Source organism: Lissotriton helveticus, chromosome 4_2 (genome assembly GCF_964261635.1).
Source record: "Lissotriton helveticus chromosome 4_2, aLisHel1.1, whole genome shotgun sequence".
Lineage (NCBI taxonomy): Eukaryota > Metazoa > Chordata > Amphibia > Caudata > Salamandridae > Lissotriton > Lissotriton helveticus.
In genome coordinates, this window is record NC_136064.1 from 128599914 (window position 1) to 128888271 (window position 288358).

The window sequence follows — 288358 nt, forward strand, 5'->3', positions numbered from 1 at the left end:
CACCCCAGTACAAGGATGTCCCACTCTACTGCCGTTCCCCGTTCCCCTGAGTGGGTTTGACTGGCCACACACAGTAGAGGGCAGTCAGGCAGCCCTGTCCAGTACATAAAAACAGGTCCCGGGCCCTTCAACCAAGTCCAATTGGGATTGGTTCCTATCTTTAGATAAAAAAAAAACAAAATGAGGCCTCCCATAAATGTAGGCCCACTTTGTGTTTGAAAATGATGCACCGTTCCAAGTGCCAGAGCCAGGTTTTCAGCATTGGCAGGATGCTGAGATGCCCCATAAAAGGTGATAGTGCATGAATACGCAACAATTTAGCACCAAGTCAGCAGGAAAATACACAATAGCAATCAGCCATCCCAGTTCATTACCCACTTCACGATAAGTCCCAGCCGCGTACCTTAGTCTTGTAAGCAAGTGATCTTGCCACCTGCTCTCCCCTAATGCTTTAAAATATCCAAAGTCCGGTCATCGGATCATGGCCTCCAAAACACAGAGAGTAGCGTGTCATCGGGTAAGATGTTCCTGCTCCCCGCAGAGTGTGGCAGATCCAAAGCATCCTGGATCTGAGGGAGACGGGGGTACCAAGACGGAAAAGAGTACTATAGATGACCATCGCAACCCCCACCAAGGTGCATGAATACGCTTACCAGCACACCCAGCTTGTCTAAGCAAATAACAACAGCCAAGGGAACAGTAGGCCTGATCCCAGACACTGCCACATCCAAACCATACAGGGGTCATAGAGCAGTTTCTCAACCCTCCCCGGTATGCCACACCATATGAGACCAACACTATATGAGACCTTCGGAAGGCACCCAATGACCTAATAGTAGGCCAAAAATAGAGCTTCCAGAAAAAAGGTATAGTCAAAACACCCAACTCCATTAGGGAAAACCTTGTTACACACCATAGTCTGGGACCAGAGGGGCATATGCATGTCTTCAGGACATATTGCAATTACCCACAACACCAATAATTGTGACACGCCCTCTTCTTTTCACAGCACTTTGTGCATGTTTAGGTCAAAAGGTAACGTCCACATTGATAACACTACACATACACACATTAGGGAAAGTAGGGTATTAGAGGGCTGACAACACCCATAAAAAAATAGGCAAAATGATTCATCCACACACCCATGAATATCACCCGCTAAAACATTCATCTATGTCACAGCGTGGGGGAGAACCAAATGACCAACAAAATAAAACTCAGGCATTCCATGACTAAACACTTACTGTTCCCTAAAAGCTGTCCCAAATGGGGTCACTTTCCAGTACCAAAAAAGAATGTACAGAATACGTCCTTAAAAGTTAAGCACAGGAATTCTCGAACCTAAATGATGATATATGTTTTTTCTTTGCTAGCCTACAACCCAAAACTGTTATCCAACAGGTCTACAATTGAGCCATACGTACTTCACTGCGACCCACCACCTCTTCAGTTGTAGACTTCGCAAGCATTGACGAGGCCAAATTGTTCAAGCAAAAGACAACAATTTCTTATGGACATTTTTGACAACAGACTCTTTACACTGTACCAAGCAAAGGCACCACCGAATGCCAGGAAACTGCAGATGACCCCCACAGACACCATCCCAGGACTTGTGTGTGCCAAAAGCTATGAATTATTGCACCTTTGTACACCATCTGCTTAGCATGGGTATAACCAAATATGTCCTTTGTGTGAAATATGAATAGTCATATTGAGCCGAACTCAACATTTTGACAGCAAATGCATCAGGACCTCTCCCACCTCACTTACAAGTATACTAAACTAAACTCTAGTATTACACATGCACTACACAGCATACTCCTGCACAATGCATGGTACCAGCCCATGACCATCCTGGGCACCCAGACATTAGCTAGGTTGTGCCATGTTTGCTCGCTGTTACCTTATGCTGTGGGTGCAAAGAGACTTTAGTTATCCCAAGAAATAGCCTCCAAAAAAGTAAGATTAGGGCCAAGATGCAACCCAGTAAAGTATAACCCCATAGAGTAGTGGTAAGCATCACCTGGTATGAAACAAACCCCACAGCACTATATATTTTTTGAGAGCCAAGGGACAATCAAAACTGAGCTAGACAGATAGCGCTGGTGAGGCAATGGAGGGGAGGACAATGTTTGCCCTTGAGATTTTCCAGAGAAAAGGTTCATCGGGGTCGCAAGGTCACCTCCCAGGGTAGGTATTAGCATATCCTGGGCAGAATTTTTTAATAACAAATGGACTCCAGGCAAGGAGTTCCAGTGCAGGGCAATTCCCTCGATGAGGAAAAGGAAATGAGTCTAGAAGGGAAGGGTTGAATGTCAGCATAGATGCTCCATGTCAGGAAATCTGAGACATTGAGAATGATATGTAGACATGGCTAGAGGGAAGGGGCGGACCCTAATTGTATGGAATCTTACACTGTATTCATTTTGTTTCAGAGGGAAAAGAATGATACCGCTTGGCACTAACGCAAATTGTAAAGCAATACTGCACATATCAGATATGCAATAGGGCCCCTTCATGTTGATGGATACCAACTCGTGATGTGGTGAGTTTGCCTACATCCAGCACGTCCTTGGATGGCAATGCCTTTGCACCCTTGTAAACATATACACCCAACCCTGGTCATCCCTGGAGAAGATCTGTCCAAGTCTTTACAACATCCACTACAGAAGAAAACAAGTATATTGCATCAGGCTTGAGAAAAAATAATTACTGATTACTTTGGCAGGGCCAGTACACAAACATTTTGGAAGAATTGCAAATAACCAGGTGGGAAATATTGAAGCTGATCAACAATACTAAGAGCTATTTGCCTAATGGTGATACAACATTGGCATGTGTTGGACTTGATGACCGCAATAGAGGGTGAGGGGGTGTCAAAATCATTGCATTCTGCTGTACTTTCATACCCAGGAGAGGTAAATAATGTTTACCATCCACCAACTACATCATCTACATGCTGACATGAAGAAGTACGGAGGTGCACCTGAGCTGAACTCGTTTAGAGACTGTTGGACTTGGCCCTTTTCCCCCAAACTTTTTCGCTTTTTGCCCCCCCTAATTTGAAATGTCTCCCCAATGGGAATAAACTTGTATAGGCCATGTGTGGTGTGAGACACCTTGTTAATATGTAATGTCATGCAATGGTATGAGTACTTGTCAATTTCCCCCATTGTAAAATGTACCCTGGTAGAATGTTGTGTTTTTAAAATGGCTGCCATGGCTGTGCGTTGTGCCACCTGACTGCAGGAGGTTAGCAGTCTAGTTGTTAGGTACCCAGCCACCCCTGCATTTGGAGGGAAAGCCTTGCACCCAGGGTGCTCTACTCCTCCCCCTGAGCCAGTTAGAACTAGTTTGCCTGTCTGAGGTTGGTTAGCGGTCTAGTTGTCTGATACCCAGCAATCCCAGCATTTGGAGGGACCTTCTAGAAGCTTCCAGCCTTTCTGGTATAGGGTGAGCAGTAGAGATGTAATGAGCAGAGACAGAGCTGAGGCATGAATGTGAGGGGACCTGCTGCAGGCGATACCGCTACTTGGGCCTGTGTGCTGGACCCTGACCCACCCAGAACCCCCCTACTGTCCCCAGGGCTAGTGGAGACCCACTGCAGGAGTTCAGGCTGCTGTGTGGGAGAAGGGCCACGCCGCAGTGTGGATGGTGAAAGCCTACCACCCTGCTTTGATGAAGCCCCCACTACCTGCTGACCTGGCCCAGTAGTGCTACTGCTCTGTCCCCCGGGCCCCTGAGGAAGGAGGGCCCCCCTAGGTCCCTGGAGCTGCCGGGACCCTGCGCTACGCAAGTGCTGCGCCAAGAAGCACCGAGAAGGGAAGGAGTGTTGTGGACTGGACCCCCCAGGAGGTGAGAAGAGTTACCCTGGGACCCCTGGGCGTGTTACTGGGACTGTCCGCCCCCCTTGCGCTGTGTGCCTGGAAGCGCTGGCCTGCAGAAAACTGCTTGTGTCCCCAGAGTGCTGTGACCAAGACTGCCCTGCTGATTGCCTGCCAAGCGCTATAATCTGGAAAGCGCTGTGCTGAGAAGAAGCCATGCATGCTTGCTAGCGCTGCGCAGCAGGAAGAGGCTGCCTTTGTGCCCTATGTGGTGTCAAGTGAAGCGCTGTGGCTTCTAAGCGCTGTGCCCGAATCGCGCTGTCTGGAGGAAACGGGGGGGGGGGGCCCTCGAGGCACATTGTCGGTGCCTGCCCCCTCCGCCTGAAAGTACCGGAAAACGCTTGCTGCATTAGCGCCGGGGAGAGCCCGGAGCCAGAAGGACATCATAAGGAGCCCGGTGAGCGGGGGCTCAGCTGCATAGTGGTTGGGGGCTGGAGTCGGGGCACAGGGTCGGTGCTCGCCCCCTCCCCTTCTTTTGGGAAATCGGGATTGGGCCCTGTTGGCCCCCACTGCCTTAAGGAAGAGCAGGCCCCCTGGGAGACATTTTACTTGAGCTTGTTGGCCCTAATTGTACACCAGAGCCCCCAGACTTGGCGAGGGCTCCCAGTGAGAAGTGAGCTACAGGTGCCCCGTCTGGCAGTGGGCCCCCACCTCCGAAGAGGTCTGGAGTCGGGGCACAGGGTCAGTGCTCGCACCCCTCCCCTTCTCTTGGGGTGACTGGTGCAAGGGCCCCGTTGGCCCTAAGCGTCCTGTTGAGACGTCCTGAACTGGGCAAGAGCCTGAATTAAGCCCCTATAGACTGGGCTGAAGGAGGAGTCATTCCCAGCTGGGGTGGGATTCTTGACACCTTGTGTTTTCACAGGACTTATGCTAATGCTGGGTTGAGGTTCAGGCCGATGGTTTCGTGCCCAGTGTGTTGATGGCCTAGTGTTAATGCCCCTTTTAGTGGTGGGCATCCCCATGTGTTATGCTGCTGAGGCCGACTCTCCCTCTAGAGAAGTGTTAGTCGCCTGAAGAGATATTTAGGGTTGCCCTAATGAAATGTTTATTCCTGCACAGTGACCAGGTGATAGGAAATGTTTGATTGGTTGTGACCAGTTACTACCGTTACTGATGCCAATGTATTTTGATGTTTCACGCCTGCTAGGTGATCCTACGCTGATTCCCCTGTGGATGTTATTTACCTGCCTAAGTGAGCCTAATGTACGCACTGGTGAGGTGCGCAATGTGTTAGATGCCCAGGGTATTGCTCAGGAATAATGCGCCAGTGTTGATATGCTTATGGTTAAATGCCTAATGTCACAGCGTAATGTGTATGCCTAAGGTGCAGTTGCATACAAGGTGCCTACTACCCTGATGAGATGGTCATCTCGCTGGCCTAAGGTGATGAGACCGATATCTAATGTTAATGTGCCCTTTTACTGCAGGTGTCCTGCCCCGGTGCTGGCCTGACGTGTCATTCCAGGCCCCTGGTTATATCCCGTGTTAATAAGCAAGCATTGCTGGTTTATTACAGGTGTTCCTGTCTGTTGGGATTTGCTGTGATGCCATGAAGTTTTCCTTTACAGGGGTTGGGTTGGAGTTAAACTGCTAAGGATGAGAGCCTGAGTTGGCCCCGCCATTGTGACCCCAGGTTTAATGACAATTTAAACATTCTTCTTTATTTCAGCCATGGACTTATGGACTCAGCCCTTACTCCCCTGTAAATAGTCCCACCCGGATACACTTGGCTCTGGTGCCAGTTGGTGCCGTGTTGTGATACCACTGTTGATGCATTTTTGCCTTGCAGGTTGGAGATACTAAACTACATACTAATTTTCTAACTCAAACTGGTGTCCTGCCTCTTTTGTGATGTGCCTGGTGTGTCGTCTGTGGGTACTGCGTGAGTGCTTCACATGTCCTCCGAAGTTTGGCCTGCCCGCTTGGTTCCGTGCTACCCCCCTGGAGATTTGGTAACCCCATTTCTTACAGAGACTATTTTCCTGGTTTCCAGGATGAGTGACCTGACTCTGCCTGTCATTGCTTCAAATTGCTCTTCTTGTGCTATTTTGTATTGTTTCCTACAAGTGGGGGTTTCTTTCTGTAAAAATGCAGTCCTTAACTTGGGTAGAATGCAAACTACAGGGGAATCAGTAGTAGACACAATAGAAGCACTTCAAACCTCGAATAATGTGACTGTCATGAAATATGTGGTAGATGATGTAGTTAAAAGATCAACTAGAGGGGGAATATTAATATTGGAAAGTACAGTACCAACGTAATAATATCGGTAAAAGTGCTATCAATGTATACCATGATATATGCATGTACTACAGCATCAATACCAATAAATGCCATGTCGATGTACTCCATGAACTGGGCATGCATAACAATGTCAATATCAGTGAAAGCAATGTTGAGATATGCTATGACAACTGTCAGCATAATAATGAGAATGTTGGTAACTATGATTTCAATGACCGCCATTTTCTATGTACACACAATAACAAACTGGTATTATTGATGTCTAACTCACTTAAGATGAACTCCCTATCAACACAGAGTCAGAGGTACATGATCCAAATCCAGGCCTACTGATTGATAGGTCACAGGTGTGGTTACACTCAGCCCGAAGATGAATGCTCAACCAGGGAAAACTCTGATCGATCTCATAGATAAGCAGTTACACAACAAACAGGTCCAAGGAAATCGGCCCCAAACAAACACTTTTGGCCAAATACCACAAATTTAAATACCACATATAGTCTGGAACATTCAGCCAATCAGGACACATAGTGAACCACACGTAGTAATCAAGCAGAAAAATATTTACCTTCTAAACAACGTTGCTCATGTTTTGACAAAATCACTGGGTGAGCTGGGATTGGGAATCTGACGAATTAGATGTGTTTCTGGTACAGACAGAAAAGAGGACACAGCTAAAACTATGATTGGATGAGGAGAGACTCACGAAGTCAGTCAATTCTCACTGGCTTACTTCTCACAATAGCCCAGGTTGGAGTTGTTCATTCTGTGTCAGTGGAGGAGCAACCCCGACAGCTGCGAAGTAAGAGTGCGCTTTCAGACACCCCCACCTCTGCCTTCACCTAAGCTACTGGTGTTTTTTGGCCTGGGATACTGAGGCAGATACGCGAGATAGAACTGACCGTGAGGTGTGCCTCTCCATGGACAAGCAGTCCCAGAGGATATCAAACCTCTCGCCTAACTTAAGCCATGAACAATAGGTGGTACTTCAAACACGTGATGTCTGTGTGGGAGTATTTTGACTCAAAGTTCTTTTTTAGACTGAAATATGGAATAACGGAAACAAAATTTTGAAAGCATTTGAGTGCATAATGATTAAGAACGTCTATTTTTTTTATAACTGATGAGTACTCTCCGGTTGAGACAAATCTAATCTAGGCTGCACCAGTGAGACTTAGGTGCTGAAGGAGGGTAGTTCTCCCCTGATCCTCTTTATCTTTGGATATCACTTCTCAACCTCTCTGCATGTTTATAAGTTCTCTCTGTAGGGATTTGTGTTTTTGCAGAATGTTTGTTCTCGTCTTTCTATCTATTTCCGAGAAGCAGTATGTCATGGTAATTACCGTATATAGGGAGAGAACATAATAATAAACAAATTCCACATCAGAGTCTTGCAGTAGGGTCTGGTGTTTCCCAAGTGGTATGGGGTGACAGCAGCCATGCATGCACAAAATGTTGGTCACACATAAACACAGATACTGTTTTGATTCTTTGACTCACTCAACCCCAAAGCAAATTACAGACTAGGCCATGAATTCCACTTTGATAAGTGCTGCCTTATCTTCATCCACAACAATTAAAATAAGTGAAGGAAGGCACAGATTTCCTCAGCTTCATCAGCAGGTGAGGGGAAGAGAGAAGGATAGAGCACATTGGAGACTGGAAGGGACAGGTAGATGCCAAGACCAATTCTGCATGGGAATTTCTCCTGATATTTTTTACAAAATGCAGTTTTTTTTAAAGTACTGTTGTTTTGAAGCACTTTGATAGATTGGATAATCCATTTGCCATACTGATAGCTTCATTAAGGCAAATACATTGCCCAACCTCCAACAGCAAACTTCAAAGAGTAGCACCTGGCTGTAGTTCCCTTCTGGCAGACCGTCACCTAGATCTTAAATTCCTTGGCTAGGGAAGTTCCTTTGAAGAGCACTGACAGGGGCCAGCCACTGTGATTAGTTTAATGTGAATATTATTTATTTAATTACAATGTCTCTTCACTGACAGAGCTGGTCTGCACCACAAAATCCACATTCCTTCTATTCATCAACTGCGGGAATGAGAAATTCTGTTTGTTTGTGGCAGTTTTCCTCAATTCCTCCTCTTTCTTCAATCTGCCGGAGGCTGATGTGAAAGCAGTGAATGTTTGCAATCGGTTAACTTTTGATTTTGACTTTTAATTTTGATCTTCCTGGTGTAGGATCCTGGGATGAGCAACGTGGGGCTTAGCACCCAATCTGCACTCCTGAGTGATAGAAAGCCTGGCAATGGCATAGCTGATGGGAAAGGAGGATCTTATCAGATGCCAGGAAGTGGAAAGCAGACCATTCATCAATTTTTGTTTGCTAGTATTTTTAGCAGCCTGGGGGTATTTTAGAAGTTCAAGCTGCTTTGTCATGAGGTCAGATAATACTGGTGGCACCAGGGTACTGATTGGGGTCAGTGAGAAACCTCATGACATTTATTTTTCATCTCTGGTGTGAAATAGTGATCTTTGACCCTGGAACAGGGATGTTATCATAATTACAGCTTACATATAATGACATCATTTTTAACAGTGCCAAAGTGCTCCTTCAACCTACCTGTACAAATGTTATCATCCCTCATTGTTAGAAAATGGGTTTCTGGTTGGCAAGGGTATTCCCCCTGTCCCAACAGGAGCCACAATCCTAGTCAGGGTAAGTCAGATCCACACCCTAAATTAACCTGTGCTCTCCTTCTTGCAGCTTGGCACAGAGCAGTCAGGCTTCATTTAAGAAGCCACGTGAAAGTATTTGTGTAACACTTCAAAGAGTAAAACAGGGACGTACCACACAAAAGATACCACGCCTGGGTAGAACAATGGAGCTTAATCTAATGAACAAAGCAAGACCAAAAAAAGAGAAATCCAATAAGTATAGCTGGAGTTATGAATTTTTAAAGAATATCTTGAAATATAGTGCTGAAAAGAATAAAGAGCCAACCTTGGGCAATCTGGTTGCAATTGACCACGACAAATCCAAAAGTTCAGGCCAACTGTGCTGGAGCGTGGGTTCTATAGAGGGGATGGGTATGCTCAGACGTGAGTCCCATGCTCTCCACACCGCTGGAGTCAAGCTATCCTGGCTGAATACGGCTGATAGCCAGAAACCGGTCCTAGGATGCTTGATTCCGGTCCAGGAAAGACATGGCTTGGCAGTTCGGGTTGGACTGTTCCCATGAGGCACAGGCTCAAGGCTGATTTGCATATGGCAATGTCTGAACTGGGATGGTGTGGAGTGCAAAAAAACGATGGATTTAGGCCCAGATCTCTGTACTGGGGTGAATGTATGACATTGTTCTGCATTCTGACCATCAATTGTTGTTTTTGCATTTGTCACCCAGAGTGGGATGGGTATGCTCAGACGTGAGTCCCGTGCTATCCACTCCACTGGAGTCAAGCTATCCTGGCTGAAGATGGCTTATAGCCAGAAACTGGTCCTAGGATGCTTGATTCGGGTCCAGGAAAGACATGGCTTGGCAGTTCGGGCTGGACTGATCCCATGAGGCACAGGGTCAAGGCTGATTTGCATATGGCCATGTCTGAACTTGGGTGGTGTGGAGTGCAAAACACGATGGTTTAGGCCCAGATCTCTGTACTGGGGTGAATGTATGACATTGTTCTGCATTGTGTCCATCAATTGTTGTTTTTGCATTTGATATAGGGACCAGCCATGATCCAATGCAACGTACCTTAGTTGTATAAAAAACAGAGCACACTTCCCAGTTCCACATGTGTACTGAAGTGGTAGGGTCAGAAGTGCAGTTCTGATACCCATTGGTGCCTTTGAAATTTGAGAGCCATTAAAGAGGGGCTTTGAAGTACACAGAGATATCACCTTTGTATTGTGACTCCAGACAGGAGGTTAAGCAGTCCTTCATGTTGGGACAGGTCACAGCCTGTTCCGGTCTATGTGTGAGGCTGTGCCTAAATACTCCCTCCCGTCCTGCCCAGGAAGGCCCATCAGGATGTGGCTGGCCCATCAGTCACACCTAAGCTCCCTTTCAGTGTAGCTGTCTAGGGGGAGTGCACAAGGCCCAGCTGTCACCCACCTTAGATGTTTATTGGAGACAGGCATCAGGCATAGAGGGCTAAACACAGAAAAATGCCATCTTTCTAAAAATGTATTATAGAAAAGAAAGGTCCTAAGGCTAATTTAATGATACTAACAATGAAGTTATAGACTTGAATCAGTACTATATCTGTTGTTCCTGTACCCAGCCGCGTCAGGGAATTTGTATTCAAGTTAATCAAAAAAGGAAATAAGTGACCACAGAGAGGGTCAATTTCAGCATTTGATAGGTTACAAGCCTGCACCTATCCGGGATTAAACCAAAATTTTAGAGAAGGGTAGAAATAGGAAAATACATACAATATCAGGCAAGAAAACGTAGGAGCCACATGTCCCTTGCAAGTGGTTAGCTAATGCGCAAGTTGAGACAAACAATTCCTGCAAACACAATAAACACAATGGATATATTGCAGAACTGTTTAAATTGTCGACGATGTTTCGATCCCCAGGCTCCTAATGAACTGGGATCATCTTCAGGACTATGTAATTAGTTGCCTGTTTAGATTTGATGCGCCTGTGGGAATAGGGACAGAAGAAAGGACATAACAAAATAAATCAGAATTCTCAGTTTACAAAAATTATTAGAAAACGTACTCCATGTGTCAAAAACAATTTTAAAATTGTGCCACACCTGAATATAGTAACACTCCTGTCAATGATCATGCGTAGAATGAACTTACTGAAAAAACAATGTTATTGTGCTGGCTATTGCAAGCTCCTACGTGCACAGGCAAATTTGAAGTTGTACTTGGTGCCTCATGGTGAATTATCATGGCTAGGGCACTTCGTAGTGACTTCAATCCATGCGGTATCTGTGAACATGTGCGTGGATGAGTCTGTGTGAACCAAGGGAGTCCACAGGCAATGCTATCAGGAGTCTGGGGGTCATTGGTGCCGAACGAGTGAGTGAGAGTGTGGTGGAATATATTGAGTGTCCGTAAAATTACTGGGTAGTGAAAATCTTCACCTGTTTTCCCTCTTCCTTTGAAAGCGACCCCAGTATGTCAAACCTTGCTCCTTTATACACAGATGACTATCTAAAGCAACTGTGCTCTGGCCCTTCACTATTGTCAGAAAACTCAGAAGTTCCTAGCCAGGCAAGTACTACAATACCTGATCAATTAGAAAGATTCGGGGAAAAAACAGGTGCGGTGCAACTAATGGTTTTGATGTTAACGGACCACCTGAAGGCTGACGTGATCCCTTTAGGTTTACAGGTCCGAAATATACCAGGTATCTTCACAGATAATCCTAAGTACACATCAAACTTCAGTTATATTGGGACAACCTGTTCCCGCCATTGGTTGGCATTAGGCATTGACATCGCCACTGAGACCTTGAAATCACTCGAAGTCGACATCTCTGATATTTTGAAACAGATTCATGATTCCGGTACATCTACGGAAAACAAAAAACTTTTAGAACAGGTTGATAAAACAATCGCTGACTTTTACAGGATTGAACAGAACAAAAAGTCTAATAAGATCAAGAAAGACATAAAATCTTACAACATTGAAACAACTAATCCGTACCTACAAAAAGATTTTTACACGAACAGGTCATATACTAATCCCCAACAATACAGACCCTGGGGTAGGTTTAATCGGCGCCAGAATATGGTGGGTTTTTCAGATACCTCAGCGGAGTCATCGGACAACTCAGACGCAGGGGAAGGCAGTAGCACCTCTAGACGGGGTGGCGCACATCAGAATTCTAATTCTTTTTTACAGAGAGGCCAACAAGAGACACCACAAAGGGGAAGGGTAAAGAAAACCCAAAGATGGTTCAACCCCCCGGGAGAGCGGCGAACCAGAAACAACTATTACCAGTGGTAGGGTTAAGATCGACACAGGTCGAAACTATTCCTATTTTTAACCTTTCCAACTACTCATTGGTGGAGGATGAACTTTCTCTACTTAAAAAGGGACTTACATTCGTCCCCACAATTCCACCAAACTTCATGGAGATCCAAACAGAACTCATGAAGTTCTTTAGGCGTATTCGCCTGAAGGCATTTTTTCAACTCCATCCCTCAAATGAGACCAAGGCCCTTACCCCCTTTCGCCCTCCATCCACTTTTTTGCCATCCTCTGGCATGGTTCCACCAGGGATACTCACTTTTGAGAAGATGGTACTGATGGATCTTTCGGTCCTCCAATGTAAAAAGAGATTCACTCCCTATAATATTACACTTAAGGAGAATTAGGCTATAAATTCCTTGAAAACTAATGACTCCATAGTTATTAAGAGTGCAGACATAGGAGGCGGAATCGTAATACAAGAACTCGACTCCTACACTGCAGAAATCCAAAGGCAGCTGGATAATAAAGAGCATTACTTAAGGTTGGCATCCAATCCCACCAAAGATATCCAAGAGCTAATACGCAAGGTGACCTCTGATGCCACCAAAGAGGGTTTCCTTACAAAAAAGGAATTCTATTACTTAAATGTAAAAAGCCCAAGGACGCCGGTGATATACACGCTCCCCAAAGTCCATAAAAATCTTACCTCACCACCGGGGCGGCCCATTGTTTCCGCCTGTGGCTCGGTCCTTGAACCACTTGGTGCGTTTGTAGAATTTTTCATTAAGGAATTTGTGCCATCTACCTCCTGCTACGTTCGTGACTCCATGTCCATGATCAGTTTGATCGAAGACCATCCTTTCGACCCCACAACTGACACTTTATGTACCATGGACGTGGAGTCTCTTTATACGAATATTCCCCAGACTGCAGCCCTACGTGTTATTCAAAAAACTCTTGACACACGACCACGCCCCCATGCTGTGCCCACCTCATTTATTTTGCAGCTCCTTGAACTCTGCTTAACAAAGAACTTTTTCACATTCAATGGTCTCTTTTATCAGCAAATGAAGGGGACCAGTATGGGCGCAATTTTTGCCCCAAATCTGGCCATACTCTTTATGGATGAGATTGAGAGACAAGTGATCCTGATACCATCAAATCCCTTCTTCCCTGGGATCATCATGTGGCGCAGATACATTGATGATATCTTCATTTTATGGAGGTATGACATCAGTGATCTGCGCCACTTCTTACACTGGATGAATAACAACTGCTCCGGACTCAATTTTACACTCACATCTGACAAATCTTCCATAGATTTTCTAGACCTCACCATATTCCATCAGGAAGGGGTTCTCTTGACTCGGCTCTTTAGGATGCCTACGGAGCGAAATACATTGTTAGAATATACGAGCAACCACCCCAGGGCCCTGCGGGATTCCCTCCCGTTCTCCCAGTTCATCAGAATCCGGAGAAACTGCTCATGCAGGGAGGACTACTTCAGAGAAAGTGCAATTCTGGCCACTAAACTCAGTGACAGGGGCTATCCCAGAAGAATTATTAAGAATGGCCTTAAGCGGGCATGGTATCGACCACGGGAGACCTTGTTAACCCCCACTCCTAAGAAAGATCAAGATAGGATAGCATGCGTGACAACTTTTTCTCCACTATCAAACAAACTCAGAAAAATGATACTTCACCATTGGCCAATAATCAACGCAGGCAGGGTTGACATTTAGCGACCATTGTTCGCTTTCAAAAAAAGTTAAAACTTGAAGGATCATCTGGTCCGGGCAGCCCTTCCTAGCCCTTCTCACGCCTCTACTCTTGAGGATGTATGGGGTCTGTCCCCCATTGTTGGTCATGTAAAATGTGGTGGGTGCAGCGTGTGTGACTTGACTATTGAAGGAAAATCTATGGTATTCAACAACATAACTTTTAAAAGTAACACTCTTTCTAATTGTAACACAAGTAATGTTGTATATCTGATTCAATGCCCATGCAGTAAAATCTATGTTGGGCAAACATCACAGAAAGTCAGGACACGTATCTGCCAACACAGAAGTCGTATTAGATGCCAAACCCCTAATGCCCAGCTTGTGGAACACTTCACCAATGCCAACCACAGCGTGGACAATCTTCGGTGGACCATATTGAAAGTCTTAAAACTACCACCAAGAGGTGGGAGCATGTCGCACCTTCTGAATAAGGAAGAACTCAGATGTATAATTTTGCTGGATTCAATTCAGAATGGACTAAATCGCGCAGAGGATTAGGCTGGCCTGCTTTGATCAGGAAAAAGGGACATTACGTGAATGCGACTGTACTATTGAACTCTGAGCAGTTATGAACTATGTTGATCCCTTTAATTTTATTCACAACACGTTGTTGAACCTTGAACACTGTTGAACCACGTTCTGTCTAGCATTAGCAAATGTTGCTTTTGAACTGAAATTTGTGTTTTAGGAGTAAGGAAACCCTGAATGTAATGTGAATATAATACTGTGCTGCCAACGTAACATATACACAACTGTCACGTCAGACCTCAATTAGCATGGCACCTCTCACTGTCTGTCTTATATATCACCACTATTCAAGACCTCTAACACGACCCCATTCCAAGATGGCCGCCATGTATCACCTCCAAGTCCCCCCTCGCTGCCTATTACGTAGCTTCCTGTTCAACTTCAATAAACCTCCGGCTCCCTAGGTAGTCTTACACGATTCCCGTGCTGTCCGGTGTATTGACCATCGAGTCCACCGATAGTCAGAATTTTGCTCGATCTTGGAGCAGTACCACGGCGACGCCGCCAAACTATTGAAGGTAAGCCCATTACGCACTCTGGCAGAACCATGCCGTTACTCTGCCTATAACTCTTACGCAACCGCTTCTGCTAATCCCATATATTATTCTTTCAGTTGGTTGGGTTGCTGATCCACGGGAGCCTCGCACTCCCTTACTAATTAAGAATATCTACCCCGAAACGCCCCCCCCCCAAGAGGGCGTCCACGAGAGGTCTTCAATACCCATCTCGGTTTTGTGACCGTAATAAGAGGTAGCAAACACACAAATACCCCCTGTCACTGCATCCTTCTATCACGAGGTTGAACACTTAATTAACTATCATTCCCTGATTCCTTAGGCTTCATTGGAATTGCGCCATACGGAGCAGTCTCTAGATCGAATATTTGACCAGTGTTCCTTTCGGGAACCCCACAGGATAGCTGACCGGCCCCCTTAGGTCGAATTCTGAGCACTGCGCCGTTTTCACTACCCAGTAATGTTACGGACACTCAATATATTTCACCACACTCTCACTCACTCGTTCGGCACCAATGACCCCCAGACTCCTGATAGCATTGCCTGTGGACCCCCTTGGTTCACACAGACTCATCCACGCACATGTTCACAGATGCCGCATGGATTGAAGTCACTACGATGTGCCCTAGCCATGATAATTCACCATGAGGCACCAAGCACAACTTCAAATTTGCCTGTGCACGTAGGAGCTTGCAATAGCCAGCACAATAACATTGGTTTTTCAGTAAGTTCATTCTACGCATGATCATTGACAGGAGTGTTACTATATTCAGGTGTGGCACAATTTTAAAATTGTTTTTGACACATGGAGTACGTTTTCTAATAATTTTTGTAAACTGAGAATTCTGATTTATTTTGTTATGTCCTTTCTTCTGTCCCTATTCCCACAGGCACATCAAATCCAAACAGGCAACTAATTACATAGTCCTGAAGATGATCCCGGTTCATTAGGAGCCTGGGGATCGAAACATCGTTGACAATTTAAACAGTTCTGCAATATATCCATTGTGTTTATTGTGTTTGCAGGGATTGTTTGTCTCAACTTGCGCATTAGCTAACCACTTGCAAGGGACATGTGGCTCCTACGTTTTCTTGCCTGATATTGTATGTCTTTTCCTATTTCTACCCTTCTCTAAAATTGTGGTTTAATCCTGGATAGGTGCAGGCTTGTACCCTATCAAATGCTGAAATTGACCCTCTCTGTGGTCACTTATTTCCTTTTTTGATTAACTTGAATAAAAATTCCCTGACCCGGCTGGGTACAGGAACAACAGATATAGTACTGATTCAAGTCTATAACTTCATTGTTAGTATAATTAAATTAGCCTTAGGACCTTTGTTTTCTATAATAAACTGTCCGCTCATGGTCCGAAGGTATCCATTGGGTCCCCTTGTTATAATTATAAAATCTTTCTAAAAATCGCATTTTAAAAATTGTAATAATAAATTTAACTTTACCATTACAAACGATTTATCATTACAATTCCAAAGGTACACAACATTAATGTCTACCTCCTTCAATTTGGGAATTACACTTGCTTACACTGACTCGAGACAAATGATGTCCTGTTGGAGGAGAAATGCAAGCTGCAGAGCGCAAGGCAGTGGAGTAGCCAAACTGGTCTGTAAAGGCAAAATGACAGTTTAGGACAGCACAGGCTCACCCCCACATCCTTCACCCCCAGCCAAACAGAAGGCCAAGTAATTTGAATAGTGAAAGGAGAGGAAGGGGAGTGGTAGGGAATCTTAGCCACACCAGTGGTTGTCTATGTCAGATCTAATCCTCCAGGAGAGAGCTTCTCTTTTTTGAAAGAATAGTGCTGTACGGGACAAGAATACTCCATACTTTGAAGAAATTGTTCACACCTGATAGTGGCACCCAGCACCCCAATGGTAAGAGGTGGCCCTCTGCTTGATACTCAGGAACACTAGATATAAATCAGGGGGAGTTGTTAAGCAAATGAGATCTATTGCTTGAAACAAGAAGAAGCAGAAGGACTGCCCTGCTGTATCCCCGCTCTGCACTACAGCCCAAAGGACTCTGCCTGGCGTCACAAGTATTAAGGAGTGGACTTCCTAAAATGTAAAGATTAACAGGGCCCAGCTGCATCTTCTCCACCAGGACGTTCCTATCCTGGAGTGTGTCCAGTGGCCGTTAAAGGATCTGGCCAAGTGCATTGTGGGAACTGTAGCTTCAACATCTCAATGACCATCTCAGAGCTTCTAGAACCTTGGACTGGTGTTTTGGACACTTCAAACCTAGAAGAGAAACTTCAGGAGGAAGTTCCAGAAGTTTGGAACAACTTGGGAAAAAACACAATAACGTGGCTGACTCAGCAACAAGAGTTAACTACCAACGCCTAATGGCCACCTGGCTTGGATTTCAGGTTCATGTTGCTGAAAGCTCCGGAAGTTCAGCCAACAATTAGACTATCAGGAGTTGGTTCGGGGTTTCGTGCAGAATCAAGCTGACAACATCAACTTGGATCTGGCTCGAAGAATAGCCTTGCTCAGCAACAGGAGAAAATCCTTCTGAAAAGATTTGAAGTACGAAGGATACATTTTAACTGAGGCCTCCTGCTTAGTGTATCTGACCAGGGCTCCATTGTGGTTAGTCTCAAACTTTGACTTTGTACCGGTCAAGCATGACCACACGTCCCAAGTTGACACTATTGTTGTTTAAGCACTAGAAAGTGTGCATTCTTTAAACATTCATTTCTCTGGTTTTCTACAATGCATGTTCATTTATTTAGGTGTCTATTTGTTCACAAAATATACCATATTTTTTTTAATTGCTGTTAGATTTTTATTGTGGGTCATTTCTTACTTATTTGATGTATTGATGGTTTTAAATGCTTTAAACATGTCTCCTAAAATAATCCTTTATGCTCGTTGACAGCTATCCAAGGGTTGAGAAATGGAATAATTTATTGTGACATTGACTGAACAACTTATTGTGTTTGTGACATTATTACTAGTGGTAGGTGGTAACTTATCACTACTAATAACCCACTTTCCAACAATATATAACATATACAAATAAAATATGAATTAAAACACAGAAAGATAGTTCAACATGATATGTTATACAGCTATATTATTGAAAATGATATTAACAAGATAGATATTCTTGAAAACGATTTTATTTACATCAAACAATTATATTTTGTCAATTATATTTCTATATCACGATATTTATGTGTCACAATAATAAAAGCTCAATATGTTTGTAGTGCAATATTTAAAATCCTATAGTTTGTCCAAATACCACAGGTTTTAAGGGCTCATTAAGTGAGTGTGCAATCAGTGCTGCAGGCCCCTTAGTAGCAATTAATTTACTAGGGACTTAAAAGTAAATAAAATATAGCAATTGTGGATAAACCCATGTTACCACGTTTAGGGGAGTGAGCACATGCACTTTAGCATGGATTGGTGTCACTACATCGCGGTTTTTTACAACGCATTCCGTTACATCGGAATTTTTACAACGCAGGATCCATTACATCGGATGCCATTACAACGCATGGCATTACATAGCAGATGCTATTACAACGCATGGCATTACATCGTAAGTATAGGTAAGTATAAAAAATGTAATTAAGTTAAGTTAATTTAATTAATTTAATTAATTGAATTAAAATACATTTTAAAATAGTAATTATTTTATTTAATAAATTTAAATCTATTTATTTAAATTAATTTTAATAAAAATTGTAATTAATTTTATTTAATTAATATAATGAAATTAATTTAATTTAAATATTTTTTTAATAGTAATTAAATTAAATTAATTAAAATAATTTATTTAATTTAATTATTTTAATTAAGAAATGTAATTAATATAATATAATTAATTTAATTTAACCTAAAAACACCCCTGTACCCCAAAACCCAAACCCACCCTGAAACCAAAAAACACCCCTGTACCCCAAAACCCAAACCCTACCCTGAAACCTAAAAACACCCCTGTACCCCAAAACCCAAACCCTACCCTGAAACCTAAAAACACCCCTGTACCCCAAAACCCAAACCCTACCCTGAAACCTAAAAACACCCCTGTACACCTGTACTTATTTTAAAAATTACTTTAATTAATATAATCAATAATAAATTAATAATATTAAAAAACATAAATAAATATATTTAATTATAATTAATATTAATAAAATTAAAAAAAATTAAATACTTACCTATACTTACGATGTAATGCCATGCGTTGTAATAGCATCTGCTATGTAATGCCATGCATTGTAATGGCATCCGATGTAATGGATCCTGCGTTGTAAAAGTTCCGTTGTAAAAGACTCCCGTTGTAAAAGTTGCGATGTAACAGTGCATCACCCTTTAGCATAGATTAGCAGTGGTAAGACTAGTGAACACAAATTCAGAAAAAAGTGATGCAAGCAGGCATAACGTTTGGGGGAAGACCTCCCTAAGATGGATACGTCTAACCCTTGTCCTAGTGGTAAGATCTTTTTATGTGTGGACCATCCTGCACAAGTGTAGAGACTCCACAGTTGTAAAGATACTACTTGTGAATGGGAAAAAAATCTTAACTTACACAAACGTTTAACTTTGTAAATCTGGCCCTAAGAATCCAAACTGACTCTAGAACCATCAGCGAGAGGACCTCACTGTTTGCTAGTCAGCACTTCAGAACTGATGACCCAGCTAAGGTTCAGCGGACAAAAAAAAAAAAGCAGATCTTGGTACACTTGATGATGACAAGTGGAGAGAAGCCCAAATAATCACTTGTTCACTGTCAATATCCTCTCACTTCAGGCACATTCTTTTGCACAGAAGAATCCATTATACTTCTGAGAAGTTATCCAATATGAAGGCAGGGATCTACTCAAGCTGCATTAGATTTTACAGGGAGAGGGAAACATTGATACATTGGATCTGGGACTGTCCCAATGTAAAATCGTACTGGACACAAATTCAACAACATCTTCCTGACAATATTGGACAAACAATTATGTTAACACCTGCGGTTGCCCTATTGGAGCTTGTGAATGAAATAGGTAGCCTGGTATGTGCACTCATTGGATTGGGGTTTCTGGATTCTAAAAGGGCACAGCAAAGATATAGAGAGCAAGGACCCTTACTACAATGTAAGAATGGACACATGGTTTAGACTCATGTTTATGGAAATTTGAGAAGATATGGGGAGATGACTGGAGATGATGTGAAGCACTGTATGAAAGGTATTCCGGGATGGGAACAATATTAGTATAGGTGCATTGTGGAAGTTCAGAATTCTCCACTTATATTTGATAAATAGACGTAATCTCTGTTTTAAATGTCATAGAAATGTACATTGTCTCGTCAAAGAGTGAAGTATCCCTCTTTGTGTCAAATGATAGATTTGCATCCAATGGACAGAGTAGTACGCAAGAGCCCCCCATAGAACTCAAATATGCCCAAATTAATCCTAATCCAGAGCATGCAGTCATGAGCACTCTGTCTATTATAACTTGAAATATGGCTGGTATCTGGGTGGGCTGTTCCCATTGAGTTGCATATGGGTGAGCTGAAACTGAGGTGGCATGATGGGTAAAAATCGTGGCTTGTGATATGGCCCAAGTAATTGTCAGTGGCTAAGATTAATTTAAGCATTCCACTTATCACCTTGTTTTTGGTTCCCTAAGTGTGATGAGTATGCTCAGGTTCATCCCCACATCCTGCACCCCCAGCCATACAGTAGCCTGAATAATTAAACTAAGAAGTGATTAGAAGGGGAGTGTTTGGGAATAGTAGCCATATCAGTGAGCTGGCTTAGCCATATCTAACCCCCCATGGGAGAGTATCTCCATTTTATATTTTGAAAGAATCGTGCTTTCTGGAACAAGAATATACCACTCTGTGGAGGAAATTGTAAAACCTGAGCGTGGCAACCTGCACTCCACTGGTCAAGGGTGCCCCCCTGATTGACACCCAGGAACATGGAATAACTATGGAAGAGTTGCCAAGCAACTCAGATCTACTTACTGCAATAACAAGGAGAAGAAGGACTGCCCTGTTGAAAGCCTGATCTACACTCAACGGACTGCACTCTGAAGGACTGCATCTGCTGCACAATCTGGTACAACAGCTCCAAGTATTTTGCATGGCTTCACAAGTATCCTGAATTGGACTCCCTGAAAGCTACAGGTTACAGAGCCCATTTGCTTCCTCTCCACCTAGAAGTCCCCATATTGGAGTGCGTCCAGTGGACCTTTAAGTATTTGGCCAAGTGAATTGTGGGATTGTAGCTTAAATATCCCAATGAGCATCTCAGAGCTTGTATACCCTTATGTTGGTGTATTGTACACTTTAAGCCCACAAGAGGAATTTCAGGAAGAAGTTCCAAAATTGTTGAGAAGTTTGTAGCAACTTTTGGAAAAAGCTCAATAAGGTTACTGACTCATCGACGAGAGTTAAGCAGCCAATGTCAAACCACTAACAGGCCTAGATTTCAGGTTCATACAATTCAAAGGAACACCTTCCTGCACAAAAACAATCCCCTTTGACATTTTACTATTTCAATGCGTGCTGTGCTGCAAAATGCAGGACACATAAAAAGAGAAAAAAACAAGTAGAAATACAAATATGTCTTCTCGTTATTCTTCCCCATAGCAATGCAAGCCATTTTGAAGCATTTTCAGGTCTACCAGAATGGTACATCTGCTGTGGGTGTGCCAAATTCCATAGGGGGTGGTGGGAACATCCGCTCTCTACCTATTTCTCTCTGGGGCAGAGTACAGCAATACAGCGGCTTGCGCTAAATTGCATTATTCTAGATATATCAACCCATGCAAGGTGGCATTGCACGGCTTGATAACTCTAACTTAAGAGTTGCGCCGCTCTTGTTCCATTGTGCATTGTGCAAGGGCGATGCCACTCTTTAATAATAATAATTTTGTATTTGACCACTGGATAAACTACACAGTAATACTACACATAACCTCAGTGTTGCTTTCCAGTGGCCATGTTGAATGATGTTAGTAAGAGGGTGAACCTACTGGTCTGGGTTAACATACCAGGAAAAATGAAAAGAAAAATAGAAAAGACAGGAGTTCTGTAAGATAAATGTTTGCCCAGATAGGACTGACAGCTGTTATTTCTTGTGGCAAACCCTGAGCACATGTTTAACTCACCCCATCAAGAAACATATCTTCTCTAACCTGCACACTTTCCAATTTAAATTATGAAGGCCATATTTATGTACTAGTAATGCAGCACAGAGCTGCACAGAAAGTCAGCTTACTATGCTGCAATGCATTACAGGGAAAGAGCAGGAATGCGCCCTATTGTACACAATATGGTACATTCAAGCCATTTTCCCAGCACTGGCACAGACAATCGGCTGCCTATCAAGGGCACCTGTGTTGCATGTAGGATTGTTCTTGTGCACCTACCTGTACAAAAACAATCCCTTGAGGCATTTCCATCTATCTTTGTATGCTGCATAATGCAGCACACATAGAAAGAGGAAGTAGCAAAGAGAAATGAAGATATTTCTCCTTGTTACACTTCACCTGGCACATTGCCAGGTATTCCACAATTAGGAGCATAAGAGGGAATTACCAATCAGGTCGCCCTCCACTCATAACACCAATATATATAAACGACCTGATTGTACTAGGACACAAAAACTTTTTCAAGTATCCTAGGGACAATATTAATACCTCTGCCCAAAGGCTGGCTTCCGAGAAATGCCAATAGCGGCCTGACGTGGGTGTCCAATTTTCAATGTTTGTCAGTCTACCACCCCCGTAAACCCTCATGTAAGCATCACCAAGGGAGCTGATGGTAGGTACACACCAGTTTGCTCACGTTTTTCATCATTAGTGACTTTCATGACCATGAAGAAATTAAATTAGTGTCAAACTTATGTTTGAGAGGTGAAGAAAAAGAGAACATCAAAAATGATATGTGAAGTGATGCACAAAGAGTGCTTGTGCCATTCTATACCAACTGAACCCCTAGCAAATAAGCATGCTTCATTGGATGCTGTGAGCACAATCTGGTTAAACAAGAACGGTATGTTTCAGACCATCTCAAGTAGGAAAGGCCAACATGTTTCATTTCCAATATCTTGCTGCTATTTCATCTGGGTTTGGGGCCAGTCTTCACTTCACTGGTACTTCAAACTGAGCCTATGGTGATTGACATACAGCAAAAAGAAGAACGATGTCAACCTGTGGGTATATACACACATGTGGGTCAATGAGTTAGTACACTTTTTTACATATTCTCCATCATATGTGGAATCATGTACCTACCCTCCATTAACCTCTTCCATGTTCATGACGAGCTGAGCTCGTCATGAGCCCCGGCGCTCTGGTGTTCATGACGAGCTCAGGGAATAATTCCCCTGCTGTGCTGAGCGTTCCACGGCAGGTAATGCACCTGTGACGAGCTGACCTCGTCATGAGCACAGGAGCGCCGTGCTTCATGACGAGCTCAGCTCGTCATGAGCATGCGGGCGCCGTGCGCGCCCCCCTCCCCCCAGCACAGCGGGAACATAACCCCCGCAGCAAAGGGGTTAATTTATTCTGCTCGGTAATTTAGTATTTATACCAACTACGGGCATATCTGTATTATGCTTACATTTATAAATTATTTGGTGGCCACCATTGGACATCTCAAACACTCACACCTCATGTCACCCAATTTGTGGTGCTTTGACTTTGTAAAAAAGTCTAGTCGCTCCAATCCGTGGGTCACTGAAGACTCAATGCCCCGCATCTACAATACCGCATCTAGTGAGTGTCAAAGCAGCCGGGCTCTAAGACTAACTTGCACTACACTCAGTTAACCATTGCGTTCAAGCGTTCCTTCAAGAGCGTGAACTGGAAGGGCCTACAAGACTCTGCCTAGTGACCTCAAAACAACACCATCCATTCCGCGAGTCATTAGTCAGAGCCATGTTGGAATGGTATCGTGTATGTGTATTAGAATGTAGAAATTTTCTTCATAGTGTGTTCACAATTTTCCTCAAATAAAAGACTTATGACAATTCTGTGGGAAATCATTACTGTCAATGCCTCAAGCGTCCTGATTATAAAGTACCATCATATTGGGAACATTGTCAATCAAATGTAAATAGTATTTGCATAGAATTATCACAATGGTTTTTCCTAACTGGTTTCCTCAAATAAGAAACTTGTGAAATTTCTGTGGGAAGACCCTACCATCAATGCATCAATCATCTTAAAAATACCATCCTAGAGGTCTTACCCTCAGTAAGAAGTCTACAAACTGCCTGGAAGGCCTAATGATCTTGAGAAGATAATGACACTGAAGATAAGGAGTACATTTTCCTTAACTCCAGCTCTAGTTTTACTTGACGTTAACATTACTAATACTCCACAAAGTGTTTTAATTACTATTATACTATCATGTGCTAAACTTATAATTGCCCGTGCCTGGATCTCTCCTAATCCTCCACATATTATGGAATGGTGGTCTTTGCTTAATGAAATTCATGATATGGAACTTGCTTTGGCCAGGCTCAGGGGTAATAAATCCTTAGGTAAATTTGATAAGATTTGGGGGTCCTTCATTGTGTAAATGCTACCTACCTATCTACATTGGGTAAATGCTACTTACTTTTTGAAACTTATCTTCACTTTGATTTATGTTATATGCCTGCCACGACGCTTGTTCGCTTTTTGCTCAAAGGAACTCAATTAGAATTTATTTTTGATGAAATGTCTATTCTGTGTTTGTATTGGTTTCTGTGTTACCTCCTTTTTTTATTGATCTGTTTGTTTTTGTCTATTTTTTCCTGTGCTGCTAATAAAAAAAAAATAATAAAAAAAAAGGAAGTCCTAATGATCGACACCCAGTGGGAACAACTGGGAAGGAAGAATCTAACAGTATTGGGTGTACTTGAAGGAGTCGAGGGAGGACCCACCAAAGTATGTTATTGAGCTGTTTAAAGGGCCTAGAATTGGGAGAATTACATTTAGAGCCCACAGACTTCCCTTTCAGCAACAACCTCATCATTTGCAGGAAGGGGGCAAACCAAGGGCTATGTTGCTGTTCTTCGGGAGCTTGGGTTGGGTTGATCGGGAGATAGTGGGCCCTAATTCAGAGTCCAGCAAACAGAATCTTGTATCATTTACGGAGTCATTAAGATCCTTGTTTTCAATGGTACTTCTAAGGTGGAGTTTTACAGGAATCTTGTTGAATAATGAAATGGCAGATTCAAAAAGATGGAGTCTCAGAGGGCTCAAAGTTTCAAGTAAGGCTATGCTGGGTAGGAATTTATAAATTCGATATGGGGATGATAAGGTATCAAAAGCCTCACTCAATATATGTGGGTTGAATAATAGAGCCAAGAGACATCGGGTGGCATCAGTATTGAGGCTGTGGAAGTTTGATCTCCAGGAGATCCTCAGTCCTGGGGGCAGGAGAAATGTAATTTTAGACCGTGGACTGGACCTCCAGGGTGCACACAACAATCGGTAGCTTCCAGAGGGGTAGATATACTTGGCAGACAGTCCAGTACGGTATTTAGGAAATTTCCAGATAAAATGGGTAGCTGGGTAAATATAGATATTAAGTTTGGCGGTGGTTTATGTTGTGTTCGGTCTATGAAGCTGAAACGGATGAGGATGACATGTTGGATTATTTGAATGTCGAACTCTCAAAATGGACGACTTTATTAATAATGTGTGAGGATGTTAACATGCACTTAGAGGTAGATAAAATATTGGACCCCGCCCAGGAAGAAAGGCTAGGTTATTTAAGGCACATAGCTGGCTGGTTGAAAATCATGGGTTCGATGATATGTGGGAGAAATGTATGGCCCCCGTCCCAGGATATACTTTTTTTCTTACCTGCATAGCAAATTAGTTAGACTAGAATATTTTTAATATGCAAGGCACTTAGCAACCAAACTACAATTGAGAAACACCGAAGGGTACCCTCTGATCACAAACCTTTGATCATAAAGGCCCCGATGAAGGGAGTGTACAAACCAAGAGCCAAATGGACTTTCGACAGGAAACTCTTGTGTAATGAGGAGTATTTAGACCACATGCAACGTTTGGTGGCTCAATTCTTGGAGCGTAACTGGGGTTCAACTAAAGACACAGTGGTCTGGGACACAATAGGAGCAGGCATTCAGGTGAAACCTTGGGTTCTACATTATATCAGGAAAGGAGGACTCAAGACTCTCTTAAAGAGTTATCTTTCCTTGAAGAGTTACAGATGTATGCAATATCCCAAAATACTTGCAATCCTGAAATCCAGTTGTAAAAGTAGTAAAATAATACAGTTTTTGAGCCAGCAAACTGCTGCTAAATTTCATACACGAAAAAGAAAGTGCTACGAATATGTGGAGAACGTGGGTCGCCTCTTGGCCCTTTCAACAAGGCAAAGGGAGGTGGCCAAAGGATTGAGGCGCTCGAGGATGAGGATGGTGTGAAACATGTAATACTCTCTGAAATAGTGAAAATCTAAAAAAATAAAATTGAGAAACTATATACAGAGGATGGGCAGTCTATGATCGGGAATTATGCTGAGATAGTATGCTCAATCGCAGGGGTCGCGCTTAATTCTGAAGATCAGGCTATTCTAGAGCAATCCATATCTTCAGAAGAAGTGGCCAGAACAATAGGCTCATTCGCCACCCGGAAGGCTATGAGGCCAGATATTTTCCCCATGAGTTTTATAACTCAATACTTAAAGAACTTATTGAGGATATGTTAGTGGTGATTCAAAAAACACAGGTAGGGGAGACACCATTGTCATGGAGGAAACACACATTGTTTTTTTGAAAAAAAATAATACCCCTATTAGATCCAGGATCTTACAGGCCGATATAACTAATGAATTGTGACGCTAAGCTCTATTCTGAAATTCCAGCAAACCATATAGGCAAGGTAATTGCTAAATTAGTTTCCCTCAGGCAGCATGGATCATGGTACTGTAGATCATATTAAATGAGAAGATTAAACGGTTTGACATTACCAAAGCCACCTGTGGAAACATGGATTTGATTTTATTGGACACCACAAATGCATTTGATTGGGTGTCCTGTGTTTTAAAAATATGGTTTTGGCCCAGGATATATGAGAGCCATCAAATCACTGTAGTATGGGGTTAAATCCGAAGAAATTACCATTTCCAGGGGAGCAAGGCAAGGCTGTCCATATTCACCACTACTCGTTGCATTGTACATCAACCCCCTGAAATTGGAAAGTAATTGCCAGATTGATAGAGTGGGAGTAGGGCAAGCTGATATAAAGTATTAGCATACGCAGATGATATAGTGATAGTTACAACAAACCCACAACAGGCATTGGTTTAGAATGAGGGAACAGCAAGGACATTCAGGCTCTCCTCTGGTATAAGTTAATTCAGAGGAAAGGACGAGTAGTCTGTACTAGTAATATTGGGGACTTTGACCCACGGGTAGTAAGCGAGGCAACTTACTTGTGGAAACATATCTCTACAGCAGTGGGAGATATAATATAACTAAATTTGAACCCTATGTTACATTCATTAGAACAATATCTTACTGACCTCTTCCTGTCACTGGTGAGAAAGAGGAACATTATAAAAATAACTGTCCAGTCTAAATTGCTATATTTGTTTATTCAATCAATCAATAAATCATGGCATTTGTAAAGCGCACTACATACCAACGAGGGTCTTAAAGCACTATGGGGGGATCTGCTACTGTTCGAAGAGCCAGGTCTTTAGAGCTATTCTGTTAGAATTCAACCGTAGGTGCTTAATAAGTTAAAAAGTTTATGTTATGGCTTTCTTTGGAGATTTAAAAATATAAGAAGAGCTTCTAAATTCATGACCCCACCCAAGAATCGGGGTAGCTGGGTGGGTCCCAAATATACAATGTACTAGTTGGCGCGCAAACGGAATGGCCGCTTAACCGAACGGCTCCCGTTTCCTACAGCCCTGATCCTATACTAATCCTCACCGTCTGGAGGGCTGGCTTTCCCTAACCCAGCGGAATTGAAGTGGTGCTGCCTCAACAGCACTCGGTCCAACTTGTAGACTGCTGGCGGACTCCGTCGTTAAGATACCGGCGCTGCAAGTTTTGCCGGCGCAACCCCTGGACCCGAGGTGGTGAGGGTCTCGGTCACTGGCGCTCACGCGAGGCCGGTGCGGACCGCGAGGCGGAGGGCCCTAGGCAGTGGCCTTGTTCCCGGAACCTGCCGCGACTCACCAGGCGGGTTGAGCCACGGATCCTGCGTTGGACGACAACGAGCCCCGCTGCAGCGCTGTGAGTACCTGCTTTCCTGCACGCAGAGACGCCGTAGGGCCTGGCTGAGAACATCGCGCTGCACTGGTGTGGCACAACGAGTCCGTCCACCCCTCGATAACGGACACGGAGCGCGGCGGGTGCGGGGAGATCCGCCCCTGACGCGATATCACCAGCGGTATGGACGTTGACACTGCGCAGTGAGTACTTGACTGTGCTATTGGGACAATACTACTAACGCAGGGCATTGGGAGCGGAGCACGCTGTCACTCGCCGGCATACCTAGGGTGGTGGCGCCTTTGCTCCCTGGAGGGTGTGCTGTCCCGTTCCCGCTGCAATTCGCCGGAGCCTGGCCTTCACCCCGGGGCTGCCTGCCCGTCAGCGTTGCCCTGGTCGGCCTGGGAGCTCGCGGCGCGAGGATCACTGTGTCCTGCTTTGGAACCCTGATTTTCCTTTCTGTCGCCCAGCCTGCGGCACTTGGCCACCTGGCCGGCCACACGCACGTCTATTAATCAGAGCCTGAGGTATCAGACGCCTCTCAACTGATAAGCATTGTGCGTGGTCTGGTTGGAGTAGGACCTACCATCTTATCTGATCAAACAGCGGACCCCCACTGCCTTGTCAGATCCTGCAAAGGTGGCTCACGAGCGGCATAGGGGCACGATGGTGCACCCGGAGCACCGACAGGTGAAGCTTAGCTTTGAAAGCTCCAAGAAGGGAGCGAAACCGGGCATGGCGGAGCCTGGGCCTAGTGGTGCGGATCCTGCTGCTGCACCCTCTCCCTCGGCTGCCTTGGATCTGCACAGCTTGTTTCAAGAAATGCGCCAGGGATTGCTACCGTGGTGGAAAAGGTGGACAGGATGTCCTCCAGGCTGGACGCACTGGTGCACAAAGTTGACCAACATGAAGAGAGAATTACCGCGACGGAGCAGCGTATCTCGGACAATGATGACCTCACTGCTACTCACACCTCCCAACTCGCTCGTATGGACAATCTTCTTAGAGTTATCGCAGCCAAGAATGAGGACTTGGCAGCCCGCAGCAGACGCAATAACATCCGCGTCACGGGTATTCCGGAGTCCACAGACACTGGCAGGATGGAAATCTACATTGAGTCACTCCTCCGAGCGTCCATAGTAGAGGACGTCTTCTCCCCTCAGTTCATAGTGGAGAGAGCACACAGGTCCTTGGCTCCTGTTCCAAAGCCTGGATTGCCACCCAGGCCAATTATTGCTCGCCTATTGAATTATCGCGACCGAGACGTCGCCTTAAGAGCTGCCCGGACCAAACGTGCCCTGCATTACAATGGTGTTACTTTCTCTCTCTATCCTGATTTTACTCCCCTTGTGCAGGAGGAAAGACGGAAGTTCTTGTCTGTCAAAAAGAAGTTGAGCGAGGCTCAAATGGATTATGCTCTGTTGTACCCGGCGAGGTTGAGGGTGACGCACCAGGACAAGCAAAGATTTTTCATGGACCCGAGTAAAGTTGAGGAATATTTGAAAATGCATCGCAGGGCGCAGAGGGGCAGACGAGATGAACATGCGGGCCCCGAAGAGGATTTGCCCCCGGTGGACAATGACGACTGATATGCCTTACCTTCCCTGAACGACTCTGTCCTGGGGCTGCCTCACTGTACCTGTATCACACCTGCTGCCTCAGATGGCATTGCTACCCCTCTTGGGGGATGGAACTGCTTAATTCCTTTAGTGGTGCGCCATATGTAGGGACCGCCTCCTCTCTCCCTGCCTCTACCGAGGGCGGTACCGAATGTGAGGCTAACGGGAGGGGGGGTGTCTGTGCGCCTTTGCTGATGTTCCCCCTACGGGAGTACCCCGCTTTTGGATACCAGTTGTAGGAGTTATGGGGGCGAGAGGTTGATTGGCTGCTGGCATGATTTGGATGCAGTAGTGGGCGGGGGGGTGGGATCTGGTGAGGGGGAGGTTGTTTTGCTGAAGACAGCATTTGGCTGGGTGGTCATTGTGTTCCGTGGTCTTATGCATGTGTTGCTGAAACTCTGGGGCCCGCAGTGGCAGGACTTTTTTTATCCGATTGTTTCAGGGTTATGGCTAGGTCGGGATCTGATGCACAATTGAAATGCTTGTCTTGGAACGTTCGAGGGCTCAACAATGCTAAAAAATTTAGAAATGTCATAGCATATTTAGATCGCCATCAGGTACAACTTGCTATGTTGCAAGAAACACATATGACTTCACAGGGACGCCCTTCCTTTGGCGGTAAATGGGCTACTACCCGGGCATTCTCCTCTTATTCCTCGTATGCAAGAGGAGTTGTTATCCTGATTAAATGCACAGTTCCCTTTCAGGTATGTGGTGAGCTAGCGGATGTGGAAGGCCGCTATGTGTTGCTCTGGGAGCCGGTAGGCCGCGACACTATCACCCTGGTTAACTGCTATGCACCTAATCTGGATGTACCTTGTTTTTTCACCACACTCTGGGGTAAAATTCTGGACATAGGATCTCGCCATATCATTTGGGGGGGAGATTTCAACATAGCGTTAATGCCTCAATTGGATAGAGCAGACAGAGCGACACATTACAAACCCAGATCACGAGAAGCGTTAGAGGGTGTGCTCTCTGAAGGCAACCTGTTGGATGCCTGGCGACAGCTACACCCTGGCCGTATGGAGGGTACCCACTTTACGTCACAGACTGGTATGTGGGCGCGCCTTGACTATTTTTTCCTGACTAGAGAGATGTTTCCAGGAGTGACTAATGTAACTCACCTCCCGAGATCGTACTCGGACCATAGCCCGGTCCTGCTGACTTTACTGGTCCCTGGCTGGGATAGCCCTAGACCACGTTGGCGTCTACAGCCGGCGGCCTTTCTGGACGAGGTATTCCGTGCTGAACTGGGTGATGAGATTACTACTTTTTTCCCAAGGAACAAGGGTTCTGTTGACTCTGTTGAAACTATCTGGGAGGCGTTCAAAGTCACTATTAGGGGTCACTGCATGTCTAAAAGTTTTGGGGTATTGCGCGACATACAACGCACGATCCGGAAGCTTGAGGGCGAGTTGAAGGGGTTGGAGGCGCGGATGGTGGAGGGAGATGACACTGCTGCACACGCTGAATTCAGAGATAAGCTTACACAATATGAGGAGGAGGCAAAGAGGGAAACTAGGTTTAAGGGTAAACAATGGCAGGCGAGGAAATATTGCGAGGGGGATAGGCCTGGCAAGGCGTTAGCTTTTTTGACAGGGATGCCGCGCGTTGACAGTACTATCATTGAGGTGGTCGATAACCAGGGTCACACTGTCAGGAACTCAGATGATTTATTAGACACTTTCGTCTCCCATTTTCGTACACTATACACCACAATCACTACTCCAGATATCCAATATGATGGTTTTCTAAGTGACCTATCCTTGTGCTGGCTTAGTGATGTTGACAGAACATTCCTCGCAGCCCCTTTTGAATTAGATGTAGTTAGGGACGCAATAATGTCGCTTCAAAACGGGAAGTCGCCTGGACTGGACGGACTTCCCGCAGAATTCTAAAAAACCTATGTCGACATTATGGCCCCGGTCCTCCGCGAGGTGTTCGAGGAATCCCTTGCGGATGGCATCCTCCCCTGCTCCATGCGCAAAGTTGTTATCACCTCCTTATTGAAACCCAGCAAAACTCCCACATCCTGTGACTCATATCGTCCCCTTTCGCTATTGAACTGCGATGTTAAAATTTTGGCCAAAGTCCTAGCCACCAGATTGTCTCTCCTCATGACCCGGATAGTTTTGCCTGACCAATCTGGCTTTGTCCCAAATCGCTCCACCTCACATAACCTGCGCACTCTGTTCTCCCTGCTTCATACGGTTCACCCTGACCTCCGTGTCGCTGCGATCTTCCTAGACGCTACATAAGCGTTTGACTCTGTCGAGTGGCCCTACTTGTTCACCGTTCTGACCCGCATGGGGTTCCCCAACATATTCATTTCCTGGATCCAATTACTATATACCCAGTCCACTGAGAGGGTCCTGATCAACGGTCAACTTTCCACACCACTTATCATATCCAGGGGTACCGGACAGGGATGCCCACTGTCCCCCCTGTTGTTCGCAATTGCCATTGAACCCCTTGCATGCCGGCTCCGTCAGCTTCATTGTGAGGGCGCGATTCGCTGCCTCCAACGCCAGATTGATGTATCATTATATGCAGACGACACGACTCTGTTTGTCAAGGACCCAGTTCACAACCTAAATCCCCTGCTCAGAGAATTTGTTGTCTTTGGTAGATGTCAGGGGTGCGGATCGACTGGACGAAATCCCAGTTTTTTCCGCTCACAGACGCCGTACCCGACTTTCCCCTGGATTACCCCCTAGAGAAGTGCAGGTCTGAACTTCGATACCTGGGCATCCAGGTCTCACGCGACAAAGACGAGATTATTCGCTCTAACTACGGCGTTGCTGTGACCAAACTTACTGCTCTGGTGGACCGCTGGATTTCCCTTCCCATTTCCATGGCAGGAAGAGCATCTCTTGTCAAGATGGTGGTGCTCCCACGCTTTCTTTATCTCTTTCTCAATATCCCCTTTCACCCGGGCGCCTATTTCTTGAAAACTCTGAAGTTGGAGCTCTGCCGCCTTTTCTGGGGAGGCAAAGGTCCGCGACTTAAATGGTCCATGCTGACGCAACCATATGATAAGGGGGGTTTTGACCTCCCAGATTTCGAAGTCTATTATCTGTGCGCGAAGGCACACTATGCATATCATTGGCTTCTCCCTACTCCCTTTATGCCTCAGTTGGCGGTAGAGGACTGGATTGCTAATCCTCTGCCTTTGAATGGCCTTCTTCACTGTCAACCCTCGGCCATAACAACACCTCATACATCTGTCACATGTACTATCGATGCATGGCGCCGACTGGCTAAAAGGCTGGACTGCAGACTATTTTATTCCCCCCTGCTGCCATTGACATATCATCCTGAGCACGAACTTTTACAAGAGAAAGGATTTCAAACACTCTGTGCGGCATTGAAGATCACTTGCTGGGGCGACCTCTTCTCTGCGGGGCGCTTTAAAACTGCGGACGCGTTCTTCAAGACGCATGCTCGCACCCCACTTGAGGTCTTTTACTATTTGCGACTCCGCCAAGGCATGCGCGCTATACTTCCTGACTTCCCTACAGAGCCTGACATTACGCCCCTGCTTCAATTCCTGCTAAGCTCGCAGGATGGCTCTCATTTGGTCTCGGGAATATATCCCCATATGAGAGCGTGTAGCCCGTCGCCGGAGGCCTCAGCGAGGTCGCGATGGTCTGCCGAACTGGCTATTGACATCACTGATGACCAATGGTTGTACTGCTGTACTCTTACGGCTCGTATATCGGCTAGCTGTAGGCTCAAAATAATTCATTACAAATACCTGCAGCGCTTGTACTATACCCCTATGACAAAAATATAGGTTTCACTTGTCTGATACAGATCGTTGAGACCGTTGCCGCGCAGAGCATGCCGATTTCCTGCACCTTGCCTGGGATTGCCCCTCTATACAGATCTAATGGCAGCAAGTACACACCGCCCTAGAATCCAATATTGGGTCACCCATACCACCAGACCCACTACTAATGCTGTTGGGGCACACACCACACATCCCCTCACAGTGCAGAAAATTTGTAGATATTGCACTCCTTCTGGCGAAAAGGCGCGTAGCATGTAGATGAGGTCGTGGCAGGGCCCCGAAATTCAAAGAATGGCTTGCTGATATGACATATAGTCAGGCCAACATACGACTTTTGCTGATCTGCTCCCACTGTCTAACAGGCCGAGAGACATTTGGGGACCTCTGGTTACCTATCTTCAGGCCCAGATGGCCCGAGATGACAGTCCGGAGAGGGACACCAGTCGAGATGGTAATGATGCCCAGATATAATCTGCTGAAGTCCTCTAATGAACCTGTACTGCTTACGCTATTGTTGCTATTGAATTGCACTACGACTGTCTGTATCCATATATTTCCCCATTGGTTCACTATTGCTCACTGATACTCTGCCCATTCATGTTACATGTGCACGCTTGCCCCTTATTGTGATGTCTCTTACCCTCTAGTTTCCTTCCTATGTACCGGTGCCACTGCAATATCCCTGATCATTGTACGGACCCCGCTTTATTCTGCACTGTTGATGCTCTGTACGGACAATTGTACTTCGCTATGCTATAAAGGCTACTTCTATTAGATGCTATTCCACAAACCTCGTACCCTAGCCACTGTAATGTCGTAATGTATGTTCTGTGTTTTTTCTGTTGTTACAAAACCACCAATAAACAAATAAAAAAAAAATATATATATATATATAATGTACTATTGAGCATCTATATTACAAAATATGTGAATTTTGATTACTGGAAATACATACTTGCACAGCGCAGCAGAATCCCCTTTGATTTATGAACTTATAGCGGAGAAGGGTGCTAAAGGACTATTGCTGAACAATTTGGAAACGAGTTATTACAAAAAAAGAAACATTTGAGATCCTGCTAGGGGCTTTTAGACTATGGAAACAATGTAAAAATAGAATAAAACTATCCAAATATAGTTACTACACGCCACCTTGGAGGACACTCACCATACCAGCAATATTCCATGACCCAATAGTAATTGGAATTGGTTGCTAAAAGGAATACTATGCCTTGGAGAAAATAGGAGCTCATTTTCGGGATTTCAAGAGAAATTTGGGAATACCGCTCAATAGTTTTTTAAATATTTTCAGATTTAGGACTTCTTGAGTAGGCAGGCGAAGACCTCCGGACCAATGATTCAGATATCTATATTTGAGGCAATTGGTAAAAGAGCTAAGATTGGATCTATTTTTGATGTATTGATGCAAAACCGGATGACCTAGAATCTCAGAATGATAAATAGGGAGGTAGGTTGGTGACAGAGGACCCATTATTGCAAGAATCCTTAGACTTTGGTGACAAGGTATTATTAAAAGCAGGTCTAAAGAACCAACATGTTAAAACTTTGTTTGATCTGTATTTTACACCAGATTTTTTTTTCAATGGGGCAGGAGAGTTTACAATCAATGTTCTCGATGTGGGGATTCGGGGGCTAAGATTGTTCACGTTTTTTCTTTGCCCGAAATTAGGTCCTCTTTTTTATGACATGGGTAAATTTTTTAAATATATTATTGGAGGCCAAATAGCAATTAACTCTGCATTGTTGTTTTTTAGGAGTTGTAGAGGACCTAATGAGTTGGCATAAAAAGAGGGCTATACGTTATTTATTGCTATGGCAGTGGCCTGAATGTACCTTGCTACGGGCTGGCTTATCCCTGAACTCCTCACTTTCTATGAGTGGAGATTTAGGTTATCAACAGCTTAGAAACAAAGTTGTAGGGGTGTAAGGGGCAAAAGGCACAGAAATGGGGGACTTGGATATGGCGGTCGGTCTCTTGTTAGTTAAACTATGACGATCTGCAGTCTCTGATAACGAAGTGCTAACAGCAAAATATTCCATCTGGTTATTTATTATGCTAATGGAAATGTAGTTCACTTACTTCATAAGCCCAATCTTTTAATCGACCCTCCTGCCAAAACTAAGCCTCTCTTTTAAACCTTTAATATGCCTTTGAACCATTAGGTATCACACAAGTACTATATCTCAGATTCATATTGTGGTTGTTTCAATTTCTGTCTTGTATGGCCAATTTGCACCGTTCATATTTGTCAGGGATTTATGTCTATTTGCATAATGGTTTAGTTGCTGTATTTGTTACATGACTCAATGATGAATTTTGTCAGCCTGCTGGACCTCTGTTGTATGCTCCTTTTATGGTCATTATAAATGCAAATTAAAAAAAGGGGACTGAAACTGCTGTCTATGACCAGGGAGGAGCATGAAGGGCTGGACGTGCCCCCTCTTGTATGTTGGAAAAAGGAGTGGTCTCAAAGGCTCTAATGGCTGAACTCCTATTTAGCTATAAGGCTACAAAAAGCTACAAGGTCAAACCTCTGATGGGGTTGAATCCTGTTGGTGTATCCGACCAGTGCTCCTTGAAGTCTGCTCTGGGCCATAGCTACCAGGAGAATGAGCTCAGAATAATTTACTGAATTTTAGTGTTTACCGTGATTGATTGTGATCATTCCTCGAGAAGGGTAGTAGCCCACACCAAATAATAATCCAATTCCTTCCAGGCCACATTGCGTTCCCATATGTTATAATTATCATATTTTTAGAATGCACCGTTATTCATTCCAATGTGATGATCAAATCTAATTGAATATAATCACAACTTATAACTGAATTATGATCTATAAGTACTGATTTTTAATTATAAACATGAGTTCAATCAATGTTGAAAATGTAATGTATAGAATAATATATTGTTATTATGATTATGATTATGATGATGATTATTATTATTATTATCATCAACATTATCATCATCATTATCATTAAAAGTTCCACAGAATGAACTTTAGTAGAAGGTTAGTGGGGGGTTTCTGCTAATTGTTCATATTACAGCATTCAACAATAACAGTATAAAGCAAATGGTGTAAGGGTTAGAGAGGAGCTATGTACGAATCCCATCCTCTACTTGTGCTGGAGGCTAACGAGGCTTATCCGTCCATCAAGGCAGGCAAGAATAGCAGATGATGCTGTTACTAGAACATTTGCCTCATTGTTCAAAGCATGTGTGAGGGTGTTTGGTGCAAAGACTATGTCAGTTAGCCAAACATGAAAAGGGTGATGATATACTATTACAATTAGATTGTTGTTTTCTGTAGGTAAAAATGCACCTTCAAAAATAAAAACATGACAATATTTATACATATAGAAGTATGAACACATGAGTCAGAGTTGCTCAATGACATACAGTCATTTTACAATCTCAAATCCACCAGGGATTCCTGCAAAACCTTGAATGCAGAGGATTCAAAGCCAGGGAGTGAGTGAACTCCCCCTTGTAGATTCCCTCTGTCAGCGACTGTTGTAAGAAACAACATTCACACTTGTGACAACTCTCTACACATGTGCCTTTTCTCTGTAAGAGTTACACAAGGGCACCAACAATTGTAGCTCCTCTAGCATAACAGTTAGTTCTGTATCTGAAAATCTGGGGTTCCTTTTTTTGGGCATGGGGTATATAAAAATAACATTTTACAAATATTTAGATTAGTCGAAAGAACCAAAAAGAAAACAATATAGTAGTAGTACAAGGCAACAAATACACTCTATTTCTTGCAGCTTACTAAAGAGAAAAGTACAAGTTCATGGTATGAAAGGAGGTGTGCCTTAAAGTGTGGTCTGATGGTGTGATTACTTTGTCCATTCATCTCAAGTGTGTGAATTACATGTCCATTTGAAGACGCGTGGATTGAACCCTCATCACAGAGGATGGATGGGCAAAATGCCAAAATGGAAGTCAGGCCCATAGATACCAACTAATAGGCCATTGCAAAATGTCTAATCAATACATAGGATGTCTGCAGGGAATTAAAGGTGCAGGGTGCGGGGATGGGTAAAAAGGGTGGTTGTTCGGAGGAAAGGAAGGGTGAGAGAAGGGAATAGAGTAGGATGGATTGTTCTTGCTGTTGCAGTTGTTTTGTTGATAGACACTCTTTTAAATATTTAATGAAAAATATTTAATCTTAAAATGAGTCTGCAGAAGTGAATGATTCCACCCCATTACTTAGTGTACTACAAACTAATGATACACATGACTAGAATTACTATTATTACTCATTTCAATAGTGCGTTTTACAGCTATATTTAAATATAAAATGCACATTTGGAATTCATTGATAGTGGAAATAATGCTATATCCTTTCCTCCAATGGGAAATGTGAACTGGATAGCTGAACCATCTATTCATGACCATTAATGGACACACACACACACACACACACACAGAGCTGTAGCATTGTAGAACAAAACATTGTAAGATTTAATTAATCTTTTCAGCTACAAAATGGAATCAAATGCAAGATCAAATCATCACTCCTTCCAGTTGTTATTGATTGAAACACAATCCATTTTACTTTACAGTAAAGAACAAGGGGATATTGACTGAAACAGAACCTGGCAGAGCCAAGGGAAAGTGGTCGCAGCAAAAGCAATGTCCAGTTGTCAAGCAGCTATGAGAGGCAGAGAGCAGAGCACCACTGGTGTCATAAGCAATAGGCTCAACAAAGGAGAAGACAGAAGAAACTTGATTCAGGTGAGGAACAAAGTATTCATTGCCTCTTTGTAGACTTTATGTCTATCCATTATGGTTTCTGTGTACATGAAACTGGTATTGATTTTCGAGCATGAACAAGTATGACACTACTGTAATCTATCACATCATACAATTGATTAACCTTCCTAGGAAACACCTGCAGCTCCTCAATGACATAGTCAGCCTCACTTAGTGCTTTCCTTACAAAATTCGCATCCATACATAGATGAGGAAACTTAAAGCTCCCATTCATGTAAAAAGTGGTATCGAGGCACGCTATCAGGATTAAATGCCCTCCATTTTTTAACAGTGTTGAGGCATTTCTTAAAGCACTGCAGAACCCTTCTTTATCTGTCACGTGGGTCTCCAAACAATGAGGCAAAATCAAGCAGTCAGCCTGAGTCAGGACGGTGGGAGACAAGGGGTTACATTTGCTGATGTCATATTTAACAACATGCATGATTTTTCTTTGTAGCATATTTTGCTTCTCAGGCCAAGTATCCCTAAAAAAGAAAAAAAAACAATTTTGATTTATTATTGATAAAAACATCTTCTTTTCTCACAAGTCATTGTGGGAAATGTGCTTTTACTGTATTGTCCTTTAGATAGACATGTGTATTGCATGTAGAGATTAAATACAGCTCAACGGATATGGATGGAATTTGAAAATCTTATAAATAATGGATTGCGGATTATTCTTTTGAGTAGTAGAGGTAAGTGGGGTAAGTATTTTTAAACTTATAAGTCATTTGAACTTAGTGATACATGGTGCCTGCATCAACTTTTTAGGCTGTTGTCTGATTTACGGGCTTAGATATAGATAAGGTTTAATATTTTTCCCTACCTTTTACTTCATTAAAGTGTCAATAGGTAAGGAGAATATATAATGATTCTATATATTTTCTATATATTTTTAAACTACCTAGGACGTATTAAAAATTAAATGTGTAGACATTTAAAAAAAAACAATATAACACTATAACATAGAGTACTACAAAGTACTTTCAGTTTGTACATATTCAATCCTCTAAAATATATTTTGTGCAGATTACCATGGAAATACCAAGATGTTTATGTGCTATTTGAAATTCATTAAAAAGGTATATTAGTTAAAATACAAAGTACTTCCAAGGTTCTAGAGCGGTACTCTGTAAACCTTTTTAAAAGTATATAGAAAAATATAGATTGAATTTCCCTACCTATTGCCACTTTAATAAAGTGGCAATAGGTAGGGACAACATAAAAGCAAACTGACCTATATTTTTGGTGTAACCCAGAACACAGCTAAAGTGTAGTAAAAATAATATGGATGCCTTTAATTTTGCAAAGGCAGTCATTATCCGTGCACATAAACGGGTGGGTGGAGCTTGCAGAGTTTCACTCTGCAGATTTCCATGGAGTTAAAGAAGAACTCTGAAAGATTCCGCTGAGTTCTGCACATGGGCAGAAATATGCCTGTCGCACTGTTCCTGACAGAATTTAGTGCCAGTTGTGCGAGCAGCGCTGAAACATCTGAGTGCACAGCACTGCGGTGTGCATGAGTACCAATCCGTTCCAGTTGATTTTGCTGCCGCTCGAGTACAAAATCTTATTGAGCATGAGCAAATCTACTCATAAGGCATCCCTCTGGCAGCCACTAGGGGATGGCAAATCTCATTCTTATTTCTGGAACCTTAAGGAAAAAAATTCGGCCATGCAGTGGTTGAAAGAATTTGACCAGAACTCTGTCTACAAATGCTCGAGTTGCAAAATTCTGCCATTTCCGCAGACGAAAAGAAGCATTCCACCCATCCCTAGTCATATACTGGTTTGTCATTGGCATGTACCACGGTTTACCACAAAGTCACCGTGGTGTACCCTGAAGAATATATCACTCAATACTTAGTCAGATTTACCAAGCAACGCAAGGCCACCATGTGTCACCCTGGGTTGCTTGGTAAATCTGGAAAAACACAATGCAGCGCATGGCACTGCCTGGCATTCCTCTGCACACCATATTCTACATTTCTGCAAAATGTCATGTACATCCATTCAACCATTGTAACACTACGTCTTTTTAAACTAGAATCTATGACATGTCACCCCATTCCACTGTACAACACCGCACTCCACTGTATGACACACCACTCTACTCCAGTCTATGACAAGTCACTTCATTCTAATAATGATTCCGATTTGTAATGCGCAAACATATCATCCATTAAGGGTTTCAAGGTGCTGTGGGCCATCGGGGAGATTGCCCAGAGTCACGTGATGCAAATCTGAGCTGCCACTGGTGCTGAGGATTGAACCATGAGCCCCACGCTCTGCAGTCAGCCACTCTGGCCACATCACCACACCTCTCCCTCAAACAAACTCTACATCACACTATTTCAATCTACTCTCTGCCATTCCACTGTATGCTATTAGAAACTATGCCACTGCATTCTGTAGCTCGTCACTCTTATCTATTCCACTCAATACTAATCCAGTAGACTGTACACCACTCCACTATATGCTATTCTACTATAAGCCTGTCCACTCTATGCAAATCCACTACATGCTATTTCACTCTATGCCACTCCAGTGTATGCCAGTCCACTCCACTCTACCCTATTGCATTGTGCGGCGCTCCACTCTATGGCACTCTACTCCAGTACAATATTCCACCCTATGCCACCCTACTCCACTCCAATGTATGCCACTACTATTTCACTACACTCTAAGCCACTCTGTGCTTAGTAAATGAAAGCCACAATACCCTACACCACAACACTCTAAGCCACTCTACTGTATGACACAGCAATGTATGCTACAACATGACACTGTACAATTCAATACTTTACTTTATGTTATTCTCTGAACTCTACATAACTCAAGTCTATGCCACTGCAGCCTACAGTGTTCGGCAATGCTATACTCCACTCTATGACACTTTACACCTCTCCAGTCTACCAAACTCTACTCCCCTCTAGGCCACTCCACTGTGCAACACTGTTCTACAGTCTATGTCACTATTTAACACTCTATTACACTCTATGGCACTATGCGCCCCTCAACGTCACGCTGAGCAACTCCATCTATACAACTCCACCCTAATTTACTCCACGCTACCCTATGGCACACTTCTCCAGTCTAATCAACTGCTCTCCACTACTCTACTCTAAACTACTCCACTCAACGCCACTCCATGCCACACAACTCTACGACACTCTAGGACAGTTTCTGACACTCAACGACACTCCATGCCAAATCACTCTATGACACACCACTTCATTCTATGAAACTTTAGTCCACTCTGTACATATGCCACACAACTCTACTCCACTCCACAGAACTCTACATTACAACACAGCACCCCACTCTACGACAAATTACTTTACTCTATGCTATGCCATATGCTATGCTATGGTCCACTGTATGACACTTTACCCTACTCTGAGCCACTCTGCAAGACTCTACTCTATGCCGCTCCACTTTACAACATTCTACTCTACTTTATTCAACTCCACACAATAAAACTCTACTGAACTCTATACCACTGTGAGACACTCTACTATATTCTGCCCCTACAGACCACTGTCCAACTCTGTGTGCCACTCTACGCCACTCTAGGAGATGCTATGCAACTTATTTTATGCCACTATACCCCAGTTAATCCCTCTCCCTTATGACACACTACTGTACTCCACTATACTCCACTACTCTACTGTTTGCCACTCCACTGAATGCCACTTTATGCCACTCAACTCTATGACACTATATACCACTCCACTCTATGAACTACAACACTTTCCAGCACTCTACAACATGCTACTCTACTCTAGGACACTCCATTCCATGGTATTCCACTGTACGCCCTTCCACTCTGCACCACTTCACTCGTTGCCCATCTACTCAGCGCTACTCTACTATAAGTCATCCACTCTACCTAACTCCACTCCACTCTACAAGACTTTCCAGCACTCTACAACCTGCTACTCTACTCTAGGACACTCCATTCCATGGTATTCCACTGTACGCCCTTCCACTCTGCACCACTTCACTCGTTGCCATTTTACTCAGCGCTACCCCACTGTAAGTCATCCACTCTACCTAACTCCACTCCACTCCACTCCCCTTTATTCCACTCTATAACACTCTACTCCACTTAACAACACTCTAAGCCAATTCACTCTACCACACATTACTCCAATCTATAGCACTCCCCTTTCCTACATTTGAAATAATGAGTTAGACCCTTTGCATTGAATGATACCGTAGTAGGTGGGTGCTGTCTGTGTTTTGGTGGTATGGCTGTACTCAGGCAGGCAAAGGTTTCTCAGGAAACCAAAGACTTGGCACTCAGCAAAGATCAGAACACCATATCTCTTTAGTATGGTAGTCAAGCATGTGTCAGGTGAGTGTGATAATGCAGGAAGGAAATAAAAAGGAAGATCAAGTGTAGGGAATGTAGCCCACCAAGAATACAATAATACAAACAAGAATTCAAAAATTCAAACATCAGGTGCAGTGCTCAGGAAATGGACAAAAACTCTAATTTAATCTGTATTTTATCCACTTTTATAACCCCACTATTCCAAACGCTACACAATCTCATAGAGATGTAAAGTGACAAGATAAAGAGACAGAAAGGATCCAAACCCGAAGGAACTTCTCAATGAGCATTATGATGGAAGCTGAGGGTCATAGAATAAGATTGTCATGGGTTGGTTGACGCTTGTTAAAAATAGGATATCTACAGCCCATGCTTTCAAAGGGCATCTCAACTCGGCTCTGGCTTTTCTCAATAGTTTCCCTTCAGTCCTTTCCTTCTCCTCCTACCAGTTGTGACAGATTCTAGAGAGGTCTCCAAATTTCTCAGTTACATTGTATTCCTTATTTTTCCCTTCTACGATAACCAGCATGGATGCAGGCTCCAGCTCTGGTGGATGTCAGTATGCTCACATCCAGGACACTGATAAATCCTTTATCCAAACGTGAGGTGATCCCTGCACTCTCATGGAGACAGAGGCCAAAGCCCTGCACCAGGGAAGACCCAAGAATGACGCAAACAGATTGTTTCACCCTTCGAGGAGGAGATGATTCCACACTAGAAGTCCTGGCTTGACAGGCACCTATTCTGTCTCAGGTTACAGACCCTGTGCATAGTGGCCAGTATCAGGACATGTCCCCTGGACTTGTGGGAAGGAGAGTGGAAATGAGGTACCTAACACTGATCTGGGTGCCCCCACTCTAAGTAGCCTCAGATGCCTGGGAAATATCAGAAACAATTAGGGAACTCCTATCCATGAGTCCTATCCAACCCCTCACTGGCAGTGAATGGCATGGGCCTGGCTTTTGATGCTGACAGATGTTAGTGGCCCCTGCTGGTTGCTGCTCTTCAGTGGGGGACGGATGTCTGATCTACTTTGTTGGCCATGATGATACTGTCTGCCTACTGGAATATATCTGTGAGCAAAGTAGCATGCTCCTTGAAGAGGTCCATAGGAGAGGAAAATGGTTATATTAAGTTATGTTAAGTTAAGTTAAGTTATGTTAAGTTATGTTTAGTTATGTTGTGGTATCTTTTCCTCTGGTTATGGTTTGCCATGTATTAAACGCACTTTGTAACTTCGTAAAAACTCATTCTGAATCACAAATAGGGCCAGTCATAAAAGGGGCATCCCCCCCTTTCTTATCATTATCAATGACAAGTATTACTGGTTTATGGCCACAATTCTGCTATCAACATTTTGAAAAGTTACCTAATCTTTAATGGAGGTGATAAGGCATACTACAGTGGAATGCTGGTCCATTGGATAGCTTTCCATTCAGAAAACGTGTTGAAGTGCCTGTTCCTGCAACCCCTTCGGTGCTCATGACGAGCTCATATAACTCTCAGATGCTCATGACCACACCCGTTTTTATTACGGCCCAGCACTGCAGTGGAATTGCTCCAGCAGCCATGAGGGTAAAAGATTCTGCTACATAAGATGTTCTTTTCCACCAGCAGCACTGGTTCCTGTAAGCAAAACGGACGGCTTCAGAAAACATCTGCATTGCAAATTCAAATACAGGGGTTTTAAACAATCATCCTCATTTTTGGAGCCTGCACCGAGAGTCGCAAAAGGTACACTGCCTCTATCATCATCATCAACGTCTCTTTATTCGATTCAAATAATCATCAAAGCATTTCAGACAAATCTTTAAAAACATTTCAGTATGAATCTCATCAAGTAGAAAGATTAGGTGCAATTTTCGCTAAGGAATAATGTGCAAAAAATCATACAAATTAAGATTCCCATTGTGGCACGGTCCTATGAAGCGTTGTTCAGCTTAAAATAATGTGCAAATGCCTACTCAGTTAACCAGTACTGACACTAAAAAGAGTTAAAATCATGCTAAAAGATATTAAAACCTTCACTAATAAGCAACAAAATGATCCTTACTAAATTGCCTTTGTATGAGCTGACCTAGACCAATAATTCATAGTATGAATTAAAAAGACAAGCAGTAAGACAAATCTAGTATATTTACATAAAAAGTTAGCGGTCTCTTTTTCCTTTTATAGCGGGCAACCAATACAAATGCACTAACACTGACTTCGATGGGCTGTGATCTATCTGATTTTAGAATTCTCAGCATCTCTATGTAACTCCTGATATTCAAACTTTTACTTAGCAGCTTATTCCACTTTCTTCTAGGTTTTACATATACTGTACAGAAAAATAAAACTTGTGCAATATCTTTGTTTGCCCCTTATAGACATAAGGTAGACTTGGAGTCCCTTTCCTTAGTTTGAGACATCGCCCATTTAGCTGTAAAGGCATTTATCTGAAGTATCTTATATCTAAATTGCAGATAGAGTGTCTATATTTTTTTATTTTATAAATTTTATATAGGGCAACTTGACCCAAGAGGGTATCAGAGCGTTTCACATTTAGGATTGTTGCGTTACAAGTTACATCAGATACAAGAGCATAGAAAGGTACAGTACACAAAAATAATTTTGCAAGAATTCGTAGGAGGGGGGAGGGAAGGAGTCAGTAGCAGGCAGATGAGGAAGAAGTGTGCCCAATGTCTGGCTGGGTAAGTGATGGTCAGGGGGAAGCCAGGGCACATTTCCTCAATACCTGTCTAGCAGCGAACAGGGGAATCAGTTTTAAGTTTATTTGATTTGATAAGTTACCATAGCGTAGTGACGTAGTAAGGTACAGTAAACAAACAACGAGTTTGATAGTACTTAAAAGAAAGGAGGGGAGAAAGGAGCCATAGCAGGGAGACGAGGAAGAACTGTGTCCAATGTCCGGCTGAGTAGGTGGCATTCGAGGGGAAACCAGGACTAATCTTCTCATTAGCTGTCTAGCAGCTCCACTGGGCATCAGCCATGTTGCTCAGGTCTCAAAAATCAGGAATAAAATAGCTTAGAGCCAAAGGTATCAAATCGCTTTACATGACATCCTTTTTGTTCTAATATTACATCAGTTATAGGTTAGCTCGGTTGCAGGGAGAACATATAGAGATCTTTGAGGACGAGGTCAGAGTAAATGTAGAGGGGTAAGGGGTAGGGTAACAGGGTTTGGGGTGAGATACGACAGAGAGACGAAGGGAAAAATCTGCCCAATGTATATCCCTCTTACTCTTCAACTAACAATAAATTAGACACAACAAAAATGATGCCAGGTCTTGATGAGCTGTTGGTTGAAAGGTAGGTGGGTGTTAGGGTTCTGAGATGAAATGTGAGGTGAAATGAAATGTGATGCTTGTATAGCGCAAACTGCCACTCCTAACGGAGTCTCCTGGCGCTGTAGATGACGGAGAGCAGCTGTATTAGACTAGGACCTACATTAATGCCAGGCGGCAGACATATGGTATTCCAAAGATCCTTGTCTTTAGAGCTTTTCTGAACTGCCCTTCCTGCTCCTTTGCTCTAAGTTCCTTTGGCATGCAATTCCAGGCCTTTGCCCCTAGTGATAGAGATAGGGCTGGCTATACCCAAAGTTATCAGAGCGCTGTACAAGAGGTTCCAAACAGTTGCTATTTTAACATCAGTTACAAAGTTACATCAGTTACTAGTAAAACATTTAAAGAAAATAGATGAATCACACATTCAGTTTCATGATGGGTGATGCGAGTGGGGGAGGATAGTGGGAGAGCATCCCTAGCCTCGCTGGTGTAAGCTCGGACAACCTGTCCATGTAGTCCAGTGTGGTTGGAGGGGCTTCTCTCTTTGCTGCAGACCTGTGGAGCGAGAAGGGGGTGGGTAAAGGCCAATATGGTGGTGGTCGATTGCAAGTAGGTCCAATATATTAAGGTGAGGCATCTGAGGCAGGATGGAGGTTGGTGAGGTGAAAGGGCTTGATATCATTAGGCAAGGAAGAAAGCAAGAAAACAGCTTACTTGGGTATCTTTGGAAGTAAAATACCTGTAGATGCCCTCCCTCGAGTCAGGCCAGTTCCATTTCAGCTTCAGGCATGTTCCCTCCCCCTCGACAATGCCTAGGTACTCACAGCGGTCCACTCCTACTCATGCCTGCTCAAAATGTCTCACTAACTGCTGTCAGTACAAAACCTCAGGCAGCAGGATAATAAACCTCTCGGTGAGAATCTTAACGCAGGGAGGTCAGGTTTCTCATTGCGAGTGGTCGCGTATGCTCGCGGCCGTTTGCGATGAGAAACTACCAGTTTTCCTTGAGAAAGCTGCAGCTCGAGTAAAAATCTCCTCAAGCGGCATAAAACTACAGCTCGCACTGTGCAAGATGCCGTTTTCAATGATTGCACAGTGCCGGATGCTTGTCCGTACTGTGCAATCATTGAAAATGGCATCTTGCACAGCACGAACAGTGTACTATGCAGTTCGCATCGTGCTACGTGTAGCTCACGTAGTGCGAAGTGCACTTCGAAAAAGCTACGCATGGCGCTACTTCGCAAACTATGCCCAGGGTTAGTTATTATTGTCCAAAGCGGGCACCATGTTGGAGTCAGGCTATCCGCTCCGTTTGCGGGTGCAAACTTACTGTTTTTGCTTGAAGTTGCGACGGAGCAGAGAGAGTTACGTCATCTCCGCCATCTTGGCTGGATCTCACTGGACAGGACACAACTCTGCTGGTCTCCACAGGTAATGTTGTTAACATTTACAGTGCATGCTTCATCTGTGGGCTATTACACCGGGTGATGGCAGACCACTCCCTTCGTCGTTCTTTGTCGTCCCTGCTGTGTGCGCACAGTTCGCATCTCGTATAGAATATTACCTTTTTGTCCAAGGGGTGGTATCGCTCCCTGGTAGCCTGTGTGACTGTTGAGTAGTCTGTTGCTCTATTTAGTGCATGACCTTTGCTGCAGGAGAACAAGGTGCTGTTTTGTCCACCTATGCTGCTCAGCAAAACTCACTGTGCCACCATTTTGGATGGGATTCCGGTCACAGATCGTGCTGCATGCTAAAGATATAACGCACGGCCAGTGTCATAAAAGAGATCCCTCTCGATGTTAATTGTAGTGCGATCCCTTGCAGTGGAGGGATGCACCCCCCACAGAGTACGATCCACTGTCTTTGAGTCAGCAAACACAGTAACAACACCCATTGCCCCTCTCGCATTAACATGCACCAAGGCTCACCTACTTCCCCGAAGTTCAGACCGGATAGGATTTCCCACTTCTGGCCAAATCATGTGGGTTGTGCAGTGCTATTCATACTGCAGATGGCTCCTCCGCCCACTATGTAGATGGTGCTGGGTCCGATGTAATTACGCCACCGCTTTCCAATACTTGTATCGAGCAGCCATTTTGAGTCAAGCTCCAGAGTCAGAAAGCACTGCTTATAAGTGAATTTTACTGCTGTTTGATGGCGTAATAGCTGAGTCCGCCTGCAGAATAAAAAAATCTAAACACTCCAACAGCAAATTTTGTGCTTTTTGGAAATCTATGTCTGCCATCTGTGAATTTCTGCAGCCGATGATGATTTCGGCCAGCGGAGCTGCACTATCTTGCGGCTATCTCACCACTCCCCATGCCCCCTTTTGTGACTTTGCTAGGTGAGGTTCAATTTCATAAAAAATGGCTCCAAGCTCGGGGTCATTTTAAAAGACAAAATTTGAGTAGTAAGTCTGGAGATACGTAGCTTAAAGTGACTTTGTGCAAAATAAAATTCCAAAAGCTGTGCTTTATCTTGGTCTTTGATTCTCTCATCAGCAGGCCGTGGCTTACCCAAAACCTACTCACACCAAAGTCAAGGAGCCAAGCAAGGAAAAATAACATGAACATCCAGTTCCAATAGCTCGCTCATGGTCTGCCTGTAAGTTTCTAATTCCACAGTAGTCCAGATTCTAACCCAATAATCTGCCCCTAGCAGCCGTTCTGCCTCCTTGCGCCTCTGCTCCCTGATTTGGATCCTGTATTTTGACTTAATTGTGTTTCTTTTGACTTTCTGCCCCCTGATTTAGTTCCCATATTTTGTCTTATTGTGTTTCTTTTGCCTTTCTGCTTCTGTCTCCATTCCGTTTATTTACTGTTTAATTTTGCCTTTTGTAAGCTCTTTTAACTTCAGTACCCCGCCCGCTTGGTTTTCCTGCCGCTCTGTCCCCTGCAGCCTTGCCCCCTGCTCTCTCATTCGCCTCCCTGTTCCCACCTCCCAGCTGCTCCTCCCTCCCACCTCCCCCTATATGACAGCCGAAGGCGCACCAAAGGCAAGCCCGTCTGTGCCTGTCCACACCTGGACCATACCCAGCTCCAGAATCACTGGCCCCCACACATTCCACGACACCCAATGCCGCTACGATGCCAGAACCCTCCACACACTCAACACCGGACGATCACACACCTGCATACTGGCGGCCCCGAAAGGTACACAAGGACCCTTCACCTGTCGGAACTGCAACTTTACCAGCATCTGAGCCGCTTATCCATCCACCGAGAAAGAACCCAACTACCTCAGATGCATCCTCCTCAACACCCGCTCCGCCAGCAAACACACCATTGAACTCTGGGGCCTACTCGACTCAACCTCCCCAGACGCCGCCTTCCTGAAAGAGACCTGGATGAACTCCTCCTCGGCACCCAACATCGCCAAAGCAATCCCGTACAGCTACAAGAGCACCCGCAGGGACCGCAACAACGGAGCAAAAGGAGGAATTGCCATCATCCACAGTAGAGGATCTCAGAGTCCCCACCAACACCGCCGACACCCTTAGCACTGCTGAACACCTTCAGTTTCAGATCCACACCGATCCCAACACCACCCTCAGAGGAACCCTTGTATACAGACCCCCCCGGAACCCAACCACAGTTTAGCGACTCCATCGTCGACTTTGTCAGTATACACGCCCTCGCCTCCACAGACTACATCCTTCTTGGAGACCTGAACATCCGCCTAGAGAACAACAACGACGGCAGCTCCACCACCCTGATCGACAACCTCGCCAACCTCGGACTCAGACAGCTTGTCACAACACCCACCCACTCCGCTGGCCTCACACTTGACCCCATCTTCTCTGCAATCTCCAACATCTCCTTAAACCACACCACCAAACTCCACTGGACTGACCATTGATGCATCCACTTCACCTTACAGAAACCCACCATGCACCACCGCACCCAACAGATTCCCTGCCGTTGCTGGGGCAAAGTCAGTGATGACCAGCTAAGCACCATCCTTGCCCGGAGACCACCCGCTGACCCCACAGACCCCTACACCGCTGCCCATAAACTCATACAATGGATCGATGGTTGCGCCAACACCCTCAACCCCATCAAGAAACCCTCCAACAGACACACCAACAAGAAAGTCAGCTGGTTCACTGAAGACCTCCATGCCTCCAAGTAAACCTGCCGTAAGCTAGAGAAGAAATGGCACCGCAAACAGACACCAAACAGCTACACAGCCCACAAGAGCACCACCTGCAGACATCATCACCTCCTCAGATACGCAAAAAAAGCTTTCTTCAAAGACCGCCAAGACAGCAATGCACACAACAGCAAAGAGCTCTTCGACATCAAGAAGGAACTCTCCAACCCCAGCTCTAACACCAAAGACATCCCGCCCTCGCAAGACCTGTTCAACCCCCTTGCCACATTCTTTCACCACAAGATCGCAGACATCCATGACAGTTTCAATGCCACGACCACCCCAAAAACCACTGAGACCCCTGTCCCCATGGCCAACATCCGCACCAACCCCCTGCTTTCCTGGACCAACATAAACAACAACGACATCATCAAAATCATAAACACCATCCACTCCAGATCTCCGTCAGACCCATGCCCACACCACATCTTCAACAAAGCCAGCACCATCATCACACCCCATCTGTGGAAAGCCATCAACATCTACTTCGAGACAGCAACCTTCCCGAAGAGCTAGAAGCACGCCAAGATCAACGCTCTACTCAAAAAACCCAAGGCTGACCCCAAGGACCTCAAGAACTTCCGACCCATCTCCCTGCTCCCGTTCCCGGTGAAGGTCATCGAGAAAACCGTCAACAGACAACTGATCCACTACCTTGAGGAGAACAGCATCCCGGACCCATCCCAGTCTGGGTACCGCAGCAACCACAGCACCAAAACTGCCCTCATGGCTGCCACAGATGACCTCAGGGCCCTGCTGGACAATGGAGAAACCACGTCCCTCATCCTCCTGGACCTGTGAGCCACCTTTGACACCATCTGCCTCCGCTCCATACGCACACGCCTACACGATGCTGGGGTCCGAGACAAGGCTCTGGTCTGGACAACCTCCTTCCTCACTGGCATAACCCAGAGAGTCCGCCTCCCACCTTTCTGCTCCGAGCCCACCTAGATCATTTGTGGCATACCCCAGGGATCATCACTCAGCCCGACACTGTTCAATATCTACATAGCCCCGCTCGCCCACGTCGCCCGACTGCATGACTTCAACATCATCACTTATGCTGAAGACACCCAGCTGATCCTCTCCCTCACCAAGGACCCCCTCACCCCCAAAACCAACCTCCACAAAGGAATGAATGCCATTGCTGAGTGGATGAAGAACAGCCGACTGAAGCTATATTCAGACAAGACAGAACTCCTTATCATCGGCTCCAATTCCTCGACCTGGGATGACTCCTGGTGGCCGACCGCAGTAGGAACAGCTCCAACACCCACCAACCACCCACACAACCTGGGGTTCATCCTCAACTCCACCCTCTCAAAGACAAAGCAGGTCAATGTCGTCTCGTCTTCCTGCTTCAACACCCTCCACATGCTCCGCAAGTTCTACAGGTGGATCCCCATCAAAACAAGAAAAACAGTCACCCCGGCCCTCGTCAGTAGCAGGCTGGACTACGGAAACACCCTCTATGGAGGAGCCTCTGCCAAAATCCTTAAACGACTGCAACGCATATAGAACACCTTTGCTCGCCTGATCCTCTACACCCTTGGCCGGCGTCACATCATACCCCACCTGAGAGACCTGCACTGGCTCCCCGTTGTTGTAAATTGGCAGCAATGGGTTAGCATTAGCAGAAGCCATCTTGTAATTAGAAGTTATCTTATCAGCTTTGTGAAAGCCATTTTGTATTTCTGGCAGCCATTTTGTTTACCATGTGCTCTGTCCTCCCTCAGTGTTAACTGCTCTTGTAGTCTGCCTAGAGACAAACTATGTTTAGCATCTTCCACTTCGCACATGTCCAGAAGGGCCTAGCTAGTAGAATGTACCTGCCTCTAAGTATATTTTTGCTGCTGTATGGAGAAGTAACTCTCATCCCACTTTGTTGAGCAAGCAGATCTTGTATTCCCATCTTAGTCATTTTGCATGCTTACATGAGCCAGGACTGCCCCTTAGTCTTATGCTGAGTATGCAACCCTTAGCATATATAAAGCCTCTGTGTTCTGTACTCCTCAGACTGCCTCATTCAGTTGCTAAGGCTTCCGTGTGACGTAGTCTCACTCATTTGAGTTTAATAAAAATGATCTTTTATAATTCAGCTTCTGTGCCAATTTTTTCTTTGTTGGTTTAAAAGGACTAAGTATCAGTGAGACCACTGAGAAGGATTTTTGATTACTTCAGTTGGCGCTCCAACGTGGACCTCATCAGAGAAGTGGCTATCTGAGGGAGTGATCTTGTCAGGAGACAGAAGTCTACTGAGGAGGACAAGACAGGATTCTACTAAGGAGGTACTCTGTGCACGGAGATTCTGGGGATTCTCTGTCTCTGCAGCCTGGTATACTTCTGGTCTTCCTGATTTTGATCTTCCACATGATGTCACCCCTGACTGAGAACCTTTTTGGCGCGAGTATTCTAAAAAAAGACTGTTAGGTCATTCAGAACTTGGCAGTTAGAATGTGGACAACCATTTCACTGGTAAGAGCCGTATTACGGCACTTGCTTTAAGTATGACGCCTTGTATTTAGTAAGGTAGTTTAGAAACGCTTACTACGGCATTTTTTTATATGTATTGGCCAAATATTGAGTTAGTCCTATGAATATGAATATGTAAATGTATGTGATGCAACACATATAGGCAGGTAATGAGGAGATCTTTCTCTACTCCTATGAAATTTGAACGGCGCAACGTACGAAGAGTACTTTAAGCGCTACTTTTTTATAATACTGCATATTTTGCACTATTTTTGGCATGCCTGTTTCAAGCACACATCGAAGAATGTGTTGCTTTTTGAACGTATCATAGAGAGATGTGAATTAAATTAGCCGGCTCCCTTGAGGGAATACCTAAATAGATTTAGGTATAAAAACATATTTCTTCCTTGGTGATTCTGTATCCCCAGGGAATTCAAATATGACAAAATACAGACAAGGATCCTTTTTTCTGCACAATTTTATGAATGGAGAAATGCAGAGCGATTTTTTGGGGGGTTCTGCCAGCCAAAGCTAGTGAATTGAGTGTATTCTGGCTTCTTGGAAATACAATTGTTTGTTGGGCTGTTTTTGTAGTCTTTTGGAATTCTATTGAGAAGCGCTTCTTGTAAATATGACTTACAACTAGTATTTACAAATGGTTTGGTTTAAGTACAGTCTGTGGGCTGTCCTTTGTTTCTGTCCTAAGTGTTGATCTGTGGGTTAAATGTGTGTTTAAATGTCTCTGTGGTTTGTGGTTATACCTATTAGTGCAACTTCTGTAAGTAAATAGCGGTAGCGCTATTTATGAAATAATGGCTGTTAAGCGCGCTGTATTGTGTGTCCTGAGTGTTTGACCCCTTCTGTATATATCTAAAAAGAGCTCAATGTGTGTGTTTGTGTTTTTTCTTGTTGTCATCAGTCTATTATGCAAAATGTCATTTAATTAATATTAAATAAAAAATTAAATAAAAATCCAGAAATGAACTATATGATATGCTAAAATAGCTATATGTTGCTATTTAATGTATAGTGTAAGCAATTAAGCACATGTACAAACTGTTAAATGCTTAAAAGATATAATTTAAATTCACATCCACTAGGACTAAAAGGCCTCAAAAACGAAATTGTGTGTTTTGTAATAAATCAACAATTATAAAACAGATACATTAGATATTAACAGGCAAACACATCATCTGAATAAATTGGATTTTGTTGTACTACACACGCATTTTAAAACTAGAAATGTCTCAGTTTTAAATAAGACTGCCACCATGCTCACGTTTAAACACTGAGAACAGCTTTTACTGCCGCTAAGCAAGCAGCTGTCGTTTTTGTAGACCACGAATAGACAGGAATGTTCACTCTGATAGGACTTCGTCAGTTAAACACGGAGCAACATTTTGCATTTCAGACTGCTGTTTTTAAAAAAAGTTACAAGAATTAGGTTCATTATTTTAGATACCAGGAACATATTTTCAATTGAGGATTTCCTTTTCTTAAAGCTTTTTATAAGCATATTCTTGGTTCTGTTGCTAAATAATAATTGTCCTTTTAAAAAAAAGAGTGTCATAAAAGCGTTTCATGTTTCAAGTTAGGATTCTCTGCTTAGGCTTATGAATGAATACGTCTAAATATGATAGGCAAGGGATGCAGCTTGCTTTTATATGTGGAATTATCAAAAATGATTGGTTTTATTAAAAGAAAAAAATATTAATTATGAAAAATTATTTTAAAAAAGTGCTTTTAAATTAGTTTTTTAATATTTATGAAGCTTAATACTCATACTAAGACCTCCTTGCATTGAAAATTTAATTTAGGTTGTGTTGTATCGCGTAATAAGGACATTTGCATGTGGAATATCACTCTGCGCAGGCGTAAAAATCCCTAATTTTTATAAAGGTATAAGTGATTATTTTCAATTTCTAATTTCTGGGCTATGTAATGAACATTCTGATAATGAATATTATGCAAAAAAATTATAGGATACTCATTTTTAAGTGCACCAAATATCAAAGTCAAAATTGGGTAAAATAGACTATTTAAACAGCATTCTTGCCATTTACTGAAGCTTTAAAGTGCCTTAGGCTTCAGTAAATGCATACATTTAGGTATAATACAAATACTGATAGTCGGTGACTTAAACATCCACCTAAATGACATCTCTAGTCACACCAGCACCAATTTTATAGCAGATCTATTGGTCTTAAATCTCACCCTTCACAATGAAGGTCCAACCCACAAGGCAGGCAATCTCCTTGACCCAATCTTTTTCAACCAAGATAACATTACTTGCAAACCATCGAAACCTATCCCTTGGTCTGACCACTATTTAGTGGAATTTACAATAGCACTGCCGCAACTGACCATTTCTTGTAAAGCCCAATCTGGTCCCACGGTTCTAAGGAACTGGAAAAAGTTGGATTCTACCAAGTTCAATACTTGTCTTAGGGACACTAGGCCCCTCACTAATATATCAAATATAGGAGAAGCTATAGTCATTCAAAACTGGCTTAGTTCTGCCATCAACACATGCCTTCCACAGAAAAATAAAAAACAAATTCCTCTTCATCCTCCCGCTCCTTGGTTTACAGATGCCCTCAGACTGGAAAAAACGGCCTGTAAAAATTTAGAGCGCAGATGGCGCGCCCACTATGACCCTGCACAGAAATCATCATATAAAGCAGCCCTTCTGAACTATCATGCAAACTGTGCATTAGCTAGAGCAGAATTTACTAAAACAACTATTGAAAATGCTCAAAATCGGCCCAAAGCACTTTTCAAAATAGTCCAGCAACTCTCTGGTTCATCCTGTCAACCAAAAGCACCTTCCCTGGACTCTGCACAGTGCAATGTTCTGGCTGAATTCTTTAGGAATAAAATTGACAAAATCTATGAGGAATTCAAAGATCCAACTATTTTTCCATCAGCTTCGAACTCCCCGGTAAGCCTGTCCAAATCTGAAAAAGTTATTACACACCCCGTCTTAGATACCCACCCCCAGCTTCTAACCAACTGGGTCCCCCTCAACCTGCTTTCATTACACAAAACTATAACAACCATCAAATCTGGCTCTCCCCTCGACCCCTTTCCCCCCAAATCCTCCCTTCACTCGACACTCCCTCACTAATGCTCATTTTAGAGCTGCTGAATACTTCTTTAAGAGAGGCTGAAGTCCCCAAAGCATGGAAACATGCCATGGTCTCACCTCTTCTAAAGAAATCCACTGCAGATCCACACAACCCCTCTAACTTCCGTCCAATTTTGCTGCTACCCCTATTCTCCAAAATTCTGGAGAAACATATTGTCTCCCAACTCACTCACTTCACAGAATCCAACCACCTCCTTCACACATCCCAATCCGGTTTTAGGACAGGATTTTCAACGGAATCCACCCTACTTGGGGTTTCTGAAACCATACGCCGGCAAGTTGATGATGGGGAGACCGTGGCACTTATATTACTCGATCTAAGTGCCGCATTTGACACGGTCTCCCACACCATCCTCCTTAACACCTTGCAAACCTGTGGCATCACAGGACCGGCACTGGCATGGCTTAAAAGTTTTCTCTCCGATAGAACTTTTCAAGTCTTCTCTGCCACATCCTCTTCTAAACCCCATACTCAACCTTATGGGGTTCCTCAGGGTTCAATACTTAGCCCATTGTTATTTAATGTATACATCAGTCCCCTTGCCCTCCTAGCCGAACAATCTGGGTTGAAAATCTACTCATATGCTGACGATACCCAGATTGTGTATTCTCTCTCGGCAAATGCACATTCTAACCCGTCTTCCCTCCATTTGGGCCTTACCAACATTGCTAATTGGATGTTTGAGAATAAGTTAAAACTCAATGGAGGAAAGACGGAACTACTTCTGTTTGGAAAACAAACCTCCTTGTGGGGCCCACAACACTGGCCCTCTCAGATGGGGCCCACACCCACCCCCTCTAGCATCGCTCGCAACCTGGGCATAATTTTTGATGAAAATCTGTCCATGAAACAACAAACGGTTGGAGTGGCAGCCACGTGTTTTAACATACTCAAGTGGCTCAAGAAAATCAGGTGTATGCTCCCCCAGAACACACTAAAAACCGTAGTCCAAGCTCTAATTACATCCAGGCTGGACTAGGGTAACATCTTATACCTGGGAGCTTGCAAGGATATTACTAAGAAACTACAAACATTGCAAAATGAAGCTGTGAGACTGATATGCATGTTACCAAAAAGATCCTCTACGTCATCTGGTCTCCGGAGTCTCCATTGGCTCCGGATTGAACAACGAGCTAAATTTAAAGCTCTATGTTTCATGCATAGACTCAAGACTGGTAAGGCCCCTGCCTATCTGAGCTCCTTGGTTAAGCAATACGTCCCCCCTAGAATCCTACGTTCCTCGACTCAACATAAGTTCCAGGTACCTAGGATCAATCGAGTTAGACAGGGAGGTCGCTCTTTTTCCTATTTGGCCCCCTCATTATGGAACTCTCTCCCAATTCAACTCCGCACAAATGAATGCTATTTGCAATTCCGTAAGAATCTGAAGACATGGTAGTTTAACCAATAATTAGATTTCATCTGCTCAATATTTTCTCTCCCCTGTTACTTTGTTTCAGTTTCTTCCTAGCGCCGGGAAACCTCAGGGTAGCTGTTGCGCTCTATAAAAATAAATATAATAATAATAATAATAATAGCTGACTTCTGGATTGTTAGACAAGTATATTGCACACTGCTTCTTCTCTTGAAAAATAATATCCACATAGTTGCTCTCATTTAACAGAAAATAAAATGTTGCATTAGTGTTAGACAGAAAATAAGATGAAGCTCTTTCTTAGAATTTTGTGGGCTTCATGCCTAGGTAAAAACGATTAGCAAATTTAGATTTATTTTTCACAGGAAAAATTGTGGCACAAGGGACACACAGAGTATCTGTGAAACAGTTTTACTTTTGGACAGTCAAAATTAAGGTGGCTTAACATGCTTACATGTTTTAGTCATTACAAAGTTGACAACATGGTTACAGTTGATATTTTGTGTGTTATGTGAAGTGTCTCTCTTTTGTGTTGTGTATTTTTTTGCTTCTGCCTACAGATCATTCATGGATTATTCTGGGTGGTTTTAAGGCTGACAAGGTACGTGAGTTGGTTTGACAAAAACGTCATAGTTGTGAGAGGAAAAAAGGTGAAATATGTGCGCTGAATGACTATAGGTAGGAAATTAGGGTAAAAGAAGATTAGAACGGACCGAGAATGCTACAGTAGGTGTAGGGAAGTAGTGGAAAAGCAGAGGTCATTAGCAAACGCATCAGTGATGGTCCATTCCACGAGGTGGTGGAACGAGTGGTCCATATGTACCTGTGGGACCTAAACAACGTGCAAATTGCAAAAAGAAGGGTGCTGTCAGTAGTATGTTGAAACAAGATGTGTTTTTTTGTATAACTCCTTTGAAAAGAAATGTTTGTGTGTTTTTCATGTTTGTGCATTTTGTCCTTTTATGAATTGTTCCTACTGGTCCTGTGTGTCAGAAGCAACACAGTAAGTTGTATTTGAAAGCCAATCACCACTAAGGTGACCTGCTGTCAAAGGGGTTGAGGAAAGTAAGGAAATTGAATATTAATTTTAAGCCTGACAAATTAAGCAGGCCAGAATATTGGGTTTTGGGCTGTAGGTTCACAGTGCATAAAGTGCATGACATTGTGTTGTGCGTCACCGCTCATTTACATATGCTATTGTAATTTGTCTATGCTTTCTGCGCTTGGTATACAGCAAGTATACCTGATGGCTTGGCATGTGTGTTTTTCTGTTATGCATGTTTTTGTTTCTATGCTTTTGTTGTTTATTACTATTACAAGCTCCTCTGTGTTGTGAGGGGATGGTCATGACGATGCCCATCGCTACGCAACAGTTGGTTGGACATATCCTGGTTAATAAATTTCACTGATATGATACTTCATGCTGTGAACAGGACAGACAACACATCATAAGTGTATGTCTATTTGGCTATAATGGCATTGAAGAAAAGAAAAAGAGATATATAGGATTAAAAGTGTGTCACCTGCAGTTAGCCATAATACTGCCCCTTCCCTTAAGAGATGGGCAGCCCTTTATTAAATGTTCCCTGATTGGACCCTAAGGAGGAACTATAAACCTGTGTCTCCAGCTAAAGGTGACCTAAACTTTTCTCCTGATTTTGCACTAGTTAATCCTGTTCTGCTTCCTAGCTATTGTATGGCTTTGTTCCTTAAAGGAAAGCAAGTTTCATTTTCCCCGGGGAAGGAACTGGAACAGTAGCCGAGATTACAGTATATGGTGTAGCGGCTGGTGGTAGAGTTATTGCATTTGTGTACTACTTTGGTCTTTTTTGTATCACCAGTACTCTTGGTATTGTGTCACATGCCTGACTATCACCCAAGTAATTTCTTGTTCTTCCTATAGATTTACCTTTTGCCGCTTCTCCCCTGATCGATGTCGTATTGTGCCTAGTTATTGGGGATTTTCGCTGTGTCCTAGTCCCATTTCCCTTTTCCGTATTCCTTTCACCAGTCAGCCCTTTTATTATTGTTGGTGTATTGTTCAAGTTCACACTTCCAGACTGCAGTGATGTACCAGGGACCTCCATATTAGGTATAATTCCCTTTCGTATGACCAGACTGGTTTTCAAGAATTTTCTTTAGGCCCACTTCGATGTTTTCCAGTCTGACTTTCAGGGTAGTGATGGACTGGTTAACTGACTCAATACTATAGTAAGACAAGTTTTCCACCCCAATAGGAGATACCTTACGTTTATTTTTTGAACATGACACATTTTCAATGCCTATTTTAATTTGTTTTTTTACCCTTTTGTTCCTGCTGCTTTAATTTTCGGTGGGATCAGATGTGTTCTAATCATGGAAATACCAGGACTCTCTAGTTCTTGTCTTTTGTTTCCACATTTTGATCAATAGCCTGTGCATTGCATGGTGCACCTGATGCACAATTATTAAAGGGAGGTATCTACATGTCCCTTATAATCTCTATCATGTGATTTCCCTTTTGAGGTGTTCTACATAAGGAATTTAGGAACACCTAGACGTAAACATAAAACAAAACGTTTACCCCATTAGACAATGCCACTATGTGTGAGGACACACATTTAGATAGAATTCCCATGTAGCTACCTACCCTTAGATGGCAGAGGATATGCTCTCACATTGAAGTTAGTGAGAATAATGAAGAATACCCAATTGAAGAGACTAGAAGTACTGAGAGTGACAGTGCATTCTAGACCAGAGTAATCCCATGGCGTATGGCCACTCCCTCGCAGATTGCAGGCCACCTGCTTGCAGTCCCATTGTTAAATACAATGAACTGTTTTTGAACTAAATTGAAGGAAACTAACAACTGTGTCACATTTCCTACATTACTAGGTTCTGCGGGATCTTCCATAGTAAAAGGAAGAGTCATAATAACCTGCAGAACAAAGATAAAGCTGAGTCCTAAATCCCATCAGTGACAGCTACAGATGAAGGGCAGACGTCTTGGACCTACAGTCCCAGCACCCAGAAAGTAGCAAGGCTGGACAGCGATTGCCAGTGCGCCATCAATGGCATCTCCAAAGCATTGTGCTTGCTCCATCAGATGGCGTTGGACATCAGACAAGAAGGAGGAGCTGGTTCCCTGTTTGCCACAGAACAATAGTTTCAGTGCAAAGGAGCAAAAGTGAAGAATCCCTGTTGTTGATGGCAGGGCTGGTTTGATGCTTCAGTTTTCTACCTGTCATGTGCTGGTAACCTCTGACAGCGCGTGGTCCCTTGAGCCCCTTGGCCTGAGTTTTGGCCACCCCCCTTTTATTTGCTCCAACGGAAGTGCAGTGCACCGAAGGATCCAAGATTGGCAAAAGGCACTACATTGTGGTACCCATGTTGAAAGGAAAAATAAAATGAAAGAGCAGCCCGAGAGTCCACTGACACTGAATAATGAGTGTTGGAGCCTGAGGATGTAGTCCCAGGTCTGCACGAGATGATCTGTGCCCACGACCAACAAAGAGCACAATATCTGTAGTGCCTGTCGCAGAGGAGAGACACTGGTGCACTGCATTGAGACATTTAGACTTTCGAGTGAGCTGTGAGTGTTTGCCAGGAGGGCACTCCAACAGATACTGAGAAGCATTATTTTCATGGAAGGCCTGAATCAAGAGGCCCAACGCGGAAGAAGACAATGGAAGCAGATTTGATGGATGATAGAAGCCTACCAAAGAGGCTTAGAACGGACTTTGGCATAGTTGCACAATTGTTTCCAGTGCCACAGTATAAAGTGGGTGTTGAATTTGTTCCCATTTGACTGAACTGCCATGGAAGAGGAATAGCCTCTAGTGGCTCCACCCCTAGCATCCAAAATGGTCCACCGGAAGTAAATTTGTGTGACTGTTCTTACTGTTCTGCGGGCATCGTTTTAAAGTAGTGTTCTGTCTCTACTCTGATAAAGGGTATTACCATTTCACCTGAGAGCATTGATAAGGATCGCCACTGTCTCACCTGAGTATATAATAGTCACTGAAATGCAGAGGAGCCCTGAAGGTGTTTACTAGATGATTTTAGGATTTGCTTTTGCTTAGGACAAAAAAATGATAATTCTATTTGTAATAGTGGTCATTACTTTCTACTGCTATCTGAATGTTAATGATGACTAAATGCTCTGTTCACCTTGTATTCCTGCTCATGCCAGCTTAATGAAATGTTTAGAATGGAAAATGCCCACCTAGCAATGAATTAGGAAATTGATAAAATGTATGAAAAATTAATGCACAAATATTTTCTATGTTCCTACTGGATCATAGGAATGTCTTCATCTAATGCTATAACGGTTGTCTGTTGTAAATTGGCAGCAATGGGATAGCATTAGCAGAAGCCATCTTGTAATTAGAAGTTATCTTATCCGCTTTGAGAAAGCCATTTTGTATTTCTGGCAGCCATTTTGTTTGCCATGTGCTCTGTCCTCCCTCAGTGTTAACTGCTCTTGTAGTCTGCCTAGAGACAAACTATGTTTAGCATCTTCCACTTCGCACATGCCCAGAAGGGCCTAGCTAGTAGAATGCACCTGCCTCGAAGTATAACTGTCAGGCTATTTTTGCTGCTGTATGGAGAAGTAACTCTCCTCCCACTTTGTTGAGCAAGCAGATCTTGTATGCCCATCTTAGTCATTTTGCATGCTTACATGAGCCAGGACTGCCCCTTAGTCTTATGCTGAGTATGTAACCCTTAGCATATATAAAGCCTCTATTTTCTGTACTTCTCCGACTGCCTCAATCAGTTGCTAATGCTTCTGTGTGACGTAGTATCACTCATTTGAGTTTAATAAAAATGATCTTTTATATTTCAGCTTCTGTGCATGTTCTTCTTTGTTGGTTTAAAAGCACAAAGTATCAGTGAGACCCCTGAGAAGGATTTTTGATTACTTCACCATCAACACGAGGATCACCTTCAAGCTTCTCACCCACGCACACAAGGCACTCCACAACACGGGACCAGCATACCTCAACAGACGAATCAGCTTCTACACCCCCAACCACCAACTCCTCTCCACCGACCTCCAAACGGTCCCCTGCATCCGAAGAGTAACCTCCGTTCTCCCACCTTACTACCAAGACCTGGAACACCATCCCCATCCTCCTACGGCAGACCCAGGACCTGCTTACCTTCGGAAACTCCTCAAGACTTTTCTATTTGAGCAGTAGCAGCATCCCCCCTCCCAGTGCCTTGAGACCTTTGGTCTATTATATACAGAGCCACTTTCTTACAGTCACTTACCCATCGAGCTATTCACACGAACACTCAGTCACTCAGTCACCTTTACTGCCACTCACACAAAAACTTACTCAACCATATAGCTACTCACACAGCTACTCTGTCACCAATATAGCTACTTACACACACACACTTGCCCAACCATGAAGCCACTCACACCAAGAACCCTGGACCTCCCACCACCCAACAATATACCACCAAGGAACTCCTGGACCCCAGATGCCAAAAGAACAGCTGTGTCCCGTCTTCCCCAAGATCCATCAAAGGACCCTCCACCTGCTGACACTGCCACTTCTCCTGCAACACAACCTACAAAAGACACCGCACAATCCCTGCCCACAAAGCCAAGAACACCCCGTAACCATTCAGTTGTATCTTGCTCTAGGCCCGCTCACTCTGCAAATACACCATGAAATCTGGGGCACCAGGACCAACCTCCCCACGTACATTTACTTCATCACCAAAATGTGGCTCAACCCCTCCTTGAACCACAACAGCACCACTGCCCATCCCGAAGGATACAAGATGATACACCATGAAAGTATCAACAAACAAGGTGGATGCATCACCATCGCTTTCAAGAAAACCATCAGATGCACCATCACCAGTGACCACCCACCTCTCATAGAACACCTTAACTTCCTACTACAAACCAATGCAAATACCACAAATAAGAGGCACCCTCAACTACAGACACCTGGTACCCCAAGCAACATTCTGCGACATCATCCCCAACCTCATTGAACCCCTAGAAATCAACTCTCACCACTGTGTCCTGCTTGGAGAACTCCACATCAATAACATCATCTCCATTTCCTACCTGGAGAACCTGAGCAACATCAGCCTCACCCAACTTGTCAACAAACCGATGACCAAATCCAGACACACCCTTGACCCCATCTTCAACTTCAGTGACAGAATTAAATTCAGCCATACCGTAGAATTCACCTGGATTAACCAGCGCCCAGAACACTATCACCAGGTGCCATATCTCCTTCCACCTTAGCTAGAGCATATCAATCAAAATATAGTGGTCACAGGCCCTCCTCATCTCCAAACCTGAGGCCTCAACAGACCTCAATCAGGCTGTCTAAACTTCCCTGCCTGGAACAGCAACAGGGCCGACAGATTTGCCCTACTGAAACCTACAAAATCCAACAAGATCCACAAACCTGACAACTGGTATACACCAGAACTCAGGACCACCAAGGGCAACTGCCACGAACTGGAATAAATATGTTGTGCCACCAAGGACCCTCCAACAGAGCTGTTCACAAAGCAGTTCCCAGCATCTATCACGGGCATATCAAAGAAAACAAATAAGCAGCCATCACCACCCTCATTGACTTTGCAGTCACCACACAATGTAACTCTTCAAAACAGTCAAAGAAATCTTCAACCTGACAGCTGTAGAGAACACCATCCACCTCTCTCAAGATCTCTGCGACACCCTGTCAGACTACTTTCCACAACAAGATCACCAACATCTATAACAACTTCAACATACAACTCAACACCCTTGATTCCGATAACCTTAAATAGCCAGCAAACTCCATCCAAACCATCACCACCTGGTCACCAATCACCACCTTGACCACCTCAGCCATCATGTCTTTCATCCATTCCGGGGATCTCACCAACCGCTGCCCCACCACTTCTACAACCTTGCAATAAAGCCATTCAGCAGGCATGTCATCACCATCCTCAACACCTCCATCTCCACAGCAACCTTCCCGGACAGATGGAAACATGCAAAAGTCAAACCCCTCCTAAAGAAAGTCTCTGTTGACCCCAAAAACTCAAATAATGCTGTCCAATCTCCCTGCTCATCTATCCAGCCAAAGTTCTAGAGAAAGACATCAACAAGCAGCTCAACAAATTCCGGGAACAAAACCACCTACTGAACATCTATCAATCAGTATTCTGGGCCAACCACAGCACTGAGACCAGTCTGATTGGTAAGCATGGGCGTAAAATCCGCTCCGATCGCGGATTTTTCGGATTTTCGGCAAATTCGCAATCCGCGAACTCTCGCGAATTTGTCGAAAATCTGTGAATCCGCTCGCGGCGGATTTTTTGCTTGGTTGCGGCGCGCGTCGTGGTGCACGGCGTTCACTTTCCGTCATTAAGCGTTTGCCGAGTTGTTTTTCTCGATCATATTTAGCGAGTGCCGCGCCATTTTGGATCTTGCTGCGTGATCCCGCGGGAGTTTGGCGCCCGCGAATACGTAATCGCGGCTTGCCACCTTGCACAGCACACCTCGCGAGAGTTCGCAATTGCGAACACGTAGTTGCGGCGGAAAGGAACAATCTCGCACTCGCAAAATAGAGATTTTGCAATTCTGCACAAGAAAATCACCAGCAAACAGGATAAACCTTCAGAAAATTATGATTTTTATCAGAATCACTCCTCAGGTTGACATTTGCATGGCCTTTTTTTTTGCAAGGAGTCCATTTTTGGGGGGGGGGGAAGGAAGTGCCCCACAGTCTCCAACTTCCTGTTGCTGTCCAGCAGGCTCCTCCCAGTGCTTTGTCCATCTCCTGGTCACTTTCATTTGGATCTGGAGCTGGAAGGATTACTTTTTGTGGGTGCTGCTGGATATTTGGATTTGAGGCCTTTTTGACTGTCTTTGGATCACTTTTGGATTAGAAATCAACTCTCACAAGTAAGTTTGTTTGGGGCATTAGAGTTGCTGCAAGTACAATTTTGGAACTTTTTCAGAACATTAAATAAATTATATTGTTGGTAGCCACAGTATCCAGTAGGACCAGGGTTAGTTAGGGGTGCATGATACAACTGTTTTGTGGAATTTAAACACCATTGAGGCCATGGATGGGCTGGGATTGTGCTGATTTTTGTCGTTTTTTTGGGCCTGCTGGTGTGGCCCTTTGCCCAGGGGTGGTGAGTGTTGCATGGGCCTAGTCTTTCTGTGGGGTGTCTTCTTGAATTTAAACATCATTGAGGCCATGGATGGGCTGGGATTGTGCTTATTTTATTGTTTTTTGTCGTTTTTTGGGGGCTGCTGGTGTGGCCTTTTGCCCAGGGGTGGTGGTGCATGGACTGAGTGTGCCTGTGGTGTGGTCTCACTCTCTTTAATGTAAACATCATGGATGGCATTGGATTGTGGTGATTTCTGGCTGGTTTTCTGTTTTTTGGGGGTGTACTGTTGATGTGGACTGGCCATGTGGGTGGTGGTGGTGGCTATCTTGAGTCCTGGCTGGTACAGGCAACATGTGCTTGGGGTGTAAGGGGCCATTTTGAAGAGAGGCAGTGTCTGAGGCCTGCACTTATTTTGCCTACTTTTCATCCATTATGCCCAGGGGTAGTGAGTGTTGCATGGGCCTAGTGTTTCTGAGGGGTGTCTTCTTGAATTTAAACACCATTGAGGCCATGGATGGGCTGGGATTGTGCTGATTTTATTGTTTTTTGTCGTTTTTTTGGGGCTGCTGGTGGGGCCTTTTGCCAAGGGGTAGTGGTGCATGGACTGAGTGTGCCTGTAGTGTGGTCTCACTCTCTTTAATGTAAACATCCTGGATGGCATTGGTTTGTGGTGATTTTTGGCTGTTTTTCTGTTTTTTTGGGGTGTACTGTTGATGTGGACTGGCCATGTGGGTGGTGGTGGTGGCCATCTTGAGTGCTGGCTGGTACAGGCAACATGTGCTTGGGGTGCAAGGGGCCATTTTGAAGAGAGGCAGTGTCTGAGGCCTGCACTTATTTTGCCTACCTTTCATCCATTATGCCCAGGGGTAGTGAGTGTTGCATGGGCCTAGTGTTTCTGAGGGGTGTCTTCTTGAATTTCAACACCATTGAGGCCATGGATGGGCTGGGATTGTGCTGATTTTATTGTTTTTTTGTCGTTTTTTTTGGGGCTGCTGGTGTGGCCTTTTGCCCAGGGGTAGTGGTGCTTGAACTGAGTGTGCCTGTATTGTGGTCTCACTCTCTTTAATGTAAACATCCTGGATGGCATTGGATTGTGGTGATTTTTGGCTGTTTTTCAGTTTTTTTGGGGTGTACTGTTGATGTGGACTGGCCATGTGGGTGGTGGTGGTGGCCATCTTGAGTCCTGGCTGGTACAGGCAACATGTGCTTGGGGTGTAAGGGGCCATTTTGAAGAGAGGCAGTGTCTGAGGCCTGCACTTATTTTGCCTACTTTTCATCCATTATGCCCAGGGGTAGTGAGTGTTGCATGGGTCTAGTGTTTCTGAGGGGTGTCTTCTTGAATTTAAACACCATTGAGGCCATGGATGGGCTGGGATTGTGCTGATTTTATTGTTTTTTGTCGTTTTTTTGGGGCTGCTGGTGTGGCCTTTTGCCCAGGGGTAGTGGTGCTTGAACTGAGTGTGCCTGTAGTGTGGTCTCACTCTCTTTAATGTAAACATCCTGGATGGCATTGGATTGTGGTGATTTTTGGCTGTTTTTCTGTTTTTTTGGGGTGTACTGTTGATGTGGACTGGCCATGTGGGTGGTGGTGGTGGCCATCTTGAGTCCTGGCTGGTACAGGCAACATGTGCTTGGGGTGTAAGGGGCCATTTTGAAGAGAGGCAGTGTCTGAGGCCTGCACTTATTTTGCCTACCTTTCCTCCATTATGCCCAGGGGTAGTGAGTGTTGCACGGGCCTAGTGTTTCTGAGGGGTGTCTTCTTGAATTTCAACACCATTGAGGCCATGGATGGGCTGGGATTGTGCTGATTTTATTGTTTTTTGTCGTTTTTTTGGGGCTGCTGGTGTGGCCTTTTGCCCAGGGGTAGTGGTGCATGGACTGAGTGTGCCTGTAGTGTGGTCTCACTCTCTTTAATGTAAACATCCTGGATGGCATTGGATTGTGGTGATTTTTGGCTGTTTTTCTGTTTTTTTGGGGTGTACTGTTGATGTGGACTGGCTTGGGGTGTAAGGGGCCATTTTGAAGAGAGGCAGTGTCTGAGGCCTGCACTTATTTTGCCTACTTTTCATCCATTATGCCCAGGGGTAGTGAGTGTTGCATACTTGCATGGCCCTAGTCTTTCTGTGGGGTGTCTTCAATGTAAACATCATGGATGGCATGGGATTGTGCTGATTTTTCTGTGTTTTGTCGATTTTTTGGGGTGTATAACTGAACTGATGTTCCTCTGTCTTCCATTGCTTTTAGGTGCACAAGACTCAAGAGAACCACCAGTGCCAGGAAGAAGTCCTGCAGCGGTGTGTGTGTGCAGCATAACGTCACGCGACGTCACGTCTGGACACAGACAACTCTGCAACTCGTGCAACTGCTGCCTGCTGTTCTGACCTGCTCTGAAGAAGATGGCCCCCAAAAAAGTTACCCGTAGCTCCTCTAGCAAGAAAGGTGCCAGTAAGGAGCAGAAGAAGCAAGTTACCAAGGAGACTGGTGTGCCGCCCGCCCCTTTTTTTGGGAGTAAAAAAAAAGTATGCCTGCAGCAGCAGCTGGATCTGCTGGGGACCAAGCTGGCAGCAGCACCCCCGCTCCATTGGGCTCAGTGCCACCACCACCACCACGCCAACTTAAGTCCAAGCCCTTGAGTGCTGCAGAGGCAGCCAGTATGGTTCTTCAATCACCATCGACCAGTGATGTTGGCTCATCGCAAGAAAGCAGCAGCAATGTCCCTCAATCAACACAGGTTGTTGTAGCTCATCTGACGAGTGTTGAACAACCACAGCCGCAACAACAATCACATGTGCAAGTACAAGCCCAAGTACATGTGGAAGGAGAGGCAGCGCAAGGAGATGCGCAAGCAGAGGTGCATGGAGGGTCACAAGTGCCCACAATAGTTGTTCCTCCCGAAGTAGGGGCACATCAGGAAATCGACAATCAAGGTGAGGTATCATTTGAGGAAGACACTCCTCCTGATGATCATTCATCTTCCACACCCCTAGCAAGGAAGAGATCAAGGGTGGTGTCTACATCTTCTTCAAGCACACCTCCTTCTGATGATACGGATCAAAATTGGGAACCAGCACCACTGCCTGAGAGTGAGGCACACCATGATCTGACAAAGGTAGTTAAGCGTAAAAGGAAGCTCGTCCAAAGTCTCAGAGTTATGGAGTGTGATGATGAGGCTCAACAAGAAGTGGTGGATACTGCTGCTGATGAAGACTCTGACAACAACGACCCAGTCATCATAAAGGTCACTGCAGCTCCAGCGGGCATGCAGCAAACAGACATTTTGACCCTAGCCCGAAAAGCTGCTGAGCGTGATGATGATGTTGTCGACGAGGAGGCAGTGGAAACAACACCACAATCATTGGAGTTAAGTAGTACACCAACTCGTACCGCTTCCATATTTCTTTCTGGCAAGAAGGGACCTCCATCCACCTCAACCTTAATTAGTGGCGGTGAAAGTGCACAACGTACAAAAGTTGGGCAATCCAGATCCTCCACTTCATCTGGCATTAGCTTCATGACCCCCACCACCAGTATCGCCGCCTCCTCCAGGCCCCACAGACACTTCAAGTCCCCAGTTTGGGACTACTTTACTGTTTGCCAAAAAAATCCAAAGTTTGCCATTTGTACCCTTTGTAAGCTTGCAGTTAGTCATGGTAAGTCAGGTACCAACTATGGTACCGGAGGCCAGATAGGTCATCTTGAGAGAAAGCACACTGTCAAATGGTTTGCGCACCTAGATGCGATCAATGAAGCCCGAATTGGAAGTCAAGAAAACGTTGATGTTGCATCTGATGATGACGAGGAGGAAGAAGACGTGTCAAACACTTCCCTTACACCCAGTACCCCTGGCAGCAGCACACCCAATGTGAGGCACACTAAGAGTGTTGGAGCGAGTGAGACACCAACGCACAAAAGTTCACCAGCGAGCAAAATTGGGTCAACGAAGTCATTATCAGCCCGTAAATGCTTGGTCCAGGGCAACATTAGAACCATGTTTTCTTCAGACGTGCCATATGAACGCAACCACCCACTGACGCGTCTGTATAACACTAAGCTGGCTAAAATGCTAGCTGTGGACCTTCTCCCTTTTTCTTTTGTAGAAGCGGTAGGTTTTCTAGAATTAGTGGCAACGCTCTGCCCTAAATGGAACGTTCCTAGCCGGTTCTATTTTGCCAGAGTTGCGGTTCCAGCACTCTATGAAGATGTGCTGGAGGCTATTGGGGCAGCTTTGCAGAAGAGTGCTGTTCACACAATACATCTGACAACAGACATGTGGACCAGTGGCGCAGGCGCTGATTACATGTGCATCACTGCACACTGGGTCTCTTTTTCAGGTGTTAACCCCTTCGACGCTGATGACGAGCTGGGCTCGTCATGAGGTAGCCTCCTTGCACGCTCATGACGAGCCCAGCTCGTCATGTAAAGTGCGAATCCGTAAAACCCAGCGTACGGGCGGAAATCCTACCGCACGCATGCGGTTAAAGCAAAGCTAAACGCAGGTGTTGACCCGGACAAAGTTTTCAAAGCTGCTCGGAAACATGCAACACTAGCCATGTTTGGCTTGGAGAAAAGTCACACATCCCAAAACATTTTGGACGAGTTTAACAAAAAGGTCTCGAAAATGCTATCCCCAAAAAAACGCCAGATTGGTTATGTTTCCATGGATAATGGCGCCAATGTAGTTAAGGCCATGGCGCTGGGTGGCTATTTCAGAGTGCCGTGTTTGGCGCACTGTATCAACCTGGTAGTTCAAAAATTCTTGAGTGATAGAGACAGTGCAGCGTTCGCGGTAATGGCCACCTGCCGCAAAATGTGCAACCATTTCAGCCATTCTTTTAAGGCCCGGAAGCATCTGAGGAGGCTGCTACTTCAAAGTCGAATACCAGTGAAAGCACTCATCCAGGAGGTGGCAACACGTTGGAACTCAACCTTCTACATGCTTGAGCGTCTGTATGAGCAGTATACGGTAATCGATCAATATTTCTTAACAGAGGGTACATCTCAGAAGGAGGACCTGCGGATGGGTGCGGCGCAATGGGACATAGTTAAAAGCCTGACAGACATGCTTCGTCCTTTTGAGTTCTTCACGCGTGCAGTCAGCCAGGAGGACTGTAATTTGGGAAAAGCTATCCCATTGTTGTGCATGCTGGAGCACCAACTGATGGCGGTGTCTTCTGAGTTTGAAAAAGATGTAAAAAAAAAAGACCATTTTATTTTGTCTGAGAAATTATTAGAGCGCCTACGTGGTGATGAACGTCTTCAAAAGATCAAGTCAGAACAGCATTACATTTGTGCTACTATTCTGGATCCACGCTACAAAAAGGCGCTGGCAGGCGAAGCATTCTTTCCTTTTACTGATGAAGATGTTCAAAAGTACAAACATTGGCTAGCCTGGTCAGCCAAGAGGTTTGAAAAAGAACGGCAGGTTATTGAAGGAGAAGGCAGTACATCAGCATCAGCAGGCCATCCCCAGTCACAAGAATCCACTTCTGCACCTGTGGCTGGGGCACAAGTGACCTCTCAGCCGTTAAAGACACCGGCAAGTGGAACATCTGCACCACACACAACACTAACAGTGGCTGCTGTGGAGGATTGGCTAAGTTTGCTTGGGTATGGTTCTCGAAAAAATGTCACAGGCACAGCAAAAAGTAAGCAAAGTGGAGGAACCGTTGATGACCTTGAGTCGATGGTGCAGGACTATCTGAATGACTCAACAGAGGTCTTTCTTAATGATGAGCCATTGCAGTATTGGCATGGCAAAAAACAATTGTGGCCACAGATCTCCAACCTGGCTATAGACTATTTGTCTTGCCCACTCGCAAGTGTGTCTTCTGAACGTGTTTTCAGTGCTGCTGGTGGCATTGTAACTCCCAAACGGAGCTGCCTCTCGCCCAAAAATGTGGAGCGGCTGACAATGATCAAGATGAATCAGCACCTCATACCACCAGATTACAAAGTACGAGAAAGCACACCGCATGAAGACGAGGAGGACGGCAACGTAGATGAGGGGATTTGTTCTCTGTTCGGTGGCACTGACCTCATCCTGCCTGAATTCGCAGAGTATGATGACGAAATCTTCTTCTTATTCCCTGACACCGAGCCCTGAAAATGAGACAATGAATCAATAACTTTCTTTTTCGTCCTTATTCACTTTTATTCCTGCGTGTCTCTCTTTCTTTGTTTTGCACAGTTAATTTAATTCAAACTTTAATCACCTAATCCCAAAAACAAGACCATCAGCAGAACTGTCTTCACTTGTTTGCTTATTGATTTGAAGGTGCCGCAGTCTACATTCCTCAGGTTCACAAGTTGTGAAGAACATGCTCCTCTATCCTCCTCCTCCAGACTGCGATTTCCCTCAAAGCAGAGTGCTGGATTACGCCCAATGAAGAAAGACTCAGCACTTGTGGGGGTGTTCTACTTCTTTGCGGGTGAGTTGACGGATTTGGGCCCATTGCTGTGAAGCTCTAATAATGGATAAAAGTGTTTTGGACCAAATATGAGGTGGAAATTTCTTGCCGTTTTTGCTGACTTGCTTGCCTTTTAGGTGCTCTTTGGCGGGGTTCCGGGTGTTTGTGGGTGAGTTTTGGGGTCTGGGAGCACTGCTGCGACAGTCTAATCTTGATTGCATTTGCTTTTCAGGAAATCCGTGGTGGAAAACAGGAGTTATGATGATTGATGATGACCTAGCTGCACAGCGCGTTTGGACCGAAGGCCGAGAGATATTGTAAGTATGAGATTTAGCTTTTTCGCTGTTTGGGGGTGTTGTTGCGTGCTTTTTTGCGGGTGGGTTGGCGGGTCTTGGCTGGGGCATTCCTGGGAAGGTCTAATACCGGATAGAAGTGTTTTGGACAAAATCCTTAAGGAAAAGCCTTTTTTTTGCTATTTCTTCTGACATCTTGCTCAATGTAGCGTTTTAGGGGGCTTCCTGCTGTTCGTGGGTGGGTTGCGGCCGGGGTCTCTGTCGAAGCACTGCTGCAACAGTCTAATCTTGATTGCATTTGCTTTTCAGGAAATCCGTGGTGGAAAACAGGAGTTATGATGATGACCTAGCTGCACAGCGCGTTTGGACCGAAGGCCGAGAGATATAGTAAGTATGAGATTTGGGGGGTTTTGTCGAGTGCTTTTTTGCGGGTGGGTTGGCGGGTCTTGGCTGGGGCATCCTGGGAAGGTCTAATACCGGATAGAAGTGTTTTGGACAAAATCCATAAGGAAACACCTTTTGGCACTTTTTGTAAGTTAGGGTGTGTTAGGGTTAGCCCTAGCAGCAGGATTGCATGTGTTTCGGGGTGTTCTATTGCAACGCAGTTCTGGGGTTTTAGAGCACTGTTGGAGCGATGCTGGCTATGCATACTTTTGCTTGCTTGCAAGTGGTTTGAATACAATCCACGGTCGGTAAGGGTGTATTTGGGCCTACTGTTACTTTCAAAGTACGTTTTGTCACCATTTTTTCTGCTAGGCATCGTTTTTGGAGATCTGATTGGGGGTCTTCTACATTTTTGCGACTGGCTTTAGTAAGGGTCTTGGTGGGAGCATTGCTGGGAAGGTCAAATTGTGTTCTAAAACACAGTTTACAGTACACCTACCTTGAGGGGAAAGATCCGCTATAATATTTTGGCCATACTTATTTATCCTTAAAAAGATGACTCAGACAGAGCACGCAATTTCAAAAATATTGTACTGTCTATTGGGGAAATCAAAGTGTGACTTTTTGCACCACACAGCGTACATACCTTTTATTTATTTATCAGTGGTATTGTAATAGCACTTCCTGTTTTCCGTTTAATAATTAACGGCCGGGTTTCAGTCAACATCCGCCAGGTAGGCAGTGGACAGGGTGTCTTCTGTCAGTGGTCACCAACATTGATGGACGAAGCGTCAGCTGGAATGGAGGAGTGCCGCTAATAAGAGGAATTGTTTGCTGCATGCAACTTACTTACCAAATTCAACAGGACAACTCCAACAACATACAGAATACAGATACAGTATCCATTGTTTTCTTCTATGAGTGTGACTGCATGTGCTTAGCTTTAGTTTGTACCCAAAGATTTCTTTATCTTCAATTATTGTTTGTCCAGGCTGTGCTTTTTTTTCTTCTCTCAACAAAACCTACCCAAAAAGAAACCCCCATTCCCATCCATTTTCCAAACCCTAACCCTCTTCCCCCGGGCTGTGTTGTTTTGCTTGATGTCTGACTAAAATGACATCAATAATTCCACACACTTGCTGGGGAGGATAAGGTCTTAGCAACAGGCTGGTGAAGGAATACGAGGATATCTTCTAGACTTACTCAGCTTCAGTACTATTTCTTCTAGTAGTAGGAGCCAATGGCAAATAAATTCAACGCAAGTACTAGTTATACTTGCAAGCAAATACTTTACCATTTGTTAGGCTACATTATGGCACTGTTCTAGTGTACTGTCACCTGCTATATTCTCGATCGTACCGTAACCGTTGTAATGCTACAGTAAGGACAAACCAGGTTTCGTTTTCTTCTTTTTCCATAGGCATGCAACTGCCACTGTGTCACACCACTAGTACCACCGCAATGAGGAAATTTCACCCGCCCAGGATTGCCAACGTTAATCCCCATTTCACGTGGAGCCAGCCCTGGGCCTAGCCCTAATTTCTAACACAAATTACAGGTAAGAAAAGCATTTGGTGGGAGGTAGTATAATGGAGTATTAGGACTAGACGAGAGATTGACGGTAGTACTACTAAAGTCCTACGACTGTTCAGGAAAACAAACTTACTGTTACACCCCCGTCCCCCACCCACCAGACTGAAAAGCAGTAAAAAACAGGTATGGTCAGATAAAGTTAAAAAATTTATATTTATGTAGCCCTAACAAAATAATCTCCCTCAAGACCCTCCCTAACCCCAACGATTGTCTTTGAAAAGTCCCAAAAAGAACCCAACTCCCAAATCCCACCCCCCAAAAGTCTCTAAAAAAAGGGCAAGGGACACTCCACTACTGGAGGGTGCTGGTGCATTTTGCGGCATGGGCATCATACTCCTTGCGGAGGGTGGCAAGCTCGAAGCGGAGGCCCTCCACCAAGTTCTTATAGTTATGGACCTCCTGCTCCAGGTAGGACATTCGGACTCCTAGGCGGCGTTGGCGTGCCTTGCAGCTCCTGTGGGGGGCAGCTGGTCTTTCTGCTGCTTGGCGGTGGCGGTTGGCTTTGTTAGCCCGGCTCCGTACCGCTGGAGCACTGCGCATGCTGGCGGCCCGTGGGGTCACGGAGGAGGATGCAGCTGTCCCAGTCGAGGATGTTGTGGTTGCACCGGTCGACTGCGTGTCCTCCTCCTCCTCCAGGGCCACCAGCCGCAGATATTCGGCGACAGTGGCATCCAGCCTCCGTTGCCGGGCCATTCGAGCCTGCTCCCTCCGTGATGTCGATTTGGAAGGAGCAACTATATGAAGAAAGAAAGACATAGTCTGTAACCAATGCTCCTTAGCATTAATAACACAAAGTAATTGAGCCGAAAGTTGGGTCACAGTACAAGTAGCAAATTGAAAGCACAGTACATAACTATTGAGGACAGTATCTATGTAACCTCCCACTTCTGCATCCTTGCTCTAACATTAGTGGTAGTTTAATGAACAAATTCTACGACCACTATGGACTTCCATTACAGTCGACTATGACAGTACACCAGTCGTATTCTTCTTCTTCTCTCTTGTTTAGGAAAATTGGTACTTTATCTTATGCAAGCCGGCAGAATGGCAGCACAGTGAACTTGAACCCGAGAAAAACAGTTGCACACCATGATGAGTGAGACAGACTTGCGTTACTGTACCGGTCCAGTACATGCAGGTGGTGAAGCTATTACTTTTCTATTACGGGTGGCACTGAGAATACTCTGTTACAAGGGCTACTGCTTAATTAATTTACCTTTCACCCTACAGTGCAAATGCGTACTAGAAAAGGAAAATGAAGAAGCTAAATAATTTGATTATCTATCACTTCACATGGGACGTATTTGATGACATATGGGATGACTTTAGGTGCTTCGCTTAATATTGAGTGAACAGTGATACACCCACACATGAATGACGTACTACAACTAAACTAAAGTTATTAAGAGAGGTACGGAGTGTCCACCGTAATAACCGGATATATGCTGTGCTTGCAGTTGCAATACAAAGTACTGCTACTATTCATGGTAGTATTGGACACATTTACAATTTCTTTTCCTTGCCTTCCCTACACTGGAACGGACGTGCGGGTGCGGTGGTACATGCTCTTCAAGGTAACACTTAGTTCATATTATCACAACAAAATACACCTGGGGGTCACAAGAGAGAGTCAAAACAGAGTAGATCAAAATACCAATGCTACACAAAAGACACCAGTGTAAATGAAACAAAATGCAGGCCACGTTAAGGCTCAAGAGCATCTGGAGAAATAGTTTCCATCAGAAGCCACACTGTACCGCCCTCTTTCTCATCATTTGGATTCTCCTCACCCAGGAGACAAAACGGCCGGTCAAAAGTTACCGTAGCCGATATGTGTGAGGTGAGGGGTGTTGTATGTGGTACAGAAAATTAGACGTGGCTACTGAAAAAGGCAGTGTTGAAGTGATAAGTGTTAAGTGAGAAAAGATAAAATTAGGTGACCAGGTGGACAAACAACATTTATTAGTGTCTCCCAATCCCTAAAATTTAAAAAGCAAGTGTAAGTGCGGGTTTTAAATAATCAGCGCACTTAATAGTGGTCAACATGTTTCTGCATTATTATGAACATAGTTTCAGAATGCATTCTTCAGGACCGAAAAATAAAAACACTGCTGGTTAGATTAGAGAAATTAAGAACAATATCACCTGACCTTCAGGTGTATACTCAACCGTATACTGTTGCATCACACGGTATTCGATCCACACAGCAAGACAAACAAAGTAGAAAAAGAACAAGAACATGAATATGCCATATTCCTATGACTTATATACTGTGATGAATACACATTCACATGTAACAAGACAAACATTGTCAGATGACAGACTCACCCAAAAATGTTGGTTGAGAGGCTTCACCCCACCTGGCTACAGCGCAGGTATGAGGAGCACCGCTCTATAAAGAATTCATGAATAACATCTTTAGAGCAAAAAACATAAATGAGTTCACAATAAGAGACCCTGCTCTAAACGTCCTTCATGGTCCACATTGGACCAGCCCACTCGCACTCGACTCCACCCAACCCACAATGACAGACCAAGTCTGTGTTAGAAAGGATGACAATGTTGTAAAATGCTGAGCACTTCAAGAAATACGCGTCTCAGCATATCAGCGTGTGTATTTACTGATCAAGTGGAAACCCCGTTACTCACAAGCTGATCGCTTTTAGACCTCGCGCTTAGAAATAACATAGTCAGCGCGATAGGAATCATGCAGCCAAAGCGCGGTGGGCGTTTCAGCGCGTTGCTGCGCCTGAACATGGAACTGGCGCGATCGGTTTGAAGCAACGTGGCAGCGTGATCGGAAAGACCTCGCGCTCGCGCTCGCTCACCTATCCGTCGGTGTCTCCTGGCAGTCAACTGTACTGCTTGGGGGGGCACCGATGTATCTCCAAAAAGGACTGATATGCACTTCCTCATTCTACACAACAAGGAGGCAGTCACGTGATTTGATCACGTGATCACAGGCATGCTGGGACATGTAGTCCAAACCGGAATAATGCGTTATAAACTACCAGACAGATAGGTCTGTGTGGAAGTGGTGCGTAAAGGGGCGTAAAATAAATAACTCCTAACAGAAATAGGGGAATTGCGGGGTAGAGCCAAAAAAGTGAGGTAGAGCAAAAGATTAAAAGATTAACGAAAACCCAAGAAGTTGGATATTACAGAATTCATGTTATGAAGTGAGACCTCACAGGGACATCCAGGGAATGGGTTCATTGAGCCCCTCTTTGTCACTGTTAAGGCGATACACCCATTTCTGTTCAATTTTGAAAAGGAACCTGCTGATGTCGGTGCAGGACGGGGGTATATGTGGTTGTTCTAAAACAGTCCAACAGAAATCTTCAGGACCGTGTCCCTTTTCCAAGAAGTGTGCGGTGAGACGGGTGGCTTGTTTCTTACACCGCACTGTGCTTTTGTGTTCTTGTAACCTTGTCCTGATTTTCCTGGTCGTCATGCCGACGTATCGCAAAGGACATGGACAGGTTATTAGGTAAATAAGGTTACTGCTATTACAGTTGGTGAATCTTTTCTGTGTCCACGGGCGATTGGTCCCAATGTCGACCTCAGTAGATTTCTTGGTTTGAGGACAGACAGTGCACGCCCCGCATGGGTGATGCCCAGAGACTGGAGGTAGATCCCACAAAGTACCCACTTGCCTAGGTTCTTTGGTCCGAGGACGCGTGTGGACCAATTGATCCTTTAAATTTTGTCCTCTTTTAAAGGCAAAAATGGGTAATGCGATGTCATCATTCCCAGTCTTCAGAATAGACCAATGTTTTTTTATGATTTTCTGCACCTGATTTGAACGGGTGTTAAATGTATTGACAAATGCAATGCGTTTGGTCTTGTCTTTGGGTGGTTGTATTTACAGTAAGGCCTCTCTATTGTTGTTGGATGCCCTCTTTTTTGATTGCCGAATGATCTTTCTCGGGTAGTTCTTTTCACTCAGTTGAGTTTCCAAATTCTTCGAGTGAATTTCAAAGGCTTCTTTACTGGAACAGTTCCCTTGTACTCTAAGAAATTGGCCGAACGGCAAATTGTCCCTCAGGGCTTGAGGATGACAACTGTCATATCTTAGTAGTGCGTTTCTAGCCATCGGCTTTCGATAAAGTTCCGATTCAATGCCATTGGTAGTCGCGTGTAACCTCAGATCTAGGAAGGCTAAAGATGTTCTACTGTGTTCAATAGTGAACTTCAAGTAGGCATTCTTGCTATTCAACCAGCCGAACACTTAGTTCATCCAGCGACCATCTACTCTCTCTAGATACACATGTGCTATCTAAGAGTCAGAGAATACCATGCTCCAGGCATCCATTCATTCAAAGTATACGCACACATACAGTTTCTGTTTCACCCACCCAGGCTGCTGTCCTTCCACCCATCCTTGCTTCATCATTGACCCAGCCATGCACCATACCATATTCTTTCCTTCCCAGCCACCTCGGGGGGCCAAGCAAACACATATCGTTCTTCTTTGCCAGCCATCATAAAATTTCGCGTCCCACTTACTTACACCCTTCTTTCGATTTTCGTTCATCCCATCCATCACGTTCATCTAAGATCTTATTGGGATTCTTCTCACCAAAAACTTCACAGCTAAGTCGGAGTACATTTCGAGGAGGCTACTACCTGGTTGATTTGTAATACACCCGTGCAGAAAGCACACTATGCAGTCTTCAATCTCAATAAGTAAGGAATATATAGCTTACCTGTTCCCGCCACCACCGTGCGAAGCCCCACAGGACCGTCCGCCGGCTCTTGCAACGCATCCTCCCCAGAGTCCTCCGAGTCCTCGCCCAACACCGCCACCTCCGCGCTGGCCCCGCCACCAGATGTTCCACCTACAAAGTACATTTAAGAATGTTAGAATACACCACTCACTACTATATAATATTTGGTCTAGGAGTAATAAAGAAATGTTAAAAAAACAGAATACAATGTAATAATTTGTGACTGTCTACTCTAAAGTAAAAACGTCCCTTTTTCCAGGGAAGGCTGTTGTCTTGCTGCACTTTTATGCACAACTGATGAATGCTTGCTTTTTATTTTTAACACGCACCACTTTTTCTCCTAACAGACAGAAGCTTGACTTCTAAGAACACGACCAGGATCAAGTTCAAACCAGGTGAGAGCTCGGCTCGACCACAAGAAATGTGTCCAATTAATCGTCAGCACTAAGCACTTTTCCGTTTTCAGTTAAATAGTTTTATGACAAAGTTGATTTTAATAAATGTGTTTACTTTTAATAAAGCTTTGAAACTTAAATAGACTCTGTGGTTTTTGGTCCTCCAGACTAGAGTGGATGAGCTAAAGGTTTTGGAATTTTTGCAAGCATGAGTGCCTCTGACACTTCTTGACTGTGACTCCGTCCGTACTCTTGTCCTGCGTAGGATAATCTAAAGATCATTGGGGATCAATCATCAGTGACTTCGGGAGCTAAATGACTCTGCCACACTATCTAGTCAGTAAGGAGACAGTGCATAGAGCTATTGCTGAATAGAATGGGAGTCCAATGGAATTGCCAAATGTCCAATCTTAGTTAGCTACACAGACAGACTAATAAGAATAATCTAGTAATACCACAGGGAGTCATATTCGAGGCAGGATAAGAATTTATATCCAGTCTACAAGAAGATCAAAGACGATTTAGAAAAAATCGAATGAGGAACGCTAGGAAAAAATAGGTACTCTTTATTAAAATTAAAACTTACTGGGGCCAGCAAAGGAGCCCTCGCCTGCCCGATCCTGGCCTGCATCCTCCTGAACAGCACCCTCCTCCTCCTCCTCCTGTGTCCGACTCCTCTTGCCCTTGGGGGGAGCTGATGTACAACATGAAAGAAAGAAAGACCAGAAAACATGGATGAGATTTGTCAACGAAATCAAACATTTCAAAAGAACAATAACAAAATATTTTGGAGAAATAGCAAATAGATAGACAACTATTCCACGGGATCTATCTCATGTGGTATACTACGTTATTCGTATTGCCTGATTTGTGGACCGTTGACTTAGAAAGTTCCTATGTAACTCAATAAACAGACTACTAAAGAGGTTTGCCTAGGCCTGGCAGGCAGCAGTCCGCAGCACGCGAAGTGACAGACAAAGTCCATCCTGCTTGCAGATCAGTGAATACTCAAAGTATCAATCCACCCACCACCACCACTATTTCTTCTTATAGCCATGTGTCTAAAGGAAGGACTGGACTTCAGTCTGTTGGGGCTGATTTAGAAGTCCCTTGCGGCTCATTTTCCTCCATTGTTGCGTGACTTTTTGTGACGCAACGGCAGAACAAAAGACTCGCCATGGTGTTGGTGCGGCGTATATATTTAAAAAAAACACATATGGGCGATGCATCACGTTGTAAAGCCCTGCGCCATCAGGGGGCGTTCCGGCGCAAGGGAGGGCGTACCTGCGCAGGAACGAATCCTAAAAGTGGCTGAGGGAAATCTACAAGATGTCAATCAGTCACCCTGCGCGCTTGAAGCCGACGTACGGCTTGATGCAGCATTGGGGAGATAGGGTACCCCAGAGCATTGCTGGAGCTGCGCCATCGTTGGCACGCAACTCCAGCAATGCGCCGCCTTTACGGCACAGATGCGTAAGGCTTCTGTGACGTTTTGGGCCAATGGGTGGTGGTGGCATGGCACACAATTACTGCCGCATCCCTGCTACTTTGCAGGGATGCGCCGGTAATTGAAAATATGACCCTTAGTGTCTAGCATTACGCAGTTCTTATCTTTACACTACACTCATACATAATTTCTCAGGCCAATGAAATGAACACAAAATACAAAACAAATAAGCATAGTAGCAAGCAAGGCTACTGAGAAGGAGAGCAGTGCACCTGAAATGCATAGAAGATTTTGAAATATAATTTACCTACAATGTAATCGGCAGCATTATTGCTCTTGGTAAAGAACAAAGATTTGCAAATAACAGAGCCGGATAAAACAGAGTAGTGATGAATAGCTACTACTACTCACCAAGCCCGGGGACCTCTACGCCGAGCGCGTCCAGCAAGTCCCGTTCCTGGTCCATGACATCTGTCCAGCGGTGGGTGGCCTGGTTATATGTGCGCCGGACCCCAGAGAGCTTAAACATGGCCCGGCACACCTTCTCCCACCGCTTCCGGCGCTCCCGGATGCCATAGCCGGTTGCGATATTGCCGCCTCCCAGGATCGTCTTGGGGAGGCGGCGCTGGACGTGGAAGATGAGTGCGGCCACCTCCTCCGCGCTAAAGATCTCCCGTGGCACCACTTGCTCCCCCCTCAAACCCCCGCACGGGAGCCGGGCACGGGGTGCGGGACCCTTCCCCTTCTCAGGGTGCTTCCCGGCTCCCTTTACCATGGTCTGGGCAGAAATAAAGTTAAATGATAAAGAAGAAATAGAATAGTGAAGAAGAAAAGAAAAGAGTTTAAAAAAGTAGTTTAAAAGTAACTAAAAGCAGCAGAAAACACAAAAATATAGAGCTAGAAAAATAGAGGGATAGATAATAAGTAAAATAGATCAAATAAACTTCAAACAAGCAAAGGATGGCAGAGATTCAGAGAGGATACAGAAAGCATGCCCAGAACCATAGCAATGAATGAGAAACAAGATGGCCGCGCCCGTTCACGACCGCGTGGGTAAGTTCGCGCAAGATTTTCCTCGCGAGCACGCGCAAAATTGTACTAGCGAGCAGCACAGTTTGCGAGATTACACATAGCGGCCGGAAACGGAATTACGTCACGCAAACAAGATGGCCGCGCCCGTGTACGACCGCTAGGGTAACTTGGCAAACGTATAGCTACAAGCGCCTCGCGAAGACGCACAAAATCACGCAAACATACACGTCGCAAAAAAAAATTTAGTGTATTCGCAAGCATTCGCGGCTTCCGAAATCGATCTCGCACGGATTTGCGGCCCAAAAAACGTGCGAAATTGCAGAAAAAACAATTTTTGCTAAACTGAAAGCAATGAGCAGGTGCAAAAGTTCAAACTTAACATTAGTAACATTCACTCTAGTGCTTCCTGAGGGGCCCCTCCAGAGTTTGCAACTATTCTATGACCCTGCTATGACCCAAACAGCAGGCTCATAGAATAGCTACAAGTAGACCATAAAGGTCCTGTGAAAAAAAATTGCACTGCAACAGAAAGCAAATTACAGATAAGGAAGGAAGCAGGTGCCAGCCAGACTGGAACTTTCAAAATAACTGACACATTAATCAACCCCAAATTAATTCATGGCAGTTGAAGTAGGGGAGGTGTGCTTGCTTTTTTCAACCCCCATAAACTACAGTGATAAACAAACCTAATGGGTGGCAGTGAGGATGTACCAGAGGGTGGCATGGGTGTCCCAGAGGGTGGCAGTGGTGAAACAGAGGGTGCTGTGAACCTGTGATGATAAACCAGACGTAGAAACAACATAGTTGCGGCCGTTGCGAGCCGAAAAGTAAGTTCGCAATTGCGAAATTGTCCCAAAATCCGCGCGAACGCTCGCCAACACAAAAAACGGGAAAATCCGCAAATCCGCGAGAGTTCGCGTATTGTCGCGGATTGCGAATCCGTTAATCCGCAAATTCGCGTACGCGAGATCCGGTAGATCCGCCCATGCTTACTGATTGGCTCAAAGATAACATCAGAACACTCCTCGACCATACCATGGAGACACTATGGCCCTGATCCTCCTTGATCTTTTTGGGTGTTTGACTCAGTCTCCCACAACACCCTCATCAACAGATTCCACAACATAGGCATGCAGCAAGATGCTATCAAGTAGGTTACCTCCTTCCTGACAGGATGCATACATAGCATCTTACTGCCTCCCTTCACCTCTGTACCCAAAGACATCATATGTGTTGTACCACAAGGGTCATCACTCAGCCCCAACCTGTTCCACCTGTACATGACCCCTCTCACAGTCATCACCAGATACCACGGACTTAACATAATCTCCTACTCAGATGACTCCCATCTGATCCTCTCACTCACTGAGGACCCTTCCAACGCCAAAACTAACGTCTGCAACACCATCACCAACATAGCCAAATGAATGATAAACAACTGTCTTTAGCACAAGACCAACAAAACTGATGTACAGATATTAGGAAATAACATCTGCACCTGGGACCACAGCTAGTGGCCTGCAGAACTCGGACCCACAACAACACCGACCAACCATGCACTCAACCTCATCATCAGCCTATTAGCCAACGGACCATGAAAAGACCAGTAAATGCAGTCACCACCTGCTGCTTCCACGGACTCTGCATGCACCACAGAATCTTCAGATGGATTCCAACCAACACCAGAAAGACTGTCACTCAGGCCCTCATCAACAGCCACCTCCACTACGGCAACACCCTCTACACTAGCATCTCCACCCAGCTCCTCAGAGGAATCATCCTGGACATCCCCAAAAGAACCCATATTACTCCCCACCTGAGAGACCTCCACTTGCTCCCCATCTAGAAAAGATGCCAGTTCAAGTTCTTCATGCGTGCCTACAAAGCCTTCCACAACCTAGGACCTGCCTACCTCAACTATCGACTGAGCTTCCACTAACCCACTAGACACATGTGCTCCACTTCACTCGCACTCACATACCTCCCACATCATCCCAGCCACAGCAGTGGCTGCTTTCTCTCCTATATCGCTGCCAAGACCTGAAACCACCTTCCTCTCCAGCTGCTTACAGCTCCCTCACTGTCAGTATTCATAAAGAAAGATCGCTACAATCTGTCTTGCTCTCCAACCCTGGTGGAAACCCACTAATTTTCTCATGAGGAGGGATTTTACTCACTCCTTATTGCTGGCTGAATCTATATACCCCATGTCCTCTCATGTAAGGGTTACACAAAACCTGGACATGTACCTTCATGCAAATCTCTCAACAACTTACAAGAAGCACGGAGCATCAATTATATTTTATTCAACTCAGGACCTTTGGCAACATCTCCCCGACATTGATAGAAGCTGACACATACCCTTGGTAAATATTTTATTTCAGTTTAGGCTGAATTATGTAAGTGACGTTAACCTGGCTAATCCCTGTCAGGCTTTTTAATGAACAATATATTTTCACCATCAATAAGATTTCTTCATTGGCTGCCATCTGCTTCAGAGTATATTTTTAAGTCCATACATTTGTCTACCACATTTCACATCAATTCAGTTCTTGACATCCAAATGTGTACCCTATACTCCTAAAAGGTACTTGTGCTCAGCCAACCTGTTCTTGCTTACTCGCCTTGAGCATAAAACAGATACTTATGGAGGCAGATCTTTTTCTATTTCTGCAGAGAAAATGTGGAATTCTCTCCTATTGACTCTGATTGCAGAACCTCACTTAGCCATCTTTAGGAAAAGCGATTAGAACTTTGCCAGGATTTAGATTCCAATGGACAGTCTATTTTCCTGCCAGGGTGACGGAGTAAGCTACTCCTCTGCCTTAGTGGAGGTACCACCCTCCAGATTAATAAATGCTCACCAAGCAGGTGCTCATTTATAAGGCGTTGGCAGGGTGACGGAGTAAGTTACACCTCTGCCTTGGTGGAGGTACCACCCTCCAGATTCATAAATGCCGACCAAGCAGGTGCTCATTTATAAAGTGTTGGCAAGTACCACAGTCACAGCAGTTTCTGTCAATGTATTTTGATATTTGGTGCAGGGCTCTGGCACCAAAGAGTTGTATTCTTCATTTAAATCCTACTGTGGGAATAAAACAAAAAACATAATGTTTTCCCTTGCCACCTGAGTCATTTCCCATATGGAAGGGATCATTATTTCTTTTTTACTGCCCTTACCACCACAGTGTGCCTGGAATTGACTGACAGTATGAAACAGCCAAGGGTCCACCCATCCTAATTGGGTAGATGGACATATAGCCAATTCGCCACCAGCACGTATCCTTTGGGCCATTGGAGAAGTTTGTTCATGGTGATGAGGATGAACTCACTGCTGTGGCAAAACATAATGTCTGCTTGCATTTAATTCAGGTGGGTGGATCAGTATGTTGGCGGGGGGAACTCTGTCACCAAGTATGAAAAAAGTAATTTCCTTTCTGTGTTGTTATGCTTCTTGTTGGTGACCAAAGGGCCTACACACAAATCATTTTTTACTTTGTATTCAACTGTGACACTGATAATTATTGCTACACAACACTAAATTTGCTTTTGTCTCTCAGATTTTATTTGCTTAAAATTTTTTATATTGGTTAAAAACATTCTAGTCATACATTCATTATATAATGTGATGATAATCATGTGCTCTGGTACATAACATTTTATTATTTATATATTTTATTTTTTCCATTTGTAAGGCGCTACAGCTACCCAGAAAGGGTTTCCCGGCGCCGAGACACAGCATAAGGATGTCAAGAGAAAAATTACTGGCTATTCAAGTTATTGTTCGAATAGCCAGGTCTTAACGTGCTTTCTGAACTTGACATGATTTTCCTCCTTTCGAATGAAGGGAGTGAGTGCGTTCCAGAGGGATGGTCCATGGTGGGCGAAGGATCTGCCTCCCATTTTTGCCAGTTTAAATCTTGGTACGCAGAAGTTGGCAGCAGATTGCGAGCGAAGATTACGCTTGGGAGTATAGGGGTGAGCCAGAGCTAGGAGGTATTTGGAAACAGTACCTGCCTTGTTTCTGAAAATGTAGTTCATTGCTTTGAAACGGATTCTGCTTTCAATCCTGAGCCAGTGGAGTTCGCGACGGTAGCTCGAGACTCCAGAATCTTTTGGGATTCTGTGCAGTAGTCGAACTGCAGCGTTCTGGACAAGTTGTAGTTGACTGACTACCGCCTTATTTGAGCCAAGTTACAGAATGTTGCCGTAGTCAAGCCGAGATGCAATGAGGACATTGACTACGGTCTTTTGAGTGGAAGAGGGCAGCATCCAAATAATTTTCCTCAGCCATTTGATGATGGTAAGGCAAAGGCCAACAACTTTGTTGGCCTGCTGGCTCATGGAGAGGGAGCTATCCAAAATGACTCCTAGGTTACGAACTTGAGTCACTGGGGGAGGAAAATTGCCCATCTGGTTTGGCCAGTGTGAAGGATTCCAAAGATCATGACGTTTTCCTAAAAGAAGAATCTCTGTCTTGTCTCCATTGAGCTTTAATTGGTTTCTTGTCATCCAATTAAGGATATTTTGCAGCCCTGATTTGAGGAGAGAAGAGGATGTCGGACAGGATTCGGATAGGGAGAAAATAATTTGGGAATCGTCGGCATGGGTCATGAGGGTAAGTCCAGATTTTTCGGCTAAGTCAGCTAGGGGTCGGGGGTAAAGATTAAAGAACAGGGGACTCAGTATAGATCCCTGTGGCACGCCGTGGGGGGCCTTGACGGTGTCGGAGCAGGCCAGTGAGGATGTAATTTGGAAGGTCCGTTCCGCCAGGAAGGATCGGATCCAGTCAAGCGCTTTTCCGCGGACACCATTTCTATGTAACGCCTTGATGAGGGTTTCGTGGGATATGGTGTCAAAGGCCGCGCTCAGATCTAAAAGTACGAGCTCGACCGTCTGACCTTTATCGAGGAGGTTCCGGATGTGCTCCGTAACTCCTAGAAGGGTGGTTTCTGTCGAGAAACCAGCCCGAAAACCCGATTGTGAGGGGTGTAAAAGTGAGTTTTCTTCGGCAAAGATGGATAGGGCTGAGTGGATGTGTCTCTCCAAGCATTTAGAGAAGGCAGGGAGCAAGGATATGGGTCCGTAGTTGGCTGGATTTTCTGGATTTTCTGTGGGCTTTTTTAGCAGTGGCGTTATCGTGGCATGTTTCCAGATGGTCGGGACTGTAGAAAGTTCAAACGAGGAGTTAAGCGTATCTACGATGATTTCCAAGGAGCGATCGTCTAGTTGTTTAATTATTTTAATCGGAATCGGATCCCTGGGGGAGCCGGACTTGATGTTCTTGAGAATGGTTTTCAGCGTATCAACCGAGATGGGGGGCCAGGCTTCCAGGGTGTTTTCACAGGTGGGAGTATGTTCCAGGTCGGGAAGAGCGGGTGGTTCATTTTTGTTGATGTTAATGTCCCTGATGATTTTCTCGATTTTATCAGTAAAGCAACAAGCTAGATCTTGGCATTGTTGAGTGTTCAATGGGGGAGCCGAGGCTGTGGTTTTTGCACCTGCTAGTTCTTTGACTATATTAAACAAAGTTTTCGGCTTATTTGTTGCTTCCGTGATAGTCTTAGAAACGAACGAGGCTCGTGCTTTTGCGCAGGCAGTGTGATATAGATTCCTGGCTTCATGGTAGATCTTTTTTGTGTCAGGGGCGAAGTCTTTTCGCCATTGACGCTCAAGTGCTTTGCATTTTGATTTTTCAGTTTTTAAAAAGTCATTGAACCAAGGGGCAGGGTGGCGGTGTCTGTTTCCTTTGATATGGGGGGTGGGTAGACAATGGTCAGCGGCGTCGCTGAGCCATTTGTGAGTGGCTTCCGCTAAACTGTCCATGTTGTGACCGTTTCTGGGAGGGTTCTCGTGGAGTGCTGCATTTAGTTTAACCAAGTCCAGTAGCTTCCAGTTTTTCCTGGATGTAGCTGGAAAGTCAGATTGCATAACGGAGGTGGGTGGGAGATTTATACTGAATTTTATTAAATGGTGGTCAGACCAACAAATGGGAGTGGTGTTTTGCCATTTTAGCTCGTTAATGTTGGACATAATGGGGTCAAGCAGATGGCCCGCTTTATGTGTAGGTCCAGTATTGACTAAGGTCAAATTTAGGGCCAACAGATCCTCTAACAAGTTAGAGCAAAAGGGAATGGAAGGGTCCTCAAGATGTAAGTTTAAATCGCCAATAAGTGAAAAGTTTTTTGAGGCGATGTAGTAAGGAGTGATATAGTTGGCTAAATTTGATGCCCATTGGGAAGAATTCCCTGGGGGCCGGTATATCAATAAGTCTGACATCGTGAAGTTCGGGTTCAAAAACATTTTTAAGAAGCCGGCTTCACAATCAGGGATGTCTACTTGTTCTAACGTGCATTTCAGGTCTCTGTTAAAAATGATTGCAATTCCACCTCCTAATTGTTTGTTGCTATCTATCCTAGTGATTGCGTAATTGGCGGGGGGGGCAGTAGCAACGTCTGGGCCGGCACTCTCGTGCAGCCACGTCTCAGTCAGGAAGAGGACGTTAGGGTTTTCATCCAGTAGAAGGCTGAATATATCCAATTTGTGTTTTGGTAGTGAACGGCAGTTAGTGCTGTAGAGCACGTATTTTAGTGCCTCAGCGTTGCAAGGCTGTTTGCACTTCCTGTGTCTTCTAGCAGTGTCGGGATAGGGTTGGCGGATAGTAGTGGTAAGTTTGCAGTTTTTGCAGGAGGTAACTCCTGTTTTGTGGAGATTGAGAGTAGTGCACCTCGTGTTATTGAGTGGGCGTAGCGCTCTTAGTTCTGAGGGGGATCTAACCAGCCTTATTTGGGTGGGGGGAGCATAGTCTTCTGCCCCATGCCCCGTACTGGCCCGGACGGGCACAGACGGGCTAGTCTTTGGCGTGTCTTCGGCGTGCTGAAGGCGCGCCCGCTGCGCACTTTTGCTGCTCCTCCGTGGAGTGTGCATAGTTATGGGGAAGAGGAGGGGGCGTGGCTAGTTCTAAGGGGCGTGGCCTCGAGTCTCGTGGGTGCTGATGGCGGCAGAGAAATCGCCCTTCCTACACCAGCGCTGGCTTCGCTGTGCAGGAAATAGTCATCAGAAGCCCAGAAACAACAGAATTTAAAAGAGTAGTAAAAATGAACACACAATGTTTGTGAATTCAACAATGTGCAAATTACGCTGTATTTAAAAAAGTTAAGGAGCAACACCCCCGGCTTCCGCCTCAAGGGTAGTTGTTTGTCAACACCGGCTTGTGGTTCAGCGTGGCGTTTTAAGCTTCTGAGAAGGGGCGTGGCTAGTTCTAAGGGGTGTGGCCTTGAGTCTCGTGGGTGCTGATGGCGGCAGAGAAATCGCCCTTCCTACACCAGCGCTGGCTTCGCTGTGCAGGAAATTGTCATCAGAAGCCCAGAAACAACAGAATTTAAAAGAGTAGTAAAAATGAACACACAATGTTTGTGAATTCAACAATGTGCAAATTACGCTGTATTTTAAAAAGTTAAGGAGCAACACCCCTGGCTTCCGCCTCAAGGGTAGTTGTTTGTCAACACCGGCTTGTGGTTCAGCGTGGCGATAAAAGCGTCTGGGAGGGGGCGTGGCTGGTTCTAAGGGGCGTGGCCTCCAGTCTCATGGGTGCTGATGGCAGGAGAAAAATCGCCCTTCCTACACCAGTGCTGGCTTCGCTGTGCAGGAAATTGTCATCAGAAGCCCAGAAACAACAGAATTTAAAAGAGTAGTAAAAACGAACACACAATGTTTGTGAATTCAACAATGTGCAAATTACGCTGTATTTTAAAAAGTTAAGGAGCAACACCCCCGGCTTCCGCCTCAAGGGTAGCTGTTTGTCAACACTGGCTTGTGGTTCAGCGCGGCGTTTTAAGCGTCTGGGAGGGGGCGTGGCTAGTTATAAGTGGCGTGGCCTCGAGTTTTGTGGGTGCTGATGGCGGCAGAGAAATCGCCCTTCCTACACCAGCGCTGGCTTCGCTGTGCAGGAAATTGTCATCAGAAGCCTAGAAACAACAGAATTTAAAAGAGTAGTAAAAACGAACAGACAATGTTTGTGAAATCAACAATGTGCAAATTACGCTGTATTTAAAAAAAGTTAAGGAGCAACACCCCCGGCATAATAATCTATCTAACAATTCCACTTTACGGTTACTAACACAGAGTCACTGATACTTGTACTTTAGTCAATAAAAAGCATAAATCACAAATCAATTAATAAACATATTGCATGAATATAAAAATAATAAAAAGTCCTTAGTCGACGGGTTTCGGTGCTTTGTAGTGTTGTGGCACCTTCCTCAGGACAGACGATTTAAAAAACTAGTGTTTTCTTCTTTCTAAAAAATGAATGCATACAATTAGTTATATTAACTAGAGAGATAGTATAGTTAATAAAGTTGTGTGCTTATTTAATATCGTGTCACTAGATAGTAAATTGTTAATTTTAGTAACTAACAGGCTTACTTTAGTTAGTAAAATGTTGGTCCTTCTCTTCGGTGTTGAGACCAATTAAATGTCGCTTTTATAGTCATTGTGAAAGCAATGAAATTTAGGCCACAAATTCTGCAATTAAGGAGGAGAGTATATGAATATTTACAACTCCCCCTACCCTACCGGCATGGAATGGATAAGAATGCCACTTACTTAAAAACGGGGAGGCTCGTATCTATGGTGTCCTGCTATCGTTACTGCGTCTTTCAATCTGCGCAGAGTATCTTGTAGACTCCGGTACACCCAATGCCTACATAAGTTAAACGAACATGATGTTCAGAGTCTGTTCAATATGTCTATACCTGACGGACACTCACGTGTGTGCTTTTAAATACAAATACATACCAATAACCTTAGGGCACATCACTTGATCAAGCTTATTATATTCGCGCCGTCCTCATGATATTTGGACGATGATCCGGGTGCAGTAAATTTTTACCCTTCTTCGTATGATGGCACACTCCTTCTGTGATACCTGAATAATAGGGGCGTGCTTAGTACATGTATACCAATATATAATGCAACAAGCATGTGTTTCTTCATTATCGTACGGGCGCTTGAGACTAAAACCACCAGGTAAACATATAAAACCCGCTACCGTCGTCCGTCCTATATGTAGGGTTGGTAATGTGATTTAAAACTTGGTGTGGTACAGCCTATTTCGCCATTAACCTTAAATGATAATATTTAGCGGGCGCTGCAATTAAATTTGCCCGTCTCTTCATATGCTATTTCTATAGTACAAAAAGACGCGTGTTTCACTTTGCGCGTTCTTCTCGACCTGGAGTCCGGGGGAACTGGTGCTTTACTCTAAACACTGATGACATTATGGGCGATACATCCTCAGTGTCTAGTGACCTTTAGCGCTAATATTCGATGGGCGCAGTCATTAAATTCACCCATCACCTCCTGTACCTATTCAGGATTATAGATCTTCGCATACTGCACTGTTATCTGCCTAGCTCGCTATAGCCAGTACAAGAGCAAGGGTGCGATCTCCCTTTGAATTTTAACATAGACGCTACCTTTGCACGGCCACGTAAATTAAAAGCCGACACCTGAACGTTATGTCTAAAACCTAACAGAGCATACCCTCAATGATTAGCGTATCCCCCTGTCCTATCAGTTCTCCTTACCGTGCCGTTTCGTACGGGTATCGTCTGGCACCGTCTCGCTCCCCTGCTTGAGATAAATGGGTAGCGAGCTGATGCTTTATATAGGGGCCTCATTTCCGCTTAATTGCTAAATTAGCACTCAAGGCGACCCTAAATTGATGACATTTGTGATCTTTTTACGGCTGCCATTATTGTAGTTTTTAAAGTAAAACGATGGACTACAGGATACCTAGGTGTCATATGTCGGTGCTTATGGAAGCGCCATCTTCTTAGTTCTTGGGAAAGTTACTAGACCGATTCTACTACTCGGATATAAATAATGTCGATTACAAATTACATTCTGGTCTAGTTAAATGATCGTATCGCTTAAATCGAGTCTGTGACATAGTTTCACAGAATTTAAAACCACCACAATCGCAATGTATATATGGATGATTGTGGCGGGATATGTCACCTGGTGACTCGTGATAAAATTTTCATTGAACAATTGATACATACAATTTGATGACAACTTATATCCATTTTGTGTGCGGAATGCACAAAGGGTAATTCAAGACTTGTTACAATACAATCACAGTTGTATAAACCGACCAAGTACACCCATCCTCCATTTTGGTAGTTTTTTAACCTCCGTGTCACATCATCCTTTTAACAGTGACTGTTATTACACGAAACAGTCATACCCTAATCTGCATATCTATATATCTTTGTAGCACTATTATCTAATCCATTGTACACATTTCCTAATTTTTTACGTATGCAGCCTGTTATTAGTATATGTACACCTGTAAGTCTATTTTTAATAATGCGTGATTTTTTCTATATAAGTTCAGCAAGTCCTTTGATCTAGAGCAGATAGCGACTAATAGTAGTAAACTCAAATACAACTTTTTACATTGATATCATGGTTACAGAATTTCTAACTTACATTGACATTATGAAACTCAATCAAACCACATGACTAATCATTACAATATGATATAGTTTATACATTGGGTGTCAGACAGCTTTTTGTAGTAAGGACCATGATGACCATTTATTTACTACCAACCAAACCATATATCTATTACTCTACAAGAGACTTTAATTGATGTTTTTCCACGTAAAGTTATATGGCATTATATTACATTTATTACATAAATCTTTTTGTTGTGACATGCACTCCACGTCTCTTCAGATACTCTTTTTTGGATAGAATCTGATAGTATACCCTATCTTATCAATCTGTCCCATTTTTCTCGGCCATTCAGCCCTAAAAAATACATTTTAAATTTCGACATAAAATACTGTTCTCTCTGCTTGCGTTTCTTGTTTTGGTCACCCCCTCTTACAGATATTTTAATTTTTTCTAGGATGAACCATTTTATGTTGTCCAAGCCATGTTTTTCTGAGATCCAGTGCTCAACAAGGGGCGCATTCTTTTTTTGATTTTTTATTGCTGACCGATGTTCGGTGAGACGTAGGCGCATTTCCCGTCCCGTTTCACCTATGTAAAATTTTTGGCAAGGACAAATTATGAGATACACCACATTGGACGTCCGACAGTTGACATGGTCGTTCATCCAATGGGAGATTCCATTCACTTCCAATTTGTCTGTTTTTTTGATGTTTTTACAATGTGAGCAAGTCCCACATGGCAAATTGCCCCTGATGGGAGTGTTTTCCAAAACATTTCTTTGTCCTCCAGTTTTTGGTTCTCTAAATGTTTGCACAAGGTGATTTCTGATTGTCCTGTTCCTCCTATATGCGTAAATTGGCTTGTCTATTGGTACAGCTCCTATTTTATTCAGTGTAGACCAATTTTTGTTAATCAAATTCTTTACTTTATTACTAAAGCCGTTAAAATCGGATACCATAATTATCCCATTGTTTTGTTTATTAGTTTTAGCAGAACTTTCAAAGAGGCAGTCGCGATTATAGTACTTAGCGCGTTTGTACGCTTCTTTTATTAAGCGTTTCGGATAGCCTCATTGAGATAACTTCAATTTCAAGTTTCCTGCGTGTACTTCAAATCTATCGCTGCAATTTCGCCTTATGCATAAAAATTGACTAAAAGGTATCCCATCTTTTTGGCATTTAGGATGGTAGCTAGTGTGATGATGTAAAGTATTTCGGTCTGATGGCTTTACATATAGTTCTACATTCAAAATACCTCCATTATCATGGATCCTGATATCCAAAAAGTCTACTGTCAATTGACTCTTAGTGGAAGTGAATCTAAGATTAGAGTCACCACAATTTAACCACTCAAGGAAGTTGTTAAGATTCTCTTTTGGACCATCCCAGATAAAGAAAATGTCGTCTATAAATCTAGACCAATATTTTACATTTTCAAAAAAGGGACTCATCTCGTTATAAATATGTTGGGTTTCAAATTTACCTACATAAAGGCATGCGAGACTGGGAGCGCATGTCGCTCCCATGCTCGTACCTTTTGTTTGGCAGTAGTAATCTTTCCTAAACAGGAAAATATTATTTTTCAAGATTATTTCAATGCACTCTATGATGAAGGTATCTTGGGCCGTGAGGTCACCTGCTTCATTCCTCAAGATATCCTCCATCATCCTCACTGTGTCTTGCTGAGGGATGTTCGTATATAAGGCGTCTATATCTAAGCATACAAGCCATTGAGAGTCTTTATTGAATGCTATACCTTACAATTTTGGAGATCATATGTGTTGTATCCTTTATGTAGGATGGTAGCTGTGCTACCAAAGGTTGAATGTAATGATCCACATATTTGCTAAGTGGTTCTGTTAATGATTCAATCCCCGACACTATGGGGCACATGGGGGGATCCTCCATATTTTTATGAACCTTTGGCAGCCCGTAAAGGGCCGGGATCTTCGGGTGATCATTAATCAAAAACTGGTATTCCTCCTCACAAATGATGTTGTCTTCCTTAGCAAAACTAACCACATCTCTCACTTTCTTTTTAAGGTTTTCCCAGTCTCTAGCACTACAAGGTTTATAGTGTGTTTCGTTTTCCAGAAGTTTCAACATTCTTCTATCATAGTCCTCTGTTTTTAACACCACTATGCTTCCCCCCTTGTCCCCGGGTTTTATGGTTATCTCATCACAGGCGGACACGTTTTTTAATGCTTCTCTTTCTAATTTGGATAAGTTGTTTTGCGTCCATACTTTTGTGTCTAATAATTTCTCCAAACCTATTGTCACAGTTTTTTCAAAGATGTCAACTTCTTGCCCAACCATCCCTATATTAGGTGTCCATGTTGATGGTGGTTTAAAGCCTGACTTGTTATCTGTTTCTCTCCTTTCCTTTCCATCGAAAAAAAATTGTATTCAAATCTTTCTGAATAGATCTCTGACATCCCTTTCTATGGCAAACCTACTTCCTGTTGTGCTCGGTGCAAACCCTAATCCTTTTTCTAAAACACTTATTTTGTGTACTGTCAATATTTTATCTGAAAGGTTTATTATCGGGGCTTTAAGATTTTCTGTCTCTATTCCCAGTCCTTGTGGCTGCGGGTTCGCATGTAGGGTCTCCTCATGGTTCCCCCTGTCTGTGGGTTGCCTGGACGACCCCTCCCCCGCGTCCTGAATCCCCTGGTTTGGCGTCTGTGTTGTTGTCTAAAAAAAAATGGTTGGTACTCTCTGTTGGTGCCTGTGCCACCTTCTAACACCTCACTCCTATTTCTATTCTCATTGCTCCTCTCTCCATCCGAGTCAGAACTATTGTATGAAGTGTCAGAGAAAGTGAAATTCTTCTTAAAATACCTATTTTTGTTGTAGTTAAACTGTTTGCCATTATATTCTGTTGCAACCGGTTGTTCAAAATAATCCTTCTGTATATAAGGGTACACCAATTCAACCTTGTAGTTGGCTATATCCTTACGTAACTTGTTGGATTTCTTATTGATCATATATTCTTGGTACCCCTTAATGTCCTCTTGGATCTCTTCTAGTTTTTCCTTGGCATCTTCAAGGGCCGTACTCTCATTTAATTGTTTTTCTAAGGTCTCTATCTCTTCCTTTCCGATTATTATGATGTCTTGAGCAGTCTCTAATATTAACAACATCCAATCGCGACTGCATCTGTTCACGATTAATGTCCAACTTTCCTTAAATTTTTCATTTTTAACAAACAGTCCCGGCTCATTCCTAATTTGGAGACCTATAGGTAAAATACCCTTTCTGCAGTACTGGATGATAAATTCCGAATGTAATTCGGTTCGAACCATCTTTTTCTTGAGGTTCCACAGCTTATTCCATATTTCGTCGTCATAAAATAAAAGCAATAAAGCAGAGGATAAACAAACCTACCTACGGCCTACCACTGGCCACCAGGGTTGAGGTGCAGGTGGTAGCCTGCGGGTGGTGGAGGGCCTCAAACTTCCTCAGCAGTGGCAGCTGGGGCAGGAACACACAGGCGGTGCTGTGCGGAGGGGGAGCGACCTACCTGGTGGGGTCAATGGTCGCTCCCCCTCCGCACAGCACAATAAAGAACAGAACAACCGACCGGTGCCCAGCTCAACCAAGACACATGTATCATCAACATTCATAGGTTGGTGCAAAAACACTTCTCGCACCCGTCGCCCCAAGGTGCAAATTAGGTCACAATGTTCATTAGAAAATGAAAGGTGCACTCGTTGCAATCAAACGCAAGATCACTAAGTCCAAAAAAATTTCTTTCTTTATTCTGTCAATCTTTAATAAGAAAGGCACACAGCCAACGTGTTTCGTTCCAAGGAGGAACTTCGTCAGGGCTGCAATAGTCACAAAGAAAACAGACATTTACAAAATACATATATAACACCCATTAATAAGGACACATGTCATACACCAGATTAGTATTAGAGACAAATGGCTCACGATAACATACAAAAAGATAAAAACATTCTTATATACATAGATATGTACATACATAAATAGAAAACACTAAAACATTACTTTGAAATGCAACAATATGAACAATTCGTTGACACTTAACGAGGGTAACAGAGGAAAAGGGGCACAAAATCGAGGCTACAACGAGTGGCACAGAAGGCAAAAGGGCACAAAAAAACAAGTGGAACAGAAGGCAAAAGGGGCACAGGAATGAGGGAAAAACGAGTGGCACAGAGGGCAATAGGGCACAAAAAACGAGTGGAACGGAGGGCAGAAGGGCACAAAAAACAAGTGGAACAGAAGGCACAAGGGGCACGAAAAAACAAGTGGAACAGGGGGCAGAAGGGCACAAAAAACTAGGGAAAAACGAGTGGAACAGAGGGCAAAAAGGCACAAAAAACAAGGGAAAAACGAGTGGAACACAGGGTAGAAAGGCACAAAAAACAAGTGGAACAGAGGGCAGAAGGGCACCAGAAAACGAGGGAAAAACAAGTGGAACAGAGGGCAGAAGGGCACAAAAAACAAGTGGAACAGAGGGCAGAAGGGCACCAGAAAATGAGGGAAAAACGAGTGGAACAGAGGGCAGGAAGCCACAAAAAACAAGGGAAAAACGAGTGGAACACAGGGTAGAAAGGCACAAAGAATAGGGAAAAACGAGTGGACAGAGGGCAGAAGGGCACAAAAAATGAGGGAAAAACGAGTGGAACAGAGGGCAGAGAGGCACAACAAAGAGGGAAAAACAAGTGGCACAGAGGACAGAAGGGCACAACAAATGAGGGAAAAACGAGTGGAACAGAGGGCAGAAAGGCACAAAAAATGAGTGAAAACAAGTGGCAAAGAGGGCAGAAGGGCACGAAAAAAACAAGTGGAACAGAGGGCAGAATGGCACAAAAAAACGAGGGAAAAACAAGTGGTACAGAGGGCAGAAGGGCACAAAAAAGGAGTGGAACAGAGAGCAGAAGGGCACATAAACGAGGGATAAACGAGTGGAACAGAGGGCAGAAAGGCACAAAAAGCGGGGAATACGAGTGGAACAGAGGGCAGAAGGGCACAAAAAATAAGGGAAAAACGAGTGGAACAGAGGGCAGAAAGGCACGAAAAATGAGGGGAAAACGATTGGCACAGAGGGCAGAAGGGCACAAAAAATGAGGGAAAACGAGTGGAACAGAGGGCAGAAAGGCACAAAAAAGAGGAAAAAACTAGTGGCACAGAGGGCAGAAGGGCACAACAAATGAGGGAAAAACAAGTGGAACAGAGGGTAGAAAGGCACAAAAAATGAGTGAAAACAAGTAGCACAGAGGGCAGAAGGGCACAAAAAAACAAGTGGAACAGAGGGCAGAATGACACAAAAAAACGAGGGAAAAACAATATGAGTTTCTTAAATTGATCTTCGGAAAAACCAAAGGTACGTAAGGTATCCATGGTTTATGCTGCAGTTACCGTCACTGTTAAAAGGACGATGTGACACGGAGGTTAAAAAACTACCAAAATGGAGTATGGGTGTACTTGGTCAGTTTATACAACTGTGAGTGTATTGTAACAAGTCTTGAATAACCCTTAGTGCATTCCGCACACGCAATGGATATAAGTTGTCATCAAATTGTATGTATCAATTGTTCAATGAAAATTTTATCACGAGTCACCAGGTGACATATCCCGCCACAAACATCCATATATACATTGCGATCGTGGTTGTTTTAAATTATGTGAAACTATGTCACAGACTCGATTTAAGCGATACGATCATTTAACTAGACCAGAATGTCATTTGTAATCGACATTATTTATATCCGAGTAGTAGAATCGGTCTAGTAACTTTCCCAAGAACTACGAAGATGGCGCTTCCATAAGCACCGACATATGACACCTAGGTATTGTGAGAAGTTGGCCTGGTATATGATGCTCACTAGTTCTAGTGATCACCTTGTACCATGCCAAGCAACCCTTATGATGATTGGTTGTAAGTCAACCTTGTAGACAAGCTATCCTAGGGGTAGCATGGACTAAGCAGTCTTAGGCTAAACTCTGTAAAGGCATGTGAAGCAAGCTGTTTTACCATACACAATCCCCTTGAATACCAAATGAAAGGACACCACACAGATATATATTGAAAATATATATAGATTTATTTCTTCAAATATCCCCTATACTCTTTATGAGCACAGAAGCAAATGCGTTAAAACAAAACACAGATTAAATATACAAAAGTTGCACGATTATGGATGAGCCCTAGGGGCCACCTAAACCATATACTAAAATAGTGGTATAAGGACCACTATGGGAAAAGGAAAGAGGCGTAAGGCCTGGGGAATCGCTGGAGCTGTTCGGGACTAGCAGTGATGAAGTCGGGAAAGGCCCGCGGGACTCGGGTGCAGTGCTTAAAGCGCACGCATGCACCAATGCAATGTCAATGGTGCGTAAAAGTTACAAAGTTAGTGTTTAAGGAACCTTCCGATGGACCTACAAGGATGAAACTTTAGACACAGGCACTAGAGGTGTACACCAGTGTGGGAACACTGGCGTTGTTGAGTTACCTCACCCACAGGAAGTGGGTGCACAGGTGCGAAGTAGTGTCGGGTTTCGTCACGCAGGTCGATGGTGCTTGGAGCTGAAGATGCTGCAGGCGGGTCGTCGAGGAGAGTTCCGGTGGATCCAAGGATGGATATGAAGAGTTGAAGACCTGAAAGCAGAGGGGACAATGTTCAAAGTCACTAGCCAGTGACTACCGTGGAACCAGGATGGAACCAGGCGATGTCGGGTGCAAACAGGTGATGAAGTGAAGATTGTCTCTGCAGCCACGTGGACACAAAGAAGTCAAGGACGTCAAGGCGTTGGTCACGCGTTGTCCCACGCAGGCTCTCGCTGATGGCGGTGTCGGCAACTTGATTGGAGCAAACAGGCCTTGGCTAAAGCAAGCCACGCAGGAATCGATGCAAGCTTCTCACTCGGACCAGCAAGGTCAGAGCGGGGGCTCCTTTTCAGGGGAGCAAGGGCCAGTCAGGAGCAACGAGACCAGTGGTGTAGTTTGTCGTTTTCATTGCCAAGATGGCCGCTAGCCATGTGGCAAGTGGCCGGGATGGTGCATCGAGTAGCAAAGTGCAAAAGGGCCCCACGCAGATTGTGGAGATGCTGGGGGGCTGATCTTCGGTGCAAAGGCTGCACGGTATTGGGGCTTCTCAAACCCCAAAGCACAGCATTGAGGGTGCCTCGGTTGCTGCGCAGTCAGCTTCTCGGGGGTCTTCAAAGATGTCCGGTCCCACGTCTCTTGGTACCTCCACGGGTCTCTTCTTTTCAGGGACTGTGGATCGGGCTCTGTGATGTCTAGGAGTCTGGGTCTTGTCAGGCTCTGGGCTCGGGCTCCGGTGGGAGGCGGTGGCAAAGCAGATGTCGAGTTGCTGGTTGGTGCCTGTATTCACAGGGTGGTCACTCCTTGGCCACAAGGGAGATTCTCTTCCGTCTTCTGTGCAGCAGAATGTCGAAGTCCAGTCTTCTTCTTATTTTTAAGTCGAGTTCAGGATGATCTGAAGTCTTGGGACACAGCTCCTACTCTTATTCCAATTCTAGGGGCCGGATTACCTGCTAGGTCCCTCCTCTGGGTGGGACCAGAAAGGGGGGCGGTTACACCCCCTTTCCTTTGTGCAGCTTCGCGCCAAGACTGTGGCTGGAGAGCCCCAGCACCGGTTTGAACTGGCAAATGCACAGGGACACCTTGTGTGCCCCAGGCATGTCTGATTCTATTCAGCCCTGTCCTACCCAATACACAAAACCCTGTCTGGGGTGGTGCTAGCACCTCCCAAGGCAGGAAACCCATTGTCCAAGCCGCCCTTGCTGGAAGGACTCCCAGCAGCAGGAGGTCAGACTTGTGTCTGTGGTGGCAGCATCCATTTTGTGATGCTGAGGCTCATGTTTAACTTTACCCGGGTTTCAGGTTATGTACATGTCGTGTCCCTCTAGAAGGGTGGAATGCTACCCCCGTCGCCAGAACTGGTGAGGGGGTAGTATTCCAATTCGTATGACACCTTACTCGACATGTTTTGATAAAGCCAAACCAAAGTTAGCATTTAACCACGAGGTTCATAATGCACTTAAGAGTATATGGTATGGCATCACATATTTCCAAGCACTCTGCCTCCAGGATTGATGAGGCCTTCCATAGGAGTGGCTGATAGGAACATATGTGTCCATTTTAGGTTAGATATAGACATACTATACCTAAGTAAGGGGTGATTACACCGATTTACCCCAGCTGAGTGATCAGCCAGTTGTGTCAAATAAGGAGGCCAGGCCAGGGGTGGCACAATACATGCTGCAGCCCCTGGTAGGCCTTGGAACCACCTATGCCCTGGGTACCTAGGGTACACTGTTACAGGGGCCAATAAGGTGAACCAGTTCCAATTTGTAATGTACCTAAGGTACATGGAGTCCATTTTAAGGAGAGAGCAATTAGCCTGGGGCCCTGAATAGCAGGATCCCAGGCCAACTAAGTAAAAAACCAGCTAAACACTAGGCAAAAAGTTTGGGGGTAACCATAGTCAGATATCCACCTTCCTACACAACCCCCCCCCCAAACGAAAGGAGATAAGGCTATCCTTGACCAGGTAAGCCTATATTGCCTAAGTGGCCATATAAGGAAGTACCATCTCTGGCTTGGTTACCCCCTGTCTCATGGTCCACTAAGCAATCCCTCACCCTAAGGGTATCTGAGGGTCTCCACCATAGGCAATCTCTACCTGGGGTGTGTTTTGGCAAAGTTAAAGGCTGGTGTTGAGATGGAGTACTGAAGTGAGACTCCTCTGTAGGACTCAGCTTCCTCCAATCACTCTCCACCATGTAGGCCTTTCTTTCCTTGACTGAGTTGCACTGTGCTCTCAGGGTCAACCTCTGGCTACCTAAAGCTGGAGGCTGGGTCCCTTTTGTTGGCTTACTGGAGGGACAGTTCAGGTTTGGGCCCTTTGGGTCCCTGGTTTGGGTGTGCCCAACAGAATCCATCTGTGGGAGGTCCCTAACTAATTTTAAGGGGGATCCCTCAGGAGTCTTTAAAGTTTTCACCTGGCTAGGGCTGCTAGCTTCGGTGCCCTTAATCTGCTGATGGGGGTGCTTTATTTGACAGGGGGCCCTTTGGGGCTCACTGTCCTTCTTGTCCTCTGTAGCCCTGGGCTGACTAAGGCAAGGTAGAGAGGGGCAGGTTACCTGCTCCAGACTGGGTCCCATCTGAGAAGGGTCCACTGACATCAGGGGCTCTGTCAGGCTAGGCCTAACCACCTCTGGGGCAGTTCCTTCATCAGGGGTAAGATCAGTTCCCTGAGGAGGCTGATCCTTTCCTAAAGTCGGGTGGGAGGGAGATTTATCTTCCTTATCAATGCTCTCAGTTTGTGTGGAGTGATCCATTTTTTCAGGCTTCAGAACACAGGTCTCAGTTTGAGTTTGGGCTGTGGCCATCACAGCCCCACCAACCTTTTCAGGAGGAGACTCAGTTTGGGTATGGGCTGTTACCATCACAGCCCTGCTATTCTGTCTAGGAAGGGAGTTAGCTAAAGATGGGGCTGAGACTTGCACAGCCCTACCAACCTCCTCAGGAAGGACATCTTGGATTGGGGCTGTAGCCATCACAGCCCACTAACCTTTCCATGGAGATTTACCATTTTAGAATGGGTTTGCTGTTCAACCTCAGCCCAGGCTGAGATTTCCAAATCATTACCAAGTAGGCAATCTACTGGCAAGTTTGCTGACACTGCCACTCTTTTTGGGCCAGTGACACCTCCCCAGCTAAGATTGACTACTGCCATGGGATGTTTGTTTTCTATTCCATCAATGTTTGTCACCTGATATGTGGCATCAGGTAAAAGTTGCCTTAAGGGGACTAGACATTCAGCCACCATGGTGATGCTAGCCCCTGTGTCTCTAAAGGCCTCAACTTTCAAGCCGTTGATGAGGGGCTACTGTCTGTACTTGCTCAAAGTGTTTGGGCAAGCAGTGAAGTTGGCAAACCCCATGCCAGTTTCATAGACAAGAGTATCTGAGGTAGGGGACCTGGTTAGGCCAGAATCCACCTGAGCTCCAAAGGTAAACCATCCCAAATTCCGGGGGGTGCTCCCACCACCTGGGGGATTACTGCTAACAGAAACAGGAGGTGTTGGAGTATTACCTGGAGGGATATTCTCCTTATTGCAGGCCCTAGGGCAACTGGGGTCAGTTTTCCAATGGCCAGGCTTTTTACAGTTATGGCAATAAGGCTTTTTCTCTGTAGAGGAAGTGTCGTGGGGCCCACCCTTTCCATTGGAGTTTTGGGGCCCTGGGGAAGTTTTCTCTTTGGTTTTATCCCCACCTTTCTCTTGAGGCTTGGTAGTCTCTTTCTTTTGGTCACCACCCTGGTTCTTAGGCCTGATCCTGGTTCTGACCCATTTGTCTGCCCTCTTACCCAATTCATGTGGAGAGGTCAGATCAGAGTCCACCAGGTGCTAATGTAGAAGCTGATTTTGACAATTACTTAAGATTTGCTCTCTCATAATTAAATTATACAATCCTGTATAGTCTGTAACCTTACTTCCCAGCAACCAGCCCTCCAGAGCCTTAGTGGCACATTCAACAAATTCAGACCAGTCCTGAGTCTGTGTCTTCTGGGTTTCTCTGAACATTAACCTGTACTGTTCAGTGGTTAAGCCTAACCCATCTATCAGAGCACTCTTCAGGACCAGGTAGTTTCTAGCATCCCCATCACTAACTGTGAGGAGTCTGTCTCAGCCTCTACCTTCAAAGGAGAGCCACAAGATTGCTGCCCACTGCTCCTGAGGGATCTGCTGTACTCTGCAGGCTCTCTCAAGTGCAGTCATCCATTTGTGGATATCATTCCCAGCTTTGTAGGGGGCACAATCTTACCCAGGTTTCTATTGTCATAGGACCTGTCTTTATCCTTAGGGATAGTGCTGCCACCAGTGGATCCTAATCCACTCTCTCTAGGCTGTCCTGCTCTAGCAAGTGTCTCTTTGGCCAGGACAACTTCTAATTCTTGCTTCTGGATCATAAGTTCAGCCTCTCTCATTTTGGCCTCATGTTCCCTCCTCTGAGGGCTAGTCAACCCCCTTCTGGAGTGACAATGAGAACCTCTAGAAGCTTGGGAGGTATTGGATTCACCTGAGTGATTCCTCCTCCTCCTGGGCTACTGGTTAAGACCACTTGGGGGTCTGAATGGGTTGGACCCACCTTCAGTCCCAAATAGGCTTAAGTTAGCCTGGTTAAGCCTGCTGACTAACACCTGACAATTTCTCTCATCCTCAGACCCACTTTCTTCTTCCTCCTCTTCCTCCTCCTCATCCTCAGGCTGAGTATCTCCAGTGGTCTGGTTTTCCTTATCTATCTGGATGACAGGAACAGGGGCATCAGTGTTATCATCTTCAGAGGGAGAGCCTCCTTCTCCAGGCCCTTTGGGGTTAGGATGGGAGGTCTTTAGAGCTCCAGACTGGTCTAAAAGCTCTCTGAGGTGTGCTGTAGTAGGGGTTGGACCCATCTTGAGACCTCTTAAGGTACACAGCTGCCTCATTTCTTTAAAGTTCAACACAGCAAATTTGGATGGTGCCCTTGGAGGGTCACTCTCAACAGGGACAGGTCCAGTGAACCCCTCTGCTCCAGGCATTGCTCTAGTGTGGGTGGATATGTTGCAATCTACCTATACTGGTGTTTACCTACTAAACCTATCTAGTAGTTGTAGTCAGGGTGTGCTACTCCCTATCCTCTACAACAACTAAGTTCAGTAGAACTTAAGTATACTAGTCTTGTTTTATATGTACCTAACAGGTACCTGTATGATCTTTCAAATGATACTCTCAAAGATTGTAATGGTAAAACAACAGCAAGCTCAAATCCCAACCCGCTGTTCACCAATGTGAGAAGTTGGCCTGGTATATGATGCTCACTAGTTCTAGTGATCACCTTATACCATGCCAAGCAACCCTTATGGTGGAGGTTGTAAAGTCAACCTTGTAGACAAGCTATCCTAGGGGTAGCATGGACTAAGCAGTCTTAGGCTAAACTCTGTAAAGGCATGTGAAGCAAGCTCTTTTACCATACACAATCCCCTTGAATACCAAATGAAAGGACACCACACAGATATATATTGAAAATATATATAGATTTATTTCTACAAATATCCCCTATACTCTTTATGAGCACAGAAGCAAATGCGTTAAAACAAAACACAGTTTAAATATACAAAAGTTGCACGAATATGGATGAGCCCTAGGGGCCACCTAAACCTTATACTAAAATAGTGGTATAAGGACCACTATGGGGAAAGGAAAGAGGCCTAGGGCCTGGGGAATCGCTGGAGCTGTTCGGTACTAGCAGTGATGAAGTCAGGAAAGGCCCGCGGGACTCGTGTGCAGCGCTTAAAGCGCACGCATGCACCAATGCAATGTCAATGATGCGTAAAAGTTACAAAGTTAGTGTTTAAGGAACCTTCCGATGGACCTACAAGGATAAAACTTTAGACACAGGCACTAGAGGTGTACACCAGTGTGGGAACACCGGCGTTGTTGAGTTACCTCACCCACAGGAAGCGGGTGCACAGGTGCCAAGTAGTGTCGGGTTTCGTCACGCAGGTCGATGGTGCTTGGAGCTGAAGATGCTGCAGGCGGGTCGTCGAGGAGAGTTCCGGTGGATCCAAAGATGGATCTGAAGAGTTGAAGACCTGAAAGCGGAGGGGACAATGTTTAAAGTCACTAGCCAGTGACTACCGTGGAACCAGGATGGAACCAGGCGATGTCGGGTGCAAACAGGTGATGAAGTGAAGATTGTCTCTGCAGCCACGTGGACACAAAGAGGTCAAGGACGACCAGGCATTGGTCACAAACTGTCCCACGCAGGCTCTCGCTGATGGCAGTATCGGCAACTTGATTGGAGCAAACAGGCCTTGGCTAAAGCAAGCCATGCAGGAATCGATGCAAGCTTCTCACTCAGACCAGCAAGGTCAGAGCGGGGGCTCCTTTTCAGGGGAGCACGGGCCACTTTGGAGCAACCAGACCAGCAGTGTAGTTTGTCGTTTTCGTCGCCAAGATGGCCGCTAGCCATGTGGCAAGTGGCCGGGATGGTGTGTCGAGTGCTAAAGTGCAAAAGGGCCCAACGCAGATCGTAGAGATGCTGGGGGGCTGATCTTCGGTGAAAATGCTGCTCCGTGTTAGGGCTTCTCAAACCCCAAAGCACAGCATCGAGGGTGCCTCGGGTGCTGTGCAGTCAGCTTCTCGGGGGTCTTCCAAGATGTCCGGTCCCACGTCTCTCGGTGCTTCCACGGGTCTCTTCTTATTAGGGACTGTGGATTGGGCTCTGAGAAGTCTGGGAGTCTGGGTCTTGTCAGGCTCTGGGCTCGGGCTCCAGCGGGAGGCGGCGGCAAAGCAGACTTCGAGTTGCTGGTTGGTGCCTGGATTCACAGGGTGGTCACTCCTTGGCCACAAGGGAGATTCTCTTCCGTCTTCTGTGCAGCAGAATGTCAAAGTCCAGTCTTCTTCTTATTTTTAAGTCGAGTTCAGGATGATCTTAAGTCTTGGGACACAGCTCCTACTCTTATTCCAATTCTAGGGGCCAGATTACCTGCTAGGTCCCTCCTCTTGGTGGGACCAGGAAGGGGGGCGGTTATACCCCCTTTCCTTTGTGCAGCTTCGCGCCAAGACTGGGGCTGGAGAGCACCAGCACCGGTTTTAACTGGCAAATGCACAGGGACACCTTGTGTGCCCCAGGCATGTCTGATTCTATTCAGCCCTGTCCTACCCAATACACAAAACCCTGTCTGGGGTGGTGCTAGCACCTCCCAAGGCAGGAAACCCATTGTCCAAGCCCCTCTCGCTGGAAGGACTCCCAGCAGCAGGAGGTCAGACTTGTGTCTGTGGTGGCAGCATCCATTTTGTGATGCTAAGGCTCATGTTTAACTTTACCCGGGTTTCAGGTTATGTACATGTCGTGTCCCTCTAGAAGGGTGGAATGCTACCCCCGTTGCCAGAACTGGCGAGGTGGTAGTATTCCAATTCGTATGACACCTTACTCGACATGTTTTGATAAAGCCAAACCAAAGTTAGCATTTAACCGCGAGGTTCATAATGCACTTAAGAATATATGGTATGGCAGTATCATGGAACAGCTAACGGACGTGGTTCCGAAAGATGCAGACAGGCTCAGCTCATGCCAGAGCACCATCTCACATATTTCCAAGCACTCTGCCTCCAGGATTGATGAGGCCTTCCATAGGAGTGGCTGATAGGAACATATGTGTCCATTTTAGGTTAGATATAGACATATTATACCTAAGTAAGGGGTGATTACACCGATTTACCCCAGCTCAGTGATCAGCCAGTTGTGTCAAATATGGAGGCCAGGCCAGGGGTGGCACAATACATGCTGCAGCCCCTGGTAGGCCTTGGAACCACCTTTGCCCTGGGTACCTAGGGTACACTGTTACAGGGGCCAATAAGGTGAACCAGTTCCAATTGGTAAAGTACCTAAGGTACATGGAGTCCATTTTAAGGAGAGAGCAATTAGCCTGGGGCCCTGAATAGCAGGATCCCAGGCCAACTAATTCAAAAACCAGCTAAACACTAGGCAAAAAGTTTGGGGGTAACCATAGTCAGATATCCACCTTCCTACAGGTATCCTGTAGTCCATCGTTTTACTTTAAAAACTACAATAATGGCGGCCGTAAAAAGATCCCAAATGTCATCAATTTAGGGTCGCCTTGAGTGCTAATTTAGCAATTAAGCGGAAATGAGGCCCCTATATAAAGCATCAGCTCGCTACCCATTTATCTCAAGCAGGGGAGTGAGTCAGTGCCAGACGATACCCGGACGAAACGGCACGGTAAGGAGAACTGATAGGACAGGGGGATACGCTAATCGATGAGGGTATGCTCTGTTAGGTTTTAGACATAACGTTCAGGTGTCGGCCTTTAATTTATGTGGCCGTGCACAGGTAGCGTCTATGTTAAAATTCAAAGGGAGATCACACCCTTGCTCTTGTACTGGCTATAGGGAGCTAGGCAGATAACAGTGCAGTATGCGAAGATCTATAATCCTGAATAGGTACAGGAGGTGATGGGTGAATTTAATGACTGCGCCCATCGAATATTAGCGCTCAAGGTCACTAGACACTGAGGATGTATCACCCATAATGTCATCAGTGTTTAGAGTAAAGCACCAGTTCCCCCGGACTCCAGGTCGAGAAGAACGCGCAAAGTGAAACACGCGTCTTTTTGTACTATAGAAATAGCATATGAAGAGACGGGCAAATTTAATTGCAGCTCCCGCTAAATATTATCATTTAAGGTTAATGGCAAAATAGGCTGTACCACGCCAAGTTTTAAATTGCATTACCAACCCTACATATAGGACGGAAGACGGTAGCGGGTTTTATATGTTTACCTGGTGGTTTTAGTCTCAAGCGCCCGTGCGATAATGAAGAAACACATGCTTATTGCATTATATATTGGTATACATGTACTAAGCACGTCCCTATTATTCAGGTATCACAGAAGGAGTGTGCCATCATACGAAGAAGGGTAAAAATTCACTGCACCCGGATCATCGTCCAAATATCATGAGGACGGCGCGAATATAATAAGCTTGATCAAGTGATGTGCCCTAAGGTTATTTGTATGTATTTGTATTTAAAAGCCCACACGTGAGTGTCTGTCAGGTATATACATATTGAACAGACTCTGAGCATCATGTTCGTTTAACTTATGTAGGCATTGGGTGTACCGGAGTCTACAAGATACTCTGCGCAGATTGAAAGACGCTGTAACGATAGCAGGACATCATAGATATGAGCCTCCCCGTTTTTAAGTAAGTGGCATTCTTATCCATTCCATGCCGGTAGGGTAGGGGGAGTTGTAATTATTTATATCCTCTCCTCCTTAATTGCAGAATTTGTGGCCTACATTTCATTGGTTCCACAACGACTATAAAAGCGACATTTATTTGGTCTCAACACCGAAGAGAAGGACCAACATTTTACTAACTAAAGTAAGCCTGTTAGTTATTAAAATCAACAATTTACTATCTTGTGACACGGTATTGGACTGGGTAAGAGTGGTCTGCTTAATTCAGACACTCTGTTCATCACCACCCCCTTTTCTGTATCGTTTTTGGCCACTATAGGTGTGGCAGGGTATACTCAGACATGAGTCCCTTTCTCACTGCTCCATCAGGATTCAAGCAAGCCGGGCCGAAGAGGCTGAAATGCCAGAAACCGGTCCCCGGTAGCTTGTCTCCTTTCTGGTGAAGAATTGGCTTGGTAGTTTGGTCTGCCCTGTTCCCATGATGCACTGGGCCAGGGACTGACTAATTTGCATATAGCCAGGTTCTGAGCTGGGATGGGGCAGTGAGATAAATAACGGTGATGGATCAAGCCCTGATCTTTGGACTGGGTAAGAGTGGTCTGCTTAATTCAGACACTCTGTTCATCACCACCCCCTTTTCTGTATCGTAACGATAGCAGGACATCATAGATATGAGCCTCCCCGTTTTTAAGTAAGTGGCATTCTTATCCATTCCATGCCGGTAGGGTAGGGGGAGTTGTAATTATTTATATCCTCTCCTCCTTAATTGCAGAATTTGTGGCCTACATTTCATTGGTTCCACAACGACTATAAAAGCGACATTTATTTGGTCTCAACACCGAAGAGAAGGACCAACATTTTACTAACTAAAGTAAGCCTGTTAGTTATTAAAATCAACAATTTACTATCTTGTGACACGGTATTAAATAAGCACAAAACTTGATTAACTATACTATCTCTCTAGTTAATATAACTAATTGTATGCATTCATTTTTTAGAAAGAAGAAAACACTGGTTTTTTAATTCGTCTGTCCTGAGGAAGGTGCCACAACACTACAAAGCACCGAAACGCGTCGACTAAGGACTTTTTATTGTTTGTATATGTAGGAGAGTAGGGTCTGCAATCCTATGGTCACCCCAAATTTTTGCTTTTTGCTTCACTGGTTTATGACTTAATGTGGCTGTGGGCCTGCTAATCAGACCCACAGCCTGCTGTTCTCTCTCTAAATTAATGCCAATGCACACTAGGTGCATTACGAATTGGAACTGGTTCACCTTATTGGCCCCTGTAACAGTGTACCTCAGGTACCCAGGGCATAGGTGTTTCCAAGGCCTACCAGGGGCTGCAGCATGTATTATGCCACCCCTGGCCTGGCCTCCATATTTGACACAACTGGCTGATCACTCAGCTGGGGGTAAGTCGGTGAAATCACCCCTTACTTAGGTATAGTATGTCTATATCTAACTTAAAATGGACACATATGTTCCTATCAGCCACTCCTATGGAAGGCCTCATCAATCCTGGAGGCAGAGTGCTTGGAAATATGTCAGATGGTGCTCTAGCATGAGCTGAGCCTGTCTGCAGCTTTCGGAACCACGTCCTTTACCTGTTCCATGATACTGCCATACCATATACTCTTAAGTGCATTATAATCCTCGCAGTTATTTGCTAACTTTGGTTTGGCTTTATCAAAACATGTCAAGTAAGGTGTCATACGAATTGGAATACTACCCCCGACGGGGTAGCATTCCACCCTTCTAGAGGGACACGACATGTACATAACCTGAAACCCGGGTAAAGTTAAACATGAGCCTCAGCATCACAAAATGGATGCTGCCACCACAGACACAAGTCTGACCTCCTGCTGCTGGGAGTCCTTCCAGCGAGGGAGGCTTGGACAATGGGTTTCCTGCCTTGGGAGGTGCTAGCACCACCCCAGACAGGATTTTGTGTATTGGATAGGACAGGGCTGAATAGAATGAGACATGCCTGGGGCACACAAGGTGTCCCTTTGCATAAGCCAGTCCAAACCGGTGCTGGGGCTTCCCAGCCCCAGTCTTGGCACGGAGATGGACAAAGGAAAGGGGGTGTAACCATCCCCCTTCCTGGTCCCACCCAGAGGAGGGACCTAGCAGGTAATCCGGCCCCTAGAATTGGAATAAGAGTAGGAGCTGTGTCCCAAGACTTCAGATCATCCTGAACTTGACTTGAAACTAAGAAGAAAACTGGACTTCGACATTCTGCTGCACAGAAGACTGAAGAGAATCTCCCTTGTGGCCAAGGAGTGACCACCCTGTGAATACAGGCACCAACCAGCAACTCGACGTCTGCTTTGCCGCCACCTCCCGTCAGAGACCGAGTCCAGAGAACAACAAGACCTGGATTCACAGACATCTCACAGCCTGATCCACATTCCCTGAAAAGAAGAGACCCGTGGAGGCACCGAGAGACGTGGGACCGACCATCTTGGAAGACCACCGAGAAGCTGACTGCTCAGCACACGAGGCACCGTCGATGCTGTGCTTTGGGGTTTGAGAAGCCTCACCACCGAGCAGCATCTGCACTGAAGATCAGACCCCCAGCATCTCCACGATCTGCGTGGGGTCCTTTTGCACTTTGCCACTCGATGCGCCCTCCTGGCCACTTGCCACATGGCTAGCGGCCATCTTGGCAACGAAATCTACAAACAACACCAGTGGTCTAGTTGCTCCAGATTGGCCCTCGCTCCCCTGAAAAGGAGCACTCTCTCTGACCTTGCTGGTCTGAGTAACAAGCTTTCTTCACTTCCTGCGTGGCTTGCATTAGCCAAGGCCTGTTTGCTCCAATCAAGTTGCCGACACCGCCATCAGCTAGAGCCTTTGTGGGACAGCTTGTGATCGACTCCTGGACGTCCTCGACCTCTTTGTGTCCACGTGGCTGCGGAGACAAGCTGCACCTCTTCACCTGTTTGCACCCGACATCGCCTGGTTCCATTATGGTTCCACGGTAGTCACTGGCTAGTGACTTTGAACATTGTCCCCTCTGCTTTCAGGTCTTCACATCTTCAGATCCATCCTTGGATCCACCGGAACTCTCCTCGACGACTCACCTGCAGCATCTTCATCTCCAGGCACCATCGACCTGCGTGACGAAACCCGACACTACTTGGCACCTGTGCACCCGCTTCCTGTGGGTGAGGTAACTCAGCAACGCCGGTGTTCTTACACTGGTACACACCTCTAGTGCCTAGATCTAAAGTTTTGTCCTTCTAGGTCAGTCGGAAGGTTCCTAAAACAGTAACTTTATAACTTTTATGCACCATTGACATTGCATTGGTGCATGCGTGTGCTTTAAGCGCTGCACCCGAGTCCCGCAGGGCTTTCCTGACTTCTTCACTGTTAGTCCCGAACAGCTCCAGCGATTTCCCAGGCCTTAGGCCTATTTCCTTTCAGATTGGTGGTTCTTATACCACTATTTTAGTATATGGTTTAGGTGGCCCCTAGGTCTCATCCATATTGTGCAACTTTTGTATATTTAAACTGTGCTTTGTTTTAACGCATTTGCTTCTGTGCTCATAAAGAGTATAGGGGATATTTGTAGTAAATAAATATATATATATTTTCAATATATATCGGTGTGGTGTCCTTTCATTTGGTATTCAAGGGGATTGTGTATGGTAAAACAGCTTGCTTCACATGCCTTTACAGAGTTTAGCCTAGGACTGCTTTGTCCATGCTACCACTAGGATAGCTGGTCTATAAGGTTGACTTACAACCAATCATCATAAGGGTTGCGTGGCATGGTACAAGGTGATCACTAGAACTAGTAAGCATCATATACCAGGCCAACTTCTCACATTGGTGAGCAGCGGTTGGGATTTGAGCTTGCTGTTGTTTTACCATTACAATCTATGAGAGTATCATTTGAAAGATCATACAGGTACCTGTTAGGTACATATAAAACAAGACTAGTATACTTAAGTTCTACTGAACGTAGTTGTTGTAGAGGATAGGGAGTAGCACACACTGACTACAACTACTAGATAGGTTTAGTAGGTAAACACCAGTGTAGGTAGATTGCAACATATCCACCCACACTAGAGCAATGTCTGGAGCAGAGGGGTCCACTGGACCTAACCCTGTTGAGAGTGACCCTCCAAAGGCACCATCCAAATTTGCTATGCTCAATTTTAAAGAACTGAGGCAGCTGTGTACTTTAAGAAGTATCAAAACGGGTCCAACCCCTACAGCAGACCACCTCAGAGAGCTTTTAGACCAGTCTGAAGCTCTAAAGACCTCTAAACCAGACCCCAAAGGGAATGGTGAAGGAGGCTCTCCCTCTGAAGATGATAACACTGTTGCCCCTGTCCCTGTAGTCCAGATAGATGAGGAAAACCAGAACACTGGAGATACTCAGCCTGAGGATGAGGAGGATGAAGAGGAGGAAGAAGTAAGTGATTCTGATGATGAGAGACTTAGTCAGGTGCCAGCCAGAGGGCTTAGCCAGGCTAACGTAAGCCTATTTGGGACTGAGTCAGGGTCAAACCCATTCAGACCCCCAAATGGACTTAACCAGGAGCAAAGGAGGAGGAGGAATCACTCAGGTGAATCCAATACCTCCCATGTTTCTAGAGGTTCTCATGGTCACTCCAGAAGGGGGTTGACTAGCCCTCAGAGGAGGGAACATGAGGCCAAAATGAGAGAGGCTGAACTTAGGATCCAGAAGCAAGAATTAGAAGTTGCCCTGGCCAAAGAGAAACTTGCTAAAGCAAGACAACCTAGAGAGAGTGGATTAGAATCCACTGGTGGCAGCACTATCCCTAAGGATAAAGACAGGTCCTATGACAATAGAAACCTGAGTAAGATTGTGCCCCCCTACAAAGCTGGGGATGACATCCACAAATGGATAACTGCACTTGAGAGAGCCTGCAGAGTACAGCAGATCCCTCAGGAGCAGTGGGCAGCAATCTTGTGGCTCTCCTTTGAAGGTAGAGGCCGAGACAGACTCCTCACAGTTAGTGATGGGGATTCTAGAAACTACCTGGTCCTGAAGAGTGCTCTGATAGATGGGTTAGGCTTAACCACTGAACAGTACAGGTTAATGTTCAGAGAGACCCAGAAGACACAGACTCAGGACTGGTCTGAATTTGTTGAATGTGCCACTAAGGCTCTGGAGGGCTGGTTGCTGGGATGTAAGGTTACAGACTATGAAGGATTGTACAATTTGCTTATGAGAGAACAAATTTTAAATCATTGTCAGAACCAGCAGTTGCATCAACATTTGGTTGACTCCGATCTGACCTCTCCCCAACAATTGGGAAAGAGGGCAGACAACTGGGTTAGAACCAGAGTTAAGCAAAAGAACCAGAACCAGAACCAGAGTGGTGACCAAAAGAAAACAGACCAGAAGGGTGGGGAGCAGAAAGCTAAAGACCAGAAGTCTTCAACAGGGCCCCAAACTAATACTGAGGGTGGGTCCCAAACTTCCAAGAAGAAGAAGAAAGAAGGTCAAAGGAAACCCTGGTGTAGTAATTGTAAAAACATCTCTCACTGGACCAGTGAGTGTAAAAAGGGTGGGGCCCCCAACACTGCAGCCCCTAAGGCACCTGCACCCAATAGTACAGTCAGCAGTGTTGGTCCACAAACTAAGGGGGTAGTAGGTATCACCTTGGGAACTGAGGGAGAGTCTGGCCTAGTCAGAACCCCTACACAGGCTGTTATGATTTGTGATGTGGAAATAGATTTGTCCACTACTGTCAGCCCCAGTAATCTGGGCAAGTACAGGCAGACGCCTTTGATGAATGAAAAAGTGGATCAAGCATACAGGGACACATGTGCCAGTGTCACTATGGTGACACCTAACTTTGTGGACCCTGGACAATACATACCAGGTGATAATTACCTGTTGACCAATGCCAGCAATGTCACTACTACACATAGTGTGGCAATTGTTAACTTTTCCTGGGGAGGGGTAACTGGCCTAAAAAGAGTTGTGGTTAGTGCAGATCTCCCAGTTGAATGTTTGTTGGGCAAGGACCTGGAGAGCTCTCTATGTTCAGAAGTTCAGTACAGGACTCATGCAGAGATGTTAGGGATATCATCACATGTCCTTGCTGTGACCAGGTCACAGGCCAAAAAGTGCCTCTCTAAACCTCAGGTGTTGGATCCTGGAACAATGGACCAAGCACCTTCCAAGAAGAACAGGAGGGTAAAGGCTGTGCCTTCCCAACTGCCTACAAGTGAGGATCAGCCTTCGCAGGAAGATGATCTTGAGACCCCTGAAGGAACTGTCCCGGAAGAACTTGAACCTGATCAGGTTGAGTTTCTGGGGGCAGGGGGACCTTCTAGGGCAGACTTTGGGCAGGCTCAGTTAACCTGTCCTTCTCTTGAACCCCTCAGACAGCAGGCTGCTGCTGTGTCTGCTGGGAATGCTCAAGGTACCCATAAAGTGTATTGGGATGATGGGCTCCTTTATTCAGAGGGTAGAGACCCCAAGCCTGGTACAACAAGGAGGTTGGTTATACCTCTGCAATTTAGGGGCTTCCTTCTAACCTTGGCCCATGATATTCCTTTAGCAGGACACCTAGGCCATAACAAGACTTGGGACAGGCTTGTCTCTCACTTTCACTGGCCTCACATGTCTGAAGATACAAAGGAGTTGTGTCGCTCCTGTGTAACCTGCCAAGCCAGTGGCAAAGCAGGTGGAACAACAAAGGCCCCCCTGATACCACTACCTGTGGTAGGGATCCCCTTTGAAAGAGTGGGGATTGATATTGTAGGTCCAATGGATCCCCCTACAGCATCTGGGCACAGATTCATACTGGTGGTGGTGGACCATGCCACCAGGTACCCAGAGGCAATTCCCCTTAGGACCACTACAGCTCCTGTTGTGGCCAGGGCCTTAATTGGAGTTTTCTCCAGAGTGGGGTTTCCTAAGGAGGTGGTATCTGATAGAGATGCCAACTTCATGTCAGGATACTTAACAGCTATGTGGAAGGAATGTGGTGTCAACTACAAGTTCACCACTCCTTATCATCCACAATACAATGGGCTTGTTGAAAGGTTCAACAAGACCCTAAAGGGCATGATCAAAGGATTACCAGAAAAGCTCAGGCGAAGATGGGACATCCTTCTACCCTGCCTTCTGTTTGCTTACAGAGAGGTCCCACAAAAGGGGGTTGGCTTCAGCCCCTTTGAATTGTAAGAGGACCCCTGTGTTTAGTGAGGGAAGGATGGGAGTTACCTATCAGAAAACCCAAGCAAGACATAGTGGACTATGTACTTGGTCTCCGCTCCAGGATGGCTGAGTATATGGAGAAGGCATCCAACAACCTCAAGGCTAGCCAAGAATTACAGAAAGCTTGGCATGACCAAAAGGCTGTCTTGACTGAGTACCAGCCTGGACAGAGAGTATGGGTGTTGGAGCCAGTGGCCCCAGCAGCACTCCAAGACAAATGGTCTGGACCCCATACTATCATTGAAAAGAAGGGAGATGTTACCTACTTGGTGGACCTAGGAACTCCCAGGAGCCCCCACAGGGTGCTCCATGTTAATAGATTGAAGGCATATGTTGGCAGGGCAAACATGGGCTTGCTCATGGATACAGATGAGGGGCAGGAGGAAGAGAGCGACCCTCTCCCAGACCTGCTGACTCAGAACCCTGAAGATGGCTCAGTTGATGGTGTGGCCTTAGATGGCAGCCTCACTGAACATCAGCAAAATGACTGTAGACAAGTTTTGCAGTCATATAGACATATGTTCTCATTGACACCCAGTCAGACTAACTGGTGTACCCATGTGGTGGACACTGGTGACAGTCCTCCTGTGAAAAACAAGATTTACAGGCAACCTGACCATGTCAGGGACTGTATAAAGACTGAGGTGCAAAAGATGCTGGAATTAGGTGTTATTGAGCCTTCAGAGAGCCCCTGCGCTAGCCCAGTGGTTCTGGTCCCCAAACCTCACACCAAAGATGGCAAGAGAGAGATGAGGTTCTGTGTGGATTACAGAGGACTCAATGCTGTCACCAGGACAGATGCACACCCTATTCCAAGGGCAGATGAGCTCATAGACAAATTGGCTTCTGCCAAGTATTTGAGCACATTTGACTTGACAGCTGGCTATTGGCAAATCAGGTTAGCTGAGGAGTCTAAAGCCAAAACTGCATTTTCTACCCCAGGTGGGCATTACCAGTTTGAGGTGATGCCCTTTGGTTTGAAAAATGCACCTGCCACCTTCCAAAGTTTGGTGAATCAAGTCCTTACTGGGTTGGACGACTTTTGTGCAGCATATCTGGATGATATTGCTGTCTTCAGCTCCACCTGGGAGGATCACCTGGTCCACCTGAAGGAAGTGCTAGTGGCTCTGCAAAAGGCAGGCCTCACTATCAAGGCCACAAAGTGCCAGATAGGGCAGAGTAAAGTTGTATACTTGGGCCACCTTGTAGGTGGAGGCCAAGTTCAACCCCTGGAGAGTAATATCCAGACCATAAAGGACTGGTCCTCTCCAACCACCCAGACTCAGGTCAGAGCTTTCTTGGGCCTGACTGGGTACTACACGAAGTTTGTTAAGAACTATGGGTCCATTGTGACTCCTCTTAATGATCTGACATCAAAGAAGATGCCCAAAAAGGTTCAGTGGACAGTAAACTGTCAATAAAGCATTCTGAAGACCTGAAGAAGGCCATGTGCTCTGTACCTATCCTGAAGAGTCCTGACTACTCAAGAGAGTTCATTGTCCAAACAGATGCTTCTGAGTTGGGAGTGGGAGCTGTGCTTTCACAACTTAATGTAGATGGTCGCTTGTTTGCCGGCAACACCCCAAAAATCTGGAACTCCATCCCAGTGGACATTAGGACTACCCCTTCCTTTCCAGATTTCAAGAGACGCCTGAAAATCCTCTACCTCAACCGTGCATTCCCGAACTCTACCTCAGCAGCCCTCCCTGCAACTATGACCACCTCAAAGTCACTACCTCAAACACTCCCCTCAGGCGCCAAATAACAATGTTAATCCTTGAACTCGTATGAATCTTTTTCTTGATATACTGTTCTACACTTGTGCCCTCCAGTTCGATTGTAAAGCGCTCTGATACCCTCGGGTCTGGCCAGCGCTATAGAAAACTCCCAAAATAAATAAATAAATAAATGGTCAAGACCAGCCCATTGCTTTTATTAGCAGAAGGCTGACCCCCAGAGAGAAACGTTGGTCAGCCATTGAGAGGGAGGCCTTTGCTGTGGTGTGGGCCCTGAAGAAGTTGAGACCATACTTGTTTGGCACTCACTTCAAGATTCAGACCGACCATAAGCCCCTCTTATGGCTTAATCAGATGAAGGGTGAAAACCCCAAACTACTCAGGTGGTCCATATCCCTACAGGGGATGGACTTTACAGTGGAGCACCGCCCAGGGACTGACCATGGTAATGCAGATGGTCTCTCCAGGTACTTCCACTTAGAACATGAAGACACAACTGGTCAAGGTTAGTCTAATGTCCCTGCGTTTGGGTGGGGGGGTTGTGTAGGAGAGTAGGGTCTGCTATCCTATGGTCACCCCAAATTTTTGCTTTTTGCTTCACTGGTTTATGACATAATGTGGCTGTGGGCCTGATAATCAGACCCACAGCCTGCTGTTCTCTCTCTAAATTAATGCCAATGCACACTAGGTGCATTACGAATTGGGACTGGTTCACCTTATTGGCCCCTGTAACAGAGTACCCCAGGTACCCAGGGCATAGGTGTTTCCAAGGCCTACCAGGGGCTGCAGCATGTATTATGCCATCCCTGGCCTGGCCTCCATATTTGACACAACTGGCTGATCACTCAGCTGGGGGTAAGTCGGTGTAATACACAGCTAGGAGGTTTTTTCGGTATTCCAGAATTTCTAGGCGCACAACCAGAGTGCCCGCAAGGTAATGGTAACAATTAGGTAGTCAGTATAGGCAATGAGGCGAACGGTAATCCCTCACAACCGCTCAGGGATGGACCAAAGTTGATCCATACGATACACAAAAAAACAACAATGCCCCTGCACTATACAATATCGATTTATAGTTTTTTTAGCAATAAGAGTATCAGTTAAAGCGGTAGAAATCATTAGAGCACAACCAAATTCAGTTAACACTTTAAGAATGAATGAACAGGCTTGACAAATATAAGTATCGAAAGGTTCCGTTCTTGGTGTAGTATTTCTGTTTATTGTTCCTGTACATGGGCCAACACGTGTTTCATCGCAGGGAACAGACTGCGAATCTTCAGGGCCTCACAGGTGATGGGCGAAACTACGTTGGTAAAAACACCTTCCAGTGAGGGAGGCTTGGACAAAGGGTTTCCTGCCTTGGGAGGTGCTAGCACCACCCCAGACAGGATTTTGTGTATTGGATAGAACAGGGCTGAATAGAATGAGACATGCCTGGGGCACACAAGGTGTCCCTGTGCATAAGCCAGTCCAAACCGGTGCTGGGGCTTCCCAGCCCCAGTCTTGGCGCGGAGATGGACAAAGGAAAGGGGGTGTAACCACCCCCCTTCCTGGTCCCACCCAGAGGAGGGACCTAGCAGGTAATCCGGCCCCTAGAATTGGAATAAGAGTAGGAGCTGTGTCCCAAGACTTCAGATCATCCTGAACTCGACTTGAAACTAAGAAGAAAACTGGACTTCGACATTCTGCTGCACAGAAGACTGAAGAGCATCTCCCTTGTGGCCAAGGAGTGACCACCCTGTGAATACAGGCACCAACCAGCAACTCGATGTCTGCTTTGCCGCCGCCTCCCGCCGGAGCCCGAGTCCAGAGCCCGACAAGACCTGGATTCCCAGACATCGCACAGCCCGATCCACAGTCCCTGAAAAGAAGAGACCCGTGGAGGCACGGAGAGACGTGGGACCGACCATCTTGGAAGACCCCTGAGAAGCTGACTGCGCAGCACCCAAGGCACCCTCGATGCTGTGCCTTGGGGTTTAAGAGGCCCCACCACAGAGCAGCATCTGCACCGAAGATCAGCCCCCCAGCCTCTCCACAATCTGCGTGGGGTCCTTTTGCACTTTGCCACTCGATGCGCCATCCCGGCCACTTGCCACGTGGCTAGCGGCCATATTGGCGACAAAATCTACAAACAACACCGCTGGCCTGGTTGCCTCAGATTGGCCCTCGCTCCCCTGAAAAGGAGCACTTGCTCTGACCTTGCTGGTCCGAGTAACAAGCTTTCTTCACTTCCTGCATGGCTTGCATTAACCAAGGCCTGTTTGCTCCAATCAAGTTGCCGAAACCGCCATCAGCTAGAGTCTTTGTGGGACAGCTCGTGATTGACTCCTGGACATCTTCGACCTCTTCGTGTCCACGTGGCTGCGGAGAGAAGCTGCACCTCTTCACCTGTTTGCACCCGACTTCGCCTGGTTCCATCCTGGTTCCACGGTAGTCACTGGCTAGTGACTTTGAACATTGTCCCCTCTGCTTTCAGGTCTTCACATCTTCAGATCCATCCTTGGATCCACCGGAACTCTCCTCGACGACCCGCCTGCAGCATCTTCATCTCCAGGCACCATAGACCTGCTTGACGAAACCCGACACTACTTGGCACCTGTGCACCCGCTTCCTGTGGGTGAGGTAACTCAGCAACGCCGGTGTTCCTACACTGGTACACACCTCTAGTGCCTAGATCTAAAGTTTTGTCCTTCTAGGTCAGTCGGAAGGTTCCTAAAACAGTAACTTTATAACTTTTACGCACCACTGACATTGCATTGGTGCATGCGTGTGCTTTAAGCGCTGCACTCGAGTCCCGCGGGCCTTTTCCGACTTCTTCACTGTTAGTCCCGAACAGCTCCAGCGATTCCCCAGGCCCTAGGCCTATTTCCTTTCAGATTGGTGGTTCTTATACCACTATTTTAGTATATGGTTTATGTGGCCCCTAGGGCTCATCCATATTGTGCAACTTTTGTATATTTAAACCGTGTTTTGTTTTAACGCATTTCCTTCTGTGCTCATAAACAGTATAAGGGATTTGTAGTAAATACATTTATATATATTTTCAATATATATCTGTGTGGTGTCCTTTCATTTGGTATTCAAGGGGATTGTGTATGGTAAAACAGCTTGCTTCACATGCCTTTACAGAGTTTAGCCTAAGACTGCTTTGTCCATGATACCACTAGGATAGCTGGTCTTTAAGGTTGACTTACAACCAATCATCATAAGGGTTGCTTGGCATTGTACAAGGTGATCACTAGAACTAGTGAGCATCATATACCAGGCCAACTTCTCAAAGTATATTTATGCAATATGTTTATTAATTGATTTGTGATTTATGCTTTTTATTTACTAAAGTACAAGTATCAGTGACTCTGTGTTAGTAACCGTAAAGTGGAATTGTTAGATAGATTATTATGTTATGTACCAGAGCACATGATTATCATCACGTTATATAATGAATGTATGACTAGAATGTTTTTAACCAATATAAAAAAAAGTTTTAAGCAAATAAAATCTGAGAGACAAAAGCAAATTTAGTGTTGTGTAGCAATAATTATCAGTGTCACAGTTGAATACAAAGTAAAAAATGATTTGTGTGTAGGCCCTTTGGTCACCAACAAGAAGCATAACAACACAGAAAGGACATTTCTTTTTTCCTACTATTGATACCCGGTCCTTTCTGGTTCCTGGGAGACTCTCTTATTTTGTAAGAAGGAACTCTGTCACCAAGACACAAATCAGGCCCTTGCCTTTGTAATCAGTTATTCTTCTATATCTACCACTGAGTTGTTATGTATCATTTTCATCAATGTGTTAGTGCAATCTAAAAATAACATAGCTTGATACTATGTCACATGATATGTTAATGCAATATCAATCACAAGTTATCCAAATTTCCATATTTAATGTTTAGAATAAGATACTGTCGCTGGCTTCATTCACTCTCAAATGGAGCTAGGAAAGGACGCTAACAAAATGCTATCCCTATTATGAAACAACTGAAGAAACTGAGGTCCTCCTTGTATTCTTTTGTCCAGCATATTGCTTGTAGAAGAAATGTGAGTTTCTAAAATATAGGGTGCTTTTTAGGTAGAGCCTAGAGTCAGCACAAGTGCTGCTCTCGTGAAGATCTGCTGTAGTTCAGTAGGTGAGGGAAGCACCGCCTACTCCCTCATCCATATTTTAATTGGTTTGTGTCTTTGTCCTTCGTAAATGCTGCCTTCTGATTCATGTATAAACTTGTTAGTCCCTCCTTATCACGGCGATGTCGTCATCTATATCCTCCCATGGCTACTGGCCCCTTTACTTGCTTGTACCTAGTATGTGAACTTTTTCTTTATTGAGCCTGGACAATGGTGGCTGCATGTTTTTAAACAATTGGCAGGATTTTGCATGCTGTGGGCAAGGTGAGTTGCAGGACAGATTCAGTGGTGCACCCCAGGACGACAGAGGGGCTGGCTCCTGTTCCTGCGTTATGAAGGGCCCGCCGCCCAGGAGAGCGCCCATCCGCCTTCATCGGGGAGTATATGGTGAACCAGCAGAGAAGCTGGAGGCCATCATCAGGGACCCCAAGGCCCCTATCAATGTGGAGAGCCTGCTGGTGAGTGCTGCACCCCAGTGGAAATAATTTCTTGTTGTAGGAGCGTGAACCAAAGGGAGCGCAGCCCCTATGTCCATGTAGTTAGCCACATGGGTGAGGTTGCAAAGGTCTATACTCCCACCTACTACTGTGATCTCATCTTTTCAGTGGTGAGATTCAGCCACCAAGGGGAAGTAGTAGCTGACGTGCATCCTGTAATCACCAGGAAACTGTTCAGGTTTCCATCTGGGATGAGCAGCAATATCACTCTTCAGAAATGGGGAAACATTTTTCAGAACTAGAGACAAATCAATCTGCTGGGTGGGGCACTCCACATTTTCAGAAAAAGTGTTTTCTTCTCATTGTTTTTAGTAGTTTGATGTTGCCTGTAGCTAGATGGTGCTCCACCTCTCTCTCTCCTTCCCCTGCTCTCTTTATGTCTCTCTCTGTTTATCGCTATAATTATTTTTGCCTTTCTCGCCTTCTCCTTCTCTTTTCCCAGTTCTCTCTCTGTCTCTCTTTCATGCTCTGGCTCTCTCTCCACCCCTATTCCTGACTCTCACTCTCTCTCTCTCTCTCTCTCTCTCTCTCTCTTTCTCTCTCTCTACCTCTCTCTCTACACCTCTCTTCACACCCTCTCTATGCCTCTTTCTAGCCATCTTTCCCTTCTTATCTCACAATTTTTCTCTATATCCCATCCCTGTCTTTCTCTGTCTTCATCTCCATTTCAACACCCTGAGGTATCGGGTTCTGACAGGCCTACATACTCTGCAAAAACTCTCGAACACCATATAATGGAAATTCGCACGGAAACTGTAAATGCAAAAGACAAGTTTATTAGGACCCCATGGGGTGGTGGTACATTCCTACAGCACCCTTCGGCAATGCAAGAAGTATCACACCGAACATCGGTGCGCGACCTCTTTTATACATTTTAACAGCAATAAAAAGGTAGGCGGTATACATTTGAACAGTTTTAGGTACATATAAGGACATTTTTGGAACACAGCCAGCATGTGGGAGGGGCTTAATACCACTCGTCAGTTTGGGGAACATTCCTAAGGAGTGACCACTCGTTAGTCCAGAGATCAGATCTACGCATGCGCGAGACTGACCATTGCTAAAAATAGCCTGTTGCTGGGCGGGGTAAAGGTTCATTGGCATGGAGGAAGGACGAAAGGGCACGCTGACCACGAGGCCGCATGTTAATACAAAATGGAAGTCACCAAATACAAAATGGCCCCGCACGTTTGGTCAAGTTAACAGTGAAAGCTCGTGTAGCTGAGCTAAACGCTAACTCAGGTACTGCCAAATTACGACAACCCTCTTCCTCTCTTGTCTCTCTATCTTCGTCTTTCTTTTTCTCTATGTTGCTCTCTATCCCTCTCTTTTCCCATCTCCGACATCTTTCTCTACCTCTCACTCTGATACTCTCAAACTCTCTGGGCCCGATTCACAGAACTAACTTAAGACAAAATCCTAAACATACTACTTTTGGTATTCACAGAAGTCATTTAGTAGTAGTAAAATTAGGATTCTGTCTTAAGTTTGACTTAAGACAAACTTAAGACAGACTTAAGACAGACTTAAGACAGACATAAAACAAACTTAGGACAGATTTAAGAGAGACTTAATAAAGACTTAAGTTAGGATTGTGTCTTAAGTTTGACTCAAGACAAACTTAAGACAGACTTAAGACAGACTTAAGACAGACATAAAACAGACTTAAGACAAACTTAAGACAAACTTAAGACAGACTTAAGACAGATTTAAGACAGACTTAAGACAGACTTAAGTTAGGATTTTGTCTTAAGTTTGTCTTAAGTATGTCTTAAGTCTGTCTTAAGTTTGTCTTAAGTTTGTCTTAAGTCTGTCTTAAGTCTGTCTTAAGTCTGTCTTAAGTCTGTCCTAAGTCAAACTTAAGACAAAATCCTAACTTTACTATTAATAAATGCCTTCTGTGAATACAAAAAGTAGTACATTTAGGATTTATTCTTAAGTTAGTTCTGTGAATCGGCTCCCCTCTCTCTACACCCTCTCTCTGTCCCTCTCTGTCTCTCTATATCTATGTATTCTTTTATTTTACTTTATTCACTTTATTTGGGTTTGTAGATCATAAAAGTACAGTAAAAACATACATAATTGTTAAACATGAGTTTAGTAAACATAATTCATTTCAATGGACTATTTTAAAGTTTAAAAACACATTTCATCCATCACGATTTAAAAAAAAAAACAATACAACCAGTAGAGGCAAAATGATTCAGCACTAAAAATATTACCGACTTCACACTAAGATTTTAGCACACTCAGCTGTAGTTTTGAGTGAACTAGTTGCACAAGGTGAATACAATTACAACAATCATTTGCAATTCAGGTCTTGCAATTACACAAGTTTGAACTATTGGCATTGTAAACAACAGAGCTTTATTTTTTTATTTTTAAAACATAAATAAAAGGCATTGTCATTTACAATGCCAATAGCTTAAACTTGAGTAAATGTGGTACCTATTGCATTGCAAATGCTTATTGTAAATCAATATGTATGGTATTCTAGTCTTGACTGTCTCTCTCTTCTAGCAAGTGCAATGTTTAATAAGACATTACATAGGGTGATATTGGATACCAAGGGCCTGATTTAGAGTCTGTTAGATTGAATACTCTGCCTGCTGTATTACAAGTGACACAGGATATACTGCACTCGTGATATGGTGAACGGGATTCTCTGTCATACTTGTGAAAGAATATCCATCTGCCAAAGTCTAAATCAGGGTCTAAATCATAAAATTGTCCCCAAGAACCGATTATATATCCCATACACAAGCCTGACAGCCCTTTCTTTATAACTATTTATTTAATTTTATTTAATGTTATTTTCTATGGGGTTTTATTTTAAGTCACTATCTATATTATTTTCTATGTGATTGTGTTACATTATCAGTGTTTACCCATGTGTGGTGCTGGGCTTACACCACCTCTGATGTAGAGTACGTATTGTTTTGGTTAAAGTAACTTTCGAAGTGTAGTTTGTGTAAAGTAATGGTGATACTTTTGTAGATGGGTGAACATCCCTATCTAAAACCCTAACTAACCGTCCTTTAACTCTTCCATACACCTCACTTTTCCCTTCCCTTTAGCAGCTAGTATTCACCATTTATGGCAGCTCCTCCTTGTCATTCCCATACTTGCAACTCAAATGTAAATTTATGTGTGTGGAAACTCCATAGCAGGGGGGAGATGTCTCCACAAACAAAGATACTACAGAAGCATTTTGTGAATATGCCCCTGATTTTTTACTTAGATTCGGTATCTTATAAATCCACCTTTACTTTGATATGGCTGCTATTGTACAATGATAAAATAGGCGAAACATGTTCTAAGTTGATCCATTTTTTTAATGTTCTCTTACTATTTCAAATGCTAAAATGTTGACATATCATGTTTTGTATGTCCTAATAAGCTAAGGGCGGGGTGCACAAACAAATCAGTCACAAATAGTGGTCGGGATTTGTGCGCCAAGTTCTTTTAAAATATCTGCAATACACCATATGTGATATAAAGCTGCATTGCAAAATTTCATGTTACATCTGGTGTCAAAAAAGCTGGCCTAATGTATATTAAATAGTTAGGGCACTTTTTGTGACTCCCAGTTACTGGCTCTAAATGTGAGGATAAAGGTTTACAGGGAACAGCATACCGCAGTCCACATAATTGAATTCCATAAAGGATTTTCTTTTTCAAAGCAGTCCATGTTCCTTACAGGAATCTGTGTTATTGCAACAAACAAAATCCCATTTTGGAAAATCATTTACAGGAGCAGACACCCCAACACAATTCCTAAAGGGGAAACTGTCCAATGGAACCGCATACCTCTTCTCAATGTTTTATCACCTCTTTCCAGGATTGATAAACTTTTAAACATTTGATTACCACAATTGAAGTTAAAAACCAGTGATACATCTCAATGCTAATCGTAAAAAAAGAGGCAATGCACCCTTCATGGCTTCTGTTTGTGATTCAGAATGAGTTACCTTTGTGCTGTACAAAAATTCTTTATCAAATCACAAAGTGTGTTTGGTACATGGCAAACCACCAGTTTTATGACAAGAAAATTATTTTGTGTATCATTTGATGTGAGGCATTTTAAGAAATTGTGAGGGACAGTGTTTTCATGTTTGCTCACATACGGGTTCAAAGATGGAAAAAAGTTTTAAGAACAACCCACAAATCTCTAGTACCAACAATGAAAAAGTGACCTGAAGCTGCTGCTCACCTCTGGAAACTTTGACATTGCTTTCATGAAAGTAAACCTGCTGCTCTCGGCACAATAAATGCTGGCAAGGTAAACAAAGGTTGGCATTTGCAATACATCATCAGGTGCAGAATACATACCTGTTGCCATGAAGCTCACAAAGCACCTTTGCTACATGACTCCAGTCCAGAGCTCCAGGTTCATTTCTCCGCCACTTCTCAATCACCGCAACACACTGATCAGTGGAGCCACCAAGAACGATGTCTGAAAAATTGTCACAGGCTGGAAAAACCCATTGGAAGAAAGGATAACAAGAAAGATTGATCAACAGCTCCCCTTTCACACCACCTGGTAAGAAAAAGGTTAAAAAAAAATGGATTAATGATTACATATTTTAAAGTAAATATATTAAATTAAATTAACCTCTGGTCACCCCTTGGTAGTTTGGCACAGAGCAGTCCGGCTTAACTTCAGGGGCAATGTGTAAAGTATTATTGCAACACGTCTAACAGTGAAACAGGGAAAACACCACAAAAAAGATAGCACACCTGGTTAGAAAAATAGAGCTTAATGAACAAAACAAGACCAAAACTACAGAATACAATAAGTAAAAATTGAGTTCTGAAATGTAGTACCTAAAAGCATAAAGCCCCATCATTGGTTGCATATACATATATATATGTTATATTTTTATCACTCCCACAGTTCGTACCAAGACTGTCACCACTTTCCATAGGTATTTTGCGCTTCAATAGAGTCAGCAGTTTTTCTGTCATTCACATAATGCTTTAATTTCCTTTATATTTTAGTCGTGCTCTTCCGTCTTGCCCATATGGAACCTTTTTAAGGTAAAATCATGATGCGCAGCTTTACGTTAGACATTCTGACTTTGTGATAGTCACAGATTTCTCTCTGAACTGAGTTCACATTGTCACCGTTTTTTTCACCAGGTTGTCACAATTTTGTTTGTGTCTTTTTAAAATGTTTCCTTTCCTGTAATTTAGAGTCACCATTGGCGATATGTTGTTGCTTTTTGCTGAATATCGAATTAGGGTTTCCACTTTAAGGTCAAAGTCACTTATCTAGAGACACTTCATTTACCACGAACGCACAAGTTGTTACTGACTTCATACAGTGATAGTATTATTTGAATCTTTCCCAGCCCTGAGGAAGTCACGGGATAACTCTCATTGGTGACGAAACACGTGTCAGCTGATTGTCGTGTGTTTCATTGAATAATAAAACAAGAATTAATATACTGGCGATTGAACATTGAGACTTTTTGGAACTTTAAAAGCTATCATTTTGATTGACACTTTGTATTGATAAGAAGATCTTTTTGCCCACCAGAAAAAAATTATCAAAAGGAAAGGGATGACGCTAGCAGTAACACTAAAAAACCTCAAATCAAAACTGACGGGGCCCACACTGAGCTCCCACCTCTGGATAAACAAGCAAAAATACTTCAAACATCACCTATGACAGTGAACAAATAGAGAGAGTGGAGTATAAGGCTACCTTCTCAGCTACAGCTCACCCCTGGATGACTTGAGCAGCTACAGAACCCCTGATGCCCAAAATATTTCAACCACGGGTACCCCAGAATAAATTCCTGGAGCACCACCTGAGCATAATCCAGTGTGCTTCGATTCTTTCACCTTCGCTGATGGAGCATACTCCAACCTCCTGCTCCATATGCAACAACAAAACCTGTTGCACCTACTATGCATCTTCAAAGAGTTGCTGGTGAAAAGGCTCAAGGCTCATTTCAACCAATTGGGATCCACTTGTAGAGACAAGCATTGCTGGCCTGCTTTAGGCCAGGGGACCAACAGTTAAACTGTAGGCCAGTAAAATTCCTCACACTCATGGTTGCATCGGGTCCTGCAGGATCTGTGGCGCACATCATTCCGACGCACTGCACACTGACCCTGTACTTGGACTGAACACTGATAGCAAACCACCAGCCCAAGAGCACTGCTTATTTCTCAAACTTTGATGCATAGTTCTTTGCACTTAGATAAAAAGATTCAATGATAAACTGTCCAATATTTTACATGCTTAATTTTGTTCATGTATATTTATGCTTTTAATGGTGCTCAAATATTATGGACTGGTTTTTATTAACTATGCAATTAAATAAAACATGAATTTGAACCTGCACATAGGTACTAAACATAACAGCTTTACCTCCTTCCAATTTGAAATTGTACTTATTGGATATAACAAGGAATCTCAAATGTTAACCTATTGGAAGAGTAGGCCTCAGAGTAGTAAAAACACATTTGGGAGCCTTTTACTACCAGGACATGCAAAACTAAAAAGTAAATATCCTACTCTTTAATTACACAGCACCTTGCCATATGGGCAACCTAGGGCCTAACTCAGCGGTGAATTATATGTAATAACACATGAGTTTAAGGCTTGGCAAGAAGTTTTAAATGCCAAGTCAAAATGGCAGTGTAAAAGGCCCACACAGCCTTTGCAGTGGCAGCCCTGAGACATGTTTTAAAGGGCTACCTAATTGGGTGGCACACTCAGTGCTGCAGACCAAAATAGTATTTCGTTTACAGGCACTTTATATAAGTAAATAAAATATGTCAGTTGTGGATAAGTCAATCAAACCATGTTTAGCATTGGCTAGCAGTATTAAAGTGTCCAGAGTCCCTCAACCAACAGAACAAGATCAGCAAAATGTTTGAGGGAAGCTCATCCTAAGACTGACAGGTCTAACACACAATGCATAAAAACTTGAGTTGGGAGTAATTTGGAAATGCCAGTGAAACAAGGAAGCTACACCTTTAAGATTTTGGAACATTCTGTGATCAATAGTCACATCTTTTTAGCCTCAATGAACACAAAATCTAGATCTGATCATTAAAAGATAGGAGGCAAACAAGACTAATAAGAAGAAATTATTAACTTGTTTTAAATGGTCACTTATCATAACATCACCACTGAGAAGTGCTAATCTTCAGCAAGGACTCTTTGCCATGTTACTCCAAAGGTGACCACGACACTCAGACCCTCATCCATACCCGCACTGATGTCAGGAAAAACAGTATCATTATCTTAATCAAAATGGGCATGACAACATTACCGCCGGGAAACGGGACCGACCAACAGTAGCAATTAGGATGCGACTGTCACCCTTGCGGTCGCATACCAGATATTCATCATTGTGGCAGGAGGTGGTGTAAGCAGCACCCGCCACAATGCTGAATATGTATGTTATACAGTTGCATGCACAACGTGACATTATACTGTATTATTCATTGCATGTTTTTATATTATGTCTATTGCTCCTTAGGCGCATCTTATCTTTGGTTTCTCACCTGACCAGCTCGCCCTGAGGAAGGTGTGACCCACTCTTGGGTTAAAATAACACCAAAACGTTAGTTGTCGCTGGAGATATATGATGTCTTGGTTTTTTCTACCTCATCTCCTGGGAAAATACTGGACTATGAACTGCATTACTGTCTGAGGAAGTGATTCCCACAATAAATATTGCCTTGTATTATTTAAATTGTATGTGTCTCCTTCCTAATGGTGAGGATATTTTTGATACGGCCCAATAATGTATATTGATATTTAATTAGTTGTAATGTTTGTTGGGATGTATGAGTCTATGTGAATATGTGACTTGTTGGTTTGATTTGAAAGAGTGTGTGTTTGTGATTCAAGATGCACTTAATTGTTTCTGATATTTATTTCTGTTATGCTTTGTTACAATGTTGATAAACAACATAAATAAATGTGATCTTTTGCATCATACAATATACTCTGCATTCTAATTGGGAAGGCCAGTGTTGGAACCGGAGGTCTCTGGTTGGCACAGGTATGCACTTGTGACAAGCAGGGACCCTCAGCTCCACGTCAGGGCAGGGGAACTACTCCTTCGAATAACCCCTGCTCACCCTCTAGGTAGTGTGGCGCGAGCAGACAAGGCTAATCCTCAGGGCGATAGTAAGTTAAGCATTTATGATCACACACAGTAAACCCACTGACCCACCACAAATGAACACCAGTCGTGTAGTTGTATCAAAAATACGTATACTTTATATAAAAGATAGATTCAAGCAGGATTATCACAAGACCATATACATGTAACGACTCGAGGCCAACAGATGATACTTAGGCAAGCTTTAGTCTTTAAATCTTCTTTGTTCAGCAAGGTACGATGACAGGGAAATAAGAACGTTGCGGACCCTGGATCCGATGTGAACTCGAGACAGAGTTCAAGTGTACCTTGCTTGTGGAAGTCTGAGGCGATTCAGGCGCGGCTGGTGAGGGCGGACTCCGAACGAGGCCGACAGTTCTCCAGAGGATCTCTCCGGCTCAGGTCCCCCTCGAGGTGCGAGGTGGAGGAGCAGGACTGTGGAGGGTTGCGGCGATCCGGGGTCGATGCAGCTCATGGGGCGAGGTGCCGTTCAGGCCTGCTGGGCGTACTACTTCTTAGCACGCTGGGTCGTACTCTTGGATCTGTGAGGGGCGTCACGTTCTACGGCAGACGGGTGCAACACCAGACTTCCGGTACCACGGTACGGGGAGGCCTTTCTTGAGGTGCAACACGGGTCTTGGTGTGCAGGAGGGCAAAGCGAGTTGGGTACGTGGCGACGTACGGACCGTCCGAGGCTATGGAATGCGCTCCGTGCAGATTCCGGCGGGAGAAGGTGAGAGGTGCACAACGCGCTCCGTTAACGGTGAGGTGACAGGAGAGCAGGCGGCCCGGCTCTGAAGCGGAGAGCGACTCAGGGATGAGCGGGCTCTCTACGGCGGGGCGACCAGGCTCCGAGCTGTCACGACCTGGGAGGGGGCGAAGGTACCCGAGTCACAACTCCGGCGAGGGAATAAGAACTAAGGCCCAACAGCAGACGGGCACCAGCAGATATAACCCAATGGTCCTGGGGTTCCGTTCAGGGGGCAAGCTCTCGATCAAGCCCTTGGAGATTTTATTTTATTTATTTTAGCGATTTGTATAGCGCCTGGTGACCCAAGGGCATCCCCGCGCTGTAAGGAGATTGTTTATCCTGTAAGGAGAGGGAGGGAGGAGGAACAATTATTTCGGGAATAGGTGCGTTTTCAGTTTTTTGCGAAAGGTCAGGTAGCTGGCTTCCAGTCTGAGGGTGCGTGGGAGGGAATTCCATCTCACGGCCGCTTGCACCGAGAATCGTCGGCATCCGGTGCGGGTCCTTTTGAATTTGGGGACGTTGGCCAGGTGCTCACTGTCTGAACGGAGGGATCTGGATGCTTTGTAGGGGGTGACCAGGCTGCTGAGGATAGTAGGGCCAGATCCGTTGATAAGTTTGTGTGTTGTACACATGGCTTTGAATTCCACCCTTTGGCGAACAGGGAGCCAGTGCAAGGCCTTGAGGGCTGGTTTTGCTGACACTCTCGAAGGAAGGTTCTGTGTCCGCTGTAGTCTAGTCAGGGTGGCCTCTGGAGCACCCAGGTAGACCATATTGCTGTAGATCGTTTCAGGCACAAGTCTACAAAGTCCTTTCTGGTCCTTTCCTCTCCGTTCTCAGCAAGGCACCACTGTAGGCCAGTCTTACAGGATTCAGACCGGTTTCCGTCCTTCAGCTTCTCTTGGTCCTTCTAGTCAGGCAGAGGTTCGTCGTGGTCAAAACTGGATCTGATTTGTAAGGAGCGGGCTCCTATATTTATACTGAGATTCTTTTGTCTTTGCAGGCCAGGGGGCCTGAGCCTAGTTCAACCCGGTTCTGAAGTACTCTGTTTACAGGAAGCTGCTGTCTTCTTTCAGAGTGCGGGCAAGGACATCAGACGCTCCGCAGGGGGGTGGAGCCAGCCTTGTGATGGTGGAGCACAACCCTACTCAGAGTCAAGGACTACTCTGCCCACCCATCCTGGTGCAAGCACCCTATTCACCACCTGGGGGTTCCAACTGTCCCCGGGAATCTCCCAGCCCTGTCACTCACACAAACCCAGACAACAGATACACATCCTGGCAGAGGCGGGCTAAATAGTTAGGCGCGCAAAGGCTATCTTTCTAAAAGTAGCATTTGCAAACACAGGATATTAAAATAAACCTTACTAAAAGAAGTATTTTATTATTCTGAGTTCAGGCATACTAAACTCGACCTGTTACCGTGTTCCCTGAGTCTGCCGGGACTATAGCGTGTAATAGTCCCGATAGCTCATCTTCGCCTAAGAGAACCGGTAGCCCTTCCATAGTGAAGGGCTACCGGGCGGTAATTCACTATGAGGACATGCCACACTCTAGGCTTGTCTTACCTTACGCCTCAATGCACCATGCCCGTAGGCCTACCCTAGGTGTGACTGATATGGAGGTTAGGGAAGGTTCAGGGACTGGCAAGTGTGGGCACTTGCACAGTCAGCGTGACAGTACAGGACTGTACGCGGGGTCTGCAATGGCAGACCCGAGTCATGTCTTACGAGGCCGCTTCTGTGGGTGGCGCAACCAGCGCTGCAGACCCACTAGCAGCATTTGTATCTACAAGCCCCGGCACTCCTCGTGCATGTTACTGGGGACTGACAGTAGACCAAATAAGCCAATCGTGGAAATCAATTGTACATACAAAATTAATATTTTCTTCGAGCACTCGAAAGCAACAAAATTGTATCAATATTATGGTATCGATTTTATTCTTGAGATTTTCCAATTATCTTCTTCATTGGAAACAATCCTTAATGTTCAGTATAATCTTCAGTTAACATACAGCCATGCAGCCAACACGTGTTTCGTCTGGTCATATAAGACCCATGACTTCCTCAGGGCTGCAACCCAAACAAAATATAACAATGCCAATATATTAATAGTTTGTCAATTCATGATAACAGCAGTACAAAAAGATAATTCAAAGTCAAAGGGGAAGTATCCCAGAGCCATGTGCGTGTTCGAAAGAGATAATGTAAAGAGTAACTTTAGGCTCACCACCAAGTAAAAGCTGAGAGTACCCGGGTGAAAGTTCATAAGTTTTCGATGTGTGATATCGTTTTCTTCTAGATAGATCATTATTATTTTACTATTAGGGAGTAGTAGCTAATAGTAGGTTAGTGTGAGTTAGGGGTGACCATGTTGCTAGGCTTCATACCTATATTCCTCCAGACTGCACAGTATAGTAGTAAATGATCCAAATTGTATCACGCAAGACCTATAAAAATAATATATTTGCTATTCTTAACTCCACTGTTAAGTTGTATCTATCGACAAATTAGTAATATCCCTGAATTACACAGGGTTATCTTACCTATTTCTTATAGATATGTGGCTCTCCCATATATGACGTACATAGGTATAAAACTATCCTGTCCCGTCACCTGTGGAGGCGAGATTCAACATTAGAAGTATTTCTACATAAGTACTACGTCATATAAACAGTTCATTGATACCATATAGTAGCTGAGGATAATCTCACCTCTCGTACAAAATCTTGTGCTTAGAGGCGTGTGTATCTACTTTAGCGTTCTATTTAGGCGTCATCCTGGTTTCCCATTTGTAGCGTGTGATAATAATAACGTGTCTTGTCTCTGCACCTATAAAGGCGAAAGTCCGTATTAGCGGTGGTACTACATTGGTACTACGTTATCAAAAAATATCTAATTATATCGTAGTGGCTTAGAGCAATCTCACCTCTTGTGCTGTATCCTACACTTCGAAGCGCGTATCTCAGTTGTGGCGTTCTATATGGGCGCCATCTTGATATTCCTATTTATGCTAAATCGAATTCGAGAGCGCCATCTTAGTAAAACCAGTATAGAGTAATAGAGTATATGATTATTCGGTACTTTTACGATGCTTGCTTGAAACAAATTAGTATATCAATAATATACAATTTGCCAGTCAATGAGTGTTATATTAATGGCGATGTTGGTTACTCGTCTGTAATGAAATAAATATTTAATTACGTCGCCGTCTTGATGTAGTCAAGTCGAAAGAGTAAAGGTAAATAGTAACGCGTAAATTATATCGATTTCTGTTATCTACAAGCTGTTATTAAAGTAAGAACGCCAGTAGATAGATATCGCATTATCGGCGATATCATAGACTCGTCTGAGTGGGATTATTATTAAATCACGTTGCCATCTTGAAACAGTAAAGTCGTTAGAGTCAAGGTAAATAATGACTCGTGATTTATGTCAGTTTCAAATATCTACAGACTATAGTAACGTTATCTATGGTGAGATTTTAATATTTAATTTTGGGTTACATCGCCATCATACTCTATCTTGATATTATTATTACTGAATTTATAGTAGTTGTGAATTAATCAGTATATAATCATAAATCGGTCCATATGTAGAATGAAGGGACACTAGTAATTGGCCCTGCCAACTGGTCACTGAAGTTTTAGTACAGGAAATGCATTGTAAGAGAGTAGAAGATTAAGGTTAGAGGTTGCGGATTCTATCTCTTGATAGTTCCTAGAGTTATACTTAACTCAAAAAACATATTTTATCAAAAATAAACATCAGGATATATCATATACAGGATATAACTTATATCTAGTTAACATACTTTTACAATAGTCTGAAAAATAGAGTTTTTTTCATGAGGCTAAAAGCTCCTATGGCTTTACAGTAGGTTTGGTCATCTCATAAGTGTACAGGTGTTATTATTCATTTTGAACAGTTTTCATACTTCTTAAAAATTCAAAAACATACAGTCATATAAATCATCAAATAGATATGCAGTTATTCATTTCCCAGGAAGAATTCATATTCATTATCCACATTGAGACCCATTTCTACAGCTTTCAGTTTGATCAACCAGGTTACTTCCTTCCTCCTGAGTGTCAGTATCCTATTACCTCCTCTAGGATCAGGTTCTATGTAGTCTATGCCATGATAGCTAAAACTATGTTTGATTCCATCTGAAGAATTTCTAATCAGATGAGCTGAAGTTGGGTACCGGGTATCACCCTGCTTGATTGCTCTAAAGTGCTCAGACATCCTGTCTCTAAGCCTTCTTTTGGTACTCCCAACATATATCTTTCCACAGCTGCATGCAATAACATACACTACAAAGGTTGTATCACAGTTTATGAATTTCTCTATAGCATGAATACCCGTGTCATTGTAGGTGAAGTTAATTACTTTTTTCTTTGCCCATCTACACGAGGGAAATTTTCCACATTTGTGGAACCCTTTAAATTTCGATAGCCAGTCTTTGTTTACCGGTTTCTTAGGGTAGCTGGGACTAAGTATATTAGCAAGTGTCAGCCCTTTTTTGAATGTTATAGAAGGATTATGGGTGATATATGGTGTGATAGCTTGGTCTAACTTTAGTAGAGGCCAATGTTTCTTAAGAATAGTATACAATTTAGCACTCTCTGTACTATAATGTGTAATTAATCTTACTTTAACTTCAGTTTCTGGGATTGATTTCTCTGGTTTATCTTTTAGTGTGTTTTCACGTTTTAGTTTCTTGACTCTTGTGACTGCTGATTCTATCACTTGTTTCTCATAACCTCTCCTCTTGAAGCGTACTGACATATCTTTCAGATTCTTTTGGAAATCACTGTCTAGGGAACAGTTACGTCTGGCTCTTACCATTTCGCCATATGGTATAGCTTTCAGTTGACTTTTTGGATGACAACTTTTGGCGTGAAGTATTGCATTGCAACTAGTCGGTATTCTATACATCTTACTCTTGAGATGACCTGCTTCTACAAAAAGCTCAATATCTAAGAATGTAATCTTATTGTAATCATATTGAGTTGTAAATTGTAAATTGTAAGAGTTATCATTAATATAATCAAAAAATCCTTTGAGTTGCTCAACCGATCCTGTCCATACTAAGAGGCAGTCATCAATGAATCGACCCCAGTAGTGTATATACTGGATCCATTCACTGTTACTAGGTCCCCAGATTCGCTCTGCCTCGAACCAACCCATAAAAAGGTTAGCAAAAGACGGAGCGAATCTGGCTCCCATCGCGGTCCCGAGTTGTTGTCAATACCAGCTACCGTCAAAAAGAAAAACGTTATTCTTCAGTACAAGTTCTGTCATTTTAAGTAACATCTGAGTGTGATCATAAAGTTCCGCAGATCTTCTTACCTTAACAGTTACCATATTCAGTATTCAATTGTACATACACTTTACATTGGGAGCACTTGCACTGCGGCACGGATTGGCCGTGGCGCAGTGCCCTGAGCATCGAACACCAGCAAAACATCTGAGGCACATCAGCAAAAAGTGGAAGGGAGACTCACGCCAAGGTGCCAAGTCTAAAAGCCAGTATTTCAGGACTGGTTTAGTACATTTGTGACTTTGAGCACCTTTAAAAAAAAAATTCAGTCAGAGGATTTTTTTGTTTAATTTTCTCCTGCTGGATCTCTTGGCGGCATTTGATTCAGGCAACCATAAGATTCTGGTTGACCGCATGCAGAGTCTGGTGATCAAGTACACTGCATTAGATCTCCTCCAATCCTTCCTCGACTTTGAGCCCTACATTGTTCAATCTTTATATCATACCACTAGCCACACTTATCAAAAATGCTATCTTCTCCCTGACATCATATGCTAATGATACCCAAATTGTGGTATCACTAGCGAATCCAAAATCAATTCTGGCTCTGCATTTAGGACCTGCATGTGCAATGTGAGCAAGTGGATGTACAACAATTGTCTCAAACTGAATGCCACAAAGTCAGAGGCCATCATCTTTGGCAATAACCCTTCATTCTGGAAGCTGGCATGGTGGCAGCGGGAGCTGGGCCCACTCCCTGAACCCATAAATAAAGCAAAAAATCTTGGCTTTCTGTTCCATAACCAGTTGATGCTCAATGACCGAGTGAACAAACTCACATTTGCCTCATACTGCTCTCTAAGGCTTGTAAAAAAGTTTGAAAAATTCCTACCCCCTGAGGTTTTGAAAACCGTGATATTTGCACTGTTACTCACAAGGACCGACTACTGCAACAGACTCGATCTCATCCTTACTACAAGCCTTCTGAAGAGGCTGCAGATGCTGCAGAATGTAGCAGCACGGTTCCTCTTCAAAATTCAAAAATATGAATCTGCGAGAAGATCCATCGGGAACCTTCACTGGCAACCGGTCAGACAACGTTGCAGGGTCAAGGCCCTTTGTCTGGCCTATAAATGACTGCACGGTCTGGGGTCCATCCATTTCAAGGAGAAACTTAGATGGTTTTATCCCAGGAGGAACTCTTCACTTGTGTTCTGCCATGAACTTGACTGTCTCCCATTTAGGAGGACCACTTGGGTGCCTCTATAGTGCAAATACGCCCTTGAGCATGAGTTTGCGCTTTACAAATCATATTCATATTCCTATCATACATCTCTCTCAGATGACTTATGTCGGTAGTAGTGCATGGAGAATAACAAGACTCTCCATTCAGATCTCTTGCTCTCTCTCAGATGATGGGTGAGGGGAAAGCCTTGCCTCTCCTATTGGACCTCGGGCTCAGATGACGGGTGTGAATAGTACGGTGTGTTAAGAGAGACCAGCCTCACTGCTCAATCCTTTCTCGCAGGTGATGGGAGTGTGCAGTAGTAAGTGGAAAGGGACTATCCTCTATGCTAACATCCCTCTCTCTGATAATAGGTGTGCATAGTAGGGTGTAGGGAGAGACTGCACTCTACTCACCACTCTCACCAAGCAGATGGGCGTAAATAGTAGATTCTGATAAACACCATCTCGAGTAAGACTCCTTACTACAGTAACACGTGTGCATACCAGAGCATATTCATACATCACCTACTCCTTTCTCCTGCTCACGTTCCTGCAGGAGTCTCGTGAGATTGTAACTCTAGTTTGTATTAACAATCTAATCATCACTGAACTTATCTCTTAAGCTTCTTCTCAAAAACAAGGATCACAATATGCATCCCTACTAATAGGGTGCATTGAAAACTCATCTACTCCTTTTTACTATACACAATCCCTAGAGAGTTCCACAAGATCATAAAACATAGATACAAACAATAGAAATATTTAATTACCAAATATTAATCCAACACAGCGCAAAGCCTCCTGTTTTGAGCAGCATAAGGTTGGCTTCAGAGACTGGCATGTATCCTGGCCCTTCGGCCAACCTCCTCATGAGGCCAGTGCCACACATCACCAGCCTGTGGTTATGCACTGTGGCCAACCCACCACATACAACTAACCCCATGCAGCACACAGTCTTTGGCCATGTGCAGTGGTAGGTTGATCACAAGGTCTTGTCTGCAACCAGTCTCTGTGTCCAACTCGCTAAAGGCAGCCAAAGGCAGCCAACCCGCACCCCCCCTCCACCGGCCACTTTTGACCCTGGGCACCCCGGCAACATATTTAATAGGTAAGGGGCACAAACCCCTTTCCCCTCAGATGATTTTATCCCCAGGGACCCCATCCCCCAGGGTCCAACCACATATGTCAAGAGAAGGGGGGGGCACAGGTTATTCTCATGCAACTTCTATGATTTTTTTACACATTGCCAGATTATGCTTGTTACTTCCTCTTTCTATGTGTGCTGCAGTCTGAGGAATATGCCACTGTTGATTGTTTTTGTGCAAGAAAGCATCCCTTTCTTCCAAAAACCGCCCTTTATGCAACACCGGCACCCGTGCACCATGGTGAAAGTGTGCCTAGGCAGCCAAAATGACACCAGCAAAAGGGACTATAGCAGAAATTCTTTTAAATATGGCACATTCCTGCTTTTTCCCTATCACGCAACCCAGCAAATTGGCATGTTGCACCGTATGACTTTTTTTTATAAAAACGCCCATAAGTGGTTAAGGGGCCATTGCTCACTGAGACCCTGGAACCAACCTACACATGAATGATGTGGCCCAAGAAATCTGACACCCTTCTTAAGTGGCACATATTCCATTTCAGAGAGGACCTGTCTGGGCAATTCAGGCTGGATTTTTCATATTGAAGCAGTACCAAGACTCATTTGCATATGGCTGGGACTGGAGTGATCTAAGGTGGCGGGGGTTAGTATACTAACAATGGGTCAGAATACTACCCTGAGTGATTGCCAGAGGTTAGACAAACTGCAAGAATCCCTCTCATATTTTTTTGTATCTGATTTCTTTATAGCGCCTGCAATCTTTTCGGAGAGCTTCGTCTATTGCTCAGTGTCCACAGATGCCCGTGCATGTCAGAATCTGCACAGCATCACACACACCGGTGACCGCGGAGTATAACAAATCTAAAAAATGAGTTAAACATGAGGTCAATATTTGTCCCCACTGCCAGGTTTTACCTGACAATGGAAAACAGAAAATGGACCTTGTACATTGGGCCAGCAGGGATAGTTTATCTAAATTTTTGAGCTACTTTACAATCCTATTTTTTAATACCCAAATACCTAAAATTGTAGGAGTACATTCTACTAGTAGTACATTTACGTTTGTGAACAGTGCCACAGTATCCAATGTAACGAAAATTGTAAACTTTAAAATGTAAATATGCAACAATGGAAATTCCACAGCCATCTACCAAAATGTTGTGCACAGATGTACTTTTGAAAGCAGCCCATGCACTATTCGTACTTGGGGCAAGATAATGGGTATGGAGGCTACATTCTGTGTCTAATGTGATGTTGATTCTAGTTTACATAATCTATGGTAGAATATCTGCAGCTGTATTATCATGGAACAGTGAGATATAAAAGATTCATAAAAAGAACTAGGGAAATATATCTGTATATTCCATTCATGAAGCAGCATGATTTTATCGTCAGAGGATTTTATTGGGATTAGATCTGTACAATTCATCCCATCTCAGTCACTGGTGCATTCTATATACTGAGTTGCAGAAACAGCCTCCTGTGTTTTATTCCAGTTTTCTAGTTTTGAAATGTACATAATTTGTGCAATGTCAGTGAAAATAAGTGGCATTATTGACATTCATCTTGCTTTTAAATGCACAATGTACAAGACATTATGGATAGATTGTAAATATTAATATACTTTACAATGTACTTTTCATCATCTATGTGCTTTTCAGATTTTACATTTGTTCATTCTGTCAACTGTCTATTCCTGATTTTGATTTCATTAACCACAAAAATGTGAAATACATTTATTATTCATTCTTGTCTTTAAATAACCAGAACAGATGAAACAATTAATGCACCGGAAGAAAGAAGCTCTCATAATAATGTTCAGAATTCAATGCATAAACATAGAGCATATACAGTAATAGTTCTCTACATCTTCAGCTTGGAAAACAGGAGTTATAGGAAACATACCTGAGGTGAATATGTTGTTGAAAGAAGGTAACATCTGAATAACTGAATCATTAAGGAAGGCAGAATCATTTGCAGTAAATGTTTCCAGCACCATAGGTGCATCCAAGTGTCGTTCGTGGAGCTCTTTCAGCTCAGAAAATGATGCCATTTTCAAGTATTCAAAGTTTCAAACTCTACTTCTTCTGTTTGTGCAGCTATACTTATAATAAATCATCTAAATTGCAAATGATCGATGAACAGAAGTCAGTTTGATCTGTGTGCGCTCCAAACCTCATCCAAATTCTATTCTTCTTTGATGTCAGCTGAGTGAAGCTTAGAAATATTTAGCATTCTGTTTGCAAAGCATAATGTTGTGAAGTGTGTCACATGCACCATCACCTTAATTGAAACAGATATGCTTAAAGTACCTTGAACGTCTCACCGAGGTTCTACATGCCGCCAATATCTCCTACCTTATATAAGTCGACGATACACAAATCTACATAAACATCTCTTCCCCTGTGAAATTTTCTCCCTGAATGAGGCCTTGAAGCTGACAGTCCACTGGCTCACCACCAACCAGCTTAAACTCAACGCAAATAAAACTGAATTTCTTCTGATCTCTCCACCCAAACCCAATCCAGACATCCAGGAATGGATCAAGACCATCTCAGCACTAAACTACCCTCCTCGGCGAAATCCCTTGGAATAACCCTGGACGGCAGCCTGAACATGCGTGGCCATATAAACTTGATGGCCAAAATGGATAGATTCCACCTGAGGTACCTAAGAAACCTAAAGCCCTTCATGATGTGTCCGACCTTAATACGGCAGTACAGACACTAGTCATTTCCAGATTAGAATATGGATGCTCTACTCTTGCCGGTCTACCCAAGAAATCCCTGGCCCCATTAAAAGCCTGCCACAACACCGCCTCCAGACTACTAACCGACTCAAAGCAATATGACCACATCTCTCCCCACCTCAAAGCGCTGAACTGGCTTCGCCTAGAGGCCAGAATTGAATTGAAACTGGCCTGCATTACTCACAAAGCTCTTGATAACAACTCCCTAATATTTCTTGCACAAAAACTCGTGATATCAGGAGGACCCAGAAACTCCCGAACTGCCAAAAACCTACTGCTGCAACCTGCATGTTTCTGGAAGAAAAAAAACTACAATCAGGCCATCACTGGGGCTGCGCCAATGATTTGGAACTCTCTCGCCTAATGAAGACGTTATATTAAAATCTTTCTCTGGACGATACCTATTCCTGCACTCCTGGGCATTCTCCAAAGAGTTGAGACTATGTGCCTTCTTGTACAATGTATCTACCTGTCCTTCCCACATGTAGCCGGGACTTTAGACTGCGTGTTTTCTTGCATTATGTATCCACTATTTTACCCAATTGATCCCTCCCTTCCCATCGCTTTGTATACCACCCTTAATACAGTAAAGTGCTCTGATACCCTCATAGGTCTGGTTCGCACTCTATAAAACTATAAAATAATATATAAGGGAAGACAAGTGCAGAAAGAGACAACAGGGGTGCAGAAATGAGGTGCAGACGGAGGCAACAGACTTGCATAAAAAGGGAAGAGAGGTGCAGAAAAGGCAGGAAGAGTGCAAAAAGAGGAACAAGTGGTACATAAAGGGAAAAGAGGGTGCAGAAAGAAGCAAGACAGGTGCAGAAAGAAGCATGGAAAGTGCAGAATGACCCCTCCCCACCTTTTTTTCTGTTTTTTTTTCTTCCTTTCTTCTTCACTCCCTTTTTTTTCTCAACGCAGAGGTAAATATTTGTATGGAATTTATGAACATTTTGAAGATCTAAAGGATTGTGTGTCAGGCAGGTTGTATAAAGACAAAATTATGTTAGGCCATCAGGGAAACTTTTTTGTTATATATATGCTCAGGGTGATTGTATGAAATCAATACTTAATTAGGTTATCAGGTACTTTATTAGCATATTAGATATATAGGGGAGGCCCTGGGAGAGGTTAGCTATCCACCACCGGGACCGTTGGTCCTAAAGCCTCAATACAGGAGGGGCTTGAGGGGTGAAGTCTCTTTACTGACTGCACTACGGGTAGAGGAGGGGGGATGGTGGGTCAGGATAAGGGGGATAGGGATGGAGTTAAAATAGAAAATGCAGTTCATAGTAAATTGAAGATGAGGATGAGCGTATGGATGTCAGGAGATAAGGTCATAAAATGGAGAGACGTACATCAGTTTTTGATGGGGGATAAACGGGTCCAGGGTAATTTAAGGTTGTGTTCATTTAATGTGGGTTGTTGCTGAGCTTCTGGTGATGCAATCTGACTTGTCCACCACAAACCGCGGAGTAGCCATTTTAGCAAAGAATGGGTTTCAAAGCACTGGTAGAATAGCGGTTGACAACCAGGGCCACTGGGTGGTTATTGAATGTGCTAGGGGGGAATTTGTATTTATTATATGCTCTGTATTTGGGTCTAACTTTGACGAAGCCACAGTGTTAGAGGGTCTTAATCTGGAATTAGCGCCATGGCCTACCCCGCTGATCTTGTGTGATGCTTTCAACATCCACTTGGATAGTCAAGACCTTCAAAATGGTGGAAATACTATACAGGCAGAAAACCTAGAGTTTTCAAGGCATTACAGCACTTGGTGGAGGATCATGGTCTGAAAGGTGCATGGTCTACATTGCAGATATCAGACCCGGGAATTATGTTTTATTCTTATCCTCACAACAAATTGGTTAGGCTACATTACTTCTATGCACCATCAGATCTATTAACGGATGCCAGAATACAAGTCTACCCAAGAATCACATCAGATCATGGCCCATTAATGATAGACATCCCGACTAGATGTAATAGTAATTCTTCCTCACAAAGATCTAATTCATTTGACTTTAAGCTTTTAAAAGAGTCTAATTTTATAAACCACATGAATGATTGCATTCAGCAATTTTTAGAAGTCAACCATAAGTCGACGTACAACCATATGTCTGGGATGCCCTAAAAGCAGGGTTTAGGGGAGAGACTCTGAGCTATGCGCTTTATAAACAGAAACAACTCAGAGCTGAGGTTCAAGATTTTGATGGGAGGATTAGGTTGCCAGAGGTAGAACTGATAGCGAATGGAGGAGATACTGCCCCTTTACAATCAGAAGGAGCACGATGCAAAGCCAGAATTAACCTTCATTGGAGCTGAGAAATTGCTATTAAATTTAACTTGTTTAAGAGAAAAAGATACAAATTCAGTGAAGCTACTGGGCGGTGTTTGGCACACAGGCTAAGGTCTAAAGAGGCTTCACAGAGAATCCAAAATATTGTGGATAGACAGGGTAAATTAGTGGAAACCTCACAGGAAATATTTGAAGTATTTAACTTTTTCTTTAAAACATTATATACCAAAGACAATCAGGGGGAAGAGGATATTGAGACATTCTTCAAGGACGTAGAGGATGTAAAACTGGGGCAAGTAGAGGCATATATTTTGGAAGAACCCATTACCATGGAAGAATAAGTAGAGGCAATAAATAATCTGAACAGTGGAAAAGCAACGGGTCCAGACAAGCTGCCTCTGGAAGTCTATAGAACATTCTTCCAGGAGCTAAAATTTGAATTACTGACTACCCTACAACAAGCACAGGTGGGGACAGTTCTCCCATCATGGGAGGAAGCAAATATTATTGTTTAAAAAAAAGTAGCATAGCTCCCAGGGTTGTATTGGCACATTTCCCTAGTAAACACCAGTGGGAAGATATATACAAAAATGTTAGCCACTTGCCTAGTGAATCTTATTACCCCACTTGTATCATTAAAACAACATGTGTTTTTACCTATTTTGGCTACCGTGAATCACATTGACAGGGTAGTAGCATTGCTGGACAAAGCTTATGTACAGCGCACTACCTTAGGTTTAGTATTATTAGACGCCGAGAAGGCATTCAACCGTGTGTCATGGAGCTTTCTCTGGGGGACATTACAAGCCATGGGGTTTGGACCTGGCTTTATTCTCGAATCTGCATTAATGGGTTAGAATCAGCTCCGGTGTATATATCAAGAGGCAAGTTAGAACCATCCAGGGGACAGCTACAGCAACTGCAATCATGCTGTATGAGATTTGTACGGACCCAAGGGAAACCACGAAGAGCAATGCACTTTATGTCACCGCCTCAAGAGAAAGAGGGGTGGGCTGTACCTAATTTTACATTTTATTATTATGCATGTATTTTGCAAAACATCTGGATAATACTCACTGGAGAAGATATTGATAACTCCACAGAATACCCCTTCATATATCAGATGATATTGGGGCAGGAGTAAGGTATTGTTTGTTTAGAAAGCTGGAGTATAAATATTACAAAAGTACGCATTTTAAGGTAGTAGGAGGTGCCTATAAGGTATGAGGAGTAGTACGGAACAAATTACAAATCGCGGGGGGCTGCTTTTACACCCCATTAAAAACACCCATTTTACTACCTGCGGTTTTCACTGAGTTGCTCAGAAATGGAATAGATAAGGGAGTTACATGTATAGGCAAAAATGTATAAGGACGAAGGTCTGCTTTCCTTTCAGATATTAGTTGATAAATATAAACTCCTCCAAACAGATTTTTATTAAATTCCTCCAGATGCGGGACTTCTTGATGAAAAAATAAAGGACAATAGAGCCATACGTGTTAGTCGAGCCTATTAGACGGAAGCAACAGATTGGTGGGATCTATAGCTGCTTATTAGATACGCAGAGAGAATATCTGGAGGCCCAAAATATAAGATGGAGAAATAGATTTGGAGACATACACATGAACAATCAATTGATACAGCAGAGAAAATTTTAATATCAACCCATCTAAGAACACAACATTTTAGAATTATATTTGATCTATATCATACCTCTGCGAAGATGATGAAATAGGGGGCTTAATGATGGGAAATGTTTTAGATGTGGTGCAGATGTGGCTAACATTATACATATTGTTTATACATGTAGGAAGTTGATTCAACTTTTGGACCACATAGAGAAGTTCCTCTCGGAAATTACGGGAGATAAAATTAATATCACACCATCCATTATGTTAATGGGCATAGGGGAAGAAATAATTGAAGGACATCCAGCTTTTGAATTCAGTTTTTTGATTTTTATAGCAGTGGCAGTAGTCCGTCTATGTATAACCTCCTTGTATCTTTTTTTCAAAGTTCTGTAGAAATATTGGTGTTAAGAACCCACAATGTCCCTGATGTTCTAGAGTTTCAGTCTTGATTGCATCAAAGCCTGGTGGCTCTAAAGAAGATGCCAGAATGGGAGAGCTGCTTGTTGGTGGCAGTGTATTTGGACTGGGACAAACTGCTCGCATTTTCTGAGAATTGGAGCAGTGGAGGCCCCTGGCGATTCTGATAAATCACTTGCATATTTATGTTCATTTCCCGGCCATGGGCAGTATTGGGACCGGCGTCTCCCAATTTGAGTGCTCTGGTCTTTTATTGCAGAGGAGTGAATATTGTGAGATCCCTCCAAACGGGGGATTGTTCCATTGCTGGATTTAGTCCTTTCTGGTAAGTCAGGATGGGGGAATTCTTAACATTAGAATGGTGTTTGCATAACAATTGAGTGATGAGGCCTGGTTTTGGTGTCTTTAAAAATTACTTTGAGTCAGGGACTGCATTTCGTGATCGCTTTAAGATTCTGTGTGAAATCGTTTCCTTGATGTAGGGAAGCTGTTTTTTTGTGGGCATCCAGTGATTGAGGTCCAGCTGTCAGTGACTATATCTTACCCCAGTAGTCTTTGCCCTCCTCCTCCTTGGGGATAGCCGATCACCAGGAGGGGTGGCTGTGGCAAGCCAACAAACCACCTCTCCACAGAGGGCCAAAAGTAGTCAGGAGACCCGGGGCTATAGCCAACCTGCTCTGGAGGTTAGCCTCTGGGGAGCCCGTGGATCAACTATTTTCAAGTTGACATGCTAGGGTCTTGGGTAAAGTTTTCAATAGGCAATAATCGCGCCTCTGATGGACCTCATTGGCTACAATACTGCCACTGCACAAAGATGTTTTGCACATCTGTACTTTCATTGTGACATACGTACTCTTTATCTCCAAATGTTGTTTTTTTTTGTCCTATATACTGGGCTTTGTGCTAGTCTTTAGCAATCACATAGGTGTGGCTGCGTACACACTCACAGTCTGTTTATTAACCCAGAAACATGTTTGAATGGTGTGAGTGAGGTGTTTCTTGTCCTCATCTCATCATACACATGTGAATGGCTGTGTGGAGCATCATGTGTGACTGCTTAGCTTTGTGCCTACACAGATCATGTATTTTGTGCATTTACTCCACAGTCAGATGAAATGACAAACTATGCTTTCTACCATTTTGTGATAGACTACTTTAATGAACTGAGTTTGTTTGCCTAGTCTCTATTTGTGAGACTTACACTCCTCCTCCCACCCAGCCCAACTAGACCACCAGGAAGAGTGTCATCCAGACACTGCTGATAAGTGTACTTGCAAGATGGTTGTCACTGGTGGCTGGTGTTTTTGGCTCAAAGGGAAATTTGATAGTTGTGATAGGTGAAGAGATCAGTCCCCAGTGTCAGCCATCTTTCTAGTACACTTCCCTTCACTGGCAGGTACCTGTACAGATTTCTTTCTTCTATTGTAGAACTTGGTGATGTAATTGAATTACATCACTGAGTATTTCTAATTTTATTTATGTGATTTGTAAAGCGCGCTGTAACCCTGCAGGCATCCTGGCGCTGAGAGAAAGGTTCAACGGAACAACAGTCAGTCGTGAGAGCATGAGGAGGGTGTGTTGACAGGAGTCTGTTACTATTGCCCCTGAGGGGTTATACCCTTGGAAAGAGCCAGTTCTTGATTTTTTTCCGGAACAGCAGCAATTCGCTGATATTCCTGATTTCCATTGGAAGGCTATTCCAGAGGCGGGCTGCTGCTACGCTAAACGCTCTACCGCCCTGGGTCTTTTTCTTATCCTAGTTATTCTGACAAGACTGGTAGAAGAGGAGAGGAGGGCCCGTGTGGGCTCATACCACTGGAACTTGCCCTGAAGTGGCTTAGGGCCCTGACCATGCACTGCTTTGAATACGGTGCATAGGGATTTGAATAGGATCCTCTGAGGCACTGGGAGCCAGTGCAAGTCAGCCAACGCTTGAGTTGTTGAGGATCGGTGGGTTCGTGAGAGTGCCAACTAATCTGCTGCCGCCTGGATACTCTGTAGCCTGTTAATCAGATATCCAGGTGATTCCAGTAACAAGACCTTTACAGTAGTCCTGGTGACTAAGAATGGTTCTCCTGACTACAGTTGTTCTTGCCTGTACCGGTAGCAAAGGTAGCAGCTTTCAGGGACCTCGCATTAAAGTAAAGCAACTGCCCACCAGTTTGTTAATGTGTGTCTCCAGATTTAGATTTTCATTAAAGCTGACCCCCAGATTCCGCACCGTATTCACTGGTGTCAGTGGTCCATCCGAGACTGGGGGCCAAAAGTCTGCAGGCAGGCTTCTGGCGACTCTCCCCACCTTGCATTGTAGGATCTCCATTTTTCCGCTGTTGAACTGGAGCGAGTTTCCCTTCAGCCATGTCGCCATTTCATGCATACAGGCATGGAAGCCTACATAAGGTGTGTGTCGTCAGCGTAGTTAATCACGCTGATGTCATGAGCTTTAATGATACCCAACAGGGGTTGCATGTAGGCATTAAACAATATGGGACTGATGGATGATCCCTGTGGAACCCCATGTGGACCTCTGGCAAATTCAGATTGGTATGGAGGGAGTACCACTGCCTGCCATCTGCCGGACAAATACAATCGCATCCAGTTAAGCGCCATTCCTTTCACTCCAAAGGTCTCCAGCCTTGTCAGCAGAATGTCAGGGTTTACCATATAGAACGCGGCGGACAGGTCCAGCAGTATTAGAATTGCTGACTCACCCCTGTCCGCCCTCATTCGTAGGTTGTCCAATATCATCACAAATGCTGACTCAGTCCCATGGGCTGGTCTCTTCCCAAAATGTTCTAGGAAAAAGAGTCAGTTGAAGAAGCTTGAGGTCGCTGTACAACTATAAAGATGTACTCATGAATAAATACCTTTTACCTACTAACCACTATAAGCGTGGTTACTATAATTTTTGGCAACAAGGTTCTGCGCAGGGTGTAGGTTACTGCGGGGCGTACTACTTCTTAGCACGCTGGGTCGTACTAGTGGATCTGTGAGGGGCGTCACGTTCTACGGCAGACGGGTGCAGCACTAGACTTCAGGTACCACGGTACGGGGAGGCCTTTCTTGAGGTGCAACACGGGTCTTGGTGTGCAGGAGGGCAAAGCGAGACAGTCGGGTACGTGACGACGTATGGACCGTCCGAGGCTATGGAATGCGCTCCGTGCAGATTCCGGCGGGAGAAGGTGAGAGGTGCACAACGCGCTCCGTTAGCGGCGAGGTGACAGGAGAGCAGGCAGCCCGGCTCTGAAGCGGAGAGCGACTCAGGGATGAGCGGGCTCTCTACGGCGGGGCGACCAGGCTCCGAGCTGTCACGACCTGGGAGGGGGCGAAGGTACCCGAGTCACAACTCCGGCGAGGGAATAAGAACTAAGGCCCAACAGCAGACGGGCACCAGCAGATAGAACCCAATGGTCCTGGGGTTCCGTTCAGGGGGCAAGCTCTCAATCAAGCCCTTGGAGATCGTTTCAGGCACAAGTCTACAAAGTCCTTTCTGGTCCTTTTCTCTCCGTTCTCAGCAAGGCACCACTGTAGGCCAGTCTTACAGGATTCAGACCGGTTTCCGTCCTTCAGCTTCTCTTGGTCCTTCTAGTCAGGCAGAGGTTCGTCGTGGTCAAAACTGGATCTGATTTGTAAGGAGCGGGCTCCTATATTTATACTGAGATTCTTTTGTCTTTGCAGGCCAGGGGGCCTGAGCCTAGTTCAACCCGGTTCTGGAGTACTCTGTTTACAGGAAGCTGCCATCTTCTTTCAGAGTGCGGGCAGGGACATCAGACGCTCCGCAGGGGGGTGGAGCCAGCCTTGTGGTGGTGGAGCACAACCCTACTCAGAGTCAAGGACTACTCCGCCCACCCATCCTGGTGCAAGCACCCTATTCACCACCTGGGGGTTCCAACTGTCCCCGGGAATCTCCCAGCCCTGTCACTCACACAAACCCAGACAACAGATACACATCCTGGCAGAGGCGGGCTAAATAGTTAGGCGCGCAAAGGCTATCTTTCTAAAAGTATCATTTGCAAACACAGGATATTAAAATAAACCTTACTAAAGGAAGTATTTTATTATTCTGAGTTATTATGCCCCGCAGGCATGAACGGCACCTCGCCCCGTGAGCTGCATCGACCCCAGATCGCCGCAACCCTCCACAGTCCTGCTCCTCCACCTCGTACCTCGAGGGAGACCTGAGCCGGAGAGATCCTCTGGAGAGCTGTCGGCCTCGTTCGGAGTCCGCCCTCACCAGCCGCGCCTGAATCGCCTCGGACTTCCACAAGCAAGGTACACTTGAACTCTGTCTCGAGTTCACATCGGATCCAGGGTCCGCAACGTTATTATTTCCCTGTCATCGTACCTTGTTGAACAACAAACATTTAAAGACTAAAGCTTGCCTAAGTATCATCTGTTGGCCTCGAGTCGTTACATGTATATGGCCTTGTGATAATCCTGCTTGAATCTATCTTTCATATAAAGTATACGTATTTTTGATACAACTACACGACTGGTGTCCATTTGTGGTGGGTCAGTGGGTTTACTGTGTGTGATCATAAATGCTTAACTTAATATCGCCCTGAGGATTAGCCTTGTCTGCTCGCGCCACACTGCCTAGAGGGTGAGCAGGGGTTATTCGAAGGAGTAGTTCCCTTGACCTGACGTGGAGCTGGGGGTCCCTGCTTGTCACAAGCGCATACCTGTGCCAACCAGAGACCTCCGGTTCCAACATTGGTGGCAGAGGTGGGATTTCGGATTTGCATTTGTGATTTATATACAGTGAATTACTGATCACCACGTAGTGAGAGCAGACCAAGTAACGAGCCACAGATTACGTCCTTGCCGAGAGATCTCCAATATCCGAAACCATGCCTGGTTCACTCCCCGTGAGAGCACTCTCTGTTATCTCTGGATTCAACGAAGTTGACTGGGAAGGGCTTGGGCAAAAGAAGGGTGACCAGTTGAAAGCCCTGTGCGAAAAGTTCCGAGTCTCCCAAGCGGGCTGCAAAACCCGAGCCCAGCGCATCAAGGCATTCACAGCTTGGAAAGAGTCGAGAGATCCGGAAAATCGGGGGGTAGTGGATCCACCCGAGAGTCTGATCGAAGTGCCAGGAGGTCTCTCGTCAGAAGAGCTGGCGGACAGGGCCGCAACCAGAGTGCATGAAGTGGAGATGGCCAGATTGAAAGGACAGATGGCAATGGAAGAAAAACGGCTCCAGCTGGAGCATGAGATACGACTCAAAGAATTGGAGCTGAAAGCAAAGAGCTTGGACGCAGCTCCTGGTGGCAGCACAACGCCAGCCCAGGTAGAGTCAAGGGTCTACGTACCGAAAGATGTGGTGAAGGAGTATTTTAAGGGGGATGACATAGGGCAGTGGTTCCGGGCCTACGAGGTAGCCATGTCCTCCCACGGGGTCCCTGAGAAAGACTGGGGAGCAGGGTTGTGGGGACGGTTCCTGATCGAGGGGCGGGATACCCTGCTAGATCTTCCCTCTGAAGAGTCCAACTCCTACCCGCGCATGAAAGATGGCCCATCGCCTGTTTTAGGTGTGGCGAACTGGGTCACATTGCCTCTGACCCTAAGTGTCGCTTGTTCGTAAAACCCGCACCCACTGGTGCTCCACCCCGGCAACTAGCTAATGTAAACTTTGGGGAGGAAGTAGCCGTCCAACTGGGTGGGGATCCCGTTCAGATGACCCTAGTCTCGCTAGGAGACAGTGAGATGGTCCCCGAAAACTACCTGCCCAATAACACTAAAAAATATGCGCAGGTAGTGACCATCAACGGTAAGAAGGCGGAGGCTCTTCGAGATACAGGAGCCAGTGTGACTGCAGTGAGGCAGCACCTGGTGTCTCAAGAGCAGGTAGTATCGCATGCCTACTGTAGGGTTGTCAATGCTGACAATTCTGAGAGCCAATGTCCGACCGCTCAGTGGGGGGGGGTCTCTGGTACTCTGCAAGTCGCTGTGAGGACCTCCATGCCTGTAGATTGTCTGCTAGGGAACGATTTGGAGAACTCCCCTTGGGGAAAGGTGGAGAAAACGACTAATCTGCGCATGGTGGGTCTACCCGACTGGGCGTGCGTGACCACATGGTCCATGGCAGCCAGTAGGGGTGTTGAAGAGGTCCTGGAGCCTGAGGGAGAGGCCCAGGAACCGGCCTTAGAGAGAAGGCGTAGGGGGCGCGGACAGCCGGATCCCGAAGTTCCCACGGCCCAGGAGGAAGCAGACCTTGAGGGGGATGCCCTGGAGCCTACCGGGGGAACAGATCGCCGAACTGGGAGACCTGCCTGAGCTGACCCATTGGCAGCAGGAAGGGGGTCCCTCCAGGGAGGAATTCTGCCGAGAGCAGAGAGAGTGCCCTTCTCTCGTAGGGATGCGGCAGCAGGCTGCAGACCAGGCCAATGGTGTTCAGTCCGGAAAACACTTGGTATACTGGGGGAACGATCTCCTGTATTCAGAGTCTAAGGCTGCTGAACTTGGGTCAGCCCGTGTGCTGGTGGTACCCCAGAAGTTCAGAGCCTTCCTACTGGGTTTGGCTCACGATGTGCCGTTAGCAGGACATCTGGGGATGGACAAGACCTATGACAGGCTTGTCACCCACTTTTATTGGCCCCAGATGCACCGGAGCTCAGATGCTCACTGTAGGACATGCCCGACTTGCCAAGCCAGTGGTAAGTGTGGAGGGAAGAACAAGGCTCCCTTCCAACCATTCCCTGTCGTCAGTACCCCATTCCAACGAGTGGGAATTGACATTGTGGGGCCCCTTGACCCCAAGACAGCCATGGGCAACAGGTTCATCCTGTTCTTGGTGGACCATGCCACCCGGTACCATGAAGCCATCCCTCTGAGGACAGTGACGGCCCCCATGGTGGGACGAGCACTGATGGGAATTTTCTCTCGAGTAGGATTCCTTCTAGAGGTGGTGTCTGACAGAGGTACCAATTTCATATCGAAATATATGAAGTCCCTTTGGCAAGAGTGTGGTGTAACGTACAAGTTCACCACCCCTTACCATCCCCAAGGAAACGGGTTGGTTGAGAGATTCAACCGAACCTTGAAAGGTATGATCATGGGCCTAGAAGGACCAATGAGGCGTAAGTGGGACGTCCTCTTGCTATGCCTACTGTTTGCGTACCGAGAGGTGCCACAGAAGTCGCTCGGGTTCAGTCCCTTCGAGCTTCTGTACGGTCACCCGGTCCGAGGACCTCTGAGTCTGGTTTGGGAAGGCTGGGAGCAGTCTCCCAGGAAATCTCCCCAGAATGTATATAGCTACATGCTGGCCTTCTGAAACCAGACCAGGCGCTTCAGGAAACTTGCTGAGGCAAACCTGGAAGCCAGCCAGGAAGAGATGAAGCGGTGGTACGACCAGAATGCCACTCTGGTGGAGCTTCAACCTGGACAAAAGGTGTGGGTCTTGGCCCCGGTGGAGCCCTGTGAACTTCAGGATAAGTGGACGGGTCCATTTGAGGCTGTGGAGCGCAAGAGTCCTGTCACCTACCTGGTGAACTTGCAAACTCCCAGGAACCCTTTGAGGGTCCTACATGTTAACCGCCTTAAGCCCCACTTGCAGAGGTCCGAAGTGGGCATGCTGTTGGCAACCGATGACGGAATGGAGGAGGAGACCGAGCCTCTTCCGGACCTCTTGGTGGCCTCTGAGCGAGACGGGTCAGCGGATGGAGTTAACCTCTCACCCTCCCTGACCCCTGAACAGCAGAGTGATTGCTGCCAGCTGCTGGGGCAATTTTCTGACTTGTTCTCCCTGGTTCCTGGTGTCACAGATTGGTGCGTCCATGATGTGGACACGGGAGACAGCTTGCTGGTGAAGCACAAGGCTTACCGTGTGACTGACAGGGTACAAGCCTGCATCAAAGAGGAAGTCTCGAAGATGTTTGCTCTTGGGGTGATTGAGTCCTCCAGCAGTCCTTGGGCCAGCCCAGTGGTCTTGGTCCTGAAGGCTGCGACGCCGGGAGCCACACCCGAACTACGGTTCTGTGTGGACTATCGAGGACTCAATTCGGTCACGAAGACTGACGCGCACCCCATCCCCAGAGCTGACAAGCTCATCGATCGGTTGGGGACTGCCCGGTACCTCAGTACGTTTAACTTAACGTCTGGGTACTGGCAGATCGCCTTAACTGACGGGGCCAAGGAGAGGTCCGTGTTTTCAACCCCAGATGGGCACTACCAATTCCGGGTTATGCCCTTTGGGATGAAAAACACCCCTGTCACCTTCCAGAGGTTGGTCAACCGGGTGTTGGTTGGACTGGACGCGTTCAGTGCCGCCTACCTGGACGACATCGCAGTGTTCAGCAGTACGTGGGAGGAACACTTGTGACACCTATGGGAAGTGTTGGCGGCTCTGTGCAAGGCAGGCTTCACGGTCAAGGCAAGCAAGTGTCAGATCGGGCAGGGTTCAGTGGTGTATTTGGGACACCAAGTTGGGAGCGGCCAGGTGGCGCCCCTTCAACCCAAAATCCAAACCATCCTGGCTTGGGAAGCCCCCAAGACCCAAACGGAGGTGAGGGCCTTCCTCGGACTCACCGGGTATTACAGGAGGTTCATCAAGGGATACGGCACCATTGTTGCCCCCTTGACCGAGCTGACTTCGAAGAAGCAGCCCTGGAAGGTGATCTGGACTGACGCCTGTCAGGTAGCATTCGACACCCTGAAGACGACCATGTGCACGGCGCCCGTGCTCCTGGCTCCTGATTTCTCCAAAGAGTTCTTAGTGCAGACAGATGCTTCAGAGCATGGGATTGGGGCTGTCCTCTCACAGACGACTGAGGAGGGATGGGATCACCCTGTGGCCTTCATCAGTCGGAGGTTACTTCCACGGGAACAGAAGTGGAGTGCGATTGAGCGAGAAGCTTTTGCTGTGGTCTGGGCCCTGAAGAAGCTAAGACCCTACTTGTTTGGGTCTCACTTCCGAGTTCAGATGGACCAAAGGCCCCTCAGATGGTTGATGCAACTGAGGGGTGAGAACCCGAAACTGTTGAGGTGGTCCATTTCTCTATGAGGACATGCCACACTCTAGGCTTGTCCTTCCTTACGCTTCAATGCACCCTGCACGTAGGCCTACCCTAGGGGTGACTGATATGGAGGTTAGGGAAGGTTCAGGGACTGGCAAGTGTGGGCACTTGCACAGTCAGCGTGACAGTACGGGACTGTACGCGGGGTCTGCAATGGCAGACCCGAGTCATGTCTTACGAGGCCGCTTCTGTGGGTGGCGCAACCAGGGCTGCAGGCCCACTAGCAGCATTTGTTTCTACAAGCCCCGGCACTCCTCGTGCACGTTACTGGGGACTGACAGTAGACCAAATAAGCCAATCGTGGAAATCAATTGTACATACACTTTACATTGGGAGCACTTGCACAGCGGCACGGATTGGCCGTGGCGCAGTGCCCTGAGCATCGAACACCAGCAAAATATCTGAGGCACATCAGCAAAAAGTAGAAGGGAGACTCACGCCAAGGTGCCAAGTCTAAAAGCCAGTATTTTAGGACTGGTTTAGTACCTTTGTGACTTTGAGCACCTTTAAAAAAAAAATTCAGTCAGAGGGTTTTTTTGTTTAATTTTCTCCTGCTGGATCTCTTGGCGGCATTTGATTCGGGCAACCATAAGATTCTGGTTGACCGTATGCAGAGTCTGGAGATCAAGGACACAGCATTAGATCTCCTCCAATCCTTCCTCGACTTTGAGCCCAACATTGTTCAATCTTTATATCATACCACTGGTCACACTTATCAAAAATTCTGTCTTCTCCCTGACAGCATATGCTAATGATACCCAAATTGTGGTATCACTAGTGAATACAAAATCAATTCTGGCTCTGCATTTCGGACCTGCATGTGCAATGTGAGCAAGTGGATGTACAACAATTGTCTCAAACTGAATGCCACAAAATCAGAGGCCATCATCTTTGGCAATAACCCTTCATTCTGGAAGCTGGCATGGTGGCCGCCTGAGCTGGGCCCACTCCTTGAACCCATAAATAAAGCAAAAAATCTTGGCTTTCTGTTCGATAACCAGTTGAAGCTCAATGACCGAGTGAACAAACTCACATTTGCCTCATACTGCTCTCTAAGGCTTGTAAAAAAGATTGAAAAATTCCTTCCCCCTGAGCTTTTGAAAACCGTGATCTTTGCACTGTTACTCACAAGGACCGACTACTGCAACAGACTCGATCTCATCCTTACTACAGGCCCTCTGAAGAGGCTGCAGATGCTGCAGAATGTAGCAGCACGGTTCCTCTTCAAAATTCAAAAATACGAATCTGCGAGAGGAGCCATCGGGACCCTCCACTGGCAACCGGTCAGACAACGTTGCAGGGTCAAGGCCCTTTGTCTGGCCTATAAATCACTGCACGGTCTAGGGCCCATCCATTTCAAGTAGAAACTTAAATGGTTTTATCCCAGGAGTGACTCTTCATTTGTGTTCTGCCAGGAACTTGACTGTCCCCCCATTTAGGAGGACCACTTTGGGTGCCTCTATAGTGCCAATACGCCCTTGAGCATGAGTTTGCGCTTTACAAATCATATTCATATTCCTATCATACATCTCTCTCAGATGACTTATGTGGGTAGTAGTGCATGGAGAATAACAAGACTCTCCTTTCAGATCTCTTGCTCTCTCTCAGATGATGGGTGAGGGGAAAGACTTGCCTCTCCTATTGGACCTCGGGCTCAGATGACGGGTGTGAATAGTAGGGTGTGTTAAGAGAGACCAGCCTCACTGCTCAATCCTTCCCGCAGCTGATGGGAGTGTGCAGTAGTAAGTGGAAATGGACTATCCTCAATGCTAACATCCCTCTCGTTGATAATAGATGTGCATAGTAGGGTGTAGGGAGAGACTGCACTCTACTCACCACTCTCACCAAGCAGATGGGCGTAAATAGTAGATTCTGATAAACACCATCTCGAGTAAGACTCCTTACCACAGTAACACGTGTGCATACCAGAGCATATTCATACATCACCTACTCCTTTCTCCTGCTCAGGTTCCTGCAGGAGTCTCGTGAGATTGTAACTCTAGTTTGTATTAACAATCTAATCATCACTGAACTTATCTCTTAAGCTTCTTCTCAAAAACAAGGATCACAATATGCATCCCTACTAATAGGGTGCATTGAAAACTCATCTACTCCTTTTTACTATACACAATCCCTAGAGAGTTCCACAAGATCATAAAACATAGATAAAAACAATAGAAATATTTAATTACCAAATATTAATCCAACACAGCGCAAAGCCTCCTGTTTTGAGCAGCATAAGGTTGGCTTCAGAGACTGGCATGTATCCTGGCCCTTCGGCCAACCTCCTCATGAGGCCAGTGCCACACATCACCAGCCTGCGGTCATGCACTGTGGCCGACCCACCATATACAACTAACCCCATGCAGCACCCAGTCTTTGGCCATGTGCAGTGGTAGGTTGGTCACAAGGCCTGGTCTGCAACCAGTCTCTGTGTCCAACTCGCTAAAGGCAGCCAAAGGCAGCCAACCCGCACCCCCCCTCCACGGGCCACTTTTGACCCTGGGCACCCCGGCAACATATTTAATAGGTAAGGGGCACAAACCCCCTTCCCCTCAGATGATTTTATCCCCAGGGACCCCATCCCCCAGGGTCCAACCACATATGTCAAGAGAAGGGGGGCACAGGTTATTCTCATGCAACTTCTATGATTTTTTTAAACATTCCCAGATTATGCTTGTTACTTCCTCTTTCTATGTGCGCTGCATTCTGAAGAATATGCCACTGTTGATTGTTTTTGTGCAAGAAAGCATCGCTTCCTTCTAAAAACCGCCCTTTATGCAACACCGGCACCCTTGCACCATGGTGAAAGTGTGCCTAGGCAGCCAAAATGACACCAGCAAAAGGGACTATAGCAGAAATTCTTTTAAATATGGCACATTCCTGCTTTTTCCCTATCACGCAACCCAGCAAATTGGCATGTTGCACTATATGACTTTTTTTTATAAAAACGCCCCTGAATGGTTAAGGGGCCATTGCTCACTGAGACCCTGGAACCAACCTACACATGAATGATGTGGCCCAAGAAATCTGACACCCTTCTTAGGTGGCACATATTCCATTTCAGAGAGGACCTGTCTGGGCAATTCAGGCTGGACTTTTCATATTGAAGCTCTACCAAGACTAATTTGCATATGACTGGGACTGGAGTGATCTCAGGTTGAATGGTTGGTATACTAACAATGGGTCAGAATACTACACTGAGTTACTTTACACTCCTTTTTTTTATACCCAAATACCTAAAATTGTAGGAGTACATTCTACTAGTAGTACATTTACGTTTGTGAACAGTGCCACAGTATCCAATGTAACGAAAATTGTAAACTTTAAAATGTAAATATGCAACAATGGAAATTCCACTGCCATCTACCAAAATGTGGTGCACAGATGTACTTTTGATTGCAGCCCAGGCACTATTCATACTTGGGGCAAGCTGATGGGTATGGAGGCTACATTCTGTGTCTAATGTGATGTTGATTCTAGTTTACATAATCTATGGTAGAATATCTGCAGCTGTATTATCATGGAACAGTGAGATATAAAAGATTCATAAAAAGAACTAGGGAAATATATCTGTATATTCCATTCATGAAGGAGCATGATTTTATCGTCAGAGGATTTTATTGGGATTAGATCTGTACAATTCGTCCCATCTCAGTCACTGGTGCATTCTATATACTGAGTTGCAGAAACAGCCTCCTGTGTTTTATTCCAGTTTTCTAGTTTTGAAATGTACATAATTTGTGCAATGTCAGTGAAAATAGGAGGCATTATTGACATTTATCTTGCTTTTCAATGCACAATGTACAAGACATTATGGATAGATTGTAAATATTAATATACTTTACAATGTACTTTTCATCATCTATGTGCTTTTCAGATTTTACATTTGTTCATTCTGTCAACTGTCTATTCCTGCTTTTGATTTCATTAACAACAAAAATGTGAAATACATTTATTATTCATTCTTGTCTTTAAATAACCAGACCCGATGAAACAATTAATGCACCGAAAGAAAGAAGCTCTCATAACAATTCTCAGAATTCAATGCATAAACATAGAGCATATACAGTGATATTTCACCACATCTTCAGCTTGGAAAACAGGAGTTATAGGAAACATACCTGAGGTGAATATGTTGTTGAAAGAAGGTAACATCTGAATAACTGAATCATTGAGGAAGGCAGAATCATTTGCAGTATATGTTTCCAGCATTAAAGCTGCATCCAAGTATCGTTCATGGAGCTGTTTCAGCTCAGAAAATGATGCCATTTTCAAGTATTCAAAGTTTCAAACTCTACTTCTTCTGTTTGTGCAGCTATACTTATAATAAATCATCTAAATTGCAAATGATCGATGAACAGAAGTCAGTTTGATTTGTGTGCGCTCCAAACCTCATCCAAATTCTATTCTTCTTTGATGTCAGCTGAGTGAAGCTTAGAAATATTTAGCATTCTGTTTGCAAAGCATAATGTTGTGAAGTGTGTCACATGCACCATCACCTTAATTGAAACAGATATGCTTAAAGTACCTTGAACGTCTCACCGAGGTTCTAAATGCCGCCAATATCTCCTACCTTATATACGCCGATGATACACAAATCTACATAAACATCTCTTCCCCTGTGAAATTTTCTCCCTGAATGAGGCCTTGAAGCTAACAGTCCACTGGCTCACCACCAACCAGCTTAAACTCAACGCAAATAAAACTGAATTTCTTCTGATCTCTCCACCCAAACCCAATCCAGACATCCAGGAATGGATCAAGACCATCTCAGCACTAAACTACCCTCCTCGGCGAAATCCCTTGGAATAACCCTGGACGGCAGCCTGAACAATCGTGGCCATATAAACTCGATGGCCAAAATGGATAGATTCCACCTGAGTTACCTAAGAAACCTAAAGCCCTTCATGATGTGTCCGACCTTTATACGGCAGTACAGACACTAGTCATTTCCAGATTAGAATATGGATGCTCTACTCTTGCCGGTCTACCCAAGAAATCTCTGGCCCCATTAAAAGCCTGCCACAACATCGCCTCCAGACTACTAACCGACTCAAAGCAAAATTACCACATCTCTCCCCACCTCAAAGCGCTGAACTGGCTTCGCCTAGAGGCCAGAATCGAATTGAAACTGGCCTGCATTACTCACAAAGCTCTTTATAACAACTCCCCAATATTTCTTGCACAAAAACTCGTGATATCAGGAGGACCCAGAAACTCCCGAACTGCCAAAAACCTACTGCTGCAACCTGCATGTTTCTGAAAGAAAAAAAACTACAATCAGGCCATCACTGGGGCTGCGCCAATGATTTGGAACTCTCTCGCCTAATGAACACGTTATATTAAATCCTTTCTCTGGACGATACCTATTCCTGCACTCCTGGGCATTCTCCAAAGAGTTGAGACTATGTGCCTTCTTGTACAATGTATCTACCTGTTTTAATTTCCTTCCCACATGTAGCTGGGACTTTAGACTGCGTGTTTTCTTGCATTATGTATCCACTATTTTACCCAATTGATCCCTCCCTTCCCATCGCTTTGTATACCACCCTTAATACAGTAAAGTGCTCTGATACCCTCATAGGTCTGGTTCGCACTCTATAAAACTATAAAATAATATATAAGGGAAGACAAGTGCAGAAAGAGACAACAGGGGTGCAGAAATGAGGTGCAGACGGAGGCAACAGACTTGCATAAAAAGGGAAGAAATGTGCAGAAAAGGCAGGAAGAGTGCAAAAAGAGGAACAAGTGGTACATAAAGGGAAAAGAGGGTGCAGAAAGAAGCAAGACAGGTGCAGAAAGAAGCATGGAAAGTGCAGAATGACCCCTCCCCACCTTTTTTTCTGTTTTTTTTTCTTCCTTTCTTCTTCACTCCCTTTTTTTTCTCAACGCAGAGGTAAATATTTGTATGGAATTTATGAACATTTTGAAGATCTAAAGGATTGTGTGTCAGGCAGGTTGTATAAAGACAAAATTATGTTAGGCCATCAGGGAAACTTTTTTGATATATACTTGCTCAAGGTGATTGTATGAAATCAATACTTAATTAGGTTATCAGGTACTTTATTAGCATATTAGATATATAGGGGAGGCCCTGGGAGAGGTTAGCTATCCACCACCGGGACCGTTGGTCCTAAAGCCTCAATACAGGAGGGGCTTGAGGGGTGGAGTCTGGTTACTGACTGCACTACGGGTAGAGGAGGGGGGATGGTGGGTCAGGATAAGGGGGATAGGGATGGAGTTAAAATAGAAAATGCAGTTCATAGTAAATTGAAGATGAGGATGAGCGTATGGATGTCAGGAGATAAGGTCATAAAATGGAGAGGTACATCAGTTTTTGATGGGGGATAAACGGGTCCAGGGTAATTTAAGGTTATGTTCATTTAATGTGGGTTGTTGCTGAGCTTCTGGTGATGCAATCTGACTTGTCCACCACAAACCGCGGAGTAGCCATTTTAGCAAAGAATGGGTTTCAAAGCACTGGTAGAATAGCGGTTGACAAGCAGGGCCGCTGGGTGGTTATTGAATGTGCTGGGGGGGAATTTGTATTTATTATATGCTCTGTATTTGGGTCTAACTTTGACGAAGCCTCAGTGTTAGAGGGTCTTAATCTGGAATTAGCGCCATGGCCTACCCCGCTGATCTTGAGTGATGCTTTCAACATCCACTTGGATAGTCAAGACCTTCAAAAGGAGTGGAAATACTATACAGGCAGAACACATAGAGTTTTCAAGGCATTACAGCACTTGGTGGAGGATCATGGTCTGAAAGATGCATGGTCTATGTTGCAGATATCAGACCCGGGACTTATGTTTTATTCTCATCCTCACAACAAATTGGTTAAGCTACATTACTTTTATGCACCATCAGATCTATTAACGGATGCCGGAATACAAGTCTACCCAAGAATCACATCAGATCATGGCCCATTAATGATAGACATCCCGACTAGATGTAATAGTAATTCTTCCTCACAAAGATCTAATTCATTTGACTTTAAGCTTTTAAAAGAGTCTAATTGTATAAACCACATGAATGATTGCATTCAGCAATTTTTAGAAGTCAACCATAAGTCGACGTACAACCATATGTCTGGGATGCCCTAAAAGCAGGGTTTAGGGGAGAGACACTGAGCTATGCGCTTTATAAACAGAAACAACTCAGAGCTGAGGTTCAAGATTTTGATGGGAGGATTAGGTTGGCAGAGGTAGAACTGATAGCGAATGGAGGAGATACTGCCCCTTTACAATCAGAAGGAGCACGATGCAAAGCCAGAATTAACCTTCATTGGAGCTGAGAAATTGCTATTAAATTTAACTTGATTAAGAGAAAAAGATACGAATTCAGTGAAGCTACTGGACGGTGTTTGGCACAAAGGCTAAGGTCCAAAGAGGCTTCAGAGAGAATCCCAAAAAATTCTGGATAGACAGGGTCAATTAGTGGAAACCTCACAGGAAATATTGGAAGTATTTTACTTTTTCTTTAAAACATTATAACCCGAAGACAATCAGAGGGAAGAGGATATTGAGACATTCTTCAAGGACGTAGAGGGTGTAAAACTGGGGCAAGTAGAGGCATATATTTTGGATGAACCATTACCATGAAAGAATAAGAAGAGGCAATAAATATTCTGAACAGTGGAAAAGCAGCGGGTCCAGACAAGCTGCCTCTGGAAGTCTATAGAACATTCTTCCAGGAGCTAAAATTTGAATTACTGACTACCCTACAACAAGCACAGGTGGGGACAGTTCTCCAATCATGGGAGGAAGCAAATATTATTGTTTAAAAAAAAAAGTATCATAGCTCCCAGGGTTGTATTGGCAAATTTCCCTAGTAAACGCCAGTGGGAAGATATATACAAAAATGTTAGCCACTCGCCTAGCAAATCTTATCACCCCACTTGTATCATTGAAACAACATGTGTTTTTACCCATTTTGGCTACCGTAAATCACATTGACAGGGTAGTAGCATTGCTGGAGAAAGCTAATGTACAGCGCACTACCTTAGGTTTAGTATTATTAGACGCCGAGAAGGCATTCAACCGTGTGTCATGGAGCTTTCTCTGGGGGACATTACAAACCATGGGGTTTGGCCCTGGCTTTATTCAAGCAATTCAAGCTGTTTATAGGACACCCAATGCTCGAATCTGCATTAATGGGTTAGAATCAGCTCTGGTGTATATAACAAGAGGCAAGTTAGAACCGTCTAGGGAACAGCTACAGCAACTACAATCATGCTGTATGAGATTTGTACGGACCCAAGGGAAACCACGAAGAGCAATGCCCTTTATGTCACCGCCTCAAGAGAAAGAGGGGTGGGCTGTACCTAATTTTACATTTTATTATTATGCATGTATTTTGCAAAACATCTGGATAATACTCACTGGAGAAGATATTGATAACTCCACAGAATACCCCTTCATATATCAGATGATATTGGGGCAGGAGTAAGGTATTGTCTGTTTAGAAAGCTGGAGTATAACTATTACAAAAGTACGCATTATAAGGTAGTAGGAGCTGCCTATAAGGTATGAGGAGTAGTACGGAACAAATTACAAATCGTGGGGTGCTGCTTTTACACCCCATTAAAAACACCCATTTTACTACCTGCGGTTTTCACTGAGTTGCTCAGAAATGGAATAGATAAGGGAGCTACATGTATAGGCAAAATGTATAAGGACGAAGGTCGGCTTTCCTTTCAGATATTAGTTGATAAATATAAACTCCTCCAAACAGATTTTTATTAAATTCCTCCAGATGCGGGACTTCTTGATGAAAAAATAAAGGACAATAGAGCCATACGTGTTAGTCGAGCCTATTAGACGGAAGCAACAGATTGGTGGGATCTATAGCTGCTTATTAGATACGCAGAGAGAATATCTGGAGGCCCAAAATATAAGATGGAGAAATAGATTTGGAGACATACACATGAACAATCAATTGATACAGCAGAGAAAATTTTAATATCAACCCATCTAAGAACACAACATTTTAGAATTATATTTGATCTATATCATACCCCTGCGAAGATGATGAAATTGAGGGGCTTAATGATGGGAAATGTTTTAGATGTGGTGCAGATGTGGCTGACATTATACATATTTTTTATACATGTAGGAAGTTGATTCAACTTTTGGACCATATAGAGAAGTTCCTCCCGGAAATTACGGGAGTTAAAATTAATATCACACCATCCATTATGTTAATGGGCATAGGGGAAGAAATAATTGAAGGACATCCAGCTTTTGAATTCAGTTTTTTGATGTTTATAGCAGTGGCAGTTGTCGGTCTATGTATAACCTCCTTGTATCTTTTTTTCAAAGTTCTGTAGAAATATTGGTGTTAAGAACCCACAATTTCCCTGATGTTCTAGAGTTTCAGTCTTGATTGCATCAAAGCCTGGTGGCTCTAAAGAAGATGCCAGAATGGGAGAGCTGCTTGTTGGTGGCAGTGTATTTGGACTGGGACAACCTGCTCGCATTTTCCGAGAATTGGAGCAGTGGAGGCCCCTGGCGATTCTGATAAATCACTTGCATATTTATGTTAATTTCCCGGCCATGGGCAGTATTGGGACCGGCGTCTCCCAATTTGAGTGCTCTGGTCTAGTATTGCAGAGGAGTGAATATTGTGAGATCCCTCCAAACGGGGGATTGTTCCATTGCTGGATTTAGTCCTTTCTGGTAAGTCAGGATGGGGGAATTCTTAACAGTAGAATGGTGTTTGCATAAAAATTGAGTGATGAGGCCTGGTTTTTGTGTCTTTAAAAATTACTTTGAGTCAGGGACTGCATTTCGTGAACTCTTTAAGATTCTGGGTGAAATCGTTTCCTTGACGTAGGGAAGCAGTTTTTTTGTGGGCATCCTGTGATTGAGGTCCAGCTGTCAGTGACTATATCTTACCCCAGTAGTCTTTGCCCTCCTCCTTGGGGATAGCCGATCACCAGGAGGGGTGGCTGTGGCAAGCCAACAAACCACCTCTCCCCAGAGGGCCAAAAGTAGTCAGGAGACCCGGGGCTATAGCCAACCTGCTCTGGAGGTTAGCCTCTGGGGAGCCCGTGGATCAACTATTTTCAAGTTGACATGCTAGGGTCTTGGGTAAAGTTTTCAATAGGCAATAATCGCGCCTCTGATGGACCTCATTGGCTACAATACTGCCACTGCACAAAGATGTTTTGCACATCTGTACTTTCATGGTGACATACGTACTCTTTATCTCCAAATGTTGTTTTTTTTAGTCCTATATACTGGGCTTTGTGCTAGTCTTTAGCAATCACATAGGTGTGGCTGCGTACACACTCACAGTCTGTTTATTAACCCAGAAACATGTTTGAATGGTGTGAGTGAGGTGTTTCTTGTCCTCATCTCATCATACACATGTGAATGGCTGTGAGGAGCAACATGTGTGACTGCTTAGCTTTGTGCCTACACAGATCATGTATTTTGTGCATTTACTCCACAGTCAGATGAAATGACAAACTATGCTTTCTACCATTTTGTGATAGACTACTTTAATGAACTGAGTTTGTTTGCCTAGTCTCTATTTGTGAGACTTACACTCCTCCTCCCACCCAGCCCAACTAGACCACCAGGAAGAGTGTCATCCAGACACTGCTGATAAGTGTACTTGCAAGATGGTTGTCACTGGTGGCTGGTGTTTTTGGCTCAAAGGGAAATTTGATAGTTGTGATAGGTGAAGAGATCAGTCCCCAGTGTCAGCCATCTTTCTAGTACACTTCCCTTCACTGGCAGGTACCTGTACAGATTTCTTTCTTCTATTGTAGAACTTGGTGATGTAATTGAATTACATCACTGAGTATTTCTTATTTTATTTATGTGATTTGTAAAGCGCGCTGTAACCCTGCAGGCATCCTGGCGATGAGAGAAAGGTTCAACGGAACAACAGTCAGTCGTGAGAGCATGAGGAGGGTGTGTTTACAGGAGTCTGTTACTATTGCCCCTGAGGGGTTATACCCTTGGAAAGAGCCAGTTCTTGATTTTTTTCCGGAACAGCAGCAATTCGCTGATATTTCTGATTTTCATTGGAAGGCTATTCCAGAGGCGGGCTGCTGCTACGCTAAACGCTCTACCGCCCTGGGTCTTTTTATTATCCTAGTTATTCTGACAAGACTGGTAGAAGAGGAGAGGAGGGCTTGTGTGGGCTCGTACCACTGGAACTTGTCCTGAAGTGGCTTAGGGCCCTGACCATGCACTGCTTTGAATACGGTGCATAGGGATTTGAATAGGATCCTCTGAGGCACTGGGAGCCAGTGCAAGTCAGCCAACGCTTAAGTTGTTGAGGATCGGTGGGTTCGTGAGAGTGCCAACTTATCTGCTGCCGCCTGGATACTCTGTAGCCTGTTAATCAGATATCCAGGTGATTCCAGTAACAAGACCTTTACAGTAGTCCTGGTGACTAAGAATGGTTCTAATGACTACAGTTGTTCTTGCCTGTACCGGTAGCAAAGGTAGCAGCTTTCAGGGACCTCGCATTAAAGTAAAGCAACTGCCCACCAGTTTGTTAATGTGTGTCTCCAGATTTAGATTTTCATTAAAGCTGACCCCCAGATTCCGCACCGTATTCACTGGTGTCAGTGGTCCATCCGAGACTGGGGGCCAAAAGTCTGCAGGCAGGCTTCTGGCGACTCTCCCCACCTTGCATTGTAGGATCTCCATTTTTCCGCTGTTGAACTGGAGCGAGTTTCCCTTCAGCCATGTCGCCATTTCATGCATACAGGCATGGAAGCCTACATAAGCTGTGTGTCGTCAGCGTAGTTAATCACGCTGATGTCATGAGCTTTAATGATACCCAACAGGGGTTGCATGTAAGCATTAAACAATATGGGACTGATGGATGATCCCTGTGAAACCCCATGTGGAACTCTGGCAAATTCAGATTGGTATGGAGGGAGTACCACTGCCTGCCATCTGCCGGACTAATACGATCGCATCCAGTTAAGCGCCATTCATTTCACTCCAAAGGTCTCCAGCCTTGTCAGGAGAATGTCGGGGTTTACCGTATCGAACGCGGCGGACAGGTCCAGCAGTATTAGAATTGCTGACTCACCCCTGTCTGCCCTCATTCGTAGGTTGTCCAATATCATCACAAATGCTGACTCAGTCCCATGGGCTGGTCTAAACCCAAAATGTTCTAGGAAAAAGAGTCAGTTGAAGAAGCTTGAGGTCGCTGTACAACTATGAAGATGTACTCATGAATAAATACCTTTTACCTACTAACCACTATAAGCGTGGTTACTACAATTTTTGGCAACAAGGTTCTGCGCAGGGTGTAGGTTACTGCGGGGCGTACTAATTCTTAGCACACTGGGTCGTACTCGTGGATCTGTGAGGGGCGTCACGTTCTACGGCAGACTAGACTTCCGGTACCACGGTACGGGGAGGCCTTTCTTGAGGTGCAACATGGGTCTTGGTGTGCAGGAGGGCAAAGCGAGACAGTCGGGTACGTGACGACGTACAGACCGTCCGAGGCTATGGAATGCGCTCCGTGCAGATTCCGGCGGGAGAAGGTGAGAGGTGTACAACGCGCTCCGTTAGCGGCGAGGTGACAGGAGAGCAGGCGGCCCGGCTCTGAAGCGCAGAGCGACTCAGGGATGAGCGGGCTCTCTACGGCGGGGCGACCAGGCTCCGAGCTGTCACGACCTGGGAGGGGGCGAAGGTACCCGAGTCACAACTCCGGCGAGGGAATAAGAACTAAGGCCCACAAGCAGACGGGCACCAGCAGATAGAACCCAATGGTCCTGGGGTTCCGTTCAGGGGGCAAGCTCTGATCAAGCCCTTGGAGATCGTTTCAGGCACTAGTCTACAAAGTCCTTTCTGGTCCTTTCCTCTCCGTTATAAGCAAGGCACCACTGTAGGCCAGTCTTACAGGATTCAGACCAGTTTCCGTCCTTCAGCTTCTCTTGGTCCTTCTAGTCAGGCAGAGGTTCGTCGTGGTCAAAACTGGATCTGATTTGTAAGGAGCGGGCTCCTATATTCATACTGAGATTCTTTTGTCTTTGCAGGCCAGGGGGCCTGAGCCTAGTTCAACCCGGTTCTGGAGTACTCTGTTTACAGGAAGCTGCCGTCTTCTTTCAGAGTGTGGGCAGGGACATCAGACGCTCCGCAGGGGGGTGGAGCGAGCCTTTTGGTGGTGGAGCACAACCCTACTCAGAGTCAAGGACTACTCCACCCACCCATCCTGGTGCAAGCACCCTATTCACCACCTGTCAGAGTCCACTTGCTTACCAACTCTATTCTCTTGAAGACTTGCACAGGAACAGAAGATGCTTGCTTTCCGACTCCCACCTCCAACCAATCAGAATCAGAAATATATCATGACTCTAACTGATTAGATAGGGGGAAGGGGAAAATTGGATAAAATAACGAAAGAAATAAAACAGAAGAGACTGGTCCTGATCCTCTGGAATTCCGTAGGAATCTTCAATCAGCTTGCCAATCAGCTTCTCGAAGAACCCTAGGAATACTAAACACATACAAGATAATAATTTCACTGTACCTATGGACTACTCTGGCTTCACTATTACCCTATCTAGTAACACCTACCCAGGAATCTGTAACGACCTGCTGCTCTTCTATTCTGAAGTGTAGTTTTGCCTATTCTGTATTTCCAGATGAGAGGTCTACCACTTACTCCTGTAAAATAATAAATATGTTATTCTTTTTCTTTCCTGCTCTATGCTCTGTGTTAGTGCTATTAATACTACTTGTTTTCTCCACCTACCAGTATTGTCTAAACGTTGTCCTTATATTTTTCTTTCTTTATATTTTGTTCTTTTACACAGGGTTCTTTATCCTGAATAACCTCATTCAACCCTCAAGGTAAGTTGTGTTTTCTTCTCCTTGTAAATTACTCAGACTGTGCTGAAAAACCTCTGTAACACTGTCCCTATCTCTTTCTAGGTTATACTTGAAGTCTTCTGTCTAACTCTGATTCAGCAGACGAAATGTAACTTTTGGTGAGCAGCCTTTAACTCATTTTAATAGTTCATGAACCTTTTCTTGCATAGGAAATGTTGCTTTAACAAAATATACAAGTCACTTGAATTTCGAACAGATAACAGGGAACCTCCACTTAGCTCTGTAATTCTCCGCCACTCCAAATGATTCTCTCGCTCTCTCTCTGTCCTTCTGTAGAATAATGACTGGAATTCTCAGCTCAGGGAAATGATTCTTCGCTGACACGCAGTTTCCAGAACTCAGTTTTCTACTTTGAAAACGAACTCTGCCTTGAACGCTCTGCAGCCTCTTTGTCTCGTGACACTTCAAGGTCAAGGCAGCGAAGGTTAAAATAAACACTACGCTGACTGAAAACGTTTCTTTCTTCTACCTTAATTTCGAAGACTCTCTCAGGCGCGACCTCCACGACCGGATTCCTCGGTGAAGTGCGCAGTTCCGAAGGGACGCGCGCTGCACCTGGACTCCAATCACGCGCTGGAAAAAATCTAGACTGCCAACCTAGCATTCCTCGTATTCCACAAACGGGACCACGTGCAGTCTCGGCTCGCGCTCCATTTTCTTGTGTTAAAGCACATTGAATCAGCATCAAACTTACTAGGAAGAGGGATCCTGACACCACCTGGGGGTTCCAACTGTCCCCGGGAATCTCCCAGCCCTGTCAGTCACACAAACCCAGACAACAGATACACATCCTGGCAGAGGCGGGCTAAATAGTTAGGCGCGCAAAGGCTATCTTTCTAAAAGTAACATTTGCAAACACAGGATATTAAAATAAACCTTACTAAAGGAAGTATTTTATTATTCTGAGTTCAGGCATACTAAACTCGACCTGCTACCGTGTTCCCTGAGTCTGCCGGGACTATAGCGTGTAATAGTTTTGACAGCTCATCTTGGCCTAAGAGAACCGGTAGCCCTTCCAAGGTGAAGAACGAAAAGGGCGGTAATTCACTATGAGGACATGCCACACTCTAGGCTTGTCCTACCTTACGCTTCAATGCACCCTGCCCGTAGGCCTACCCTAGGGGTGACTGATATGGAGGTTAGGGAAGGTTCAGGGACTGGCAAGTGTGGGCACTTGCACAGTCAGCGTGACAGTACGGGACTGTACGCGGGGTCTGCAATGGCGGACCCGAGTCATATCTTACGAGGCCGCTTCTGTGGGTGGCGCAACCAGCGCTGCAGGCCCACTAGCAGCATTTGTATCTACAAGCCCCAGCACTCCTCGTACACGTTACTGGGGACTGACAGTAGACCAAATAGGCCAATCGTGGAAATCAATTGTACATACACTTTACATTGGGAGCACTTGCACTGCGGCACGGATTGGCTGTGGCGCAGTGCCCTGAGCATCGAACACCAGCAAAACATCTGAGGCACATCAGCAAAAAGTGGAAGGGAGACTCACGCCAAGGTGCCAGGTCTAACACGTGCCCCTCCAGCTGAAATGTGGGGAGAACTACCCTTGCCCAGGGAGTTCCTCATCACTAAGGCGGAAAAACCTTGACAGACCGTCAGCATTGGCGTGGTCTATGCCAGGGCGATGTTCCACCGTAAAGTCCATACTCTGTAAAGAAATGGACCACCTCAACAGTTTCGGGTTCTCACCCCTCATTTGCATCAACCATCTGAGGGGCCTGTGTCCATCTGAACTCGGAAGTGAAACCCAAACAAGTAGGGTCTTAGCTTCTTCAGGGCCCAGACCACAGCAAAAGCAAAAGCTTTTCGCTCAATCACACTCCACTTCTGTTCCCGTGGAAGTAACCTCCGACTGATGAAGGCCACAGGGTGATCCCATCCCTCCTCAGTCGTCTGTGAGAGGACAGCCCCAATCCCATGCTCTGAAGCGTCTGTCTGCACTAAGAACTCTTTGGAGAAATCAGGAGCCAGGAGCACGGGCGCCATGCACATGGCCGTCTTCAGGGTGTCGAATGCTACCTGACAGGCGTCAGTCCAGATCACTTTCCAGGGCTGCTTCTTCGAAGTCAGCTCGGTCAAGGGGGCAACAATGGTGCCGTATCCCTTGACGAACCTCCTGTAATACCCGGTGAGTCCGAGGAAGGCCCTCACCTCCGTTTGGGTCTTGGGGGCTTCCCAAGCCAGGATGGTTTGGATTTTGGGTTGAAGGGGCGCCACCTGGCCGCTCCCAACTTGGTGTCCCAAATACACCACTGAACCCTGCCCGATCTGACACTTGCTTGCCTTGATCGGGAGGCCTGCCTTGCACAGAGCCGCCAACACTTCCCATAGGTGTCACAAGTGTTCCTCCCACGTACTGCTGAACACTGCGATGTCGTCCAGGTAGGCGGCACTGAACGCGTCCAGTCCAACCAACACCCGGTTGACCAACCTCTGGAAGGTGACAGGGGCGTTTTTCATCCCGAAGGGCATAACCCGGAATTGGTAGTGCCCATCTGGGGTTGAAAACACGGACCTCTCCTTGGCCCCGTCAGTTAAGGCGATCTGCCAGTACCCAGACGTTAAGTCAAATGTACTGAGGTACCGGGCAACCCCCAACCGATCGATGAGCTTGTCAGCTCTGGGGATGGGGTGCGCGTCAGTCTTCATGACCGAATTGAGTCCTCGATAGTCCACACAGAACCGTAGTTCAGGTGTGGCTCCCGGCGTCGCAGCCTTCAGGACCAAGACCACTGGGCTGGCCCAAGGACTGCTGGAGGACTCAATCACCCCAAGAGCAAACATCTTCGAGACTTCCTCTTTGATGCAGGCTCGTACCCTGTCAGTCACACGGTAAGCCTTGTGCTTCACCGGCAAGTTGTCTCCTGTGTCCACATCATGGACGCACCAATCTGTGACACCAGGAACCAGGGAGAACAAGTCAGAAAATTGCCCCAGCAGCTGGCGGCAATCACTCTGCTGTTCAGGGGTCGGGGAGGGTGAGTGGTTAACTCCATCCGCTGACCCGTCTCGCTCGGAGGCCACCAAGAGGTCCGGAAGAGGCTCGGTCTCCTCCTCCATTCCATCATCGGTTGCCAACAGCATGCCCACTTCGGACCTCTCCAAGTGGGGCTTAAGGCGGTTAACATGTAGGACCCTCAAAGGGTTCCTGGGAGTTTGCAAGTTCACCAGGTAGGTGACAGGACTCTTGCGCTCCACAACCTCAAATGGACCCGTCCACTTATCCTGAAGTGCACAGGGCTCCACCGGGGCCAAGACCCACACCTTTTGTCCAGGTTGAAGCTCCACCAGAGTGGCATTCTGGTCGTACCACCGCTTCATCTCTTCCTGGCTGGCTTCCAGGTTTGCCTCAGCAAGTTTCCTGAAGCGCCTGGTCTGGTTTCGGAAGGCCAGCATGTAGCTATATACATTCTGGGGAGGTTTCCTGGGAGACTGCTCCCAGCCTTCCCAAACCAGACTCAGAGGTCCTCGGACCGGGTGACCGTACAGAAGCTCGAAGGGACTGAACCAGAGCGACTTCTGTGGCACCTCTCGGTACGCAAACAGTAGGCATGGCAAGAGGACGTCCCATATACGCCTCATTGGTCCTTCTAGGCCCATGATCATGCCTTTCAAGGTTCGGTTGAATCTCTCAACCAACCCGTTTCCTTGGGGATGGTAAGGGGTGGTGAACTTGTACGTTACACCACACTCTTGCCAAAGGGACTTCATATATTTCGATATGAAATTGGTACCTCTGTCAGACACTACCTCTAGAGGGAATCCTACTCGAGAGAGAATTCCCATCAGTGCTCGACCCACCACGGGGGCCGTCACTGTCCTCAGAGGGATGGCTGACCCAGGTTCAGCAGCCTTGGGCTCTGAATACAGGAGATCGTTCTCCCAGTATACCAAGTGTTTTCCGGACTGAACACCATTGGCCTGGTCTGCAGCCTGCTGCCGCATCCCTACGAGAGAAGGGCACTCTCTCTGCTCTCGGCAGAATTCCTCCCTGGAGGGACCCCCTTCCTGCTGCCAATGGGTCAGCTCAGGCAGGTCTCCCAGTTCGGCGATCTGTTCCCCGGTAGGCTCCAGGGCATCCCCCTCAAGGTCTGCTTCCTCCTGGGCCGTGGGAACTTCGGGAGCCGGCTGTCCGCGCCCCCTACGCCTTCTCTCTAAGGCCGGTTCCTGGGCCTCTCCCTCAGGCTCCAGGACCTCTTCGACACCCCTACTGGCTGCCATGGACCGTGTGGTCACGCACACCCAGTCGGGTAGACCCACCATCCGCAGATGAGTCATTTTCTCCACCTTTCCCCAAGGGGAATTCTCCAAATCGTTCCCTAGCAGACAATCTACAGGCATGGAGGTCCTCACAGCGACTTGCAGAGTACCAGAGACCCCCCCCACTCTAAGGGAACATGAGCCATCGGACATTGGCTCTCAGAATTGTCAGCATTGACAACCCTACAGTAGGCGTGCGGTACTACCTGCTCTTGAGACACCAGGTGCTGCCTCACTGCAGTCACACTGGCTCCTGTATCTCGAAGAGCCTCCGCCTTCTTACCGTTGATGGTCACTACCTGCGCATATTTTTTAGTGTTATTGGGCAGGTGGTTTTCCGGGACCATCTCACTGTCTCCTAGCGAGACTAGGGTCATCTGAACGGGATCCCCACCCAGTTGGACGGGTACTTCCTCCCCAAAGTTAACATTAGCTAGTTGCCGGGGTGGAGCACCAGTGGGTGCGGGTTTTGCGAACAAGCGACACTTAGGGTCAGAGGCAATGTGACTCAGGTCGCCACACCTAAAACAGGCGATGGGCCCTCTTTGAACAGGTTTACCTGTCGAGGCCCCGGTTGATTTCGGGGGTGGAGGAGGCTGAGAACCTTTCCCTTGGTTCCCTTGGGGATTACTTTGGGGGCCTTTTTGGAACCCTTTCTATTTTCCCCTGTCCACCCCACTCTTCTGCTGGGGACCCTGCCCACCTTTGGCTGAATCTCCTACTGGACCTTTGTGGACCCTGGTGCTGAGCCAGCGGTCCGCTTCCTCGGCAAGCTTCCTCGGGTTGGACAGCTTGCTATCGATCAGGTGCTGGCGTAACTCAGGAAAACAATTATCCGACAAGTGCTCCCATGCCATCAAATCAAGCAGCCATTGAAAATCAGTTACTTTGCTGCCCTTCACCCAACCATCCAGCGCTCTGCAGAAAAAGGTCACATACTCCACATACGTACCCCCTTGAATCTTCACACACTTCCTAAACAGCTGTCGGTACATTTCAGGAGTTACCCAAATCGATTCATCAGGGCATCTTTCATGCGCGGGTAGGAGTTGGACTCTTCAGAAGGAAGATCTAGCAGGGTATTCCGCCCCTCGGTCAGGAACCGTCCCCACAACCCCGCTCCCCAGTATTTCTCAGGGACCCGGTGGGAGGACATGGCTACCTCGTAGGCCCGGAACCACTGCCCTATGTCATCCCCCTTAAAATACTCCTTCACCACATCTTTCGGTACGTAGACCCTTGACTCTACCTGGGCTGGCGTTGTGCTGCCACCAGGAGCTGCGTCCAAGCTCTTTGCTTTCAGCTCCAATTCTTTGAGTCGTATCTCATGCTCCAGCTGGAGCCGTTTTTCTTCCATTGCCATCTGTCCTTTCAATCTGGCCATCTCCACTTCATGCACTCTGGTTGCGGCCCTGTCCGCCAGCTCTTCTGACGACAGACCTCCCGGCACTTCGATCAGACTCTCGGGTGGATCCACTACCCCCCGATTTTCCGGATCTCTCAACTCTTTCCAAGCTGTGAGTGCCTTGATGTGCTGGGCTCTGGTTTTGCAGCCCGCTTGGGAGACTCGGAACTTTTCGCACAGGGCTTTCAACTGGTCACCCTTCGTTTGCCCAAGTCCTTCCCAGTCAACTTCGTCGAATCCAGAGATAACAGAGAGTGCCCTCACGGGGAGTGAACCAGGCATGGTTTCGGATATTGGAGATCTCTCGGCAAGGACGTAATCTGTGGCTCGTTACTTGGTCTGCTCTCACTACGTGGTGATCAGTAATTCACTGTATATAAATCACAAATGCAAATCCGAAATCCCACCGCTGCCACCAATGTTGGAACCAGAGGTCTCTGGTTGGCACAGGTATGCACTTGTGACAAGCAGGGACCCTCAGCTCCACGTCAGGGCAAGGGAACTACTCCTTCGAATAACCCCTGCTCACCCTCTAGGTAGTGTGGCGCGAGCAGACAAGGCTAATCCTCAGGGCGATAGTAAGTTAAGCATTTATGATCACACACAGTAAACCCACTGACCCACCACAAATGGACACCAGTTGTGTAGTTGTATCAAAAATACGTATACTTTATATAAAAGATTGATTCAAGCAGGATTATCACAAGACCATATACATGTAACGACTCGAGGCCAACAGATGATACTTAGGCAAGCTTTAGTCTTTAAATGTTCGTTGTTCAGCAAGGTACGATGACAGGGAAATAATAACGTTGCGGACCCTGGATCCGATGTGAACTCGAGACAGAGTTCAAGTGTACCTTGCTTGTGGAAGTCCGAGGCGATTCAGGCGCGGCTGGTGAGGGCGGACTCCGAACGAGGCCGACAGTTCTCCAGAGGATCTCTCCGGCTCAGGTCCCCCTCGAGGTACGAGGTAGAGGAGCAGGACTGTGGAGGGTTGCGGCGATCCGGGGTCGATGCAGCTCACGGGGCGAGGTGCCGTTCAGGCCTGCGGGGCGTATACTTCTTAGCACGCTGGGTCGTACTCGTGGATCTGTGAGGGGCGTCACGTTCTACGGCAGACGGGTGCAACACCAGGCTTCCGGTACCACGGTACGGGGAGGCCTTTCTTGAGGTGCAACACGGGTCTTGGTGTGCAGGAGGGCAAAGCGAGACAGTCAGGTATGTGATGACGTACGGACCGTCCGAGGCTATGGAATGCGCTCCGTGCAGATTCCGGCGGGAGAAGGTGAGAGGTGCAAAACGCGCTCCGTTAGCGGCGAGGTGACAGGAGAGCAGGTGGCCCGGCACTGAAGCGGCGAGCGACACAGGGATGAGCGGGCTCTCTACGGCAGGGCGACCAGGCTCCGAGCTGTCACGACCTGGGAGGGGGCGAAGGTACCCGAGTCACAACTCCGGCGAGGGAATAAGAACTAAGGCCCAACAGCAGACGGGCACCAGCAGATAGAACCCAATGGTCCTGGGGTTCCGTTCAGGGGGCAAGCTCTCGATCAAGCCCTTGGAGATCGTTTCAGGCACTAGTCTACAAAGTCCTTTCTGGTCCTTTCCTCTCCGTTATCAGCAAGGCACCACTGTAGGCCAGTCTTACAGGATTCAGACCGGTTTCCGTCCTTCAGCTTCTCTTGGTCCTTCTAGTCAGGCAGAGGTTCGTCGTGGTCAAAACTGGATCTGATTTGTAAGGAGCGGGCTCCTATATTTATACTGAGATTCTTTTGTCTTTGCAGGCCAGGGGGCCTGAGCCTAGTTCAACCCGGTTCTGGAGTACTCTGTTTACAGGAAGCTGCCGTCTTCTTTCAGAGTGCCGGCAGGGACATCAGATGCTCCACAGGGGGGTGGAGCCAGCCTTGTGGTGGTGGAGCACAACCCTACTCAGAGTCAAGGACTACTCTGCCCTCCCATCCTGGTGCAAGCACCCTATTCACCACCTGGGGGTTCCAACTGTCCCCGGGAATCTCCCAGCCCTGTCACTCACACAAACCCAGACAACAGATACACATCCTGGCAGAGGCGGGCTAAATAGTTAGGCGCGCAAGTCAAGTCAAGTCAAGTCATATAATTTATATAGCGCACTACATACCCAGAGGGTTTCAAGGCGCTTAGGAAGGGGAGGAGGATTACTTGTCAAATATCCACGTTTTAAGTTGCTTTCTGAATGCTAGGTGGTTCTGGGTAAGGCGAAGGTAAGCGGGGAGTGAATTCCATGTTTTAGCAGCCAGGTATGAAAAGGATCTGCCCCCCATGGTGGTCTTGTTGATGCGAGGTACGGCGGCGAAGGCTTGGCTGGAAGAACGTAGTTGGCGGGAGGGGGTGTAGAAGGACAGTCTTGAGTTGAGGCATTCTGGTCCGATGTCGTAGAGTGATTTGTGTGCGTGGGTAAGCAGTCGGAAAGTGATCCTCTTATTGACGGGTAGCCAGTGGAGGTCTTTAAGGTGACCAGAGATGTGTTCGTTGCGTGGGATGTCTAATATGAGCCTGGCTGAGGAGTTTTGGATTCGTTGGAGTTTCTTCTGCAGTTTTGCGGTAGTACCTGCGTAGAGGGTGTTTCCGTAGTCCAGTCGGCTCGTGACTAGAGCGTGGGTGACTGTTTTCCTTGTTTCGGAGGGGATCCAGTGAAATGTTTTTCTGAGCATGCGAAGAATGTTGAAGCAGGAAGAGGATACGGCGCTGACTTGTCTGTTCATTGAGAGTGAAGAGTCCAGGATGACGCCTAGGTTCCGTGCGTGGTCTGTCGGGATGGGTGCTTTTCCGAGGGCTTCCGGCCACCAGGAGTCGTCCCATGCAGAGGGGGATGTACCTAAGATGAGGACTTCTGTTTTGTCTGAGTTCAGTTTCAGACGGCTTTGTTTCATCCATTCGGCAACTTCTTTCATTTCTTCGTGTAGGTTAGTTTTGGCGGTGCTGGGGTCGTTGGTGAGAGAAAGGATCAGTTGAGTGTCATCCGCGTAAGAGATGATGTTGAGGTTGTGTTGGCGTGCGATGGCCGCGAGGGGGCTCATGTATACGTTGAAGAGGGTGGGACTGAGTGAGGATCCTTGTGGTACGCCGCAGATGACTTCAGAGGCCTCGGACTTGAATGGTGGAAGGCGGACTCTCTGGGTTCTTCCGGTGAGGAACGAGGTGATCCATTCAAGTGCTTTTCCTTGGATTCCGATGTTATTGAGGCGTTGTAAAAGGGTGCTGTGGCAGACTGTGTCGAATGCTGCAGAGAGGTCAAGGAGGATGAGGGCGACTGTGTCTCCATTGTCCAGTAAAGTTCGAATGTCGTCTGTTGCTGCGATGAGGGCGGTCTCAGTGCTGTGTTTTGCTCGGAAGCCAGATTGTGAGGGGTCGAGGGATTTGTTGGCTTCGAGGAAGGCGGCGAGCTGGTTGTTGACAGCTTTCTCGATGACTTTGGCCGGGAATGGAAGAAGCGAGATGGGGCGGTAATTTTTGAGTTCGGTGGGGTCCGCTGTGGGTTTTTTCAGAAGGGCGGTGAGTTCAGCGTGTTTCCAGTCTTCCGGGAAGGTGGCGGAGTTGAAGGAGCAGTTGATGACGTCTCGGAGGTGCGGTGCTATGACGGAGTCTGCTTTGTTGAAGATGTGGTGAGGGCATGGGTCTGTGGGGGATCCTGAGTGGATGGAGTTCATCAGGCGGATGGTGTCCTCAGTGGAGATTGGGTTCCAGTCGTTGAGGGTGTTCACGGGGGGAAGATGATCAGCAAATGGTAGAGTGGGTTGGTCTCCGGGTTGGTTGTCAAAGCTGTTGTGGATGTCTGCAATCTTGTTGTGGAAAAATGAGGCTAGGGAGTCGCAGAGGGTTTGAGAGGGGGTGATGTCGTTGGAGTTGGCCGAGGGATTGGAAAATTCCTTGACGATGTTGAAAAGTTCCTTGCTGTTGTGGGCGTTGTTGTCAAGTCGATCCTTGAATGCTGTTTTCTTGGCCTTTCGGATTAGTTGGTGGTGAGTGCGGGTGGCGTTTTTGAAGGCGTCCTTGGTGCTAGTGGTTGGGTCTTTTTTCCAGGCCTTTTCAAGGGAGCGGCAGAGTTTCTTGGACTTCTTGAGATCATCGTTGAACCAAGAGGCCTTCTTGCTGCCAGGTTTGTTTTGACGTTTCTTCAGTGGTGCTAAGGTGTCAGCGGTGTTGGATAGCCATATTGTGAGGTTGGCGGCGGCTTCGTTGGCGTTAGAAGAGAGGGCTGGGGTGTTTTGAAGGAGCGATACGGAGATTTGGTCCGTGGTGATTTTGTTCCAATTCCTTTGCAGGGTAGGTTGGAGGTGGATGCAGGGTTTTGGTTTGTTGTAGGTGAAGTGAACGCAGCTGTGGTCAGTCCAGAGGAGGTCTGTAGTGTGGCTGAAGGAGACATGGTTGCTGGATGTGAAGATGGGGTCGAGTGTGTGACCTGCGATGTGGGTGGGGGAAGTGACTAGTTGTTTAAGTCCGAGGTTGGCGAGGTTGTCCACGAGGGTGGCGGTGTTGCGGTCGTTGATCTTTTCGAGGTGAAAGTTGAGGTCTCCCAGAAGGATGTAGTCTTTGGAGGGGAGTGCGTGTGGAGTGATGAAGTCCGTGATGTCTTCACTGAATTTTGCGCGGGGTCCTGGTGGTCTGTAGAGGAGGGTGCCTCTGAGTGTGGTTTTGGGGTCGATGTGGATCTGGAAGTGAAGGTGTTCGGAGTTGGCGAGGTTGGCGTCAGAGCTGGTTGAGATGCGGATTGATTTCTTATGGACGATAGCGATTCCTCCTCCTGTGTGGCCGGTGCGGTCCTTGCGTGTGATCTTATAATTTTCAGGGATGGCGATGGCGATGTCTGGGGCGGAGGAAGCGTTCATCCATGTTTCCGTTAGGAAGGCGATGTCTGGAGAGATGGTGTCTAGTAGATTCCAAAGGTCAATGGCGTGTCTGTGGACCGATCGGGTGTTGAGAAGGATGCATTGTAGGTGATTGGGGTCGGGAGTCTGTGGGGTGGTCGTAGCGGAGATGTAGTTGGTGCCGCTGAATTTGCAGGTGAAGCAGGAGAAAGGTCCATGGGTTTGAACAGGGGCGGCTTGGATACAGGTGGGGGCGCGACCGGGGTTAAGGGCTAGGAGGGAGGCGGCATCGTAGGTAATGCGGGAGGGCTGGGCAGCGCGAGGGGCAGGGGGTCTGGCGCTGGGCGCGGTCCAGGCGCGGACGGGCGTAGACGGGCTTACCTTTGGCGCACCTTCGGCGTGGCCGAAGCGCGTGGACGCTGCGCGTGGGGGCATCAGACATAAATGGAGAGTGGAGGGGGGCGGAGGAAGGGAGGAGCAGCTGGGGAGGCGGGTGCGGGGCGGAGAGGAGGGGCTTGCTCCGAATCACAAACAAACAAAATGGCAGGGGCAGAAAATACGATCTGGGCGAGCTTGGGGCCACAAAAGTATGAAACAAAGGGGAGAAGGCACAGATTAACCAACAGCAGTCAAAACGGTACCAGTTTAACAAAGCGAGCGCAGTGCGAGCAGAGATATGCGAATAATACTGCTTCTATGCGGGCGGTTACACGGAGCAAAAGCGCTGCGTTGCAGGTAATGAGTCAATTGCAGTGCTGTGAGTGCTCAAAGCGCTACGATACCAGCCAGCAGAATTTCGTCAGGGATGTGAGGATGGCGCTGAGGGAACTCGGCAGAGCGCGAGTGAGCGGCCGCCTCTTACAGCGTAAGGGAGGTCACAGCGCTTTGATCTACGGGGCAGTGGTGGTCAATCTTGGAAGGGAGGAGCAGCTGGGGAGGCGGGTGCAGGGCGGAGAGGAGGGGCTTGCTCCGAATCACAAACAAACAAAATGGCAGGGGCAGAAAATACGATCTGGGCGAGCTTGGGGCCACAAAAGTATGAAACAAAGGGGAGAAGGCACAGATTAACCAACAGCAGTCAAAACGGTACCAGTTTAACAAAGCGAGCGCAGTGCGAGCAGAGATATGCGAATAATACTGCTTCTATGCGGGCGGTTACACGGAGCAAAAGCGCTGCGTTGCAGGTAATGAGTCAATTGCAGTGCTGTGAGTGCTCAAAGCGCTACGATACCAGCCAGCAGAATTTCGTCAGGGATGTGAGGATGGCGCTGAGGGAACTCGGCAGAGCGCGAGTGAGCGGCCGCCTCTTACAGCGTAAGGGAGGTCACAGCGCTTTGATCTACGGGGCAGTGGTGGTCAATCTTGGAAGGGAGGAGCAGCTGGGGAGGCGGGTGCAGGGCGGAGAGGAGGGGCTTGCTCCGAATCACAAACAAACAAAATGGCAGGGGCAGAAAATACGATCTGGGCGAGCTTGGGGCCACAAAAGTATGAAACAAAGGGGAGAAGGCACAGATTAACCAACAGCAGTCAAAACGGTACCAGTTTAACAAAGCGAGCGCAGTGCGAGCAGAGATATGCGAATAATACTGCTTCTATGCGGGCGGTTACACGGAGCAAAAGCGCTGCGTTGCAGGTAATGAGTCAATTGCAGTGCTGTGAGTGCTCAAAGCGCTACGATACCAGCCAGCAGAATTTCGTCAGGGATGTGAGGATGGCGCTGAGGGAACTCGGCAGAGCGCGAGTGAGCGGCCGCCTCTTACAGCGTAAGGGAGGTCACAGCGCTTTGATCTACGGGGCAGTGGTGGTCAATCTTGGAAGGGAGGAGCAGCTGGGGAGGCGGGTGCAGGGCGGAGAGGAGGGGCTTGCTCCGAATCACAAACAAACAAAATGGCAGGGGCAGAAAATACGATCTGGGCGAGCTTGGGGCCACAAAAGTATGAAACAAAGGGGAGAAGGCACAGATTAACCAACAGCAGTCAAAACGGTACCAGTTTAACAAAGCGAGCGCAGTGCGAGCAGAGATATGCGAATAATACTGCTTCTATGCGGGCGGTTACACGGAGCAAAAGCGCTGCGCTGCAGGTAATGAGTCAATTGCAGTGCTGTGAGTGCTCAAAGCGCTACGATACCAGCCAGCAGAATTTCGTCAGGGATGTGAGGATGGCGCTGAGGGAACTCGGCAGAGCGCGAGTGAGCGGCCGCCTCTTACAGCGTAAGGGAGGTCACAGCGCTTTGATCTACGGGGCAGTGGTGGTCAATCTTGGAAGGGAGGAGCAGCTGGGGAGGCGGGTGCGGGGCGGAGAGGAGGGGCTTGCTCCGAATCACAAACAAACAAAATGGCAGGGGCAGAAAATACGATCTGGGCGAGCTTGGGGCCACAAAAGTATGAAACAAAGGGGAGAAGGCACAGATTAACCAACAGCAGTCAAAACGGTACCAGTTTAACAAAGCGAGCGCAGTGCGAGCAGAGATATGCGAATAATACTGCTTCTATGCGGGCGGTTACACGGAGCAAAAGCGCTGCGTTGCAGGTAATGAGTCAATTGCAGTGCTGTGAGTGCTCAAAGCGCTACGATACCAGCCAGCAGAATTTCGTCAGGGATGTGAGGATGGCGCTGAGGGAACTCGGCAGAGCGCGAGTGAGCGGCCGCCTCTTACGCAAAGGCTATCTTTCTAACAGAAGCATTTGCAAACACAGGATATTAAAATAAACCTTATTAAAGGAAGTATTTTATTATTCTGAGTTCAGGCATACTAAACTCGACCTGCTACCGTGTTCCCTGAGTCTGCCGGGACTATAGCGTGTAATAGTTCCAACAGCTCATCTTCGCCTAAGAGAACCGGTAGCCCTTCCATAGTGAAGAACGAAAAGGGCGGTAATTCACTATGAGGACATGCCACACTCTAGGCTTGTCCTACCTTACGCTTCAATGCACCCTGCCCGTAGGCCTACCCTAGGGGTGACTGATATGGAGGTTAGGGAAGGTTCAGGGACTGGCAAGTGTGGGCACTTGCACAGTCAGTGTGACAGTACGGGACTGTACGCGGGGTCTGCAATGGCAGACCGGAGTCATGTCTTACGAGGCCGCTTCTGTGGGTGGCGCAACCAGCGCTGCAGGCCCACTAGCAGCATTTGTATCTACAAGCCCCGGCACTCCTCGTGCACGTTACTGGGGACTGACAGTAGACCAAATAACCCAATCGTGGAAATCAATTGTACATACCCTTTACATTGGGAGCACTTGCACTGCGGCACGGATTGGCCGTGGCGCAGTGCCCTGAGCATCGAACACCAGCAAAACATCTGAGGCACATCAGCAAAAAGTGGAAGGGAGACTCACCCCAAGGTGCCAAGTCTAAAAGCCAGTATTTTAGGACTGGTTTAGTACATTTGTGACTTTGAGCACCTTTAAAAAACAAATTCAGTCAGAGGGTTTTTTTGTTTAATTTTCTCCTGCTGGATCTCTCGGCGGCATTTGATTCGGGCAACCATAAGATTCTGGTTGACCGCATGCAGAGTCTGGAGATCAAGGAGACAGCATTAGATCTCCTCCAATCCTTCCTCGACTTTGAGCCCAACATTGTTCAATCTTTATATCATACCACTGGTCACACTTATCAAAAATTCTGTCTTCTCCCTGACAGCATATGCTAATGATACCCAAATTGTGGTATCACTAGCGAATACAAAATCAATTCTGGCTCTGCATTTCGGACCTGCATGTGCAATGTGAGCAAGTGGATGTACAACAATTGTCTCAAACTGAATGCCACAAAGACAGAAGTCATCATCTTTGGCAATAACCCTTCATTCTGGAAGCTGGCATGGTGGCCGCCTGAGCTGGGCCCACTCCTTGAACCCATAAATAAAGCAAAAAATCTTGGCTTTCTGTTCGATAACCAGTTGAAGCTCAATGACCGAGTGAAAAAACTCACATTTGCCTCATACTGCTCTCTAAGGCTTGTAAAAAAGATTGAAAAATTCCTACCCCCTGAGCTTTTGAAAACCGTGATCTTTGCACTGTTACTCACAAGGACCAACTACTGCAATAGACTCGATCTCATCCTTACTACAGGCCCTTTGAAGAGGCTGCAGATGCTGCAGAATGTAGCAGCACGGTTCCTCTTCAAAATTCAAAAATATGAATCTTCGAGAGGAGCCATCGGGACCCTCCACTGGCAACCGGTCAGACAACGTTGCAGGGTCAAGGCCCTTTGTCTGGGCTATAAATCACTGCACGGTCTAGGGCCCATCCATTTCAAGGAGAAACCTAAATGGTTTTATCCCAGGAGGGACTCTTCATTTGTGTTCTGCCAGGAACTTGACTGTCCCCCCATTTAGGAGGACCACTTTGGGTGCCTCTATAGTGCCAATACGCCCTTGAGCATGAGTTTGCGCTTTACAAATCATATTCATATTCCTATCATACATCTCTCTCAGGTGACTTATGCGAGTAGTAGTGCATGGAGAATAACAAGACTCTCCTTTCAGATCTCTTGCTCTCTCTCAGATGATGGGTGAGGGGAAAGACTTGCCTCTCCTATTGGACCTCGGGCTCAGATGACGGGTGTGAATAGTAGGGTGTGTTAAGAGAGACCAGCCTCACTGCTCAATCCTTCCCGCAGCTGATGGGAGTGTGCAGTAGTAAGTGGAAATGGACTATCCTCAATGCTAACATCCCTCTCATTGATAATAGATGTGCATAGTAGGGTGTAGGGAGAGACTGCACTCTACTCACCACTCTCACCAAGCAGATGGGCGTAAATAGTAGATTCTGATAAACACCATCTCCAGTAAGACTCCTTACCACAGTAACAAGTGTGCATACCAGAGCATATTCATACATCACCTACTCCTTTCTCCTGCTCACGTTCCTGCAGGAGTCTCGTGAGTTTGTATTAACAATCTAATCATCACAGAATTTATCTCTTAAGCTTCTTCTCAAAAACAAGGATCACAACATGCATCCCTACTAATAGGGTGCATTGAAAACTCATCTACTCCTTTTTACTATACACAATCCCTAGAGAGTTCCACAAGATCATAAAACATAGATACAAACAATAGAAATATTTAATTACCAAATATTAATCCAACACAGCGCAAAGCCTCCTGTTTTGAGCAGCATAAGGTTGGCCGCAGAGACTGGCATATAGCCAGGCCCTGCGGCCAACCTCCTCATGAGGCCAGTGCCACACATCACCAGCCTGTGGTTATGCACTGTGGCTAATCCACCATATACAACTAACCCCATGCAGCACACAGTCTTTGGCCATGTGCAGTGGTAGGTTGATCACAAGGCCTGGTCTGCAACCAGTCTCTCTGTCCAACTCGCTAAAGGCAGCCAAAGGCAGCCAACCCGCACCCCCCCTCCACGGGCCACTTTTGACCCTGGGCACCCCGGCAACATATTTAATAGGTAAGGGGCACAAACCCCCTTCCCCTCAGATGATTTTATCCCCAGGGACCCCATCCCCCAGGGTCCAACCACATATGTCAAGAGAAGGGGGGGCACAGGTTATTCTCATGCAACTTCTATGATTTTTTTACACATTGCCAGATTATGCTTGTTACTTCCTCTTTCTATGTGTGCTGCAGTCTGAGGAATATGCCACTGTTGATTGTTTTTGTGCAAGAAAGCATCCCTTCCTTCCAAAAACCGCCCTTTATGCAACACCGGCACCCGTGCACCATGGTTAAAGTGTGCCTAGGCAGCCAAAATGACACCAGCAAAAGAGAATATAGCAGATATTCTTTTAAATATGGCACATTCCTGCTTGTTACCTATCACGCAACCCAGCAAATTGGCATGTTGCACTATATGACTTTTTTTTATAAAAACGCCCCTAAGTGGTTAAGGGGCCATTGCTGACTGAGACCCTGGAACCAACCTACACATGAATGATGTGGCCCAAGAAATCTGACACCCTTCTTAGGTGGCACATATTCCATTTCAGAGAGGACCTGTCTGGGCAATTCAGGCTGGATTTTTCATATTGAAGCAGTACCAAGACTAATGTGCATATGGCTGGGACTGGAGTGATCTCAGGTTGCATGGTTGGTATACTAACAATGGGTCAGAATACTACCCTGAGTGATTGCCAGAGGTTAGACAAACTGCAAGAATCCCTCTCATATTTTTTTGTATCTGATTTCTTTATAGCGCCTGCAATCTTTTCGGAGAGCTACTTCTATTGCTCAGTGTCCACAGATGCCCGTGCATGTCAGAATCTGCACAGCATCACACACACCGGTGACCGCGGAGTATAACAAATCTAAAAAATAGTTAAACATGAGGTCAATATTTGTCCCCACTGCCAGGTTTTACCTGACAATGGAAAACAGAAAATGGACATTGTACATTGAGCCAGCAGGGATAGTTTATCTAAATTTTTGAGCTACTTTACAATCCTATTTTTTAATACCCAAATACCTAAAATTGTAGGAGTACATTCTACTAGTAGTACATTTACGTTTGTGAACAGTGCCACAGTATCCAATGTAACGAAAATTGTAAACTTTAAAATGTAAATATGCAACAATGGAAATTCCACTGCCATCTACCAAAATGTTGTGCACAGATGTACTTTTGAAAGCAGCCCATGCACTATTCATACTTGGGGCAAGATAATGGGTATGGAGGCTACATTCTGTGTCTAATGTGATGTTGATTCTAGTTTACATAATCTATGGTAGAATATCTGCAGCTGTATTATCATGGAACAGTGAGATAGAAAAGATTCATAAAAAGAACTAGGGAAATATATCTGTATATTCCATTCATGAAGCAGCATGATTTTATCGTCAGAGGATTTTATTGGGATTAGATCTGTACAATTCATCCCATCTCAGTCACTGGTGCATTCTATATACTGAGTTGCAGAAACAGCCTCCTGTGTTTTATTCCAGTTTTCTAGTTTTGAAATGTACATAATTTGTGCAATGTCAGTGAAAATAGGAGGCATTATTGACATTTATCTTGCTTTTCAATGCACAATGTACAAGACATTATGGATAGATTGTAAATATTAATATACTTTACAATGTACTTTTCATCATCTATGTGCTTTTCAGATTTTACATTTGTTCATTCTGTCAACTGTCTATTCCTGCTTTTGATTTCATTAACAACAAAAATGTGAAATACATTTATTATTCATTCTTGTCTTTAAATAACCAGACCCGATGAAACAATTAATGCACCGAAAGAAAGAAGCTCTCATAACAATTCTCAGAATTCAATGCATAAACATAGAGCATATACAGTGATATTTCACCACATCTTCAGCTTGGAAAACAGGAGTTATAGGAAACATACCTGAGGTGAATATGTTGTTGAAAGAAGGTAACATCTGAATAACTGAATCATTAAGGAAGGCAGAATCATTTGCAGTATATGTTTCCAGCATTAAAGCTGCATCCAAGTATCGTTCATGGAGCTCTTTCAGCTCAGAAAATGATGCCATTTTCAAGTATTCAAAGTTTCAAACTCTACTTCTTCTGTTTGTGCAGCTATACTTATATTAAATCATCTAAATTGCAAATGATCGATGAACAGAAGTCAGTTTGATTTGTGTGCGCTCCAAACCTCATCCAAATTCTATTCTTCTTTGATGTCAGCTGATTGAAGCTTAGAAATATTTAGCATTCTGTTTGCAAAGCATATTGTTGTGAAGTGTGTCACATGCACCATCACCTTAATTGAAACAGATATGCTTAAAGTACCTTGAACGTCTCGCCGAGGTTCTACATGCCGCCAATATCTCCTACCTTATATAAGTCGACGATACACAAATCTACATAAACATCTCTTCCCCTGTGAAATTTTCTCCCTGAATGAGGCCTTGAAGCTGACAGTCCACTGGCTCACCACCAACCAGCTTAAACTCAACGCAAATAAAACTGAATTTCTTCTGATCTCTCCACCCAAACCCAATCCAGACATCCAGGAATGGATCAAGACCATCTCAGCACTAAACTACCCTCCTCGGCGAAATCCCTTGGAATAACCCTGGACGGCAGCCTGAACATGCGTGGCCATATAAACTTGATGGCCAAAATGGATAGATTCCACCTGAGGTACCTAAGAAACCTAAAGCCCTTCATGATGTGTCCGACCTTAATACGGCAGTACAGACACTAGTCATTTCCAGATTAGAATATGGATGCTCTACTCTTGCCGGTCTACCCAAGAAATCCCTGGCCCCATTAAAAGCCTGCCACAACACCGCCTCCAGACTACTAACCGACTCAAAGCAATATGACCACATCTCTCCCCACCTCAAAGCGCTGAACTGGCTTCGCCTAGAGGCCAGAATTGAATTGAAACTGGCCTGCATTACTCACAAAGCTCTTTATAACAACTCCCTAATATTTCTTGCACAAAAACTCGTGATATCAGGAGGACCCAGAAACTCCCGAACTGCCAAAAACCTACTGCTGCAACCTGCATGTTTCTGGAAGAAAAAAAACTACAATCAGGCCATCACTGGGGCTGCGCCAATTATTTGGAACTCTCTCGCCTAATGAAGACGTTATATTAAAATCTTTCTCTGGACGATACCTATTCCTGCACTCCTGGGCATTCTCCAAAGAGTTGAGACTATGTGCCTTCTTATACAATGTATCTACCTGTCCTTCCCACATGTAGCTGGGACTTTAGACTGCGTGTTTTCTTGCATTATGTATCCACTATTTTACCCAATTGATCCCTCCCTTCCCATCGCTTTGTATACCACCCTTAATACAGTAAAGTGCTCTGATACCCTCATAGGTCTGGTTCGCACTCTATAAAACTATAAAATAATATATAAGGGAAGACAAGTGCAGAAAGAGACAACAGGGGTGCAGAAATGAGGTGCAGACGGAGGCAACAGACTTGCATAAAAAGGGAAGAGAGGTGCAGAAATGGCAGGAAGAGTGCAAAAAGAGGAACAAGTGGTACATAAAGGGAAAAGAGGGTGCAGAAAGAAGCAAGACAGGTGCAGAAAGAAGCATGGAAAGTGCAGAATGACCCCTCCCCACCTTTTTTTCTGGTTTTTTTTCTTCCTTTCTTCTTCACTCCCTTTTTTTTCTCAACGCAGAGGTAAATATTTGTATGGAATTTATGAACATTTTGAAGATCTAAAGGATTGTGTGTCAGGCAGGTTGTATAAAGACAAAATTATGTTAGGCCATCAGGGAAACTTTTTTGTTATATATATGCTCAGGGTGATTGTATGAAATCAATACTTAATTAGGTTATCAGGTACTTTATTAGCATATTAGATATATAGGGGAGGCCCTGGGAGAGGTTAGCTATCCACCACCGGGACCGTTGGTCCTAAAGCCTCAATACAGGAGAGGCTTGAGGGGTGGAGTCTGGTTACTGACTGCACTACGGGTAGAGGAGGGGGGATGGTGGGTCAGGATAAGGGGGATAGGGATGGAGTTAAAATAGAAAATGCAGTTCATAGTAAATTGAAGATGAGGATGAGCGTATGGATGTCAGGAGATAAGGTCATAAAATGGAGAGGTACATCAGTTTTTGATGGGGGATAAAAGGATCCAGGGTAATTTAAGGTTATGTTCATTTAATGTGGGTTGTTGCTGAGCTTCTGGTGATGCAATCTGACTTGTCCACCACAAACCGCGGAGTAGCCATTTTAGCAAAGAATGGGTTTCAAAGCACTGGTAGAATAGCGGTTGACAACCAGGGCCACTGGGTGGTTATTGAATGTGCTAGGGGGGAATTTGTATTTATTATATGCTCTGTATTTGGGTCTAACTTTGACGAAGCCACAGTGTTAGAGGGTCTTAATCTGGAATTAGCGCCATGGCCTACCCCGCTGATCTTGTGTGATGCTTTCAACATCCACTTGGATAGTCAAGATCTTCAAAATGGTGGAAATACTATACAGGCAGAAAACCTAGAGTTTTCAAGGCATTACAGCACTTGGTGGAGGATCATGGTCTGAAAGGTGCATGGTCTACATTGCAGATATCAGACCCGGGACTTATGTTTTATTCTTATCCTCACAACAAATTGGTTAGGCTACATTACTTCTATGCACCATCAGATCTATTAACGGATGCCAGAATACAAGTCTACCCAAGAATCACATCAGATCATGGCCCATTAATGATAGACATCCCGACTAGATGTAATAGTAATTCTTCCTCACAAAGATCTAATTCATTTGACTTTAAGCTTTTAAAAGAGTCTAATTTTATAAACCACATGAATGATTGCATTCAGCAATTTTTAGAAGTCAACCATAAGTCGACGTACAACCATATGTCTGGGATGCCCTAAAAGCAGGGTTTAGGGGAGAGACTCTGAGCTATGCGCTTTATAAACAGAAACAACTCAGAGCTGAGGTTCAAGATCTTGATGGGAGGATTAGGTTGGCAGAGGTAGAACTGATAGCGAATGGAGGAGATACTGCCCCTTTACAATCAGAAGGAGCACGATGCAAAGCCAGAATTAACCTTCATTGGAGCTGAGAAATTGCTATTAAATTTAACTTGTTTAAGAGAAAAAGATACAAATTCAGTGAAGCTACTGGGCGGTGTTTGGCACACAGGCTAAGGTCTAAAGAGGCTTCACAGAGAATCCAAAATATTGTGGATAGACAGGGTAAATTAGTGGAAACCTCACAGGAAATATTTGAAGTATTTAACTTTTTCTTTAAAACATTATATACCAAAGACAATCAGGGGGAAGAGGATATTGAGACATTCTTCAAGGACGTAGAGGATGTAAAACTGGGGCAAGTAGAGGCATATATTTTGGAAGAACCCATTACCATGGAAGAATAAGTAGAGGCGATAAATAATCTGAACAGTGGAAAAGCAACGGGTCCAGACAAGCTGCCTCTGGAAGTCTATAGAACATTCTTCCAGGAGCTAAAATTTGAATTACTGACTACCCTACAACAAGCACAGGTGGGGACAGTTCTCCCATCATGGGAGGAAGCAAATATTATTGTTTAAAAAAAAGTAGCATAGCTCCCAGGGTTGTGTTGGCACATTTCCCTAGTAAACACCAGTGGGAAGATATATACAAAAATGTTAGCCACTTGCCTAGTGAATCTTATTACCCCACTTGTATCATTAAAACAACATGTGTTTTTACCTATTTTGGCTACCGTAAATCACATTGACAGGGTAGTAGCATTGCTGGACAAAGCTTATGTACAGCGCACTACCTTAGGTTTAGTATTATTAGACGCCGAGAAGGCATTCAACCGTGTGTCATGGAGCTTTCTCTGGGGGACATTACAAGCCATGGGGTTTGGACCTGGCTTTATTCTCGAATCTGCATTAATGGGTTAGAATCAGCTCCGGTGTATATATCAAGAGGCAAGTTAGAACCATCCAGGGGACAGCTACAGCAACTGCAATCATGCTGTATGAGATTTGTACGGACCCAAGGGAAACCACGAAGAGCAATGCACTTTATGTCACCGCCTCAAGAGAAAGAGGGGTGGGCTGTACCTAATTTTACATTTTATTATTATGCATGTATTTTGCAAAACATCTGGATACTACTCACTGGAGAAGATATTGATAACTCCACAGAATACCCCTTCATATATCAGATGATATTGGGGCAGGAGTAAGGTATTGTTTGTTTAGAAAGCTGGAGTATAAATATTACAAAAGTACGCATTTTAAGGTAGTAGGAGGTGCCTATAAGGTATGAGGAGTAGTACGGAACAAATTACAAATCGCGGGGGGCTGCTTTTACACCCCATTAAAAACACCCATTTTACTACCTGCGGTTTTCACTGAGTTGCTCAGAAATGGAATAGATAAGGGAGTTACATGTATAGGCAAAAATGTATAAGGACGAAGGTCTGCTTTCCTTTCAGATATTAGTTGATAAATATAAACTCCTCCAAACAGATTTTTATTAAATTCCTCCAGATGCGGGACTTCTTGATGAAAAAATAAAGGACAATAGAGCCATACGTGTTAGTCGAGCCTATTAGACGGAAGCAACAGATTGGTGGGATCTATAGCTGCTTATTAGATACGCAGAGAGAATATCTGGAGGCCCAAAATATAAGATGGAGAAATAGATTTGGAGACATACACATGAACAATCAATTGATACAGCAGAGAAAATTTTAATATCAACCCATCTAAGAACACAACATTTTAGAATTATATTTGATCTATATCATACCCCTGCGAAGATGATGAAATAGGGGGCTTAATGATGGGAAATGTTTTAGATGTGGTGCAGATGTGGCTAACATTATACATATTGTTTATACATGTAGGAAGTTGATTCAACTTTTGGACCACATAGAGAAGTTCCTCTCGGAAATTACGGGAGATAAAATTAATATCACACCATCCATTATGTTAATGGGCATAGGGGAAGAAATAATTGAAGGACATCCAGCTTTTGAATTCAGTTTTTTGATTTTTATAGCAGTGGCAGTAGTCCGTCTATGTATAACCTCCTTGTATCTTTTTTTCAAAGTTCTGTAGAAATATTGGTGTTAAGAACCCACAATGTCCCTGATGTTCTAGAGTTTCAGTCTTGATTGCATCAAAGCCTGGTGGCTCTAAAGAAGATGCCAGAATGGGAGAGCTGCTTGTTGGTGGCAGTGTATTTGGACTGGGACAAACTGCTCGCATTTTCTGAGAATTGGAGCAGTGGAGGCCCCTGGCGATTCTGATAAATCACTTGCATATTTATGTTCATTTCCCGGCCATGGGCAGTATTGGGACCGGCGTCTCCCAATTTGAGTGCTCTGGTCTTTTATTGCAGAGGAGTGAATATTGTGAGATCCCTCCAAACGGGGGATTGTTCCATTGCTGGATTTAGTCCTTTCTGGTAAGTCAGGATGGGGGAATTCTTAACATTAGAATGGTGTTTGCATAAAAATTGAGTGATGAGGCCTGGTTTTGGTGTCTTTAAAAATTACTTTGAGTCAGGGACTGCATTTCGTGATCGCTTTAAGATTCTGTGTGAAATCGTTTCCTTGATGTAGGGAAGCTGTTTTTTTGTGGGCATCCAGTGATTGAGGTCCAGCTGTCAGTGACTATATCTTACCCCAGTAGTCTTTGCCCTCCTCCTCCTTGGGGATAGCCGATCACCAGGAGGGGTGGCTGTGGCAAGCCAACAAACCACCTCTCCACAGAGGGCCAAAAGTAGTCAGGAGACCCGGGGCTATAGCCAACCTGCTCTGGAGGTTAGCCTCTGGGGAGCCCGTGGATCAACTATTTTCAAGTTGACATGCTAGGGTCTTGGGTAAAGTTTTCAATAGGTAATAATCGCGCCTCTGATGGACCTCATTGGCTACAATACTGCCACTGCACAAAGATGTTTTGCACATCTGTACTTTCATTGTGACATACGTACTCTTTATCTCCAAATGTTGTTTTTTTTTGTCCTATATACTGGGCTTTGTGCTAGTCTTTAGCAATCACATAGGTGTGGCTGCGTACACACTCACAGTCTGTTTATTAACCCAGAAACATGTTTGAATGGTGTGAGTGAGGTGTTTCTTGTCCTCATCTCATCATACACATGTGAATGGCTGTGTGGAGCATCATGTGTGACTGCTTAGCTTTGTGCCTACACAGATCATGTATTTTGTGCATTTACTCCACAGTCAGATGAAATGACAAACTATGCTTTCTACCATTTTGTGATAGACTACTTTAATGAACTGAGTTTGTTTGCCTAGTCTCTATTTGTGAGACTTACACTCCTCCTCCCACCCAGCCCAACTAGACCACCAGGAAGAGTGTCATCCAGACACTGCTGATAAGTGTACTTGCAAGATGGTTGTCACTGGTGGCTGGTGTTTTTGGCTCAAAGGGAAATTTGATAGTTGTGATAGGTGAAGAGATCAGTCCCCAGTGTCAGCCATCTTTCTAGTACACTTCCCTTCACTGGCAGGTACCTGTACAGATTTCTTTCTTCTATTGTAGAACTTGGTGATGTAATTGAATTACATCACTGAGTATTTCTAATTTTATTTATGTGATTTGTAAAGCGCGCTGTAACCCTGCAGGCATCCTGGCGCTGAGAGAAAGGTTCAACGGAACAACAGTCAGTCGTGAGAGCATGAGGAGGGTGTGTTGACAGGAGTCTGTTACTATTGCCCCTGAGGGGTTATACCCTTGGAAAGAGCCAGTTCTTGATTTTTTTCCGGAACAGCAGCAATTCGCTGATATTCCTGATTTCCATTGGAAGGCTATTCCAGAGGCGGGCTGCTGCTACGCTAAACGCTCTACCGCCCTGGGTCTTTTTCTTATCCTAGTTATTCTGACAAGACTGGTAGAAGAGGAGAGGAGGGCCCGTGTGGGCTCATACCACTGGAACTTGCCCTGAAGTGGCTTAGGGCCCTGACCATGCACTGCTTTGAATACGGTGCATAGGGATTTGAATAGGATCCTCTGAGGCACTGGGAGCCAGTGCAAGTCAGCCAACGCTTGAGTTGTTGAGGATCGGTGGGTTCGTGAGAGTGCCAACTAATCTGCTGCCGCCTGGATACTCTGTAGCCTGTTAATCAGATATCCAGGTGATTCCAGTAACAAGACCTTTACAGTAGTCCTGGTGACTAAGAATGGTTCTCCTGACTACAGTTGTTCTTGCCTGTACCGGTAGCAAAGGTAGCAGCTTTCAGGGACCTCGCATTAAAGTAAAGCAACTGCCCACCAGTTTGTTAATGTGTGTCTCCAGATTTAGATTTTCATTAAAGCTGACCCCCAGATTCCGCACCGTATTCACTGGTGTCAGTGGTCCATCCGAGACTGGGGGCCAAAAGTCTGCAGGCAGGCTTCTGGCGACTCTCCCCACCTTGCATTGTAGGATCTCCATTTTTCCGCTGTTGAACTGGAGCGAGTTTCCCTTCAGCCATGTCGCCATTTCATGCATACAGGCATGGAAGCCTACATAAGGTGTGTGTCGTCAGCGTAGTTAATCACGCTGATGTCATGAGCTTTAATGATACCCAACAGGGGTTGCATGTAGGCATTAAACAATATGGGACTGATGGATGATCCCTGTGGAACCCCATGTGGACCTCTGGCAAATTCAGATTGGTATGGAGGGAGTACCACTGCCTGCCATCTGCCGGACAAATACAATCGCATCCAGTTAAGCGCCATTCCTTTCACTCCAAAGGTCTCCAGCCTTGTCAGCAGAATGTCAGGGTTTACCATATAGAACGCGGCGGACAGGTCCAGCAGTATTAGAATTGCTGACTCACCCCTGTCCGCCCTCATTCGTAGGTTGTCCAATATCATCACAAATGCTGACTCAGTCCCATGGGCTGGTCTCTTCCCAAAATGTTCTAGGAAAAAGAGTCAGTTGAAGAAGCTTGAGGTCGCTGTACAACTATAAAGATGTACTCATGAATAAATACCTTTTACCTACTAACCACTATAAGCGTGGTTACTATAATTTTTGGCAACAAGGTTCTGCGCAGGGTGTAGGTTACTGCGGGGCGTACTACTTCTTAGCACGCTGGGTCGTACTAGTGGATCTGTGAGGGGCGTCACGTTCTACGGCAGACGGGTGCAGCACTAGACTTCAGGTACCACGGTACGGGGAGGCCTTTCTTGAGGTGCAACACGGGTCTTGGTGTGCAGGAGGGCAAAGCGAGACAGTCGGGTACGTGACGACGTATGGACCGTCCGAGGCTATGGAATGCGCTCCGTGCAGATTCCGGCGGGAGAAGGTGAGAGGTGCACAACGCGCTCCGTTAGCGGCGAGGTGACAGGAGAGCAGGCGGCCCGGCTCTGAAGCGGAGAGCGACTCAGGGATGAGCGGGCTCTCTACGGCGGGGCGACCAGGCTCCGAGCTGTCACGACCTGGGAGGGGGCGAAGGTACCCGAGTCACAACTCCGGCGAGGATATAAGAACTAAGGCCCAACAGCAGACGGGCACCAGCAGATAGAACCCAATGGTCCTGGGGTTCCGTTCAGGGGGCAAGCTCTCAATCAAGCCCTTGGAGATCGTTTCAGGCACAAGTCTACAAAGTCCTTTCTGGTCCTTTTCTCTCCGTTCTCAGCAAGGCACCACTGTAGGCCAGTCTTACAGGATTCAGACCGGTTTCCGTCCTTCAGCTTCTCTTGGTCCTTCTAGTCAGGCAGAGGTTCGTCGTGGTCAAAACTGGATCTGATTTGTAAGGAGCGGGCTCCTATATTTATACTGAGATTCTTTTGTCTTTGCAGGCCAGGGGGCCTGAGCCTAGTTCAACCCGGTTCTGGAGTACTCTGTTTACAGGAAGCTGCCATCTTCTTTCAGAGTGCGGGCAGGGACATCAGACGCTCCGCAGGGGGGTGGAGCCAGCCTTGTGATGGTGGAGCACAACCCTACTCAGAGTCAAGGACTACTCCGCCCACCCATCCTGGTGCAAGCACCCTATTCACCACCTGGGGGTTCCAACTGTCCCCGGGAATCTCCCAGCCCTGTCACTCACACAAACCCAGACAACAGATACACATCCTGGCAGAGGTGGGCTAAATAGTTAGGCGCGCAAAGGCTATCTTTCTAAAAGTATCATTTGCAAACACAGGATATTAAAATAAACCTTACTAAAGGAAGTATTTTATTATTCTGAGTTATTATGCCCCGCAGGCATGAACGGCACCTCGCCCCGTGAGCTGCATCGACCCCAGATCGCCGCAACCCTCCACAGTCCTGCTCCTCCACCTCGTACCTCGAGGGAGACCTGAGCCGGAGAGATCCTCTGGAGAGCTGTCGGCCTCGTTCGGAGTCCGCCCTCACCAGCCGCGCCTGAATCGCCTCGGACTTCCACAAGCAAGGTACACTTGAACTCTGTCTCGAGTTCACATCGGATCCAGGGTCCGCAACGTTATTATTTCCCTGTCATCGTACCTTGTTGAACAACAAACATTTAAAGACTAAAGCTTGCCTAAGTATCATCTGTTGGCCTCGAGTCGTTACATGTATATGGCCTTGTGATAATCCTGCTTGAATCTATCTTTCATATAAAGTATACGTATTTTTGATACAACTACACGACTGGTGTCCATTTGTGGTGGGTCAGTGGGTTTACTGTGTGTGATCATAAATGCTTAACTTAATATCGCCCTGAGGATTAGCCTTGTCTGCTCGCGCCACACTGCCTAGAGGGTGAGCAGGGGTTATTCGAAGGAGTAGTTCCCTTGACCTGACGTGGAGCTGGGGGTCCCTGCTTGTCACAAGCGCATACCTGTGCCAACCAGAGACCTCCGGTTCCAACATTGGTGGCAGAGGTGGGATTTCGGATTTGCATTTGTGATTTATATACAGTGAATTACTGATCACCACGTAGTGAGAGCAGACCAAGTAACGAGCCACAGATTACGTCCTTGCCGAGAGATCTCCAATATCCGAAACCATGCCTGGTTCACTCCCCGTGAGAGCACTCTCTGTTATCTCTGGATTCAACGAAGTTGACTGGGAAGGGCTTGGGCAAAAGAAGGGTGACCAGTTGAAAGCCCTGTGCGAAAAGTTCCGAGTCTCCCAAGCGGGCTGCAAAACCCGAGCCCAGCGCATCAAGGCATTCACAGCTTGGAAAGAGTCGAGAGATCCGGAAAATCGGGGGGTAGTGGATCCACCCGAGAGTCTGATCGAAGTGCCAGGAGGTCTCTCATCAGAAGAGCTGGCGGACAGGGCCGCAACCAGAGTGCATGAAGTGGAGATGGCCAGATTGAAAGGACAGATGGCAATGGAAGAAAAACGGCTCCAGCTGGAGCATGAGATACGACTCAAAGAATTGGAGCTGAAAGCAAAGAGCTTGGACGCAGCTCCTGGTGGCAGCACAACGCCAGCCCAGGTAGAGTCAAGGGTCTACGTACCGAAAGATGTGGTGAAGGAGTATTTTAAGGGGGATGACATAGGGCAGTGGTTCCGGGCCTACGAGGTAGCCATGTCCTCCCACGGGGTCCCTGAGAAAGACTGGGGAGCAGGGTTGTGGGGACGGTTCCTGATCGAGGGGCGGGATACCCTGCTAGATCTTCCCTCTGAAGAGTCCAACTCCTACCCGCGCATGAAAGATGGCCCATCGCCTGTTTTAGGTGTGGCGAACTGGGTCACATTGCCTCTGACCCTAAGTGTCGCTTGTTCGCAAAACCCGCACCCACTGGTGCTCCACCCCGGCAACTAGCTAATGTAAACTTTGGGGAGGAAGTAGCCGTCCAACTGGGTGGGGATCCCGTTCAGATGACCCTAGTCTCGCTAGGAGACAGTGAGATGGTCCCCGAAAACTACCTGCCCAATAACACTAAAAAATATGCGCAGGTAGTGACCATCAACGGTAAGAAGGCGGAGGCTCTTCGAGATACAGGAGCCAGTGTGACTGCAGTGAGGCAGCACCTGGTGTCTCAAGAGCAGGTAGTACCGCATGCCTACTGTAGGGTTGTCAATGCTGACAATTCTGAGAGCCAATGTCCGACCGCTCAGGTTCCCTATGAGTGGGGGGGGGTCTCTGGTACTCTGCAAGTCGCTGTGAGGACCTACATGCCTGTAGATTGTCTGCTAGGGAACGATTTGGAGAACTCCCCTTGGGGAAAGGTGGAGAAAACGACTAATCTGCGCATGGTGGGTCTACCCGACTGGGCGTGCGTGACCACATGGTCCATGGCAGCCAGTAGGGGTGTTGAAGAGGTCCTGGAGCCTGAGGGAGAGGCCCAGGAACCGGCCTTAGAGAGAAGGCGTAGGGGGCGCGGACAGCCGGATCCCGAAGTTCCCACGGCCCAGGAGGAAGCAGACCTTGAGGGGGATGCCCTGGAGCCTACCGGGGGAACAGATCGCCGAACTGGGAGACCTGCCTGAGCTGACCCATTGGCAGCAGGAAGGGGGTCCCTCCAGGGAGGAATTCTGCCGAGAGCAGAGAGAGTGCCCTTCTCTCGTGGGGATGCGGCAGCAGGCTGCAGACCAGGCCAATGGTGTTCAGTCCGGAAAACACTTGGTATACTGGGGGAACGATCTCCTGTATTCAGAGTCTAAGGCTGCTGAACTTGGGTCAGCCCATGTGCTGGTGGTACCCCAGAAGTTCAGAGCCTTCCTACTGGGTTTGGCTCACGATGTGCCGTTAGCAGGACATCTGGGGATGGACAAGACCTATGACAGGCTTGTCACCCACTTTTATTGGCCCCAGATGCACCGGAGCTCAGATGCTCACTATAGGACATGCCCGACTTGCCAAGCCAGTGGTAAGTGTGGAGGGAAGAACAAGGCTCCCTTCCAACCATTCCCTGTCGTCAGTACCCCATTCCAACGAGTGGGAATTGACATTGTGGGGCCCCTTGACCCCAAGACAGCCATGGGCAACAGGTTCATCCTGTTCTTGGTGGACCATGCCACCCGGTACCATGAAGCCATCCCTCTGAGGACAGTGACGGCCCCCATGGTGGGACGAGCACTGATGGGAATTTTCTCTCGAGTAGGATTCCTTCTAGAGGTGGTGTCTGACAGAGGTACCAATTTCATATCGAAATATATGAAGTCCCTTTGGCAAGAGTGTGGTGTAACGTACAAGTTCACCACCCCTTACCATCCCCAAGGAAACGGGTTGGTTGAGAGATTCAACTGAACCTTGAAAGGTATGATCATGGGCCTAGAAGGACCAATGAGGCGTAAGTGGGACGTCCTCTTGCTATGCCTACTGTTTGCGTACCGAGAGGTGCCACAGAAGTCGCTCGGGTTCAGTCCCTTCGAGCTTCTGTACGGTCACCCGGTCCGAGGACCTCTGAGTCTGGTTTGGGAAGGCTGGGAGCAGTCTCCCAGGAAATCTCCCCAGAATGTATATAGCTACATGCTGGCCTTCTGAAACCAGACCAGGCGCTTCAGGAAACTTGCTGAGGCAAACCTGGAAGCCAGCCAGGAAGAGATGAAGCGGTGGTACGACCAGAATGCCACTCTGGTGGAGCTTCAACCTGGACAAAAGGTGTGGGTCTTGGCCCCGGTGGAGCCCTGTGAACTTCAGGATAAGTGGACGGGTCCATTTGAGGCTGTGGAGCGCAAGAGTCCTGTCACCTACCTGGTGAACTTGCAAACTCCCAGGAACCCTTTGAGGGTCCTACATGTTAACCGCCTTAAGCCCCACTTGCAGAGGTCCGAAGTGGGCATGCTGTTGGCAACCGATGACGGAATGGAGGAGGAGACCGAGCCTCTTCCGGACCTCTTGGTGGCCTCTGAGCGAGACGGGTCAGCGGATGGAGTTAACCTCTCACCCTCCCTGACCCCTGAACAGCAGAGTGATTGCTGCCAGCTGCTGGGGCAATTTTCTGACTTGTTCTCCCTGGTTCCTGGTGTCACAGATTGGTGCGTCCATGATGTGGACACGGGAGACAGCTTGCTGGTGAAGCACAAGGCTTACCGTGTGACTGACAGGGTACAAGCCTGCATCAAAGAGGAAGTCTCGAAGATGTTTGCTCTTGGGGTGATTGAGTCCTCCAGCAGTCCTTGGGCCAGCCCAGTGGTCTTGGTCCTGAAGGCTGCGACGCCGGGAGCCACACCCGAACTATGGTTCTGTGTGGACTATCGAGGACTCAATTCGGTCACGAAGACTGACGCGCACCCCATCCCCAGAGCTGACAAGCTCATCGATCGGTTGGGGACTGCCCGGTACCTCAGTACGTTTGACTTAACGTCTGGGTACTGGCAGATCGCCTTAACTGACGGGGCCAAGGAGAGGTCCGTGTTTTCAACCCCAGATGGGCACTACCAATTCCGGGTTATGCCCTTTGGGATGAAAAACACCCCTGTCACCTTCCAGAGGTTGGTCAACCGGGTGTTGGTTGGACTGGACGCGTTCAGTGCCGCCTACCTGGACGACATCGCAGTGTTCAGCAGTACGTGGGAGGAACACTTGTGACACCTATGGGAAGTGTTGGCGGCTCTGTGCAAGGCAGGCTTCACGGTCAAGGCAAGCAAGTGTCAGATCGGGCAGGGTTCAGTGGTGTATTTGGGACACCAAGTTGGGAGCGGCCAGGTGGCGCCCCTTCAACCCAAAATCCAAACCATCCTGGCTTGGGAAGCCCCCAAGACCCAAACGGAGGTGAGGGCCTTCCTCGGACTCACCGGGTATTACAGGAGGTTCATCAAGGGATACGGCACCATTGTTGCCCCCTTGACCGAGCTGACTTCGAAGAAGCAGCCCTGGAAGGTGATCTGGACTGACGCCTGTCAGGTAGCATTCGACACCCTGAAGACGACCATGTGCACGGCGCCCGTGCTCCTGGCTCCTGATTTCTCCAAAGAGTTCTTAGTGCAGACAGATGCTTCAGAGCATGGGATTGGGGCTGTCCTCTCACAGACGACTGAGGAGGGATGGGATCACCCTGTGGCCTTCATCAGTCGGAGGTTACTTCCACGGGAACAGAAGTGGAGTGCGATTGAGCGAGAAGCTTTTGCTGTGGTCTGGGCCCTGAAGAAGCTAAGACCCTACTTGTTTGGGTCTCACTTCCGAGTTCAGATGGACCAAAGGCCCCTCAGATGGTTGATGCAACTGAGGGGTGAGAACCCGAAACTGTTGAGGTGGTCCATTTCTCTATGAGGACATGCCACACTCTAGGCTTGTCCTTCCTTACGCTTCAATGCACCCTGCACGTAGGCCTACCCTAGGGGTGACTGATATGGAGGTTAGGGAAGGTTCAGGGACTGGCAAGTGTGGGCACTTGCACAGTCAGCGTGACAGTACGGGACTGTACGCGGGGTCTGCAATGGCAGACCCGAGTCATGTCTTACGAGGCCGCTTCTGTGGGTGGCGCAACCAGGGCTGCAGGCCCACTAGCAGCATTTGTTTCTACAAGCCCCGGCACTCCTCGTGCACGTTACTGGGGACTGACAGTAGACCAAATAAGCCAATCGTGGAAATCAATTGTACATACACTTTACATTGGGAGCACTTGCACAGCGGCACGGATTGGCCGTGGCGCAGTGCCCTGAGCATCGAACACCAGCAAAATATCTGAGGCACATCAGCAAAAAGTAGAAGGGAGACTCACGCCAAGGTGCCAAGTCTAAAAGCCAGTATTTTAGGACTGGTTTAGTACCTTTGTGACTTTGAGCACCTTTAAAAAAAAAATTCAGTCAGAGGGTTTTTTTGTTTAATTTTCTCCTGCTGGATCTCTTGGCGGCATTTGATTCGGGCAACCATAAGATTCTGGTTGACCGTATGCAGAGTCTGGAGATCAAGGACACAGCATTAGATCTCCTCCAATCCTTCCTCGACTTTGAGCCCAACATTGTTCAATCTTTATATCATACCACTGGTCACACTTATCAAAAATTCTGTCTTCTCCCTGACAGCATATGCTAATGATACCCAAATTGTGGTATCACTAGTGAATACAAAATCAATTCTGGCTCTGCATTTCGGACCTGCATGTGCAATGTGAGCAAGTGGATGTACAACAATTGTCTCAAACTGAATGCCACAAAATCAGAGGCCATCATCTTTGGCAATAACCCTTCATTCTGGAAGCTGGCATGGTGGCCGCCTGAGCTGGGCCCACTCCTTGAACCCATAAATAAAGCAAAAAATCTTGGCTTTCTGTTCGATAACCAGTTGAAGCTCAATGACCGAGTGAACAAACTCACATTTGCCTCATACTGCTCTCTAAGGCTTGTAAAAAAGATTGAAAAATTCCTACCCCCTGAGCTTTTGAAAACCGTGATCTTTGCACTGTTACTCACAAGGACCGACTACTGCAACAGACTCGATCTCATCCTTACTACAGGCCCTCTGAAGAGGCTGCAGATGCTGCAGAATGTAGCAGCACGGTTCCTCTTCAAAATTCAAAAATACGAATCTGCGAGAGGAGCCATCGGGACCCTCCACTGGCAACCGGTCAGACAACGTTGCAGGGTCAAGGCCCTTTGTCTGGCCTATAAATCACTGCACGGTCTAGGGCCCATCCATTTCAAGGAGAAACTTAAATGGTTTTATCCCAGGAGGGACTCTTCATTTGTGTTCTGCCAGGAACTTGACTGTCCCCCCATTTAGGAGGACCACTTTGGGTGCCTCTATAGTGCCAATACGCCCTTGAGCATGAGTTTGCGCTTTACAAATCATATTCATATTCCTATCATACATCTCTCTCAGATGACTTATGTGGGTAGTAGTGCATGGAGAATAACAAGACTCTCCTTTCAGATCTCTTGCTCTCTCTCAGATGATGGGTGAGGGGAAAGACTTGCCTCTCCTATTGGACCTCGGGCTCAGATGACGGGTGTGAATAGTAGGGTGTGTTAAGAGAGACCAGCCTCACTGCTCAATCCTTCCCGCAGCTGATGGGAGTGTGCAGTAGTAAGTGGAAATGGACTATCCTCAATGCTAACATCCCTCTCGTTGATAATAGATGTGCATAGTAGGGTGTAGGGAGAGACTGCACTCTACTTACCACTCTCACCAAGCAGATGGGCGTAAATAGTAGATTCTGATAAACACCATCTCGAGTAAGACTCCTTACCACAGTAACACGTGTGCATACCAGAGCATATTCATACATCACCTACTCCTTTCTCCTGCTCAGGTTCCTGCAGGAGTCTCGTGAGATTGTAACTCTAGTTTGTATTAACAATCTAATCATCACTGAACTTATCTCTTAAGCTTCTTCTCAAAAACAAGGATCACAATATGCATCCCTACTAATAGGGTGCATTGAAAACTCATCTACTCCTTTTTACTATACACAATCCCTAGAGAGTTCCACAAGATCATAAAACATAGATAAAAACAATAGAAATATTTAATTACCAAATATTAATCCAACACAGCGCAAAGCCTCCTGTTTTGAGCAGCATAAGGTTGGCTTCAGAGACTGGCATGTATCCTGGCCCTTCGGCCAACCTCCTCATGAGGCCAGTGCCACACATCACCAGCCTGCGGTCATGCACTGTGGCCGACCCACCATATACAACTAACCCCATGCAGCACCCAGTCTTTGGCCATGTGCAGTGGTAGGTTGGTCACAAGGCCTGGTCTGCAACCAGTCTCTGTGTCCAACTCGCTAAAGGCAGCCAAAGGCAGCCAACCCGCACCCCCCCTCCACGGGCCACTTTTGACCCTGGGCACCCCGGCAACATATTTAATAGGTAAGGGGCACAAACCCCCTTCCCCTCAGATGATTTTATCCCCAGGGACCCCATCCCCCAGGGTCCAACCACATATGTCAAGAGAAGGGGGGCACAGGTTATTCTCATGCAACTTCTATGATTTTTTTAAACATTCCCAGATTATGCTTGTTACTTCCTCTTTCTATGTGCGCTGCATTCTGAAGAATATGCCACTGTTGATTGTTTTTGTGCAAGAAAGCATTGCTTCCTTCTAAAAACCGCCCTTTATGCAACACCGGCACCCTTGCACCATGGTGAAAGTGTGCCTAGGCAGCCAAAATGACACCAGCAAAAGGGACTATAGCAGAAATTCTTTTAAATATGGCACATTCCTGCTTTTTCCCTATCACGCAACCCAGCAAATTGGCATGTTGCACTATATGACTTTTTTTTATAAAAACGCCCCTGAATGGTTAAGGGGCCATTGCTCACTGAGACCCTGGAACCAACCTACACATGAATGATGTGGCCCAAGAAATCTGACACCCTTCTTAGGTGGCACATATTCCATTTCAGAGAGGACCTGTCTGGGCAATTCAGGCTGGACTTTTCATATTGAAGCTCTACCAAGACTAATTTGCATATGACTGGGACTGGAGTGATCTCAGGTTGAATGGTTGGTATACTAACAATGGGTCAGAATACTACACTGAGTTACTTTACACTCCTTTTTTTTATACCCAAATACCTAAAATTGTAGGAGTACATTCTACTAGTAGTACATTTACGTTTGTGAACAGTGCCACAGTATCCAATGTAACGAAAATTGTAAACTTTAAAATGTAAATATGCAACAATGGAAATTCCACTGCCATCTACCAAAATGTGGTGCACAGATGTACTTTTGATTGCAGCCCATGCACTATTCATACTTGGGGCAAGCTGATGGGTATGGAGGCTACATTCTGTGTCTAATGTGATGTTGATTCTAGTTTACATAATCTATGGAAGAATATCTGCAGCTGTATTATCATGGAACAGTGAGATATAAAAGATTCATAAAAAGAACTAGGGAAATATATCTGTATATTCCATTCATGAAGGAGCATGATTTTATCGTCAGAGGATTTTATTGGGATTAGATCTGTACAATTCGTCCCATCTCAGTCACTGGTGCATTCTATATACTGAGTTGCAGAAACAGCCTCCTGTGTTTTATTCCAGTTTTCTAGTTTTGAAATGTACATAATTTGTGCAATGTCAGTGAAAATAGGAGGCATTATTGACATTTATCTTGCTTTTCAATGCACAATGTACAAGACATTATGGATAGATTGTAAATATTAATATACTTTACAATGTACTTTTCATCATCTATGTGCTTTTCAGATTTTACATTTGTTCATTCTGTCAACTGTCTATTCCTGCTTTTGATTTCATTAACAACAAAAATGTGAAATACATTTATTATTCATTCTTGTCTTTAAATAACCAGACCCGATGAAACAATTAATGCACCGAAAGAAAGAAGCTCTCATAACAATTCTCAGAATTCAATGCATAAACATAGAGCATATACAGTGATATTTCACCACATCTTCAGCTTGGAAAACAGGAGTTATAGGAAACATACCTGAGGTGAATATGTTGTTGAAAGAAGGTAACATCTGAATAACTGAATCATAGAGGAAGGCAGAATCATTTGCAGTATATGTTTCCAGCATTAAAGCTGCATCCAAGTATCGTTCATGGAGCTGTTTCAGCTCAGAAAATGATGCCATTTTCAAGTATTCAAAGTTTCAAACTCTACTTCTTCTGTTTGTGCAGCTATACTTATAATAAATCATCTAAATTGCAAATGATCGATGAACAGAAGTCAGTTTGATTTGTGTGCGCTCCAAACCTCATCCAAATTCTATTCTTCTTTGATGTCAGCTGAGTGAAGCTTAGAAATATTTAGCATTCTGTTTGCAAAGCATAATGTTGTGAAGTGTGTCACATGCACCATCACCTTAATTGAAACAGATATGCTTAAAGTACCTTGAACGTCTCACCGAGGTTCTAAATGCCGCCAATATCTCCTACCTTATATACGCCGATGATACACAAATCTACATAAACATCTCTTCCCCTGTGAAATTTTCTCCCTGAATGAGGCCTTGAAGCTAACAGTCCACTGGCTCACCACCAACCAGCTTAAACTCAACGCAAATAAAACTGAATTTCTTCTGATCTCTCCACCCAAACCCAATCCAGACATCCAGGAATGGATCAAGACCATCTCAGCACTAAACTACCCTCCTCGGCGAAATCCCTTGGAATAACCCTGGACGGCAGCCTGAACAATCGTGGCCATATAAACTCGATGGCCAAAATGGATAGATTCCACCTGAGTTACCTAAGAAACCTAAAGCCCTTCATGATGTGTCCGACCTTTATACGGCAGTACAGACACTAGTCATTTCCAGATTAGAATATGGATGCTCTACTCTTGCCGGTCTACCCAAGAAATCTCTGGCCCCATTAAAAGCCTGCCACAACACCGCCTCCAGACTACTAACCGACTCAAAGCAAAATTACCACATCTCTCCCCACCTCAAAGCGCTGAACTGGCTTCGCCTAGAGGCCAGAATCGAATTGAAACTGGCCTGCATTACTCACAAAGCTCTTTATAACAACTCCCCAATATTTCTTGCACAAAAACTCGTGATATCAGGAGGACCCAGAAACTCCCGAACTGCCAAAAACCTACTGCTGCAACCTGCATGTTTCTGAAAGAAAAAAAACTACAATCAGGCCATCACTGGGGCTGCGCCAATGATTTGGAACTCTCTCGCCTAATGAACACGTTATATTAAATCCTTTCTCTGGACGATACCTATTCCTGCACTCCTGGGCATTCTCCAAAGAGTTGAGACTATGTGCCTTCTTGTACAATGTATCTACCTGTTTTAATTTCCTTCCCACATGTAGCTGGGACTTTAGACTGCGTGTTTTCTTGCATTATGTATCCACTATTTTACCCAATTGATCCCTCCCTTCCCATCGCTTTGTATACCACCCTTAATACAGTAAAGTGCTCTGATACCCTCATAGGTCTGGTTCGCACTCTATAAAACTATAAAATAATATATAAGGGAAGACAAGTGCAGAAAGAGACAACAGGGGTGCAGAAATGAGGTGCAGACGGAGGCAACAGACTTGCATAAAAAGGGAAGAAATGTGCAGAAAAGGCAGGAAGAGTGCAAAAAGAGGAACAAGTGGTACATAAAGGGAAAAGAGGGTGCAGAAAGAAGCAAGACAGGTGCAGAAAGAAGCATGGAAAGTGCAGAATGACCCCTCCCCACCTTTTTTTCTGTTTTTTTTTCTTCCTTTCTTCTTCACTCCCTTTTTTTTCTCAACGCAGAGGTAAATATTTGTATGGAATTTATGAACATTTTGAAGATCTAAAGGATTGTGTGTCAGGCAGGTTGTATAAAGACAAAATTATGTTAGGCCATCAGGGAAACTTTTTTGATATATACTTGCTCAAGGTGATTGTATGAAATCAATACTTAATTAGGTTATCAGGTACTTTATTAGCATATTAGATATATAGGGGAGGCCCTGGGAGAGGTTAGCTATCCACCACCGGGACCGTTGGTCCTAAAGCCTCAATACAGGAGGGGCTTGAGGGGTGGAGTCTGGTTACTGACTGCACTACGGGTAGAGGAGGGGGGATGGTGGGTCAGGATAAGGGGGATAGGGATGGAGTTAAAATAGAAAATGCAGTTCATAGTAAATTGAAGATGAGGATGAGCGTATGGATGTCAGGAGATAAGGTCATAAAATGGAGAGGTACATCAGTTTTTGAAGGGGGATAAACGGGTCCAGGGTAATTTAAGGTTATGTTCATTTAATGTGGGTTGTTGCTGAGCTTCTGGTGATGCAATCTGACTTGTCCACCACAAACCGCGGAGTAGCCATTTTAGCAAAGAATGGGTTTCAAAGCACTGGTAGAATAGCGGTTGACAAGCAGGGCCGCTGGGTGGTTATTGAATGTGCTGGGGGGGAATTTGTATTTATTATATGCTCTGTATTTGGGTCTAACTTTGACGAAGCCTCAGTGTTAGAGGGTCTTAATCTGGAATTAGCGCCATGGCCTACCCCGCTGATCTTGAGTGATGCTTTCAACATCCACTTGGATAGTCAAGACCTTCAAAAGGAGTGGAAATACTATACAGGCAGAACACATAGAGTTTTCAAGGCATTACAGCACTTGGTGGAGGATCATGGTCTGAAAGATGCATGGTCTATGTTGCAGATATCAGACCCGGGACTTATGTTTTATTCTCATCCTCACAACAAATTGGTTAGGCTACATTACTTTTATGCACCATCAGATCTATTAACGGATGCCGGAATACAAGTCTACCCAAGAATCACATCAGATCATGGCCCATTAATGATAGACATCCCGACTAGATGTAATAGTAATTCTTCCTCACAAAGATCTAATTCATTTGACTTTAAGCTTTTAAAAGAGTCTAATTGTATAAACCACATGAATGATTGCATTCAGCAATTTTTAGAAGTCAACCATAAGTCGACGTACAACCATATGTCTGGGATGCCCTAAAAGCAGGGTTTAGGGGAGAGACACTGAGCTATGCGCTTTATAAACAGAAACAACTCAGAGCTGAGGTTCAAGATTTTGATGGGAGGATTAGGTTGGCAGAGGTAGAACTGATAGCGAATGGAGGAGATACTGCCCCTTTACAATCAGAAGGAGCACGATGCAAAGCCAGAATTAACCTTCATTGGAGCTGAGAAATTGCTATTAAATTTAACTTGATTAAGAGAAAAAGATACGAATTCAGTGAAGCTACTGGACGGTGTTTGGCACAAAGGCTAAGGTCCAAAGAGGCTTCAGAGAGAATCCCAAAAAATTCTGGATAGACAGGGTCAATTAGTGGAAACCTCACAGGAAATATTGGAAGTATTTTACTTTTTCTTTAAAACATTATAACCCGAAGACAATCAGAGGGAAGAGGATATTGAGACATTCTTCAAGGACGTAGAGGGTGTAAAACTGGGGCAAGTAGAGGCATATATTTTGGATGAACCATTACCATGAAAGAATAAGAAGAGGCAATAAATATTCTGAACAGTGGAAAAGCAGCGGGTCCAGACAAGCTGCCTCTGGAAGTCTATAGAACATTCTTCCAGGAGCTAAAATTTGAATTACTGACTACCCTACAACAAGCACAGGTGGGGACAGTTCTCCAATCATGGGAGGAAGCAAATATTATTGTTTAAAAAAAAAAGTATCATAGCTCCCAGGGTTGTATTGGCAAATTTCCCTAGTAAACGCCAGTGGGAAGATATATACAAAAATGTTAGCCACTCGCCTAGCAAATCTTATCACCCCACTTGTATCATTGAAACAACATGTGTTTTTACCCATTTTGGCTACCGTAAATCACATTGACAGGGTAGTAGCATTGCTGGAGAAAGCTAATGTACAGCGCACTACCTTAGGTTTAGTATTATTAGACGCCGAGAAGGCATTCAACCGTGTGTCATGGAGCTTTCTCTGGGGGACATTACAAACCATGGGGTTTGGCCCTGGCTTTATTCAAGCAATTCAAGCTGTTTATAGGACACCCAATGCTCAAATCTGCATTAATGGGTTAGAATCAGCTCTGGTGTATATAACAAGAGGCAAGTTAGAACCGTCTAGGGAACAGCTACAGCAACTACAATCATGCTGTATGAGATTTGTACGGACCCAAGGGAAACCACGAAGAGCAATGCCCTTTATGTCACCGCCTCAAGAGAAAGAGGGGTGGGCTGTACCTAATTTTACATTTTATTATTATGCATGTATTTTGCAAAACATCTGGATAATACTCACTGGAGAAGATATTGATAACTCCACAGAATACCCCTTCATATATCAGATGATATTGGGGCAGGAGTAAGGTATTGTCTGTTTAGAAAGCTGGAGTATAACTATTACAAAAGTACGCATTATAAGGTAGTAGGAGCTGCCTATAAGGTATGAGGAGTAGTACGGAACAAATTACAAATCGTGGGGTGCTGCTTTTACACCCCATTAAAAACACCCATTTTACTACCTGCGGTTTTCACTGAGTTGCTCAGAAATGGAATAGATAAGGGAGCTACATGTATAGGCAAAATGTATAAGGACGAAGGTCGGCTTTCCTTTCAGATATTAGTTGATAAATATAAACTCCTCCAAACAGATTTTTATTAAATTCCTCCAGATGCGGGACTTCTTGATGAAAAAATAAAGGACAATAGAGCCATACGTGTTAGTCGAGCCTATTAGACGGAAGCAACAGATTGGTGGGATCTATAGCTGCTTATTAGATACGCAGAGAGAATATCTGGAGGCCCAAAATATAAGATGGAGAAATAGATTTGGAGACATACACATGAACAATCAATTGATACAGCAGAGAAAATTTTAATATCAACCCATCTAAGAACACAACATTTTAGAATTATATTTGATCTATATCATACCCCTGCGAAGATGATGAAATAGGGGGCTTAATGATGGGAAATGTTTTAGATGTGGTGCAGATGTGGCTAACATTATACATATTGTTTATACATGTAGGAAGTTGATTCAACTTTTGGACCACATAGAGAAGTTCCTCTCGGAAATTACGGGAGATAAAATTAATATCACACCATCCATTATGTTAATGGGCATAGGGGAAGAAATAATTGAAGGACATCCAGCTTTTGAATTCAGTTTTTTGATTTTTATAGCAGTGGCTATAAAAAGAACACAACATTTTAGAATTATATTTGATCTATATCATACCCCTGCGAAGATGATGAAATTGAGGGGCTTAATGATGGGAAATGTTTTAGATGTGGTGCAGATGTGGCTGACATTATACATATTTTTTATACATGTAGGAAGTTGATTCAACATTTGGACCATATAGAGAAGTTCCTCCCGGAAATTACGGGAGTTAAAATTAATATCACACCATCCATTATGTTAATGGGCATAGGGGAAGAAATAATTGAAGGACATCCAGCTTTTGAATTCAGTTTTTTGATGTTTATAGCAGTGGCAGTTGTCGGTCTATGTATAACCTCCTTGTATCTTTTTTTCAAAGTTCTGTAGAAATATTGGTGTTAAGAACCCACAATTTCCCTGATGTTCTAGAGTTTCAGTCTTGATTGCATCAAAGCCTGGTGGCTCTAAAGAAGATGCCAGAATGGGAGAGCTGCTTGTTGGTGGCAGTGTATTTGGACTGGGACAACCTGCTCGCATTTTCCGAGAATTGGAGCAGTGGAGGCCCCTGGCGATTCTGATAAATCACTTGCATATTTATGTTAATTTCCCGGCCATGGGCAGTATTGGGACCGGCGTCTCCCAATTTGAGTGCTCTGGTCTAGTATTGCAGAGGAGTGAATATTGTGAGATCCCTCCAAATGGGGGATTGTTCCATTGCTGGATTTAGTCCTTTCTGGTAAGTCAGGATGGGGGAATTCTTAACAGTAGAATGGTGTTTGCATAAAAATTGAGTGATGAGGCCTGGTTTTTGTGTCTTTAAAAATTACTTTGAGTCAGGGACTGCATTTCGTGAACTCTTTAAGATTCTGGGTGAAATCGTTTCCTTGACGTAGGGAAGCAGTTTTTTTGTGGGCATCCTGTGATTGAGGTCCAGCTGTCAGTGACTATATCTTACCCCAGTAGTCTTTGCCCTCCTCCTTGGGGATAGCCGATCACCAGGAGGGGTGGCTGTGGCAAGCCAACAAACCACCTCTCCCCAGAGGGCCAAAAGTAGTCAGGAGACCCGGGGCTATAGCCAACCTGCTCTGGAGGTTAGCCTCTGGGGAGCCCGTGGATCAACTATTTTCAAGTTGACATGCTAGGGTCTTGGGTAAAGTTTTCAATAGGCAATAATCGCGCCTCTGATGGACCTCATTGGCTACAATACTGCCACTGCACAAAGATGTTTTGCACATCTGTACTTTCATGGTGACATACGTACTCTTTATCTCCAAATGTTGTTTTTTTTAGTCCTATATACTGGGCTTTGTGCTAGTCTTTAGCAATCACATAGGTGTGGCTGCGTACACACTCACAGTCTGTTTATTAACCCAGAAACATGTTTGAATGGTGTGAGTGAGGTGTTTCTTGTCCTCATCTCATCATACACATGTGAATGGCTGTGAGGAGCAACATGTGTGACTGCTTAGCTTTGTGCCTACACAGATCATGTATTTTGTGCATTTACTCCACAGTCAGATGAAATTACAAACTATGCTTTCTACCATTTTGTGATAGACTACTTTAATGAACTGAGTTTGTTTGCCTAGTCTCTATTTGTGAGACTTACACTCCTCCTCCCACCCAGCCCAACTAGACCACCAGGAAGAGTGTCATCCAGACACTGCTGATAAGTGTACTTGCAAGATGGTTGTCACTGGTGGCTGGTGTTTTTGGCTCAAAGGGAAATTTGATAGTTGTGATAGGTGAAGAGATCAGTCCCCAGTGTCAGCCATCTTTCTAGTACACTTCCCTTCACTGGCAGGTACCTGTACAGATTTCTTTCTTCTATTGTAGAACTTGGTGATGTAATTGAATTACATCACTGAGTATTTCTTATTTTATTTATGTGATTTGTAAAGCGCGCTGTAACCCTGCAGGCATCCTGGCGATGAGAGAAAGGTTCAACGGAACAACAGTCAGTCGTGAGAGCATGAGGAGGGTGTGTTTACAGGAGTCTGTTACTATTGCCCCTGAGGGGTTATACCCTTGGAAAGAGCCAGTTCTTGATTTTTTTCCGGAACAGCAGCAATTCGCTGATATTTCTGATTTTCATTGGAAGGCTATTCCAGAGGCGGGCTGCTGCTACGCTAAACGCTCTACCGCCCTGGGTCTTTTTATTATCCTAGTTATTCTGACAAGACTGGTAGAAGAGGAGAGGAGGGCTTGTGTGGGCTCGTACCACTGGAACTTGTCCTGAAGTGGCTTAGGGCCCTGACCATGCACTGCTTTGAATACGGTGCATAGGGATTTGAATAGGATCCTCTGAGGCACTGGGAGCCAGTGCAAGTCAGCCAACGCTTAAGTTGTTGAGGATCGGTGGGTTCGTGAGAGTGCCAACTTATCTGCTGCCGCCTGGATACTCTGTAGCCTGTTAATCAGATATCCAGGTGATTCCAGTAACAAGACCTTTACAGTAGTCCTGGTGACTAAGAATGGTTCTAATGACTACAGTTGTTCTTGCCTGTACCGGTAGCAAAGGTAGCAGCTTTCAGGGACCTCGCATTAAAGTAAAGCAACTGCCCACCAGTTTGTTAATGTGTGTCTCCAGATTTAGATTTTCATTAAAGCTGACCCCCAGATTCCGCACCGTATTCACTGGTGTCAGTGGTCCATCCGAGACTGGGGGCCAAAAGTCTGCAGGCAGGCTTCTGGCGACTCTCCCCACCTTGCATTGTAGGATCTCCATTTTTCCGCTGTTGAACTGGAGCGAGTTTCCCTTCAGCCATGTCGCCATTTCATGCATACAGGCATGGAAGCCTACATAAGCTGTGTGTCGTCAGCGTAGTTAATCACGCTGATGTCATGAGCTTTAATGATACCCAACAGGGGTTGCATGTAAGCATTAAACAATATGGGACTGATGGATGATCCCTGTGAAACCCCATGTGGAACTCTGGCAAATTCAGATTGGTATGGAGGGAGTACCACTGCCTGCCATCTGCCGGACTAATACGATCGCATCCAGTTAAGCGCCATTCATTTCACTCCAAAGGTCTCCAGCCTTGTCAGGAGAATGTCGGGGTTTACCGTATCGAACGCGGCGGACAGGTCCAGCAGTATTAGAATTGCTGACTCACCCCTGTCTGCCCTCATTCGTAGGTTGTCCAATATCATCACAAATGCTGACTCAGTCCCATGGGCTGGTCTAAACCCAAAATGTTCTAGGAAAAAGAGTCAGTTGAAGAAGCTTGAGGTCGCTGTACAACTATGAAGATGTACTCATGAATAAATACCTTTTACCTACTAACCACTATAAGCGTGGTTACTACAATTTTTGGCAACAAGGTTCTGCGCAGGGTGTAGGTTACTGCGGGGCGTACTAATTCTTAGCACACTGGGTCGTACTCGTGGATCTGTGAGGGGCGTCACGTTCTACGGCAGACTAGACTTCCGGTACCACGGTACGGGGAGGCCTTTCTTGAGGTGCAACATGGGTCTTGGTGTGCAGGAGGGCAAAGCGAGACAGTCGGGTACGTGACGACGTACAGACCGTCCGAGGCTATGGAATGCGCTCCGTGCAGATTCCGGCGGGAGAAGGTGAGAGGTGCACAACGCGCTCCGTTAGCGGCGAGGTGACAGGAGAGCAGGCGGCCCGGCTCTGAAGCGCAGAGCGACTCAGGGATGAGCGGGCTCTCTACGGCGGGGCGACCAGGCTCCGAGCTGTCACGACCTGGGAGGGGGCGAAGGTACCCGAGTCACAACTCCGGCGAGGGAATAAGAACTAAGGCCCACAAGCAGACGGGCACCAGCAGATAGAACCCAATGGTCCTGGGGTTCCGTTCAGGGGGCAAGCTCTGATCAAGCCCTTGGAGATCGTTTCAGGCACTAGTCTACAAAGTCCTTTCTGGTCCTTTCCTCTCCGTTATAAGCAAGGCACCACTGTAGGCCAGTCTTACAGGATTCAGACCAGTTTCCGTCCTTCAGCTTCTCTTGGTCCTTCTAGTCAGGCAGAGGTTCGTCGTGGTCAAAACTGGATCTGATTTGTAAGGAGCGGGCTCCTATATTCATACTGAGATTCTTTTGTCTTTGCAGGCCAGGGGGCCTGAGCCTAGTTCAACCCGGTTCTGGAGTACTCTGTTTACAGGAAGCTGCCGTCTTCTTTCAGAGTGTGGGCAGGGACATCAGACGCTCCGCAGGGGGGTGGAGCGAGCCTTTTGGTGGTGGAGCACAACCCTACTCAGAGTCAAGGACTACTCCACCCACCCATCCTGGTGCAAGCACCCTATTCACCACCTGTCAGAGTCCACTTGCTTACCAACTCTATTCTCTTGAAGACTTGCACAGGAACAGAAGATGCTTGCTTTCCGACTCCCACCTCCAACCAATCAGAATCAGAAATATATCATGACTCTAACTGATTAGATAGGGGGAAGGGGAAAATTGGATAAAATAACGAAAGAAATAAAACAGAAGAGACTGGTCCTGATCCTCTGGAATTCCGTAGGAATCTTCAATCAGCTTGCCAATCAGCTTCTCGAAGAACCCTAGGAATACTAAACACATACAAGATAATAATTTCACTGTACCTATGGACTACTCTGGCTTCACTATTACCCTATCTAGTAACACCTACCCAGGAATCTGTAACGACCTGCTGCTCTTCTATTCTGAAGTGTAGTTTTGCCTATTCTGTATTTCCAGATGAGAGGTCTACCACTTACTCCTGTAAAATAATAAATATGTTATTCTTTTTCTTTCCTGCTCTATGCTCTGTGTTAGTGCTATTAATACTACTTGTTTTCTCCACCTACCAGTATTGTCTAAACGTTGTCCTTATATTTTTCTTTCTTTATATTTTGTTCTTTTACACAGGGTTCTTTATCCTGAATAACCTCATTCAACCCTCAAGGTAAGTTGTGTTTTCTTCTCCTTGTAAATTACTCAGACTGTGCTGAAAAACCTCTGTAACACTGTCCCTATCTCTTTCTAGGTTATACTTGAAGTCTTCTGTCTAACTCTGATTCAGCAGACGAAATGTAACTTTTGGTGAGCAGCCTTTAACTCATTTTAATAGTTCATGAACCTTTTCTTGCATAGGAAATGTTGCTTTAACAAAATATACAAGTCACTTGAATTTCGAACAGATAACAGGGAACCTCCACTTAGCTCTGTAATTCTCCGCCACTCCAAATGATTCTCTCGCTCTCTCTCTGTCCTTCTGTAGAATAATGACTGGAATTCTCAGCTCAGGGAAATGATTCTTCGCTGACACGCAGTTTCCAGAACTCAGTTTTCTACTTTGAAAACGAACTCTGCCTTGAACGCTCTGCAGCCTCTTTGTCTCGTGACACTTCAAGGTCAAGGCAGCGAAGGTTAAAATAAACACTACGCTGACTGAAAACGTTTCTTTCTTCTACCTTAATTTCGAAGACTCTCTCAGGCGCGACCTCCACGACCGGATTCCTCGGTGAAGTGCGCAGTTCCGAAGGGACGCGCGCTGCACCTGGACTCCAATCACGCGCTGGAAAAAATCTAGACTGCCAACCTAGCATTCCTCGTATTCCACAAACGGGACCACGTGCAGTCTCGGCTCGCGCTCCATTTTCTTGTGTTAAAGCACATTGAATCAGCATCAAACTTACTAGGAAGAGGGATCCTGACACCACCTGGGGGTTCCAACTGTCCCCGGGAATCTCCCAGCCCTGTCAGTCACACAAACCCAGACAACAGATACACATCCTGGCAGAGGCGGGCTAAATAGTTAGGCGCGCAAAGGCTATCTTTCTAAAAGTAACATTTGCAAACACAGGATATTAAAATAAACCTTACTAAAGGAAGTATTTTATTATTCTGAGTTCAGGCATACTAAACTCGACCTGCTACCGTGTTCCCTGAGTCTGCCGGGACTATAGCGTGTAATAGTTTTGACAGCTCATCTTGGCCTAAGAGAACCGGTAGCCCTTCCAAGGTGAAGAACGAAAAGGGCGGTAATTCACTATGAGGACATGCCACACTCTAGGCTTGTCCTACCTTACGCTTCAATGCACCCTGCCCGTAGGCCTACCCTAGGGGTGACTGATATGGAGGTTAGGGAAGGTTCAGGGACTGGCAAGTGTGGGCACTTGCACAGTCAGCGTGACAGTACGGGACTGTACGCGGGGTCTGCAATGGCGGACCCGAGTCATATCTTACGAGGCCGCTTCTGTGGGTGGCGCAACCAGCGCTGCAGGCCCACTAGCAGCATTTGTATCTACAAGCCCCAGCACTCCTCGTACACGTTACTGGGGACTGACAGTAGACCAAATAGGCCAATCGTGGAAATCAATTGTACATACACTTTACATTGGGAGCACTTGCACTGCGGCACGGATTGGCTGTGGCGCAGTGCCCTGAGCATCGAACACCAGCAAAACATCTGAGGCACATCAGCAAAAAGTGGAAGGGAGACTCACGCCAAGGTGCCAGGTCTAACACGTGCCCCTCCAGCTGAAATGTGGGGAGAACTACCCTTGCCCAGGGAGTTCCTCATCACTAAGGCGGAAAAACCTTGACAGACCGTCAGCATTGGCGTGGTCTATGCCAGGGCGATGTTCCACCGTAAAGTCCATACTCTGTAAAGAAATGGACCACCTCAACAGTTTCGGGTTCTCACCCCTCATTTGCATCAACCATCTGAGGGGCCTGTGTCCATCTGAACTCGGAAGTGAAACCCAAACAAGTAGGGTCTTAGCTTCTTCAGGGCCCAGACCACAGCAAAAGCAAAAGCTTCTCGCTCAATCACACTCCACTTCTGTTCCCGTGGAAGTAACCTCCGACTGATGAAGGCAACAGGGTGATCCCATCCCTCCTCAGTCGTCTGTGAGAGGACAGCCCCAATCCCATGCTCTGAAGCGTCTGTCTGCACTAAGAACTCTTTGGAGAAATCAGGAGCCAGGAGCACGGGCGCCATGCACATGGCCGTCTTCAGGGTGTCGAATGCTACCTGACAGGCGTCAGTCCAGATCACTTTCCAGGGCTGCTTCTTCGAAGTCAGCTCGGTCAAGGGGGCAACAATGGTGCCGTATCCCTTGACGAACCTCCTGTAATACCCGGTGAGTCCGAGGAAGGCCCTCACCTCCGTTTGGGTCTTGGGGGCTTCCCAAGCCAGGATGGTTTGGATTTTGGGTTGAAGGGGCGCCACCTGGCCGCTCCCAACTTGGTGTCCCAAATACACCACTGAACCCTGCCCGATCTGACACTTGCTTGCCTTGATCGGGAGGCCTGCCTTGCACAGAGCCGCCAACACTTCCCATAGGTGTCACAAGTGTTCCTCCCACGTACTGCTGAACACTGCGATGTCGTCCAGGTAGGCGGCACTGAACGCGTCCAGTCCAACCAACACCCGGTTGACCAACCTCTGGAAGGTGACAGGGGCGTTTTTCATCCCGAAGGGCATAACCCGGAATTGGTAGTGCCCATCTGGGGTTGAAAACACGGACCTCTCCTTGGCCCCGTCAGTTAAGGCGATCTGCCAGTACCCAGACGTTAAGTCAAATGTACTGAGGTACCGGGCAACCCCCAACCGATCGATGAGCTTGTCAGCTCTGGGGATGGGGTGCGCGTCAGTCTTCATGACCGAATTGAGTCCTCGATAGTCCACACAGAACCGTAGTTCAGGTGTGGCTCCCGGCGTCGCAGCCTTCAGGACCAAGACCACTGGGCTGGCCCAAGGACTGCTGGAGGACTCAATCACCCCAAGAGCAAACATCTTCGAGACTTCCTCTTTGATGCAGGCTCGTACCCTGTCAGTCACACGGTAAGCCTTGTGCTTCACCGGCAAGTTGTCTCCTGTGTCCACATCATGGACGCACCAATCTGTGACACCAGGAACCAGGGAGAACAAGTCAGAAAATTGCCCCAGCAGCTGGCGGCAATCACTCTGCTGTTCAGGGGTCGGGGAGGGTGAGAGGTTAACTCCATCCGCTGACCCGTCTCGCTCGGAGGCCACCAAGAGGTCCGGAAGAGGCTCGGTCTCCTCCTCCATTCCATCATCGGTTGCCAACAGCATGCCCACTTCGGACCTCTCCAAGTGGGGCTTAAGGCGGTTAACATGTAGGACCCTCAAAGGGTTCCTGGGAGTTTGCAAGTTCACCAGGTAGGTGACAGGACTCTTGCGCTCCACAACCTCAAATGGACCCGTCCACTTATCCTGAAGTGCACAGGGCTCCACCGGGGCCAAGACCCACACCTTTTGTCTAGGTTGAAGCTCCACCAGAGTGGCATTCTGGTCGTACCACCGCTTCATCTCTTCCTGGCTGGCTTCCAGGTTTGCCTCAGCAAGTTTCCTGAAGCGCCTGGTCTGGTTTCGGAAGGCCAGCATGTAGCTATATACATTCTGGGGAGGTTTCCTGGGAGACTGCTCCCAGCCTTCCCAAACCAGACTCAGAGGTCCTCGGACCGGGGGACCGTACAGAAGCTCGAAGGGACTGAACCAGAGCGACTTCTGTGGCACCTCTCGGTACGCAAACAGTAGGCATGGCAAGAGGACGTCCCATATACGCCTCATTGGTCCTTCTAGGCCCATGATCATGCCTTTCAAGGTTCGGTTGAATCTCTCAACCAACCCGTTTCCTTGGGGATGGTAAGGGGTGGTGAACTTGTACGTTACACCACACTCTTGCCAAAGGGACTTCATATATTTCGATATGAAATTGGTACCTCTGTCAGACACTACCTCTAGAGGGAATCCTACTCGAGAGAGAATTCCCATCAGTGCTCGACCCACCACGGGGGCCGTCACTGTCCTCAGAGGGATGGCTGACCCAGGTTCAGCAGCCTTGGGCTCTGAATACAGGAGATCGTTCTCCCAGTATACCAAGTGTTTTCCGGACTGAACACCATTGGCCTGGTCTGCAGCCTGCTGCCGCATCCCTACGAGAGAAGGGCACTCTCTCTGCTCTCGGCAGAATTCCTCCCTGGAGGGACCCCCTTCCTGCTGCCAATGGGTCAGCTCAGGCAGGTCTCCCAGTTTGGCGATCTGTTCCCCGGTAGGCTCCAGGGCATCCCCCTCAAGGTCTGCTTCCTCCTGGGCCGTGGGAACTTCGGGAGCCGGCTGTCCGCGCCCCCTACGCCTTCTCTCTAAGGCCGGTTCCTGGGCCTCTCCCTCAGGCTCCAGGACCTCTTCGACACCCCTACTGGCTGCCATGGACCGTGTGGTCACGCACACCCAGTCGGGTAGACCCACCATCCGCAGATGAGTCATTTTCTCCACCTTTCCCCAAGGGGAATTCTCCAAATCGTTCCCTAGCAGACAATCTACAGGCATGGAGGTCCTCACAGCGACTTGCAGAGTACCAGAGACCCCCCCCACTCTAAGGGAACATGAGCCATCGGACATTGGCTCTCAGAATTGTCAGCATTGACAACCCTACAGTAGGCGTGCGGTACTACCTGCTCTTGAGACACCAGGTGCTGCCTCACTGCAGTCACACTGGCTCCTGTATCTCGAAGAGCCTCCGCCTTCTTACCGTTGATGGTCACTACCTGCGCATATTTTTTAGTGTTATTGGGCAGGTGGTTTTCCGGGACCATCTCACTGTCTCCTAGCGAGACTAGGGTCATCTGAACGGGATCCCCACCCAGTTGGACGGGTACTTCCTCCCCAAAGTTAACATTAGCTAGTTGCCGGGGTGGAGCACCAGTGGGTGCGGGTTTTGCGAACAAGCGACACTTAGGGTCAGAGGCAATGTGACTCAGGTCGCCACACCTAAAACAGGCGATGGGCCCTCTTTGAACAGGTTTACCTGTCGAGGCCCCGGTTGATTTCGGGGGTGGAGGAGGCTGAGAACCTTTCCCTTGGTTCCCTTGGGGATTACTTTGGGGGCCTTTTTGGAACCCTTTCTATTTTCCCCTGTCCACCCCACTCTTCTGCTGGGGACCCTGCCCACCTTTGGCTGAATCTCCTACTGGACCTTTGTGGACCCTGGTGCTGAGCCAGCGGTCCGCTTCCTCGGCAAGCTTCCTCGGGTTGGACAGCTTGCTATCGATCAGGTGCTGGCGTAACTCAGGAAAACAATTATCCGACAAGTGCTCCCATGCCATCAAATCAAGCAGCCCTTGAAAATCAGTTACTTTGCTGCCCTTCACCCAACCATCCAGCGCTCTGCAGAAAAAGGTCACATACTCCACATACGTACCCCCTTGAATCTTCACACACTTCCTAAACAGCTGTCGGTACATTTCAGGAGTTACCCAAATCGATTCATCAGGGCATCTTTCATGCGCGGGTAGGAGTTGGACTCTTCAGAAGGAAGATCTAGCAGGGTATTCCGCCCCTCGGTCAGGAACCGTCCCCACAACCCCGCTCCCTAGTATTTCTCAGGGACCCGGTGGGAGGACATGGCTACCTCGTAGGCCCGGAACCACTGCCCTATGTCATCCCCCTTAAAATACTCCTTCACCACATCTTTCGGTACGTAGACCCTTGACTCTACCTGGGCTGGCGTTGTGCTGCCACCAGGAGCTGCGTCCAAGCTCTTTGCTTTCAGCTCCAATTCTTTGAGTCGTATCTCATGCTCCAGCTGGAGCCGTTTTTCTTCCATTGCCATCTGTCCTTTCAATCTGGCCATCTCCACTTCATGCACTCTGGTTGCGGCCCTGTCCGCCAGCTCTTCTGACGACAGACCTCCCGGCACTTCGATCAGACTCTCGGGTGGATCCACTACCCCCCGATTTTCCGGATCTCTCAACTCTTTCCAAGCTGTGAGTGCCTTGATGTGCTGGGCTCTGGTTTTGCAGCCCGCTTGGGAGACTCGGAACTTTTCGCACAGGGCTTTCAACTGGTCACCCTTCGTTTGCCCAAGTCCTTCCCAGTCAACTTCGTCGAATCCAGAGATAACAGAGAGTGCCCTCACGGGGAGTGAACCAGGCATGGTTTCGGATATTGGAGATCTCTCGGCAAGGACGTAATCTGTGGCTCGTTACTTGGTCTGCTCTCACTACGTGGTGATCAGTAATTCACTGTATATAAATCACAAATGCAAATCCGAAATCCCACCGCTGCCACCAATGTTGGAACCAGAGGTCTCTGGTTGGCACAGGTATGCACTTGTGACAAGCAGGGACCCTCAGCTCCACGTCAGGGCAAGGGAACTACTCCTTCGAATAACCCCTGCTCACCCTCTAGGTAGTGTGGCGCGAGCAGACAAGGCTAATCCTCAGGGCGATAGTAAGTTAAGCATTTATGATCACACACAGTAAACCCACTGACCCACCACAAATGGACACCAGTTGTGTAGTTGTATCAAAAATACGTATACTTTATATAAAAGATTGATTCAAGCAGGATTATCACAAGACCATATACATGTAACGACTCGAGGCCAACAGATGATACTTAGGCAAGCTTTAGTCTTTAAATGTTCGTTGTTCAGCAAGGTACGATGACAGGGAAATAATAACGTTGCGGACCCTGTATCCGATGTGAACTCGAGACAGAGTTCAAGTGTACCTTGCTTGTGGAAGTCCGAGGCGATTCAGGCGCGGCTGGTGAGGGCGGACTCCGAACGAGGCCGACAGTTCTCCAGAGGATCTCTCCGGCTCAGGTCCCCCTCGAGGTACGAGGTAGAGGAGCAGGACTGTGGAGGGTTGCGGCGATCCGGGGTCGATGCAGCTCACGGGGCGAGGTGCCGTTCAGGCCTGCGGGGCGTATACTTCTTAGCACGCTGGGTCGTACTCGTGGATCTGTGAGGGGCGTCACGTTCTACGGCAGACGGGTGCAACACCAGGCTTCCGGTACCACGGTACGGGGAGGCCTTTCTTGAGGTGCAACACGGGTCTTGGTGTGCAGGAGGGCAAAGCGAGACAGTCGGGTATGTGATGACGTACGGACCGTCCGAGGCTATGGAATGCGCTCCGTGCAGATTCCGGCGGGAGAAGGTGAGAGGTGCACAACGCGCTCCGTTAGCGGCGAGGTGACAGGAGAGCAGGTGGCCCGGCACTGAAGCGGCGAGCGACACAGGGATGAGCGGGCTCTCTACGGCAGGGCGACCAGGCTCCGAGCTGTCACGACCTGGGAGGGGGCGAAGGTACCCTAGTCACAACTCCGGCGAGGGAATAGGAACTAAGGCCCAACAGCAGACGGGCACCAGCAGATAGAACCCAATGGTCCTGGGGTTCCGTTCAGGGGGCAAGCTCTCGATCAAGCCCTTGGAGATCGTTTCAGGCACTAGTCTACAAAGTCCTTTCTGGTCCTTTCCTCTCCGTTATCAGCAAGGCACCACTGTAGGCCAGTCTTACAGGATTCAGACCGGTTTCCGTCCTTCAGCTTCTCTTGGTCCTTCTAGTCAGGCAGAGGTTCGTCGTGGTCAAAACTGGATCTGATTTGTAAGGAGCGGGCTCCTATATTTATACTGAGATTCTTTTGTCTTTGCAGGCCAGGGGGCCTGAGCCTAGTTCAACCCGGTTCTGGAGTACTCTGTTTACAGGAAGCTGCCGTCTTCTTTCAGAGTGCCGGCAGGGACATCAGATGCTCCACAGGGGGGTGGAGCCAGCCTTGTGGTGGTGGAGCACAACCCTACTCAGAGTCAAGGACTACTCTGCCCTCCCATCCTGGTGCAAGCACCCTATTCACCACCTGGGGGTTCCAACTGTCCCCGGGAATCTCCCAGCCCTGTCACTCACACAAACCCAGACAACAGATACACATCCTGGCAGAGGCGGGCTAAATAGTTAGGCGCGCAAGTCAAGTCAAGTCAAGTCATATAATTTATATAGCGCACTACATACCCAGAGGGTTTCAAGGCGCTTAGGAAGGGGAGGAGGATTACTTGTCAAATATCCACGTTTTAAGTTGCTTTCTGAATGCTAGGTGGTTCTGGGTAAGGCGAAGGTAAGCGGGGAGTGAATTCCATGTTTTAGCAGCCAGGTATGAAAAGGATCTGCCCCCCATGGTGGTCTTGTTGATGCGAGGTACGGTGGCGAAGGCTTGGCTGGAAGAACGTAGTTGGCGGGAGGGGGTGTAGAAGGACAGTCTTGAGTTGAGGCATTCTGGTCCGATGTCGTAGAGTGATTTGTGTGCGTGGGTAAGCAGTCGGAAAGTGATCCTCTTATTGACGGGTAGCCAGTGGAGGTCTTTAAGGTGACCAGAGATGTGTTCGTTGCGTGGGATGTCTAATATGAGCCTGGCTGAGGAGTTTTGGATTCGTTGGAGTTTCTTCTGCAGTTTTGCGGTAGTACCTGCGTAGAGGGTGTTTCCGTAGTCCAGTCGGCTCGTGACTAGAGCGTGGGTGACTGTTTTCCTTGTTTCGGAGGGGATCCAGTGAAATGTTTTTCTGAGCATGCGAAGAATGTTGAAGCAGGAAGAGGATACGGCGCTGACTTGTCTGTTCATTGAGAGTGAAGAGTCCAGGATGACGCCTAGGTTCCGTGCGTGGTCTGTCGGGATGGGTGCTTTTCCGAGGGCTTCCGGCCACCAGGAGTCGTCCCATGCAGAGGGGGATGTACCTAAGATGAGGACTTCTGTTTTGTCTGAGTTCAGTTTCAGACGGCTTTGTTTCATCCATTCGGCAACTTCTTTCATTCCTTCGTGTAGGTTAGTTTTGGCGGTGCTGGGGTCGTTGGTGAGAGAAAGGATCAGTTGAGTGTCATCCGCGTAAGAGATGATGTTGAGGTTGTGTTGGCGTGCGATGGCCGCGAGGGGGCTCATGTATACGTTGAAGAGGGTGGGACTGAGTGAGGATCCTTGTGGTACGCCGCAGATGACTTCAGAGGCCTCGGACTTGAATGGTGGAAGGCGGACTCTCTGGGTTCTTCCGGTGAGGAACGAGGTGATCCATTCAAGTGCTTTTCCTTGGATTCCGATGTTATTGAGGCGTTGTAAAAGGGTGCTGTGGCAGACTGTGTCGAATGCTGCAGAGAGGTCAAGGAGGATGAGGGCGACTGTGTCTCCATTGTCCAGTAAAGTTCGAATGTCGTCTGTTGCTGCGATGAGGGCGGTCTCAGTGCTGTGTTTTGCTCGGAAGCCAGATTGTGAGGGGTCGAGGGATTTGTTGGCTTCGAGGAAGGCGGCGAGCTGGTTGTTGACAGCTTTCTCGATGACTTTGGCCGGGAATGGAAGAAGCGAGATGGGGCGGTAATTTTTGAGTTCGGTGGGGTCCGCTGTGGGTTTTTTCAGAAGGGCGGTGAGTTCAGCGTGTTTCCAGTCTTCCGGGAAGGTGGCGGAGTTGAAGGAGCAGTTGATGACGTCTCGGAGGTGCGGTGCTATGACGGAGTCTGCTTTGTTGAAGATGTGGTGAGGGCATGGGTCTGTGGGGGATCCTGAGTGGATGGAGTTCATCAGGCGGATGGTGTCCTCAGTGGAGATTGGGTTCCAGTCGTTGAGGGTGTTCACGGGGGGAAGATGATCAGCAAATGGTAGAGTGGGTTGGTCTCCGGGTTGGTTGTCAAAGCTGTTGTGGATGTCTGCAATCTTGTTGTGGAAAAATGAGGCTAGGGAGTCGCAGAGGGTTTGAGAGGGGGTGATGTCGTTGGAGTTGGCCGAGGGATTGGAAAATTCCTTGACGATGTTGAAAAGTTCCTTGCTGTTGTGGGCGTTGTTGTCAAGTCGATCCTTGAATGCTGTTTTCTTGGCCTTTCGGATTAGTTGGTGGTGAGTGCGGGTGGCGTTTTTGAAGGCGTCCTTGGTGCTAGTGGTTGGGTCTTTTTTCCAGGCCTTTTCAAGGGAGCGGCAGAGTTTCTTGGACTTCTTGAGATCATCGTTGAACCAAGAGGCCTTCTTGCTGCCAGGTTTGTTTTGACGTTTCTTCAGTGGTGCTAAGGTGTCAGCGGTGTTGGATAGCCATATTGTGAGGTTGGCGGCGGCTTCGTTGGCGTTAGAAGAGAGGGCTGGGGTGTTTTGAAGGAGCGATACGGAGATTTGGTCCGTGGTGATTTTGTTCCAATTCCTTTGCAGGGTAGGTTGGAGGTGGATGCAGGGTTTTGGTTTGTTGTAGGTGAAGTGAACGCAGCTGTGGTCAGTCCAGAGGAGGTCTGTAGTGTGGCTGAAGGAGACATGGTTGCTGGATGTGAAGATGGGGTCGAGTGTGTGACCTGCGATGTGGGTGGGGGAAGTGACTAGTTGTTTAAGTCCGAGGTTGGCGAGGTTGTCCACGAGGGTGGCGGTGTTGCGGTCGTTGATCTTTTCGAGGTGAAAGTTGAGGTCTCCCAGAAGGATGTAGTCTTTGGAGGGGAGTGCGTGTGGAGTGATGAAGTCCGTGATGTCTTCACTGAATTTTGCGCGGGGTCCTGGTGGTCTGTAGAGGAGGGTGCCTCTGAGTGTGGTTTTGGGGTCGATGTGGATCTGGAAGTGAAGGTGTTCGGAGTTGGCGAGGTTGGCGTCAGAGCTGGTTGAGATGCGGATTGATTTCTTATGGACGATAGCGATTCCTCCTCCTGTGTGGCCGGTGCGGTCCTTGCGTGTGATCTTATAATTTTCAGGGATGGCGATGGCGATGTCTGGGGCGGAGGAAGCGTTCATCCATGTTTCCGTTAGGAAGGCGATGTCTGGAGAGATGGTGTCTAGTAGATTCCAAAGGTCAATGGCGTGTCTGTGGACCGATCGGGTGTTGAGAAGGATGCATTGTAGGTGATTGGGGTCGGGAGTCTGTGGGGTGGTCGTAGCGGAGATGTAGTTGGTGCCGCTGAATTTGCAGGTGAAGCAGGAGAAAGGTCCATGGGTTTGACCAGGGGCGGCTTGGATACAGGTGGGGGCGCAACCGGGGTTAAGGGCTAGGAGGGAGGCGGCATCGTAGGTAATGCGGGAGGGCTGGGCAGCGCGAGGGGCAGGGGGTCTGGCGCTGGGCGCGGTCCAGGCGCGGACGGGCGTAGACGGGCTTACCTTTGGCGCACCTTCGGCGTGGCCGAAGCGCGTGGACGCTGCGCGTGGGGGCATCAGACATAAATGGAGAGTGGAGGGGGGCGGAGGAAGGGAGGAGCAGCTGGGGAGGCGGGTGCGGGGCGGAGAGGAGGGGCTTGCTCCGAATCACAAACAAACAAAATGGCAGGGGCAGAAAATACGATCTGGGCGAGCTTGGGGCCACAAAAGTATGAAACAAAGGGGAGAAGGCACAGATTAACCAACAGCAGTCAAAACGGTACCAGTTTAACAAAGCGAGCGCAGTGCGAGCAGAGATATGCGAATAATACTGCTTCTATGCGGGCGGTTACACGGAGCAAAAGCGCTGCGTTGCAGGTAATGAGTCAATTGCAGTGCTGTGAGTGCTCAAAGCGCTACGATACCAGCCAGCAGAATTTCGTCAGGGATGTGAGGATGGCGCTGAGGGAACTCGGCAGAGCGCGAGTGAGCGGCCGCCTCTTACAGCGTAAGGGAGGTCACAGCGCTTTGATCTACGGGGCAGTGGTGGTCAATCTTGGAAGGGAGGAGCAGCTGGGGAGGCGGGTGCAGGGCGGAGAGGAGGGGCTTGCTCCGAATCACAAACAAACAAAATGGCAGGGGCAGGAAATACGATCTGGGCGAGCTTGGGGCCACAAAAGTATGAAACAAAGGGGAGAAGGCACAGATTAACCAACAGCAGTCAAAACGGTACCAGTTTAACAAAGCGAGCGCAGTGCGAGCAGAGATATGCGAATAATACTGCTTCTATGCGGGCGGTTACACGGAGCAAAAGCGCTGCGTTGCAGGTAATGAGTCAATTGCAGTGCTGTGAGTGCTCAAAGCGCTACGATACCAGCCAGCAGAATTTCGTCAGGGATGTGAGGATGGCGCTGAGGGAACTCGGCAGAGCGCGAGTGAGCGGCCGCCTCTTACAGCGTAAGGGAGGTCACAGCGCTTTGATCTACGGGGCAGTGGTGGTCAATCTTGGAAGGGAGGAGCAGCTGGGGAGGCGGGTGCAGGGCGGAGAGGAGGGGCTTGCTCCGAATCACAAACAAACAAAATGGCAGGGGCAGAAAATACGATCTGGGCGAGCTTGGGGCCACAAAAGTATGAAACAAAGGGGAGAAGGCACAGATTAACCAACAGCAGTCAAAACGGTACCAGTTTAACAAAGCGAGCGCAGTGCGAGCAGAGATATGCGAATAATACTGCTTCTATGCGGGCGGTTACACGGAGCAAAAGCGCTGCGTTGCAGGTAATGAGTCAATTGCAGTGCTGTGAGTGCTCAAAGCGCTACGATACCAGCCAGCAGAATTTCGTCAGGGATGTGAGGATGGCGCTGAGGGAACTCGGCAGAGCGCGAGTGAGCGGCCGCCTCTTACAGCGTAAGGGAGGTCACAGCGCTTTGATCTACGGGGCAGTGGTGGTCAATCTTGGAAGGGAGGAGCAGCTGGGGAGGCGGGTGCGGGGCGGAGAGGAGGGGCTTGCTCCGAATCACAAACAAACAAAATGGCAGGGGCAGAAAATACGATCTGGGCGAGCTTGGGGCCACAAAAGTATGAAACAAAGGGGAGAAGGCACAGATTAACCAACAGCAGTCAAAACGGTACCAGTTTAACAAAGCGAGCGCAGTGCGAGCAGAGATATGCGAATAATACTGCTTCTATGCGGGCGGTTACACGGAGCAAAAGCGCTGCGTTGCAGGTAATGAGTCAATTGCAGTGCTGTGAGTGCTCAAAGCGCTACGATACCAGCCAGCAGAATTTCGTCAGGGATGTGAGGATGGCGCTGAGGGAACTCGGCAGAGCGCGAGTGAGCGGCCGCCTCTTACGCAAAGGCTATCTTTCTAACAGAAGCATTTGCAAACACAGGATATTAAAATAAACCTTATTAAAGGAAGTATTTTATTATTCTGAGTTCAGGCATACTAAACTCGACCTGCTACCGTGTTCCCTGAGTCTGCCGGGACTATAGCGTGTAATAGTTCCAACAGCTCATCTTCGCCTAAGAGAACCGGTAGCCCTTCCATAGTGAAGAACGAAAAGGGCGGTAATTCACTATGAGGACATGCCACACTCTAGGCTTGTCCTACCTTACGCTTCAATGCACCCTGCCCGTAGGCCTACCCTAGGGGTGACTGATATGGAGGTTAGGGAAGGTTCAGGGACTGGCAAGTGTGGGCACTTGCACAGTCAGCGTGACAGTACGGGACTGTACGCGGGGTCTGCAATGGCAGACCGGATTCATGTCTTACGAGGCCGCTTCTGTGGGTGGCGCAACCAGCGCTGCAGGCCCACTAGCAGCATTTGTATCTACAAGCCCCGGCACTCCTCGTGCACGTTACTGGGGACTGACAGTAGACCAAATAACCCAATCGTGGAAATCAATTGTACATACCCTTTACATTGGGAGCACTTGCACTGCGGCACGGATTGGCCGTGGCGCAGTGCCCTGAGCATCGAACACCAGCAAAACATCTGAGGCACATCAGCAAAAAGTGGAAGGGAGACTCACCCCAAGGTGCCAAGTCTAAAAGCCAGTATTTTAGGACTGGTTTAGTACATTTGTGACTTTGAGCACCTTTAAAAAACAAATTCAGTCAGAGGGTTTTTTTGTTTAATTTTCTCCTGCTGGATCTCTCGGCGGCATTTGATTCGGGCAACCATAAGATTCTGGTTGACCGCATGCAGAGTCTGGAGATCAAGGAGACAGCATTAGATCTCCTCCAATCCTTCCTCGACTTTGAGCCCAACATTGTTCAATCTTTATATCATACCACTGGTCACACTTATCAAAAATTCTGTCTTCTCCCTGACAGCATATGCTAATGATACCCAAATTGTGGTATCACTAGCGAATACAAAATCAATTCTGGCTCTGCATTTCGGACCTGCATGTGCAATGTGAGCAAGTGGATGTACAACAATTGTCTCAAACTGAATGCCACAAAGACAGAAGTCATCATCTTTGGCAATAACCCTTCATTCTGGAAGCTGGCATGGTGGCCGCCTGAGCTGGGCCCACTCCTTGAACCCATAAATAAAGCAAAAAATCTTGGCTTTCTGTTCGATAACCAGTTGAAGCTCAATGACCGAGTGAAAAAACTCACATTTGCCTCATACTGCTCTCTAAGGCTTGTAAAAAAGATTGAAAAATTCCTACCCCCTGAGCTTTTGAAAACCGTGATCTTTGCACTGTTACTCACAAGGACCAACTACTGCAATAGACTCGATCTCATCCTTACTACAGGCCCTTTGAAGAGGCTGCAGATGCTGCAGAATGTAGCAGCACGGTTCCTCTTCAAAATTCAAAAATATGAATCTTCGAGAGGAGCCATCGGGACCCTCCACTGGCAACCGGTCAGACAACGTTGCAGGGTCAAGGCCCTTTGTCTGGGCTATAAATCACTGCACGGTCTAGGGCCCATCCATTTCAAGGAGAAACCTAAATGGTTTTATCCCAGGAGGGACTCTTCATTTGTGTTCTGCCAGGAACTTGACTGTCCCCCCATTTAGGAGGACCACTTTGGGTGCCTCTATAGTGCCAATACGCCCTTGAGCATGAGTTTGCGCTTTACAAATCATATTCATATTCCTATCATACATCTCTCTCAGGTGACTTATGCGAGTAGTAGTGCATGGAGAATAACAAGACTCTCCTTTCAGATCTCTTGCTCTCTCTCAGATGATGGGTGAGGGGAAAGACTTGCCTCTCCTATTGGACCTCGGGCTCAGATGACGGGTGTGAATAGTAGGGTGTGTTAAGAGAGACCAGCCTCACTGCTCAATCCTTCCCGCAGCTGATGGGAGTGTGCAGTAGTAAGTGGAAATGGACTATCCTCAATGCTAACATCCCTCTCGTTGATAATAGATGTGCATAGTAGGGTGTAGGGAGAGACTGCACTCTACTCACCACTCTCACCAAGCAGATGGGCGTAAATAGTAGATTCTGATAAACACCATCTCCAGTAAGACTCCTTACCACAGTAACAAGTGTGCATACCAGAGCATATTCATACATCACCTACTCCTTTCTCCTGCTCACGTTCCTGCAGGAGTCTCGTGAGTTTGTATTAACAATCTAATCATCACAGAATTTATCTCTTAAGCTTCTTCTCAAAAACAAGGATCACAACATGCATCCCTACTAATAGGGTGCATTGAAAACTCATCTACTCCTTTTTACTATACACAATCCCTAGAGAGTTCCACAAGATCATAAAACATAGATACAAACAATAGAAATATTTAATTACCAAATATTAATCCAACACAGCGCAATGCCTCCTGTTTTGAGCAGCATAAGGTTGGCCGCAGAGACTGGCATATAGCCAGGCCCTGCGGCCAACCTCCTCATGAGGCCAGTGCCACACATCACCAGCCTGTGGTTATGCACTGTGGCTAATCCACCATATACAACTAACCCCATGCAGCACACAGTCTTTGGCCATGTGCAGTGGTAGGTTGATCACAAGGCCTGGTCTGCAACCAGTCTCTGTGTCCAACTCGCTAAAGGCAGCCAAAGGCAGCCAACCCGCACCCCCCCTCCACGGGCCACTTTTGACCCTGGGCACCCCGGCAACATATTTAATAGGTAAGGGGCACAAACCCCCTTCCCCTCAGATGATTTTATCCCCAGGGACCCCATCCCCCAGGGTCCAACCACATATGTCAAGAGAAGGGGGGGCACAGGTTATTCTCATGCAACTTCTATGATTTTTTTACACATTGCCAGATTATGCTTGTTACTTCCTCTTTCTATGTGTGCTGCAGTCTGAGGAATATGCCACTGTTGATTGTTTTTGTGCAAGAAAGCATCCCTTCCTTCCAAAAACCGCCCTTTATGCAACACCGGCACCCGTGCACCATGGTTAAAGTGTGCCTAGGCAGCCAAAATGACACCAGCAAAAGAGAATATAGCAGATATTCTTTTAAATATGGCACATTCCTGCTTGTTACCTATCACGCAACCCAGCAAATTGGCATGTTGCACTATATGACTTTTTTTTATAAAAACGCCCCTAAGTGGTTAAGGGGCCATTGCTGACTGAGACCCTGGAACCAACCTACACATGAATGATGTGGCCCAAGAAATCTGACACCCTTCTTAGGTGGCACATATTCCATTTCAGAGAGGACCTGTCTGGGCAATTCAGGCTGGATTTTTCATATTGAAGCAGTACCAAGACTAATGTGCATATGGCTGGGACTGGAGTGATCTCAGGTTGCATGGTTGGTATACTAACAATGGGTCAGAATACTACCCTGAGTGATTGCCAGAGGTTAGACAAACTGCAAGAATCCCTCTCATATTTTTTTGTATCTGATTTCTTTATAGCGCCTGCAATCTTTTCGGAGAGCTACTTCTATTGCTCAGTGTCCACAGATGCCCGTGCATGTCAGAATCTGCACAGCATCACACACACCGGTGACCGCGGAGTATAACAAATCTAAAAAATAGTTAAACATGAGGTCAATATTTGTCCCCACTGCCAGGTTTTACCTGACAATGGAAAACAGAAAATGGACCTTGTACATTGGGCCAGCAGGGATAGTTTATCTAAATTTTTGAGCTACTTTACAATCCTATTTTTTAATACCCAAATACCTAAAATTGTAGGAGTACATTCTACTAGTAGTACATTTACGTTTGTGAACAGTGCCACAGTATCCAATGTAACGAAAATTGTAAACTTTAAAATGTAAATATGCAACAATGGAAATTCCACAGCCATCTACCAAAATGTTGTGCACAGATGTACTTTTGAAAGCAGCCCATGCACTATTCATACTTGGGGCAAGATAATGGGTATGGAGGCTACATTCTGTGTCTAATGTGATGTTGATTCTAGTTTACATAATCTATGGTAGAATATCTGCAGCTGTATTATCATGGAACAGTGAGATAGAAAAGATTCATAAAAAGAACTAGGGAATATATCTGTATATTCCATTCATGAAGGGGCATGATTTTATCGTCAGAGGATTTTATTGGGATTAGATCTGTACAATTCGTCCCATCTCAGTCACTGGTGCATTCTATATACTGAGCTGCAGAAACAGCCTCCTGTGTTTTATTCCAGTTTTCTAGTTTTGAAATGTACATAATTTGTGCAATGTCAGTGAAAATAGGAGGCATTATTGACATTTATCTTGCTTTTCAATGCACAATGTACAAGACATTATGGATAGATTGTAAATATTAATATACTTTACAATGTACTTTTCATCATCTATGTGCTTTTCAGATTTTACATTTGTTCATTCTGTCAACTGTCTATTCCTGCTTTTGATTTCATTAGCAACAAAAATGTGAAATACATTTATTATTCATTCTTGTCTTTAAATAACCAGAACCGATTAAACAATTAATGCACTGAAAGAAAGAAGCTCTCATAATATTGTTCAGAATTCAATGCATAAACATAGAGCATATACAGTAATATTTCACCACATCTTTAGCTTGGAAAACAGGAGTTATAGGAAACATACCTGAGGTGAATATTTTGTTGAAAGAAGGTAACATCTGAATAACTGAATCATTAAGGAAGGCAGAATCATTTGCAGTATATGTTTCCAGCATTAAAGCTGCATCCAAGTATCGTTCATGGAGCTCTTTCAGCTCAGAAAATGATGCCATTTTCAAGTATTCAAAGTTTCAAACTCTACTTCTTCTGTTTGTGCAGCTATACTTATATTAAATCATCTAAATTGCAAATGATCGATGAACAGAAGTCAGTTTGATTTGTGTGCGCTCCAAACCTCATCCAAATTCTATTCTTCTTTGATGTCAGCTGATTGAAGCTTAGAAATATTTAGCATTCTGTTTGCAAAGCATATTGTTGTGAAGTGTGTCACATGCACCATCACCTTAATTGAAACAGATATGCTTAAAGTACCTTGAACGTCTCGCCGAGGTTCTACATGCCGCCAATATCTCCTACCTTATATAAGTCGACGATACACAAATCTACATAAACATCTCTTCCCCTGTGAAATTTTCTCCCTGAATGAGGCCTTGAAGCTGACAGTCCACTGGCTCACCACCAACCAGCTTAAACTCAACGCAAATAAAACTGAATTTCTTCTGATCTCTCCACCCAAACCCAATCCAGACATCCAGGAATGGATCAAGACCATCTCAGCACTAAACTACCCTCCTCGGCGAAATCCCTTGGAATAACCCTGGACGGCAGCCTGAACATGCGTGGCCATATAAACTTGATGGCCAAAATGGATAGATTCCACCTGAGGTACCTAAGAAACCTAAAGCCCTTCATGATGTGTCCGACCTTAATACGGCAGTACAGACACTAGTCATTTCCAGATTAGAATATGGATGCTCTACTCTTGCCGGTCTACCCAAGAAATCCCTGGCCCCATTAAAAGCCTGCCACAACACCGCCTCCAGACTACTAACCGACTCAAAGCAATATGACCACATCTCTCCCCACCTCAAAGCGCTGAACTGGCTTCGCCTAGAGGCCAGAATTGAATTGAAACTGGCCTGCATTACTCACAAAGCTCTTTATAACAACTCCCTAATATTTCTTGCACAAAAACTCGTGATATCAGGAGGACCCAGAAACTCCCGAACTGCCAAAAACCTACTGCTGCAACCTGCATGTTTCTGGAAGAAAAAAAACTACAATCAGGCCATCACTGGGGCTGCGCCAATTATTTGGAACTCTCTCGCCTAATGAAGACGTTATATTAAAATCTTTCTCTGGACGATACCTATTCCTGCACTCCTGGGCATTCTCCAAAGAGTTGAGACTATGTGCCTTCTTGTACAATGTATCTACCTGTCCTTCCCACATGTAGCTGGGACTTTAGACTGCGTGTTTTCTTGCATTATGTATCCACTATTTTACCCAATTGATCCCTCCCTTCCCATCGCTTTGTATACCACCCTTAATACAGTAAAGTGCTCTGATACCCTCATAGGTCTGGTTCGCACTCTATAAAACTATAAAATAATATATAAGGGAAGACAAGTGCAGAAAGAGACAACAGGGGTGCAGAAATGAGGTGCAGACGGAGGCAACAGACTTGCATAAAAAGGGAAGAGAGGTGCAGAAAAGGCAGGAAGAGTGCAAAAAGAGGAACAAGTGGTACATAAAGGGAAAAGAGGGTGCAGAAAGAAGCAAGACAGGTGCAGAAAGAAGCATGGAAAGTGCAGAATGACCCCTCCCCACCTTTTTTTCTGGTTTTTTTTCTTCCTTTCTTCTTCACTCCCTTTTTTTTCTCAACGCAGAGGTAAATATTTGTATGGAATTTATGAACATTTTGAAGATCTAAAGGATTGTGTGTCAGGCAGGTTGTATAAAGACAAAATTATGTTAGGCCATCAGGGAAACTTTTTTGTTATATATATGCTCAGGGTGATTGTATGAAATCAATACTTAATTAGGTTATCAGGTACTTTATTAGCATATTAGATATATAGGGGAGGCCCTGGGAGAGGTTAGCTATCCACCACCGGGACCGTTGGTCCTAAAGCCTCAATACAGGAGAGGCTTGAGGGGTGGAGTCTGGTTACTGACTGCACTACGGGTAGAGGAGGGGGGATGGTGGGTCAGGATAAGGGGGATAGGGATGGAGTTAAAATAGAAAATGCAGTTCATAGTAAATTGAAGATGAGGATGAGCGTATGGATGTCAGGAGATAAGGTCATAAAATGGAGAGGTACATCAGTTTTTGATGGGGGATAAAAGGATCCAGGGTAATTTAAGGTTATGTTCATTTAATGTGGGTTGTTGCTGAGCTTCTGGTGATGCAATCTGACTTGTCCACCACAAACCGCGGAGTAGCCATTTTAGCAAAGAATGGGTTTCAAAGCACTGGTAGAATAGCGGTTGACAACCAGGGCCACTGGGTGGTTATTGAATGTGCTAGGGGGGAATTTGTATTTATTATATGCTCTGTATTTGGGTCTAACTTTGACGAAGCCACAGTGTTAGAGGGTCTTAATCTGGAATTAGCGCCATGGCCTACCCCGCTGATCTTGTGTGATGCTTTCAACATCCACTTGGATAGTCAAGATCTTCAAAATGGTGGAAATACTATACAGGCAGAAAACCTAGAGTTTTCAAGGCATTACAGCACTTGGTGGAGGATCATGGTCTGAAAGGTGCATGGTCTACATTGCAGATATCAGACCCGGGACTTATGTTTTATTCTTATCCTCACAACAAATTGGTTAGGCTACATTACTTCTATGCACCATCAGATCTATTAACGGATGCCAGAATACAAGTCTACCCAAGAATCACATCAGATCATGGCCCATTAATGATAGACATCCCGACTAGATGTAATAGTAATTCTTCCTCACAAAGATCTAATTCATTTGACTTTAAGCTTTTAAAAGAGTCTAATTTTATAAACCACATGAATGATTGCATTCAGCAATTTTTAGAAGTCAACCATAAGTCGACGTACAACCATATGTCTGGGATGCCCTAAAAGCAGGGTTTAGGGGAGAGACTCTGAGCTATGCGCTTTATAAACAGAAACAACTCAGAGCTGAGGTTCAAGATCTTGATGGGAGGATTAGGTTGGCAGAGGTAGAACTGATAGCGAATGGAGGAGATACTGCCCCTTTACAATCAGAAGGAGCACGATGCAAAGCCAGAATTAACCTTCATTGGAGCTGAGAAATTGCTATTAAATTTAACTTGTTTAAGAGAAAAAGATACAAATTCAGTGAAGCTACTGGGCGGTGTTTGGCACACAGGCTAAGGTCTAAAGAGGCTTCACAGAGAATCCAAAATATTGTGGATAGACAGGGTAAATTAGTGGAAACCTCACAGGAAATATTTGAAGTATTTAACTTTTTCTTTAAAACATTATATACCAAAGACAATCAGGGGGAAGAGGATATTGAGACATTCTTCAAGGACGTAGAGGATGTAAAACTGGGGCAAGTAGAGGCATATATTTTGGAAGAACCCATTACCATGGAAGAATAAGTAGAGGCGATAAATAATCTGAACAGTGGAAAAGCAACGGGTCCAGACAAGCTGCCTCTGGAAGTCTATAGAACATTCTTCCAGGAGCTAAAATTTGAATTACTGACTACCCTACAACAAGCACAGGTGGGGACAGTTCTCCCATCATGGGAGGAAGCAAATATTATTGTTTAAAAAAAAGTAGCATAGCTCCCAGGGTTGTATTGGCACATTTCCCTAGTAAACACCAGTGGGAAGATATATACAAAAATGTTAGCCACTTGCCTAGTGAATCTTATTACCCCACTTGTATCATTAAAACAACATGTGTTTTTACCTATTTTGGCTACCGTAAATCACATTGACAGGGTAGTAGCATTGCTGGACAAAGCTTATGTACAGCGCACTACCTTAGGTTTAGTATTATTAGACGCCGAGAAGGCATTCAACCGTGTGTCATGGAGCTTTCTCTGGGGGACATTACAAGCCATGGGGTTTGGACCTGGCTTTATTCTCGAATCTGCATTAATGGGTTAGAATCAGCTCCGGTGTATATATCAAGAGGCAAGTTAGAACCATCCAGGGGACAGCTACAGCAACTGCAATCATGCTGTATGAGATTTGTACGGACCCAAGGGAAACCACGAAGAGCAATGCACTTTATGTCACCGCCTCAAGAGAAAGAGGGGTGGGCTGTACCTAATTTTACATTTTATTATTATGCATGTATTTTGCAAAACATCTGGATAATACTCACTGGAGAAGATATTGATAACTCCACAGAATACCCCTTCATATATCAGATGATATTGGGGCAGGAGTAAGGTATTGTTTGTTTAGAAAGCTGGAGTATAAATATTACAAAAGAACGCATTTTAAGGTAGTAGGAGGTGCCTATAAGGTATGAGGAGTAGTACGGAACAAATTACAAATCGCGGGGGGCTGCTTTTACACCCCATTAAAAACACCCATTTTACTACCTGCGGTTTTCACTGAGTTGCTCAGAAATGGAATAGATAAGGGAGTTACATGTATAGGCAAAAATGTATAAGGACGAAGGTCTGCTTTCCTTTCAGATATTAGTTGATAAATATAAACTCCTCCAAACAGATTTTTATTAAATTCCTCCAGATGCGGGACTTCTTGATGAAAAAATAAAGGACAATAGAGCCATACGTGTTAGTCGAGCCTATTAGACGGAAGCAACAGATTGGTGGGATCTATAGCTGCTTATTAGATACGCAGAGAGAATATCTGGAGGCCCAAAATATAAGATGGAGAAATAGATTTGGAGACATACACATGAACAATCAATTGATACAGCAGAGAAAATTTTAATATCAACCCATCTAAGAACACAACATTTTAGAATTATATTTGATCTATATCATACCGCTGCGAAGATGATGAAATAGGGGGCTTAATGATGGGAAATGTTTTAGATGTGGTGCAGATGTGGCTAACATTATACATATTTTTTATACATGTAGGAATTTGATTCAACTTTTGGACCACATAGAGAAGTTCGTCTCGGAAATTACGGGAGATAAAATTAATATCACACCATCCATTATGTTAATGGGCATAGGGGAAGAAATAATTGAAGGACATCCAGCTTTTGAATTCAGTTTTTTGATTTTTATAGCAGTGGCAGTAGTCCGTCTATGTATAACCTCCTTGTATCTTTTTTTCAAAGTTCTGTAGAAATATTGGTGTTAAGAACCCACAATTTCCCTGATGTTCTAGAGTTTCAGTCTTGATTGCATCAAAGCCTGGTGGCTCTAAAGAAGATGCCAGAATGGGAGAGCTGCTTGTTGGTGGCAGTGTATTTGGACTGGGACAAACTGCTCGCATTTTCTGAGAATTGGAGCAGTGGAGGCCCCTGGCGATTCTGATAAATCACTTGCATATTTATGTTCATTTCCCGGCCATGGGCAGTATTGGGACCGGCGTCTCCCAATTTGAGTGCTCTGGTCTTTTATTGCAGAGGAGTGAATATTGTGAGATCCCTCCAAACGGGGGATTGTTCCATTGCTGGATTTAGTCCTTTCTGGTAAGTCAGGATGGGGGAATTCTTAACATTAGAATGGTGTTTGCATAAAAATTGAGTGATGAGGCCTGGTTTTGGTGTCTTTAAAAATTACTTTGCGTCAGGGACTGCATTTCGTGATCGCTTTAAAGATTCTGTGTGAAATCGTTTCCTTGATGTAGGGAAGCTGTTTTTTTGTGGGCATCCAGTGATTGAGGTCCAGCTGTCAGTGACTATATCTTACCCCAGTAGTCTTTGCCCTCCTCCTCCTTGGGGATAGCCGATCACCAGGAGGGGTGGCTGTGGCAAGCCAACAAACCACCTCTCCACAGAGGGCCAAAAGTAGTCAGGAGACCCGGGGCTATAGCCAACCTGCTCTGGAGGTTAGCCTCTGGGGAGCCCGTGGATCAACTATTTTCAAGTTGACATGCTAGGGTCTTGGGTAAAGTTTTCAATAGGCAATAATCGCGCCTCTGATGGACCTCATTGGCTACAATACTGCCACTGCACAAAGATGTTTTGCACATCTGTACTTTCATTGTGACATACGTACTCTTTATCTCCAAATGTTGTTTTTTTTAGTCCTATATACTGGGCTTTGTGCTAGTCTTTAGCAATCACATAGGTGTGGCTGCGTACACACTCACAGTCTGTTTATTAACCCAGAAACATGTTTGAATGGTGTGAGTGAGGTGTTTCTTGTCCTCATCTCATCATACACATGTGAATGGCTGTGTGGAGCATCATGTGTGACTGCTTAGCTTTGTGCCTACACAGATCATGTATTTTGTGCATTTACTCCACAGTCAGATGAAATGACAAACTATGCTTTCTACCATTTTGTGATAGACTACTTTAATGAACTGAGTTTGTTTGCCTAGTCTCTATTTGTGAGACTTACACTCCTCCTCCCACCCAGCCAAACTAGACCACCAGGAAGAGTGTCATCCAGACACTGCTGATAAGTGTACTTGCAAGATGGTTGTCACTGGTGGCTGGTGTTTTTGGCTCAAAGGGAAATTTGATAGTTGTGATAGGTGAAGAGATCAGTCCCCAGTGTCAGCCATCTTTCTAGTACACTTCCCTTCACTGGCAGGTACCTGTACAGATTTCTTTCTTCTATTGTAGAACTTGGTGATGTAATTGAATTACATCACTGAGTATTTCTAATTTTATTTATGTGATTTGTAAAGCGCGCTGTAACCCTGCAGGCATCCTGGCGCTGAGAGAAAGGTTCAACGGAACAACAGTCAGTCGTGAGAGCATGAGGAGGGTGTGTTGACAGGACTCTGTTACTATTGCCCCTGAGGGGTTATACCCTTGGAAAGAGCCAGTTCTTGATTTTTTTCCGGAACAGCAGCAATTCGCTGATATTCCTGATTTCCATTGGAAGGCTATTCCAGAGGCGGGCTGCTGCTACGCTAAACGCTCTACCGCCCTGGGTCTTTTTCTTATCCTAGTTATTCTGACAAGACTGGTAGAAGAGGAGAGGAGGGCCCGTGTGGGCTCATACCACTGGAACTTGCCCTGAAGTGGCTTAGGGCCCTGACCATGCACTGCTTTGAATACGGTGCATAGGGATTTGAATAGGATCCTCTGAGGCACTGGGAGCCAGTGCAAGTCAGCCAACGCTTGAGTTGTTGAGGATCGGTGGGTTCGTGAGAGTGCCAACTAATCTGCTGCCGCCTGGATACTCTGTAGCCTGTTAATCAGATATCCAGGTGATTCCAGTAACAAGACCTTTACAGTAGTCCTGGTGACTAAGAATGGTTCTAATGACTACAGTTGTTCTTGCCTGTACCGGTAGCAAAGGTAGCAGCTTTCAGGGACCTCGCATTAAAGTAAAGCAACTGCCCACCAGTTTGTTAATGTGTGTCTCCAGATTTAGATTTTCATTAAAGCTGACCCCCAGATTCCGCACCGTATTCACTGGTGTCAGTGGTCCATCCGAGACTGGGGGCCAAAAGTCTGCAGGCAGGCTTCTGGCGACTCTCCCCACCTTGCATTGTAGGATCTCCATTTTTCCGCTGTTGAACTGGAGCGAGTTTCCCTTCAGCCATGTCGCCATTTCATGCATACAGGCATGGAAGCCTACATAAGGTGTGTGTCGTCAGCGTAGTTAATCACGCTGATGTCATGAGCTTTAATGATACCTAACAGGGGTTGCATGTAGGCATTAAACAATATGGGACTGATGGATGATCCCTGTGGAACCCCATGTGGAACTCTGGCAAATTCAGATTGGTATGGAGGGAGTACCACTGCCTGCCATCTGCCGGACAAATACAATCGCATCCAGTTAAGCGCCATTCCTTTCACTCCAAAGGTCTCCAGCCTTGTCAGCAGAATGTCAGGGTTTACCATATAGAGGTAGGTTGTCCAATATCATCACAAATGCTGACTCAGTCCCATGGGCTGGTCTCTTCCCAAAATGTTCTAGGAAAAAGAGTCAGTTGAAGAAGCTTGAGGTCGCTGTACAACTATAAAGATGTACTCATGAATAAATACCTTTTACCTACTAACCACTATAAGCGTGGTTACTATAATTTTTGGCAACAAGGTTCTGCGCAGGGTGTAGGTTACTGCGGGGCGTACTACTTCTTAGCACACTGGGTCGTACTAGTGGATCTGTGATGGGCGTCACGTTCTACGGCAGACGGGTGCAGCACTAGACTTCAGGTACCACGGTACGGGGAGGCCTTTCTTGAGGTGCAACACGGGTCTTGGTGTGCAGGAGGGCAAAGCGAGACAGTCGGGTACGTGACGACGTATGGACCGTCCGAGGCTATGGAATGCGCTCCGTGCAGATTCCGGCGGGAGAAGGTGAGAGGTGCACAACGCGCTCCGTTAGCGGCGAGGTGACAGGAGAGCAGGCGGCCCGGCTCTGAAGCGGAGAGCGACTCAGGGATGAGCGGGCTCTCTACGGCGGGGCGACCAGGCTCCGAGCTGTCATGACCTGGGAGGGGGCGAAGGTACCCGAGTCACAACTCCGGCGAGGGAATAAGAACTAAGGCCCAACAGCAGACGGGCACCAGCAGATAGAACCCAATGGTCCTGGGGTTCCGTTCAGGGGGCAAGCTCTCAATCAAGCCCTTGGAGATCGTTTCAGGCACAAGTCTACAAAGTCCTTTCTGGTCCTTTTCTCTCCGTTCTCAGCAAGGCACCACTGTAGGCCAGTCTTACAGGATTCAGACCGGTTTCCGTCCTTCAGCTTCTCTTGGTCCTTCTAGTCAGGCAGAGGTTCGTCGTGGTCAAAACTGGATCTGATTTGTAAGGAGCGGGCTCCTATATTTATACTGAGATTCTTTTGTCTTTGCAGGCCAGGGGGCCTGAGCCTAGTTCAACCCGGTTCTGGAGTACTCTGTTTACAGGAAGCTGCCGTCTTCTTTCAGAGTGCGGGCAGGGACATCAGACGCTCCGCAGGGGGGTGGAGCCAGCCTTGTGGTGGTGGAGCACAACCCTACTCAGAGTCAAGGACTACTCCGCCCACCCATCCTGGTGCAAGCACCCTATTCACCACCTGGGGGTTCCAACTGTCCCCGGGAATCTCCCAGCCCTGTCACTCACACAAACCCAGACAACAGATACACATCCTGGCAGAGGCGGGCTAAATAGTTAGGCGCGCAAAGGCTATCTTTCTAAAAGTATCATTTGCAAACACAGGATATTAAAATAAACCTTACTAAAGGAAGTATTTTATTATTCTGAGTTATTATGCCCCGCAGGCATGAACGGCACCTCGCCCCGTGAGCTGCATCGACCCCAGATCGCCGCAACCCTCCACAGTCCTGCTCCTCCACCTCGTACCTCGAGGGAGACCTGAGCCGGAGAGATCCTCTGGAGAGCTGTCGGCCTCGTTCGGAGTCCGCCCTCACCAGCCGCACCTGAATCGCCTCGGACTTCCACAAGCAAGGTACACTTGAACTCTGTCTCGAGTTCACATCGGATCCAGGGTCCGCAACGTTATTATTTCCCTGTCATCGTACCTTGTTGAACAACGAACATTTAAAGACTAAAGCTTGCCTAAGTATCATCTGTTGGCCTCGAGTCGTTACATATATATGGCCTTGTGATAATCCTGCTTGAATCTATCTTTCATATAAAGTATACGTATTTTTGATACAACTACACGACTGGTGTCCATTTGTGGTGGGTCAGTGGGTTTACTGTGTGTGATCATAAATGCTTAACTTAATATCGCCCTGAGGATTAGCCTTGTCTGCTCGCGCCACACTGCCTAGAGGGTGAGCAGGGGTTATTCGAAGGAGTAGTTCCCTTGACCTGACGTGGAGCTGGGGGTCCCTGCTTGTCACAAGCGCATACCTGTGCCAACCAGAGACCTCCGGTTCCAACATTGGTGGCAGAGGTGGGATTTCGGATTTGCATTTGTGATTTATATACAGTGAATTACTGATCACCACGTAGTGAGAGCAGACCAAGTAACGAGCCACAGATTACGTCCTTGCCGAGAGATCTCCAATATCCGAAACCATGCCTGGTTCACTCCCCGTGAGAGCACTCTCTGTTATCTCTGGATTCAACGAAGTTGACTGGGAAGGGCTTGGGCAAAAGAAGGGTGACCAGTTGAAAGCCCTGTGCGAAAAGTTCCGAGTCTCCCAAGCGGGCTGCAAAACCCGAGCCCAGCGCATCAAGGCATTCACAGCTTGGAAAGAGTCGAGAGATCCGGAAAATCGGGGGGTAGTGGATCCACCCGAGAGGCTGATCGAAGTGCCAGGAGGTCTCTCGTCAGAAGAGCTGGCGGACAGGGCCGCAACCAGAGTGCATGAAGTGGAGATGGCCAGATTGAAAGGACAGATGGCAATGGAAGAAAAACGGCTCCAGCTGGAGCATGAGATACGACTCAAAGAATTGGAGCTGAAAGCAAAGAGCTTGGACGCAGCTCCTGGTGGCAGCACAACGCCAGCCCAGGTAGAGTCAAGGGTCTACGTACCGAAAGATGTGGTGAAGGAGTATTTTAAGGGGGATGACATAGGGCAGTGGTTCCGGGCCTACGAGGTAGCCATGTCCTCCCACGGGGTCCCTGAGAAAGACTGGGGAGCAGGGTTGTGGGGACGGTTCCTGATCGAGGGGCGGGATACCCTGCTAGATCTTCCCTCTGAAGAGTCCAACTCCTACCCGCGCATGAAAGATGGCCCATCGCCTGTTTTAGGTGTGGCGACCTGGGTCACATTGCCTCTGACCCTAAGTGTCGCTTGTTCGCAAAACCCGCACCCACTGGTGCTCCACCCCGGCAACTAGCTAATGTAAACTTTGGGGAGGAAGTAGCCATCCAACTGGGTGGGGATCCCGTTCAGATGACCCTAGTCTCGCTAGCAGACAGTGAGATGGTCCCCGAAAACTACCTGCCCAATAACACTAAAAAATATGCGCAGGTAGTGACCATCAACGGTAAGAAGGCGGAGGCTCTTCGAGATACAGGAGCCAGTGTGACTGCAGTGAGGCAGCACCTGGTGTCTCAAGAGCAGGTAGTACCGCATGCCTACTGTAGGGTTGTCAATGCTGACAATTCTGAGAGCCAATGTCCGACCGCTCAGGTTCCCTTAGAGTGGGGGGGGTCTCTGGTACTCTGCAAGTCGCTGTGAGGACCTCCATGCCTGTAGATTGTCTGCTAGGGAACGATTTGGAGAACTCCCCTTGGGGAAAGGTGGAGAAAACGACTCATCTGCGCATGGTGGGTCTACCCGACTGGGCGTGCGTGACCACATGGTCCATGGCAGCCAGTAGGGGTGTTGAAGAGGTCCTGGAGCCTGAGGGAGAGGCCCAGGAACCGGCCTTAGAGAGAAGGCGTAGGGGGCGCGGACAGCCGGATCCCGAAGTTCCCACGGCCCAGGAGGAAGCAGACCTTGAGGGGGATGCCCTGGAGCCTACCGGGGGAACAGATCGCCGAACTGGGAGACCTGCCTGAGCTGACCCATTGGCAGCAGGAAGGGGGTCCCTCCAGGGAGGAATTCTGCCGAGAGCAGAGAGAGTGCCCTTCTCTCGTAGGGATGCGGCAGCAGGCTGCAGACCAGGCCAATGGTGTTCAGTCCGGAAAACACTTGGTATACTGGGGGAACGATCTCCTGTATTCAGAGTCTAAGGCTGCTGAACTTGGGTCAGCCCGTGTGCTGGTGGTACCCCAGAAGTTCAGAGCCTTCCTACTGGGTTTGGCTCACGATGTGCCGTTAGCAGGACATCTGGGGATGGACAAGACCTATGACAGGCTTGTCACCCACTTTTATTGGCCCCAGATGCACCGGAGCTCAGATGCTCACTGTAGGACATGCCCGACTTGCCAAGCCAGTGGTAAGTGTGGAGGGAAGAACAAGGCTCCCTTCCAACCATTCCCTGTCGTCAGTACCCCATTCCAACGAGTGGGAATTGACATTGTGGGGCCCCTTGACCCCAAGACAGCCATGGGCAACAGGTTCATCCTGTTCTTGGTGGACCATGCCACCCGGTACCATGAAGCCATCCCTCTGAGGACAGTGACGGCCCCCATGGTGGGACGAGCACTGATGGGAATTTTCTCTCGAGTAGGATTCCTTCTAGAGGTGGTGTCTGACAGAGGTACCAATTTCATATCGAAATATATGAAGTCCCTTTGGCAAGAGTGTGGTGTAACGTACAAGTTCACCACCCCTTACCATCCCCAAGGAAACGGGTTGGTTGAGAGATTCAACCGAACCTTGAAAGGTATGATCATGGGCCTAGAAGGACCAATGAGGCGTAAGTGGGACGTCCTCTTGCTATGCCTACTGTTTGCGTACCGAGAGGTGCCACAGAAGTCGCTCGGGTTCAGTCCCTTCGAGCTTCTGTACGGTCACCCGGTCCGAGGACCTCTGAGTCTGGTTTGGGAAGGCTGGGAGCAGTCTCCCAGGAAATCTCCCCAGAATGTATATAGCTACATGCTGGCCTTCTGAAACCAGACCAGGCGCTTCAGGAAACTTGCTGAGGCAAACCTGGAAGCCAGCCAGGAAGAGATGAAGCGGTGGTACAACCAGAATGCCACTCTGGTGGAGCTTCAACCTGGACAAAAGGTGTGGGTCTTGGCCCCGGTGGAGCCCTGTGAACTTCAGGATAAGTGGACGGGTCCATTTGAGGTTGTGGAGCGCAAGAGTCCTGTCACCTACCTGGTGAACTTGCAAACTCCCAGGAACCCTTTGAGGGTCCTACATGTTAACCGCCTTAAGCCCCACTTGCAGAGGTCCGAAGTGGGCATGCTGTTGGCAACCGATGACGGAATGGAGGAGGAGACCGAGCCTCTTCCGGACCTCTTGGTGGCCTCTTAGCGAGACGGGTCAGCGGATGGAGTTAACCTCTCACCCTCCCTGACCCCTGAACAGCAGAGTGATTGCTGCCAGCTGCTGGGGCAATTTTCTGACTTGTTCTCCCTGGTTCCTGGTGTCACAGATTGGTGCGTCCATGATGTGGACACGGGAGACAGCTTGCTGGTGAAGCACAAGGCTTACCGTGTGACTGACAGGGTACAAGCCTGCATCAAAGAGGAAGTCTCGAAGATGTTTGCTCTTGGGGTGATTGAGTCCTCCAGCAGTCCTTGGGCCAGCCCAGTGGTCTTGGTCCTGAAGGCTGCGACGCCGGGAGCCACACCCGAACTACGGTTCTGTGTGGACTATCGAGGACTCAATTCGGTCACGAAGACTGACGCGCACCCCATCCCCAGAGCTGACAAGCTCATCGATCGGTTGGGGACTGCCCGGTACCTCAGTACGTTTGACTTAACGTCTGGGTACTGGCAGATCGCCTTAACTGACGGGGCCAAGGAGAGGTCCGTTTTTTCAACCCCAGATGGGCACTACCAATTCCGGGTTATGCCCTTTGGGATGAAAAACACCCCTGTCACCTTCCAGAGGTTGGTCAACCGGGTGTTGGTTGGACTGGACGCGTTCAGTGCCGCCTACCTGGACGACATCGCAGTGTTCAGCAGTACGTGGGAGGAACACTTGTGACACCTATGGGAAGTGTTGGCGGCTCTGTGCAAGGCAGGCTTCACGGTCAAGGCAAGCAAGTGTCAGATCGGGCAGGGTTCAGTGGTGTATTTGGGACACCAAGTTGGGAGCGGCCAGGTGGCGCCCCTTCAACCCAAAATCCAAACCATCCTGGCTTGGGAAGCCCCCAAGACCCAAACGGAGGTGAGGGCCTTCCTCGGACTCACCGGGTATTACAGGAGGTTCATCAAGGGATACGGCACCATTGTTGCCCCCTTGACCGAGCTGACTTCGAAGAAGCAGCCCTGGAAGGTGATCTGGACTGACGCCTGTCAGGTAGCATTCGACACCCTGAAGACGACCATGTGCACGGCGCCCGTGCTCCTGGCTCCTGATTTCTCCAAAGAGTTCTTAGTGCAGACAGATGCTTCAGAGCATGGGATTGGGGCTGTCCTCTCACAGACGACTGAGGAGGGATGGGATCACCCTGTGGCCTTCATCAGTCGGAGGTTACTTCCACGGGAACAGAAGTGGAGTGCGATTGAGCGAGAAGCTTTTGCTGTGGTCTGGGCCCTGAAGAAGCTAAGACCCTACTTGTTTGGGTCTCACTTCCGAGTTCAGATGGACCACAGGCCCCTCAGATGGTTGATGCAACTGAGGGGTGAGAACCCGAAACTGTTGAGGTGGTCCATTTCTCTATGAGGACATGCCACACTCTAGGCTTGTCCTTCCTTACGCTTCAATGCACCCTGCACGTAGGCCTACCCTAGGGGTGACTGATATGGAGGTTAGGGAAGGTTCAGGGACTGGCAAGTGTGGGCACTTGCACAGTCAGCGTGACAGTACGGGACTGTACGCGGGGTCTGCAATGGCAGACCCGAGTCATGTCTTACGAGGCCGCTTCTGTGGGTGGCGCAACCAGGGCTGCAGGCCCACTAGCAGCATTTGTATCTACAAGCCCCGGCACTCCTCGTGCACGTTACTGGGGACTGACAGTAGACCAAATAAGCCAATCGTGGAAATCAATTGTACATACACTTTACATTGGGAGCACTTGCATAGCGGCACGGATTGGCCGTGGCGCAGTGCCCTGAGCATCGAACACCAGCAAAATATCTGAGGCACATCAGCAAAAAGTAGAAGGGAGACTCACGCCAAGGTGCCAAGTCTAAAAGCCAGTATTTTAGGACTGGTTTAGTACCTTTGTGACTTTGAGCACCTTTAAAAAAAAAATTCAGTCAGAGGGTTTTTTTGTTTAATTTTCTCCTGCTGGATCTCTTGGCGGCATTTGATTCGGGCAACCATAAGATTCTGGTTGACTGTATGCAGAGTCTGGAGATCAAGGACACAGCATTAGATCTCCTCCAATCCTTCCTCGACTTTGAGCCCAACATTGTTCAATCTTTATATCATACCACTGGTCACACTTATCAAAAATTCTGTCTTCTCCCTGACAGCATATGCTAATGATACCCAAATTGTGGTATCACTAGCGAATACAAAATCAATTCTGGCTCTGCATTTCGGACCTGCATGTGCAATGTGAGCAAGTGGATTTACAACAATTGTCTCAAACTGAATGCCACAAAATCAGAGGCCATCATCTTTGGCAATAACCCTTCATTCTGGAAGCTGGCATGGTGGCCGCCTGAGCTGGGCCCACTCCTTGAACCCATAAATAAAGCAAAAAATCTTGGCTTTCTGTTCGATAACCAGTTGAAGCTCAATGACCGAGTGAACAAACTCACATTTGCCTCATACTGCTCTCTAAGGCTTGTAAAAAAGATTGAAAAATTCCTACCCCCTGAGCTTTTGAAAACCGTGATCTTTGCACTGTTACTCACAAGGACCGACTACTGCAACAGACTCGATCTCATCCTTACTACAGGCCCTCTGAAGAGGCTGCAGATGCTGCAGAATGTAGCAGCACGGTTCCTCTTCAAAATTCAAAAATACGAATCTGCGAGAGGAGCCATCGGGACCCTCCACTGGCAACCGGTCAGACAACGTTGCAGGGTCAAGGCCCTTTGTCTGGGCTATAAATCACTGCACGGTCTAGGGCCCATCCATTTCAAGGAGAAACTTAAATGGTTTTATCCCAGGAGGGACTCTTCATTTGTGTTCTGCCAGGAACTTGACTGTCCCCCCATTTAGGAGGACCACTTTGGGTGCCTCTATAGTGCCAATACGCCCTTGAGCATGAGTTTGCGCTTTACAAATCATATTCATATTCCTATCATACATCTCTCTGAGGTGACTTATGCGAGTAGTAGTGCATGGAGAATAACAAGACTCTCCTTTCAGATCTCTTGCTCTCTCTCAGATGATGGGTGAGGGGAAAGACTTGCCTCTCCTATTGGACCTCGGGCTCAGATGACGGGTGTGAATAGTAGGGTGTGTTAAGAGAGACCAGCCTCACTGCTCAATCCTTCCCGCAGCTGATGGGAGTGTGCAGTAGTAAGTGGAAATGGACTATCCTCAATGCTAACATCCCTCTCGTTGATAATAGATGTGCATAGTAGGGTGTAGGGAGAGACTGCACTCTACTCACCACTCTCACCAAGCAGATGGGCGTAAATAGTAGATTCTGATAAACACCATCTCCAGTAAGACTCCTTACCACAGTAACAAGTGTACACACCAGAGCATATTCATACATCACCTACTCCTTTCTCCTGCTCAGGTTCCTGCAGGAGTCTCGTGAGATTGTAACTCTAGTTTGTATTAACAATCTAATCATCACTGAACTTATCTCTTAAGCTTCTTCTCAAAAACAAGGATCACAATATGCATCCCTACTAATAGGGTGCATTGAAAACTCATCTACTCCTTTTTACTATACACAATCCCTAGAGAGTTCCACAAGATCATAAAACATAGATAAAAACAATAGAAATATTTAATTACCAAATATTAATCCAACACAGCGCAAAGCCTCCTGTTTTGAGCAGCATAAGGTTGGCTTCAGAGACTGGCATGTAGCCTGGCCCTTCGGCCAACCTCCTCATGAGGCCAGTGCCACACATCACCAGCCTGCGGTCATGCACTGTGGCCGACCCACCATATACAACTAACCCCATGCAGCACCCAGTCTTTGGCCATGTGCAGTGGTAGGTTGGTCACAAGGCCTGGTCTGCAACCAGTCTCTGTGTCCAACTCGCTAAAGGCAGCCAAAGGCAGCCAACCCGCACCCCCCCTCCACGGGCCACTTTTGACCCTGGGCACCCCGGCAACATATTTAATAGGTAAGGGGCACAAACCCCCTTCCCCTCAGATGATTTTATCCCCAGGGACCCCATCCCCCAGGGTCCAACCACATATGTCAAGAGAAGGGGGGCACAGGTTATTCTCATGCAACTTCTATGATTTTTTTACACATTCCCAGATTATGCTTGTTACTTCCTCTTTCTATGTGCGCTGCATTCTGAAGAATATGCCACTGTTGATTGTTTTTGTGCAAGAAAGCATCGCTTCCTTCTAAAAACCGCCCTTTATGCAACACCGGCACCCTTGCACCATGGTGAAAGTGTGCCTAGGCAGCCAAAATGACACCAGCAAAAGGGACTATAGCAGAAATTCTTTTAAATATGGCACATTCCTGCTTTTTCCCTATCACGCAACCCAGCAAATTGGCATGTTGCACTATATGACTTTTTTTTATAAAAACGCCCCTAAGTGGTTAAGGGGCCATTGCTCACTGAGACCCTGGAACCAACCTACACATGAATGATGTGGCCCAAGAAATCTGACACCCTTCTTAGGTGGCACATATTCCATTTCAGAGAGGACCTGTCTGGGCAATTCAGGCTGGACTTTTCATATTGAAGCTCTACCAAGACTAATTTGCATATGACTGGGACTGGAGTGATCTCAGGTTGAATGGTTGGTATACTAACAATGGGTCAGAATACTATACTGAGTTACTTTACACTCCTTTTTTTATACCCAAATACCTAAAATTGTAGGAGTACATTCTACTAGTAGTACATTTACGTTTGTGAACAGTGCCACAGTATCCAATGTAACGAAAATTGTAAACTTTAAAATGTAAATATGCAACAATGGAAATTCCACTGCCATCTACCAAAATGTGATGCACAGATGTACTTTTGATTGCAGCCCAGGCACTATTCATACTTGGGGCAAGCTGATGGGTATGGAGGCTACATTCTGTGTCTAATGTGATGTTGATTCTAGTTTACATAATCTATGGTAGAATATCTGCAGCTGTATTATCATGGAACAGTGAGATATAAAAGATTCATAAAAAGAACTAGGGAAATATATCTGTATATTCCATTCATGAAGGAGCATGATTTTATCGTCAGAGGATTTTATTGGGATTAGATCTGTACAATTCGTCCCATCTCAGTCACTGGTGCATTCTATATACTGAGCTGCAGAAACAGCCTCCTGTGTTTTATTCCAGTTTTCTAGTTTTGAAATGTACATAATTTGTGCAATGTCAGTGAAAATAGGAGGCATTATTGACATTTATCTTGCTTTTCAATGCACAATGTACAAGACATTATGGATAGATTGTAAATATTAATATACTTTACAATGTACTTTTCATCATCTATGTGCTTTTCAGATTTTACATTTGTTCATTCTGTCAACTGTCTATTCCTGCTTTTGATTTCATTAACAACAAAAATGTGAAATACATTTATTATTCATTCTTGTCTTTAAATAACCAGACCCGATGAAACAATTAATGCACCGAAAGAAAGAAGCTCTCATAACAATTCTCAGAATTCAATGCATAAACATAGAGCATATACAGTGATATTTCACCACATCTTCAGCTTGGAAAACAGGAGTTATAGGAAACATACCTGAGGTGAATATGTTGTTGAAAGAAGGTAACATCTGAATAACTGAATCATTGAGGAAGGCAGAATCATTTGCAGTATATGTTTCCAGCATTAAAGCTGCATCCAAGTATCGTTCATGGAGCTGTTTCAGCTCAGAAAATGATGCCATTTTCAAGTATTCAAAGTTTCAAACTCTACTTCTTCTGTTTGTGCAGCTATACTTATAATAAATCATCTAAATTGCAAATGATCGATGAACAGAAGTCAGTTTGATTTGTGTGCGCTCCAAACCTCATCCAAATTCTATTCTTCTTTGATGTCAGCTGAGTGAAGCTTAGAAATATTTAGCATTCTGTTTGCAAAGCATAATGTTGTGAAGTGTGTCACATGCACCATCACCTTAATTGAAACAGATATGCTTAAAGTACCTTGAACGTCTCACCGAGGTTCTAAATGCCGCCAATATCTCCTACCTTATATACGCCGACGATACACAAATCTACATAAACATCTCTTCCCCTGTGAAATTTTCTCCCTGAATGAGGCCTTGAAGCTAACAGTCCACTGGCTCACCACCAACCAGCTTAAACTCAACGCAAATAAAACTGAATTTCTTCTGATCTCTCCACCCAAACCCAATCCAGACATCCAGGAATGGATCAAGACCATCTCAGCACTAAACTACCCTCCTCGGCGAAATCCCTTGGAATAACCCTGGACGGCAGCCTGAACAATCGTGGCCATATAAACTCGATGGCCAAAATGGATAGATTCCACCTGAGTTACCTAAGAAACCTAAAGCCCTTCATGATGTGTCCGGCCTTTATACGGCAGTACAGACACTAGTCATTTCCAGATTAGAATATGGATGCTCTACTCTTGCCGGTCTACCCAAGAAATCTCTGGCCCCATTAAAAGCCTGCCACAACACCGCCTCCAGACTACTAACCGACTCAAAGCAAAATTACCACATCTCTCCCCACCTCAAAGCGCTGAACTGGCTTCGCCTAGAGGCCAGAATCGAATTGAAACTGGCCTGCATTACTCACAAAGCTCTTTATAACAACTCCCCAATATTTCTTGCACAAAAACTCGTGATATCAGGAGGACCCAGAAACTCCCGAACTGCCAAAAACCTACTGCTGCAACCTGCATGTTTCTGAAAGAAAAAAAACTACAATCAGGCCATCACTGGGGCTGCGCCAATGATTTGGAACTCTCTCGCCTAATGAACACGTTATATTAAATCCTTTCTCTGGACGATACCTATTCCTGCACTCCTGGGCATTCTCCAAAGAGTTGAGACTATGTGCCTTCTTGTACAATGTATCTACCTGTTTTAATTTCCTTCCCACATGTAGCTGGGACTTTAGACTGCGTGTTTTCTTGCATTATGTATCCACTATTTTACCCAATTGATCCCTCCCTTCCCAACACTTTGTATACCACCCTTAATACAGTAAAGTGCTCTGATACTCTCATAGGTCTGGTTCGCACTCTATAAAACTATAAAATAAATAAAATAATATATAAGGGAAGACAAGTGCAGAAAGAGACAACAGGGGTGCAGAAAGAAGCAAATGAGGTGCAGACGGAGGCAACAGACTTGCATAAAAAGGGAAGAGAGGTGCAGAAAAGGCAGGAAGAGTGCAAAAAGAGGAACAAGTGGTACTTAAAGGGAAAAGGGGGTGCAGAAAGAAGCAAGACAGGTGCAGAAAGAAGCATGGAAAGTGCAGAATGACCCCTCCCCGCCTTTTTTTCTGTTTTTTTTTCTTCCTTTCTTCTTCACTCCCTTTTTTTTCTCGACGCAGAGGTAAATATTTGTATGGAATTTGTGAACATTTTGAAGATCTAAAGGCTTGTGTGTCAGGCAGGTTGTATAAAGACAAAATTATGTTAGGCAATCAGGGAAACTTTTTTGATATATATATGCTCAGGGTGATTGTATGAAATCAATACTTAATTAGGTTACCAAGTACTTTATTAGCATATTAGATATATAGGGGAGGCCCTGGGAGCGGTTAGCTATCCACCACCGGGACCGTTGGTCCTAAAGCCTCAATACAGGAGGGGCTTGAGGGGTGGAGTCTGTTTACTGACTGCACTACGGGTAGAGGAGGGGGGATGGTGGGTCAGGATAAGGGGGATAGGGATGGAGTTAAAATAGAAAATGCAGTTCATAGTAAATTGAAGATAAGGATGAGCGTATGGATGTCAGGAGATAAGGTCATAAAATGGAGAGACGTACATCAGTTTTTGATGGGGGATAAAAGGGTCCAGGGTAATTTAAGGTTATGTTCATTTAATGTGGGTTGTTGCTGAGCTTCTGGTAATGCAATCTGACTTGTCCACCACAAACCGCGGAGTAGCCATTTTAGCAAAGAATGGGTTTCAAAGCACTGGTAGAATAGCGGTTGACAAGCAGGGCCGCTGGGTGGTTATTGAATGTGCTAGGGGGGAATTTGTATTAATTATATGCTCTGTATTTGGGTCTAACTTTGACGAAGCCACAGTATGAGAGGGTCTTAATCTGGAATTAGCGTCATGGCCTACCCCGCTGATCTTGTGTGGTGATTTCAACATCCACTTGGATAGTCAAGACCTTCAAAAGGGGTGGAAATACTATACAGGCAGAAAACCTAGAGTTTTCAAGGCATTACAGCACTTGGTGGAGGATCATGGTCTGAAAGATGCATGGTCTACGTTGCAGATATCAGACCCGGGACTTATGTTTTATTCTTATCCTCACAACAAATTGGTTAGGCTACATTACTTCTATGCACCATCAGATCTATTAACGGATGCCAGAATACAAGTTTATCCAAGAATCAGATCAGATCATGGCCCATTAATGATAGACATCCCGACTAGATGTAATAGGAATTCTTCCTCACATAGATCCTTTTCATTTGACTTTAAGCTTTTAAAAGAGTCTAATTTTATAAACCACATGAATGATTGGATTCAGCAATTTTTAGAAGTCAACCATAAGTCGACCGTACAACCATATGTCTGGGATGCCCTAAAAGCAAGGTTTAGGGGAGAGACTCTGAGCAATGGGCTTTATAAACAGAAACAACTCAGAGCTGAGGTTCAAGATTTTGATGGGAGGATTAGGCTGGCAGAGGTAGAACTGATGCGGATGATAGCGAATGGAGGAGATACTGCCCCTTTACAATCAGAAGGAGCCCGATTCAAAGCCAGAATTAACCTTCATTGGAGAAATTGCTATTAAATTTAACTTGTTTAAGAGAAAAAGATACAAATTCAGTGAAGCTACTGGACGGTGTTTGGCACAAAGGCTAAGGTCCAAAGAGGCTTCACAGAGAATCCAAAAAATTGTAGATAGACAGGGTAAATTAGTGGAAACCTCACAGGAAATATTGGAAGTATTTCACTTTTTCTTTAAAACATGATATATATAAGACAATCAGGGGGACGAGGATATTGAGGCATTCTTCAAGGACGTAGAGTGTGGAAAACTGGGGCAAGTAGAGGCATATATTTTGGAATAACCCATTACCATGGAAGAAATAGAAGAGGCAATAAATAATCTGAACAGTGGAAAAGCAACGGGTCCAGACAAGCTGCCTCTGGAAGTCTATAGAACATTCTTCCAGGAGCTAAAATTTGAATTACTGACTACCCTACAACAAGCACAGGTGGGGACAGTTCTCCCATCATGGGAGGAAGCAAATATTATTGTTTAAAAAAAAAATAGCAGAGCTCCCAGGGTTGTGTTGGCAAATTTCCTTAGTAAACGCCAGTGGGAAGATATATACAAAAATGTTAGCCACTCGCCTATCGAATCTTATTACCACACTATTACCCCACTTGTATCATTGAAACAACATGTGTTTTTACCCATTTTGGGTACCGTAAATCACATTGACAGAGTAGTAGCATTGCTGGACAAAGCTAATGTACAGGGCACTACCTTAGGTTTAGTATTATTAGACGTCGAGAAGGCATTCAACCGTGTGTCATGGAGCTTTCTCTGAGGTGCATTACAAACCATGGGGTTTGGCCCTGACTTTATTCAAGCAATTCAAGCTGTTTATAAGACCCCCAATGCTCAAATCTGCATTAATGGGTTAGAATCAGCTCCGGTGTGTATAAGAGGCAAGTTAGAACTATCTAGGGGACAGTTACAGCAACTGCAATCATGCTGTATGAGATTTGTACGGACCCAAGGGAAACCACGAAGAGCAATGCACTTTATGTCACCGCCTCAAGAGAAAGAGGGGTGGGCTGTACCTAATTTTACATTTTATTATTATGCATGTATTTTGCAAAACATCTGGATAATACTCACTGGAGAAGATATTGATAACTCCACAGAATACCCCTTCATTTATCCAATGATATTGGGCGCAGGAGTAAGGAATTGTCTGTTTAGAAAGATGGAGTATAAATATTACAAAAGTACGCATTTTAATGTAGTAGGAGCTGCCTATAAGGTATGAGGAGCAGTACGGAACAAATTACAAATGGGGGGGTTGCTTTTACACCCCATTAAATACACCCATTTTACTACCTGCGGTTTTTACTGAGTTGCTCAGAAATGGAAAAGATAAGGGAGTTCCATGTATAGGCAAAATGTATAAGGACGAAGGTCTGCTTTCCTTTCAGATATTAGTTGATAAATATAAACTCCTCCAAACAGATTTTTATTAAATTCCTCCAGATGCGGGACTTCTTGATGAAAAAATAAAGGACAATAGAGCCATACGTGTAAGTCGAGCCTAATAGACGGAAGCAACAGATTGGTGGGATCTATAGCTGCTTATTAGATACGCAGAGAGAATATCTTGAGGCCCAAAATATAAGATGGAGAAATAGATTTGGAGACATACACATGAACAATCAATTGATACAGCAGAGAAAATTTTATTATCAACCCATCTAAGAACACAATATTTTAGAATTATATTTGATCTATATCATACCCCTGCAAAGATGATGAAATTGAGGGGCTTAATGATGGGAAATGTGCAGTGGCAGTAGTCCATCTATGTATAACCTCCTTGCATCTTTTTTTCAAAGTTCTGTAGAAATATTGGTGTTAAAAACCCACACTTTCCCTGATGTTCCAGAGTTTCAGTCTTGATTGCATCAAAGCCTGGTGGCTCTAAAGAAGATGCCAGAATGGGAGAGCTGCTTGTTGGTGGCAGTGTATTTGGACTGGGACAACCTGCTCGCATTTTCCTAGAATTGGAGCAGTGGAGGCCCCTGGCGATTCTGATAAATCACTTGCATATTTATGTTCATTTCCCGGCCATGGGCAGTATTGGGTCCGGCGTCTCCCATTTTGAGTGCTCTGGTCTAGTATTGCAGAGGAGTGAATATTGTGAGATCCCTACAAACGGGGGATTGTTCCATTGCTGGATTTAGTCCTTTCTGGTAAATCAGGATGGGGGAATTCTTAACATTAGAATGGTGTTTGCATAAAAATTGAGTGATGAGGCCTGGTTTTGGTTTCTTTAAAAATTACTTTGAGTCAGGGACTGCATTTCGTGAACTCTTTAAGATTCTGGGTGAAATCGTTTCCTTGACGTAGGGAAGCTGTTTTTTTGTGGGCATCCTGTGATTGAGGTCCAGCTGTCAGTGACTATATCTTACCCCAGTAGTCTTTTCCCTCCTCCTTGGGGATAGCCGATCACCAGGAGGGGTGGCTGTGGCAAGCCAACAAACCACCTCTCCCCAGAGGGCCAAAAGTAGTCAGGAGACCCGGGGCTATAGCCAACCTGCTCTGGAGGTTAGCCTCTGGGGAGCCCGTGGATCAACTATTTTCAAGTTGACATGCTAGGGTCTGGGGTAAAGTTTTCAATAGGCAATAATCGCGCCTCTGATGGACCTCATTGGCTACAATACTGCCACTGCACAAAGATGTTTTGCACATCTGTACTTTCATGGTGACATACGTACTCTCTATCTCCAAATGTTGTTTTTTTTAGTCCTATATACTGGGCTTTGTGCTAGTCTTTAGCAATCACATAGGTGTGGCTGCGTACACACTCACAGTCTGTTTATTAACCCAGAAACATGTTTGAATGGTGTGAGTGAGGTGTTTCTTGTCCTCATCTCATCATACACATGTGAATGGCTGTGAGGAGCAACATGTGTGACTGCTTAGATTTGTGCCTACACAGATCATGTATTTTGTGCATTTACTCCACAGTCAGATGAAATTACAAACTATGCTTTCTACCATTTTGTGATAGACTACTTTAATGAACTGAGTTTGTTTGCCTAGTCTCTATTTGTGAGACTTACACTCCTCCTCCCACCCAGCCCAACTAGACCACCAGGAAGAGTGTCATCCAGACACTGCTGGTAAGTGTACTTGCAAGATGGTTGTCACTGGTGGCTGGTGTTTTTGGCTCAAAGGGAAATTTGATAGTTGTGATAGGTGAAGAGATCAGTCCCCAGTGTCAGCCGTCTTTCTAGTACACTTCCTTCACTGGCAGGTACCTGTACAGATTTCTTTCTTCTATTGTAGAACTTGGTGATGTAATTGAATTACATCACTGAGTATTTCTTATTTTATTTATTTGATTTGTAAAGCGCGCTGTAACCCTGCAGGCATCCTGGCGCTGAGAGAAAGGTTCAACGGAACAACAGTCAGTCGTGAGAGCATGAGGAGGGTGTGTTGACAGGAGTCTGTTACTATTGCCCCTGCGGGGTTTTACCCTTGGAAAGAGCCAGTTCTTGATTTTTTTCCGGAACAGCAGCAATTCGCTGATATTCCTGATTTCCATTGGAAGGCTATTCCAGAGGCGGGCTGCTGCTACGCTAAACGCTCTACCGCCCTGGGTCTTTTTCTTATCCTAGTTATTCTGACAAGACTGGTAGAAGAGGAGAAGAGGGCCCGTGTGGGCTCATACCACTGGAACTTGTCCTGAAGTGGCTTAGGGCCCTGACCATGCACTGCTTTGAATACGGTGCATAGGGATTTGAATAGGATCCTCTGAGGCACTGGGAGCCAGTGCAAGTCAGACAACGCTTGAGTTGTTGAGGATCAGTGGGTTCGTGAGAGTGCCAACTTATCTGCTGCCGCCTGGATACTCTGTAGCCTGTTAATCAGATATCCAGGTGATTCCAGTAACAAGACCTTTACAGTAGTCCAGGTGACTAAGAATGGTTCTCCTGACTACAGTTGTTCTTGCCTGTACAGGTAGCAAAGGTAGCAGCTTTCAGGGACCTCGCATTAAAGTAAAGCAACTGCCCACCAGTTTGTTAATGTGTGTCTCCAGATTTAGATTTTCATTAAAGCTGACCCCCAGATTCCGCACCGTATTTACTGGTGTCAGTGGTCCATCCGAGACTGGGGGTCAAAAGTCTGCAGGCAGGCTTCTGGTGAATCTCCCCACCTTACATTGTAGGATCTCCATTTTTCCGCTGTTGAACTGGAGCGAGTTTCCCTTCAGCCATGTCGCCATTTCATGCATACAGGCATGGAAGCCTACATAAGCTGTGTGTCGTCAGCGTGGTTAATCACGCTGATGTCATGAGCTTTAATGATACCCAACAGGGGTTGCATGTAGGCATTAAACAGGATGGGACTGATGGATGATCCCTGTGGAACCCCATGTGGAACTCTGGCAAATTCAGATTGGTATGGAGGGAGTACCACTGCCTGCCATCTGCCGGACAAATATAATCGCATCCAGTTAAGCGCCATTCCTTTCACTCCAAAGGTCTGCATGCCTTGTCAGCAGAATGTCGGGGTTTACCGTATCGAACGCGGCGGACAGGTCCAGCAGTATTAGAATTGCTGACTCACCCCTGTCCGCCCTCATTCGTAGGTTGTCCAATATCATCACAAATGCTGACTCAGTCCCATGGGCTGGTCTAAACCCAAAATGTTCTAGGAAAAAGAGTCAGTTTAAGAAGCTTGAGGTCGCTGTACAACTATGAAGATGTACTCATGAATAAATACCTTTTACCTACTAACCACTATGAGCGTGGTTACTACAATTTTTGGCAACAAGGTTCTGCGCAGGGTGAAGGTTACTGAAAAACCTCTACCCCTTGAAAAGCAGCTCACCAAGGAGTCCTGCTAATGATCTTTAAGTTTTGGAACTGTGAGTAATTCCACAGTTTTTTTTATTTGCCATATTGAAAAGGAACTTGTTGTTTTTGGCAAAGCTAAAAGCTTAATGGTACAATCATTGCTGTGAACTTGCGTTGTTGTGAGTTTTTAAAGAAGATGTTACTTATTTAGCCACTAGAAACTAAATGTACATTTTTCCATGTGGTTTACAACATTAAATCATCATTAATTTTGATGTTCGTTTTAGAGCCAACTAGAGGTAAGTAACTATTATTATTTTCCTTTTTTAGCTCATGTTTACCAAGTTGGATTTTAAATTAGTTCAATGCTCGAACAATTGCACAAGAGAGATGAGAGAGAGCAACATTCCAGCGCGAGGCTCTAAAAAGACTGTGCATTGAAAGTAAACAAGCTGAAGTGCGAAGGCAAGCACAAGGTCGAGAGAGGACTTAACTTTGAAGGCAAAGTCTACGAAGTGCAAGCTAAGGCATGAGGTGAGCGCAAGGTCATGAATGCTTTGAAAGTAATCAATGCTGTGGAAATCGGAGGCGCGAGTTAATGCGCAAGGTATTATTTCATTATTTCACAAAACAGTGAAAAGCAGAATTGTGAATTAACGCGCAAAATATTATCTCATCAGAGTTTTCTCATCGGGTGTGATCGTGATCATTTTCCTCATCGTGGGAGTTCTGCCAACTTACAGGAGATTGACCTAACGTCTGATGCAAGTACGCGCAGCCTCGCATTTTCATTTAGACATGAGCATAGAAAGAGGATTGTTGTCTACATTGATAAAGTGAAACTTTTGCTATTCAAGGGAGATACTGCTACACTTCAAATGTTTTTGCATGAGCGAAGTAAAGAGAAATATTACTACTAATATTTTAGATTATTATTTTAGATAGTTATTTTAGATAATTATTTTGGATTGTTGTTTTAATTTATTGTTATAACTTATTTTTTTGTTAGTTGTGGTACTTTGTTATTTAATCTTTTTATTGCAAATTTGTAGGATCGAAGTATGGCTGCTCCACCTTCATTTTTGACTCTTCCTGGGGAACCAAGTATTCCTTGGAAAAGGTGGAAGAACATTTTAGCACTTATATGCTAGCGATTGGTGGTGACAAATATGGACCGTTAAGTAGACAAGACATTTTGTTGCACCATTTAGGGACAGAGGGAAAAAGGATATATGATGAACTTCCAGAAGTTTCTTTAGGAATTGGTAATGGTCAACCAGTAAATGTTTATGACATGTTGTTGCAAATGCTAGAAAAACATTATACACCTAAGCTTAGTGTGTTTTTTGAGAGACACAAATTGGTTTGTCGAGTACAAGCACATGATGAGGATATTATGACTTATGTAGTGACACTGCGTGGATTGGCAGTAACATGTGGGTTTCAAGGCCTAATGGAGTCTTTAATTTGGGACCAAATTGTGAGATGTACCAGAGACAAAAAGAAAGACGTTTGTCCTTGGTTCCTACATTAAAAGAAGCTGTACAAATTGCCAGGAGCTTGGACCATACTGCTGTTTGGATGAAGGAGATTTTCATGGGAAAATTAACTGTAAAATATTCAGTAAACGAGGTTGTTGCCCTGGAGGTACAAGAGGTTGGACTGAAAAATACTGCTAAAGTAGAGGTTCTATGAGCATCCAATCCAAAACATATACATAATGTAGTTGTAAAAAGAAAAAATACATGTTATAGGTGTGCTTGCCCTGGGCACATTGCCTCTAGTTTTGCATGTGGGGCTAGAAACATGACGTGTAGGTCATGCGGAAAGAAATGTCATTTATCTAAAATGTGCAGATTTAAAGTACAAAGTCCAAGTGTTAAAACATTAGAAAATCTGGGAGAGGTAAGAGAAGAATCAATGCTATCTGTTGATGAATGTGGAATGTCTAACCACAATCATGAAATAATTATTAATGAGAATAAGGATATAGAAATGGTAAGTATGGAGAATCCTGAGAAACCCCATTGTGGAATCACATTTGGTGATAATAAAATCAACGTATTGGTGGATTCAGGTAGTCTATTCATATGAATATCTAAAGATGTTCATGAGAAAGAGTTAAAGAAAAAAATGAAAGACTTACAACATCCTGATATAAGAGCAGTGGGGTACGGCGGAAAAAGAATTAACATTGTTCCGGATGGTCAAATGGCAGTGTAAACTGCACACACAATCTCAGCAATGACCTACTTAAGTGCTGAAACAATGTAATTTACAGGCCCTGGGCACATGTAATGCACTTACTAGAGACCTATAGGTAAATGTAATATGCCAATTGGGGATGAGCCAATTTTATCATGTTTAAGGGAGAGAACACAAGCATTTTAGTACTGGTGAGCAGTGGTAAACTGCACACAGTCATGAAGTGAGCTAAAACAAGGTCAGGAAAGTGGGGGAGGAAGGCAAAAATATCAATGGAATCCACCCTAAGGCTGTCATGTCTAACGATACCCATTGATGCTGTTCCCATTGCACCACCCTAATAACAATACTGCTCCTTTATTACTATACAAAAACGTCTGTCAAGTATTGGTTATCCAGTTGATAGAACAGCACTGTTGAGCTTATGAGGCTAACATCAGACTTTGTCAGATGTTTGTTAGATTGGCCTCATTTCTGCAGGTAATTTGCCTCTATGCTTTTGGAAATACAAATCACGTCAGGATGTGAACTTTTAAATTATTCTTCAATTTGCACAAACTGGCTTAGATATTTGAATCTGACACTGTTGAATACACTGCAGGGGTATTTCAGAATCCTTGAGAGGTTCTCTCATCTGCTCACAAAAGCTTGCATTTCTCAATGCTTAACAAAGCTTATTTTTGGCACTGCTTCTGTCATTGGATTGTGATGATAACTACACATCTCTGTGCAATCTATTAGACAGAATGAAGCATATCAGTGTATCAGTATTACATATGAGCACCTGATTACTTTAAAGGTCATGAGTTCCCTTCGTATGTGAAACTGACCAGGGATATGTTCAACATGGAGGAAAATGAGGGGCACATTAATGGCCTGATTACAAGTAGTTTCTTGTTTTCTGACTACTTAGTAAACACACTTGTGCAAGTGTTGGAATTACAAGTTTGGTTTATTTATTAATACATTTTCCAGATACATTAAATACCTCACTCTAAAACCTGCTGAAAGTTACCAGAGGTAAATAATTCTGTATTTACAGTACAATCCACAGTTTGGTTTGCTAAACACCAACATCAGCAGGGTATTTCACCAAATTTCGTAATAGGCTCTATTTATCTCACTCTATAAATACATTACCAATGGGTACTATTATTTCTGAGGTGTGATACATAGCACTGTTACTTGCAATCATGCAATCAGACCCTACACCTTTATTTTGCTTCATTTCATATTCTTTGTTTGCTTTAGGGAGAATATACTTTTCTTCTCCTCTCAATTGCTAATAATAATGAATTCTAATGACGAATTGTAGCAGTGTTGTCAGCTAGCCACAGGAGGGAGCCAGAGATCAATTGAACACCGAAAACACCAGATCGCCATTTCTCTACCAGCCGGAGACGGCAGCAGGCTGCCGTCTCGCCGTCTTGCCGCTTGCCATCTTTATCCCGTCGCAATCCCGTTGTGCCTGCCAAGCAGGGGTGCAAGAAGTATTCAGGGGAGAAGCAGCGTAGCGGAACGGCAGGAGCGGGAGCGAGAGCACCGGGGCCGTCCAGCGGCCAGCCTGTTCACAGCCGTCAGCCAAAGCCAACAGCTGACCACACAGCTACGTAACCGGTGAGCAGGAGTCGAGGAGGGCGGGTGAGACTTCATGGAAGCGGCGAGTTGCAGGCGGCGGGTGTGAGTGGTGTGCGCTGAGACAACATCACCGTCTCCACTCTGCCACCGCCACCACCATCGCCATCTCCTCCTCAATCACCGTTAGAAGCCGTACCACAAGCCACGAGCCCCAAGCTTCTAGCAAGGTGCAAGGTAAAAGGTGCCACAGGTGGGGGTGAGCGCTATCCCAAAAGCTACCCCAAAAGCGCCGAGAGTCCAACGCCAGCTCCCGCTGCTGATACGCTGGAGGTGGGCGTGAGCACTAAAGCTCCACGGCGGAAGGGGAGCCCGCCTGCCTGTCTAGCCTGTCTAGCCTTGCTAGTCTTGCTTAGCTCGCCCGGCCCCCGAAAATCCCCCAGGGGGGCCCCCAAAGCCGATCCGGAACCCCAAAGCTGGAAGCAGAGGAAGGGCGTTGGGGAGACAGAGTGCACTGGAGCATTGGAGCAACGCTGAAGTCGGTGTGCCAAAACAGAGGCAGCCAGACAGCCAGACAGCAAGCACCTGCCGGGGACAGGGCGGGGGGGTACTCGCAGCAGCGCACGCACGCAGAGTGAGATCAAGATCAAGACCAAGAGCAAGAGTTTTACTCCCCAAATGTCGAGCTGAACGGAGAAGTGGCTGAGAGCCCTAACTGGGGGATAATGAGGTCAGGGAGAACTCGACGACCGTTGGAAAACAAAAAGCCCCCTAAAAATTCAAAGAAGTCAAACGCAGCAGACACATCCTTGGGGGCTCAAGCCGGCCAAAGGGAGAGGTTGGTCTCAGCGCCCAACCCCGAATCTACATCAAAACTCGCAAGAAAGTCGGGGCTCCTAAAATTCTTTTATTTAAAAGATCCAATCGCAGCGATCTACACGCCAACAGCTGAAGACAGCAACTTACCAAACCCAATTTCCCCAATAAATGTTCTATCCTCTCTGGACAAAAACAAGCCAAGCATGAGCGACGGGCCAAATCCCTGCACACAATCTAAGGGTCCCACACCCAAGGGAAGTACACTGACTATAACCGCACAAGTACACCATCTAAACCCCCACTCAGGGGAAATCGACCACGCAGAAACTCGAAAGCACACCTTGGCAGATGCCACCATAAAGGACTGCAGCTGGAAAACTCCTGACAGCATAACACGTACCGATGTGGTGGAAGTAAACGATCCTAAAGGTCCAATAAAACCCATTGAGGGTCCAACAAGCCATGGCAACCTACACGCAGAATCCCCATGCGATAGTGACCCATGGCACAAACCATTGTTTTTGTCAAACGATTCCGAACTGGAAGAACTGAGGGAAAGAATATCAATGTACCTAGAAACTCAAGGCAGAGCATTACGATCTGAGCCAAGTCTGAAAAATATACACCCAAGTTTAGGTCTGGCGATGTCTACTCCTCGAGGGCCAGTAGAAAAAAGAAACCATCAAAACCTCACTATAAATGACAGTAACATCTTGACAATAAACGATCCTTACGTAAATCAAACTGCACCAATAACCATCTCGTCGGGCAGCTCGATGGACATTGATACTAAAGCTCCAAACAATACTCAAGGAGATCAGTCGTCCAATTGGATTAAGACCTTACTAAGCTCTTTAGATCAAGCCATAAAAGTTTTGAACTTTCAATCAAATAAAATGGAGGTGCAAATCAACCTCATCACCCTAGTGGCAGGCCACATTGCAGGCTTAAACTTAAAAATGGACGCACTTACCTCACTTTTAAAAAATCAGGGGAAATTAGAGGCCCAAACAGGCTCTAATAAACAACAGCTTTGTTGTGGTTGTGGCTCACTAATCTAAAAATTAGCAAGCTTGCCGGCCATTCTAATGGACATCTTACGGGAGGTAAGACACCCTCACAACCCTGCTGAAAAAAACACAAATCTTACCCCGGAAAAATCACACTCCTCCAACAGGCCTATCATAAAGGAGCATTTCCCGAGGGAAGCGGGGCTAGAAAGATCAGCACAAGACCAGGAAACATCATGGCCCCCCCAAATATCAGTCGAAGAGGAAAAAATTGCAGTTAAAGAGGAAAAAATAGCAACCAAGAGACAAAAGAAAAAGGCCAGGAAAGCCAGATTAAAGTACAAGCAGCAACAAACTACAGACCCAGGCAAGCTGTTTCCGATCTTCAACGCAAACTCCGCTCAGGACTTCAACTTCGATTCTCCCATCATGCCGCAAGAAGGCAAGGAGGGCCCAATTCAGCCGCCAGTAAAACGAGAGTCCCAAATCCCCTTAAGGGAGGACAATCCAAGGCAGAGTGCGACAATAACATCTGTCAACCAATCCTGCACAATGAACTTGGTACCAGCGAAAGTTCCTAGCAGCCCAAAGGAAAAAACACCAGTACCAAAGAGCGTCCTGATTCACAGGGAAGGAATTCCTAATTTTACCCGGATTACCGAAAAGGGAGGACCAGAGCAAATAAGGACCAGAGAAAACACGGGAGCCCACATAGAGGGACAATGTCCGTCAAAACTGGCCGACAATAACAGTCCGAACTCCACCGGAATACAGTCCAGCCGCCTGATACCGGTATCCCTCCAAAATAAAAAGTCAGGAGAAAATCTAGGACCACAGTTATAAACTGCATCCACCCGCATGTGCGTTACCGTGGTGTAGCACGGTTACAACAAATTTTTTACAACGCACTACCATTACATCGCAACTTTTACCACGCAAACCATTACAACGCAATGCGCTGGGGGGCGCTCTAGGATAGGGAATGTATTTAATATACTATCCAACACCTTCCCTGCTATCCACGGGGACTGGAGTTGGAATAGTAAATTAAATAATTCACTATCCAGCGCCTAAAAGCATTATGCGTTGTAATGGACTGCGTGGTAAAAACCACGTTGTAAAGGCATGCGTGGTAAAAGCATGCGTTGTAGTGACACCAATCCGTTACCGTTTCGGAAAATGAGCGGACCTGTGCCTTATTACAAGCTCGGCAAAACTCTTTTTCAAAGGAGCATCATAACCCAGGTCTAAACCAAAGTCCAACTAATCAGACGACGTCAGCAAACACGGACCGGGAACGAGACCCCCCCTCTACAATTCCTAAACTTAATGAATTTACGAAGTCTCAACAGTCTAAAGATTCCAACGATCATCTGGAAACTATACACCACATCCTAACATTCATCCCGGAATATCCATCAGAGGGGCCTCAGGATTTCTTAAACCGAGGCAACCTGCTAAAACTGTTCCAGGAAATAGAGGAGCTAAACAAGATAACATCACAGGAACTTCTGACAGTCGAATGTAAAAGAATCCCCCATCATACAGAGTCTGAAGTCATCATCACAACGTGGGCCTCAAAAGCCATCGCTGACAAGATATTCGCCACAAAAGATCACTTCGGAACATGGGGCATCTCGCTTGCACGAAACACACGCCCAAGATATCCATTTCCGTTACAAATAAACATCCACAACGAATCAAAGGGCAACGGCAAAAAACGTCCTCCGTTCTCCTGTCTATTAGGAGCCCGTGCTACCTCACCAGCCGCTGCAAGCTTAGCGGACGGGGAAATCTTGACAGACACCAAGCAACCAACCAGGCAACACGGTCGGGATATAACAGACTGGTCCTGGGTCCCCACGTTCCTGTGTAAAAAGGGACCCTAACACGGAGAAACTTTTCTCATCGTCTCCATGTAGGATGGAGGAAACGCAGAGTGCCAAAACAACCTCAACAAAGATCTCAGTATGCGCATGGAACGTACACAGATTCCAAGAAATGGAGCTGGACTATGATACACAATCCTTTTTTTCCAACCAAGACATAATCCTGATTCAGGAGTCATGGAAACTAGCACCAAGTGTAATACCAGGCTTTAACACCCACCACATCCCGGTAGAAAGACATTCAAACTTTGGGCACCCCCGGGGAGGTCTATCGACTCATATAACTCAAAAATGTAACTGGTCATCAGAAGCACTGGATGTAGGCCTCAATTGGGTACAAGTGACCAGAATCACTGAATCCATGTCAGTTGGGCCCAAACAGTGGCAAATCATAACCCTCAATGTTTATATCCACCCGGACCGGAAGTTACAACAAGAAAAACAATTAGCCTGACGTCGCGGATTAAAATGATGTAAAAAACCTATCTAGGATGTCCACTATTAATCTCAGGGGACTTCAACTGCGACCTAATTGGTAAACATAGGGCAAAAGGAATCATGCGACAGCCCAAAGGAGGCCCCAGGTTAGCCCTCGATCTAAGAGACCTGGGTCTGACGATCTTGAACGGTAACACGTCGGGGGATGGGCCGGCAGGTATTACGTACCTGAGTGGAAGGGTCCACTCAACTATAGATTACACAATAGTAAGTGACAACTTAATTCCATGCATTGAGACCTTTAAAATTGTCCAACGGCCAGAAAGTGACCACTTCCCCCAAATAACTTCCCTAAACTCTGCGCCCAACGTGGCATCGAAAATATCAAGTTTACTACACCAAGCCTCTAAATTCAATTTAAAGAAACTAAAAAGGCAAGGAGAAACGCTGGAAAAAATCTAGCTCGCCGCAACAGCTCGAAAACTCGAGTTAGGGCTGCAAAAAAAGGAGGACCTGATTAAAAATTGGGAGCAATTGGTCCTGGACCTTCTCCACAAATTTCCAGCAACTTCAGGTGTACCGAGCAAATCTACCCTTAAAAAGGGGCCCTGGTTTTCCAACGAATTAAGAACAAAAAAAAGGAGGGTAGCGAAGGAGGTCCGACTTTTAGCTCGGCAAAAAAGACTGGGGTTACAAACAAACAAGGGGGACCTGATAGAAGCCAGAACGCTTATAGGAAGTCACTAAACATCGTAAAATCTGCCTATAAGGAGAAGCTATGGCATAAACTACTAAGTGCAGGAAAACACCTCAACAGTCGAGAATTTTGGGGTATCATTAACGACCTAAATAAAGGACCAAAACTCTCCCAGGAAGCGGGAGTAGGAGCGGACTCTTGGATACAACATGTGCAATCCCTCTACAGCATAACAACAGCAGGCCTCCCGAACAATACACGGGTAACAAATCCAGTAGAGAATGGCCAGTTGGGAATTTACAACATAGGTACAGTTGCACCGGGTTTAAAGGATAGCTCAAAAGAGGAGACGACAGTCCCAGAACTAACCACCAGAGGGGAACTCTGTAAAATCATCACAAGGCTAAAGGCTGAAGGAGCACCAGGCCCTAATGGGCTGCCCAACGCCATCTTTAAACACGACCCGGAATTCTGGGCAGAAATCCTAACGCCACTTTTTAATCAAATCTATCAAGACACACAGGTACCTGCATCTTGGAAGGGCAACGTGATTCATCCAATATTCAAATATGGCGACCATGGCAACCCAACAAATTACAGACTTATATCGCTGATAGATGTCGAAGCAAAGCTCTACGCTTCTTGTATTCTCCTAAAGCTGCAAGACTGGATCGAAGAATCTCACAGAATCCCCTGGTTTCAGTGAGGCTTTAGGCGGAATATGGGGACAATTACCAACTTAACTTGCCTGTCACTATTAATGGACAGAACAGCAGCAAAGGGCGCACGATTGTATGCCTGTTTTGTAGATATTAAATCTGCCTTCGACAGAGTTAACCGAGAGCGTCTATGGGGTAAACTGCAGCATTGAGGGACGCCAACAAAACTAATACAGGCAATAAAAGTTTTACATGAAGACACATGGGCAAAGGTCAAATTGGGAAATGGAGCTTACACAACGAGGAACATACCAACACACCAGGGCCTAAAACAAGGCTGCGTTTTAGCGCCCACCCTTTTTAACCTTTTTCTTTCCGACTTCGCAACAGTGCTGGACACAGATGAAGTGCACCCACCTTCATTGGCAAACTTGCGAATTCCCAGCCTGCAATATGAAGATGACATAGTCCTGCTGAGCAAAACCCTAGTTGGTCTACAAAGAGCCTTACACATACTATCAGCGTACTTAAAACAAGAAGGTCTGGATCTAAACAAAGAAAAAAACAAAGTGGTCCGTCTAGTAGACCCAAAACAACTTAGATTCACATGGACGTACAACGGGACGAAGGTGAACGAACAAGGTTCGTATAAATACCTTGGAGTTACAATATCCGAGGGAGCAAAACAAACGGAGCATATAACTGCAATACGCGCAATAGCCCAAAGCCTAATTTTTGCTTATCGGTTGTTAAAAACAAAAATGGACTGTCCGAACCAAATCACCTCCTGAAGGTTATGTCGGCACACATTTTACCATCCTTGTCTTACGGTCTCGTCACCTGGTGTGCCAAGGAAATAGACCTATTAAATGAGCTCCAAACCAAAATCTATGAAGCAGTTTTTAACCTTCCAAAGTGTGCCTCAGCCCCGCAAGTTAGGCTGGAATTTGGTCTGCAAAACCAGAAATATAGGAGCATGAGCGGCTTCATAAAACTGTGTCACAAGTTAAGATCAGCAGATCCGGATTCAATGGATTGGTTAAACTGGGAAGCTATAAAAAATCAAGGAGTGAAGGGAACCCTGTACCCTTGGGGAAAACATCTGAAAATCTGTGCAAAAGAGCTGGGGTTGGAAGGCACATGGGAGTCCGTGACGGACAAAGCAACCATAAGTTGATTAGCCAACAAGGCAGCAAGGATGAAATCTTTCCAAGATGACAAAGCGTCACTTCTCAAACGGCGACATGGTTGGACCATAATCAACTCCTTTAAAGCTGGACTACTGCATGCATACTTGTCCTCTCATTTCAATGTGCACATAAAAAGAGCCTTCACAGACTATAGGATGGGTATGCACATTTCGAAGGATCTAGCACCATCCTGGAAAGGTAACTACCAGACTGAGAGTTGTAGACTATGTGGATACAAAACAGAATCACTAGCTCACTTTTTGTGTGTTTGTCCGGCTCTCCTGGAACAACGTCGTCGATTCTTAAAGCAGATCTGCAACGAGTTAAAAATCCACACCTGCAGGCAAACGGTAACTTGTTGGCTGGGAGGGAGCTCAATTATTTTGGCTTGCCGGGGAATAAAATTCTTGGCAGAAGTAAAAAAATGCCTTAGTCTTGCGGAACAAGGACATGGTCAATGAAGCGGGTCACCGACACTGCCTCGATCCTAATGACTGGTAAACCCTGCACAATTCACGTAATAACATTTTGACCCCCTAAAGCATGCGGGAGTATCCCCAGATGAAATTTTTAAACTGTGTTACATCATTTTAACAAAGGAGTAGTCTAATTTTTTAGTAAGCATTTTGTCTTTTTGTACCATAAAATTATCATGTGGAAATTTTTGACTTTGACTTTGACTTTGAATTCTAATGAGAAGCAATTAAATGAGTCATTGTGTTTTTTAATTATTGTACTGGTGTAAATTTTACATTTAATTATTAGATTGCAACTTTAAAACTCATTTTTATTTGCACAGTTTTATATTGCACAAACATGATGCTCGAGGGAGTAAGAGTGCTGTACATGTGGCAGACAAGATGCACAACAGACAGAGCAGGGAGAAAAAAAGACAAATAAATACAGATAAAGTATACCAAAACAATTTGGAGCCACATAATCCCTAGGAGTCTACAACTAAAAGATGAGGTTGAATGACGGAGGATGACTAGTGAAGGAATCTATTCATCGAAAAAATGAATTTACTTCCTTTTGAAGAAGGTAGAGGAAGGGTTTGTCATGATTTCAGGCAGTAGTGAGTTCCGTATTCTGAAGATTAGATCAGAGAAGGAACGTATGTACATATTCTTCTTATTGAACTTCAGTAGTAGGCTGAATCTGCTGTATCCAGTCATGAGCTTGGCAGCGTAGTTCAATGTCCTGAACAGAAGGAGTGAGGGTTCCTTGAGGAGGTGTTCAGGCAGTTGGTACCATAGTTGTAGAACTAGGACAGAGAACGCTGTGCCCCTTTGGATGCGGTGTTGCACCATGGAACGGCCAGGCGGCAGGCCTCGAAAGACCACAGTGTACAGCCTGGAACATGGTTCTCAAGGCGTTCTTTAATGTAGTCCGGGGCTTGGCCATAGATTCCTTCATCGGCCTTGCAGAGACCCTTAAACTTTGCTCTCTGCTTGATGGGGAGCCAGTGCAGCTTTCAGAACAGGCATGAGACCTTCTCGGGAGCCTGAGAATCAACCTGAATTCGCCGTTTAGTACCACCTGCAGTATAATAGGCAGTTTCTGGGCAAGGCTGATGTATACGGCATTGCTGTAGTCTAACCTAGAGACAATAGTGGCCAACACAATCATCTTTTATGAGGTGGTTGAAAGGAGGGGGACAAGTTTCCACAACTGCCTCATGAGGCCTGTACACGTGCTGACCACTGAGGTGACCTGGTTGACCATGAAGAGCTCAGAATAAACCTTTATGCCCAGGCTTTTCACAACCAGCACAGGTGTGGGGTGGCACCTAGCTCCTGGGGCCAGAAAAGGTCACTCCAAGGGTTGATTTTTATGGGAATGACAAGGACTTCTGTTCTATCAGGGTTGATTTCAGCGAATTGGCTGTCATCCAGTTCACTGTAAATCTGAGAATGTTTTGTGCCTGATCAAGAGCATGGGAGGAGTTGTCAATACGGAGGATGCGTTGGGTGTCATCCTCGTAGTTGAAGACTCTGCAGTCCAGGCGGGCTAGGGCCGCCACCAGGAGCTGTAGGTACATGTTAAAGAGGAGCAGGGACAGGGCAGAGCTCTGGGGGACGCCGCAAGTAGGGGTGCCCCTGTCCGATACCTAATCACTCAACTGAATCCTCTGGGACCGGCCTGTCAAAAAGGATTCTAGCCAGCGGTGTGCCAACCCGCAGATGCCCAGGCAGTGAGTCTAGCTAACAGTTGTGTGTGGCTGACCATATCGAATGCCACTGATACATCTAGTAAAATCCCAGCGCTCATTTTTTCTGCCATAATTCTGAGCTATTCGCGTTCAGACACCATCACCAGTTCAGTACTGTGATGGGCCCTAAAATCTGCCTGTCGCTCCTGGAGTAGCTGGTGTTCCTCCAAGAAATATGAGAGTGTCTTAAGGACATGTTGCTCCACAACTTTTGCCATGAAGGGGAGCTAGGAGATAGGCCTATAATTTTTGGGGTTAGCAGCATCTGCACCTGGTTTCTTCAACAAGGGGTGTGACTCTGGCCTCCTTCAGGTTGGAAGGCAGGTAGCCAGACTCCAAGGAGTAGTATAATAGAGTTCTCAAAGGATCTAAGTACGCCCTGTAGGAGTGGGAGTGAACCCATCGGGTTAGACAAGGAGAGGAGGACATCGTCCGCGAGGAGGGAGATCTTATGGGATTCTCTGGTGAAGGGAAGACCTTCAATCCCCTGGTGCTCCCTTATCGCTATAGCTAGGGGTTCAATGCTGAGGGCGAACAACAGGGGGACAGGGGGCAGCCCTGCCTGGTCCCCCTGGAGTGGCAGAATGAGATAGACTGCACGCCGTTAACGGAAACCTTAGATTTTGGATGTCTGTAATTGGCCTGGAGCATCGTTATGAATTCGTGGGAAAAGCCGAATGCCCCAAGCGTGGCCCACAGGAAACTCCAATCCACTCGATCGAATGCTTTTTCGGCATCTAGGCCGACTAGGACCGCAGGAATGTTAAACTTGTTAGCCTTCTCGATCAAGTGGATGATGCGCCGAGTGTTGTCATGCGTTTGGCGCCCCTGTATGAAGCCAGACTGATCTGGATGAATAATAAGTGGCATGAGGTCTACCAATCGCTTGGCCAGTATGGAAGAGTACAGCTTCGCATCAATGTTCAAAAGTGCAATGGGTCGGTAGGAGGAACAGCAAGTGGCGTCCTTACCTGGCTTGGGTATGACTAAGATTACCGCTTCTGCCATAGAGGCAGGGGTGTGGCCATCCAAGGCCATCCTATTAAGGAGTCGGACCAGGTGGTGACCAATGTCTGCTGAAAAGGTCTTATAAAAGACCGCGGTATACCCGTCAATACCGGGTGCCTTATGGGGTTTCAGTGCCCTAATAGCTGTTTGCACCTCCTCAAGAGTGATAGGCGCTATGAGAGCTTCGTTCTACTCCTAGGAGACCTGTGGGATTGGCAGTTCCCTGAGGAAGGCTTGCTGGTGGGCAGAGCCAAGGCCGTCAGCTGTGTACAGTGAGCTGTAAAAGGACCCGAAAAGTCCCGCCTTGTCTTCGTCTCTATGGATTAGCTTCCCCGTCCCGTCTTGAATACCCCCAATGTATTCCCTCTCCCTTTTGTCCTTTAGTTGTCTAGCTAGGTGTTTCCCCACTTTGTTGCCCTGAGTGTAGGAGAGGTTGAATTCTGCCCTATTATTATATATGGCCCTCAATTTGCCCCTGAGCGCCGTGAGGGCGCGAAGTGTCTGCCTAGTGGGTGTAAGCTTGTGGGTCTGTTCAGTGGCTGCTAGTTCCTCCTCTAAGCTTTCCCTTTCCTTTGCTCTTTGTTTGTTCAGAGCTGAGTTAAGCGCTATGCATCTGCCTCGCAGAACCGCCTTGAACATGTCCCACGTGTTATACTCAGAGGTCTCATCGGGTCTGTTAAGGGTGAAGAATTCTGTGATAGATTCCCGTAGCTGCGTAACCGCGTTCTTGTCCCTCGTTAAGGCTTCAGGGAAGTACCAACAGCCGGTCGAGGTGCATGACCCAGCCATGAGAGACATATTGTGTACAGACCGTGGTCAGAAACCGAGATGGGCAAAATCTTAGCATCTCGGAGGTTACCCTGTAAGGACTGACTCAGAAAGATGTAATCCAGCCGTGAATATGACCGGTGCATATGTGAATAGAAGGAGTAATCTCGTGTGAGGGGGTATAAAGTGCACCATGTGTCCAGGAGGCCCATATCCCCCATTCGTGTCTGTATGGACTCAGGGAAGGTACCCATGTCGGAACGACGTGTGTGCGTGCTGTCAAGTGTTGAATGCCAAACCAGGTTAAAATCCCCCAAGAGGAATAGGGGGCCCTCGGCATAGTCGGTTACCCTCCCCAGTAGTGAAGTCAAGACATTTTTTTTTAATGAAGAGGTGTGGCGCCGCGGCTAGGGCGACTGACTCCAGAATCTGGGGATCACGGTTTGATCCCCAGCACCGGCGGGAGATTAGCCCAGCACCATGTGAGACTAGGCAATAGCTTGTTTAATCTTCCCGAGGCCCCCAGCACCTAGAGACCCTTACAGGTGTTTGTGCGCTTTACAAATGTGGATTATTATTATTATATGAAAATAATAAATATCATGTTTTGATATACTTGGGTATATGTATGTTTGTATACTCCTCTCCTGCAGTTGTTTAACTATTGATCACGAATGTGGCATACATTTGAATGATAAGGAGATTGAAATGGTTCCTCGAGGGGCAACTGTATTTTGTTATTGATTATACCCAGTCCCTGGGGGATTATTGGGTGGCTCTTTGTGATTTAGATACACAGCTCAAGTCATCATCAATGTGGGCACTTGTTTATTTTGTAGTGTTTCCACTCTAGCCAACTCGTGTTTTGTCTTGTAAGAAGACTGACTCAGGGGTAGAAAGTTACACAATTGTTGGAAATTGGGATACTCATTCAGGTAGAGTGAAACCCTACTCCAGCAGCAACCACAATGCTTGGCAGGGTGAAGTCATAAGCAAACTCCAAAATAACATTTGCTCTGGTAGCTTGCCACAAAGCAGTCAGGCTTAACTTAGAAACAGTGTTTAAAGTATTTATGCATCACTTCAAACAGTAATGACAGCGAGAAACCATTGACATGGAGCATGTGATGCAAAGTCCTGTGCCAAGATGCATCATGCAGCGGAGTCAGTGACTGTCTGTGAAAGCGTGTGGTCCGGCCTCATCGTTGATGAACCTGCTGGGGTTTGAGAAGACATGTGTAGTGATGCGTCAGTGCTGTGGCCGAGATGATTCCAACTGTGCCACTGACAGTGAAGCCACTGGGGCTTGTGAGGACCTGCGTCAAGATGTGGGGTATTGAGCTGGATGTTTATTGGCACAGAGATTTGTCACGCTAGGTGTAGTTGCCAATGCGATACATGGTTTTGTATCAGAACTGCAAGAAGGTGGGATGCTGGGCTGAGATTTGGCATTGAAATGCCACACGCTTGATGACGCTTGAAAAGCTTGTGTCTCAGGGATTCCGCTTCTATGCAGAACTGTGCGCAAAGATTTGGAACCTTGGTGAGTTAGGGTGTACCAAAACTCACCTTAGTACCCAAAATCCCCTACCAGACTAGTAATCAGTTTCTTATTGGTTCTTACAAATCCCCAATAATTAGACAACCCAGAACATGAACTTAGTACACCTCTGGAAACGTGGAACACATAAACACTCTTTCGTTCTACTCACTGATCAGTCCAAAACAAGGAGTGAAGGAGGACAAGTGCTAGTTTGAAATATTTATTTCTACTGCTGTGTTCTCAAGTACAGTATCTTAGCTAATACAAGCAAACATATTATAATAAACAAGGTTATCAGCATAACTACAATTCCATAGAATACAAAGGGAGAAAGCATGTTAAAATGCTAAAGGTCAGAAGGCGAATGGTACCTAAATATTACCCTCCCTTGCTAGTATAGTGTATTAGATCTATAGAAGGTCTCTTGGGATTACAAGGGCGGCCCCATACCTTAGGTTCTAGTAGAATGAGATCACATTGCATTCTACACCAGCTCTCTGCATGCAAAGGTTCGTCAGACAGTGTCCACATGCTCTACGCAGTGCAATATTAAACGCGCTGAAAACTCTTGCCACCCACAGTTGCATATGTGTTATGTCTAGGATGTGCGCTGATCAGACAGAATAACAACTACTGTGTTGAAGTAACCTTGAGGGCCTCGGCACTCACTGTTCAGACATAGCTTACCAAGCCACTGATACTGTAGGAAAAAGATATTATTCTTGTGTGAAGCAAAATATTCTGCTAAACTCTAAACATTTATAATATCATGTGCCATGTGAAAAGCAACGGAAAGGAGAAAATGGCGTTTTGCTTCTAAAAAGCTCATGCTGACTTAACACAGTATAAAGGCAAAGGCAATCTACATGACACTTGAAAAGGTGATGTATTGTCCTGCATCGAAGATGTGTGGCTCAGAGAAGCCTGTTCTGTGTCTTTAGCTTGAAAACAGGAAGTCAGCCCAATGGCTCTTGGGGATCTTGGAGCACTGGTACACACAGGCAGGCTGGTTTTATCAAGGCAGTTCACAGCAGGAGTGGCGGTGACAGTGCCACTTATCCTATTAAATCCGAGTGCCACATTTGACACAGTACATCATGGCACTTTACTAGACAGATTCAAGGAGGTGGGAGTGACAGGAAATACGTTTTCCTGCATCAAGTTGTTCCTTACAGACAGAACATTTCAAGTATTTGAAGGCAATCATACCTCAAGGAAGATCCCACTCAACTGTGGGGTGCCTCAGGAGTCCTCAGTGAGTCCCACCCTATTCAACGTGTACTGAGACCCCTTGCCGATCTTGTCATCCCATATGGAGCCCAGATAGTAACATACGACAATGGCACCGAACTAGTGGTAGCCCTCAACCACCCTGATCGGAGCACAATTGACTTGGAAGAGGGTCTGACTAAGGAGGTTATCTGGATGGATCAGTCTTACCTGCAGCTTAACGGGGATAAGACTGAACGCATGATCCTCGGTAATACAGCTAGTGGCTTCACAGACTTAAGATGGCCAGCATGCCTGGGACCAATCCCAAAACCCAAGGCTACAATAAAGAGCCTTGGAATCTGGCTGGATAAGTCACTTAAACTAGACCACCAAGCGGTACAAGTGGCAGCCACATGCTTTGGCATCCTAAGGCAACTTAGGAAAATACTACCACTTCTCCCAGATACCGCACGTAGAATGATGGTACAAGCACTTATACTCCCCCGGGTGGGCTATTGCAATGCACTTTACCTGGGCAGCCCTAATTCCGTAATAGGAAAACTCCAAGTGGTACAGAACTGCGCAGCCAGACTATTATACAACATTTCCAGAAAACAATCAGCTCAGCCAGCACTGAGAACACGGCACTGGCTCCCCATATCAGAGTGTGTTATGTTTAAATCACTCTGCATTGCACACAGGACCCTCTGGGACACCGGCCCAAAAATTCATTCCACCCTTGTCTCCTTCCACTGCCCCTGCACACTCTGAGATCTGCCAATCTGTTCCTAGCCAAAGTTCCGAAGATCCGGAGGGTAAGGGGGACAAATGTTTTCAAACAATGCATCCATTCTGTGGAACACACTCCCCTTACAACTTAGATCCACATCACAGCACCTCTCTTTCAGGAAACATCTAAAAACATGGCTTTTCCAGAAGCTGTAGTAAAACAGGAACATGTTGTACCGTTGCAACCAGCGCTGGGATGCCAATGGGTAGCCATGCGCAGTCCCAAGACTCAATTTAATAATAATAAGAAGAAGAACAAGAATCCTGGTATAGCAACAACAGTCTATGGGTAGTGGAGAATTCCTTGGACAGCAACGCAGATCAGTAGAGCAGGCTTCACAACTGGGCAGTCCTTCTTCCTTGCAGAATCCACAGGTCCAGAATATATCTAAAGAGTTGGGGTTTGAGGTCCAACATTTATACTTGGAGCCAATTTAAAGTAGGATAGACTTCTAAAGGCTTTGCCTCCCTAAGGGGTACTTGGAATCTCCTGCCTCCCTGCCCTGGCCCCAGATTGTCTGGGGTCACAATAGACTGTTGTCTACCCCTTTTGTGAGTCTGCTTAGGCAGAACTTTGTGATGTGTAAGTGTGGTATGTAACATCTCCTCTCCCTCATTAAGTCAGAGTGCCCCAACCTAACAAAATATATATTTTCTTTGTCTCACTGACTAGGAACAATACACAAAGATAAACTGCCAGCTACTTAGTCATGCGATCCAGAAACACGATGCATGTATCAAATGGTTGGTAGAAGACAATGCAACCTTTATACAAGCAAAATAAAATAGATGCTGGCTGGAATGCTGAACATTCACCCGCAGTTGCAGATCTGAATTTGATCCATTGTTATTATTGCTAACCACACCACCCCAGATTGGACCCAACCATATGCAAGTCAGTCTTGACCCTGATTCCTCATGGGAGCAGTCCAGCCTAAACTGCCAAGCCAGGGCCTCCCTGGACTGGAAACAACCCTCCTGGAGCAATTTCAGGCTGGCTAGCTGGAACCCAGTGACACAATGAGCACATGACCACATCTGGGCATACCCTTATCACTTAGAGCGTCGACTTGAACAGATAATGGACAGAATCCTGAACAATGCAAACGTTCATTTGAAGTCACATATCTGGGTTTAATCTATTGTTGCTTTCCTCACCATGCCACCCCAGATTGGACCCAGCCAAATGCAAATCAGTCTTGAGCTTGCTCCTCATGTCAACTATCCAGCCCAAACTGCCAAGCTAGGACCTCCCTGGAATCGAAATAGGCATCCTTAGACTAGATTTGGGGTATCACCCCTCATCAGCCAAACAAGCTTGAGTATAGTGGTACAGAGAACATGGGACAAACATCTGGGCATACCCTTCTCACTTACAGTGACAAAACTGAAAAGAGCAGATGATGGAAGGAATGCTGAAAATGCAAACATTCATCCACTGTGACAAATCTGGGCTTAATCCATTCGTTTTGCTCATGGGAACAGGCCAACTGAAGCTGCCAAACCAGGTCCTCCCTATATAAGGAACACGCATCCTGACACCGGTTTCGGGATATCACCCCTACTCAGCCAGGCCTCATGCACTCCAGTGGCACAGTAAGAACTTTATAAAAGCAGCATATTGAGGATCGTGAATAAATATCCAAATTTACCAATAATGATGGCTTTGAATTCATATTATATAGACGCCAAACTCAACCTGTCTACCTGTTCCCAATTGAAAGTTATCACCTATTAAATGTAGTACGGTTCCCAATGTTATCATGTAGAAGAAGTAGGCTTTGCAGTAGTAAAACCTAAATTTGTGGCGTTTTCACTATAAGAAAAGGTCAAACATAAACGTACATGTCCAGGTCTGTTTAGCACCCCTTTGGGCTGTTCAAATGCTACCCTGGGTGTGACTTATACATATTAAAAAGGAAGGTTTGGACCTAGCAAAAAGTTTAATTTACCAAGTTGAAATGTTAGTTTCACAATGTATAATCAGGTTGTAATGGCAGGCATGAGACATATTTACAGGGCTATTTAGTTGGGTGGTACTAATAGTGTTGCAGGCCCAATAGTTGTAGTTAATTTACAGACCGTGGGAACATGAAGTACCTTTTTACCATGGACTTACAAATAAATTAAATGTACCGTTTGGGTGTAAGCCAATTCTACCATGTTTTACAGGAGAGAGTACTAGCACGTCAGCACTGGTTAGCAATGGTAATGTCATAGAGTGCTGGGCAAAAAAGTAGGAAGAACGCTAACAGATCTAACAATAATAGGCACATTCATTATAAAATGTCATTCAAATACATCTTTACATAAAAATAGAAATCTTAATCATAGATATCTACCCTATATTAAGCACCACAGAGTTCAGAGAGAAGAAAACCTTGGCTGTGTCTAAGAAACAAGCAATATATGAATGAAATATATAACCCAACTAGCTTACCCGTCGCGCTTTGCTGCGATCTCAGAAGAAAGGAAATTCAAGGAAATTTGTTATCATAACATTCAATTTACATTGTGTCATTTTGATTGAAACTTATTCTATTTTAATATGGAAAACATTTCCAAGTGTTGTTTTAATTCTATTTATTTATTCGAGTGCTTGTGGATATATGATTTTTTTTTATTTATTCGAGTACTTGTGGATACACAATATATATTTTTTTCTGTCTGATGCGCACACGAATAAGTCAGAAGATTTTCCGACGCGTGAGCTGGCGACATACAGTTTTCCATGTGAGAAGCACGGATTCTCCGAATCTAGTTCACACACTTGCAGCGATTGTCCTTGTGCTTTGTTGATGGTCATTGCAAAAGCGCGTCACACCGGAAACTGTAAACATTTATCAGTATTCAAAAGATTATGAGGACCCTGGGGGGCCAATATTTAAAAAAAGAAATATGCCAGAAACCTTTGCGGGATGTACTCAACAACTTTCCAAAGTTTCATGACGCTTGGATGAATGGTGTAGTAATGCATAAAGAACAAACAGACAGACAGACAGACATACATTCGTTTTTATATATATATAGATGAGCAGGGTTTACTTAATACTTACATCCATATACATCCTTAAATAATTCACCAACCACAAGAAGGAGGAAAAAAGGATGAAAAAAGAAGTGAAATACCTGAAAAGACATAATGGAAATGGTAACAAATGCCACCAAATAGAAAAAGGAAATGAACTGAGCCCGCAAAGTGGCCCAACATTAACATCTGTGCCTGCAAGCACACCAAAAACATTCTAAATGTACCCTTTCTTTAATGCATACTACAAAATGTATGTACCATTTAAATGGATGTGAACTATTATTAAGAGGCTACAAAGCATGTTGCTAGCTGTTCTCTAACTAGAATTAGCATTATTAAATATAAAATGTTATATAAAAAATTATGGACCAGGTAGCAATGCTATAGTCAAAATATCATTTAGGGTATTTCCTATGAAGAACATATAGAACATTAAACATGTATATGTTATAAGCTTAAATACAATGCTCTGTGCATTTTAGACAATAGGCCCTTCTAATGGCCCAATTACGGGTTTGGGGGTGTGGGTGTGGGTGTGGGCTACCACCCTGCTTTCACACCGCAAAACAGGGCTACTGCCCACCCACCAGATTATGAGTATTATCGTCGTCTGGTAGGCGGGCTGCATGGTGGTCCCTGAGCGGTGCAATTTAAAGGCTAATATGTGAGCCTTAAACTGCACTGCCATGTGGGACCACATAGATTGTGCACATTTGACTGTAGCACTATGTGTCTTAATGCCTGAATCATTGTACAAGTGCCTGGAAGGTGACTGGATTGTCAGAGTGCTGGTAGCTGATAGCAGGGTGAGTTTCAAAGTGCTTGTGTTTCGGCACAGTAATTAGATAAGGTCGTGGTTCTATCACGATGACTGCAGGAGTGGACAGAGCGTGACAGTGTGATTTCCGAACTATATGGCTACTTCTTGGATTCTTACAGGAGTGTATCAGTAGTCTGCAGGGGGTTAAAGAACCACATAGATTGTGCACATTTGACTTTAGCACTGCATGTCTTAATTCCTGAGTAATTCCACAAGTACATGGGCAGTGAATGGATAGTTAGAGTGCTGGTAGTTGACAGCAGGGTGAGTTTGAAAGTGCTTGTGTTTCTGCACAGTGATTAGAAAAGGTCATAGTTTTGTCAGGATTATTTCAGGGGTGGACAGAGAGTGACAGTGTGATTGCTAAACTGCATGGCTACTACCTGGATTTTTGCAGGGGAGAATCAGTAGTCTGCAGGGGTTTGGGGGACCACATAGATTATGCACATTTGATTGGAGCACTGCATGTATTAATGTCTGAGTCATTGTACAAGTGCATGGACAGTGACTGGATAATTAAAGTCCTGGTTGTTGACAGCAGGGTGAGTTTCTAAGTGCTTGTTTTTGGGCACAGTGATTAGAAAAGGTCATGGTTCTGTCAGGATGGTTGCAGGAGTGGGCAGAGAGTGACAGTGTGATTTCTGAACTTCATAGCTACTGTATGGGGCATACCTGTCACTTCGATTGTTATTGGTTTACAATGTGACTAATGCTGCTGGGTCACTTCTGGCATGTGGGAGAGAGGCCTTGTTGGTAGTCCCTTAGAAAGCGGGGTGTGATACTCTGAATATATGCTCTTATCTCCTTTTGTCCTTAGTTTTCCTTGACTATAACATTTGGGGAAGATTTTGGCTAACATTTTGATGCCTATTGCACAACCATTGGTATTGGGCATTCAGAAAATATTTATTCTGAGCAGTAACAAATTCCCTATTCTAGGGAGGCTTTTATTAATGAAAGAGTGGGCTAGGCATGTGGAAAATGAGCACTGGGTGGCCTCTATAGACATTGTCAGGGTCTCTGATACTGTAGGTGCCTTACCTACTAGAATTGGTACATAGAATGAGTAGTGGCCTTTGAGTTGCAAGATGTAATAAAATGTCTGCGTACAGAACTGCTGTCAAGAGTTTGCATTAGGAACATAATTTTGAGAGCTTCCGAAAAGTGAGGGGTACAAGACTGTGTTGTTGGATGTCATTATTTATTTTCTGCACTACTGGCTGTGAATGGGGATTAAAACGTGCCATCTGCGTTACTGCTAGCTGGGAACTGGCAGCAGAAGATTTCCTGCTCCTAGCGAGCCTTGTCCCAAATTCTTTGGCCCACCGGCACCGAGTGAGGACAGTCCGGCCATTCCCGCTGCGAGTCTGCGTGGCCATTCCCAACCGCAAAATGTCCACCAGTGCTTAAGTAAGGGAATCAGTGGCGGTGGACGGCACCGGCCCAGATCGGACCCAGCTGGGCTAAGCGAGGGAGACGCCGCAGTCGGCCGTGCATTTGAACTGGGCTGCCTTCCTGGAGGCCCGATCGCAGTGCTGTGGATGTGGCAGACCTGCCAGACCCGAGGTGTGTTTCCCTGCACAGTGCAGAGGCGGAGAAGACAAAGGAGTGCAGGACAAACACTTGCACCAACATCAGGTAAACCCTGATGACAGAGGAGCTGCACTCGCCGGGGCCCCAGGCTGTGGGCCCCCCACCTGAGGTCACGAAGCTCCTGGTGCGAACAGCCGGGAGTACGCTAATGTATATTTTAAAACTGTTTTTATCTGAAATTGTGTTTCATTTTGCACTTCCCCCCTGAGCACTCTCCTTACCTATGCCTAATTTCCCCGCGCAGCCGATCTAAACGCTGCGGCGGGTCGGAGTTGTTTGTACCGCCATTGTGCTCCAGCCCACAGGCCACACCCACGATCGTGAGGCCACGCCCCCCACCACCCTATATAAGGCGCGCTGAGGCAAAGCTCGCGTTAGAGGTCACGAAGCTCCTGAGGCGAACAGTCGGGAGTACGCTAATGTAAATTTTAAAACTGTTTTTACCTGAAATTGTGTTTCATCTTGCACTTCCCCCCTGAGCACTCTCCTTACCTGTGCCTAATTTCCCCGCGCAGCCGATCTAAACGCTGCGGCGGGTCGGAGTTGTTTTTACCGCCATTGTTCTCCAGCCCACAGGCCACATCCACGGTCGTGAGGCCACGCCCCCCCACCACCCTATGTAAGGCACGCTGAGGCAAAGCTTGCATTAGAGGTCACAAAGCTCCTGAGGCGAACAGCCGGGAGTACGCTAATGTAAATTTTAAAACAGTTTTTATCTGAAATTGTGTTTCCTCTTGCACTTCCCCCCTGAGCACTCTCCTTACCTGTGCCTAATTTCCCCGCGCAGCCGATCTAAACCCTGCGGCGGGTCAGAGTTGTTTGTACCGCCATTGTTCTCCAGCCCACAGGCCACGCCCACGGTCGTGAGGCCACGCCCCCTCTCACTTAAAACAATGTGTTTCCCCCGGACGTGCAGCGGGCGCGCCGCCAGCGCGCCAAAGGCAAGCCCGTCTGCGCCCGTCCGCGTCCGGACAGGTATAGGGGCCACCCCCCCTGTTCCATCTCATAGGATTCATTACAGTGCTGCTACCCTTCTCACACTGAAACCCCCCACGGAGGATAGCTGCCTTCACCAACATCATCCTTTGAATCTACCCACCTATTGTCAACACTGTAACACCAACCGCCAAACAGCTCGGATTAAACAGGCTCAGCAAAACTATAGCCTACTGCTCCTAAACTGCAGGTCTCTGCCAAAACATAGCGCAGAAATCTTCCTTCTTTTAGACAAACGATCTCCGGATGCCATCTTCCTAACTGAGACTTGGTTAACCTCAGACTGCGACCCAGATATAAATCAAGCCCTGCCACCGGACTATCAAATTGCCCGTAGGGACCGCACACGCGGAAAAGGAGGAGGCCTTGCCATCATCCATAAATCGATATATCAATGCTATTGCACCCTGGATTCAATCCCAGAATGCGAAAGCATGTCTTTCTGCCTCAAATTCACCCCTAACGACAGTCTCACAGGGGCACTTGTATACCGCCCGCCAGGCCCACTAAATCACTTCCACTCCTCGCTACCTTTGTTAGCGGCCGAATCTGCCATATCTACATCCAATTTCACGCTGTTGGGTGACTTTAATATCCATTTCGATGTCAGCACCGACAGTACCGCCAACGAGCTAGTTTCTAGCCTAGCCGCAATTCAACTACAACAACCAATCAAATCTCCCACTCATGACAAAGGTCACTTGCTCGACCCAGTCTCTACCAACTGCCCTAACCTAACGGCGGGCACCATTACTCCTCTACCTTGGACGGATCATTTCTTGATTCCCCTCAACTGGTCTACCTGTAAAGTCACTCCCCCCCCACACTTCACGTAAGATGCGAAACTGGTCGAAACTACCGCTAGAGCAGTGGTCGAGCTTTATTTCCATCTCTAAACCTGCTCTTTCTAAAAACCCCGTACCTGATAGCACGACATTCAATAAATGGATCGAGGACTCCATCGACACCATCCTCCCTTCCAGGAAAACCAGGCTAAAAAGAGCTCGAGAAACCGCCCCCTGGTATTCGGAGAAACTCAGGGCACTAAAACGACAGTGTAGAAAACTTGAAAGGAAGTGGCGTCTGGGATACTCTACTACCGAGAAAGACAGATACAGGGAAGCTATCAGGGCATACAAAACCGAAATGAATTTAGCTCAAACCAATTACTACAAAGAGAAAATCATGGCAGCCCGGTCTAAGCCAAGAGAAATATATCAAGTAATCAAAAATCTCTCTAAGATTCCCCCCCCCCCCCCCCATAGTTCCAATCTACGAACCGACTGCTCGATGTAACAAACTGGCTGAATTTTTCTTTAAAAAAATTAACAAAATATATTCTTCTTTTGCATCCCCCAGCCCAGAAATTATCACTGTCATATCACCCCCTCCAAGTGCAACAGAACACCCTCCGCGAGTGCACCTGGATGAATTCCCACCGTTAGACCTAGAATCACTCAAATCCCTTGCACTTCAGGTAAAATCAGGCTCTCCCCTTGACCCGGTGCCCCCTCGGATGATGAACATGGCCAACCAGGTCATCCTCCCCATCCTCATGCACCTACTCAACAGCTCCATGCAAAGAGGACTGGTCCCCCCCTCCTGGAAACAAGCAATGGTGAGAGCATTGCTTAAGAAACCTAATCTCAATCCCACAGACCCCAACAATTACCGTCCAATCTCTTTGCTGCCATGGGCAAGCAAAATTCTGGAAAAATACATCAATCTCCACCTCACCAACTACCTTGAGGAGAATCTTCTATTGGACTCCACCCAAACAGGATTCCGCCCTAAACACGGCACAGAAACGGCTCTTTTAGCCATCACGGAAGAATCTAGGAGGATCTTGGATCGAGGGGGGTCAGTGGCAGTGGTCCTCCTCGATCTAAGCGCCGCGTTCGACACGGTGTGCCACAGAACCCTGTTGTCCGGTCTACTCGACCTTGGAGTCTCAGGAAACGCCCACGACTGGCTGAGTTCTTTTCTCAGCGAAAGAACCTTTCAGGTCTTCGACGGCGACTCCTGCTCTACGAGCAGACCCCTAAACTGCGGTGTACCCCAGGGTTCCTCCCTGAGCCCCACGCTGTTTAATATGTACATGAGGCCACTGGCTGGGGTCATCCAACAATACGGTATCAAGATAATTTCGTTGGCGGACGACACCCAGCTGGTGGTCTCCCTGACACAGAAAAACAGCGGGCTCCCCCAATCGAACCTGGCAGCCTGTTTGGAGGATGTTAGAAGATGGATGACAATGTCATCCTTAAAACTTAACGGCGACAAGACCGAGATAATGATCCTCGGCCCCCCTACTCTTAGCGCCTACGACCAGCTATGGCCCGCAAGTTTAGGCCCACCTCCAACCCCAAAGGAGGACTTCAAAAGCTTAGGAGTGTGGCTGGACAAAACGCTTACCTTCAACACGCAGGCAACTAAAACAGCAGCAACCTGCTTCGGGATTATCCGAATGCTGAGAAAGATCCTGCCGCTTTTGCCCTTTGAAGCTAAGCAGGTTGCTATTCAGGGCCTTATCCAGTCCAGGCTCGACTTCAACAACGCTCTCTACCTGGGAGCCCCTGAATATGTGCTGGAGAAACTTCAGCGCACGCAGAACAGTGCAGCTCGTACCCTTCTCCAGATCCCTCGCAGGGAATCAGTTAAAGCAGGGATCAGGTCACTCCACTGGCTTCCCGTCAGAGATAGATTAAAGTTCAAGACCCTGTGCATATCGCACCAAGCCTTCCATAGAGCCAGCCCTGAGATTAACCACTCACTTCTCTCTCCTTACTGTCCTGGTAAATCTCTTCGATCCACAAACGCATTTCTCGCCGTAGTTCCCAGAGTCAAAAGGTCCAGAGCGGGAGGCAGGTCCTTCACGCTCAACGCTGCCAGACTATGGAACTCTCTCCCCTTTTCACTAAGGTCCAACCCTACTTTCTCGTCCTTCCGCAAAGAGCTGAAAACATTCCTCTTTAGAAATGAGCTTTCCCCTTGGTCTTCAGAGTATTTATTTCCTCTATCTAGCGCTTGGACGCCCTCGGGCAGCAGTCGCGCTCTACAAAACCCCTTTCATTTCATTTGATTTCATTCACCTGTTGACACTGTACATCTAGTGGTGATACTGCCCAGGATCCAGGGGTCTTTCTGCGGCGTAACTGGCTGGGGCTGTGCCTGACTTGGACTCTGTACACGGAGACTGTGAGACTCGGTGCTTCAATGCTACACCTGGGGGAGACACAATGCCATGCACTGAAACCTCTCTGAGCCTTGGAAGTGCAGTCCCTGGTGAGTCGGGGGCCCCTAAAGCGACCCCGAGATTGTGGGGCGTGTGCAGGCCAAAAGAGGCGTATATGCGGAGACCAGGTGCAGCAGATATAGAAGGCCTGAGGAGGTACCTGGAGCAGCCTGAAGCTGAGGTATGCCATTGTGCACAAACCGATAGTGCCAGCGGAAACAGCATCTAGTGGGTAAAGAGGGGAGTTACGTCCACGGTGTGTGATTTGGAGGCCCCCAACTGGACTCATCTGGTGCAGTCAGGCATCCGCACCATTCACAGAGGCCACAAACTTACCAGCGGGTACCTGGGTGTGTGGCACCCTAGGGCCGCGTCCTAGGCGCATTCGGTGAGGCGGGGTGGGGAGAGCGAGAGCCCCCCAAGTGCGCTGCGCCCAGGAGGATGCTGGCCTGCGATTGTTACCAGAGCTGTGGTGATCCTTGCAGAGTACAACTGGAGAGTGCTGAGGCCATGGTGGATGGGCGCGGAGGCTACCAACTCCCACTTTCACATGCCTGGGGCCCTGCCACTGGAGAGGTAAACACTTGCGCAGACGACCACCCCTAGGGACCTCAGCTTTGCCTCCGCCGTCTTGTGGTTGCACGACTGCCGCCCACACTCAGGCATACTAGTCTGCCGTGGTCTGACGCTTCGTCATCGCTGGACAACATGTGGTCATGTCCGTACTCAGTCCCCACAGGCCAATACCCGAGTCCTGGGCACAGACAGTGAGGAGTGTAGAGGATGCCACAAACTGCCCCGCCAGACTATAACCCACATGCAGCTTGCATGGGAGCGGCATCCCCTGACAGTAACATCTCTGCTGGCACACCGCTCCCACTGGTGTCCAACCGCGAAGGCCCAAGGCGCAGCAGCTTGTAATGGGCCGGATAAGAGCCAAGATGCAACAGGGGCCCTTACGGGGAAGCACCTTGGACCCCAGGGACATGAGTACTGGAGGGGCGACAGAGCATGCGAACACAGCCCTAGCAGCCAAAATGGACTCAGTACTTGCAGCAGTAGAAAAGATAGGGGATGCGCTGGAGCACACCAGGACCTCTTTGGAAGCCAGGATAGACAAGGTCACCTCAGACTTCACCCTCCTCCATGCAGACCACCGTAAGCTGGTCACCACGCAAGGCCAAACATTAAAAGAGCTTCAGCCTGTCATGCAAAGTCATACATTTGCCTGCAAGACCTGAACGATCGCATCCACAGCCTGGAAAACAGAGCAGATGATGAGGAAGGCCGTTCCCAATGCAACAACATCCATGTGGTGGGCCTGCCAGAAGCAAAGAAGGAAGAAACATGGTGCAATTCACGGAACGTTGGCTGTGCGACCTCCTGCCTCAGGGAACATTGTCACTGCAGTTCGTGGTTGAAATAGCCCACCGCATTCCAGCTCAGAAACCCCAATCAGGAGCCAGACCACGACCATTCATCTTTAAGTTGCTTAACTACAGGGACCGAGATGCGGTCATACGAGAAACACGCAAGATGGACAACCTCAAAGTGTGCGGCATACCAAGTATGCTCTTCCCAGACTATACTGCTAGGGTAGAGAGACGTACGAGCAACTACGGAGTGGTGAAGCGCCAGCTCCGAGTCCTAGAACTGCCTTACTCGTTGTTGTTCCCAGCTCGACTACGCGTTGTCACGAAGGAGGGGACCCGCTTCTATGACTCATCAGAGGAGGTATAGGACTGGCGTGAAGAGTCGGGGCTGTGGTCGGGCATAATGTCTACTGGCTCAGGAAACGATGCTAAAGAGAACAGGAGAAGCTGGCAGCAACGGCGATGCGGGACAATGAAGAGCGCCCAACTTGAGATAACCGCCTGAGCCCAGAGACCATACAAAGGGAGAGACTGGAAGCCCTAGAAGCAGTCATCACCCTCAGCTCCCCAAGCCCTCAAGAAAGACAGGACTCCCACCCTTGCAACACATTGGTGCCCAGGGGCTCCTCATCGCCATCCACAGAAGCATTGGAGGACCTCGACTTACCAGTGGTAATCCCGCAAACTACTGATGACATTATCTGAATTGACACTGTCACGTCAAACTTTGGCATGGACAGCCCTCGCAAGTAGAACACTCTCTGTAAGCATCTATGTTTTGGTTGCTGCTGGGTGGAGAGGTGGGCCTACTGAACTAACTGCAATGCCCAGTTCACACGGAGGCAATGCAGTCACTAGACACCCGCCACTAGTCATGATCTGAATATTACCCCAATGGGGGAGGGAGAGGGGATTGAGATGGGGGAAGGCACACTCACTTGACTCACCCGGCTCAATGGCTCGGCCCACGCATTGCTGGTCCCACGAGGTGACACAGGTGTTTATACAGATGGCAAATCACACGTGCAGGAACAAGGGGTACAGTCATAGCACAACACCGCTAGTGCGTGCACCCCAATAGGCACCACACTGACCTAGTTCACGCTACTTCACAGTTACAGGCGTTTGGATGGACATTGCGAAATGTCCGCCCCAGATGTTACACACCTAAGCGTTGCTACTCCATATCCGCATACCTCCAAAGACACTCCACAACAATTTCCCTCCTGCAGGAAACACAAATGACACAGACTGTGCATGCATTGGAGGGGTCAATTGTATGGCACAACATATTCGGCATATGCGCAGGGCATATTGATCTGGGTTAAAGCGGGTACCCGTTCATTTGCGCGGTTACTGTGATAGACCCCATGGGCAAATACACTCTGGCACGGTAGACACTTAATGGCCAAAACATCCTGTTAGGCTCCATTTACGGTCTGAACACTGACCAATCCTCATATCTAGCACAATTGTCCACAAAGCTGACCCCCTATGCTGGGCTCCCCTGGCTGTTAGGCCGGGATTTTCATTCGGTACTAGACATACACCTAGATAGTTCCTTCCCACCCCTCTGAACAAAAGCAACTGTATCAAACGCACAGGCCCTCACTGACTGGCTATCACATTGGGCGTTATTGGATCTGTGGCCTGGCCTACACCCTAATAATCGTCT

At 45.9% G+C, this 288358-nt stretch overlaps 1 protein-coding gene and 6 pseudogenes across 1 annotated transcript; all 7 read right to left on the bottom strand.

The window, feature by feature from the left end:
• Positions 1-37939: 37939 nt before the first annotated feature.
• On the bottom strand, positions 37940-231507 carry LOC144752108 (nicotinamide N-methyltransferase-like). The gene is made up of 3 exons (XM_078640051.1): positions 231350-231507; positions 125588-125795; positions 37940-38744 (listed from the first exon to the last, which is right to left on the bottom strand). Exons 1-3 carry the CDS (start codon positions 231495-231497, stop codon positions 38291-38293), a joined length of 810 nt encoding a protein of 269 aa, XP_078496177.1. The 5' UTR covers positions 231498-231507; the 3' UTR covers positions 37940-38290.
• Positions 145516-145643, bottom strand: LOC144752311 (U4 spliceosomal RNA; annotated as a pseudogene).
• Positions 163883-164010, bottom strand: LOC144752312 (U4 spliceosomal RNA; annotated as a pseudogene).
• LOC144752318 (U4 spliceosomal RNA) lies at positions 191437-191564 on the bottom strand (annotated as a pseudogene).
• On the bottom strand, positions 210123-210250 carry LOC144752313 (U4 spliceosomal RNA; annotated as a pseudogene).
• Positions 231508-237227: 5720 nt separating the features above from the next.
• LOC144752314 (U4 spliceosomal RNA) lies at positions 237228-237355 on the bottom strand (annotated as a pseudogene).
• An 18013-nt stretch (positions 237356-255368) lies between these two features.
• Positions 255369-255496, bottom strand: LOC144752316 (U4 spliceosomal RNA; annotated as a pseudogene).
• Positions 255497-288358: the final 32862 nt, after the last annotated feature.

Coding starts and splice junctions, on each gene's coding strand:
- LOC144752108 (XM_078640051.1), bottom strand. CDS start 231,497: ATGGCATCATTTTCTGAGCTGAAAGAGCTCCATGAACGATACTTGGAT. Junction 125,796..231,349: donor CAACAAAATATTCACCTCAG/GTATGTTTCCTA, acceptor TTTTCTTACCAG/GTGGTGTGAAAGGGGAGCTG. Junction 38,745..125,587: donor TGTGAGCTTCATGGCAACAG/GTATGTATTCTG, acceptor TTTCTTTTTTAG/GGATACTTGGCCTGAGAAGC.